This window comes from Xiphophorus hellerii, chromosome 2 (assembly GCF_003331165.1).
Source record: "Xiphophorus hellerii strain 12219 chromosome 2, Xiphophorus_hellerii-4.1, whole genome shotgun sequence".
Taxonomy (NCBI): Eukaryota; Metazoa; Chordata; class Actinopteri; order Cyprinodontiformes; family Poeciliidae; genus Xiphophorus; species Xiphophorus hellerii.
Window position 1 is genome coordinate 29,618,918 of NC_045673.1, and position 239,194 is coordinate 29,858,111.

At 40.6% G+C, this 239,194-nt stretch overlaps 8 protein-coding genes across 13 annotated transcripts; 5 read left to right on the forward strand and 3 right to left on the reverse strand.

Moving 5' to 3' along the window:
• The first annotated feature begins 1,513 nt into the window (after positions 1–1,513).
• LOC116708316 (copine-8-like) lies at positions 1,514–96,434 on the forward strand. The gene is made up of 20 exons (XM_032546215.1): positions 1,514–1,830; positions 15,872–15,912; positions 22,554–22,600; positions 23,843–23,946; positions 39,557–39,596; positions 45,604–45,680; positions 53,124–53,187; positions 55,049–55,152; positions 55,827–55,931; positions 56,351–56,392; positions 59,637–59,712; positions 63,267–63,323; positions 67,198–67,259; positions 67,547–67,593; positions 73,913–74,094; positions 79,904–80,031; positions 82,699–82,801; positions 84,555–84,612; positions 87,555–87,628; positions 88,064–96,434. Exons 1-20 carry the CDS (start codon positions 1,754–1,756, stop codon positions 88,274–88,276), a joined length of 1,701 nt encoding a protein of 566 aa, XP_032402106.1. The 5' UTR covers positions 1,514–1,753; the 3' UTR covers positions 88,277–96,434.
• A 16,487-nt stretch (positions 96,435–112,921) lies between these two features.
• On the forward strand, positions 112,922–118,655 carry LOC116729707 (carboxypeptidase A1-like). Its single transcript, XM_032578399.1, has 11 exons — positions 112,922–113,025; positions 113,875–113,956; positions 114,459–114,593; positions 114,682–114,780; positions 116,046–116,147; positions 116,256–116,357; positions 116,462–116,572; positions 117,430–117,520; positions 117,708–117,907; positions 118,248–118,332; positions 118,422–118,655. The coding sequence occupies exons 1-11, from the start codon at positions 112,961–112,963 to the stop codon at positions 118,607–118,609; spliced, it is 1,260 nt and encodes a 419-aa protein (XP_032434290.1). The 5' UTR covers positions 112,922–112,960; the 3' UTR covers positions 118,610–118,655.
• Positions 118,656–119,297: 642 nt separating this feature from the next.
• Positions 119,298–149,031, forward strand: smc1b (structural maintenance of chromosomes 1B). Its single transcript, XM_032546183.1, has 25 exons — positions 119,298–119,738; positions 120,114–120,302; positions 121,080–121,192; positions 121,445–121,648; positions 122,343–122,581; positions 122,692–122,947; positions 124,122–124,262; positions 124,389–124,471; positions 124,586–124,793; positions 124,881–125,066; positions 125,802–125,987; positions 126,070–126,216; positions 126,318–126,455; positions 129,227–129,343; positions 130,385–130,491; positions 131,318–131,459; positions 141,778–141,923; positions 143,702–143,855; positions 143,938–144,036; positions 144,728–144,884; positions 146,167–146,321; positions 146,562–146,713; positions 146,825–146,894; positions 148,207–148,317; positions 148,395–149,031. Exons 1-25 carry the CDS (start codon positions 119,555–119,557, stop codon positions 148,536–148,538), a joined length of 3,828 nt encoding a protein of 1,275 aa, XP_032402074.1. The 5' UTR covers positions 119,298–119,554; the 3' UTR covers positions 148,539–149,031.
• Positions 149,032–149,151: 120 nt separating this feature from the next.
• Positions 149,152–152,947, forward strand: borcs5 (BLOC-1 related complex subunit 5). Of its 2 annotated transcripts, XM_032546170.1 has the most exons (5): positions 149,152–149,235; positions 149,374–149,509; positions 149,649–149,792; positions 151,256–151,413; positions 151,516–152,947. In XM_032546170.1, exons 2-5 carry the CDS (start codon positions 149,452–149,454, stop codon positions 151,747–151,749), a joined length of 594 nt encoding a protein of 197 aa, XP_032402061.1. In that variant the 5' UTR covers positions 149,152–149,235; positions 149,374–149,451; the 3' UTR covers positions 151,750–152,947. The 2 variants fall into 2 exon arrangements, with proteins under 2 accessions (XP_032402061.1, XP_032402051.1); XM_032546160.1 differs by having other exon boundaries at positions 149,189–149,509.
• A 1,719-nt stretch (positions 152,948–154,666) lies between these two features.
• Positions 154,667–169,143, reverse strand: LOC116708265 (peroxisomal succinyl-coenzyme A thioesterase-like). Of its 2 annotated transcripts, none has more exons than XM_032546136.1 (15): positions 168,744–169,143; positions 167,245–167,446; positions 167,054–167,153; positions 166,784–166,974; positions 164,766–164,935; positions 162,007–162,126; positions 160,946–161,025; positions 160,699–160,792; positions 159,665–159,745; positions 158,877–158,996; positions 157,816–157,895; positions 157,569–157,662; positions 156,535–156,615; positions 155,218–155,359; positions 154,667–155,125 (listed from the first exon to the last, which is right to left on the reverse strand). In XM_032546136.1, exons 2-15 carry the CDS (start codon positions 167,438–167,440, stop codon positions 154,989–154,991), a joined length of 1,686 nt encoding a protein of 561 aa, XP_032402027.1. In that variant the 5' UTR covers positions 167,441–167,446; positions 168,744–169,143; the 3' UTR covers positions 154,667–154,988. The 2 variants fall into 2 exon arrangements, with proteins under 2 accessions (XP_032402027.1, XP_032402018.1); XM_032546127.1 differs by having other exon boundaries at positions 167,245–167,449.
• Positions 169,144–170,351: 1,208 nt separating this feature from the next.
• ftsj1 (FtsJ RNA 2'-O-methyltransferase 1) lies at positions 170,352–181,839 on the reverse strand. Its single transcript, XM_032546149.1, has 11 exons — positions 181,656–181,839; positions 178,975–179,102; positions 174,658–174,727; positions 174,449–174,542; positions 174,203–174,281; positions 174,077–174,129; positions 173,956–174,009; positions 172,086–172,188; positions 171,821–171,904; positions 171,445–171,548; positions 170,352–170,663 (listed from the first exon to the last, which is right to left on the reverse strand). Exons 2-11 carry the CDS (start codon positions 179,093–179,095, stop codon positions 170,505–170,507), a joined length of 921 nt encoding a protein of 306 aa, XP_032402040.1. The 5' UTR covers positions 179,096–179,102; positions 181,656–181,839; the 3' UTR covers positions 170,352–170,504.
• A 4,818-nt stretch (positions 181,840–186,657) lies between these two features.
• LOC116708257 (bromodomain-containing protein 1-like) lies at positions 186,658–207,650 on the forward strand. Its single transcript, XM_032546116.1, has 12 exons — positions 186,658–186,945; positions 193,004–194,379; positions 194,523–194,682; positions 194,763–194,891; positions 195,551–195,679; positions 196,027–196,339; positions 200,940–201,683; positions 201,774–201,900; positions 201,989–202,119; positions 204,156–204,250; positions 204,537–204,691; positions 206,286–207,650. Exons 2-12 carry the CDS (start codon positions 193,022–193,024, stop codon positions 206,482–206,484), a joined length of 3,540 nt encoding a protein of 1,179 aa, XP_032402007.1. The 5' UTR covers positions 186,658–186,945; positions 193,004–193,021; the 3' UTR covers positions 206,485–207,650.
• Positions 207,651–209,378: 1,728 nt separating this feature from the next.
• LOC116711502 (chemokine-like protein TAFA-5) lies at positions 209,379–238,923 on the reverse strand. Of its 4 annotated transcripts, none has more exons than XM_032550835.1 (5): positions 238,337–238,920; positions 237,944–238,093; positions 235,116–235,243; positions 213,096–213,211; positions 209,379–210,594 (listed from the first exon to the last, which is right to left on the reverse strand). In XM_032550835.1, the coding sequence occupies exons 1-4, from the start codon at positions 238,416–238,418 to the stop codon at positions 213,107–213,109; spliced, it is 465 nt and encodes a 154-aa protein (XP_032406726.1). In that variant the 5' UTR covers positions 238,419–238,920; the 3' UTR covers positions 209,379–210,594; positions 213,096–213,106. The 4 variants fall into 4 exon arrangements, with proteins under 4 accessions (XP_032406726.1, XP_032406717.1, XP_032406734.1 ...); XM_032550826.1 differs by having other exon boundaries at positions 213,064–213,211; XM_032550843.1 differs by lacking the exon at positions 213,096–213,211 and having other exon boundaries at positions 238,337–238,916.
• Positions 238,924–239,194: the final 271 nt, after the last annotated feature.

A 239,194-nucleotide genomic window follows, 5' to 3' on the forward strand; every position in this document is an offset into this window, starting at 1 on the left:
AATCCCTTTCAAGCTTTTCTGGTTTGTTAAAGTGATTCTATTAACAGAGTTGGTCTCAACTTTACTCTAGCCGAATATTTTGACTAAATTTTCCTTTGTATCTAAAGCTTTTGGGACATAGTGGCATTTTGTAGCACAATCAAGTGTCTATGCGAGCTTCAGTTGTTAAAAATTCCTTTTTATATCAAATATAACTTAAATGAAATTTGATTTCATAAGTTAACTCTTTGAAATTGGGTCTCTGTCTCTTTAAAACCTACTGCTCTTTCTGAAACTCCACCTTCAGGAATTCATCACAAAATTGCACATTTGTTATAACTGTCTCCATGTTGTGACACTACAATAAGAGACAGATAATCTATGAAAAAATCAATCTCCTCAACTTCCACCCTTAACTACTATTACCACTTGAAGAAATACACCATTTCATAAACAACCAATCAGAGCCGGGAGGAGGGTTTTAGAGCCGTCAACCTACGCTGCTTATTGTACTAATGGCGGAGAACTAGCCTTAGCTTTTGTAGCAGGCTACGTTATGGGTGAAGCAACTGTAGCATGGCAGAAACCAAGGGGAGGGTGAGAACATGAGTGTGATTGACAACGCTAAGACCCTCCTCCTGGCTCTGATTGGTTGTTTCTGAAATAGTGGTGGATTTCTGCAGTTTGCACTGGGAGCACTGGAATACAGCCGAGGAACAGAGGTTTTCCCTTTTTCAGATTATATATCTTATACTGTCATTACATAATGGTGATAAATGTAAAAAAGAGTTACATGCTGCAGCTTTAACAACATTTTCATTTTTTATCCCTCCTAAAGTGAACTTGTTACCCTGTTGTCTGGCGTGTCCACTGACCCCACATAAGCTTTTAGAGGTGTCTATCTATCTATCTATCTATCTATCTATCTATCTATCTATCTATCTATCTATCTATCTATCTATCTATCTATATGTGTGTGTGTGTGGGGGGGTGTGGGCGTGTGTGTGTGTGTGTGTGTGTGGTTTGTCTGTGATGTTGGGAACTGACAGTCTAACGGACTTCCCTGCGGTATCTGCCGCTCCTCTTCAGTGTTGCGCCATGACCTGGAAGGTTAAATAATTGAAACATAAATAATTTGTTTTATAACAACATCATTAAAAAAAAAAAAAAAAAATCTTTGAACGACTGCCATGTTTGCAGTATAGTTAAAATTGTGTTGTGACATTTCACGTCCTTTTGTCAAGCAGTCACCCCTGAGTCTGACGGCCCCGTACCCCGGCACAAGCCTTAGACTCTGATAGATGGATACGGGGAATTTCGACCGTCTCCGGTCTCGCGCTCTCGTGCTCGTGTATGTGTGTCAGCACGTGGGTCCTCCCGTCCCCCGCCCCTCCCCTCCCCTCCATCCTCTCTCCTCCGGAGCTCGGAGGCGCACAAAGACGCGCTGCATCACCGCGTCCGTGTGTGTGTGTGTGTGTGTGTTTTTCTCCCCCCCCTCACCCCACTCCCTCCCTCTCTCTCTCTCTCTCTCTCTCTCTCTCGCTCTCTCTCTCCCCGGTGTTTTATTTCCGCGCTTCCAGAAGAAAACACCGGTCTCGTTTGGGCTTAGTTACAACATTTGTTTTTTTTTTTTATCAAAGTAATTAAACAAAACCAAAAAAAAAAAAAAAATCTTCTCTTTGTCCCCCCCTCCACTCCCGCCTCCTCTCATGCCGCGGCTCCGGCTCCGGAGAAGGGGCGACCTGTGACGGACCGAGCGGGCTTCTCCGTGAACATGGCGTGCATCGGGGACGCGGACCCCTTCACCGCCGCGATACCTGCCACCAAAGTTGAGCTGACTGTGTCCTGCAGGTGAGTGCAAAGCCATGCGTGGAGTGTTGGAGGAACTCCCAGTGCGAGTAAACGCATCACTACAGGAACGCCTTTATGTAGCTGCGGAGGAGAGAGGAGAGAGGTTTGTGGCTTGTGGAGGCAAATGGATGCAAATGAGCATTTTTGGAAGATTTGCTTCGGTCTGCATGACCCGCTGGATGTGAGGAAAGAGGTTGTTTGTTTGTTTGTTTTTTTTTTGAGCGTGCAGATATTCTCGATGTGTTGCTGACAGCAGGATCGAGACTGAGGAGGTCGCATGGAAACACACATCAGTCCGAATGTGTGTTTGTTTCGGTGAGGTGTTGATGATGCACAAAACACGCAGCTGCTGCATGAAGGAGTTTTGTTTCTAAATTGTTTAGTCGACGGGATCATTTTTTGTTTTGTTTTGTTTTTTTACACCCCCCCCCCTGCCGGGCAAATAAATTGATAACTGTTGGAAAACGAAGAGAGAGGAAAAGCAAGAGCGATTGTCAATTTCTTGGAAAACTGTAAATCGGGGAGAGAAGCTAATAAAAATATGAGACTCTTTTTAAAACCTTGCAGTTTGAACCGAAAAGGAAAAAAAATAAAATAAAAAAAGGAAGAGTCTAATCAGGTTCTGGTCATTGCGAACACTTCCTGTCCAGTTTGGGTCGGAGATGTAGAGGCGTGATGAAGAACTGTTCTGATTCCTGTGAGATCCAAACGAAAAAACTTATGGGCCGTATGGAACTGGTGAATAACAATACAGTTAGCCTCGGAGCTAAAGCTGGGTAATAAATCACATTTATTTATTATTCAGGGTTTTATGGCTCAAGAAAGCAACATAACTACATAAAATATGTTATGATTAGAGCTGGACAATATTTAGTTCATCTATTCAACTGAAACATATTTTTATTTATCTCAAAGCAGAACTTTATGTTGTTGCAACTCATTATTCGAGATTCTTCACATAGGTGTTGTAGATGGTGATGGGAGGAAGGATCTCCTGTAGCAGTCCGTATCACAGTGATCTGCAGAAGCCTCTGTTTTTCTATGACAGTCTCATGAAGAAACTCAGGTTATCCATAATTTTCTTCCCAACAACAGACCTTTATAGGGTTTAGTAGCTGATCTGCTAAAGCTCCCAGAGACCGAGTGAGAAACTGCAGTGAATTTTGAACTGAATTTGACAGGAAAGGAAGAAAACAAGAACATGGCGCTCTGCTGCGGTCACATCGTCGCTGTGATCGCGTGTTTTCTCAGCATATCTAAATAATATTTTAGCCAGAGTAGCTCTGGATTCTAAGGCAGACTTGGATCAAAGTCATGTGACGGGACAAAATTTGCCTCTGGGTTGTGTCTGCCACCGTACTGGAAGCGGCACAAAAACGCAACAGTTGCAGCATTTTGCTGCTGAACCTTTACGCGCTCAAACAGAACGTTGTAGTCTGTTAAACTTCAGATTTCGTGACATATTTGCACGGGTTTCCCTTGGATTTTGCAGACTGACTGACGCCGGAGCTCACAGAGAGCGGTGGGGAAAAATCACCACGAAGGGAAGAAATGAAAGAAGAAAAGAATCCGAGGAGAATCGCAATTGATCTGTCACGAACATTTTATCCAACTTCATGTTTCCTTTAAGAGTTTGATCCTACAATTAAAAGCATGTGTTGTGCTTCTGTAATTGTCTTATTCTAAACACAACATGTCAGGAAAAAAGAAAAATCTATATTATGTTACGATTTACTGAATCAATTTCAGCCTCGGATGATATCCTCATTATCACAAGGACTGGAAGCAGGGGAACATTTGTTGCCATTTATTGTTTTATTGGCTGAACTGAGCGACTGACGGAGATATTATTTTATATATGTTACTTTCACACAATCTTAAAAAAACCAAACTGTATTCCTGTTGGGCCTGCATTTCTGTGTGGTTCAATCACCGTAGTTTAGGTATAAGTTTTGCCTTTCTTTTTTTAAAACAATCCTCCCGCCCCCCCACACACACACACACACACAAATATTAACTGCAAGCCATGTGTGACATGTTTGCTGATCAAAGATTTTAAAGTAAATTTTATTTCTAGCGACATTAAATCTGTGAATCATCACTTTGCGGTAACATCCTGAAAACGTCTGAGCAGAAAAAGTCAGCCTGGTAACGACCTTAATGGTTTGAGAGAGCCAGTGTGGACGCTGCTTTGTGAAACGGAGCTGGCGCCATCTGGGTGTTTTTTTTTTGTTTGTTTTTTTAAGGCATAGTAGGAGAAATGTTTATCTGAGCTGTGACTCATCTCAGTTTTCTAACAAATGCCGCTTTTATTCATGTGAGCGTAATGCATAAGCCCGGGCTTCCACGTCCTCCTGACAGCTAATAGGACGGATCCGACGGAAAATGGGCAAAGAGCGGCCGAGCCGTTTTAATGGATGCAAAGGCATTTGGAGTCACACAGTCATTAGGCGATGCATTGTTGTTATGAGGAGACACGTAGCAGCTCGAGCTCTTGGGAATTAAACTGGAGAGAGATTGAGAGTAGAAATCTAGCCAACTCCAGGTTTCTCTGGTCCAACACACCTGGAAGAAATGATTCAGTAACCTTCTTACAGTCAGGTTCTATAAGCAGGGGGTGTTCAAAGTGCGGCCCGAGGGCCATTTGTGGCACTTGGACTTGGTTTTTTTTTCTTTCTTTTTGTTGCGGCCCCTAGCAGTTTGTAACATCAAGATTGATACAAACGTGACCCGTACAGCGCAGGTGGAGGCAGATGGAGAATTTTCCTAATTAGAGGGAAAATTATTACCGACATGATTTTCCTACAATGGAAAATGTAAAGTGCGACACAAAATCTTTGTCTTTTTACAACTAAGCTTTTATAATAAGTTTTTTTTTTAAAAAAAAAGGTTCTCTGTCTATTAAACACCTTTTACTAAGCTTTGGCAGTAGTTTCTTTGCTTTCTTACTTTAAATGTTTCGGATTTTTAACAGGACATTGGAAAGTGTGGAAAGCCACTGTGCAGCTACCAGCCGCTGAGCACTGAACAACAGAATCAGTTTCAATCACCGTGAATGTGAGCTGGCCCTGAATGCGGTTAGTAACGCTATGAATCATTTCATTTGACACGGCTGTGAAACACCATTCAGTCTCCACTTGTTTTTTTTATTATTATTATTCATCTTCTCAGTTCTCTTTCAGTTGACATGTTTACTTTAGATGCCAGCGTTCTCCTCTACACACCTGCACAAGTTAAGCTGCTTGACAGACACGTCCTCCGCGTAGCTTCTTTTTTTTTTTCTTTTACAGTAAGGAAAGAAACATTTTTAGCTTCTCGAGTTGTCACCTAACAACCGCACTAATATTTCTTAGCCGTCCCATCTCGTGGGCGGTGTGATTCTCCCACTCTGACGTCTTTGTGAACCTCTAAGGCGTTCGCCGTCCTCCTTCACTCAATGAATCAAGACTCATCTCAGGGCTCGTTGCTAGTCGAAACCAAGCAGAGCTAACGGTCTGATTTAACTCCAGCCTGTTTGTACACGAACACGTAGCCATTCGACCCACGAGCGCCTTTCAGTTCTGGTCCCACACACTCAAAGCCGCTTCATACATCCTGACTGGATAGTAAACAGCAACCTTGGCAGGCATTTAGCGCCGCAGGATCAAAAGACCCTTGCAATCCGTGGGGTCTGGGAGGCCGTGTAGGGTGGTGGGGGGGTTAGGAGGCGGATGTTTGTGCAGAGAGACGTAGGTGCTGTCTACTGATCTGAGTGGTGCACAGCACAGAGGTAGCCGTGGGTAGCTGTGACCTTTGGACAACAAAAGGTAGGAAGTGTATTCCTTCTGAGAATTGAGGTGTTCCGATGTGGCTGCATTGAAGCTGGTGTCTGACATGTTGGGAGGTTGGTCGATGTGTCGCAGCCAATGCTGCGCTTCCCCAAAGGAAGGTAAAAAAAAAAAAAGAGGAGCTGAAAAGATTTCATTCATGGGAAAAAGGGAATTTGAACTGCGTAGGAATGTTGGTGGTTTAGTTTTACATTGATAGGATAAAGCCAGGGTAATTGGGATCGAAAGGGAATTTTCATTAAAGATTTCTAGGTTGGAGAAACGTAGTTCAAAAGAGAAAACACAGTCCAAAATTAGAGCTGTCCCTCTTACAAACTTGTTTGGGTGTCATAAAGCATTTAATGTGTTTCTTATTCACACAATATAGGCAAATCTTTATACGTATGATTGGCCTGGGTATTGCCATCCTGTGCTATTATGCTTGATTAAAATCAACACTGAGTTTTCTCCCATTCACTTGAATTTCCCCGATAGATTCTCTACCGAGCCAATCAGCAGACAGAGGGAGAGGTTGTGAACGATGACAGAATTGTAGTCTGCCTGTTGTTTCAGCAAAGGCAGTGAAGGAAGTGAATTAAGCCGTTCGGTCCATGTTGGCCACGCATCCAAATATTGAATTAGCATTAACATCCACCACAATTGGATTGGCTCTAACCTCATCACAGTGGAGGATGTTTGTTTACAGTGCAGACAATTTCCAGTTAGCTTCAAAGTCGAACTTCAAACTGGTGCATTACAGACAAAACGTTAGCGATTGGGTAAAATTGAAAATCTCCTGGAAGCAATTGTTTCTCGATAGAGTCCAGACCGTCTGGATGAAGCAAAGTGTTGAACAAGGAGGTAGTTTTACCAGGCTAGATGGGGTGGAGTCACATGACTACAGACTGTACACATAGAGCATTGTCTTAAAACGACGTGAGTACAGTCTACCTATGGATTGATAGTTGGGTTATCTTCGAAATAACTTCAGCTCATTGTTTCTTGTCGTCTTGTTGCTTCCTTTGATACTTGCCTTAATTGTAAAGTAGGACAAAACAGTGTAGATATCTTTACATTTACAGTTTGTAGTAGAATTGGTAAATCTTTTTGAAATCTTTGTTTTTATAGTTACTGTCGAATCTATAAAAATAAGCAGCTGGTGGCTTTGGAAAATCAAACTGATTGTTTTCTTTGTGTTTTTTATAGAATCAACTTGACCACCAGAACCACTCTAATTTGCCAAACCGTATCAGACTGAAACATTAAAAAAAAACTCCCCCCAAAAAACATGGGTTTGCAAGTCTTTGGACCCAGTAATAACTTTTATACACACAAATAAAATGCTAGCACAGAGCTGGAGTAGAGCAATAGCAACAATGTCCTCAGATCTGATCAGCCCCAGTTGGGAATTGTGAACCACTTCAAGGCTCAGCAGAAGTCACTCTAAGTGGTTACATTAATGAGTTTTTTTGTTTTGTTTTTTTGAAGCAGTCATTTGGTGTAATTAATGCACCACGCTGCTGCTGGAGCTTCACCTGGTTACCCCAGAGAGCCGCGTCGGCTCCATTACGTTACTGACCGCCTCGCCCCGTGTGCCTCTCCGCTCCCCCGGCTTTCATCTTTTGCATAGCCACTTACCCGCATCTCTCTGATTGCAGCGCGGGGATTTGAAGGCATCACGATGATTAGTGTCCTGTGTTTGATGCTTTTCCGCTGAAGGAAGCGGGGAAATTTAATGCAGATTTATGCAGAACTTTTACGATACAAAAGACGTACAGAAATCTCTTAGACTTGCAAAATGCAAAATGTTGTTTTATTTTGGTTAATGGATTCCATATGGTATTACGGTATCTTTATTCCTAAAGTGCATTTCCACTTGTTGAGATTTTTTTTCTCGGTTTGCTGCTCTGTAGCATGCTGCTGTGTATTAACACAACAAGCAACAGAAAACAGTAACCAACCTTAGAGAAGCAAATGTTGCTGGCTTTCAACCTCAGAAGGGTTATTAGGCCATTTTCATTATGGAAGACCCGGAATGTCACTCCAACAGCAACATTTGCAAGTTCTGATGTAGCGAACGCTGCCATCTACTGGCCAAACATCCAGCATGGAGAGGAGGACTGCTGACATGGAGCGACCACCCAAACCCTCTCCAGTCTGGGAGGAGAGCGGTGGATCACTCTCATCCACTGGTGGCTTTGTGCCTTACCAGAGGCATGACACTCTGGAATATTTCTAAGTCCAAACCTCCAACTCGGATGGGAGGACTCTCCATTTTTTTCTGAGATGTGTGGTCCATGCCCAGTAGGATTTTTGGAGACTTCCTTTAGCATCTTGCAGTCCGCTTTCAGGGTGACTTTGCTTCGACGGCCAGACCTGGGCATATTTTAAATGTTTTCCACAGGTAGACTTTAAAAAAAAATAAATTTCTTATTGTTTTAAACGCTTTTGAGAACCTTTCAAAATACTTTACCAGACTCAGTCAGGAAACACACCAAACTAAATGTCTGAGGTTTAAACAGGGCAAACCGCTTTCAAAATTCTGAGTAATGATGTTCTAATCTTGCTCACTTGCTCTGAAACAGACATTTTGAAGTTATTTTCTTCAGTTTTGTATTTCTATATATGCTATAAAAATACCCTGTTTGTCATAAGTCGTCCTAACTTTTCCACGTATTTGATATTTGATCACTCGTTTCTTTTTTAAACTTTTTTTGATAGTTATTTTTCTGGCTCCATCCATTCAAAGCCAAGCATAGCTGCTTCTGTTTTTTTTTTTGTTTTTTTTTTCAAAGAGCACATGAATGCATCTTGCCCTGACGGATTGGAAGTCCCCCCCTCCATCTCCTCGCCTAGGTATTTAAAGCTGCAGTTGCTGTTTTTAGGTGGCCGCGATGTTTCTGGTGGGACTTCAAATGTAATTCTGGTGTTGAGGAAGGACCGCTAACGTAAATGTTTGATAAAGTATGAGGCACTCTGCTCGCACCGCCCCGACGTTTTCCCAGGCTGCCCGTGGAGGAAAGGGTTTTTTAAAGTGTGAGTCGTCTCTGTCAGGGCCAGGTGGAAGCCTTCGAGTGCAAATGAATCATAGGGAGGTTCCCCTCCCACACACACAGTTTTTCCTTTTTAATATCTTGTTCCTTTCACCCTACCATACTGAGCCAACTGGGTACAGTATTCCCAGGGTTATAATAGTTTTGGGTTTTTATTTTTTATTTTGTTGTGACTTTTTCTTTGTATAATTCAGTTCAATTTAATTCGTTTTTATAGTGTGTTTTTTCTAGTTTTCGTTTGTTATTATTGAATCCTGATACACTAGTGGAGCAGTTGTCAGTCAGTTGCTACGGCAGCGGGTCTGGGTATAGCAAAGCCAACGCAGAGAGCAAGAGAAAAGAAGATACAAAGGTTTTTGAGTTGTTCAACTGTTTTCCTGCATTATGTTTTCTTTGCCGTGGCGTACTGCACTAGGCTAATAATACCTACTCCTCCAGGTCTTATTGTAACAAAAGTGTTCTACCGCGTAAACACGGCTACGGATGGCCGAATCGTCTTTTTGCCCTCAGACGTTTTGCACATGCTTGAAATTTCCAGATGTTAACAATAAGATGCAATGTGTCTGTACATCGATTGAATAATGAATACTCAACAAAAGATATAATTTTCAAAAAATTTCTTTTTATTATTGTTGAACAACCCAATGACTCTGGCGGTCTCTGCCAACTTTTGCAGTTGCCATTTTGTGCCACTAGGAGGAGTCTGGAGTGCCGTAATTTGTAAACTGCTTGTGTGCTTCAATTCGAAAGACTGATACATTCATAATCACAAAAACAGAGGATATCATATCTGCAATTTCAGTATGTTTTAGTTTTATAAATGCACGATATAGTTCCAGTTAGTTTTCATTTATTTCAGTTAACAAAATGTTTTCTCAACTTCATTTTTTTTTAGGTAACTATAATAACCTTGAGTATTCCTCTGTCTCGGGCGTTTATCCCTTTTGGCAGTTGCCGACGTCTCCCACTTATCGTTCCTACACAATCTCCTGGACTGTCCGTCGGCGATACAAAACCCCCCCAAAACGGAACCTCAATATTATTGTCATGTATTTAAGGTCTGAAAGTTGGAGAAGGGCCAGTGGGCGTTGTCTGACAGGGAAGCAACAGAGCGTGGCATTTCACCATCTGGGCAACACAGGGCTCAGCACAACACGAGTGCCTGATCTAGATACATCACTAGCCATCAACGGTTTGAGAAAGCTCGCCGCTTGTTACACAGGACAGGACCCAGCGCTCGCCCCGCAGCTCTCTTTCTTTCTCGCTCTCTCTATCCCCCTTCTACTGCTACATCTTTGTGGGTCTTGCAGTAGAGCACAATATGGACGTAGTCAAGCTGTTGTGATTGCTGTCTTTAGGATTGCAAAGAACCGTCCATCAGAAACTCTACAGTACAGTGGCGTGACGAAGTATTTTCCCCAACAAAGATTTTTTTCTTCTGTTTTCGCTTTTTAGTCACTCATAAATGCTCCCGATAACCAAACACGTTTTATATTTGACAAAGATGCAAAGGATTCTGATGATTAAAGTTTGGGTGTGTAACTTTCCGAAACCTTCGAAACGGTTCCACAGAAAATGTTCCACAAAGTCAGGATGTTTTCCCATCAGTCCTTAAGTACATTACGTCAGAAGCGGGTTTCATCTTGTAACTCCCCCCCCCCAGATGCTTTTCTACCCCGTCTCTTTCTTATTGCTGACTCATGAAGTGAGTCGAGGCCTGCTAGTAGTTCTGTTAGCACAAACACAATTAAACACTAAAACGTTCACACCCCTGGCAGATTTAGGTTTAAGATACTCTTCTTATTTTACTAATATGTCTCTTCTGACTCGAAAGTAATTTTAATTTATCTGTCTGCTGTAATTTTAATTGAGTTGATTGCAATTAATAACATTTTAATCAAAAGCCTTATGTGGACAAAATACGCCTAATTTTCAATTCAGAATCTATTTTAGTTGCTAAATTATTGAATAAATCTAGATATTACAATTATTTTTAATCTATCATTTAGGTTATTCAGCTGTCAGGTGTTAAAGGAAACGTCTGTGCTGCTACGACATGTTTATCATTGAGATGCTATTTAAGGCTTGGATAGCGCTGCTAATAGGCTAACTCCTTTTAGGACAACTTGAACACAATAGTCTTTTCCAGCGCCCCTCAGTTTGTCCTTTGAAACAAAAATGAAATGAAGAGAAAAGGTTTTGTCATCCATTGCTCTTGTTTGCGGATGTCGCTTGTGTGCAAACGTGCAAATTTAAAGTTTCAGAGTGGTACCTTTTTGTATGTAAAAAAAACAAGCAAACGAGAAAAACACCTCAATCACTAAAGAAAAATCATCTCAAACACCATTAGAGACATGCAAAGTACTGGTCTGCAAATATAAAAAGGGTTTTCCATTAGTGTTATGGAAGAGTATCAGGAATTTTCAGCATGTCATATCTTAAAATGTTAGATTGTTTTGATTATCTTTTACATGAGTTCCAAACCTGCGTACTCTTGAGATTATCAGCTCCTTACAGGTCAGTCTCATCTACGCTTCTCCAGCTGTGTCCAAACAGTGTTTTGTAAATCCTTCCATATGTGCCACCTCCAGCATGACGTTTGTGAAGGCCGGTGTGAGAAACGGCTGAAATCTTGAAGCAGTTCCGTCATTGTGGGAAACATTAACTCCTGTGGGACCGGCAGTCATCTTTCTGACATTTTTTTTCTGCCATCACTGGTGCCCTGGTTGCCATCCTGACAACCTGGTCCTGCAGGTTGTCTTGACGTTACTTTGACAAAAAAGTTTCTCATTCCAAAAGTTTCTGATGCATTTCTTGCATATTGCTTTGGGTTTTCTTTCACATTTTAAACGTATATTTTTAATGCTTTATTTTGTATTTAATGCTCTCATTTATACATTGTAATGCCTTTGTTGTCAGAAAACCAAAGTTTGAGAGTCTGACTGAAAAGGAGTTAGCTTAAATGATTGGGTCTTAAAGGGACAGTATTATGTAAAATCGAATTATTTGAGCTTTACATCGTGTTGCAATATTATTCCCTTACCTGAAATATACTTGGAGTGTTGCCTTCATTTTATCATGAATGTTTGGCAAATCCTTTAATCTCCATGGCAACCATGCAGCTGTGCAAAATGCCTGGCTGGACCTAGCTTCACTTTCTAGACGCAGCTCCTCCTTGGAGCTGCAGTTTCCAAGCTTCCCCTGCGACTCCCCCACTCAGCTCCTTCAGACTAGCCAACAGCAATTAGCAGCAAACACCTGGAACTGCGCATCTGTTGAGATCTTCATAGGAGCTACTTCTCAGTGAAACACAGGTAAAAACAATAAAGGGGTAATAGAGGAGCCATGTTGTGATGACTTTCTGAAGGCAGAGCGGAGCTTCAGAAAGAGCAGGAGTTTTTAAAGAGACAGAGGCCCAATGTCAAGATTTTAAATCACAAAGTCAAATTTCTTTTAAGTTGATACATATTGCATTTTTTAACAACTAAAGTGCATAAAGTTACTTGATTGTGTTGTAAAATGACAACACATAACACTGCCCTTGTAGCATTTGACATACAGAGGAGTTCACGAAGGACTCAAAGAGAGCAAAGTGCCCAGGAGCTACGGCTGCAAAACAAGCCCAAATCATCACTCCTCCTCCACCATGCCTCAAACTTAGTTGCAGGTGTTTGTGATGGATTTTTCTTTGAGCTTAAACTCTACTTTAGTCTCGTCTCTTCAACGTCTTCTGGTTTATTTAGAGGCAACTTTAAACTTTTCTTGGGGAAAAAAGAGACTTTTAACTTGTTCTGTTTAAATCCAGGCCCATGCCAGGAAACCAATCCATGTCGTTAATTGTTGTTGATATGTATTTATTTGGGCCTGTATGTAAAATTTTTATCCTATTAGAGACAATTTGAGATGGAGACGGACTCCTGTGGGACCGGCAGTCATCTTTCTGACATTTTTTTTCTGCCATCATGCCATCATGCCATGCGCTGGTTGCCATCCCTTGGCATTGTGAGCAACTTGTATGTAACTCTTTGTTTTTTTTCTTTGAGTATTGCACACTTTGAGCTTTGGGTGAATTCGCTAAGATGTCCAGTAGTCACAAGATTAGAATTGAGCTAATTTTTGCAGCTTTGAATAATCTTCCTCACTGTAGTGACGGATTTTAAATAGTTTAGAAAGAGCACTATAATCCGCTCCAGGTTGGGTTCCTGTTTTTGCTCTTGTGGGGTTTCTGCTGAAGTATTTCCATTTTGGTGTTAATACAAGGCTGTATAAACCTTTTCAAACTAACTTCTCAGTCCTGAATTATATGATATCGCCTTTACGAATAATATTTAACATCATAACTTAGTGTCAGAACAAAAGATTCGAAACTAGGTGTCAATTTAATACATTTCCTGTAAGACTTTATGCATGAGGCAGACCGCAAAGGGAGGCATCTTAAAGCAGCAGGGAGGTAATTATTGTCATTTATATATTTTATTTTAAATGTAGGCCATCATTTAGGTATGATAAGTGCAGACAAATTAAATCTAATCTTAGCAATTTAATTAGCACAAAGTTTGATTTAACTCTCTTGCTGCACTTTGCAGTTGTGCTCTATTGAAACGAATTAAGCTTTGCTGCGTGATCATTTAATCTTTTCTATGATTCATACCATCAATTTTAAATTCAATGAAGCACCGCAAGAAAATGTACTGCTGATATTATTTTATGAGTCCTCTGCTAATATGACTCTGCTGGTTGACGATCTTATGATAATATTTAGTCACACTTATAATAATACACCCTGAAAGAAGATAATCTGATATCTTTCCATACTAATCTGCTAAAACAAATCTAAGAAGTCGGCTAAATTATGCAGTTATTGTCTTGCCTTATGTCTTAAGAGAATAAAATAACTACATTGTGTGGCTGAGATTCTGTGTCAGTGGCTCATTTCTGGTCTCTGCTTGCGTAAAGTCATTTGACTTGTCCAGTCTGACGTCAGCCAATTCTAAATTTCTATTTCAAAACTACTACCATCAATGATCAAAAATCTCAATTTCTTCCCAGACTCCCTGCTACGATCCGCCATCACTTATTCACAGCGACAGAGGCGACGTCACACTGTGTGTGTGAGAGGAGTTGGCGCAAAACAGAAATCTCCATGTGTGTTGCCGTCTTCCAGAACGGGGATTGAAAGCTAAAAATAATAATAATTAAACAGAGTGGTTTTGCTGTTCAACCTTCCTGTTATTTGTTGAGGTTTTGCACCTTCTGTAGAAGCAGCAGCGTTAAAGAACCACTGACGTACAGTCTCTCCCCGGTTAGTGGATTTCTGCACCGTTTGTGTTTCCTCTGACTTCATTTTCAAACACCTCACTTTTCCGCGTCGAGTTATTTAGTATCAACTTTTACGCCGAAGAGTGTTGGGGTTGGCTTTGGGTTTCTGACGAATAATTTTAGGTTTATAGCTTTCAGGACAGGATGAAAATGGCAGATTTCTCTTATGTTTACTCATCACTGAATGCAGATGGGAGTACTGAACAAACTGAACCATACTCATCGCCATACTACCGTTGGTTTGTAGATGAACCTGATTTAGAATACAGATCTGTATCTTCATCCATGGTACCTATGGAACATTATATTTTATTGATTTATTTTTTAAGTAAACTTGCATAAGCAAAACATATGCAGTTTTTTTCAATGAAAATTAATTGATTATAAAATCTGAAACCATTTTTAGCTCTAACCACTAGGGGAGCACCCGATTGCAGTTTATTGGCCCATCACTGTTCTCTAAAAAGCCTGACCTGCCGATTCTGGTTTTGTACGATTGTGTCTGAAAATATAGCGATAAAGTCACTAAGTTTGCAACAGCAGACGCGGACGTGCAGACGTGACCCAGTGGGCGGGTCAATCAGTGGCTGGTTTTCAGATACGTCATCTTGAGTCAGCACACAGCTTCAGGTGTTGCAGCGAGAAAGTAACGTTCAGTCGCCAAATCTGGGTGTAGTGATCTGGGGGCCTCAAGAGACACATAAAGACAGTTACAATGTTGGCCTTCTGTCACCTGACAGAAGACATTTCCGGGATTAAAGAGCCAGTAGGTCAGAACCAGAACCAAAGATGGAGAAGCAGCATTCAGCTTCTATGAACCACAAATCTTTAACAAACATCCAGAAAACTTCAAAAAGCTGGAACACAGAGTTCTTTTAAATCAGGGATAAAAGCCCACCTGGTTAGAGTTGCCTTATATCAGCAGTAAGTGGAACATTGACCAAAATATTTGATGTGTATGTGCTTGACGATTTTGATGATGTATTGTGAAAATGTAATGTTTATTGTATGATGTTTTGGTGACGTAAAACACTTTGAACTGCCTTGTTGCTGAAATGTGCTATACAAATTTGTAAAGGTAGTTAAGATCAACAGCTAAGATTTATCCATCAATCCCCCACAGTGAAGGAAATCAGGGTGGATTTATCGGTGCTACCACCCGTAAACAGATTTCTATCTGCTATTAGCTTGGATTGCAGTGAGGTTGCACTGCGTCTGGAGCACAGCCCCAAGTGACCGTTTATGAAATGCTACAAATTTAAGGGCTGCCACTCAAGCCTGAGCTCATGTCTCCACCTTAGGGACTGGTAGAAGTTCACAAATCTTTATCCAACCAGACAGGTCTCTCTACCCTAAATCGGAGCTTATCCACGATTTCCTTTCCGTCATCTCTCGGGTGTTCCGATCCTTCCAAACTTGTCAATCCAGACTTCTGTCAGCACTGAGGTCCGTCTCCACTGTAATAGGACCCATAGCTCCATTTATTTCTCCTAGTGTACAGAGTGGAAAAAACCACAAAAAAACAACAACTGGAGTGCCATGTAAATTTCATGGCATCCTCTGCTGTTGCTTCTAGCAAAGCGAAGGGTGCAAAGAGAGTGAAAACTAGTCCCAGTACTGAAGTTCTGTTGTGGTACGGCTGAAATATGCATAAGCCCCACTGTATGCTTAATGTTGCTGCCTAGATGATTGGAAGAAAAGGCTTTTGTTAATGAAGTCAGAAGAGGATTAGGAGTAAACAAGTTGTCAGGGTCAGCGAGGAAGCTAATTAGGAGAGTTTTAATGATGTAATAACTTCCTTTGCTGTGGCAGGAGAGAAGTGTAATTAATTTCTCTGTCCGTGTGTGTCTTTGTTCTCTTCAGGAACCTGCTGGATAGAGACACGTTCTCCAAGTCTGATCCAAGTAAGCTTCTTCCTGATCTATCTGTTTTCCTAGTCCAACCTACTCCCACACACACACACCCACCCACACACCCCCACACACACACACACAAATGCCGATCCACACTGTTTGGCCTGTGTGAATCAGTGGACATTTGCATATGTCAGGGGTCATATTCGTCACTGTTCTCTGCTCTCAATGTGAGTGAGGGGAACCAGATCACCCTCACACACACACACACACCCACACCCACCCCCCCGTACCGACCACACTCGCACAGACACACACCTCACTCGCTTGGCTGTTTTAATTTGACTACCAGTCTGGTGGTTTTTAAAGGTTTTGATCTACACCGTCATTAAGGGTGCATTCACACCAGCTGTCTTTAGTTCGTTTTAGTTGAACTCTCGTTTGTTTGCCGAGAAAGTCTGGTTCGCTTGGGGAGGTGTGAATGTAAATTAGACTGAATGTGTTCTGTGTGTCAAAAACGCATCCAACGCATCAAAAACGCATCCAATGTGTTAAGTTGGACGCTTGATGTGCGTCAAAATCGCTCTCGACCCTCGTCTGAACAAAGCATGGAGGAGCCTCTTGACGTTTGCCTTTTGTTTCCTCTCCCGCTCTGTTTGTACAATTGCGGATGAGTTACGGAGAGAGTCGCAGCTTTAGTGAACTGTATAAATTCACAAGACAATTCATAGGTGTTGTGAATTTGAGTTTCATAACCTGGCTGTGGGCTGTTGAGGGTCTCTTTGAGCACCATTTTCATCTCACCCGAGCCCAGTTTGACGACCTGCTGACCCTCCTCGGTGCCTCAATCTCCTAGCAGGACACCAACTACAGACCACTACATGACATGCACAGTACATGAACATCTTTGCGTCTATCTGCAAAGATTCAGATTTTCCAGCTGCAGCGTTGGCTACGTTGGACGTGCTTTGAACGCTCTAAACACTTCATACGCTCAGCGGAAGACACATTTTAAAACGCACCGCAAGACTTCTCGCAGCGCCCACATAGATTTTGCATGTAAACCAGATGCTCCTAACACTCAAATTATGTTTGGTCTGAACGTAGCATAATCAAACTCTGATGTAGAGCAAAAGCTTGAACTCTGGCCAAACCAAGACTTAAGTTTGTATGTTTACGAATGCATATATGACAGCCAAGCGGATTAGAGACCACTCCAAAGGCAAGAATGGACCACAACGGAGGGCATTCTGGTAAACACAACCATAACAAACGCGACTTTCTACCGCTAGCTGGAGAAACGGCTCATGGTCTTTTGCTAAAGACAAACGAGAAATCCTACAACCACTAAAATCTGACGACACTATTTTTATTTACATTTCATGAAGAAGGAAGTCACGCTTCATAGGTTTTTGTGTCCTTTCCTGCAGCAGTTCTCGTTGCAGCGCCACCACAGGTGACGAGGTGAACAGGTTTTTCAAAGTGTTTGCTTTATTTGACACAGTGCAGTGTGACAGAGAACTGCAGTATCTGAAAATGCAACAAATGTTGCAACTTTAGTCCCCAGTCAAACAGAGTCCACCGGACTCTCGGGATTAAAAGACACCCTAAGATCTCAGGTTACAGAAATGAGATGTTCCATTACTTGTAAACTTGCTTCCTTCAATATAGAAAACTGTTATCTATGAGACTCACATCCTGACACGGATTGCTGTCGTCTGGTTTGCTTCCTTCAACTTGTTCGCAGCTGACTAGCCAACATTTAAATGAACCATTTTTTGTTGAATGCATAATAAGCCTGCTTGAATTGGATTTCCTTTTTTTTTTAATACCCAGTGTTCTGAAGTATGAAACAAAGCCATCTGCCGTTTTGTTTATGCCCATTTCTACTGTAGAAGATGTGTTTATGTGAGCCCAGTAAATAATATCCCCCAGTCGCTTAGAGCCGTTCTGGTTTCAGGGGTCACAGTCTGTCATTTTGCATAGAAGTCAACTGTCCTAAATCTGCTTTTGTATGTATCTTATTCATGGAAATTCTCAACTACAACAACAATGAACTAATATGCAATGGCTGACATCAAGGTGGTTCAAAGTCCGGATTTTTAATATCTGACCTTTTTTAATAGGTTAATAATTAATCGATCACCAAATTAGTTGACGATTATTTCAACAATCGATTAATCACAATCATTTCAATCCACTCTATAACAATTCGTCTCATAGCCATACCATTCTAACTCATATATCATATAAGGTTCCACACAAACGCCTCTCCTCAGTCCTGTTCGAGATTTATCGGAATCCCTCGTTCACATCGCTCACTCCTGCGTTTCCGCTAGCAACCGGACAGTTCGCTGCTATAGCTACGATTATCGCGGCCCGAGCTACTGTGAGCTGTGTGGTCGGTTGCTGGCGAAGCCAAAATCTGCAGAGCTCCCAGAATTGTGGATTGGACCTTTAAATGTCAGATGGTGGGAAAGGAAAGGAGGATGAGCATCCCTGCCCGCCCCAACGTTTATCCAAGGAGGCACTTGTGCTGCGTCCATGTCTCTGCTCTGCTGACAGCACTGGCCCCAGTCACACAGCATTAGACTGCCCCGACAGAGCTGCGCACACACACACTCACGCCAACCCCCCCAAACAGCCTCCCCCCCACACACATACATCTCAGGCCACCGGCAAGCTCACAGACCTTATTCATATCAGCTTATAAAGCTGAACAGCATTCCAGTGTTTTACTTTTTTGCATGTTTGTGGGCGTGTGCATGTGTGAGCGTGTGTGTGTGTGTGTGTGTGTGTGTGTTTCATCCCTCGTGTTTGCTTCAGCAGACTGGAAAAGGGCATTAAGCAGACAGGAACCCTGTCAAACTATGTACCTTATGTACTGCCTACATTGTAGCAGTAAATATAGCCTGGAGTAATCTGGAAAAGGAGGGATTAGGTGGAGAACGCACCACTATGTGTGCCATGCATCTGCTGCTGTTTACAGATATTGTTCTTGGCCTTTGTTAGGAATGCAAAGGCTATACCTCAATCAGTGCTTTATATGATGTAAATGTAGTAGCTTGTTGATTCCAAACTAGCTATCAAGCTATCCAAACCATTCTGACCAAATGCAAAAAAAAAAAAAAAGAAAAAAAAGTAATTATCCATAAAAAATAAATAGGTAAACACCTAAAATTTGCAGTAACTGTTACATCAGATATTGGCCCACTCTTCCTTGTGGAATTGTTTCATTTGAGCAATGTTTAGTTTTCTTTATGAACACCTTAGGTTTCTTTTTTGTTGTTGTTGTTTTTGTTGTTGTTGTTTTTTGCTGTTGGTGGTGTCCGTTAAGCACAGAATTTCAATTTTATCTCATTTTTATTAAAAGACATTGAGATTCAGATGTGGCATACATGCTACCACCACCATATTTGATTAAAAGTTAGGGGTTTTTTTTCTTTTCTGTTTTTCTTAATAAGGTGTTACTTTTACATCAGATGTGATGGAATGCACATGCAGCGCTGCAGCTAACGATTACTTTAGTAATCGAGCATTCTATTGATTATTCTGATGATTAACTACTCGGATAATTATTTTTATTTTATTTTGGCTTAATTACTGCGCTGATGGTGCTGTTCTACTAGCAGTTGGCATGTTTTGACGTCTGCTTTCTCCAGTTGACAATTATTTCAATAAACGTTTAATCACAATTAATCACGATTAATCGTTTCAGCCCTATGCACATCCTTGATAAAGTTGAAATTTTACCTCATTAGTCCACAGAATATTTTCCTAAAAGTCTTGGGGATCATTAAGATGTGAGACTGACTTTTTGTTACTTTTGGTCAGGAGTGACCAAAGTATTCTACAGAGAACAGATTCTCTTAAAGCTGCAGTACCTAACCTTTGCAAAAATATGTTTTTGACATATTTGTCTGAAAAACATGAACTGGTCCCGATCAAAAACAACCAATCAGAGCCAGGAGGAGCAGTTTAGCGCTGTCAATCAACCTTGTGTACGCGCTGCTAAATGTAAAAATGGTGGTCAACCAACAGTCTTTGGTGGCCATGCTAACTAGTCTGATCATTCATTATTCTGTTGTGATGAACCTGCTGTAACATAGCAGAGAGGAAGTGGGAGAGAATGTTAGCACAATTGACAGCACTAAGGCCCTCCTCCTGCCTCTGATTGGTTGTTTCTGGCGGAGTGGAGTATTTCTGCAGATGACAGCAGGACTATCGAGAACAGGAGCTCAATTTCCCCCCCCCCACAGATTATCTGTCTTATGCTGTCAGGACTTAATGGTCATTTTAACCAATATGTAAAAAGAACACACTTTTTATTGTAAAAAAAATAATTACATACTGTAGAATTAAGTGGCCATTGGTCAGCTTGGACAGTCTAACCGATCTGCAGCTGCTCAGCAATTTGTAAGTCAGATGCGCTTCGACACCCTTCTATCAACATGCATTAAGATTCTCAACAGCCGCGCTACTGAAAAGAGCTGCGTTCGGTGCCAACGACCTGGTTCACCTGCGGCCCCGCATCACACTGGAACACATTCTGAGATTTATCATTCATAAACACAGCGGACAAATCATAAATGTGTTAGTTTGGCTTCCTTTAAACATTCTTACACGTAAAACTTTCCAGGACATCAGCTTGACAAGCTTTCTTTTCGTAAGATCTTTGCCTACTTGTTTGTTGCTTTATTCCTTTGACCTGTTGGTGTCCTTGAGAGTTAAGATTTCCCTGTCTTACATTTTTCTGCATTCACACTGCATACAGGGGCGTTGTTTTGTTTTGTTTTGTTTTGTTTGCACCAAAGCTATATGTTCAAGGCTGGAGTTTGAAAGGAAAAACCAACAAAACTATTTCACGAGTTATCAGTAAAATCCAGAGCATGTCGGCTCATCAGCTCCAGTCTAAATGATCAAAATTGTTCAAAGGAAAAAAAATTATAGAATTAATCAGATCTGATTTTGAAACTGGAGATCATTTTCGCTCTCGATCTTCAACAGCTCATAATTCCATGATTAATTCTCTCATGTCCGTTCATCAGTATGTAAGCAGCTCATATATTAACATGTGCATAAATTTGCAATTAATGACTGCTGCAGGTAATGATGATGCACGTTGCCTCGGAAGGTGTTGCCTCTGCAATCAGAACCTCATGTCATGAAATCAAAAGTTTTTTTATAAAGTCTTCCAAGTCAGAACTTGATAGCTGCAATGTTGAACCGAACGTAAGATGCCAGATACGTCCATGCTGGGTTTTTTAAAAATATATTTTATAAGAAAACAAGACAGGAACAATCAAAGATTGCTTTTCTTGGCCTATTAGAGTTGGTCATTACAGTTGTTCAGGTGGAATGTGTTGGACACAGATAGTCTGCTCTCCTTGTGATGTGATCTTGTTAGATGGTTTCCAAGGTATAGGATATCAGTTGGAGTAGGATACATTGATTGGAAATAATTTGGAATGTATTGTGGCAACGACAAATCAAAATTTATAAGAAGTTTATTACTTGTATCTCATGATTGACAGCAGGTATAACAAATGCCCAAGCCTAGTTTTGACTTCTATTCAGACATCAAAAATATTCTTAATACTTACAAAATAAACTCCCTCCACCCACTGTCTGCCTGCTTATCCTTGTATCCGGTGCCTATATTCAACAGTCATGGGGCGAGAGGCAGTGTACACCCTGGAGAGGATAATAAAATGCTAAAAAAAAAGAAAAAGAGCTTTTTGTGCACTGTAAAAAAAAGTGTTGAGTTGAACAAGATGTTGATTCAATATGTGGAAGCCAACATGGACTGAACGGCTTCGTTCACTTTTCCGCTACTATTGCTAAAACTGCAGGCAGACTACGACTCTAAAACGTCGTTCAGCGGTCACAACTTCTCCTTCTGTTCTGATTGGCCTGGTTTAAATTCAACCAGAGTCAACAAAGTCAATGGAAGAAAGTCCAAACGGAACACCAAAGGGAGATGAAAATCGAGCAGAATTGACTGCTATACTATAGAACTGCATTATTTCCAAACTGACATGTTCCCTTTATTTTGCTTCATAATCTCACCATAAAATCTGCAGAGTCTGCATTAGTCATGCTTGTCGGTGGGAGAAATGAAACAAACATGAAATAAAAAAAATGTAAAAGATCAACAGGAAAGAAGAGTGATATAGGGTTTTAAGTAAAATAGGAGTTCTTTGTCTCAGTTCTTCCCAACCACAATGGGCTCTCCTCCTGGAAGCATTTTGCCAGGTAACACATGTAAAAGTGTGTCGTATGACTGGATTTTCTGACTTAATGTTGGCTGACACAGGACTCGTGTTTGTGAATACCGTAAAGGCTGCTTGAATGCAAATGAAATGTCACATTAGTGACAGCTGATTGCCTGGCTCTGTTCTCTCTCATGGTCCATCCTCAGGAAACTCTCACGGACTCCTACAAACGTCGAGTAGTCCCACCAGAATACTGTCCTTCACTCCCCACCCCTCCGCCCCCCAACTCTTTGAAATATCACTGTGCTGTGAGGTGTTCCATCTGGATTTAATTAGGACAAGATTCTGTCACGTCAGGATGTGGATAAAGAACTCCCTCTTGGCTGACCTCAGAGTGTTGCTTCTCTGCTGTTAAATGCTCTCAGTTGAATCTAACCCTCTCCTTTTCTCTGCCCTCCTTTGTTTCCTTCCCGACAGTTTGTGTTCTGTACACTCAAGGGATCGCCAACAGAGAATGGAGAGAGGTGAGTACAAAGTGGGGGTTGGGGAACGGCTCGCTAGGCTCCCTTTCACTGAAACGATTAATCGTGATCATTCATGATTAATTGATTAACTATGATTAATCAATTAATCATAATTAATCAATTAATCATGATTAATCGATTAACCACAATTCATTGATTAATTTAAATAATTGTCAACTAAATTAGTAATTGATGAATTGCAAACTGGAGAAAACGACCATTTGTTGAAAGAACCCAAAACTGTACCAAGCATATATATATAGTTTACATTTAAGATTTTTTTTTGATTTTAGCTTTACCTAGTTCAAATTTTGTAAACAACAAAAAATGTCCTATTACACACCTTTTGTTGTCCAACTATTAATTGAACAACAAAAAAAGTTAAGCAAAAAAAAAAAAAAAAAAGTAAAGAAAAACGAATAGATTAATATCCGACACTGTGTGGTGTTAAGTCAAGCAGAAGGGCCTGAGGTTTTCACATGTCAATGTTAAAAGTTTTTTTTTGTTTTTTTGTTGCAGATGCATCCTTTGCTACGAATGATCCAGAATTCACTAAAATAAAGGCAATGTTGTTGCAGTTTAAGCTATGAAATGTTTTTCCTTTTAAAAAAAAAAAAAGGAATTGAAATATTTGTTTATTTTCATTTTCTTTATATTTCTAATATGTGATCAAAAAGGTTTAAGTTGTTAAATGAATTATCTCCAGAAAGTGGCTAACATTTTTTTTAGCCAATTAATCGTCAGTAAAATCTATTGATATCATGGAGATGATATTTTAGGCACCAGTACCCCTCCCAACACCATGGATGGATATTTTAGGTTTGAATAGTTTTGCCTCACTTGAACAGTCCAACTCCTTTTAGCACAATTTGTACCAAAAATAGTCATTTCCGATGTCCTGTCAGATTGTTTGGGGGGGGGTTAAGCAAAAATGAACACAGGTTGTGCATGTGTTGTTTGCAGATGTCGCTTGTGTCAGATTTACGCGGGTACCAGAAACTCGCAAATACAAAGGTTCCGGTCATGTTAAAGTCCTGGCCCTAATATTCATGGATTTAAAAAAATATATTTTTATTCACCTATCCTTTCATACATTTTTTAAATTTATTTTAAACTGCTTTAAACTTGGTAAATTATGTTGTTTTCTCTATTTACAACAATGCACATTATGTTACAGTGACAATTATAATCTGTCGAGCACTAAAACAATAGTAAAAGCTAATTGGTTGATTTGTCTTTCAGTTTGGCAGGACAGAAGTCATAGACAACACCCTCAATCCCGACTTTGTCCGCAAATTCATCATGGACTACTTCTTCGAGGAGAGGCAGAATCTTCGTTTTGACCTGTGAGTTAACACTCGACTAATACGTGTCTTGGTGTACATGTTTGTGTGTGTGTGTGTGTGTGTGTGTGTGGGGGGGAGGTATTTGCAAAGCCATGGATGAAAGTGCTGCTTTGTGTTTAGCAAAGTCGAGCTGCAACTGAAATATTCATAGTTCGCAGGCACGAGAGTTGTAAGCCTTCACTCCCCTAAATAAAAAAAAGTTTTTCTGCCGCTTATAACCTCTACTTTTATTTAAAGTAAAAGTCAAGACACAAGGCTGGACATAATAACACATTTTTTGCTACAATTTGAATCTATTTCCAGCTCTTTCTATGTAATGAAGTGTACTTTAAGACACACCTGTCATTTGAACTGTTACTTATATTTACGTTATTTTGTCTTCTTCCTCCTCTTTTAAAGCCCGCTCACATTCCGTGGTGCTAAGAAGTGCATAAAAAGCCCTTATGAAAGTAACAAATTACTGTCTTTACAGCAGATGAACAAGATTGCTCAGTCTCGAATCCTTTTAGGCCTAAGTGCAGCATTTGACACAGTTGATCATACAATTTTAATTGACTGCCTTGAGCGCCGAGGGTCAGCGCCGAGTCTCCCAGAGCTCACCGCTCGGCTGGAACCTGCTACGCAAAAGCAGGTCATTTCTGATGCTCGCGTGGTGGAAATAAGCCTCGCCGCCATTTCGTGCCCCCCCCCTTCCCCCTCCACGGTCTGTGACTTTCATTTTTATTGGAAGCTTTTTGTACTGCGTGCTTTTAATACATTCTCCTAATTTTTTGTTGTTGTCCGTTTTAAATGAAGGTCGAGCTTTAATTTTGGCACGCTGACTTTATTGATTGCTATTCAACATACCTGGAGCTACAACAATGAAATGCATGAAATCAACATTATTTAAGAAAAAAAACAAAACAAATGGATAGGTTCATGAAGTGAGAGCGGTGAAATGAATAGGTTTGATGTATTGGCTGTGTTTTCAGTCTGTCTGGTTTCTGATTAGACGCCGAGTTTGACGTTGACACGGGATCAGCTAATCTGTGTTTGGCCAGGTGGAGAGTCTCATGCTGTAATCCTATTGGCCTATTAAAAAGAAGCAAAAAAACAAATGTATCTAATTTAGTTAAAGCTACATCTGTTTCTGTAAATTAGAGCTTTGTGATGATTTGTGGAGACATGGGTGTACGGTCCTTCTCACGCTCATGTTGGGATCGGAATAAGCTGAAATAATGATTTCAGATGTTTGTTGTGAGTTACTGTTGATTGATTTTTTTCTTACTAATTTACATTGAGCATCACAAACTGAGGCTCATATGCTCAAATAGTATGCTATATTTGGGGAAAATATATTTTAGCTTATAAAATGGGAACTGACTGCCTTCCAATCCAGGAGCTCCATTTTGCATTTACTTGGCTCTCATTGGCTGTACGCCCCAGAGTGGAGACAGAAAATGAAAGCAAATATATGGATATTTATGTGATGCATTCAAAGTGAAGTTTTCACGCTGGATCATGACGGCATTGTTGCATCCAACACTAATCTGCTGTTACTTACATTTATGGATTAAATAACAAGACTTAACATTACTGTCAGAAACTTCAAACAGGCTTGCAAACTAGTCGGTGTGAAATTATAGCATCAGTAATGTGACTCTGACTGACATGCAGTTAAATGGTTTGGTAATTAATTCATTAGGCTCAGGTTGCTGATCAGCAACACGATGATTCACACTATCCACATCTGACACATGCATTTACGTCAAATCGTTCTGCAAAAACATAACCCCAACCTCCTTAATGAAACCAGCTTCCTCACACAGAGTTGGACTGCCACACTGCGTCTCGTGAAATACGGAAAACTCCTTTGTTAGGAACTTGGGCTGTCGTAAGGACCCACGTTGCTTACAAGCTGCAGGAGGTTGCGCCGAAGGTCAAAGAGAGTTAGCTATCTGTTTGATCTTGTGCATGTTTGAATGTCAGAACTTATGAAAAAAAAAGCACGTGGAATCAGACTCTCCATCATTTGCAGTGGTCAGCTTTTTGCTATTGGAGAAAAAGTAGAGACAAAGAAACCACGTCTGATTCTGCCTGTAGTTTGTTGTAATATCACAGAGCCCAAACTTTACTGAAGTTTTTCAAGTTTACAGTTGGACAAACTGTAAACGTGACACATTAAAGATGAAGCAAAAGAAACATAATGCATCTCTCAGGTAGGCCTGTCAACAACAAATTTTGCTGGACGACACATTGCTTGAGAAGATATTGCGATAAACTATAATATTGTTTTGAGTCTATTTTCAATTAATATAATAATAGTGGTAGAATAATACAAAACTACATTTTCAAAGATCAGATTAGTTTTGGAAATCTAAATCTGACTTTATTAAACGTAAAAATTACTTGGTTGTGGGATTGTCTTGATGCTGAAATTTCAAGTGTGATACAGATGCTAAGAAAAATACTCGATACTTTGTTCAGTAGAGCAGCAACATTTTTAAAGGCACTGGCTTCTTTCTAGTAAAGAGCAAGTCAACAATATTTTAGCCTTCTTAATTTAATAAAAGCCAATTAAGTGGGTCAGAATTCAGCTCTTGTTTATAGAAATATGTCTAAAAATGACACTTCCTGGTTTATTCTTTATAAAATTTACATACTCGAGCTGTTATTGCAGTGTTGGGGCCAAAAGAAGTTTGACAATTTAGACAAATTTCAATTGGTCTGTTTGGATTGATTTTGACAGAAATGAGTATCTTTGAATAATTTATTTTCTCAGAATCGATTAGATCAAGATACCGACTATTTTGACCACCATTCTTTTCAGGCTTTGATTAGGACTGTATTATTTGCCATCAGACTGCCAGAATCCCTGACAAGCAGCAAAGTGATAGAGACTGATAGTGTGTGTGTGGGTCCGTGAGGAGTTTTTGACGTATATACTGCATATATCACATTCAAAAACGAGAAAATTGTTCCAACATATTGCACAAATCACTCGTATTTACACACATTTGTGAGATGCTCACGCTGTGCAGACTTCCTGTAGGCTCTCTCACCTCTCACATTCCTTATCACAGGACCAGCGCTTCCTCTTGCCTCCCGCCACCCTCTGACGCCGTCCTGAGGTAGGGAAGTTGCTTTTGCTGTAGCTTCCGCATTACTCCCACCTCTCTTATCTCTGCAGAAGGGTTCCAGTGCCTTCAGGACATCCAGACAGGCAGACAGCACCGAGCTCAACACAAACACAAACCATCCCACTCCCTCCGCGCACAAAAGCCACAACAACACTTTGCATCCTCTCTCCAAGTCTGCAAAATCCTGTTAACTCTTATCTAGTGACTGGCAGTGAGATAAGAGGTCTTTTTTCTTCTTTTTTTTAAAATCATTATTATTATTCTTGTGTTGCTCACTGAAGCCAGTGGAAGCCCCGTGGCTGGATGGTTCTCTAATCAAGTGTGCTAAATTGGATCAGACTAAAATAAAAAATAAAATGAAGGAAAATCCCTTCAAAAGAAAAAAAAAAGAAATAAAGGAAGGATAGAGCTGTATTCACTTTATTTCACTAAACTATAAATATTTCTTCTTAAGCAGGTAATAAAAAATGTCCTCATTTGGAACCAGATATTTATAGACATCTATCAAAACAAACCAAAAAGTCTGTTGCAATGAGCAATTAGCCACATGATAAATGAAAATGAACTCAAATCATTTCCATTCTAATGATGAATATTTTTTGAAGGACAATTTTGGTCATAGACATTTCATAATACATTTTATTTATGGTTACGGTTGTAGTTTGTAATTTTTTATTTCCATTTTAATCATTGTTTTTGGTTGTCGTATACTTTAGATATCTCCCAGTTCCGGCGTTAAGTGTTCTTTACAAAATTAAACTTTATTCGTCTTTGAGAGAGCAAGCTTGCATTATTATACCATCATCAATATTTAGACTTAGACTTATTTTATTGTCATTTACAAAGACGTGTAAGTGAAATTGGCAATGAGACGTCAATGTTATCAATATCATTATATTATCAACATATTGCTTGTTGAAAAATTATCGTTTATCGCAATAATTACTGAAACAATTTATCGTCCGGCAAAATTTATCATCTGCTGCAGAATCTGTAAGTCTGTCCTATCGCTATGAGAAATTAGTTTCTGTTCTGCGGAGCTACAAGGTGCTATCAGGAGAAGAATGATATTTTTATCTCTCAGGTGATACTATTCTATTTATTACTGCCCCAGTTTTACTACAGAACATAAACCAGCAGTGTTTTTGCAGCCTCTGGTTATTAAACAGTCTACACAATAAACAGGAGACGTTTGTGGGACGTAACCATAAAAACAGAAAATTGAGTATCTGTAAAAACTGCGTAAACACATTACATGCTACAGAGAGTTGGGCTGTAAAACCACGAAGCAACACAACAGCAAGCGATGGCCAAATACTTGTTGTGTCATTTATTTGTGTCATTGGCAGCATTTTTCATTTATTGTGAAAATGACAATAAAGTCTGGACTCTCATTTTGCAATCCCTCAAAACTAAAAGTATGGTTGGGATTGGATTGTCGTAGAGGTGCAGAGAAACATTGATTCTATAGGTAATTGATTCTATAACTCAGGTTATCACCTGTCTTAATCTTCCAGTAAGAGATGTCCGCCGGCCACTGACGTTCGGGACATTTTATCTGGTGGTAAAACAATTCTGTTAATAAAATGAAACCCGCTGATGTAGCTATCATTAATTTACTGCAGTGCGCAAAAGCAAAGGGAGAGTAATGCAGAAAAACTGTTGAAGAATAACTCAAAACAACTTCTATTTTTTTCCTCACTCTGTGTCAACTGCACTATGCTGATCCATTGCCATAGCAACTGACTGACAACAGCTCCATTAGCGTGTCAGGATTCAACACCAAAAACATGCTCCCCACGCAAAAAACAGAATTTTCAGTCCCATTTTTTTTTTCAGGTTTGATATTTATTTTGCGAATATTAATAAGTGATCGTCTGAACACTGCAGTGGTTGATTAGTTAATGTAAACACCTGCTCTACTGATGACCTGTCAGAGAGTTGGTGTCATGAAATGTGGCGGTGAGGGGTGGTGAGGCAGACGCAGCAGACCCAGGTAGGATGAATAATGAATTTTAATAATGAGTGTCCAAAAGGTTCACACAACCAGGCAGCACGACTGAGCAGAAGCCAGGGCTCAACGCCAGTAGCAACTGGTAAAATGAATGGACAACACGAACGCACAGTAGACGAGGACCCGACAGAGACACAGAGACACAGGTGACACTAAATACACAAGGGGTAATTAGGGAACGAGAAACACCTGGGAGTAATCGAGGGGAGAACAGGACAACACGGAGACACAGAGACACAGAAAACTCGAAATTAACACACAGAAAACACAGAACATGACAGTTGGTATGTGGTCTTTTTTTCAAACTGATCTGAAACACTGAATTCCACAGCACATCTACATGTTAAGGTTGTCAAAGTCAAGCTAGCCTAACTGAGCTAATCTCCTCTCCCTTGCTATATACTGTATATATTTTTATAAACTCTTTTCTAACCTGTGAAATGTGATACCCTCAGACCTTGCTATCTTGTTTTCATAGTGTTGACTATTTGTACTTTTAAGATTTAGTGCCTCATGTTGGCAACTTGAAAGCTAATGCCAAAGATAGTCATCGATCTTGAGGGCAGGATGTCACGTTGCAATGTGTCTGTAGAAGAAGCGATTTGCTTAAGAAAGTAAGGCAATTTCTATTCTCCATCCACTAATCGTGGAGTCGACTGCTGAAGCTGAGGAAATATCTTCAGGGTTATAAGAGGGTGAGAATGTGAGAATCTGTTGTGGAGAATTTAGCTTTGGCGCCAGGATGGATAAAAGTAAATAAGCACTTCTATGTTTAGAGACGAAGTTGGTGGAGACAGTTCAGCGCATTTAAACTGGGACACAGCAGAGTATGGAGAATGTATTCTAGTCTGGTCATATCAGTGAAAATGGGATGCACAGTTTTGCTTTGTTTTTGTTTTTTGAAATTATACACAGAAATGGCAAAACAAATCTTTTTTATTCCATCTCCAGTGTGTAGTTCATTGCTGAATATGTAGCCAGCTAATGCCACATTTGTGCGGCATCTCGTAACGATCAGCGTGAAGGCTTCAGGAGGGCTTCAGAAAGCTGTTGGGAAACCACGCTCCAGTGCCGGGGCTGCTGTAGTTCTGCTGTGGCCCCGTTTTGTTTGTGTGCCATCATTAGTCACCATCGCTCGGTTCAAACCGAGCTCCGAGCGGCCCGCTCCCCCAGCGAGACGAACCGCGCAGGACCAAGAGAAATCCTGTCTGGCTCAGTGCCGATGCAGAGTGATGTCATCTACATAAACACACACACACACACACACACCCCGTCACACACAGTTAATGTGAAGTCACAAGGTGCCGAGGGACATCTCGTCCAGCAAACACTTGCGTGCGTGTGTGTGTGTGTGTGTGTGTGTTGCTTGTGTGGGCGAACATGTGCAGCCGAATCCGTCATACATACATGGGTAGCATGTCCCCCCCCCCCTTTCTTCTTCTTTTTTCCAACTACCTTTCTGTCCCTCATAATTAAATTAAAATTAAATGACTCGTTCATGAACATTTGGGCTGCGGACGGAACGTGAAGCGCACCTGCGCGTTCAGCTGGCAGCACGTTGCGTAACAGCGGCGTGACTCCTTTACTCTGATGGAATCTACATTAAGCGGCGCCGCAGCAGAGCTGAGGCTCCCCGACCTGCCGTGACACACAGCATCCACTCGCTTTTGTCAGCGGGCGCCCTTATCAGACGTGGCATGCCGCCCGCCGAGGCTCTCCTGTTTACACAGTCCGCCGCGCGCCGCCGCCGCACGCGTGCACTGACGCGCACCTGACACGCTGAAGGTACCGCGTGTCACTGCAAGCAAACAAAGCTTGATAAATTGCTCTCTGGAGAAGGCAATGGGGATTATGTGGTCCGCGTGGCGCAGCGGAGGCTGTTCGCGGGTGAACGGTGCAGCCCGCGTGGTCCGGGTGAAATGGGAAAAATGCGAGCTTGGTTAAATGGGATGTTTGTTTTAAATGAGTTTGATCAGATTAGCGGCATGTAGCGTGGGGTTACAAAGAGACGTAACATAACAGAAATTATTTAAAGTTTCTTAACCAGCTGCGTTTCTATTGACCTTATAATTGTGCAGTTTGACCGTTTCAAAAAGAAATTCGCTTAATGGAAACACTGCAATTTACATACTGTATATATATATATATATATATATATATATATACACACACACCAGTGCACCCCCACACACACACACACACACACACACACACACCCATATAAACTGTGGTTTTTCGATAACCCCCCCCCCCCCAGCGGTATCTAAATTGGTTTATCTAGTAAAACTGCAATAGAAACACTTTGAGTCACATGATCAACCGGATATTGCCCCTCTGCTAACCAAGAAGAAGACAAGTAGTTGGATGATGTGGGCATCAATGACTTATTGCACAAACAAACATATTCACCTGTGATTTTAACTGGGTTTTTTTATTGAATGGAAACACCACAATTTCAAAATTGTGTGTTTTTTTTTTTTTTTTTTACATCAGCAGAACATTGACAGTCTTGCAATGGAAATTGCTGCTAAAGTCAGCCAATATATCAGTCCGAGCCTCATAAACACAAATATAGATCTAATAAAATGATGTTTTTCAGAGGGATGCAGCACTCCTGAAACCGCAAAGGTATTGGGGCGTTGTCATAGAAACCATCAAACGCTATGTCGCACATAATCAACAGGGTGGCATGAAATGTGTTGGGAACAACACATTTTGTAAAAAAACGGGGGGGAAAAAAATGGTATTTTAATAATTATTTATATATTGATAGAATTGTTTTATTTATGAAACACTTTCATACCAGAGGGAGGCTAAGACGCCTGATACGGTGCCATAAGGAAATATGCACACACCTTAGCTCAAGCCACGACTTGCATAATACACCCAAATATCTGTCCAGGTGCTACAGCTCCATTATGAATAAAGTGAACACCTGCTTTTAGAAGAAGAGTGCACTGAATGAGAAATATCTCTGCTTCCTCAGCATCAGTTCATCCCCCCCCCCCTACTGTGCATCAGCAGATGCACGAAAGTAAAGTCAAATTGCTAAAGTACTCCCAGAGTGCAGCACTTATAAATCATTTGTACAAACTCCTCACAGATGAAGGGACCACGTAAAATATTTAGCAACTGTCTTAAGTTTTTTAAGTTTTCCCAAGGTTGTGTCTAAAGGTAAGCACAACACAAAGCTAAATGTAGCTCAGGCTTATTCCAGTTTTCCAATATGACGTGGAGGTCTCCCTCTGTGTTCATTTTAATGTTTAAACTAGTGTTAATGCACATTCTCATAACAGGAAGTTGGGAAATCATCGTGCCAAGCTGAACATGTGCTGTAAAAAGTGACTCAGAATCAGGATTTTTGCAAATACGCGAAGATGCGCGTCCCCTCCAAAGGGAGGAATCTGAAACGAAATGTTACTTTAAAGCTTAAACCATTCAAATGTACGAGTCCCAACAGAAAAGTGTAAATGAGAAACTGATTAGCTTTAAAAAAAAAAAAAAGTTGCAATGCAAGGAATTAGAGAGAATCCAACAGAAAAAAACACCCCTCTGGTTGGTGGGGTGACATGGCACAGATTACATGAATATGTATAGCAATATATGGGGAACAAGTAACGGGTGCAAACAGTGAGGCCAGACAACTCAAAATGGCTGATAACAAAAACAAAAAGTAAGAAAAACTGCATAATTTAGCAAAGACTGTGTCACTGATATCACATGCATTTTGAAAGTCATCAAAAGGATTCGAGAATTGCTTGAACGAGAGACTAGTTAAAGGGAAATGGTGTTATGTTTACAGGGAGTTGTTTTCTGTCATGTTTGTGAAGTATTCATGGGGACAAGGTTTTTGAAATATGATCCATTCATGGGGGGGAAAAAATAAATAAATAAAGTGAAACAACTGCATTGTGACGCACTTTGGAGTATTTCTCAGACATTCATCTGGTTTTACGCTTTTCCAAGGTTTTCTTCTGGTGCACAATAAAGAATTTTTTTTTTCATAAATGGTTCAGTGCAGATTGTGCTGGTAGAATTTTCCATGTGTTTGTATCCTAATATGTTAAATTTTCTTGGCCTCCAAGACGGCTGTAATTAGCCATGCACCACTTGTGTAAAAAGAAAATAGCAGTGAATGGAAGCAGCTGGAAGTCTCACGTTTTCTAAAAATTTTACTTTGTGTTTTATTTGATTTGTTCTGATGATATCACCTTTAAGGTCTGTCTGCAGGTAGTCTCTTTCAGCTAATGCTACATGTGATTGGAATAGAAGATGAAATTCTGAAGGTTGTTTTTCTCTGAAACAGAATAAAACGAGTTGTTGCTGCAGAAGATTAGCTTGGGGAAACATGCAGCAGCAAATTAGATAAAAAATTAACTTAATAAAATGGTAATAAATGTTTTCTTCCAGCAGAGGACACATAAAAAAACATGACAATACATAATTTATTTATCTGAGAAACTTTATGCTCACAAATAACACCCTCTGTCACCTTAATGGTCTGAGTGCTAACCCTGTTAGAGCTCTTTGTTGTTGCTGTTGCATCAGCTGTACTCTGTACTCCTAAATCAGTCTTAGATTGTTCTTTTTCATGAAGCCATGTTTCATAATCTGATAGGCTGAAAAGTGTTTTGTTCAGATCGACTATTTCTGGTGTGTGAAGAAAGATCTTCCCTTTATTTATTTATTTTTTTTGTTCATTTTGTTTTTATGTCCCTGTCCAGCAGTATAGTAATCAGAATTGCTATGGGTGCCCAGAGGGAGCGCAATAGATTCACTTTGACCAGTGGAGTATTAAAGCCTTCAGCTATAATGCTCTAATTGATCTATATTCATAAAAAAAAACTTTAGCAGAAATTGCATTGGTTTAGTGGTGGGCATTTGTCGTATCACATTTAGATTCATTGGTGTCATGATATATTCCAATTAAAGCCCCTCAGAACTGTCCGTATTGTCGGGATTGCTACTTTTAACTATTTTTTCCTCTGTTTGTTCAATGAAAGTATTAATAAATGTTGATTAATTAGAGCAGGGTTCAAAAAAGAAAGGAAGAGAGTTGGGGCAAAAAGCTATAAGGAAAAGCAGGAGATAATAGAGGAGAGATGGAAGGATAAAGAGAATAGAAGAAAATACCCCAGTAGTCTGCTTCTACACCTGCAGAAAGAGAGGAAAAAAATAAGAACCAACCAAACAGCAACAAACAACATAAACATTTATAACAGCAACGTCACTGAAAAGCACACGCTACTAATTAGTACAAGATGTATTTAGTGGCAACCACAGTCCATTATAGAGTATCTATAATCAGGCCTGGCGGCATTGGGGGGCATTGCCCGCCCACAGAGTCAGTCGTGCCCCCTGGACTGGAAACTGTTTGTTGTTTTTACTTTAAAGTGGCCGATTCTATGTTATTCCTATATATCGATTTGATACAGTAGGGGCTCCTGGCACTTCCCATATCTGTGCCTTCTGTCACTTTTTTTAGCAGTTAAAACTGTTTAATTGTTGTTAACATGTCATAATGTGTTTTTCTGAGCCAATTTTAAACGCAACATGAGCTCTAAGACGCTAGCACTGGGTTTACAACTGTGCAGCAGTGAAGGAGACCTGCTGCTGCTGTGCAGAGCTACTCGGGTGTGTTAGATTCATATCAGCAAACCAGCAAATCACAAAGAACTTTGCACAGTTTTTCCCTCAAACTAACCGAATGAGTTGAGTAATGCTGTTGGATGCAGGTAATGTTAGCTAAATGATGACTAGCTAATACCAATACAGCACCTTAAGCTTGTTAACTAGTAGCTTGTAGTTTACTGATGTTGTTCAAAAGTGAGTAGTACTTGTTACATTGAGTAACTTTTTTTGGAAATAAGGTACTTATATGAGTAGTTTTACTGAACTGTACCTTTTTATTTTACTTGAGTAATTTTATTATTGCTGTGTGTTCGTTTTGCCCCCCCTGTTAAACTCGTCTGGAGCAGGGGCTGCATCAGCTACAATAGAATGTCCAGTTCCAATAGTATCAATGACATCAGCAGTGATGACATCACTTTATGATACCACAAAGGAATCTCTCTCTTGAATGTAGCTCACAGACAGCGTTTTCTCAGACCTGTTCCACAGTTCTATCGCGGCAGATCACTCTTCAGAGCACGTTCGAAATTAATTGAAACAAGCGGGATATCGATTCCAGATATTATACGCCTTTCAGAGAAGCAAGAATTTACCAGAATATAGACATGAAGCAACAACAGATTGCTTGTGAACATGAAGCTTTTCCAGCTGAGCTTTCATGGGTCGAGATGATGGACCTCAACATTCAAGTCGACTACGACGCTGTCATTTTCCCTTTCGAAAGAAGACATAGACAGCCCCATTGAACCGGAAGATGAATCAACAGAGATCCAGGGGGAGTCAAGTCCTTCCGGCGGCTTCAAGATTCCAACATCATTGGAAGTCAAGCAGGAAACAACTCACTCTGCTGGCTTCGAGATCACCCCCTCAGTGGAAGTCGTGGTAGAGACTAGCCAACACGTCATTGATCTCACAAAGCAGGTAGACGATCTTAAAAAAGAATTGCAGAGTAAGACTTTTGATCTCCATGAGGAAAGAGAACAAAGGATTGCATATCAGGCTGAAGTAAAATCACAGCAGGAGGAGATTGAAAAACTGCAAAAAATGTTAGAAAAAGAACGTCACCTGCAAGTCAAACGTGAACATGGAAGAAACGTGCCAGAGATTACAAATGTACCAAAGGCTTCTTGCTCTTCCAAAGTTACAGCCGACAAGAGCATTCTTCAACAGCTGGAGTACTTCAAGTGGGAGGCTGAAAAATACGCCTCCCGCAACAAAGGTCTGATAGAAGTAATGGTTGAAGAATACAGAGTGAGACTTAAATATGAGGAGCAGATCAAAAGTCACATTGAGCAAGCTTCCAAATTCAAAGAACAGGAGGAAACAGTGAAATCTCTGCAGGGTCAGGTTGCAGACCTGAAGATAAAGTTAAAACTTGCTCTGGAAAACAACCATCCTAGAGTCTCCACCCAACCAGAGGACCCTCTTCAAACAGAGCAAAGACAGACCTTCAAGCCACCGGGGGTCTCCATGCATAGCCTGGCTCGGCCTTTGCACCGACTCACTCCCAGATTGCAAACAGAGGAGTCCAAGCAAAGCCAAACCTCCACACAAACATGGAGGTCCGAGGAAAGACAGACATCCATGCGGACCAACCTCCACTGGTTGCATGGGGGGCCTTCATGTTGGCATTGGTATGAAGGCCAATTTATGCCAGGCTCGGCCTTTACGCCGACCCACACCCAAGTGGCACTAACCTAGGTCACTATCCAAACCCAGGTTTTGCTAAAACTGGGCATTATGGAAATTTGAGGCTTTACACAAATTTAGGAAGTAAAAACAGACACAGGCCTCGATGCAAATAAAATTCTTGACTCCAAAATCAATGGAGAAAACACAAGATCAGTTTCAGAGTTCAAAACAGCATAAGAAACATTATTAAAACTTTCCTATATAAAAGCTGATCAGGTAAAATTTCTCAAAAATTAATTGATTAATTGGTCTCTCTAAATTGTCCTGAGGTGTGAATGTGTGTGTGCAAGGATAAGTGTGTTAGATGATGGATGGATGAATATTTGTTAAAAGTGTCTGACAGTAGAATATGAAGCAGAAAATCTGTGAAAATCTGTGACTCTGCTGCTGTCCAGAAACAACCAATCAGAACCAAAAGGCAAACTTTTGGTTTTGATTGGTTACTAATGCGTTGAATGTAACCAATCATTCAACGCATTAGACTTCTAGTGTAGTGCAGCTATGCAATTGGCGGAAAAACACCCTAACATTATATCATCATTGGTTATTTGTAGAATGATTTAGAAAACAAAATGCTATACAGGTTTGTCAAAACTATTCGACCCATATTAGAACTTAGCATTGATTTCTCTTCATTTTAGTAGCTGCGATTTTGCCTAACCCAGACATTTTCCCTAACTCTAACCAATACTAGTTTATTCCTAAACCTAACATTAACTAAAACTTAATTCACATCTTGCCTCTAAACGTTACCCTTGACCTAAAGCAATGAATCCATCATATTAGGACCGGACTTTGGTTCTAATATGATGGACCTAATATGACACTGGACATTTAATGGTGCATTCACACCAAACAGGTTTTGAGCATCTGGTTTTCATTCAAAGTCTATGTGGAGGAGCGTCGAGGGCCGTGGAGGCCATTTGGACCGTTTGACATGTCGAGTGCTCCACATACACTTTAAATGTAAACCAGACTCACCAACGTGTTTGGTGTGAATGCACAATTAGAATGTCCAGTTCCTATGGTAACAATGACATCAGCAGTGATGACATCACTCTTTGATGCATCAAAGGAATCTGTCTCTTGAGTGTAGCACACAGACTGTTTTTGGTAACACTTCATTTGATGGGTTGTGAATATGACTGTCATAACACCTGTCATAAACATGTCATAACACCTGTCATGAACATGAGTAAGTCTTCATGAATATTTATGACTCTTGTCATAAAGTGTCATTCGGTAAATCATGACACTTTTAATACAAAGTTGACATTATTCAAAATGTTTTTGTTATGACAACTTGACATTAACCAAGAAATCATGACCTGACAAATTTGTTATAAAAGTATTACTGATTAAACTTTAAAAATTATGTAGCTTTATGTTATTAAAGCTAAAGTTTAACTTTGTATTTAACTTTGTATTAAAAGTGTCATGATTTACCGAATGACATTTTATGACAACAGTCATAAATATTCATGAAGACTTACTCATGTTCATGACACGTGTTATGTCATGTTTATGACAGATGTCATGACAGAATTATTCACAACCCTGTCAAATAAAGTTTTACTCCGTTTTTTCCAGTCCTGTTCCCGTTTCAGACTTATAAGTTATAAGTTATAAAACTTCTTCACTGTTAAAATTATTTGAAGGCACAGAATCAGCCCAGTACAGGTTCATATTCTCAGGTGAAAGAGACTCACTTGGTATAAAGTAAATTTTTCGGTACTGGAATTACACCGAAGATAAGCTAGTTTAATAAAAGCACATCATGAATATGTGTTCATGTATTCCATCTTAAGTTCAGAACTCTTACTAGTTTTTTGGTTGCTTTTGCCAACACTAGAGATATGCATATAAAATATAACTAACAGCACTATTCAGAGATGCAACGAATTTATAGCAGCTGTGCAAATGATCTGATGATTTGCAGCAATCCACATTAAAAGCAGATATATAGGGCCCCAAAATAAAATTCTGCTTTGTCCCCATGAAGGCTTGGGCCATCATCCCTGATGCTAACATCTCCACAAAACATATTACAGATTGTGATTGTAACATGATAACAGATGCTGATTTAACAAGTATAGAACAGGTAGGAGTGATGAGGCAGAAACAAATCTGTGCTTCACTAATCCTCCTGGAATCTGATCTGGTCAAACATTTCCAAAAAGCACCATATCTGATCTTTCTTCAAAATATCATTGTGTCCATGTTATTTTCTTTGTCATTCTATACAATATACTTATTACTGTAATAAGCAGTTTTAGATCCTTTAGTACAAAGCTACAGCTTATGTCACACACTTAAGTCTTAGAATAACTCCCATTTGTTACCTCATCTGCTACTGCATAAAGAATATACAATGTATTTGTATGTTTTTTAATCTGTACACCAACATGTTCCCAGAAAGGCACGATATAGCTAAACGGATTCGACTCATGTAACGTAAAAATGATCTAAACAACATAACAATATTACTTTCCAACAACTTCCAGAACCGTTTTATTTTATAGCTGACTGTATATTAAGCAATCTGTACATAAAAACAGATCGCAGCAGCTCCTGTACAGTAGCTTTATACCTCAGCTAACTAGAACCGCCGTTGCTCTTTTTTCTTACGTTAGTTCAGTTGCTATGACAACGGTAAATAAAACACAAAAGGACTTTATAATCACCTGGATCCAAACAGCTGTGAGTGTGTGAATGTGTTTGTGTAGCCTATATCAAGCTTCTCCATAAGGATGTCCGGTAGTGGGTGTGAGGAGCCACAGGATCTTCACCTTCTTACCATTTTACTTTCATGAAGTTCAGCTACTACGTTAATGCACAGCGGGATGTTTGGCAGGCGGTGGGGGGAACTAACAGCGCTCGCTCCATCCTTTTTTGTTAATAAGCTGCAACACATCCACAGCGCCGATAGCACCCTCCTAACTGAACCCGGCTCTGAAAAGCTTTTATTGCCGCCATCTCAGAGCTCCTTCAGCGATAAGTGAAGACGTGCCCTGCATTTACGCTAGGTGGTGAGCAATTAAAGCCTGTGTTCACTAATTTGTGTTTTGGTTGCCTGATCTGTCGCGATCCACAGCTCAGATCTTCCTCCTGCAGCCTCACTCCTCATGTGTTCTCTCCTTCCTCTGCTTTGTAGGTACGACTTGGACTGCAAGAGCGACAACCTCTCTAAACACGTGAGTTTCTCCTTCGCTGGCTCAGTAATCAGTCAAGTATTCATTTTGACACAACAGCACCATATTTACTTGTTGCTGTACAATGGCAGCATGATTTGAAACCAAATGTTTTGCCAAGAGGGTCACAGAGACTTTTCAAGACTGAAGGAATTCAGATGAATTTTACACTGTAGTTTTTTAGCATTTTTTCTCCGGATAGCCAAGCCATGACATTTTGTTGCCAGTTTCACTGTTGTGTGTTTGTGCGACAACAAATCAAGTCTAAGTCTATTAAACCTGCAGTTCTACCCTTTACTGTCACTTTCCGACACAACTTTTAGCAGTCTGCTGCTCTAGTTTCACCTATCTTTCCTGCTCCACCTCGGCGCTACTCCTCCTTCCTTTCCCCTCCACGCCTTCCTCGTCTTGGTGCTCGCTGCCAACTGCTGGCGGAGCTGTTTTCCTCAGCCCGATAGCCCAGCATGCCCTCTGGGCTCCACTGTGCGCTCCGAGCGGTGCGAGCGCAGAAGCTCACTCAAAGCAAGAAGGCCGGGGACGCTTGGCTGCACCCTGTCGTTACTTGTGGATGTGTGGGATTGAAGATCTGGCACTCTGCGGTGGCTCCATTGTCTAAGCAGAGTCCATCCACTGTCGCACGACTATAAATAACCGGAAGAAAGATGGGGGGAAAAAATTATAGAAATGCACCCAAGTACAGTATTTCCAGTGTCAGCTATCCTTTGAGGATGCCTTCATCCTCCCATCAAAGCAGATGCACCCGGCGCTTCCCCAGCATATGGCGCACATACCTAGCGTGAAAATAGCCGTAGGGGGAGAAGTGCAACGAAGGGGGTTTGCTTCAGAATAATGAAGGAGATATGGGGCGTTGCAGTTTTTTTCTGAGTAATTTATCACTGTCTGGTGAATTTTGTTACATTTCTTCCTCTTATAAAATTGGCATGCATTGATATTCACAGATGCTCATGAAAAAGTTAACTCTTAACCATGGAGCACCGACACTGACCTGCTAAGGTGTCACATTCACTTTGTCCCTGTCTCAGCTGCAGACTTCAGAGTCTTTTAAAGGGGTTTAATGCGATAGACCAACACAAAGCTGTGCATCACCTGTAAAGTTGATTGGAAGGTGTGTGTGGTTATAAAATAATGTTCTGCGAATGAAAATCATAAAATGTGCTCTGTGCGTTTGTACTCAGCCTTCTATTCAAAATACCAGTGCAGTCACCTGCCTTCAGAAGTCACCTAATGGGTTTTTTTCTGCAGAGGTTTGTTAGGTGCAGTGAGGCACCTTTAATTGTGTGGCACCTTTCATAATCAGTACAATAAAAAAAAGCTTTACAGGAAAATAAAAGAAGAGAAACATGACACACTGATGACGCAAAATACTTTAAAACAACAATGGTAAAACATTTAGCCATCCCAAAAAAGTTACTGTTTCTAGACTATCTGCAGTTTCTGACCTTCCGCCTCACAGAGCAGCTCTGTCCTGGTACTCCCCCACTCCGCTCCTTCAGACTAGCCAGCAGCAATTAGCAAATACCCGGTTGAACTGCGCATCAGCTGAGCTCATTATAAGAGCTACTTCTCAGTGGAACGCTGGTAAAAACGTTGTTAAAGGGTTAATAGAGGAGCCATGCTGTGATGACTTCCTGAAGCTGGAGTTTCAGAAAGAGCAGGAGTTGTTTTTTTTTAAAGAGACAGAGGCCCAAACTCAAGGCGCTAATTACAAACTAAAATTTCATTTAAGTCACATTTTTAATATAGATAATATTTTTCTAACAGCTGAAGTGAACATAGTCTGTGGATTGGGCTATAAAATAGCACTATGTGCCTGGAAAACACATAATGCTGCCCCTTTAAAAAGTTACAAAGGGCAGGCAGTCAACAGAGGATGTTTTCACTTTAGAAAACAGCTCATAGATTGCCTTAAAAGCCCCTTTTCAGCCTCTTGATCAATTTTGTCGCTCTTCTTACAAATGCGCTTCTGAACACACCTAACACATTGTTTAGCCTGCAGTCACACAAATCTAGCTCGAATAATTCACCAGGCCCTCTTTGCTGAAGCTACGCCTGCGAAATCTAAAATCCCTCCGGCTTTAACAAAAGATGCCAAATGTTGTGTTACTGGCTGAAGCAGTCGCTGCTGGCAACCGAGGAGCCCAGGTCCCAGTGCTTGTGTTTATTTATTTTTTTATTGGCAGTGTCCTTACAATAATAGGATACTGTCTTTGTGTGCCATTTGCACGGTTGCAGCTAATGTGGTTAAGACGGCCATCTGTCATCTTCCTTCTTTCCACACTCACATAGACCGCAGTTTATAAATCTGATCTCAACTCCATGTTTTAATTTTGTTATTTTTTTTAAATAAATTGATGTACTGAAGTGTGAAACATGAATACTACTCATCTGCACATCTGTTCTGCTAAAATCTTGTTTCTCAATAATAATAATTGTTACATTTACAAGTAAAATGATCATGGCAAACAACATTACAGACGACAGGCTGCTATTTTCTTTGTACAGACTCATTAGCAGCTCTTTGAGTTCCTTCTATGGATGTCTCTTGAATTACAGAACAGTCTTTTAATCTAATCTTAAACTACACCCATCAGGGTTTCGGAGTGTTGCCCTTATGCATTTCTAGGATTCGCTTTCACCACATTGTGCGACTTCCATTGAAATGGCTGCAGGCATGCTTGAGACTCTTATTTTGAAATAAGAAAGAAAGTGGTTTTTCAGTTGCCCTGTTGTGTTGACAGAGATTGCTGTTCAGCAATCCAAAAACTGCTGGTGGCCCAGAAGGGTCAGCAAGATGCAAACTGCCACGATGGCTTCATGCTAAAACAGAAGTTGTGCTACAATGGAGATTGTGCTAGCAAGGTTAGCATGACTTCTTTAAATACTGCCTACTTGTCTCAGTAATTTTCAGTAACACTTTATTTGATGGGTTGTGAATATGACTGTCATGACAACCGTCATAAACATGACATAACAGCTGTCATGAACATGAGTAAGTCTTCATGAATATTTATGACTGTTGTCATAAAGTGTCATTCGGTAAATCATGACACTTTTAGTGCAAAGTTGATATTATTCAAAATGTCTTTGTTATGACAACTTGACATTAACCAAGAAATCATGATCTGACATAAATTTGTTATAAAAGTATTACTGATTAAACTTTAGCTTTAATAACATTAAGCTATAATTTTTAAAGTTTATATTTAGACCGTGGTTTAAGAGGCTTTAAATGTTATGGAGACATACCTACAGAACAAAAGATGGGTAAATACATTGTTTTTAAAAAAAAAGATGCTTATTCTACAACTGTTTTTGTGTAACCCTGGGCAACTGCCCATATGCCCCACATCAAAAACTAGCTGTGTTTCCATTGGCTGTGCAAATTGGATTGCCTCCCTGGAGGCGGAGTTTCAGAAAGATCAGGTGTTTTTAAAGCGACAGAGACCCAATATCAAGGCGTTAAATTACAATATGAAATTTCTTTTAAGTCATATGCTGTGATATATAAAACATTTTTATAACAACTGAAGACAACATAGTTATTTGGTTGTTTTATAAAATGATACTATGTGGACTGGAAAACACATAATTCTGCCCCGTTAAGTTTTTACTTTTCATTAGTTTTTTTTTTTTTGGCTGAAGCGACCTAAAACTCCTTCTAGTTTCAGACAGAGTGCCATGGATTGTTTTACTGTGTTTGTAAGAACTGATACACGTTCTCTGGGTCATTTAAATTTGGAGCTTAATGAGCTGTAGAAGCTTTTGAACCTGTTTTTTGCCGCCATCATTATTCCAGTTAATGTAAGTTGCCTCAACCTTTAGTCCTGGACGTTGCGAGGCACTGCGTCCGATTGGCTGCGGCTGCTAGCTAGCTTGCAGCACACTCCGTGAGGAAAGGCCAGAGTGTTTTTGCCATCTCCGCTTTTGCACTCAGCACCGGCAAAGATGTTTGGAGCTGCTTTCTGCCTGCTGGACTCAATATGGCTCATTTGTCAAGGACTTTTACACACATTCACACACGCCCGCACACGCCCACGCACGCACAATCTGGTAATGGAGGCCGCAGTATCAGTGCATGCACACGTAGTTCAGGGTCTGTAGTAAACAGATTTTACACACACTCCTTCTAGTGCTTTGCCTCTTCTTGCTGTTCGTCTTTTCTAACTGTCTCCTTTTTTGTCAGCACCCTAAAGCAGCTAACTAGTTCACCGGTCTCTGGTTCGGTTGGTTTAGGTATTAAAGGCCAAAATATACCTGAACAATCTCAATTAAACATGATTGTTTCCTTTCTTCTGCTAATACTTTCTCATGTTCTGTGTTGTGCAACATTGCCTTTTTGTAGCTCCTCATCAAAGTAGCAGGATATTCCACACAACATTACACCATCACCACCAGCCTGCAGCATTCTTTCACATGCTTTCATATTAGTTTTTTTTTCACTCCAAAGTCTAAAGGTCTCAGCTTGAATTGACTCATCAAACCAAACGCCTTGTGTGTTTCTTTTATTTATATATATATATTTTTTTTCAATTTGTTATTGCTATATTTTAATGAACTTGTATGAGTGATAGACTCAGTTTTCCAGTTCTTTGCTTACAGAAGCGGTATCAGCGGATTTCCCTGTAACTACCGTGTCTCATGCATTTTTTTTACACAGCCTTACTGAGACTACATTCACTTTAACGTATCTCGTTTTAAAGTAATCGTTTCACGCTGTAGCTGGCGTAAACCGTGAAGAGGACTACAACAGGAAGTAGTTGAAGGATGACTGCACGGCATGTTTTTTTTAACAACTTATCGCGTGAACAAACGTATTCACGTGGGATTTTCACTGCGTTTCTTATTTAACGGAAACACCTCAATTGAGACATTGTGTTTGTCCGACTTTAGCGGAATTGAGACAACGTTTTGCACACATTTGTCATGGAAACGCATGACACATGACAATGTGGTGGTCATTAGGACAAGCAGCACTTTGAAGTTTGATTGATGTTATATATAGCTATTCAGTTATCAAATAATTTATCAACGCTTCAATCAAATAATTTATCAACACTGACTGATTATATTTATTCCTGTCCTACACATCAAATTAAACTGAACTATTCTTCATAATCATTAAAAACTATAATAAAAAGCTCCAACATATCACAACAAGTGTTCAGTAGGGTTGAATACATGACCGAAGACTATTCCATCATGGCCGCCCCCTGATTCGGAAGGCCGGTTTACAGAATTATAATCTTTATTTCACGAGGTAAGTTCCTCTGAGGCTGAGAGGGCAGCAACTAAATACATCACAATAAGTCCTAAATGAATAACTGTGGTACTGTTTCTTCCATTTAAAATCTTTGCACATAGATTGGGTGGAAAGCGGGCATTTTGTTGCATTTTTGAACTAAATCAAACGATGAGGAAGCTGAACCTAAAGTTCAAGTCTATGATGACGCTTCAGAGGGCAGAGTTCTGGGCCTAACAGTGGAGACATGGGATTGGCGCTGGGTCCAGTATCTAATCAGGATGGAGATTGACTCCAGTGACGGCAAGCCTCATCTTTCCAGTGTGGGAGACACACCATTGATCTGCTTCAACCACAAACCGTTTGCTATTAGAGAACACATAGCAAGATTTTTATGGAAGCACCAAAACTGAGCGAATAACTTTTTTCTTCTTCTTCTTACCAGTTTAAATTAACAGTCTAAAGGTTAGGAGCATTCCTTTCTGCTTTGAGCGGACAATGAAAATGTAAACAGTCGTCACAATGTTTGCTAGCTGCTTTATTTTCAGGTGCTTATTGAACGTTGACTGTCTGCATGAATCATTTAGAGATGAGGAAGGCATCCATTTTTCATAAGAAACTTTTTCTGTATCGTTGCTTAAGGGTTCTTCTGCATACACTTAACAATGTCGATACATTTACATATGAAAAATGAATGGTAAATATGAACAATGTCATTGTTGATGCTTCTCATGCTTTTCCCACCTGCAGGATTTCTTGGGCCAGGCTTTCTGTACGTTGGGTGAAATAGTCGGCTCCCTGGGAAGTCGCCTGGAAAAACCACTTATGTAAGTAGCATCAAGCAACCAATAATATCCAAAATGGTTTCTGCTATCTTAAATATAGATCATAATTGCAAAGACTAGCATACTTTACAATTTCTATTCTATTAGGTGTGAATTATAACGCGGCGATATGGATTAAAATTACAATCTCTGATTTTTTTTTCATACCAGAATCCCGTTTTTAATAGATTTTGTTTTTTCTCGCTTTCTTTTCAAAGAAAAGAAATGACAAATGAGAGAAAATATTTTCAAAAAAGTGTTATTTATTTTAGTCATCCCTTCTGTGAGTTGTATGACGGAGACCAGGGCTGTATTATGAAAAGGACATAGCATGAAGACGCAATTTTGCCTGAAGAAACAATTTGAAGTTCAGGGAAAAAAGTTGGTTGATTGTGAATAAAAGCTCAGATGGAGTTGAGATCCAACGCTACCAGCTTTTTCGTGCTGACATCGCTCTGAACTATGGAAAAAGATTTTCCAAAAGTTTAATCTTCAAAACCCTCAAAATTTGATTAATTGATAAAAATGCTTATAAATTGAAAACCAGCAGGAGATTTTTTTTTTTTTTTATGACGAATTGGACACGACGACAAACGAGCGTGAAACAGCCAAACTGAGATAAATAGAAAAACAACAGACTGAAAATCTTTAGACGGCTAACTGCCTGTTGTTTAAAGAAACACTTCCCAAAGTGGAGTTAGTGCTGAGGATCTCGGCTGAAACCTTCCAAAAGGTTATCAGAGACGTCTCTGAAATGTCTGATTTCCTTCCTGATTGCTGATTAACAAAGTTGTGATTAGCCCTGTAAGCTGGTTCATGACATATTTCACACTGACTGCTCGGTGTGAGACGAGCAAGCGCTCTGTGAATGACTAATGTTCAGAAAACCTCTGCCGTCTCTCATGTCACAATAGAGCAAATCTAAAATCAGCTGTGCGTCTCTTCCACCTGAGACTGACACAGATTGACATCGTGCCACTTTGTTGACTCCAGCTACTACAGCAAAACAAACGAAATCTGAAGGAAATGTAGACGTAAACTATTCAAAAGTCTAAAATATTTAACAGTCTGCTTTGGAAATGTTTCATGGGTAAAGAAAAAGGAGAAAAAGAAAACCCCTTCATCCCATTAGATAGACCTACAAAATTCACACAATGCATTTAGTTAATAGAATAAAAAAGTGCCCTTTTGAAAAATATATATTATTTTTTTTATATATATACTATGATTGCCCCCCATTTTGTAATTTTGGATTAGCATTATACATAAATAGCAACTTGTTACTTATCAGAATCAAAATATAATGACACAGATTTTCTGTCCCAAGCATACAATTTCATATTTTTCATACAAAATATGTTTTTCTTGTCCTGATATAAAATGTAAAAAGAGCTAAATATGCTTCTGCCACCAAGGTGATCATTTTTTTTCAAATTGCCCTAACTTTATATGACAAATTTACATATGAAGTAAAATCTTTAAAATGCATTTTTCAAACACTTTCTTGTAAGATTTGATTTTATAGTTTAAACATCAACATACTTGTAATGTTAGTATTAATCTGTTGAAGGAAACTGGGGGTCACATGACACACAGCACATTGTGTCATCAAGCCATATGCTTTGGTGGGCCAGATGTCACTTTTCAGTGTTTCCTTCTATTCAACATGACCCTCCATCCATCCATCCATTTTCTGTTCACCCTTGTCCCTAATGGGGTCGGGAGGGTTGCTGGTGCCTATCTCCAGCTACGTTCCGGGCGAGAGGCGGGGTACACCCTGGACAGGTCGCCAGTCTGTCGCAGGGCAACACAGAGACATACAGGACAAACAACCATGCACACACACACTCACACCTAGGGAGAATTTAGAGAAACCAATTGACCTGACAGTCATGTTTTTGGACTGTGGGAGGAAGCCGGAGTACCCGGAGAGAACCCACGCATGCACAGGGAGAACATGCAAACTCCATGCAGAAAGACCCCGGCCGGGAATCGAACCCAGGACCTTCTTGCTGCAAGGCAACAGTGCTACCAACTGCGCCACTGTGCAGCCTTAACATGACCCTTGTTATCTTAATTATCATCATAAGAAAGAAGAACTGTATATTAACACATTTTATAAATGTGTCTCACTTTGTCTTTAGCAATAACCATAACCTTACACTAAACAGCTCGTTTCTATTTCTGGATTAAAATTAACATCAGTATTAATTTTTTTATCCTGCTATTGTAATTCTGACATTTCCGTTCTGATTTGCAATCAGAAATAATTTCAGTTTATAACATTCAGTATGTTGATTTACAGAACCATTTTGCTCCACTTTTAGCCTTCTTACCATAACATCTTTGGTGACTTTCTAAAGTCTTAAGGTTTCATTTGTTGTCCTTTCCATAGTTTGGCAAAGTTGATTGAAAACATAGTCAATGTATGATTATTCAATGTGAATAGGATGTTATTTTCTTAATTATGAAGAATTTATTCTAAAGTGTTGACTTTAGAAACACTTTTTTTTGTCAATATACTCCCCCTGTGTGCATAACAATGCTGCACTAAACATAGCAATCAACATAAAAAAATCTGATTAAAAAGTGAACCTTTCACACTTGAGTCGGATGAATTGTGAGTTGATTCTTCAAAGTATCTAAGGGTTTATTACACAGCTTTCTCAAATAGAGCTCAAGGAATGATAAAAGTTAGATTTTCCAAAAGTTTCTATGCCTGAATTGATTGGAACGACTCATTCTGGAATGACTCCATATTTAGACAATCTTCAAAATGGGAAAATCAACAGAAAATGCAGAGGATAAACTGCCCAACTGCTTGTTAGTGTCTGAAAAGAGAATACTGAAGATCTAAAACTTCATTTTCTAAAGTCTGGTAAATGATGTACACGTAGTGTACTGTTATTGACAAAGTTGAAATACTAGCGTGCATAAGCAAGTTTTAGTTCATACTGTCTAATTGTATTCTTCCTGAGCTTGAACGTAACCGATCATCTGTCAGTAGCTACGTTCAAACTTTGTCTGTATTCCGCTAATGTCAAAAATACACAATCTCACAATTGTGCTGTTTCTATTCAATAAGAAGCGCAATTAAAATCACACTTGAAAAGGTTTGTTCATGCAATATGTCATGAAAAAAACCACTTCCTGTCATCTTCTTTGTGGTTTCCGCCAGTAGTAACATCCGGTTGTCGATCATGTGACTTGTGTGATGCGAAAAAAGTATTTCCTTTTCAGTTTTACTAAATAAATCAATTTCAGTTCGGCCAAAAATAAACCACCTCATCCTAGTGCCAAGATGTTTTAGCGAAAAGCTTGAGTTTTTTTTTGTTTTTTGTTTTACTTCCTTGTTTTCAGTGAGCAAATTTGTTTTCAAAATATCAAATTGTGAAATAATATGGTCAGTGGAAATGCTGCTAGTGTCCTCCCGCGCCTTTCATCGCTGGTTGATGTCCACTATGTCAGCTTATGTGACGGAACAACAGAAAGAAGGAAGTGATTCCACTGTCATCTTCCTCCATTACTATTACAAGTACATGTCCCTTTGTGTGTGCTTGCGTGGGGGCGTGTGTGTGTGTGTGTGTTGAAGGCCGAATCAATGAGTGCTTGCAACTGAATGGGCTTGAAGGAATGATGCAGAAGGAATGTGATGTAAGAATGTGTTTCCATTTCAGAGTTATGTAACCTCTGCCTGCAGTCATTCACTGTATTTCTGATCTGTGTGTCTTCCTGGGGTGCTCGGCGCGCCAGTCTGCACACATGTACTGTATATGTTCTATTTTTAGCCTTTTTTCGTTAAGATATTTTTAGATCATCTCTTATTATTATTGTCCGCGCGGGTCAGAGCAACCTACGTTTAGTCACTCCCCCCGAGTGAAAAACATCATGCAGAAAAACAAAACAGAGGAGACAATAACCTTACATCACATTTTTGTTCATAAAGTCATTTTCAGAGCATATTTCAACCAAGCAGCAACAAGAACAGAATAAAGAAAGTTTTGTATTAGAAACTCAATTTTCTTAGTGGCCCATGCTGGATATTTTTGTATGGTTTTAAGGGTTTTACTGGCTCTAGTAACCTTTATTTGTTAGTGGTCAGACAGTAAAGTAGGTTGTGAGAGAGAGGGAAGACGTGGCAAAGGTCAACAGGTCAGGATTTGGTTGCTTCAACGACTATGTGAGTTACACCCTCTACCTCTGCGCCACTGCATTGCCTCAGATTTTTTAAATATCGATAACGAGAGAAGGGTAAGTTTGCCTGGACTATATTTATATTATAAATAAAAGAAACAATGCTTCTGTCTTACTTGTAGACTTCCTCTGGAAAGATTCATATTCAAAAAGAGTAGGCTGCACTTTTTCACTTTTTGTTCTCTTGAGTCTTTTATCCCCCTACCAGAATTACAAAAGACAAAGAGAGCGACTCTGTTCCTAACGGAATGTAATTGGCTCTAAATGTGATCACACAATGCGTCTTGTGAGTACAGAAAATCAGTAAGTTATCGGCTTCTTTGTTTCCATGTGCAATTCAGAAGCATCGTAGTGTTAAAAAATAGATCTGGACTAAGACACAGGAGGGTGACATTCGCTTTCCACGCCGATACGCGTCCGCGTTGTGAGCACCTAAGAGCTTCCCCAATCTAAAAATCCATTTCAGTGATACTTGGGGGACCGTATGCTGGTGCTGTCAGGCCCACTCTGTGTTCAGGCGCCGGCCTCTCGTTCAGCTCTTCATCTTTCCAGGGACTTAACTCCCATCTCCCTCTGCCTTCCCCACTCGGTCCATCCTCTTCTGTTGGCTCTCCGGCCCGTTTTTTTTTTCCCCATCCGCCCACTTACCGAGCAATCTCTCCATGTCGTGGAGCAAATTAATTTCAGTGACTCCTTTCCCGTTCATCAAAGGAAGCGTGGTGAGTCTGAGGTGGCTGTGTGCTTGAGGGGATGGACGGGGGCTTGCAAAGCTTTGCTCCAATTTTCCTGCAATTTCTCTGTTTTATTGTTTTCTTTCTGAGTCATTACTGGTCAGATCTTAGCCAAATGAAATGATCTCTGACCTTTTTCATTTGGTTTGTGGCAAACATCTGGTCTAGTTTTAGTGGTCAGCCTCCCATGTCTTAGTTTGCCTTTCCTGTCACTGTTACTGCTGTATAAAAAAACCTCATTTAAAATAAATTACACTTCACCTGGTGGAGGGGCAAGTTCTGTCCTCTGTTGATTTATTTAGGACCTTAAAATTATGATTATATTTGCTGTAGAGCTAATTTCTCATTTATCTGTTAGATCTTGACTAAACTCTGAACAACACTATCGTACGTGGGAAACAGAACCTACTAAAACAAACACACATTTGTTTCAACTTGGTATCATAGCAACAAAACACGTGCAGCGAAGTCAGAAGGGCTGCATACACACAAACCATTGACCAGTTGTATGGAAATAGAATCAATACGCCCACAGCGACCTGTTGTTTCCAATTAACATGGGAACGCTGCTTAATGTTGAAAAGAAAAGGAAATAGTTGCAGGAGGAAGCTAAAGATTGTTTGAACAAAAGTATTGAGACTGTCATTATGGTTTTCACTGTACTAAAATTTAAAATCTTAACACCAAGTAACTCCGTTCTATTTAATTACTAGTAAGCAATTCAGCACTGAATTAGGATAAAACCATGTTGTTTTCCTCTGTAGCACATAAGAACCTCAGACTTAGTTGAACAAGGTAACAGCTGCTCTGTTCAGTTTCAGCGTTCCAAGCAATTTTGCCTCATATTTTCTCTGGTGATCCATTAGAGTAGGCATTGTTGGTTGCCATGGGTTTTGACGAGTTAAGGTTGACAGTTGTAAACCTGAGTGTTCAAAATAAACATAAAGCCGCTTCAAGAATCAAAGCTTCTTGAGTTTCCAACATTTGAAATGTTAAAACGTGTATAACGTACGCCATAGATCTCTTTTTTAAGTTCTTTTTTCAGAACTTTTGAGTATTAATTATTGCAGAGGTTCAGTTCAGCCATTTAAATGTGCATATTGTTCAGTCTTCCATAATATTGAGGAGACGGTCTCTCAATATGAACGTCTTTCATTGTTGAAGGTGAGGGCTTGTGATGTTCGTGTTTTGGTTGGACATCCAAACCATATATATCGTTATGATGTTCGTTTCTAGTTGATTGTAGTGGTTGTTTTTTTTAAAAGCATTTGTGTGAGTAACCACTGGTGATCTATTGGGCTGAGGTCAGATTCTTTCTGTCTGCAGTAGTGATGCACAATATATCAACATTAACATCGGTATCGGCTGATGTTGGTCGTTTTTTAACATCGGTTCAATGAGTGAGCCGATATCAGCGTCAGATGTTTATTTGCATCGTTTTGCTGTTTTGCGTTTTCAGAGGAGGAGAGGGTTTGGTCATGTGGTATTTGTGTGGTCTTGCGTTTCCTTTACAAATGTGTGCAAACTTTGTCAATATTCCACTGCTGTCATAGAACAGACCAGCATAGAAAATGGTACTTAACCTTTTGAATAAAAAGACAACTTATAATTTTGATGAACATCCACTGTAGGAAATGTGTTGTCATTCTTAAATAACCACTATTTAAATTGATTTATTTTGTGTTTTAATCAATCAATCAAGTTTATTTGCATAGGAAGTTTCAGCAACAAGGCAGTTCAAAGTGTTTTACATCATGAAAACATCATAAACACATCATGTAGTTAACAATTGTGTAAACTAGCGACAGACATTGCATTTTGTCAAGTGTGATCATTAAAATCAAACATGTTGGTCATTTTGACATTTAAAATTAGAACAATTAAATAAAAAAACATTTTAACACAGAAATGTAGCATTGATGAAAAGTATGTTTAATTCCTTCCTTTAGGATGTTATTTTTAAAATGTACTTTTAATTTGACAAATGAGCCTCATCAGAACGCATATTCCAATTTATTGAATATGACTGTATAAATATATATTTAATATCTTGTGCTGAAGGTTGTGTGTCAATATCTCGAAAACGTCGAAGCCCATTCATTTCTTGTTACTGGTCATGATTGACTGCTGATAATTAGGTCGCCATGGGTAATGGTATTGTATCATTTATTGCGATACATTTGTTACAATAGGAATCTTGGTTTATTATTGTCACAATAAATTCCAAATTGATCATGTTTAAAAAAGACTGTCCATATTGTCGACATTGTTAGTTTTACTATTTTCTATATATTATTATAGTCTGTCCAATTATAAGTAAGTATACATTTGAAATTATGATTAAGTGGAGTTAATGTGTGCACCTTAGTGATACAAATCACACTTCTTTATGTGACTGGTGTCCTGAAGAAGAATCTTTAGGAGCAGTGTTTGTGCTATTATTGTGCATCATGCAGTAACAGCCGTATAGTCATCACATTATTTTTTTTCTCTGTTTTTTTAATTTCTCTGTTTTTTCCAGTGGAATTCCAGGAAAGAAATGTGGCACCGTCATCATTAGAGCAGAGGAGCTGAGCAACTGCAGGGTAAGAGTCAGACTTGAAGCCACTGTCGTCTCCCGTCCCCCGCCCCGCCTCGCTCTCATCTCTCTCTCAGCTGGCTTGTTAGTTTCTCTTTTAAACCAGAAAGTCTTAATTGGCTTACAGTGGGATTCTGTCAGGACTATCAAACAATTTTCACAAACAACTTCTTATGGATTTGGCTTCTGTTGGGATGAATCTGAATACTTTGGATCAGGTGTGGATAAGTCGTTACTAGGTCAACGGTTTCACAGCAGTAAAGAAAATTAGTTTGAAACGTAAGCAACATCAAGTAAAATCTTCTTTCTCTAAGTAGTTCATCAAGCCAAGTCAAAGAGCTCGTTTCACAGAGTGGCATTGGAACAGAAAGAATCTAACCTACAATTCTATCACAATGTATCATCACACTTTAAATGTGAAAAATGTCATTATTGCAAAGGACGGGAATGTAATTTTGGTTGATTATGACCACATATTATTTTTGTCATTGACCTTTTTCTAAAAAAAAAAAAGGTTAATAGAGAAGCAATGTTGTGACAACTGCTTGAAGGTAGAATTTCAAAAAGTTTCCTAAAGAGACAGAGGCCCAATTTCATGGCGTTAAATTGCAAAGCCAATTTTCTTTTAAGTTGTATTTGATATTTATAGCATTTTTATAACAACTGAAGGTACCATAGTTACTTGATTGTGCTATGTGCCTAGAAAGTCCATAATACTTCCCCTTTAAAACAGTGAATCTGGCATTTCACACTTCTGATCACTCGGTGCAAACATGCAGACATTTTCAACTTTACTTTACAGAGTACAGGTAACTAAACCAATCCAAAACAAAAAAAAAAGATTCCCATCAGAGCATCTGAGCATTATTTCGTACTCAATGCATCTCGCTATCTGGGACGTGGCAGCACGTTAAAGAGTTATGAAGTATACTGGTGTAGAAGAAGTGCAAGCTATATGGGGGATTCCACTAGCTAAAGTCGGGCCTCTCAGGGAGTATTGCCAAATTCTCATCGCTTCAGTTGGAAAAATGTTCCCTGATTTCAAAACCTTCGCCAAAGTGGTGTTTGCAATCCCAGGTTTCCATTGTGGGAGCAGAGTGCAAATTGAGCCTCCAGATCAACATCAAAACTTCCATGAGAAGACGTCTGTCGGAGACAAAAGCCCAAAACCTCATGACAACTTTAGACATTTGATTACACACAAGCAGGCGTGGTATTGAGGTCCATGCAGACCAGGTGGAAGTTAAACAATAAAACAATGAAGTCATTGTTTATATGCAGCTACTACCACAGTCTGTCGTTTTTATCACTGCTGGAAAAAGCATGATGTAGATTTTCTGTGAAGCTTGTTCAGGTTGAATATTACATAAAATGACAGACTATTAACTACATCGTTATCATTTCAGAAATGGGCAGGCCAAAATAAATTGTGGCGGGAATATTTGGCCACGTAGGTCAAAGTGACAGACAATGAAAAAGTTTCACTCAGCCTCTGGTTGCCGTGACGTTTGATGGTGTCTAACTGCAGTAGATGTCCACAGATGAGATTAAACGTCAGAAAAGAGGTGAAAGTTTTTAGCGAACATATGATCCTCAGAGGAATTGTTAAATGCAATGTTTAATAATAATATTTCCATCACATGGTTTTGTAATATTGAAGTGTAGCCAGTGGACAATATCACAATCCCTCTGCTTTGGCAGATTGTCAACACATTTCAATGATCTAATGTCACCATGTGCTCTATTTTTGTTTCAGGTCCCTCATTTAGTTCCCTTTGAAAATATTTGCTTTTTAACCAAATATTGTGTCTGGATATTTACATCGTTAGTTGTTCTCAGTAACATGTGTTTCTATTTCTCCTGTTTAGGAGTCGGTGATGCTTCAGTTTTGTGGCAACAAGTTGGATAAGAAGGACTTCTTTGGCAAATCGGATCCTTTCCTTGTGTTTTACCGCAGCAACGAAGACGGGTCGTAAGTCCTTCAAGGCATTTTTTTCCCCCTTTTTTTTGTTTTGCCTCAACTTGGTGAACTGAGAGATCCAGCCATCTCGATGTGACGCATGTGAGCAACAGAAAACCCAGCCGGCACGTAAACATGACTGTAACGTACACGGAGGCCTGAGCGCGGCTGTTTTCATGCTCCAAAAGCTCCTATGCAGAGTGATTTGTCTCTGCGACGTTACATAACCCTTGATGATGTATATGTGACATTCTCCCTCCTAATCCCCCCCTTCTTTCATCATGAGGAGACAGTAGATGAGCCGATAAAACAGGACAGAGTTGACAAGAAGAAAACAAAGAGGGCAGTGATGGAATTAAGTGCAAAACTTTGTGCGGAGGTCACTTTTATCTTTTTTTTTTTCCTGCCCCGCAGATGCTTGTTATTCAAGTCGACTTGAGCGTCTCACACTTAACACGTTCTCTTTAGAGCAGCTGGGTTTGTACTGATGCGACTTAAATGCCCCGCTGCAGGGCATAACAGCAGCACAGTGTGGTAACAAAGAGCCAGTCTGGATGCAGCAAAAAAAACAAAAAAAAAACAGTTATTGACAAAGAGCGGCATGCATTGCTGGGCTATTATTATGTTTTTCTTTTTTATTTTCTTCTTTTTTTGTCAACGTAACACTTCTTCTATATGTATCACAGCTACACCATCTGCCACAAAACAGAAGTGGTGAAGAATACCCTGGACCCGGTGTGGCAGGCTTTTAAAATTCCCGTCAGGGCGCTGTGCAACGGAGACTATGACAGGTACAACGCAGCCCACCGCAGGAACCCTGCAAGCACTCAGCAACTGGTTACAGATAATTGCAGCGTCTTTAGGATTCCGAATTTTAGAGCTGCTGAAGTATTCAGGCGTGGCGGTGATACGTGGCGACATCGAGAGATTAATTAGCTTATGAAATCTCGGGAAACGTGTGAGGAAAAGTCGAAAAGCACAACGACGGGGTTCCGCGCTGCAGAAAAAAAGCTAATCTGTTAGGAAACTTGTGGTTGTATTCCAATTCAAGTTTATGTGGAGACATTCTTTAAAGGAAAATAAAGGAATAGAAGTGAAATAAAATTACACTGTATAAAGAAACTTTTCCTCACACCAGCAGTGAGCTCTTTGAACTGATAATAAATCTTAAGGGTTGAACTTGTTTTCTACCTTTTCTTTCTCTCTACAGGAGCATTAAGGTGGAAGTTTATGACTGGGACAGAGACGGAGGGTGAGGGTCTATTTTATTATGTTATGACCTACATGTTATTACATTGTGGTAATAACATGTAGGCTTTGGTATGCCATTATTTAATTAAATCCATCCGACATTATTGGCTCCTTCTCACCAATAAAACCTGTGCTGAATATATCTACTTGAAGAACTAAGAAGGGCTCACAATCACAGATCACACTTAGAGAAATCATCTCACAGCTTCTTGTTTTATAGAGAAAAAGAAACACGTGTTTAGTGCTATGGGTGACTTTTTTTTTTTTGCACTTTCAAATACATAGAGATTAATTCATATTTTTGGAAAAATTACACCTTTTGTGTTCATGTTTGTTTTTTTGTTTTTTTTTAAATCCCAACAAACTTAATTGGTAGAAAATATGTAAGACCTTAAAGAGAAAGAGACCTTAAACTAAATCCTCAACATCCCAGCTTTAAATTCTTCAGCATTCTTAGTCTCTCAGTAGCTGCATTTCCATTAAGTGTGCAATTTAATACTTTAAATTTGCTTGATGGAAACACGGCAATTTTCATCTCTGCTCTTTCCATAAACATTTTGGTGCTAAAATGAGGTGGTTTTATTTGGCCATGTCGAAATTATTTATTTCACAAAACTGCAATGGAAACACTTTATTCACATCACACGAGTCACATGATCAACTGCAGGATGTTGCCACTGATGGAAACCACAAAGAGGAAGACGACAGGAAGTGGTAGGAGGACCACTGCGTGGCATGTTTTTTTAATGATTTGTTGCGTGAAAAAACTTATTAATATGTGATTTTACTTGTATTTCTTATTTAATGGAAACACCACAATTGCAAAATTGTCTTTTTTTTTTGCTTGTTTTGACATTTGTGGAATATTGACAAAGTTTTGCGCACATTTGTGATGGAAACACAGTGACTTATTCACTAAGCTGCAGACAGAAATATGCCTATGATGAAAGTTGATTCAGTCATTTAGTTTCACTCTCAGGTTCACCTAACACTACAAAAGAAACTGTAGACTTGGTTCAAAACCAGGCAAAATGAGCAAAACCTCCCAGCATCGGCCTCCAGAAATTAAAAGTGAAGCCCAGGATTCATGGCGCTGAGAGTCAGAGTCAGTGCTTTAACTGGATCAAAAGGCGCTTTAAAAAATTTATGAGTTTAGAGCTGCACATTTATCAAACCACTTATAATTTTTCCTGTGTGTTGGTTTTCATATGGAAATATCGCATTATATGTAGAAAAGAGTGCAATGATTTATTGTGGTCAATTTATTGATTGTTGTTGAAACTTGTCATTTTATGAAAGGTGTGCAGACATTAGAGCCATAAAGCGGTCCACATTATTGGGTTGTGTTACTGACTCACCAAGAACATTCAGATAATACTGAGAAGTTCTGTTTTTATGATAATGACTGGGGTTTTGTTCCCACTGGAGTTTAAATACGAGTGTCTGTTCTGCTCCAACAGGAAGTTAACCAGCTTCTAATGTTTTACCTACAGTCCCCTTCAAAAGCATTTGGGGTTTTTTCAGCTCTTTCTAAACAAAAAGCAGAACTGGCATGAGTCAGTTGTTAGTAAATGTGAGTTTTTAAAAAAAAAAAATTGGCATCTTTCCATTAAGCTACTTTATTATTTTTAGTTTCAATTTGCACAATTTTATGGTTAGTGGAAATGCAGCTGCTGTTGAACAGTGTTTGTTTGCTCGGTACATTTGCCCAAGACAAAAAAAGAGAAATCTTAAAACTGCTAAAATCAGACGCCTCTCCGCTTTTGTTCACATTTTGCGAAGAAGGACGTTGCGCTCTGTGTCTTCTTCAGAGGTTTTATTGACGTTCTTGTCATTCTTGGTACAGCGCCACCACAGGCGAGGGGTGTGAACAAATTTCTCAAAGGGGTTTGGTTTGTTTGACACAGAGTGTATGCAAACAACACCGGCTGAAAATGTAACAAATGTTGCAATTCTGTTCCAATTTGGAACAGACTCGGTTTGGTAGACTCAAACCGAGTCTACCAAACTATCTGGTGTCAGAGTCATCTTGAGTTTTCTCCATCTTCTAATTCCCTTCCCAGCTTTGTGCAGATCTGTTTTGTACCTGTTGGTCTCCCCCATGGTGGAGAAGTTAGAGTTTGATAAATTGAGTGCGTGGACGGGTGTTATCATGTAAGTAATGAGTTCAAACTGGAGAAATTAATAGAAGTAATGAGGGGAGGATAGGAGGACCTCTTAAAGACGGACAAACAGGGAGAGACAGAATATTCCTGATTGGTTGGTGATCAAATATGTGTTCCGTAAAATAAATAAAATACAAATCATATTAAAATCATACATCTTGACATTTTTATTCAGATTCTGTCTTTTACAGCTGAGGTGAACCTACTGTAAATTTTTCCGGAACTCTCTTGTAAGAGGGGAAACTTTAAAAACCTCCACCGTGCTTAAGTATCTAAAAGGATATAGCTACCCCACTCACTCCCATATTTACATTCAGAGCAATCAAATATTAATAAACTGGAGCTGCTGCAAACAAAGATAGATCTTGACTTGTATTATCTTACTGTCACACCGTGAGCAGGACTGTAAAACAAGTAAAAAAAGAAAGATAAATCTTACAAGCTCGCAGTTTGAGAACTGAAAGAAAGGTTGGTATCTCGTTGTTTCCATAACAACCATTTATTTTAAGACTTGTATATAAATGTTCATAAGACGTGCCAATAATTGTGTACTATATTACATGCCTTTAAAGCAGAGTTTTTTTTCAGACCAAATTTTCTGCCTTTTTAGTGTAAACTACACAAAGTATCTGACTGGATGCGTTTGTTCCACTGAGCTCCTAATAATACCTGACTCTAATTTTAAACACCTTTCATTATCTCCATGAAATTAAAAAACTGCCAACTAGCCTCCTGACGACAGAGGCCACACAGCTTATCACTGATACTTCTGATTACTCCTCTAATCTTTTTATGATCCTGTATCCTACGGAAGACGATCAGTGCCACTGAAGAAAAAAAAAAAAATTCTGACTTTAATCTTGTCTTTTTTTTCCCTCTGCATTTTGACTTTTTCTCAAAATGTTTATGTTTTCTCAGAATTCTAACTTTAATCCTCTGACATCGAAAGTAAGAATACTGAGGGTAAATCAAATCTAACGCTTTTTTTTAGTGGCCCTAATCCTCTTCCATATGAATATTTTGAAGTTCGAGTGAAATGTGACCATATTTTTGCTCTGCTTTTTTTTTTTTTTTTAACAGACATGACTTCATCGGCGAATTCAGCACCAGCTACAGAGAAATGTGCAGAAGCCAGTCACAGTTCCATGTCTATGAGGTGCTATTCTTCACACACACACCTACACCCCTACACACACACACACACGCCCACCCCCACACACACACCCACACCCACGCACACACACATGCCTACAGGCTTTTGTCATAGACGTTGGTATTCATTCAGTCCCTCGATATGACCACACACTCAACCTAATTCCAATTAGAGATGAGGAAGAGCTGGAATGCACTTTATCTAACGCTTTATCAAAATAAAATAAAATAAAACACTTGCACGCACCAATAAGCTTGCTACATGTGCAGTGATAAAAGCTCTGCACTCAGCAGCAACTTTCAGTGTCGGGCTGATCTGTTCTCACAGATTTTAATTTTTTCAAACATTTCCTGTGAATGCAAACAGACAAAGCCACAGCTGCAGACGTTTATTTTCTTAGTTACTACAAAGATGAGTTCCTCCCGTGTGATTGACAGCGACGGCTTCTGAATAATGATGCTGGTGGCCATTTCTATCTTTGCTTTTTACAGAAAGAAACCTTCACTAACGTGTGCACTGTGAATAGTTTCTGCGGTAGAGCCTTATAGTGTCAGAATATTTTTGACCAAAAGGACATATGAACATTTGAAGCCTAAAAGCAGAGTTACAGCTCCGCTCTTTACAACTAGAGATATTGTAACCAATTACGATCGCTGGGTTTTGTAAAATTCTCACTTGCCGATAGTGATTTTATTCATGTGCTTGTTTTTCTGCTTTCTGCATCATGTTTTTTTGTTTTTTTTTCTTTAGGTGAAATAACACAATAAAAACAAAAGCAGTTCAATTTTATGTCGCCGTTTCTCCCTGTATCACCAACATGATACAATCTATCAGGTTATAGGAAAAATAAATCTGTATAGAAAAGCCCAGCAACCACAACAAAGTAAAATACAGCAAGGGCCAACAATATGCGTCTCTGTAAATGCAAGCGAAGCTCTTCCTTTTCTGAATATAAATAAATAAATCACCTCTGTTGGTTAATGTCACTTCCACAGACAAAGAAATGCAAAGTCCAAATGTACGTAATATATTCAGAGAAACAGCTTCTTTCCATTTGAAGTTCTAAATTGAACCTGTTCATCCAAAGCAAAAAGCCAGTCACTCATTTAGTCCCAGAGGTTTGCTTGCTAGCTAGCTACACCGCTTGCTAGCTTTTTTGCTAGCTATCATGCCAGTTTCAGTCTAGCATAAAATTTCCCTCAGCATTTTAATAAAACTTGGTTGTAGTCATTCACTTTAAGATGCAATGCTAACTTACCGTTTCATCCATGGTTTCTGTACAATATGTGACATTGCTTTAGTTGATTATTTTGTAAGTGCATAAAATGAAACACTCCATCTGACTCACTTTTGTTCAGTTTGCCAAAAATATATATCCACTCTCTCACGGTGCGCGGGGGGAATCTATTCAGCACCTTTTTTTCCAGACTAAAAAAGGTTTAAGTAGGGGTAGTTTAAAAAACAATTCACTTTAAAGTTTTCCTTTGCTTGTGCTGACAAGAAGAAATATAGCAGCAATTATTCACTAATTAGCAGCCTGAGCATAAAAGCTCAAGGAGCCCTGCTGACTTTAGCTTATTGTCTTTTTTCTATGATTTTATCCTCTGAATAATATGGTTAAAAAACAAGTTAGATGTAAAAACATTTTTAAAAAAATGCATTTTTAGAAATTATGTAACTTTATCTTATTAAAACTAAAGTTTAATCAGTAATACTTTTATTACAAATTTATGTCAGGTCATGATTTCTTGGTTAATGTCAAGTTGTCATAATGAAGACATTTTTAATAATGTCAACTTTGTATTAAAAGTGTCATGATTTACCGAATGACACTTTATGACAACAGTCATAAATATTCATGAAGACTTACTCAAATAAAGTGTAACCATTTTCTTATTTGTCTTTCTTTTCTTAGTAGTAAACTAAAAGAAAATGCTTTGGTTCTTCTCTCCATTAAGAATCAAATATTCCAACATACTTCATCAAACGTCCTACATTTGTCACCCTCTGGTTTATTGTTAAGGTTTAGTTTGGTTTTAGTACTGTTTTTAATTTTGTTTAATCTTTAAATGTATATGTTCTTAAATTAAAACAGCCTTGCTAGCTTTCAATCTGACCAGCTCGATAGATAGAAAGCTAGCTAGCTAGCTGGCAAGCTGTTGGTCATATTTTATAGTTCATGATCTGTTTTTGTAGTATAAACACACTTCTTTCTCTTTTACTGTAGGATGGATCATATATCACTAAAATTTGTCCAATAGATGGATAACCTTTGAAAAGCTGTCCAATGTTCAGAATAACGTGAACAAAATGCTCAGACTTTTATGTACTTATGTACTTTATAACCTAATTGTCGGGATTTGAGTTTTTTGTGTTATGGGTTGTTTTCTGTTGTTATTTGGACTCTGGTCCCCCGTCCTGCGTCCCTCCACCCACCCTTGTTGTGTTTTGGTTTTCAGACTTGTTTTGGGCGTCTAGTAGCCGCCCTTGAGGGGGAGAGGGGACTGTCGGGATTTGAGTTTTTTGTGTGTTTATTTTGAGTTCTCTGTGTTCTGAGTCCCTGTGCTGTCCTGTCCTCCACTTGATTGTTCCCTGGTGTGTCTCGTTTCCTTGATTATCCTCTGTGTATTTAACCCCACCTGTGTTCTTTGTTAATCATCAGGTCCTCGTCTCATTTGGTGTCATTGTGCTGTCTCTGTCTTGACGTCCATTCGTTCACCCAGCGCTACCTGTGTTGAGCCCTGGTTTAACACAGCAGTGCTGCCTGGGTTTTGGACTGTTTGTTTTATTTGGGATTTCATCATTAAACCACCATTATTCATCTTACCTGGGTCTCCAAGCGTCTGCCTTACCACCACCTCACATCACACCATGACACTAATAGAATGACTTTAATGTGAGTCTCTGCAGTAGAAAGGCTGTTTTTTATTTCCTTTTTATAATCTGTTGAATTACTGAAGTCAGTCTTCTGAGCCTTCCTCATGTCCTCGAGCGTTTACCTAACTGTTCCATTAGCTCTGCTAAAGCATAAACCTCTGGAGACTAAGACTCAGTAAAGCTGCTTAAGAAGAACAACCTCCATCATTTTAGTATAGACAGAAGAGTAGGGCAGCCTTTTTTTTCTATATGCTTCAAGTTATATGCCATCAGTTTTCTTCACTTTCCACAGTTCTTTTTTTTCTCTCTCTCTCTCTGACTATATAGATAGAGTAAAACCTCATATTAAATGTGAGCTTGTTCAAATATATACCCCCTGTGTGATGCTGTTTTATCTGGGTTCTTTTGGGAGCAGCATCCTGAGGCCTGTGGAAAAATAATTTGTAAAGGGGAAAAAAAGGGAGACTAAAGTAAATTTAGTAATTACTTTGCCTTTAATGTGGGGATAGAGATTGTCTATGGTAATGCTTATTAAAAAGGCATTTAGTTCAGCTTTGCTAAATAGTCTGGGTTAATTAAAACTTGAGGGGCCAGGAGTCACTCGAACTTTGACTGCTTCAGAGTCATTAAGACTCAACAATTTTGTTTCAGGCTTTAAAAACAAGCTTATGTCTCCACAGGTACTAAATCCGAAAAAGAAAGGGAAGAAGAAGAAGAAGTACCAAAACTCAGGAACGGTGAGTGGAAATGGTTTGAAACACAAATACTATACAGTATGTCAAAATACATGTGGAAATATTACTGTAGAGATAACAATATACTATGAGATACTCTGTGATGTTAATTAGAAAAGCAAAAACTCTTGCCCAATTTTGCTGCTAAGAAAAACATTGAGATTATGTTACTTAGCTTGCCAGGTGTGACATTAATTCAATATGTTAATGAGTTGTGTCAAAGAGCAATGACTATGAAAAATATCTTGGTAGCTAACTAGTCGGCTAGCTACCCGACTAGTTATCGGTCATATTTCATAGTTCATGCTCTATTTTGGTAAATCTTTCCTTATTTTTGTCTTTGGAAATCAATATGTTCTCGTTATCAGCAGTGTTTTGATGCATCTATAATTTTTCTTGAAGGTTATATATCCCGAAATATTTACTGACATAGTAATTGTATAGCTTCATTACAAAATAAAAATAACTTCTATCCTCAAATGTGAATCAGACGTTTTACAAAAAGACAGCCTTATACGGTGAAAAATGTCAACACACTCATTGAAAGAGAGAGAAAGAAGACTTAGCTTATGGAAATCTCAAATGGAGAAAAAGGAAAATGAAAATGCAACTCCCTTGTAGCCACACTTGTAAATGGTCTGCAGCTAACATCATTTTAATTATTGACTAGTATACCAATCAACATTAATTAGTAATTAAAACTGAAGTGAATTGTTCAGCATGATGTACCTCAGTCATTGGGGTTACACTTCGTTGTGTCTCTACATATTCAATTCACTGGAAGAGTCCCTTTATTAAAATTTATTAAAAATTTGGCAGCTCTCGAATTTTCACTAAACTGGAAGAATAGTAACTCATCGCTAATCTGTAGATCAAGACATGTAAGTATGAACTTAAGAAAGAGACAAATTGAAAAATAATGACAATACAGACAATTGCCTTATTCAAAGGTGATAATATAAAAAAAATATATAGTATTTTCTTTGTCATTTTTTGCTGTTTCATACTATGATACCAGATAAGGAGGTGGGGGAAGGTTGTGGATTGCCTAAAATGTAAACAACAGGATTTTAAATTGAATTCTTAAAAAGACAGGAAGTCAGTGAAGTTGTTGTAAAATTGGAGTGATGTGGTGAAATGAGGCCGTTTTGGTAATGATGCAAGCAGCAGAGTTTTGAACTAGTTAAAGTTTATGGATAGATTTATGAAGCAGACCAACCGGGAGAGAATTACAGTAATCAGTTAGAGAAATGACCGTGGACCAGAATGGAAGCAGAGTGCAGGGAGAGGGATGGACGAAGTCGGTTAATATTATGGAGATGGAAGTGTGCAGACCGACTAATACAGTATTATTAATATGAGAGTGAAAAGAGAGACTACTGTCAAGAATGAGATCCAGACTTTTAACTTGAGGGGTTGGAGAGACAAGAGAACTGTCAATTGTGAGGGAAAAGTTGTTGATTTTAGATAGAGCAGATTTAGTGCCAATGAGTAGAAACTAGAGGTGTGCCGATCGAACAACCACTGATCACAATCGGCCGATTTTCGTAAAAAAAGTGTATGATCGGTGATCGCCGATCACTGTCTCTTGTTGCGGATCATCTCAACCGATCACATTTATCTCACTTCGCGGCCTACATGTTCAGCTCATCTCCCCTTTCCTTCACACTACGCAAGCGCACAGCAACAAATCCTGTAGTGTGGAACTATAATGCACTGAGGTTGAAGAGCAACGTTTGCTTGTTGCGGCCGAAAATTACCTTGGGGGTGAAGCACGTCAAAATGCATCAACACAACGACTCTAATATGGCATTTAAAAAACAAGCACTTGACGGAGTTTCGCTATATCGAGGGTTAATGCAAGAAAAAAATGACATCCGGAGCAGCCAGATAACGGGTAAAGCAGCGCACAGCTACCAACACTCACCTGGATTAGCATCACGGTCAGAAAGCTAAACAAATAACCTGAAAAATAATTTCAATCTTCAAGCTGGCGGTGTAAGACGATGGTTCTGCTCTCGCTCTTGGACCGCCACTACGCGCTACTGATAGTAATATTTCACAGACATACCGCCGCTCTACCTCCACCAGACACACACCAAAACCTCACACCAAACAGCTGCTTGAAGCTGCAGCATGTAACTTAAAAAAAGATTTTAGATATGTATTAAAATATGTCTATTATGTCTAAATTAGGTGAATGTATTGCCAGATCATTTTTCCATTTATACCTTAAGTGAAAAATTAACAGCCATTCCAGGCGATCGGCAGAGATCGGTGATCGGCCTCATGGATGATCGGTATCGGAATCGGCAGCAAAAATCCTGATCGGAGGATTCCTAGTAGAAACTCTGTTTTGTCACTGTTTAATTTGAGGAGGTTTGATGCAAACCAGGATTTTATTTCATCTAAACATTAAGTGAGGGAGGAAGGTGGGAGGGAAGAATCTGGTGCATAAAAAGTTGAAAACAACTGTACAGATTGATCATGTCTTAATGAGTAACTGTGGTATGAACACTATTAAAATTGATGGGAATACTTTAGGTTGTTTACTGGCGTATCTTGCCAGAAAGAAAATATCTTAAAAAGAAAAACTCCCTGCATCTGTTTCTCGCTTATTAGCTTTATTTATACAGCATTACAGAGCTCCACTTTGGCTGCCACGACTTGTAAACACGCTTCCACTTTGATCCACTGGAGTGGAGAGAAAGCAATTAGTGAAGGCACATATCTACCTAAAACATCTGTTTGATCAGGCTTTTTAACAGCACCTATGTTGACGGCGAGTGTTTATATCCTCACCATATGGACAAACAATTTGACTGGAACAGCTATATGGAATCAGTGACAGTCCAGAACGTAGAGCTTTTGTGATCATTTACCGTAATTATTGTTTAAATGAAAGAAAAGAGAGATCAAAACCTAAAAAAGTCTTTATCTTTGAAATACTAAAATTAGTTTTATATGCCTGACCTTTCAGAGTCACATAAAGACAGTTACAAATACAGCCTTCTACCACCTGAAGAAGGCTGGTAGAGGCTAAGGGGCTACACTGCCAAAAGACCAAATCTTACTAAGAAATTTTGTCTAATTTTTAGTGGAAATATCTCAGTGCACTTGAATTAAAAGAAAACGAACTTAAAATGAACTTTTAACCAATATTTAGAAGCTTGTTTTATGTAAATAATTCTTTAATATGGATGAAAAAGTACTCGTACCACTGGCAGATTATTTCACTTATGACATGGGGAAATTTTGTTGTGATAATCAATTTTTTCATCCATGCAAAATAATTATTTACTTAAAACAAATCCTATATCTTGCTGAGAAGTCACTTGTAAGTTAGTTTTATCTTATTTCAAGTGTACCAAGATAGTTGCACTAGAAACTAGACGAAAAATACTTGGTAAGATTTTTGTGATTTTTCAGTGTAGTGCCTCAGCAGGACCCAGAGAATCTCATCCATGTGTTTATCTTTCGTCGCATCGATTAGATCGATGCAGCAGTGCCTAAAATATTAATCAGACACACAAATCTGGAACAAACCTCCAGAAAACTGCAAAAACAGCTGAAACAGAGTTCCTTTAAATAGAGCCAAAAGCCCACCTGTTCAGAGTGACTTTGTACCCATAGTAACTGGAACATTGAGCAACATATTTGCTTTGTATTGACGATTTTGTTGAAATTCATTTCAACTTGACAAACTCCATTAGATGTTACTGGTTTTCACAGCTGTGTTTATAATGTTTCTTTATGGTTTCACAATGTGAAGCACTTTGAAACCCAGTGTTGTTGAAATGTGACATACAAATTAACTTGATGGATTGATTATAAAGTGAGGCTTCCCGTCTTACTCCCGTGCTCTTCTGACTGGCAGGTGACCCTCCTGTCCTGCCTGGTGGACACTGAACTGTCCTTCCTGGACTACATCAGAGGCGGGTAAGTTCCCACTAACTGGTACGAAGTCGTACAGGATTAGGCAGCAGTGTTGCTCTCATCATTAAATCTTGTGTCACTCGCAGTTATTAGTGTAGACTCTGCAGCGGCTCAGCCGGGCAGATTACCTGCTGCGGCGTTATCTCCCGGCTCCAATATTAAGAGACAGCTGCCGATAACCTGCTGCTTTAGTTGCTCTCTGCCGCACGCTTTGAAAACACGCCGCGGCATAATCTGACATGATTGATGGTTCCATGTTTCTCCTTATGCCATTTATTTTCTTTTTGTAGGACACAGATTAATTTCACGGTGGCAATTGATTTCACGGCATCAAACGGTGAGTGTTTCACTGCTTCGCTCTTGTAATTGCATCTCCTCAGTGTATCGAATGCATGAAAGTTTGGCAGTTAAAAGATCAGATCTGTGCAAATTGAACTCTTTGGGGAGTTCCTAGTCAGTCAGCTTGGCTTAATGACTTAATTTAGCTGCAAAAAAAGAAGATTAAGAGTGTAAAATTTGACTGTTAGAAGTTTGTCGTTTCAAACTTTGGAGTTTTACTTCGGAGTACTTTGCTTAGTCAGTAAATCACTGTGCTCGCATTTTTTTCGTTTTTACAAATTACATTTCCAGCCTGTCGGGCTGCTTTTGGAAGCCCTAGCAGTAAACCAGCCCAGATGAGGAACGGCAAGAAGAAGACAGACAAACACAATTAGCTGTTCTGCGCAGAAGACTTTGTCACAGATGATTGATTGACTCTTTCTGACAAAATGTGATTTAGCAGATTAATATGGAGTTAAACAATTTCAGGGCTTACTTAACAGGAGAAAGAATGGATGAGTTTCTGTACTATAATCAAATCGGACTCCCACCGCGCTGAGTAAACCGAACAATATCCACAACCAGGTTTTCCATGAGTGTAAACTAATAATGTTACGCTAGAATCTAAAATTGGTTTCCTTTTTTCTGTTTGCCATTATTTTGTACCACAAATGTTAGTAACATGATGTAGATAGAGTGTGGCAGAGGACTCAAAATTGTACCTAGATACGAGTAGCACTACTTTTACATATTTTTTCTTGAGGAAAAAGGATCTTGTTGTGAAAAATTGCTTTTTGACTCTGGTAGAGGAGCCTTAAAGTGGCAGTATTATGTGTTTCCAGTCACATAATACCATTTTATTACACAATCAAGTAACTGTTACCTTCAGCTGTTATAAAAATGCTTTATCAAACATGACTTAAAAGAAGTTTGACTTCATAATTTAACACCTTGAAATTGGGAATTGTATCTTTAAGAAACTCCTGCTCTTTCTGAAGCTCTGCTAGAGCTATAATCGATTATTCCGGTAATTCTTTCGATTATTCTGACAATTAATAGAGTAATTGAATAAAAATTTTATCAAATAAATCATAGCAGCAGTATCAATATCGGACATTAACGTCGGCCCAACTCATAGGCACCAGCAATTCATAGGCGGAAATCAGAGCGTTGCGCAACACAAATAATTACCCGGCCAGAACATGGTGCGCTAACTAATAAAACATAATTTAACGATGCTTTGAGGCAGATAATTTGCCTCGAGGAATTTTAATACTCGAGTTCCTCGAATCATTCAAGGAATCGTTAAAGCTCGAAACTCCGCCTTCAGAAAATCATCACAAGATGGCTCCTCTATTAACCCTTTAACAACGTTTTTGCCAACGATTCAAGGATTTCTTAAAGATGCTTGAAAGAATCAAAGTATGTTTTTGATGAAAGAATGACATTATAACATAATATGAAGCTGAAAAAGTTGATTTACATAGTAACCCTCCTTCAGCGTCTTCACCATCCGCCCAAAAACTGGAATATTTCTACAGGGCATTTTCAACACTCTTAGTCTGGCTTTTAACTAATATTGACCTCATTGTCTTCAGGTTCTTCCATTTGAAACACGCCAAGTTTTCAAATTCTGGAACCCGTAGTCGAAACATAGCTTTCTCCTCCCTAATCTAAACCCTGCACACTGATGTGGTGGAGTGGTGCCAAAACCTGCTCTACATTCACTCTTCTCTGCGGTTTGTCCAGCCCCATGTTACAGGGATAAATGGACCTGCTGTGTTTCTCTGTCAGCTCATTATATGGAGACAAAGCATCACATCATACTAGTGAAATTCCACATTATAAATTCAATAACGGTAATTACTTTTAGCTTTTGGATTTCAGATTCCAGACAGATGTATGCGCTGCAACATAGTTGCCATAGCACACACAAATCATAACACTTCAACTGACGAGACATGTTTTATATACATTTTTTGTGGAGTTGGAACATGTCAAACATGGTTATAACTGTTTTATATTATGTGACAATTTTGAAGATAAGTAAAAAAAAAAAAAGAGAGAGACATTTTTGGAAAAGTCTTTCAATATGAGCCACAGTGTCGATGATTTAAGAAAGTTGCACATAGCTGAAAATGCTCAGTAGGTAAAAACGGCCTCTTGGCTGCTCCACTGGGTACATAAATGGGTCATTATCAGGGTCCTGTAGGACATGGTGAAAGATGGAGGAGATCATTTTGACCATTAAGAAAATGTGTATGGAGCAGTTTCTACTACAAGCAAAATATTAACCGCCTGAGGATTAGGCGGTCACATAAAAACTGAATACAATATGCTGAGAAATGTTTCAAAGTTTAAGGGGGCAGTATTGTGTTTTTCAGCCACATAGTGTCATTTTGTAGAGTCAGGTAACTGTGTTAACTTCTGTTGTTATAAAAAATGCTGCATATGTCAAATGTGACTAATTTCTTGAAATTGGGCCTCTGTCTCTTTAAGAACTCCTGCTCTTTCAGAAACTCCACCTTCAGGAAGTCATCACAACACGGCTCCTCTATTAAACCTATAACTATGTTTTTACCAGCATTTCACTGAGGAGTAGCTCCTGTAATGAACTCAGCAGATGCTCAGTTCCACCAGGTGTTTGCTAATTGCTCCTGGCTAGTCTGAAGGAGCCAAGTGGGGAGTGCTGCTCTGGTAGGTGGAATCTCAGAAGCTTGCAGCTCAGAGGAGGAGCTGCTTCTCAAAGGCGGGGCTAGGTCCACCCAGATATTTTGTACAGTTGAATGGTTGCCATGGAGAGTAAAGGATTTCTCAAACATGCATGAAAGAATCAAAGCAACACTCCCAAGTGTGTTTTTGATGAGGGAATGACAGTGCAACATGATACAAAGGTTAAAACAGGCAATTTGACATAATACTGCCCTTTTAAAGGTTTTTACACAAGGCTTTTTACCCTAAATAAAACAACAAACTAATTACACACGCTGGTTATTTCATTTAAAATATTCTAACAATTATGTAGAAGCAGTGGCTGAAAAAAAAGCAGAGTACATAATTATTTATTGGCTCCTATATAATACAATAAATCTTTATTTTTGAAAAATTAGGATTACAAAGGCTTGATATCACCTTAAGGTCACAGTTCCAGTCTGTGATCAGTTTCAAAATCCCTTCATTTTAACATTTACACAAAAAAAGAACAAAGAAAGGAAACAATGGGGTGTGTTCATAACCAAAAGGAAGATTTATTGCCTATTTTTTTTTTTAACCATGTTAATCAGCAGGAAGCTGAAAGTAATCGTCTTTAGTCTGACCTTTAGCAGACTTCCATAACTGTCTGGAGGATTTCTGGCACACTTTTATTTACAGTGTTCTGCTCAGAGACGTTTGCTGGCATATATTTATGCTCAGCTCTCTCTTTTGGCTCCCGCCACAGGATTTCAATCAAGTTCAGAGTCTGGACTTTGACGGGGTCGTTACTTCAACTTTGTAAAGCCGCCAACTAGCTGCCAAGAGCCTTCTCCTGGGAATCCTTCCAAAGACGCCACGCTTGTCCGGCCCTCCTCTAATTGTCCTGTCATGAACTCTCATGTTCAACACGCTAACTGAAGTCGCTGGGGTCTTCTGAATATTTCACAGTCTGGTATCAGGGCTGGCCTCAAGCTTTCTATAAATAATCTTTAGAAAGAGAATTTTAGCTCAGAAGTGATGGACCTCAAAGTGTCTGGAATTATCCTCTTAGTTCTTCCCAGATTGATGGGAGGCAACAATTGCTAACAAGAAACTCTGTAACATGTAACATATGCAGTTGTTTCACATATACTGAATAACAAAGACTCGCACACATTTTTCTTCATTGTCTGAGGTTAAATCAGACCAAACGTTTCTTGTTTTAGGTTAGTTAGAAAGGAATCCCAAAAGATTTAACCCAAGTTATACATTTTAAAAGTGTTATTCTTGACATTGACCAATTAAATTAAGTTACAAAAAAAAGATTTAAAAAAATGTTCTAGCTCCTTTTTCAGGCATTTGGCAAATGTAAATCATTTTGGTAATTCTAATTGACCTAAAACAAGAAAAGTTTGATCTGATTTAACTTCATACAGTGAGAAAAAAATACTTGTCTTTTTATTCAGTGTATGTAAATACAACTGTGTGTTCTAAAATGTAAGGCCTTTGAATTAACAGAATATATTTCTTTTTTTTTGTGCTTTTTATTATGTCTGTGCTTCATGTTTTCTGGTTGACAGAGCTCAGCTGTGGCCCAAACAAAATGTGTGCAAAGTTTGCTAAAGCATGAAATGTAGAACCTGAACTCATGGGTGTAGAAACGGACTGAATCCTGTTTGAGACCAGGAATGGAGGAGGAGACTGGTCGCATCATGCACATGGCAAATGCGTTATGAGCTCTCGAAAATGTAGACAATGTTTAGTAAATCCAGGGCCGGAGAATAGCTGTGCACATTATCAAGAAGTTGCTTTTTTGGGAGGATTTATTTAGTACAGATCATGTTTGATGAAAAATAATAGTTCTTGTTATGGGTTAGAAACTGTGTGAGACCTGACTGAGCAAAAGGGAAATCAGAGACCCTCATCCTGGATGTAACGGAGATTACCACCACCAGCCTGTATTACACGTGGTTACCATGGAGACTAAACATGGATCGAAGAAGAGAAATTGCTGACCTGAGTCACACTTTTCTTAGGGCATTTCCTCCTGCTGCTGGAGCTTCCAGAGAGAAGAGAGGTGTCACTCCCATCCCATGTGCTGCTTGACCTCTGGCATCTGAAGGAAGATGATGCTTCATTGATGGCCTCAGTTTGGGTTCATATTTGAAGTTTTCTGTAGCTGGATATCTGGTGAACCCGATAGATTTTTATGCAATTTGGCTTTTCATCCACACGTAACCTCTATTTAATATTACTAAAGATGATTGTTATTAAAAACTCTGACCAAGTGTGGACTTTGGAAGCTTGAGATTTAGAGGTCTGCGCATTACAGTCTGCAGCAAATAATGATGTCACATATGTGACTGTTGTTACTTCTTGACCAAATAGTGGAGGAAAGATGGCTGCTATCATAGTGCTAATTTTTATGTTAGTTCAGATGCTTTTTGCTTCTTCTTCTTTTTTTAATTAATAAGCCCAACTGCTCCAATATGTTTCAAAGGAGAAAGGGCAATTTGAGTTCAGCTGTTTTACACCAGATACCTCTCCCAATCGAGGCAAAATGCCGTCCAACATTAAGATACTTGCTTAACAGAGTTCCCAGTCCACTCTGTCTTGTGTTTCATTAACTTTATATTCTAACAGTAGCTCAACCTCTCTTTCTGTCCACACAAACAAACTTCCTGGCTCCATATTTCATTCCCAACAGAACATTGTGGTTGTTTTGAAGGACTACGATTGGCTGACATAGATTTTAGCTTTACGCTACACTGGCTCCCTATGAGTTTGGCATGTTTAAAGCAACACTAAGTGGTGTAATTCAGCTTATTCATGTGAATACACACTTTTCTTAAACCGATTCTCTGTGGACAATGTTATTTTTTCAAATGATGTGATGAATGGTCATTTTTAAATCACCACACACTCCACGACCAAACTTGTTATGAACAAGATCTTTCATTGTTGTGTGTGTCGTCTCTCAGGTTCTGAAAATCACCCGATAATTTTAAAAGTCTTGCTGTGTGAACCAAGGATTACATGCAGCCCTGCACCATCACACCTGAATCATATGCTTGAATTACCTCTTTAGCATATCATCAAGTTTGGCAAAGGCCTAGTAATAAGCCATTCTTTTTATACAGGTGTGTTGGTGCAGGCTTGCATCTAAAGCTTGCAGGACAGTAGATCTCCAGGACTTATGCTGGAACCCCCTGAATTAGATTAATCTTTTTTATTTTTGAACTATTTCTGTTAGTTAAGTCTCAAGAAAACCAATCACACTCTAACAGTATTCTGTTAGTGACATGACTCCTAAGCATGGAAGATTGATAAGGTCTAAAAATCACTGCAAAGTTCTCCTTATATTCCATATGTTGCACTCCATGGCATGCTCATTTATCTCAACAATTGTACCGTCTGTTATTTATTAGCCGCTCCATTCTGCAGCTGTGATTTTACCACAGGTTTCACAAATTCACCGGTTCACCAAATGCATCATTCAGCATCTGAATCTATCTTGCCTCCGATTCTGCCGGGGGTGTAACAAATGTATTTAGATCTAAATCTTCACTGCGTGAACTAATATGAATCAAACGCAGGGGAAGGAAACATAACGACAGTATTGTTGCTGACTTGTGTTTTGTTGTGTTGCTGTGTTTGGGGCGCAGGCAACCCATCCCAGCCCACCTCGCTCCATTACATGAGCCCGTACCAGCTGAACGACTACGCTGTGGCCCTGCGCGCCATCGGGGAGATCATCCAGGACTACGACAGCGACAAGTTGTTTCCTGCGCTGGGATTCGGTGCCAAGCTCCCACCAGACGGGCGTGTCTCCCACGAGTTTCCCCTGGTGAGGAAAAGTTTTATACAGCACACAACCCTCCGTCAGGGCTGGGGATCACCCAATTATGCGTACTGGATTCAAGTTCATGTTTTTTGCATTGCGCAGTTCAAAGTGCCTTTAGTTATCAAAATATGTTGATCAGTGTTCCATTTACTACTAATCAAAGGCAACTTTAAACAGGTGTGTTTTTAGTCTTGATGTAAAGGAACTCTGTGTTTTGGCTTTTTTGCGGTTTTTTGGAAGTTTGTTCAAGATTTGTGGTGCATAGAAGCTCCAAGTTGCATATCAGCTAAGTAGACTGACTATGTCTCAGGGTGTGTATTATAAGCCTGGTGGGCCACCAGGGTTTACTTGTGCCCCCACCAGGCTAAGAGTTGTTTGTTTATTTATTATAGGGGTTTTTATATACATCAGTAACAGTGACAGCAAAGACAGGTTAAAGAGTCTCCTTGATGAAATGGTTGGGAACACAATGGCAACATGGTGGTCAGGATGTGAACACATAGGGAGCCTCTTATTTTATTCACCATAACTCTTGTAACCACTTCCTGTCTCTACCGGTCTACACGCTAACATCATCAGCGAATAAAGGGACAAGTCATGGATAAAAAAGAAAAAAGAAATTGGACACTGAAGGAACTGAGTTGCAAAAAAATCTATTTATTTTCATTGTAATTTTTTCATGTTTGCCTTTTTTTAAACTTTCAGTTGGTGTTTATATTTTGTTAACAATGCTTTCCAATAACATATTTACTTAGTTATATGTTCAAATTTCCTGTGAACTTTAAACATTTTTAAACTTCAAAACACGGTGGACTGCTTCCCTACGTAAACCACTGGGTTAGCTAATTTTATTTTAGTAATTTCACTGTGATTATATTATATTTGTAGCTTTTATTTCAGTGTTTTTTTATTCTGTGACTGTGGCTTACATCTAATTAAATCTAAAATAACAATTCAGAATTTTCACAAAAGACAAAAAAAATAATATTTCTCTTGACCCACTCAAAATGTCTGATCGCATACTGTGCATCTTATGCATTTAAGATTTGTATGCGTAGTTGCATCAGTGCAGTATCTCATGGTGAAGGTCACTTTCTTCAGACTCTGGGACTTTGATTCTCCTATAAAATCTGAAAACAGGAACAACAGTCCAGTCCTTATTTAACCCAGGTGAGATGGTTTTGAGGTCTGTGGTTCAGGAGTGGCATAACATGAGGAGTGTTGCAGCTGGAGTCCATGTCATGTAAACATCTCTGTGTCTCCCTGTTTTGTGAATCTCCCTCGAACTCTTGAGTTGGTCCTTGTTTTTATTCTTTTTAAGATCGTGTTTCCCCTTGTTGTTGTGTAATTTTTTTCTAGCACACTTTTTCCTTTCTCTCAACCATCAATAGGCTCTGCACATTTCTATATCGGTGACCTTTTGTGACATATTCTGCATTTGGAGGATCTTATTGTGACTGTCTGCTGAACAGCAGTCCTCCTTATGATTATGTAGGTTATAAAACGGCCATAAACAATACATTTCTGTTTGTTTTTTCCAGTCTAATGTAATAGTTACATTATGTGAGAAACTTTATTTTGGGTTTTCATTTGCCTTAAGCTATAACCGGCTAAATCGACTGAACATATCGCTGCAATGGATCTAATGGATCTTTAATGGAAAGCGAAGCAAGGCACCTTTATGGGTAGGATTTTATATTTGACAAATCCTCAAATTCTCACTTTGCAATGCTATACATCCAAAAGCATTTATTGTCGGTGTTTGGTTGGGGGGAAAAAATCCCTCTGTGTTTGAATAAAACAACTAAAATATATCACGGATGAGATTTTATTGCTGCATCCACCAATACTAGCTGCAATTCAACCGTGAAAAGAAAATAACATGCAAACTGAAGATATTTTGCTGTCCAAGGATTGTTTTAAAAGAGAATTATAGCTACTTTTAGACAAACATTTAACCTTATTAAAGGGAGTGTTGTGTTGGCAGTTGGTGGAAAAAGGAGTCCAACATAAAAAAATAAAAAAATGTACGGGCACAAATTCCAGTCATTGGTATTTGTAAATCAGACTGCGTAGTTGTGTTTGACTGACTGGAATTTGTTTATGGTCTCTAAACGGACCAGCGCTTTCTGTAGCGAGTAGACAGAGTCTCTCCAAGCACCGTTTCTATGACAACACAGTTTGATCGTCAAGTTTGAGATTGACATGAAATTGACTGACCAGCTGAAAGGGAGGAAAGGTCGAATGTTGAAACTCACACACAAGCAAGGGAACGTGAGATTTGACTTTTGCATGATGTTTTTCACTTTTTACCTGTAAAAAGCCCTCAACAACAAAAAGTTGGTATTCTTTACAATTACAAATCTTTTTTAAACACATATATTTTTGCACATATCTCATCCATTTATCTCAAAATAGATGAGATAAAATTCTCATCTATTTTGTTTCACAGGGTTACCAAGCTCTTGGTTTAGCAGTACAAAATATTCATGGTGGGTATTTGTGCCAATGTAAGGGAGATTAACAGTCTGTGCAGATTAGTTTTTGGTTGTGAACGCACTGCTTCACATTCATGAGAATGTTTGAGTCAGTTATTTAGTTACATTTGAATTTATTGCCATTCTAAGTCCAAAAAGACGGAAAAGGTGCAGAGTCCTTCACTTTGTCTAACTTTTCATAGCTCATCCATCCGTCACCTTTTCCAAAAGAAAAGGTACCCTGACTTCTCCCCAGCTCCACACAGCCGTCTTGGTTGGTTTACTCTTCCGTCCAGATGTTTTTCCAGAGGCATTTGCAGCCAATACAGCTGCTCTGCGTTGGGTAGCAGCTTCCCCCACGGCGCTGAACCTCCAGTCGAGCCTCACATGCATTATTCTCAGCATTAAGGATTCCACTTGCAGCTGTAGAGCAGTAGTAGTGGGAATGGGCGGCCGCTGATTGTGGCACAATTATACAAGCTCCATTTACAAAGCCAAGGATTCCATGTGCAGTTGTATTTATGGGTAACCGAGCAAAGTTAAACATGGCTTCCTGCTATTTTTAGTTACTTACTGTTGTTTCTTCTTTGAAACTTTCCTTTGAGCGCATGGAAAACACATTCACTGGCACAAAAATCAAACTTCTAGAAAATTTACATCAACAGACGAGGAAGGTTTTAAAGACGTATCCACATCACTGTCCTTTCATTAATTACAAAATTCTTTGACATAATGATGCCTGAGCAGCAGTCCTTTTTAACAAAAGCCAAATTATAGATTCTTAAGTACTTAAAACTCTTTGATCTGGAACTTGTTTGGAACTTTGAATTAAAACAAGGATGCTACTTATTATCCATCCCTGTGGTGGGTTAATAGACTTGCATGTAATCTTGTTATTCTACAATTTGGCATGAAGCATGTGAGATAGTTTGTCATTCCAAGCACTTTTCCAGTTTGGAGAAATGTTTTATTGTTTTTCTCTGAATATTAGCAAAAAATATTGTTCTAATATGAATTGGTACTGTGACCTTTATGCTAATTTATGCAAGTGCTACCCAAATGTGGTAGCAGCAATTCAGTAATAAGATTACTCAAGCTCATTCTGCACTATGCAGACGCTTTTTCTACAGTGATGAGGAGTCACTCAGCTCAGCATGCTAAATGCTTGGAGCTGCTCCAACTGACAGCAGCCTAACCTATTTTTTGATGAATACTTCTGGAATTATTTCCCCACAAATTTTTGTTACATTAATGCTCATAAGATGTTTTCATTTTTTGTACATCAGCATACACAGCAATGTTGAAAACAGTGTTCCAGCAGTGTTTGGTTGTATGTGAACACCAGAACGTGATAAAAGTGCTATTTTTGAGCCCCATTTTTCATATATTTCATAATCAATTGAAGCTATAGGATGTAGCTTTTATTAAAAATATCTGGGCTGTGCTGTGGTGGCGCAGGGTGTTAGCACACTCCACATTTGGAGGCCTTAGTCCTCGACGCGGACGTCGCGGGTTCGACTCCCGGTCCCAGCGACCTTTGCCGCATGTCTTCCCCCTCTCCTCGCTCTCTTTCCTGTCTGCCTACTGTCGCAAAAAGTACGAGCCACTAGCGCCGCAAAAACTCTTTGGAGAAAAAAAAATATATATATACATCTCTTTTCTTTTTACATATTTGTTAACATTATCATTATGTTGTGACAGTGTAAGGCATATAATCTCTTAAAAATATTAGCTCCTCTGCCTTTGTAATGGTGTAAAATACACCACTAATGTCTGAAACAATCAATCAGAGGCAGGGGGAGGGTCTTAGCGGTGTCAATCACTCTTTTGTACACCCCACCCCCTCCCCCACAGCTGGTTCACCATAACATAGCCTGTCACAAAAGCTAATTCTAATTAGCATAGCGAACAATGGCAGTGAATAAAAATTTTTCCTGGACCCGCCTTTTGCTTCTGATTGGTTGTTTTTGACCTTTTTTCTTCAGACAGCTACAGTAGCTCAGGGAGCAGGTGAAAGAGATCGATTTTTTCCACAGATTATCTGTCTCATCTTATACCGTGGTGACACTTTTAACAAATATGGAAAAAACATATTTTTTTATAAAAGTTACATACCGCAGATTTAATGGTTGGATTTGCAGGTAAATATATGTTGATGAATGTACCTTGAAGCCCGTGGTGTTTATAGAGTCAATCTATAAAAAAAGAGTCTGAGTGTGTCGTCACCAGCATGCCTGGTTGTTCTGCTGCTCAGCGTTTGTAACTGCAGTGTGGTGTTTTAACAGCCTGGGTCATTTAATTCCATGATTCACTATGAGTTTAATAGTCTGCTACTTATTCTATTGTAAAACGATCAGGCTTTAATACTGTATAGACTCTGTTCTGTGCTTGGAGGGTGATTAAGTGTAATTTGTGTTTGTAAGATCTCACAAGGCACACACCCAGTTGAAGAGCAGAGCGGAGTAGAATATCTCACTAGTATAAAATAAGATGTTGATGAAGTGACAGTACAGGGATGTGGTGAACTGTGAGCCTGCTGTATTTTGATTAAAGCATATGTCAACATCTGATTAGAACTTGGGCAATAATGGAGGAATGAATGGCACGAAAACATCAATAAGCATTTTAATTTATGTTTTTCACTGTATTATGCCTGACTATGAAAAGTCCTTTGCAAATCAATTTGAGTGATTGATTAATTGTAGCAAATGAAAAGATAAATGTGAAAAATAAAACAGCACAGAAGACCAATAAAATTATTTATAAGAGAAAAATATTGGCCTAACCAGTGATGGGGGAAACGACTGTTGCATGGCAAATATTGCCAATAACAAAATAAATATGATTTTTTTTTTTATTATATAACAGAACTGAAACAAAAAGTGTACATAAGTTGAAATGTAGTTTTCTTGAGGATTGTTGATATGTAGATGGACTTGTATATAAATACAACTATATTTTGTCAAATTCTTAAAATGATGGGCTACGTTTTTTTTGTTTTTTGTTGGGCTTTTTTTTTTTTTTTTTTTTGCCAAAATTGATTTTGTCAAAATAAAAATAAAAAACACCCTTTTATTTCCAAAAGATGTTTTAAGAAAAAACAACAACAAAAAACTTTTAGCAAAAAATGTCTGAGGCCATTATTTTAGAAAGGTGACGATTTTGAAGCCATGCGTTTCAGTAACAAACAAATATCCCTAATTAAACTGGATGTTTCTTGATTTTCCCCACAGAGAAAAGCCGTTTTATTGATTAATCTATATGAGAACTGTCTAAAATTTCTTTGACAGTTCTCAGGTTTGAAAGTCCGTTTTGTCCTCTGTGCTTGTGTGCAGAACGGTAACCCTCAGAACCCGTACTGCAGCGGTATTGACGGCGTGATGGAGGCCTACTACCAGAGCCTGAAGAGTGTGCGCCTGTACGGACCCACCCATTTCTCCCCTGTTATCAACCATGTGGCCAGGTAGGTCAAAATAAATGTGCAGTTAGCTCAGGCAGAGAAATCAATAACTGCTGTTAAAGCGTGGACATTTACAGTAATTAGGTTTTAGTTGAGCGGTGACCAATTTGCTGCCCTTAGGGGCATTTGAACAAAAGGAAAAACTGTTAAAACCTCCCTCAGAGGAAGTGGAAATGCTTCACCTCATGAGCTTCATAAGTTGACAAGCAATTAACTGAATCCCAATGGATGCTTGTAGAAAAGGACCTAAAGCTGATTAATCCTCGGCCTATAGCTCCCTGCGGGCCTCTGGTGCAACATTTGCAAGGATCTGCTTTTTCTGTCTTTTAAATATTTAAAACAAATAACGTACTTGCTTGCAGATACTAAGAGATTCTGTCAGAAACACTTTCCTAATTGACGAATACAGCCATAGGAAAAACGAAGTATGCCTTCTGTCAGTGTTTGGGTTTTATGCTTAAGGACATAATACTAATTCAGTTTTTACCAGTTTCTATATTTAAACAAACGTAAAGAATGTCAAACCCAACTCCACGGTGTCATTTTTTAAATTCGTTAAGCTAAAATGGAAAACCTGTGTTCTGAAACTAACGATATCTTTACTGCTTTCATTGGACCAATGCATTTTGGGTAGTGGATAAGCATCACTTGTTTGAGTAACGTGGGGAGAGGAAACAGAACTGCTGTGTAAAACAGTTTTCATCTACTTCAAAATAAGAGCATGAATAAAAGCATCAGTACCCAAAACTTCAACACAGACGTCGAACGTTATCCACCTGAAAGTTTACAAAACAGCCAAGTCAATTAGCGCATTAGAATTTATCCAGAAAATGTTATTTGGGGAAAGCTAAGTGTGCTAAGCGTTTTCAAGGCTAGCAAAAATGCTACGGCGCTAATCAAAAATTAGCGCATCAATAATAAAGGTTTAGCTGCTTGGAAAAATTCTTAACAGTTGATAACCAAAATTTCAACATGGGTGTCGAACTTTATTCAACTGAAAGTTTACAAAACAGCCAAGTTAATTTCCACGTTAGATTATTTTATGGTAAGCTAAGTGCGCTAAACATTTTTAACATTAGCAAAAGTGCTAAGCAAAATATTCGCTCTGTAGCGCCTTGGTGGATTAGTAGAAGTGTGACTTCCACACCTCCATCTGTAAACAGAATGGATGAAACAGAATAAAACCAAGGTTCTGAAATGACCCATTCATAGTTCAGAGGTCAACCTGTTTGACAGGATGTGCCTATGTCTGCAATCCCGTAATGAAGTGTGAGTCAAAAAGCCTCCACAACAATGTGATAGACAGATAGAATCATATAGATAACCTCTACTGTAAATTATTGCTGTCAAAGGCGAAGCTACAAGCTGCTGAGTCATGGAGTGTAGATTATTAATTCACACACAGCTGTTCACACGTGTTTAGTAAAAAGTGGGGAATTTGTTTTGACTGTGCAACTTTACAAGCCGGAGAAAACAAGTTTGTTTTATCTTCGCTGTTTTTTTTTTTGTTTTTTTACTTTTAACCCTGACTAAATACTAAGCGAACGAAATAAAGTTCTGAGGCTGTTTTGCATGGCAGCTTCTCCCGACTCCCACCTGACGTCTCCTACTGCCAGATCTCGTCTCATGATCCTGGAGACTGACTGTAACAAGCACTTTTCCCACCTTTCATCATTGGCTTTCAGATCCCCCATCTCGCTCTCTGGCTCTCTGTCTCGTTCCGTCCGCCCACTCGGCCTGAGAATAGCTGCATTGTTCGGCGCCCGCTTTCTGACTAAAAGCAAGGAAGACGCCAGCCAAACAAGTGACATCATGTCACGTCAAATCCTTAGGCGCCGGTGCCTGTGTGGCATCGGAGCGTTGCTAAACTCGCAAAAACGCTGTCCCGCTCCATCACCTCAGACGTTTAGCATCAGCGTACTGGAAAAAGAAAAAAAGAACTGCTCCGTTTCGTTGCGGAGATAAATAAATAAAGGACCTGACCTTAATGTACAGCGCTGTGTGTCTTCTTTGATCATGAGTGGTGCTGCTCACAAATGTTTTATTCATTTGATGAATTAGCGTGAACATTTGTTATGGTGCTGAAATGTCTGTGCTGCTTCTGTAACATTACATTCTGTCACCAAGTCCTGTTTCAGATACATAGAAGACATGAAAGATGTTGGAGCTAACATTAAAGTTACAAACAGCTTTTAGTTGGGACATCTGTGAAGAACTAGAATTTGTGATTAAAAAAAGAAACGGAAACTTCCAAATAAATTGATGTTTTACATAAGTCTGTGTTTGACTGTCACGGTGTCTAATTGGTCAGTATTTCTTTAATAAAATAAAGCTACAGTTTCACTGATCTCTGATGGGTAATTTCCTAAAATGAGGTTTTCTGTAATAAGATAATTGCGAGCCGGTGATAGAGGCTGGAGATGGAGGGCTTATTAAACACTTACTCCGACAAGTTAATATCTGCCCATCCATAAAATTGATGCTCCCCATAATCTTCTTCCCTGGTACAAATGAAACTTGTCAGTGGGGTAACTATTAGGCAGACCTCGCATGTTTTATCTCCTCTAATAAACATCTGGATAACATGTTTTATGGAAGTGAAAGTTTTTATGTTGCTGCGTCTCTTTTTAACTTTTTTTTTTAATTACTTCTTGTCTGTTTCGATGCCAGGTATGCATCGGCGGTGACGGACGGATCGCAGTACTTCATCCTTCTCATCATTTCGGATGGCGTGATCACTGACATGGCGCAGACCAAGGAGTCCATTGTAAATGTACGTGTTTACTTTTATTCTTTATGAAGCCTTGTTAGAAAATGAAGTAGAGTATTGTATAACACCTAAGACCCTGCAGTGATTATCATCCGTTTTCTATCCTTGCGTGATTGGAAAGGCATGACGCAGCCTAGATTCATCCCCAGTCCGTCACACCTTCTTGCTACAACAGCACAACCTTCCACCTCAATGCTTTCAACAAATGAATATGGATTTTTTTTTTCCTCATAATTCAAGCGGTTTTAAGAACCATATCCACAGAAAATGGAAGACGGTATTGACTTCTTCAACTGGTCCAGTGGTTCTCTGACAGCTTTCCTTGCTGGTGAATCTGCACAGAAAGTCATTTTTTACATTTTACAAAGTCCAAAGCAGGAGAACATGGTTCTCCTGTATCCCTTCTTTGTATTTGATTCACTGGAAGGATACTCAAACATATAGACACGTTACATGTGGAAATTTCACACGTGAAAAACGCTGGAGGGCAGAAAGACGATTCTTCAACGCAGAAAAACTGCGAAAGTGATTATTTCCTCCGTTGAAGAACAACTCAAAACCACTTTTCCTCTTTTTTTGTGCTATGTCGGTTACACTACACACAGACTCGTTGCCATAGCAACCGACCGACAAAAGCTCAACTAATGTATTGGGATTCAACACCAAAACTCATGCAAAGATTTCTCATACTAGGGACAGTGATCGTTTGGATGTACTTTAATATCCTGTAGCGCCAAAACGTAACTCAGGGACAACAAGACCTGATCAGATTGAATCAGTCGGAGCCGTAGCACAGACAGTCCAGGTGAAATATCCAACACACCTCACAAAATGAGATTCACAGTATTGTGGGCAAGTCCACGTGCACTGCTGCTGATACACTGCAGAATTAGCGAGGAACGCTGGAGGTTTCACTATAATTAAGACTCCAACAAAGGTCCTGATAAACCAGCAAACACCCAGTATGAAAGGGAGGCTATAAAAAGCAAAAGTCTTCTCATGCTTCCTACACTTGCGCTCTTATCTCCACTAATTAGGGGAGTGAGGGTGGAACGACGGCAGCGTGGTCACCCCCGCCTTCCTGCTCTGTGTTTTCATCTTTAATAACCCTAATGAGTTTGCTCGGAGTTAATACGGGCAATGATTTCAGGTGATCTCAAACGTTTGGAAACCGAGTTGCCCCAGGTGCTGCGCCTAAATTGCCGAGTTACGCCAAGCCTCTCCCGCCCTCATCTTGGTGGAACATAAAGTAAGGCGTGAGGGTGATTATTTCCTACGTCCCTCGTTTCTCTGGCAATTTTAGTCCTCAGTCTAATAACCGGAGGAAGTTATGAAACTCTTACAAGACCTCCATTCATCACTCTGCACTAAAACCCCGCTTTGTTGTCCCACTTGACTGAGATTTAATAAACAATATTGCGGTGCCGATCAGCAGTTGAACCGAGACTCGGGGTTGGGGTGTGCAGAGGTGGATGTAAATTGGACTCGTTTCTAAACCGATAAGCTTTGGGAGATTTAGACAAGTTCATAGATGCATGAAATTAGAAACTGGCTCGGCGAGAGGCTTCACGAAACACGCCGCGTATCTCTTAACAATAGCGATGACATGTTCCATAGGTCTCCCTTTGCATGAACTGTTTCTTCACCGTGCTTTTGGTAATTTGCCTGACAGCATGCTGAGTTTAACTTTGCCAATAGAGATTTCATTGAATGTTGCTGCCTTTAATGTCCCTCTATTTGTTTCACCTTTTTGCAGGCCGCTTCTCTGCCAATGTCGATTATAATAGTTGGAGTTGGACCGGCAGAATTTGATGGTAAGTTGAGGTGTGTGTATGTGATTAATTGGAACACAGTAATCTTGAACCATTCCTTTACAAATAAAGCAAAGGTTTAGCCGTCCTTAGTAGCCGTCCTCAGTCAATAGATTTTGGAATCACCTTTTCCTGAAGTTAGTCTTTTGGATTTTTGCCCATTGTTCTTTGCAATAGAGCTAAAGCTGAATCAGATTGGATGGAGAGCATATGTGAATGTTAGTTTTCAAGTCTTGTTTCATGTTCATAATTTGAGAGCCCAGACACCCTGCAGAGGAAATTTTCATCTACTTTTATCCGTGATCTCGTTATTTCAAGAGCTTGTGACCATAGATCAGGGCAGGAACGTAGATCTACTGGTAAATGGAGAACTTCGCCTTTTGACTCAGCTCTCTGTTCGTTATGACAGACCAGTACAGAACCTGCTTCACTGAAGACACTGCACCAATCCGCCTGTTGATCTCTTGCTCCATTTTCCCCTCATTCGTGAACAAGATCCCGAGATACTGAAACTCCTCCTCTAGAAACAGGACCTCTTCCCTGACCCAGAGACGTCATTTTACCCCTTTCAGGCTCAAGACCATGACCCTGGAGGCACTTATCCAGAATCAGTGACAAAGGGCAGCCATGGCTGTGTCCAACTCTCACCAAATACCAGTTACCAAGCTCTGACTCCAGTCCAGAGGTCGCGGTAACAGAATATTTTCAGTATTTAACCGTTTTTTTGTTATTGTTTTTTTTAAATGATGGGAAAGTTTGAAGCCCGTCCGTCATTTTGACCGGTTATAATTAACACCCCTGAATGACGCACATGGGCAGATATTATAGACTTTACGCAAAGATTTCATCGCAGAGGCAACTAAAATCAATCAGCAAAAAAATCGTTTCTGAAAATCATCTCATGGACACTGAACTAATAGCATCTTTCTGACCGGGAGCTGACAGCGTGTTGAAGAGTTATGGACCGGAAGCTTTGGAGTGTCTGGTTCTGAAGCGCATTCCAAACCTTTGGTTAAAATGGCGCCTTTAATTCCAGTCTCCATTACATACAGACCAGAGAAAACTAAAGAGAATGCAACGTTGTATTAATCCGTTTACAGTCTAAACAGAGGAGCCGGCAGTTTATCTTGAGGAAATAAATAACGGTGCAGAAGTTAATTAGACCGTAACATATGCAGTCCGCTGCACAACCAATGTGGACGCGGCTCCGCCGCTGCGAAGAATTAAACATAACTCACCCTTCAGCTTCAACAAATGGAGATAAAAGACATATACAGTACAGACCAGAAGTTTGGACACAACTGTGTGTCCAAACTTTTGGTCTGTACTCAATACAGACCAGAAGTTTGGACACAACAGTGTCTCCAAACGTTTGGTCTGTACTGTATATTTTTATTTTTTTTATTTCCTTTATTCAACCTTCCCGCATCCAGAAGGAGAGCGGCGTTCTGGAGGAGCGTGGCAGACGTAACATCTGTCCGTTTAGGAGAAGCGAAACCACGCAAAAAAAATCCTGGTGAAAGCGCAACGCCCGGACCGCGCCCAGGGTAAAATACTCGCCAAGGTCAATTGATCGGTTTGGATCAGACAGATCCAACTGACTGATGAACTAGTGGAGATTTCTCTGCAGATGCGACCAGGAGGAATTTGTGAGGTTGTGCGTTCAGACCGCAGCGGGTGAAGTGCTGCTAATTTAAGTGGAGCCATTTAATTTCATTTATTATAAGTTATTGGGGCCACAGTCAGTGGTTTGTGTCACTACGGAGAAAAAGTTAGATGCGTTTGTCTGCTTTATGTGTGATGGGATCTGGATTCACAGTTCAACTAGGTGAATATTAACTATTATATTAGCATGAAAATGCGACTAAATAACCTATGTTAATATGATTATAATTTGACGGGTAAAAATAGATAAACATGACCAATTTTTGTTTTTATGCGGTTTGTCAAAATGACGGATAACAGAAAAGTCTAGCGCGACCTCTGCTCTGGTCATATAGGGACATAACAGCCCGTATCAAAGGACCTGCTACCCCATACTCCTGGAGTTCACCTCACAGAATTCCCAGAAGGAGTCCAACGCCTTCTCCAAATCCATCACACCCATGCATACCGGTTGGGCGAACTCCCATAAACTTTCCAGAACCCTGCTGAGGGTGCAGAGCTGGCCCAGTGCTCCAAAACCAGGACAAAAACCTCACTGCTCTTCCTGAGTCCAAGATTCGACTATCCCTCATGATCACGTATCACTTAAAACTCCGACTCAAATTTGGGTTTGGAGCATAACAAAATATGGAAAATTTCAAGCTTTTACAAAGCAGTAAAGACATAAAACAGAAGGTAGAAAAAAAATCCCATTTGTCTTTCAGAAAAAGCGAATGGTTTTTATTTGCTTTTGGTATACAATTACCCCATCCCTCACATCGTCTCCTGTGTTGTTTACGAACACCAGACCAGTCCTCTGTGAAAACAAGCTCATTGAGGATGAGCAATGAGCTCCACAAAAAATGATCACACGTCTGAAACTGCTGTGTCTGGCTGTTTAATGTCCCTGCAGTGCCGTTGCAAACATATTCCATCCCGTTTCCCATAAGCCCACACTTATAGGTAAGTGACGTCCCAGTGGCATCACGCTCAGCCGTGCAGATTCTCCGCATCACTCCACATTTGGCGTAGTCTCCTAGGATATGTGGGCCGCTAACATGCAAATGACTTTATGGTGGCTAATGAAATATAGTACCATCAACCTACCTCTGTATTATCTGGCTCCAAAAGCGGCCTTGTCAAAGTACGCAAAGAACATTACCGACTGTGGTTGGTTGGCATTTCAACCAGGTCATCTTCAAATCAGAGTTAATTCATCGAAGGATGAGATTTCAGACAATCCAGCTTGTGATTTTATTCTCCTGACTGACAGTAAGGAAGTGATGTTGCTTCCTTCGCAGAAATGATTGAACTGGACGGGGACGAAGAGAGGATCTCATCCCAGGGACGATATGCAGAAAGGGACATCGTTCAGGTACAGAGTATTCCCAAATAAGAAATTTGAAATTTAAGATTAAAGCTGCAGTGTGTGACTTTTATTAAAAAATATATATATTTTCTTACATATTTATTGAAACTGTCACCATGTGGTGAGACAAATCGTCTGTGAAAAAACCCCAGCTCCTCTTCCTTCTCCCAATGCCAATGCCAACTAGAAACAACCAATCAGAGCCAGGAGGCGGGTCTTAGCGCTGTCACTCATCCTCCGTGTGGCACTATCACATATCATATTGTCAGGACATGGTGACTGTTTTGACAAATAGGTAGAAAACATATTTTTCATAAAAGTTACATAGTGTAGCTTTAATGGAAGGGATCATGGTGGTTGACTCTCTTCTCTGTGTTCTGCCTTTTGCCCAATTCATTTCCACCTTCCATATCTCATTTCTTCATTTCTTTTCCTCGTTAGTTTGTTCCTTTCAGAGACTACATCGACCGGCGAGGAAACCACATTCTGAGCATGGCTCGTCTGGCTAAAGAAGTGCTCGCCGAAATCCCCGACCAGTTTCTCTCCTACATGAGGACCCGAGGGATCAAACCAGGCCCCCAGCCGCCACCTTATACCCCGTGTCCGCCCCCGGCCATCCACCCGCTCCACACCAGACGGGTAAGCCGGATCTGAAGGACCGAGGCCCCCAACCCTCTGCATTGGCTTAGCCAACTTTTACTGGCTTCCGATCTTCTCTTTGAGCTTCCTTTTCTCGCTATAGTCTTCACTGGAAGCCTGTGAGCACATGGTGAACTTCACCCGCTGTCTCGCGTTGCACTTTCAGGAACGTTTGGCTGCAGCGCGTAGCCCTGACTTGGGGATGCTGCCATTATTTCAGCGACAGGACTTTGCACTCGGGAAATTTTGACGGTCGCGGCTGTTGGAAATTGCTGGATTTCCAACCGGAGGAAATCCAACGAAGAGGAGAAGGAACAGGACGTCCGGAAAAGGTCCGGACTAGTGAGACTCTTTGGTCACGAACACTGTCCGCTCCTCTTTGTTCTTCTGCATTCACTTCCTGAACCTTTCACAAAATCTCTTGATACTTCAATGTTTACATGGGGAAAGCAGAGAGGGGATTTTTTTCAGGTGATAAACGATTTATACCGATCAATGTGAAAACCTTTCAGAGTCATATTTTTCACCTGTAGAACCAGGAGGTTGTGAATTTAAAAACATTTAGGCCCTGATGCCATTTTCTTTTCCCACTACATGTACAGCAATTATACTCTGTTTCTTTTTAAATAAATAGAGCATGTTTTAGTGTAGAAGAAGCATGCAATGTCGTCCCACACTCAGGGCTTGTCCCCTCCACACCGCCGCTAACGCTGCTACGTACCGCCACAGACGAACCCGTCACCACCTGAGATCTTCCCTCCTTCCACTCCGCCCACCTCGGCTCCAGCAGGACACGGCGCTCCCTGGGGATTGGGTCAAATCAAATGCAGCAGGGACTCCAACCAGCCTTACTGTTAACGTCAGAAAACATTCACAGGCATCGTCCCCTCTACACCATGGCTTCTGGAAATGAGGATCTCCAAGCCCAGCAGTCAAAAACACACACCTCTCTTTACAGAGTCTCTGACTGTGAGCTGCGATCTACAGCGGCGTTATTTTTGTGAAAATACACCTGCACTTCAGAGGCATCGCTGTGTTTTGGTTACGTCTCTCTACCTCTTACTTTACTCTGTACACAATATAAATGTCACTTCTTTTCTTGTGAATAACAAGTATTGTGAGTTATGTTGGCTAAAGCTGCAGTATGTAAGTTTTATTTTTTAAAAATTGTTTCTTTTTTTTTACATATTTCTTAAAACTGTCACTATGTTGTGACAATTTAATACGAGAAAGATAATCTGAAAAGATTGATCTCCTCCACCTCCTCCCTGAGCTACTGTTGCTGTCTGAAGAAAGGCACCGCGCCCCACCAAAAACAACCAATCAGAGCCAGGAGGAGGGTCTTAGTGTTGTCACTCAACCTCATGTACTCGCTGCTAAATGGGTTAGTCACAAAATGGCAGAGAAACAACTTACCGTTACAAGAACACAGTTTATCCACCGTCACTGGTGGCCATGCTAACTAGCATTAGCTTTCACTACAGGATTGTAGAATAGAGAAAAGTGAGAAGAGAGAAGAGTATGATCATTAGGATGATTGACAGCACTAAGACCCACATCCTGGCTCTGATTGGTTGTTTCTAGTTAGCAGTGAGGAGGCGGATGAGCTTAATTTTTTTATTTCATAATCTGTCACGAAATGGTGACAGTTTCAATAAATATGTAAAAAACTATTTTCGTAAAAGTTACATACTGCATCTTTAACCAGGAACACGGTCATTCTGTTATACAAGATCATTGTCAAATCCTCTAAAACTTCTCATGCCAATTTGTAATCAGAGCAGGTATCAACACACTGAATAAGTGCGCAAAGAACTGATAACCAGCCGATGAAACTCAAACTCCTTATCCAGTGAGAACTCATGCTGCGCTCTGAAAAGGTTTTTGCTTTTATTTCAAATTTAAACGTTTAAATGATCAAATTGATTTTAATATCAGGCAAAAATAACCCGAGTAATTAGAAAATTATGTTACTTTCAAATGATGCAGTCCTTCATTAAGGGAAAAAATATTATCCTTATTATTAGAGCCCAATGTGAAAAAATAATTGCGCCCTAAAACTAATAATTGGTTGCTGCAACACCTGCCGTCAAGCGTCTGTGGTAACTGGCTCTATGTCTGCCTCATTGCTGTGAAGGAAATTTACACATAAAACTGTCCTCTTAAAGTAACAAACGGTTGGCCAGACAACCTCCTTTAGGATTTCCTGCTAAAGAACAGAGTTCATGGTTCCATCATCAAAGGCTCAGAAGCAGCAAAGTAGGACGAAATCATCACACTACCATCATGAGCGTCTGTTTGTTGTTCTGTTTCTGAAATGCTGTCAGTTTTAAGCTGGTCTCCTTTGTGAGAGTAGGTTTGGATATGTTGTTTTTAAAGTGTGTTTACTCAGGTTATTTTTGCCTAACATTAAAATTTGTCTGACAAGCTGTAACGTTTCGCCCTCACAGGAGTGGTCTACCTAAAACCAATGTGCCAGTGTCAAACTTTCAAAAGGAGCAAAACAAGCTAAAGTGACTCGATTCAGGTTGTTTAAAAAAAAATAAAAAAAATTGGAGAAAATCTGTCAGTGGGTTTTTATAAACCAGCGTTTACACTTTTTTGGCTTCCATGTCAGCAATTATAACTATTTGGAGCCAGAAATGTGAGGGGCGAAAACAGCACTTAACACCCAGAGAAGGAGGTGTCACCATGTTCTTTGATTTTTATTTTATTTCCTACTGCTAAATATAAAATAAATGAAGGATTGCGAGGTCAACTGAAGTACGGCAGCGTGGGAAACACAGAGTGCGTCACATTTGTCCTAAACGGACCCTTGCCTTACGTAACAGCAGGAGCTTTCCACGGCGTGGAAACACACCTCCTGTTGCTCTTTCATGTTGTAAGTGTTCATCTCAATGGACTGTTTTCTTCAAGGCCATTCTGTGTTTCATGTGGTCAGGCAGGAACAATCTGTGAATTAATGCTAGAACATCACAGTCTAAGGTTAGTGCTCTGATGTTCGGTCCTGTTCGCCACCTCTGTTTTTCGTTCCCTCTCTTCCTGAACACCAACATGGTGGGGAGAAAAAGAGCAATAGTCTTTCGTTTGGTTTCAATTTACTGGCAGATTTTCCCAACGATTACCAAAAAAATTATTATAAATTTTAAGTGTACATTTTTTAAACCCCCTGTAAGCTTTGGGACAGCAGCAGCGCTCCACTCAGATTCAGACACTTACAGCGGACTCGGTTGGCGGCCTCCTTGTTTACCTTGTCCAACATGAGATTACAACTGACAGCTCAATATAGTTCAGTGAAAATTTCTTATCTGTTGCACTGCCGGCATAAATTTATGGGTAAAACATATCACACTGGTAGCTTTAATGTCTCTGTGTATAAGAACCACTTCTTTATTTAGGCTCTGGGTCAATTAATCCTTTTGCTAATATGTACCTTCATCCTGCACGCATACACAAGCCTGTCACAATTACAAATTTTGCTGGATGATAAATTGTTCCAGAAGTTACTTAGCACTGCGATAGATAGGTTTGCTAATAACTATGTAAGTGTCAAAGTTACGTTAAAAATCAAACGTTTTTACAATCAGATGTTAGCAACAAGCTTTATGGTTAGCATGTCTGTTGATCCAATAAACAGATAAAAGTCAGCTAGCTACTGCAATAAATAAGTTTGCTAATAACTAGTAAGCCTCAAAGTTACCACAGAATTCAGCCGATAATTAGTCTATATTTTTGGCTAGCTGCTACACTGCTGTGTAGATTTAACTGCAAAGCCATATTTTAAAAAGATTGCAAAGAGGTTCACCACTTCTGTGTTGTGAGAACATCACACTACTGTATTATTATACCTAAAATAAACCAAATTAAATTGGATATTATTAGACTAGCAGTTTTAGTAAGAGTTGCAACAGACCATTTAATCAGTTGGCTTCAAAATGTGTTTTACTACCATAAAAGTGATATTTTTACTCAAATGTTTAATATTGTCAGAATTCTTTACTGGCCCATGTGGATCTTGAGAACTTTAAATAATTTTTCTTTTTTTTTTTCTGGCTAACCCACTGAAATCCGCTGTTGCTGTTTGATTCCCAGCGAGCCACAAGAAGTCAGCCGCAACATTTTCCACAAGAGATCAGACTTCATAATCAAAGCCAAGTGGTTCAGGTAACTGCACTGTCACTTTTAGACAAGTGTGGCCGTGTCGCTGCGCCCCGTCACAGGTCCGCCACGATTTTAGGTCTTCGCACAAACAATTTAATCCCAATCCGTCATCAAACTCTGCACACAGAGGGCCGTCTTTCTGTATGTAAATGTGTGAACTAAAGTTTTCCTGTATATTTGTGTACCGCATACTGTACAGTAGATTTTAACCTGTGTCTTTAGGGCCCTATTCAGTCAAGGAATCTATATAACGAATGTTTACAACAACTTTTTAAACTCACGCCTCAAAATCACAGTATACTTCTTGGCTGATGATGTTTTCATTAGAACATCTGGTTATTAACTGCTTCTAAAACATTTTCTGAGATGTTTATACACTTGTACAGAGTTCTGCCTTTTTTTTGTGCGTGTCGGTCAAAACTGCTGTTTGTGAGATGCTGCTTCTTTACTGCTCATATAACGGAATTCCATTTTGTACGGAGGCCTGTAATCATATTTAAATCATGACTAACAGGCCTTATCAATGTTTCTGCAGACGTTATTCATATTTAAATCATGAACGACAGGCCTGTATTTTTATAAACAAACGGTTAGAGAGCGATGTATGTTTTATGTGTTAGAAAATCAACTTTATGATAAACACTCTGTAGCAATGTTATTTCTGCCAAATTTAACATGCTGTTAAGTGTAGCGTCTCAATCCCTGAACAAAAAAAAACCAACAGCTTGTTCAGTTTTGACTGAATAGGATTCCTCCCTGTGTGGTCATGGGGGTTGAGCGTCGTGGTGTTTTTGTCCTGACCGGGACCTATTGTACAAAAGCGTGAATGTGGAATTGCACAATGTAGCACTGTAGTCTCAGTCCGTGACTGGAGGAACAGCAGACGAAGCCGGAACAGGCAGGAAGTCTTTTACATGTAAATATTGTGGAAGCTGGACTCGCATCAGACTGCCGCTACTCTGTGACCCCCCGCTCCGGTCCAAAACAAAAGGGAATGCCTTTCATTTATTTATCTTGGCAACATGCCGTCTTCATCTCACACCCACTTGAAACATCCAGGATGTGTATTTATATATGAAACATGCATGACACTTACATAACATCACGTCTGAGTGATGACGGAGAGTTTTGTGAGGGGAAAACAGTTTTTTGTTTTCTTTTGGGGGGTTTTATTTCAAATGCTTCAAGCTTTTACAATAATCTGGTCTTTGTTCTGTTACCACAATCTTAAGGACAGCTTGTAACAGGTGAAGGTTGATGGTTTTAATGCGCGTCAAACAATCCTGACATGGACAACGTTGTTTTCTTACTGGTTTGATTTTAAATAAAATGTCCAAAGGACATCTTTAAAGGAACCTTTAACAATACGACCTGCATTGCCTAACTTAGAAATTCCGCCTGATTCTCATTTCCCTTAAGTGGAAACCGCCTGGGATTTCTCCCATTGAGTTTGATTTGGGGGGGAGGAATCCTCCAAAGGTGAGGACAAATTTTTTAAAATTATACCTTAATACATTTTTTTCATCAGTAATTTTTATTTGTATTTCTTTTTTTCATTCATTATAAAACATAGTTTAAAATGATTTATTGAAACGTTACTTGCCATTTTCTTCTTTCCGATTGGGATGATTCTCCAATTTATTCAAGCTGCTTTGCTCCTCTGGCTAACGTAACTAGAACAAAATGGACAAGAACTCAGAATTGCCGACTAAAATTGCAAGATGTGAGGCTACATTTCTGCTGAACATATGCAACCATTATTTAATAGTGAATAGAAGTGAGAGAAGAACATTCTGAAAGTTGACTTTCTTCACATATTTTGTAGCATTGGGCTAAAGCTGATGCTGTTTACGCTTTGGTTGTTCACATATCATGTCCAGAGTTGCTGCTATTTTAAGAAATGTGTCATATTGTTTAAGGTTCCTTTTAAGGACATTTTCTGCTTATATAATGATAAAAAATAAAAAAAATAAAAATCCTACAATATATTAAAACATTTATGCACATCAGGTTGTTCTCCTGTGCAGCACAAATAAAACAGAGTTAGGACAAAATGGGAAGGAACCCCAACATAAAGTGTCTTATTGGGAAACTCTCTCGCCCCTCTGTGCCTACATAGCAGCCTCCCTGGGCCTTTGGCAGCGTCTCCACTACAAGCTCTGCTGGAGGGAACACAGATCTTCCTAAAGACGTTCCCCTTGTGACTGAGAGCGCTGGAAACAGGAGCTCAGCCGGGCCGACGTGGCGGCACCGGCTGCTTGGAGCAGAGCTCCGGGAAACGCTTCTGCCGTTTTTAATACGGCGAAAATCTGCAACGTTATTACGGAGGTCATTGATAAAGCCATTTAGAAATCAAAATACTGATTTACTACAAAATAGAACGACATTCCAGCTGTGTTATTAGAGATGCTCCTTGTTTATATAAAATATCTTTTGTTTTGGTTTTTTTTTGGGGGGGTTCCACCTTCAGGATGAGGAGGTCCAGTTATTTAAATGGCGCTTTCACCTGAGAGTACATCCACGTGGGAACTGGAGGCAACGTTGGGGACAGTTAAAGTATTTACAGTGCAGGAGAAGGTTGAAATCACAAGCCGTCAGACCAGCATGGAATAAAAAACGCCACGAAATAGCGAAACCAGATACTTACATACTGAATAAAAACACACAAACACTTTTTTTTTCTTTATTTCTGTAGTTAAATCAGACCAAACTTTTCTTGTTTTACCTTAGTTAGAATTACCAAAATTATTTCCATTTGCTAGATGCCAGAAAACTTAAGAACTTTTGTTTTTTTAGAAATGTATTTGTTGTAACTCTCCTCGAATTCAAAAAGAAGTTCATTCGGTCGGTATCAGAGATAACAGACAAACTGTACAACTTGGGCCAAACCTTTTGGGCTTCCTTCTACAAACCTCTGATAGGTTAACCTAATTGGCGTCGCACTAAACTAAGTCACGCTAAACTTTTGAATTCAAGGATGCAACATTACAAATGGAATCTCTTAAAAACTATTCTTGCAAACTTTTCCGGCATTTAGCAAATGGAAATAATGTTGGCAATTCTAACTAACCTAAAACCAGAAAAGTTTAGTCTGATTTAACTGAAGAGACTGAAGGGAAAAAAAGTGACTGTACTTTTATTCCGTATGTTATACTGAATAAAACAGTATATTCTGTTTTATTCAGAATATACTGAATTCTGATTCCAGCTGTATTTACATATCTCAATCAGTCTGCTGAGAGCCGGCCATGAGAATGCCCAGTAATCTTCACACATGTAATATAAACTGTGTAAACTGTAAATTATTATATCGGACAAAGTGGTTTATTTGAATGCCTGTGATGAATATTCTGTTATAATATCTTGATGTGTTACTCTAGCATGTACCAAGTTTGCATGTGTTGGATTTTATTTATTTATTTATTTTGCAGACGGGATGCATCGGTAGGTCGAAGCAATGATTAATTGTACTTTGTGTTATTTCAAGGACTTGTTTGCCTTAAGTAGCTCACTGATCGATCTGGGAATCATGCAATGCCTTCAGATGTTCTATTTAAATAATGAATATTCTCTTTTTCTTTCTTTCTTTTTTTAACTCCACTGACACATGGCAAGAGTTAGAAGTGATGTGAGAAAGAAAAAATGAAAGATCTGATTTAATTTGCCCTTCATTTAGTTGGCAAAAATAAGGCACTCAAACGTTTTGTTTAAAGTTATTTTTGTAGTAGATGCTAAATTTGAACAATTTACAATTGCTGTTTTTTTTTTTCAAAACTCATCTTCCAAAAAGTATGTTTTTTGTGTTTGTTTTTTTGTTTGGTTTGGTTTTGCATGATGTTACCACTCAAGAAAAAAAAAAAGATTATTCCTATAAACTCCTTAAAATGAGGAGTGAAGAGATTACAAGACAGCACAGGTTTCAGAGGAACAACAAAAGCCACAAGCAACTGATTATTTTAAAAGACCGTATCTGTAAGAATTACAATATTTGAATAAATATTCATATAATATGTCTTGTTGTGGTGTTTATTTCCCTGTGGCTGCGAATAATAATAATAATAATAATAACAATCTCCTATGGGCTCCTTTGGGAACATTGCACTGTGTTGTGAAAAAATATTTACACTTCCAAATTTCTCTTGTGTTTTTTTTCTTTATTATTATTACTATTATTATTTTTGCTCGCTCTTAGGTGTTCCAGGTCATCAGACCTTTCATTCAGACAAAAGTAACCTTAGAAAATCAGGTTCAATACTGAAATAACTGCAATAAAAAAATATTTTGGGAAGTAGAGTTCAATTTCACACGCTGTAGGTCTGTCGCGATAAAAAAACATTTCCTGGACTATAAATACTCACAAGTTATCACGGTAAACGATACTGTTTCTAGTGGTGTAACGATAATGGCATAATAATGCAAGAACACATTCTCAAAGTTCATCCATCCATCCATCCATTTTCTGTTCACCCTTTGTCCCTAATGGGGTCAGGAGGTGCTGGTGCCTATCTCCAGCTACGTTCCGGGCGAGAGGAGGGGTCACCCTGGACAGGTCTCCAGTCTGTCGCAGGGCAACACAGAGACATACAGGACAAACAACCATGCACACACACACTCACACCTAAGGAGAATTTAGAGAGAGAGACCAATTAACCTGACAGCCATGTTTTTGGACTGTGGGAGGAAGCCGGAGTACTCGGAGAGAACTCACGCATGCACAGGGAGAACATGCAAACTCCATGCAGAAAGACCCCGGCTGGGAATCGAACCCAGGACCTTCTTGCTGCAAGGCAACAGTGCTACCAACTGCGCCACTGTGCAGCCCTTCTCAAAGTTCAATAAACCTTAAATTCTAACAAAAAACTAACACTGGGACTGGAAAACATTTTAAACATCTAAAATAAATAAACAAAACGATAGAAACAACATAAATTATGAAGTTCCTGTAAATAACGTTGCCCTTCAATAAAGGGCCAGTTGAGACCAAAGGGCCAGACTGAAGACTTTTAGCATCCAGTTTTTGGAAGAAAGAGAGAAAAGAGAAAACAATAGATCATGCAAATGGCAATTTAGCTTTTAAATTCATGCAATTAATTGATTTATTCCTTAATTGATTTATTCAACAGATCTAACTGTATTTCTTCTCAATAAGTCACGATTTTAGGAGCTGTTGTCGGCCAACTATCTAAAAGGCAACACATCAAGCAGCAATCTAATGGTAGAGCAGATTAGCAACAAAGTTATTGACAGCTACCTGAATCGAGAGCTAGCATCCTGAAACGGAACAACCGTGAGCCTCTCCAACACAAAAATCCCCCAGGAACTTCAAAAGCATTTTCCCTTAACAAATGAAACTTGAAATCTGAATTTTGGATTTTCTCAGGTTGTCTATCTGATATTAAATTTTATTTGCTAAATCAGAATAATTGTGAGGGGACAAATGCTTTTCAAAGCACTGTGAAATGCCACAGAAACTTTTGGCTCTTACAGTCATTGGTGGTCTGCTAAACCTAAAAATAAGAGACGTTCTCGTTCCTGATGGACACCTGCCTTGATTGACGCGGCCAGCCAGTGACTTTTAAAGCAGAGCCAGATTACTGGAGGAGATTCACACCATTACACCTCTCCAACACTCATCTCGAGATGAAACGAGTTGCAACAGGGTGTCGTTCTGTCCAGCTTCCAAAGGCGCCGCTCACTGGGAAAACAGCCTCTGTCTGCCTGACTTTTCAGGAAATCTATTACACTTAAAGACAGAAATGCCCGTATATAACCGCCAAACCGCCCATTGTCTTTACCCGCTTCTCCTTGCAGGGGAGTGCTGTTTGTAAAGCTACGCAGCCAACATATAACCAACAGCAAAAATTTGTATTATTTAGCCTGTTGTAAGAGCAAAATAAAAGGGAATTCTTTTTCCAAGAGAGAAATATTTACGCTGAACATTTAAGATGCATATTTGGGTTCTAACTAGTTTGCAAACAAACTAACTTGCTGACTATTTAACAAGCTAACTCTTCATAAATAGTTTACTTAGCTAACTATTTAGCTCACTAAATATTGACCATTTAGCTAATAGTTTGCAAAACAGTTAGCAAGCTAAATACATTTAGTTTACAAGCTAAATATTTTTGTTAGTGTGCTAACTGTGGGCGAGTCTGAAGTTAACTCCAAACTAACATTTTGTAAGCAAGCTAAATATTGAACCTGAAGCATTTAGTTTTCAGCTAAATATTCAGCTAGTTTGAAATTAGGACTTTTATAAATAAATGAATAACATGGTAAAACTTTGAAAAATAAACCCCTTTTTTTCTTGAAGTTGAAGTTAATATTTGGCTGTTTGGCCTTTTGTAATTTTAGCACCCCATGAATACAGGCCTTCTTGTGATATGTTTGAGTAAACTTGTTTTTTTATTAATAACATACTAATATGTTATATTAGTATAACATATTGGAGAAGACAGTACCTTGCTGCGAAAGGGACTGTCTCCTCCAACGAGCGCTAAAATGATTTGACCATTGACTTTAATGTAGAATAAAAACTGATATATTCAAGATAATAGTCTCACTTTATTATTACTTGAAAACATCATAAGTCAGAAATCTCCATAGAGATTTCAAAAACTAATAAAAAAGCAAGGCTTTAATAGGATTCTTCTATTTTCTACTTCATGTCAAGGCGTCTGAAGGGGCTTAAGGTTGCTGAGGATTTTACGTGACAACAGAAGTTTAACAAACACGGAGGCGCCTCTCTCTCTCTCTCTCTCTCTCTCTCTCTCTCTCTGTCTGTCTCATGGATGGCTGGATCATCGTAAACGGTGCGCTGGATCAGTGCGACCCCGCCTAACCGCAGGCGGGGTAAAAATCCAAAGAGCTCATCTCGTAAAACCGCGGGAGGGTTAAAAAAAAGTTTTATGAAGTTACAAAGAACTGCGGGAGGGTTTTATAAAAGTTTTGTAAAGTTATAAAGCGCTAGCTAGTTCCTGAAACTATACAAAAAAATATATTTGTATAGGGCTGGATAATCTAATTACCAGATTATCCAGCCCTATAATCTGGCTGGATTATAGGGCTGGATAATAGGGATAATAATCCCTATTATCCAGCCCTATAACCTATAACTATATCCAGCCCTGGATTATAGGGCTGGATTATCCCTATTATCCAGCCCTATAAACCAACTGGATAATTGGGATTATCCAGATGGATTATAGCTGGATAATCCAGTTGGATAATCCAAAAGGGCTGGATAATCTAATTACATTCAAATAGTTCGGTTAAGATTATGATGCCCAATAAATTTGTTGGTTTATTGTTACTACACCAAAGACATCCACTGAAACTCTCCAATGCTGAATGACCACTGGTCTTGATTCATACCAAATGTGTGTTTTTCTGCATTTCGGCATTGTTGTTGTTTTTTGAAAGCAGTTGGGAAGTAATCTGACATGCTAAGCGTGTGGGTTGCTGTGCAACGAGCGACATTGTGCTAATTACAGCCAGTAGACTTTGCTCCCTTCCTCGTTTGTAGGCTCGTTCAACATTTTAATGAGCCCTCGCTGCTATCTGCTCTCTGTGTTTATCTTCGTATTACTTTTAACTTCGTGATGAGTTATTGTGCCATAAGGTCGCCTCCCACTTCAAGCTATATCTGGAAACTTTAATTGGAATTCTCAGCCCTAAGCTGAGGAACATGTTAGGTTAATGTTATACTTTACTAAGAAAGACACCACAGCAAGGAAAATAGCCGCTGTTTGAGTGGTAGGCTTAGGAATTATGGTTTGTTGACTGACAGGCAATAATAGAGGCACCTAAATGACCAACCAAAAAGAGTTGTGTTGTGATTAAGGGTGCAATGGCACCAACTTTGTACTGAAAAATGTCACATACAGACCTGATGGTACATATTACAAACCAATGCAGAGTATCTTTACACTTGGACATGTTTGGAGCAAAGTGTGCAGCGCAAGGTTCTGCAGTCCAAATTTAAAAAGTGACACCAAATCAACCCAGATTTTCAAAATATGCTTTTCATTTATTTTTATTTTGATTCTCAAACGTCAGCGAAAGAATCAAGGCAACACTGAATGTTTTTGATGAGGGGATAACATTATAACATGCTAGAAACCTAAACAACAAAAGTCAATTTACCATATTTACTTAACAAAATTAACTTCTAATGCGCTTAAAACTTTTATTATTATTATTGTTATTATTATTATTATAAAAAGTTCTCTCACTCCTTTCCTTCTTCGACACAAACAGAAGATTTTGTTTTTTCACTCTTCACTCCTCTGATGCAGCCCATATCCCACCTTTATCCCGTAGCATCAGCTGCTTAGAGTGCCGAGGCTCTAAAGCAATAAAACAGACTTGAACGAGCTCAGCATGACTCTAATATCTGTCAGGCTGATGCAGGGGGGGGCTTGGGGGGGCAGGCGGCTCTCAGAGCGCATGTTTTCCACCCGCTTTATTTCCCCTGTCGTCGCTCACAAGCTCATCAACCTGCGAGCAACTTGTCCGTGTGCTAAAAAAAAAAGAAGAAAAGAAAACGCTTTGTGATGAGTAGTGGAGTATGGACGGCTATTTGAAAAGACATAAATGAATAAATATCGATGCCATGCACCTGTAGGACCTTTCTGGTCAGCGCTCCGGCCTGCACCAATCGTCTGTCCGCTCCATTCAGGAATCCGATCGGCCTGACAGGCGCAGGGTGAACATGAAACATCTCTCTTTGCTATTCTTAGGCGTGGACAGGGGCGCTGGTGCTAAAAATAGGCAGATCATTCCCAACCCCTCCCCGTTTTGCCCCCCCTGCTGTCAGTCTATTTTTACACGAGCTGAGGCCTTCCCAGGCTATGGCAGTCTTTTCTTAGATTATTATATAATAAACATGAGGCAGCGCTGCGAGTCAGAAGCAGAAGAAGTGCTCTGTCAGGCAGTCAAGGGTGAAATACACAGCTCTGGTCAGAACAAACATTCAGTAAGCGCATTAATGTCAGGTGAATCTCTTATGATTTCCTTGTTCCTGCCGTGTTCTCTGCCCCCCTAATCCTGCTGGCTGCTGATTGCTCCACCTGTACTGCTGACCATATAAACTCTGGACTGAAGTTATTGGCTTTGGACCCAAAGAGGAACTGTCTAGAGTCAATTATCACAACTAAAAACCAGCGATCAGGCTTGAAATCTGGCAGTAGTGATGAACTCTGACCTGAACCTTCAGAGCCACATAAAGACAGTTACAAAGTCGGCCTTCTATCACCTGAAGAACATTTCCAGGATTAAAGAATGAATGTTTCAGCGAGCTCTAGAGAAACTCATCTTCGGTCGCGTTTATTGCTGTGACCGTGTCCTCACAGGTCTGCCTAACAAGCCAATCCTCCAGCTGCAGCGGATCCAGAATGCTGCTGCTGGCGTTCTTACTAAAACCAGAAAGATAGAATGCAGAACGATGGAGTTTCTGCACTTTGTGACATCATCATTGCCGGTTCCCAGCATATGGAGCGTTCCCCTCTGTTCGGTCCTGCCAGCTAAACAATCCCAGGTAAAAGAATATTTTCAGATCCTAGACACTATTCACAATTCCTCCTGTTTGCTTTGCAAGTCTCCTCACCTTTCTGGGTTCTTTTTTTTTGTTTTTTTACAAAGTCTGACCAGAAAGTTGCTGCTAAGAAGAAGTTGCCATCCATCTTGCACATTCCCATTTTTGTCAGTTGAACTTGTTTCTCCTTTCCTGGATGTGCTGTAGGTTGTGGGTCCATTCATCCATCATACTTTGCAGATTCTTGAGATTTGAATTATGTCAATTGTTCTTTATGTTGTGCTGCACAACATATCGTGAATATATCGTCATTTCACTCTCAGTGTGCGCAATATTCGTGCTGCAAAGGATTGTTTGGAGAGCAATACGTAGTGAACTTATTGCTCCCCAATTTGTTTTGATGTTCAATCATTTATGCTAACGCAATGTTTGCTGTGGAGGGGGAAGCTTGGTAACATGGAAACTGTGTTACCAAGGTAACACAGCTCTGAGTTGCTCTGAGGCGGAGCTAGGTCCACCCAGGCATTTTGCACAGCTGAATGGTTGCCATGGAGATTAAGGGATTTCTCCTTCACGCATGATAGAGTCAAGGCGACACTCCAGGTATGTTTTTGATGAGAGAATAGCATCATAACATGATGCAAAGCTAAAAAAAAAAAGTTGATTTAACAAAATACCGCCCCTTTAAAAGTTGGATTTATGACAGGAAAGCAGTTTGGATGAAATCCACTATTTCTAATAAGGAAAGTGGGTAAACATCCAGAGTTATGCCTGGACTGCGTCAGCAGCAATGAAACACATCATAAAGTAAATGTAGACTAATAATATTGTAGGGTTGGAGCATGAATATATTTATATATTCACCCAGTTCAAATAAATCATTAAAAGTACAAAACTTTAATACAGCATTCATGCTGATTTAAAAAGAAATATATATGTATGTATGCCTCTGACTGGTGTGACATTAAAAGAACTACGAATCAGATATGAAGGATTTAAAGGCAGAATGAACTGATAAACATGGAGAAACGTGGCTGTTAAAGCAAAAACATCTTTGCCGGAGTCTTGGCAGAGTTTAACAAGCCGGTGGACAGCCTGTCAGCTCGCTGTCGCTGGAAACGAAGGGAAAATTAATGAGTTAGTCTTCAGGAAGACACATCATTAAACGGACGGGGGGGGGGGGGAAACAGTAACTGTAAACATTACTGTCTAACTATTAAAGACAGTAATAAGTAATGTGCAATGTGCAACATAGAGCTGCAACGCCGGCCGGAACATGACGGAGCGATTTGGGTTTCAGAGCTTCCCTAATCTGATGGCAGATCTGTGGAAACGCCCGGCTGAATGTCCGAGAGGAGCCGTGGTGAACGGGTGGCTCGACGGAGAAGGGAACCCCGACGTCGAGGGTTCTCTTCTTCTTCTGGAGCTTTTCAGTGTGCTTCATGAATGCTTGTGACAGGGATTCTACTGGGAATTTATGGAGCGGGATTTTGGGAATTTCCTGGTCTGAGTAAGAAGAGGAAAGGGAAAGAGTTTGGAAAAATCTTCCAGACTCTGTTCCTGATCCTGCTGTGAGACATTCCTTTTTTCCTTGGATTTCCTTCTTTCTGTCCGTTTGTTCTTTCTAGTGTCCTTCCTTTTGTCTGTCCATCCTCTCCTCCCTTCTCCACTTCCTTCTTTATATATTTCTTTATGTCCTTTTTTCCCACCTTCCTTCCTTTTATCCTTCTTTTCTTCTGCCTTGCCTCTTTCTTTCTTACCTTCCTTCTATAATGCCTTCCTTCCTTATACATTGCTTCCTCCCTTTCTTCTTCCTATCCTGTCTTCTTTTGTTCCTTCATTCTTGCTGCCTTCTTCCTCCCTACCTTCCTTTTTTGCATCCTCTCTTTCTTCCCTTCTTGTGTCCTTCATTCCTTCTTCATTGATTCATTCTTTTCTTGCACCCTTCCTTTCTTCCTTCCTTCTTCCCTTCCTCTCTTCTTCCTTCCTTTTCTTCTTCTTAAGTGTAAGCTAAAACATTTAGGAGACATGTTATTAGTTGAGGATAAATCAGCCAGACGTTTTCTTTTTTACAAACATTTACTTTAACTAGGCCACAGCTAGAAAATCCTGGAGGAAGTGAAGCCTCCGTTGGTATGACACAAAGCGATGACAAGTCGTTGTCATTTTAAGTCTCTATTATTTCAGTTCTGTTGAATATCCGACACTTGAAGGAGACCGTGCTCCTCGGCGCCGTCAGCTAATTAATTAAAAGCTGCATGCTAATGTGAGAGCTGAGGGGAGAAAACCGGAGCAGGAATCTGGCAGCTCCGTGTATCTGATCAGTTAACAATCACATCCAGCTTAATCAGCACTTCTGCTGACAACTATATTCAAAACTATCGCTTTGTCAGTTTTCTTATACGCAGGATAACAGCAGGTTTGCAGTTTTCTTAAATTTACCGAGTGAAAGCAGTTACTTGGTTAGAGGCAGTTCACTCGTCCAAGCCAAACGTTTGACTTGCTCACGACATTCACAAACCATTTACAGTCGTGAAAAAAATGTAGGATGCCTAATAAAAGTTTAGGTTCTTCATTGGATTATGTTTAAATATTGAGTCCTTTCCACTCGTTGACTAAAAGATGGACAGTGGGCTGAAATTTATCAAACGGGTCATATATTAATAAAGTAAAATACTCTGTTCTTCTAACGGACCTGAAGAACATGCTCTCTTACAGTCATCGTATTTTTTCTGTCCCTTATAAACACGTCACTGCTGGAGGGCAAAAAGTTGCTCGTCAATGACGATCTTTGGTTTTAGCTGTCAAGTTGTCAACATAATGCCCTAAATTTTAAAAGTTATGATACATAAATGAAAAAGGGATGCAGTGGTTTGCTACTAATTGTCAACACTGACAACTAAATAACAAGGTCAGGAAAAAGTCTTAAATGGAAAAAAAACGGTGAAGGGGAGGGAAGTAGGTCAGTTATGCTAGCTTGACTTTGACAACTTTAACATGTAGATGTGCTGTGGGATTTGTTGTGTTTCTGTTTAGTTAAAGAAAAAAGCTACCCACACAGCAGCTCTCTGACAGATCATCAATAGAACAGGTGTTTAAATTAGCTAATCAGATCCGTATATTTTTGTCCACATGCAACCTATGTCCAACTTTTATGTGGAAGTGTGGATGGCCCAATTTGGATCTTTTGACCCCCCCAAAAAATCTGATTTATGCCACTTCTATAGGTGGTAGTCAATTGGATCTGATTGTTTTCAAGCCCAAACAGTCATTTTATCTGACTTTACATCGCTGACGTGAGACATGCATCATAGTTCTGCTCCAGAAGAATTTTAATGCACATGGATTTGGGCTAAACCAGTATTTAAACCAATCCTGTTGCCTTTGTGGAATGCAAAAGAGCAGACAAGACTTTGAACAAGTGTCTGCATCCTTTATAGAAGAATTTACCTGAAATTCACGAGTCAGTGTTTAATTCTTAGCCGTGGAAATCCATTTGAATTTGTAATTGAGTTCATTTCAGGATCTGTAATTAATTCCACTTTAATCGAAGACCATTTATCGACAAAAAGTAAGCAACATTTTCAGCTCAAAACCCCTTTTTGCTGGTAAATTATTGAACAAATATATGTATGAACTCAACAACAAATCTATTTATTGTTTTTAATCTATTGTTTAGGTTATTCAACCATCAGATTGGCTCAAAGTACTATTATACCCCCTCAACTTTGAAGTGTTTCAGGAACTCCTGACTATTCACAGAACTTCTTTAGAAATGTGAACTGTGGACGCCGACATCAGCTTTTGGACGTCTGTGCTGCTGCTGCTGCTGCTGCTGCTGCTGCTGCTGCTGCATGTTTAGGATAGAGATGTTACATTAGACTTGAACAGCTTCAGTGACAGACTGACTCCTTCAGCACAACATGAACACAACAACAGTCATTTCCAGCATCCAATCAGAACATTTTTTATTAACCCCCACTAGACCCCGAGGGGTGGCTTTGGGGTCCATTGTTGTTGTTTGTGGATGTTGCTGGTGCGTCAGATTTACAACAGAAACAATATAAAGATGAGGCGAATACGTTTTCACAACTAATCTTTGCAGCTCAGTTGTTACACCTTTTTTCATTGTTATATTATATTAACGTATTTGTTTGTTTTGTTTTTTTTTTTGTTTGTTTTTCGAGGATAAATTATCTTTTTTTTTTTTTTTTTTAAACCATAAACAGCCATTTTACAGACGTATGTAAAAAAAAATTTTAAGCCACTGTATAGCAGAAGGAAAGTGATGGAGCCTGTGTGACCCCTAGTGGACAAAACCCCCAGAAACAATGCTGTGGGCTGCGTTAAGATTCACCATGTTGCTCATTCTGCACCATAACGTCACAGTCCACCGAGATTGTAAAGTTGCAGTCAACACAGCTGCCAATCAGCATTTCAATCAGAGAGCTCAACCTCTCATCTGCAGGTGACATTATACAACAGAGGAAGGTGATCAGAGAAATTGAACCTTTGCCACGCAGGTGAGTTATTATATTACAAATGAATATGACAAAAACTAAAGCTCAGCTCTAAGTGTGCAACAAAATCAGAGGGGACAGTTTTCCACGGCAGAGAAACTCACAGCTGACCGCTTCTGTCATCTGACCGCCAGACTGGACTGAGGGAGGATCACATGACAAGGCACGCTCTGTTGGCCAATATATAAGCGAGGCAGCCTCACCGCCTCCCATCAAGCGCTGGCATCAAACGGACAGCAGATTGCATTTAAATGGACAAACCACGTCAGAATAAACGCAGACGCTCGAGGACTGACTGCGCTCCGGCTACACCGCCATGTTGCATCGACACCGTGCACCGTGCGCGCGCAAATTGAGATGAGCAAGTACAGGCGATAAATGATTAATGGTCAATTTTCCGGTGAGTCTCTGAAATATTGAGAGACAGCTCAGGCGTGTAATGCAATGTAAATGGGTCTATTTTTAGCATAGAGGAAGTCATGTGGAACAGGCTGCTGGGTGGTGGGTGCGGGGTGTGTGTGTGTGTGTGTGTGTTTGGGGGGGTTCTTTACTCTTACGGATTTTAGAGGCATAAGACATGGGACAAAAGATGGGCAAAAATAAACACTCCACCCACATTTGCATGTACGGCCACTTTTCAAGTGGAGTATTAAACTTTTAGATACACAGAAAGGGAAATGGAATAAATTATTTCCACGCTGGGAAATAGATGGAAAGTCCTTGCTCCCAACTACCAACCCCTCCAGCCCCTCCAGCCCCACGCATCCCCTGTGGCCTCCTACGCCTATTAAACCTTCTCCTCTCACTTTGCCTCATGAGATTGTTAGAAAGTGAAAGGGAGGGGAAGTAACATGCTAAAACCTCTTTTTAATGATTCTGCGAAGAAGGAGGGGGTTTTGGCGGAGTGTCATGGCAGCTGATGGGGGAGAAGGCAGGCAGACGCCTCACACCATCCAGCAGATGTTTTCATTAATCTCAGTGCAACCCCATTGGACCGAGCACAAGGTAATAAGCTCGTGGGACTCAAATGACGAGCTCTGTTTTTAAAGACCGTGCGAGATTTAAACCTTTTTTATTTTATTGTTATTTTTTTGTCTAGCACATTTCAGCAGCAAGGCATTTCAAAGTGCTTTACATCATATCAAACACAGAATCACAATGCAACATGGAATCAACAATCAAAACATGACATTAAGTCAGGTTCCATCAATAAATTTCTAATTGATTACGTTTCAAATATAATCCTAAACAGGTGGGTTTTTAGTGGAGTTTCATCAATAGAAGGTTTACCTGTTACACTCCTACTGTGTTATATGGAACAAAATACCTGTTGCTATTTTTATTCCCACTCACTCTCACAATCACACAGTTTAAAACGATGTAGACAGCATTTTAATGGGCTTCTGGCACAAGGCTCCGTACACCTCTTTCACGGAATTTCGAGCAGGGACTCCGCCGTCCCTCAGGGATTTTTGTGCAATTCTATGGTACCTGTTAGTGTCTAGAATTTACAGGGTTTCTTTGCTAACCAATTTTTTTTTCTTCAACCTGAGCTGTGCCCTGCTGTGAGGAAGTTATTCAGGCTTCCCAGTAGTGGTTCAGATATTAAATGTCATGACACAGAAACAAACTCTTGAAGATTTCTCAGTGTAGATTACTTTCAGTTTATTTGAGTTCATTAATAAGGAGCTATCAGATATTTTTTTACATTTTTTTTTTAGCTGTTAAAATGTCAGCTCTCAGCATGTTGAAACTAGGGTGTGATTTTCCACCTGAAAAGTGCTCAGTGACACTGACATTAGGCTCACTAATTACTTTAAATGTTCCCCTGCAGTATTGGGGGGGGGGGGGGGGGGGGGGGGATGAGTTTTATTAAAGCTTGTAACATGAGCCTGGCACTTCATGGTGAAAATCCTTCATGCATTAAATTGTTTGGCTGTTTTGTGCATAGAATTCATAAATCTGTTCCAAGGGAACAAAAACAATCTTAGTAATACAAAACCATTCAGTTATTTTTTTTTACCTTCAGTAACTCACCAAGTGAAACATATTATTTATGTTAATTACATACACAGGACTTTATTTTAGTTATTTATGGCAACTTTTTGTTCACAGTAAAAGTAAACACCACATTTATAAATAAATAAATAAAAATTTAGGCTGCACAGTGGAGCAGTTGGTAGCACTGTTGCCTTGCAGCAAGAAGGTCCTGGGTTTGATTCCCGGCTCGGGGTCTTTCTGCATGGAGTTTGCATGTTCTCCCTGTGCATGTGTGGATTCTCTCTGGGTACTAGCACCCCTCATGACCCCATTAGGGACCAGGGTGATGGATGGAAATAAACATTTAATACAGAGATATGGGGTTAATGAAGGCATGTTTAATACCTGCTTAAATGTTATTGATTTCATTTTAAGGCAGAGAGTAAATGTGTCTCCCTCTGGTGGCACTAAGGTGTATTGTAACTTTTATTTCTAGCCACATTTGGGCCAATCTTGGATAGCCAATTTCCTAAAATATTGGCCCAAGTCTTTTTTTTTTTTTTTGCCAAAAATGATTTATTTATTTTTCTTGCCTAAGTCATTTTCTGGCAAAGTCATGTTGTGAATATAACAGTGCACTGTTGGAAACTATTTCTAAAGTTTTGATGACAAGTTTTGTAAATTGTAAATGTGGAAGATCAACAACAAAGGACTGGACAAGATTCATATTTATGCATTTACTGTATTTTGTTGACAGACCGTGTCATTGTGATGCAGAAAGGAAAAGACATCACTGCACAGCACAAAGGGGGGGGGAATAAAACTACAGTTGGGAACCTGAGACAATTGTTGGGAACCGGCGTTTGGTTCCTGTTTGTGTTCTGTTCTCCCTGCTGTTGGTGGTTCCCCATTTCATCCACCAGAGGGCGCCAGAGGCTGCACTGAGGGATGGGTGTGCCCGTGGTTCAGCGCACCTGTTGTTCATTTTCTAATCATCCTGAAGCTGAAGAGGAGCGGACTGCCTGCACTTCAGCGCCTGAGTGTTTGCCAGTGATGGTACCTCGAGCCTCTCTACGTTAGGGTGACCATATTTGACTTTGGGAAAACCCGGACAACCTGCAGCGGGGGGGTTGGGGAAACCAGAACACCTTAGAGCGGGGGGGGGGGGCGGTGCTGGACAGAAAGTCTAAAAGCGGGAAAACTACATACATTTGCGCATTCGCATGTTGTTGGCGTACTGACAGCTAGTGATGGTGAGATGAAGCCTCATGAGGCATTGAACCACTTGAGCCAACTGGTTCGAGAAAGGGTTCATTTCTTGAAGCTTCATGTGCACACGAAACCACCTACTGGCCAGGTGTATAATCACAGCCAGCTGTATCTTAACACGTGTGATGCATTGAATTTTTGTCTATTATGGCTCTTGGGAATGACTTCACAAAAGGTGTAGGACGAAATCATTTGTCTACATAAATTATGTATACACATATGTGTATAATAAATATTGTTTGAATGTATTCTCTGTGTGTAATTATTCCCAAAATAGTAGTGTCATGTGATATGGCATGTTGTGTAATAATGTTTTTCTGTGACTCTAGAAAAATGGCATGGGCTTAATCAGGCAGAGGACAGTGAAAGTGCTTGTGGAACTAGGGAGGAGGTAGTGAATAGGCTAATGCTTGTGTAACTTGGATGATTTCATGCATTTTTATTAAGAAACAACAATTTCTCCACAGTTTTTGGTTTCAAACGATTTCTCTTTTTTGACACTACATGGATGAGGTGTTATTATTGTACCCCAACTCCTTGGAGCACAATAAACACCTCACCTTTACAGAAAATAACAAACAGTGAAAAATACAGTTCCTCATAAGCAAACCTAATGCATCTGCAAATGTTCAGTTCACCTTACCTTGTTAGGGCTTATCAAATCGAAATGTTCCCACATAGGGGAAATCCTCCTCTTTCTCGCCGGCTCCATCCTACTCCTATCCTGTCCTCGCGCTCCTAAATCTTCTCTCTCTCTCTCTCTCTCTCTCTCTCTCTCTCTCTCTCTCTCTCTCTTAAACTCTCCAAACACCAAACTAACTGTCTCAAACTAAATAACCACTATCCAAACTCTGCTATCCAAACTATCAAACTCTATCCACTCTCTCAACTGACTGCAACTCGCCTACAACAACCCACATTTTGAATGCAGCCTGTGGGGTTTCTAAAGCTGTCAAACCCCGCGCCAAACTCTCAGCCACTTCCCGAAGCAGTCAGGTGGTACAGCCGGGCAGCGAGGCTTCGGACGTCATCGTTTTCGGCTCCTCCCCTAAATGAAGCAAGCTTCGATACGCGCTTTACGGAAACGCCCCCTCCATTACTCGACACACGCCTCGAAGCTTCGGCACATCACGTAACATCACTATCTCTCAGGTGTTTTCCTCGCGACACTGAGCATTCTCTTTGTGAAGACCTAGCTCTGGCCTTTTGGATTTCCACTCCTCGTGACGCCGTGGAATTTATTCACTGGTTGCCCGAGCCCAACAGTCATCTCCTCAACCAGATCACAAGCAGTTATCGGAGTTTTTCCCCAGCTGGCGGTCAGATCGCTCCTCTTTCTTCCTCCACGCTCAAAACTTACCTGCCCGCCCTCCAACGCAGCCTCCGCTACCCTGCCCAGGAATCACCCAGCTGTGTTGCCCTTGGAAACCTGGACCGCTTCACAGCCGCAACCAAGGTGGACCAAGACCCGGACCGGCAGTGATCCTCTCCCTGACTGAATCTACCATCTCACGAAGTAAGACCAGTCTAACTCTGTTCACCACTCACTTTTCCCCATTACCACAAACTCATCATCCCCCTCTGTTTCTTAGTGAGCAGACGACCCTGTGAGCCCGTTCCTGGATTCATTCTCTCTCAAATCATTTTATCATTTTGTGCAAATAAAATCTCTTGTAACTGATCACTATTCTCTTGTGCTTGTTCTGCATGTGGGCTAAGAACTTAAAACCCATTATGACAACAATCTCCTATACCTCCTGCCTGAGCTACTATTGTCTGAAGAAATGCACCGCTCCCAGTCAGAAACAACCAATCAGAGCCAGGAGGCGGGGCTTAGCGCTGACAATTCATCTCATGTTCTCACTCCTAAATGTGCTAATGGTGGAGAAACAACTCACTGTTACAGGAAAACTGTTTCTGTTATCATTGGTGGCTATGCTAATTAGCTTCAGCTTTTTATATCAGGCTCTGCTGATGGGGAGAAGCTATGGGAGGTGGGAGAGCGAGTGGTGCAAAATGGTCATGATGGCACTAAGACTCCTCCACCTCCTGGCTTTGATTGGTTGTGTCTAGCTAGTACTAGGAAAAAGCTGAGGAATTCGAGTTTCTCACAAATTATCTCATTATAATGCCAAAACATAGACAGTTTAAAATATATATAGCAACAGAAAGGATATTCAGAATGAGTAAAACTGTGCAAATACCAGCAGGAATGTAACGATTTAATTTGTTGGGAGTGGTGACGTTTTAAATTCTTAAAGGGGCAGTATTATACAAAATTGACTTCTTAGCTTTATATCTTGTTATAATGTCACTCCCTCATGAAAAAAAAAACATGGAGTGTTGCCTTGATTCTTTCATGCATGCTTAAGAAATCCTTTAATCTCTATGGCAACAATTCAGATGTGCATAACGCTTGGACCTAACTCGTCCTCTGAGCTGCAGCTCCCAAGCTTCCACCTCAGAGCAGCTCTTCCTCACGCTGCTCCTTCAGACTAACCAGCAGCAATTAGCCAACCCCTGATGAAACTGCACATCTGCTGAGCTCATTGTACAAGCTACTTCTCTGAAGGCAGAGTTTTTAAAGAAACACAGGCCCAATTTCAAGGTGTTAAATTAATAAGTCAAATTTCTTTTAAGTCTTATTTGATATATGTGACATTTAGAGTAAAAAAAAAAGCAAAAAGGGGTTCTATGGAAGAGTTCCAATAGCAAAACTACTGCTGACCAAAATTAACCTGATGTATGGAGGAATTTAATTGCCAAAAGTCAAGATCATATTGAATCTGAGTGCACGATTTCACACCTTTGCTATTAAAACTTGAAATGCTCACTGTCAAAGCTATAGTTTTCTTTCTAGTATATCCTGTTCACACTCAGCTTTGATGCTTGCATATGGGAGGATTTGTTCTCCCCATATTAATGCCAGATTTATTCCTGATTTCTTTGTGGCTTTTCATATGCTTGTTTCTTTGAGCAGAGTAAAAAAAACCTTTCAAACCTGGCAAATGACTTTGGGTAACTTGGCTCTATCTGCAGCTGGGCAGTGAACAAATAACCCTTTGCTTCATCAGCATGTTCTTTTTTCTGTTTTCCAGGCAGATAAGTGTGACCGACAGGTGTACCTGTTTCAGTTTTTTTTCTTTTTTTTACGTGGGAACAGACCACCTGAACCACTGTGATAAATAGAGTTCAGATGAGTCGTTGCCTCACAGTCTGAACGGTCCAGGCAGGATGAAAGGTTTTTGGTTTCTGCTGGTGCTTGTGTCTGTAGCCAGATCTGAGAGGCTCTTCACTGGGTGAGTTTGACGTTTGAAACCAGCAGTGGAGTTTGTTTTGGCATTAATTTAGCTGTGAACAGAATGTATTCATAAAACTCATTAACAAACTGTTAAAATATTAAGAAATAGCTGAATCAACATCCTGTAAATAGTTCTTAAAATTAAATTATATCAAACATCTTTTCACACTGGCGTCTGGAGTCTAGAGGGCCACATGAAAATCTAGGCTGCATTTGGCCCCTGGGCCTTGAATTTGACACATGTTCCTAAAGACTGTTTCAAGGATGCAGTGTTAAATATTTTCCAGCCACATAGAATCACTTTATAGCACAACCAAATAACTATACAACTTCGGTTGTAAAAAAAGAAAAAAGCTACATACTGTATGTCAACTTAAAAGAAAATTTGACCTTGTAATTTAACACCTTGAAATTGGGCCTCTGTCTCTTTAAGTTCCTGCTCTTTTTGCAACTCCGCCTTCAAGAAGTCATCACAGCATGGCTCCTCTGTTAACCCTTTAACAACATTTTTGCCTGTATTGCACTGAGAAGTAGCTGGTATAATGAGTTCAGCATCTACGCAGTGTCGCCGGGTGTTTGCTAATTGCTGCTGGCTAGTCTGAAGGAGCTGAGTGGAGGGCTCTTTAGGTAGGTCATCCTTCTGGATTGTAGAGCAGTAGAAGAAAAAAGTGAGGAAAAGGTGTTCAGTTTGTCCTCTACTAGCCTAAATGTATAGCAGCATATCTACAGTGATGTGTTGAACAGTTATTTATTGGTAATCAATAGTCAACTTGCCCACCTACTGTTGATTTGCCATGAGGCAACCATTTAAGAAGACATGAAATTGACTGGATCAGATGCGTTTCAGTGACCAGGTCATCAGAGTCGACGCTCAATCGGAGGAACAGCTCAAGCTGCTGCAGATTCTGGAGTCTGAGGAAAAATGGAATGTATGTAAACACACACTACACACACATTTCACACGGTCCAGCACAGTCATCCACATTTAGCCTCTCTTAGCTGCATGTTTGACTTTTTTATGCTTCACCTTTAATTCACAGATAAGCTTTTTCTGTCTTTTTTTTTTTTTTTAGCTTAATTAAGTAATTATCTATTAGTTGTGCATGAGAGTATGAGGATTTTCTGAATGGCTCATCTGGTATTTGTCTGTCATAAAGTTTGTTCAAAAGAACATAAAAATTCAGACTAAAAAGAAAAACCCTTGAATCTGAAATGTAGTTTTAAATATTTTTTTCAGTTCACATTCTTTTTTTTCAGTTTCAAATTTCTTTTTCTTTTGAACAAACTTTACGGCCCTAATTTAGCTCCATAAAGCACTCCCTCCTAACCACACTTAAAGTGGAAAAACGGTAGATCTGTAAATCAACCTAAGCTGCTGAGCTCAAGCTACAGGTGTCAATCATCTCCTTCCCACTGACTCTCTGATTCCAGCTGGACTTCTGGCGCCACCCGGTGTCCACAGAGCTTCCCGTTGATGTCCGAGTGCCCCGCAGCCACCTTGGTGCTCTGAAGGAGTACCTGAACGCCCACAGCATCCCTTTCACTGTCATGATTGACGACGTCCAGGTTGGTAGTCCTCAGAGGTTTACTGGTTGACTCGGAGGGTGAAATGAAGTCAGGTGTGAGCTTAGCATCATCTTCCTTGAACATTCAGGAGCTGCTCGATCAGGAGAAAGCTGAGATGAGAGAGAACCATATCAGGCAGCACAACACCAGGGACTTCAACTTTGGAGCCTATCATCCTCTGGAGACGGTACGACTCACACATCGGCAAATCATTTATTTATTTATTCTGGCTGAAATAAACTCCAAATTCACGATTGTGAACTGCAATCGATGACTCATGTCTCCACGATGTGAAGGAGTGGAAAAGTTTTACAGCTGGAGCTGTTGCTGAAAGGTTTCCTCTAGATCAGGGGTGTCAAACTCCAGTCCTCAAGGGCCGGTTACAGGACCTCTGAATAGAATAATTAGGTCATTAGCAAAGCTCTGGATAACTTATCTACACAAGGAAGAGGTAATTAAGCCATTTTATTCCCGTGTTTTGTACATGTGGCACCTCTAAAAACTGCAGGACACCGGCCCTTAAGGACTGGAGTTTGACACCTGTGCTCTAAATAGATGACTGTGACCATGGAAACTGTGCTGGTGATTTGACATCACTTGCTACAATGTAATAACAATCAGTTTTGTGCCACACTTCTTTTCGCATTTTGTCGTGTACATCACTCTTGTCTCCCTTTAAAAAGAAAAAAAAAGAAGCAAAAACCAATGTGACCACTATCATGTTTTACTGTTCGGTTTGTGTGTTCAGTGTCAGGCAGTGTTAGCCACACACGGCATTTTGCATGTAGGTTAAAGTTTAATCTCATGTGACCAGAGCGCCTCTTTACTGTGTTCCCTACATGGCTTGAGGAAAACTACAACCTGGACTTTGTGTGGCGTTGTTTCAACAATGGCTTTCTTCTTACCAACATTCCAAAACGGTCAGATTTGTTGAGTGAACCTATCGCTGTCCAGTCAACAAGTTCTCCCATCTGAGCTAGCTCCTTCTGCGTTGCCATGGGCCTCTCTCCTCCTTCTTTGATAAATGTTCTTCATTGTCTATCACTTCAGGTCAGCATTCTCAAACACCAGTCTTCAAGGGCCAGTGTCCTACAACTTTCAGATGTGTCCCTTGTCCTACCCAGGTAGATTAAATGGTGAAGCTGCTTCTCTAGCACAGTCAAACTCTACAGAGCTCTGCTAATGGGCTAGATTTGTAATCAAGTGTGCTGAACCAGAGAGACATCTCAAAGTTGCAGGATACCGGCCATTGAGGACTGGAGTTTGAGATCATTGGTATATGGAGAATTTGCCTTCACACTGCAAACAAAAAAACAAACATTTACTATTTATTTTCACCCCCTTTGTTGCCATTTTATTCCTGATTGTAAAGATTGACTTACCTGTCTTTGTGTGCTGTCAAACAGGCTACATGTTTTTCTTGGTCTTAGGTTTTGATCCATCTCCATACAGATCTACAGCTGGATGGACACGCTGGTGGATCAGCACCCAAATCTGGTGACTAAGTTGGAAATCGGCCAATCTTATGAGAACAGACCCATGTACGTTCTCAAGGTAGGGAAACTGTTGGCTTTGGTTTCATTAGACAACACAATTAGCTTGTGCAGGCACCCTGTACCATAACTTCCTTCAAATCAACGCGTTTGCTAACTTTGTATTTAGTTCAGCACTGGAGGCACCAATCGCCCTGCTATCTGGATGGACTTGGGTATTCACTCCAGGGAGTGGGTGTCTCAGGCCACTGGAGTGTGGACAGCCAACAAGGTACAAAACGCCATTGACGATACGTGGGTCTCTAAGTCTTGCCTGATCTATGTGGTGTGTTTATGAATAATTGTGTTAAATCAGTACATTGTGCTCTCACCCAGATCGCCACTGATTATGATACCGATGCCTCTCTGACCGCCGTTCTGAAAACCATGGACATTTACATGCTTATTGTGGCCAACCCTGATGGCTATGTTTTCTCCCACACCAATGTAAGAAACCACCACTGCTTCAAATTACTGTTTTCCTGTTAGAATTTAGATTGAGTGTTCCCGCAGCTGCAGTCGTACCTCTCCCTTTTCTCAATCTTTTTAAATAAGAGGGGCACTATTACGTAAAATTGACTTTTTTAAGTTTTATATCATGTTATTCCCTCATCGAAAACGTACCTGGAGTGTTGCCTTGATTCTTTCATGCATATTTGAGAAATCTTTTAATCTCCCTTGGCAACCATTCAGCTAGGCAAAACTCCTATGTGGACCTAACCCCACCTTCCAGGATGAAGTTCCTCCTCTGAGCTGCAGTTTCGAAGCTTCCAAGCTTCCCTCCACCATGACTCTACCACTCAGCTCCTTCAGACTAGGCAACTAGCAAACACTTGGTGGAACTGTGCATCTACTGAGCTCATTGTACAAGCTACTTTTCAGTGAAATGTTGGTTAAAATGTTTATAAAGGGTTAATAGAGGAGCCTTGTGGTGATGACTACCTGGAGGTGGAGTTTCATAAAGAGCAGGAGTTTCTTAAAGAGACAGAAGCCCAATTTCAAAGCATTAAATTACAAAGCCAAATTTCTTTTAAGTCGTATTTGATATACACAACATTTTTATAACAATTGGAGGAACCATAGTTACTTGATTGTGCTATAAAATGGTACTATATGCCTGGAAAATACATAATACTGCCCCTATAAAGAATTTAATAAAATACTCTATACACTTAAGCTGCTACCCTCGCGACCCAACCCCGGATAACACGGAAGAAAATGGATGGACTCTATAGCTATATTTTTAAGTTGACATCCAAAGAGGAAATGAGGATACACACTGACTGGTGCTGTGTGATTTACAGGACCGGATGTGGCGTAAGACGCGTTCTCCAAACTCAGGCTCTGTGTGTGTCGGAGTCGATCCCAACAGGAACTGGGATGCAGGATTTGGTGGTCAGTGATTTTCAGCTACAGCAACATCCGTGAATTCGTTCAACATAACCAGGATCTGTTTTCAGTCCAGATCAATTATTTAAAAAATGGGACAATACATATTAATGAATGTTAGCATGTAAATATTTAAGATTATAGCCAAGAGGCTAATTTCCATGCATGTTTCCATCCAAACTTTTGTGTCCAGGCCCCGGTGCCAGTACCAATCCCTGCTCTGAAACCTATCAAGGCTCCTCTGCTCACTCTGAGATCGAGGTGAAGAACATTGTGAACCTCATCCAGAGCCACGGCAACTTCAAGTCCTTCATCTCCGTCCACGCCTACTCCCAGCTCCTCATGTACCCCTACGGCTACACCTGCAGGAGCGCCGCTGATCAGGCTGAGCTGGTATGAAATTATTCTACATAGTAATCCAGGAGAGGGAACACTGAAGATAAACCTTGAACTTACACCTTTAAGTCAAAAATATTATTTTTAAGGTAGTCAAACAAATGTTTGAGGTTGCCAGTTGTATCTCTTCACCTGTGAACTGATCTTAAGTCTTTACAAGACCTGAAAAAGCACAGGAATGTACAGTCTCATCGGCTGTTGCAAAAACTAAAAGTTTACTCCACTTAACCACCACCTTAACTTCAGTGTAGTAGCACAAAAAAAAAATCATACTACATCTTATAAGACCTCCATTGTTTCTGGCCAGTACTTTACACAATTGTACTTTTGCACACAGGACTCTGTTGGCCGTGCTGCAGTGCAGAAGCTCACGTCCCTCTACGGCACCACATACAAGGTTGGAAGCATCTGCACCATCATCTGTAAGTAACACTCTCCCTCAGAGCAACATTTCAAACCCTACTACTAATGTATGATCATGTTTGCCATCTTCTTCTTCTTCTCTTCTCAGATCAAGCCAGTGGTGGGAGCATTGACTGGTCCTACGATGTGGGCATCAAATACTCTTTTGCCTTTGAGCTGAGGGACACCGGTCGCTATGGTTTCATTCTTCCTGCCGATCAGATTATCCCCACTGCCTCAGAAACTTGGTTAGCCCTGAAGCACATCATGGAGTATGTTCATGACCACCCATATTAGTGGGCTATTGATTCTGGGACCAATAAAGCTACATTTTGTCTCAGTGTCTGTTGTGTCTTTGTGTTTTAAGGTTGTATTTAACACATTTGTTATCGGGTTTATGGCACAAGTAGGATGGACGCAAGTCAAGGTTTAGGGCTTTGGGTCAAAGCCTTCAGTTTTATTTGAATTATTGTGGACACAGAGCTACTTTAAACTTTGAATTACACTCCCCTTGGTCCTCAGCAACATATCTGCCAAGTTTGAAGTAGACTGGATGAATGTTCATGACGACATTTAGAAGAAATAAAAGACCTCTAAATGTCTTCTTGACATCTTCATTTTTTTCCTTCAAACATTTGTTGATGTTCACTATATGGGACCAAGTGACAAAGGTATGGGTCAGACATGAAGGCAATAAAAGTCATTGCTAAGAAATAAACAAAAAATGAATGTAGAAAGATATAAGTGGGAATGTGAGAAAAAAAGAGGATCAGTGATTATGAAAAGCTAAGGAGAGCCAATAAAGGAGTTTCCTTTAATTACAGAGTAATAATACTCAGCAACTGAATTATTTCAGACATAAGGTAATTTTATATAGCACATTTTCAGCAACAAGGCAATTCAAAATGCTTTATATGAATTAGAAGGAAATATAAACGAAATAACCAAGGGAAAGAGTATGGTATGTTTTCTTCAAATCTAAACAAAGACTGAGAAATATACTCTTTCCATGAATGCCGTGCATATTCTCTTATCTCTTGTAAAATTACTGTTAGACCTCAACTGATTATTTTTGCCTTTAAAAAGTGAATTATATTGAGACATATCTTTTAGTGACTAAAACAAATATATTAAAAAAGTAAATAGCCTATTACGGTATTTGCAAGAGGAGTGCATACGGCATAGAAGCTTTCCATAACTTTAGAAGCTTAACTTCTGTAATTACAGTGTTTTTTGAAAGGTATGTTTGTTTTCCCGCCTCTGAGACTCCGTCTTCTTCAGAAAGTTGTTGCGCAGCTGGATGCACCGTGGACCAACATGGGTTATCTCAAACAAATTGATATCGAAAACTTCAAGTCGTGGCGTGGGAAGCAAGTCATTGGACCTTTTATGCGATTTAATTGTATTATAGGCACAAATGGATCCGGTAAGTGAGCCTTTAAATACTTTGCTAACCTTCTTGTTAGCTAGCAAGGTACAAACTGCGTCAGCTAGCAAACTGCTAGCTTGTTTAAACTGATGTTGAACTTGTGTTAAGTTTTATGTTGGCCTGCTCAGTTTATTATGATAAAACGTGATGTTAGTGCACTAAGTATGAAGATAACATATAACCAAATTAGAGCCTTGGAGTTGAAAGAACTCCGAATATAATTTAGAGAGGAAATAAATATGCTAGCCGAACTTGTTAACCGACCATTCTTTTTTTTTTTCTTTTCTAATGTTACTCGGTGGCCATTTTGGCTGTGTACTATTATGTTATTGAGATATTGTAATTGTTTTAAGTATGTAAAAACGCTTATAGGTAAATCTAATGTGATGGATGCCCTGAGCTTCGCCATAGGCGAGAGGGTCGCCTCTCTCCGGGTGAAGCACCTGCGGGACCTGGTCCACGGAGCCCACGTCGGTAAACCGGTGTCCGACACCGCGCGTGTGGCGCTGCGCTTCTTGAATGACGACGAGATAGAGACGGTCTTTTCTCGTACAATAACAGGTTAGTGCAGTAAGTCAATTTAGGCATTCTGAACAGGACGTTTTCGTTCAAAGAAATTGCATTAGTGCTGACACTAAGTGCCCATAACAGAACAGTCATTTTATAAAGAATAGAATAGGTGTAAAAGACACTCTTCCAGTTCTTCTCCATCATAGGTAATGCACAGTAACTGTATAAATTAACCCACAAAGAACAGCAGGTAAAAGTAAAGTGACACACTAAAACTTGGCATTTTTATTTCAGTGACCAAAAAAAGAGAAATTTAAAGTGTGGTATAATGCCCAGTTGAATGAATAAAAACAAAATACAACTCCTAAGGACTGTTTGGTCAAATTTTATTATGAAAAAAGCACATTTTAAAAATAGCATAGCTACATTTGACTAACTAATGAGCACTGTTTTATAGATTTTTGATAAACATTTGTGATGACTAAAGTTTTTGATCAATTCCACTTCCTGTTAACAACATGACCAGGTGATATGAGTTTAATTTGTATCTGATCATTTTCTTTATATAACTATTGAGAGGGTTTGTTAGCACTGCTAAACGATTTCTTTGGACAGATAAAAGATCTTAATTTTGATTCAACCTTACACTTTATCTAAAAAAAAATATGAAATTTTAGTCCTGAACGGCTTTGATTAAACCCATTTTACTTTTGATAAACAGTTACATTTTGTACACTTCTGAGATTGCACACGTCCTGCCCCCTTCATCGTTATGGATAGATAAGAGTGCCATAAAGTATCCTTCACTTGGTTTTTTCATATTTCCAGGGGACTCTTCTGCATATCATATCAATGGATCTCATGTTTCGCATGCTAAATACATCGAGGAGCTTGAAAAGATTGGCATCGTGACCAAAGCTCAGAACTGTGTGGTGTTCCAGGTAAGATGTTAAGATGTTCTAACATTGTAATTTCATTCTTTTTCTTTTCTTTTCCAAACATTGAATTTTCATCCCTGACCTAATTCAGGATAGTGATATTTTAATGGTCTAATCATTACATACATCTTTACGAATGGTAACAGTTGAAAGCTGAATATGTAAAAGGCTAAATTAAGAGAAACGGGACAAAAAGTAGCACGAAATAGAAACGGTGGAGAAAATAAAGATGTAATTCACCATGTTTCTCTGTAGGGGGCGGTGGAGGCCATAGCTTTGAAGGATCCAAAGGAGAGGACTAAGATGTTGGAGTGCATCTGTCAGTCCAAGCAGTATGCTGCAGAATATAAGACGAAGAAAGAAGCTCTGATGAAGGCCAAGGAGGACACACAGTTTCACTTCAACAAGAAAAAATCGGCCACTGTGGAACGGAAACAGGTGTCCCTGGAAAAAGTCGAGGTGAATAACTTTTAGTTTGTAAAATTAGCAACTATTTCACCTGCAAGCTAATAACCTGAAAACAAAATAAGTTTCCTGTATGGTGTAGTTGTGCTACATTTATTTACGGGGTGTCATTAAAAAAATCTTAAATTAATTTGTCTAAAATTAGAGTCTTGAAATAACTTAAACTAAATAAAGTAGGTTGGCCATTAATATGCTAATCATGGGTCTTCAATTTTGTGGGACTTTTCTGTCAGGCAAAAAGTTAGAACAGACATCTTCACTGCGTTCTTTGACTAAAGACAGTTGAGGCTACTGCTAACCAGGTGCTAATATTCTCTTGCTAGCTAATTAGCTAGCTTGTTTTGTGTCAACTGGCAAATTTATTGGCTGTTGACTGGACAAAGTTCGTACATTTCTGTGGAAACACACATCTTGAATTCCATACTTAAAGGTCTTTACAAAAAAAGTCGTAAAAACTGAAATTAGAGTTGGTGAAACCAGATTAATTTTTCTAGCTGAAGCTACATTTTTATAGTGTAAAAGTAGAAAAAAAGGGACTGAAAAGATAAATTTTGTTCTTAATCTAAATGTGTATCTTGACACCTGGTGAGTTGTGGCTTTCTCGAATATTGTCACCCAAATTCTTCACTAAAAATTGGAAATCTTTCCTTCATAATTGGTGTCTTAACTGGCACATCCCAAATTTCAGGCCCAGAAATACCAGGAGTTGGTGGATGACCTGAAAGAGAAACGTCTGCAACTGAGTCTTTTTGAGCTTTATCACAATGAGAAGGGCATCGACGCCATCAGCGACACCCTGAGAGGGAGGAAGGAGATCGCAGCGGAAATGAACCGGGAGTTAGGTGCTGCGGAGCAGAGCGTCAAAACCCACAAAAAAGAACATGGACGCCGCACTAGAGAGGTGCAGCACATGGGGAAGGAGATCCGGTGTGTTTGTCCCGACAGCATTAAAAAGTTTTTTTTTTTACAGCTTTGATTAAAATCATGTTTTGTCTTTGCGTACGATTAATCTTCTCTGCTGTTTCCTTGTGGCGAAGCGGTCAGGAGCAAGTCCTGACTCAGTCCAGGTCGCAGTACATCAAAGCCAAGGTGAACACGTCCCATCACGTGAAGAAGGCCGAAGAGATCTGCGAAGCTGTGAAGAAGAAGAGGCGGGCGCTGGCTGCCAAAGAGCAGCAGCTGGAGGAGGGTCGGCAGGAAGTGGCCGAGCTCCAGAGGGCCTGGAGGAGGTACGAGAAGCAGACCCAGGAAGGAGTGGCGAGGGGGAGAGACATCAGTCTGGATGAGGATCAGGTAACCATGCATGAGCTGGTGTGCAAACACCGTTCATAAAGTCATGTTGGGAATATTCACTTTTAAGTTTCAAATAGTAAAGAATTTTAGAAAAAGAAAGGTTTGAAACTTTAGACACATGTATGAAGAAAATGTATTTATTGTATAACTTCCATGTAAACAATTCAAGAATAACTACATTAATTCGCAAGAACACATTTCAACCTTTTTTTTTCAAGAAACTAAAACCCTATTCCTGCATTCATAAAGCAGTTGAAAGCGTCATTTTCAACCACGGCGTACAGCTTCATGTCCTTGCAGATTAATGTGGCATCAGCCTTCATTAGTTTATGGACTTGCATAGAATTTTGAGTTTTAAACCCCTTCTCGAGCTGCCTTTGCCTTGGGGAGGCACAGACTGCGTTTGCGTCTCGTGTTTCGTTAAAAGGCTTCGGCGACCCACAACAGTGGGTAATTGTGTTTCCACAATATTTCTCCTCCACATAGCAAAGCTTGCATACATCTCAGTTCTTATCCAGTTCATTGTTTAAATCCAAAATGTTGGTTTGGTTTTGTTACGCTACTCACAAACCTATCTTTATATCTAATATCTAAAATATTTTCTGTGAGGCAAAAGTTTGAAAAGATGTGTGCATACATCTTCATTTCAGTTTGACTCAAGACAGTTGATGATGTCACAGTTGCTAACTAGCTGCTAGTATACTCTTGCTAGCTAGCTTTTTTACATCTATCATTGGGGAGGAACAAACGATAATAGAGCCACTTAGAGTGAAACCCAACACACGGAACGACAAAAGTTTAATATTTTTCAAATTCCTTGCTGGTCACATACAAGGGTAGGTGCATTTGATGCAAGAAAAACTTTTAATCTTGGCATTATGGGGTAAATAAGGCTTTAGAGAGACATGCAGTGTGCTGCCAAGATCCACAAACAGACCTCAGACCAGATCCCCAACCACCAACTATATTTGTAGTTTATTTTGTCTTAAATTCCTTTGAAGATGGCATCAGAATTGGTCTAGTAAGGTCTTAAATTTGACTTGCTGAAACCTGCAGATATCGTGGAACTGGAGATGGTATCCAGGAGTGATAATGAGTGATAATAATGATTATCATCACTCGTTATTATCAGTGATAATAATGTAGTCTAAAACCACCATGTTCTGTGTTCCAGCTGCATCAGTACAAGGAGCTGAAGGTGCTTGCCCAGAAGCAGGGCGCTGTCCTCTGCCAGCAGGCCGACAAGCTGCACTGGGAAGTGAGAGCAGACAGTGAAAAGGTGGTTTTTGACCAGCGCAGAAAGAAGGAGATAGAGGTGCGCTTTATTTTTCCACGTCGTAAGAGCTCTATGATGTTTTGACGATAGCTGCATGGTCATAAATCTCTGGGGAATATGTCCGTTAAATACTCTGTGCTTCGACTGAAACATCATATTTTGCAGGTTGCCATCAGAAACAACCAAACTCACCTGGAAGAATTCATGAGTAGAGCAGAGAAACTAGAGGAGTACACCCAGAAATGCAAGTAGGTCAAATATATTTGGCCTCTAAAACAGAATTTCAATCATTTTTCATATTCTGAGAAAGTTTGATTTTATGTGACTAGAAGGAAAATGCAACATAGTAACTTTTGACCCAGGAAGTCGCTTGAAGATCTTGATGAGCGGCATCAGAGCCTGACTGCAGAGCTTCAGCATGTGACCCAGCGTGGTGAGGAGGTGAAGCAGGAGTTGGACCAGGTGATGGAGGAGCTGAGGAGCGCTCGGCTGGACAGCCACGAGAGCAAGAGGCAGCAGCAGCGCCGGGAGCTGCTGGAGAAACTCCACAGACTCTACCCTCAGACAGTCGTAAGAACAAAACCACAAAGGCAGTAAAACAAACCCCGCAGTGGTCCGGTTTGTCGCAAACTATTTGACCGCTTTGTGCCGTTTCAGTTTGGGCGCCTGTCCGACCTGTGCAGCCCAGTCCACAAGAAGTACCAGCTGGCCGTGACCAAAGTGTTCGGCAGATACATGAACGCTATCGTAGTGTCGTCTGAGAAGGTCGCCCGCGACTGCATCTCTTTCCTCAAGGAGCAGCGGGCCGAGCCTGAGACCTTCCTGCCCGTTGACTACCTGCTTGTACGTCACGTCGTTTCCCTACAAACAGCAGCAGTAGTACAGAAACTCACACTTCTGGCGCTTACCGAAGTGACAGAAGTTGCCATTTGTACGGCTGTTTGAAATTCCTGAAAATGCTTCAGTTTCCAGGTTTCAAGGGTTTGAAAGTCCTCGATTTCTGCCAATAATCTGGCAATGCAACAAGACATTTAGTGCAGTTCTAGTTCCACTGGCAGATTATTTAACGTATAATTAGTATTTTCATCACTATTAAGCAATTATTGACATAAAACAAGCTACTATATTGTGCTGAAAAGTTACTTTTGAGTAAGTTTTGTCTTATTTCAAGTACACTAAGATATTTACAAATAAACAAAATACTTGGTAAGATGTTGTGTTTTTGCACCGTTGAGCTATCAAAGTGATGGACTCAGAACTGAACTTTTAGAGTCACATAAAGTCAGTCTTCTATCAACTAAAGAACATTTCTAGGACTACAGATCCTGGATATTGATATTCAGACTGCACAGTTTTGTAATAAAGTGATACATAACGTTTGATTAAAGCCTAAATTTGGAAAACTAATAAAACGACAGACACCATGTTTTCTCACTGTCTAAAGTTAAATCAGACTAAAATTTTAGTTCCTTTCTATTGTTTTTATCTCTAAAGTAAAAGGAGAAAAAGCTTTAAGTGTTTGAATTTGACTGTGGGAAAAGCAGATGAACCCTGACCCACGCTCCCCCTGGCATTCAGGTGAATCCCCTGAACGAGCGCCTGAGGGAGATTCCAGGAGTCAAGATGGTGGTGGACGTGGTGCAGGTGAACTCCGGCAGCACTCAGCTGTGGAAAGTGGTGCAGTACGTCTGCGGCAACGCCTTGGTGTGTGAGACCATGAGAGAGGCCCGCAGCGTGGCCTTCGACAGACCCGACCGAGTCAGAGTAAGCCTGACGTGGAGCTCGTTTCATGACGCGTCGCCGCTGTTCCTTAAGAATATGTGCTAATCGCCGGTATGGGCTGCAGACGGTCACCCTGGATGGGACGCTGTTCAAAACGTCCGGCGTTATCTCCGGAGGCTCCAGCGACCTGCGCACCAAAGCTCGCTGCTGGGAGGAGAAGGACGTGCGCCGTCTGAAGGAACACAGGGACCGGCTGATGAACGAGATGCGCGTCAGTCGACTAAATAAATCAAATGAAATGCTTTCACCTCGTTTGTCTCCTCTTGCTGCTGCTCTTCAGAATTATCGTTAATCTGACTTCTTCTTCTTCAGGACTTGTCGAGACTGAAAAGGAAGGAGGCTAATTTAAATCAGATCTTGGCTGAGTCTCAGGGAGCCCAGACCCGTCTGAAATACACCCGGATGGATCTGGAGATCCTCCGGAGTAAAACCATCCCCAAATGCCAAGCGGTAGGAGCTGCTGTCAGGTCTCTTATCTGACAGCTGGACACACATCTGCTGTTTGTTCACCTTCTTGTTCACTTCTAGAGGTGCAGAAAAAAACGGATTCTATAGAGAATCGCAATTCCTAGTACAGATCATTCTGAATCAATTCAAAATGCTCAAACATTGATTTTAAAATTAAGTCGTACACCTTTGCTGCTCCTATTTGCAAGTGTGCTGCATATCACATTACACGTCCGCCGTATCTATTATGGATAATTGGGGCCTGCCCATAGCAATGCATAAGGAGAGCAGTGACTGACATGCGAAGCATTGCATGGCAGGCGCCTATTGTTCTACACCCAATAGAACGCCTCTTTATTTATTATTCTTCCGCGGCCGTTAATGCGGCTCGTACCGCTGAGCCCACCCACAAAAGTGGTATCAAAACGTGCGGCCCGATGGCGGGAGGGGAGCTATTACTTGTAGTGGTATTCGGAGTTATGATGGCGACTTAAAAAGCGAAAAACGAGCAAAATTTCCAACTGCCGAAACTCAGAGTGTAACTGACACCAACTGCCGCTCCGTTAGAGTGTGAAATGAAGTGAATTTTTGACCCCAAAACAATTTTGAAATCGCCGTCACGCCCACAAATATCGGCATCAAACTTGGTCATGACATTGATACGCATGCCTGCTCTGGTAAAATGTTTTCAAAATTTTGCTAGGGCTTATGGTTTTCTGTCAAGGTGCTTCAGAGCGAAATCATGTGCCAGGGTAAACTGACGCTCTCCCTGATTCACTTCCATGTATTTCTGAAAAATTTCAGACCTCCGCACACACTATCTTTCTCTCATCGCTGTTAACAATGTGAGTGAGGTAGAGATATGAATCGTGGGACTATCGGAGACGACAAATAGCCCTTTAATACGCTTCAAACGGTTTTCGAATATGTATCACGGCTCCCGAACGAAAAGGAGTTGTTCGGACTGCTTTTTCCGGTCAAACAGATAGAATTCTGTCAGCTGTGAGTGTGTCTCACTCACAGCTGACAGACATGCTTCATTACCATAGCAACAGAACAAAGAGCAGGGCAGAGCAGCTGATTAGGACTACAAAAACGCATCATTGTTCTAACTATGGCAGAACTACAACATGGCAGAACTGTCAGTTACTACAGAGGAGGAATGACCTGCCTTTAGAATTACTTGTGTTTTGGGCATTTTATAACTAATTTTATCCAACCATTGTTACACACAGGGTTTAATGTGGCAATTTAAAATGAAGCTTACTGAAAATTTCAAAAATAAAAACCCTGACAGTTTTTACATCAGGTTATTGCTCTTTTGGGCATTATATAACTGATTTAACCCAATCACTGTTACCGTATTTTCCACACTATAAGGCGCACCACATTATAAGGCGCACCTTCAATGAATGGCCTATTTTAAAACTTTTTTCATATATAAGACGCAAATTGAAGGTTTTTAGGTGCACCTTATAGTGCAGAAAATACAGTACTCATGGGATTAGTTTGGACATTTAAAATGAAGCTTACAGAAAATTTCAAAAATAAAAGCCTGAATATTCCTCTCAGGTCTTTCAGAAAAACTAACTACTTCAAACTATTGAATTCTGTCTCTCCCTGTTTGTCTCACTCACATGACAGTTGAGCTGCTCTTTAGAACTATAATGACTCAAGGTTAGGACTACAACATGGCGGACACTCAGTGCCTACAAAAGAGGTCTGAGCCGAATGTAAGAACTACAACATGGTGGAACTGTCAGTTACTACTGAGAAGGAATCAGCTGGCCTTTAGAACTACTTGTGATTTGGGCTTTTTATAATTGATTTTATCCAACCATTGTTATACATAGGATTAGTGTGGCCATTTAAAATGAAGCTTACTGAAAATTTCAAAATAAAAGCCTTGACAATTTTTACATCAGGTAATTGCTCTTTTGGGCATTATATAACTGATTTTATCCAACCATTGTTACACATGGGATTAGTGTGGCCATTTAAAATGAAGCTTACTGAAAATGTCAAAATAAAAGCCTTAATACTCCCCTCTGGTTAGTGCACAATCATAGGCGGTGCAATAATATTAGCCTGTATTATCTTTACCTCTCAGGTTAGTGCGCTGCCTTGCTCAGCAAGACAATGCATTAGCATTAGCACGAATATTAGCATTTCACTTCCTTCCACTATGATCCTTTTCCCTAACATAAGCATTTTAGCTATTTCTTACACATTAGCTACGTATGTTTAGTATACTCAATGGAGGAAGTGACTGTAAGACAACATGCTAGTGATACCCACATGCTACTCACAGCATGCATGCTAACATGAGCATTTTGGCTAATTTCAACTGATACACTTACTTTAACAAACTCAATGGTGCAAGTCCATGTTAGTCAACATTCTTGTGATTCTCCACATGCTACTGTGTAATTCTTTAGCTTAGCTTAGCATTGATGCTAATTTTTAGCATCAGAACTCTGGTCTAAACCGACCAGCGCACTTTGGCAGGACCCCGGTTAAATTTCTTCAGGAATTTTCTAGTTCTTTAATATTTTTTATTCAAGTAAAAGGCAGACAGTTAAGCTAACTTAACTCTGGTTACACTTACAGAATTTTATGCACAGATGTACTTTTGTTTTGATATAAACTGATTTGATACAGTGTGGAAGCTTATAGAATTGTAAAATTGGAATAGAGATGCTGAAAGATTCTCCTCTCCAGTCACTTCAGATCAAACGTGTTGATGTCAATTTTGTGCCTCTGACGGGTTTCAGGAGATCTCCCGTCTGGAGAGCGAACTATCAAACCTTGAGTGTCAGATCGAGATGCAGCAGGAGGATCTCAAAGCGAAAGATGCAGAGATGAAGAGGATTAGAGAACAGATCGATCAGGTGCAGCCTCTCCAACACCTGTACACGGCTTTGAGACAAACACATTTACATTTATAAAAGAAAACATTTTAGGTTACTTAACTCTGGAAGTACTGGGTTTTACGTGTGCAACTAACGATTAATTGTATACAAAATGGCACACTCTATAGATTTTTTTATTTATTTAAACACTTAAACTTATTTTTTGCTGTACTAGAAATACATTAAAAGATTCAAATAATTTGATTCCTTTCCTAAATGAGAAAATAAACATTTTATTGCCTAAAATGCAACAACATAGCATTACTTTAGTAAATAAAACTCCACTTGAGAATTTTTGGCCAAAACCTGTTTTTTTTGTTTTATATATATATATATAGTACAGTTTTGGCTCAATGACTGCTCTGAATGTGTTTTCAGCAAGTGCCCATTTTTGAGTCTAACGAATAATCAATTACTAAGTTGAGGATTAATTCAACAATCGATTAATCGCGATTAATTGGTTCAGCCCTACTGGAAAAAGAATACAAGGAACTGACAGGACTTTGTTTTTAGTTTCGGTCGAGTTTTAAAAAAAATTTTTTTTTTACCTCATTTGTAGTTGTGTTTTGTGTACAGTGGACTGCTGGTTTTCACATTTGCTAACTTTTGAAACTCCGTTTAGAAACTTTTACTCCCTGTTTTAATAGTTCACACACCTTTTCAGGCGTTTTTGGTGATTTTGGTATTGCCAGTTAAGGGGATAACATCTAGAGTCTTCCTTATTTCCACTCTTGAGGGTTCAGCCAATCAGCCCCAGGGAAAATAAGTGCAGCTCCTGGATTGGCTATTTTGCAAAGGCCAGCCAATCACATCTCAAATAGAAGTTCTGGCTTCCCAAGCTGCATTTACTTTCAAAGATTTTGAATATGGAAAATCTGTAATTTTTCACACATAACTATTCTTCTTGAGATTTTCTCTATTCTATTATTCTATCCTATTCATAGCTTGCGTAGGGAAGGTAATTGTGCTTGGGATCATGTCATAGTTGTTTAACTGGATGTGTGGATGTTGTGTTTTTAGATCGATGACATGGTGTTTGCGGATTTCTGCGCTAAGATCGGCGTGGAAACCATTAGAGAGTTTGAGCAGGAACACTTAAAACAGAAGGCGGAGCTCGACAAGAAACGGTAAAACACGTGTGTTTACATTGTTGTATGTATGAAGTTTAATCTGGCTAATCTGGTAGGTTTAGGGACAATTTTGAAGAAATAAGACAGAAGAACTCCTCCCTTTAAAGGTTTCTCCTGTTTTTCATCAAATTAATGTTAAAATCTGGCAATAAGAGCTGGAGTAGACATAAAAATCAGTCTAAAAATAATAATTTAATGTATAAATCCAGCCAAACTTGATCTTATGTGTCAAAGTAATTGTCTTCCTCATTTTTAGTCAAGAAATATCTCCCACTATCCCACTTTTCATTGATTTTAAGCAAACACAAGTCCAATTACTGTTGGAACTATATGATCCAGAAGTCATTTAAACAAAACCTCTCCAACAGGAAGTAGGCTAAAAGAACACATCAAGGTCAGAGGTCAATTTAAGAGTAGAGATGAAGCATTTACACAAAAATATTAAAATACACACAGAAACTCAAAGATAGAACCCTAAATAACCTGTTTAGACAGTTTATCAGAAAAAACAAATTACAATTCAAAGTCAAAGTGGCTGAAATGAAAATAGTTGGCAGTTGTTGAATGAAGGGCTCTATAACCATTTATGTTGAAGGAGCTTTTGCTTTAAATACTTTTTTAATAAGTGAAATCATTTAAAAACTCTTTTTGAATTGACTCTTTAAGATTAAAATTGGTCGATGATCTGAAATTTAAAAAATAAAAAAAATTCTTACTGCATTAAATATTTCAATTTGGCCCCTGGTTCACCCCTCTGAAGAGCCCTTTTGTATTGAAGATCGTTCACACTGTGGATTCAAGATTCACATATCTCTCCCCGAAGGCTGGAGTTCGAAAGTCAGCAGGCCCGCTTGAACGCTCAGCTTGAATATGAAGCAGAGCAGCTGGCTCAGGAGAGGAAGAAGCTCAGCAAAATGGAAGACACCATCAGGAAGGAGGAGCAAGCCACGGTGGAAAGCAGAGAGGTGGATTCACTTTCCTGGCTTTTGTGTAGCAGCAAAGAGAAATAGGAGTAAATAGTTGCTGCTTTTCCATTGACCTTAAAATTGCGCAAATTACGAAGTTGAATTCGCTTAACGGAAGCCTGGCAGTTTCACAAAATCCTTTTCCATAAGACGTTTTTGCGCTAGGATGAGGTGGTTTATCGAAATTAGTGTATTTTGCAGTACTAAAATGGAAACATTTTTCGCATCACACGAGTCACATGATCAATAACCTGGTGTTACTACTAGAGGAAGAGATGGATAAGGCAACAGGAAGTGGTAGAATGATGAAGGCGTGGTATGTTTTTAAATGACTTAAAGTAGGCCTGTCGCGATAAACGGTAAATCAATCAATCGTACGATAAATTAAAACTATCGACGTCATTTTAATTATCGGCATTATTGTCTCTTCCGGCCTTTTTCTCTTTCTGTTAATGACACTGAATGAAAAAAGGCTCAACTCCAGTGCTCTCCACTGACCCTCCCTTCCTCATTTCCTTAGTGTAAAGCCCAGCGCACACTACACGATTTTAGAGCTGTCGGCTGATTGTTGGCCCATTTTCAAAACCTGAGACCACACATTAGCCGACAGAAATCCCACAAAATAATGACTACAAGTCCAGTTAACTAATTTTAAAACCAGGCATTAATCAATGCTTTACTACAATCTACCTGCGATGCATGTGGCTAGTGTCAGCTTAAAGTCCTGACTGAATGAAAATCATTAGAACCTATTTACGTCACGTTAACGAAGAACAGCTGAAAAGTTACCTGGTTTATCAACTGCCTTAGCAATTTCGCTCCAACTCCTCCCCTTGCCATTTCTATATTCTTTGCATGTTGAATAAACATTAATGTTGTTTCCACATATCATCTGGGGTTGCAGCTGTTTGGGATTCCCCTCTGTAATTTCCCCTCAGAAAGCATGGAGGGGAATCCTGCTTTCTGATTGGCTACCTGTCACATTCAACAGGCTGCGTTAAGCTCCCAGTCGGGGAAAACCCCTGATTTGGATCAGAGCGGCAACGATGATCTATTGTAACACACCACACAATCTTAGAAAGACCAACGTTTTAAGATTGTTGTAAGGGGAAAAATAGGAGCAAAAAATCATGTAGTGTGAACTATTGCATCAGGTAGTCGATGTGCCCATCTTCTCTATTTAAATCTAATTATTACTGAAGGGCAACATAATATACAGACTTCATAATCTGCCCTCTTTTGGTTGAATGCAGTATTTATTTCCACTTTGGCTTTATGCTGTTTAGTTTTTTTTCTAGTACATTTTTTGTTAATGGAGACTGAGAATCCATTTTATTTTTGTTTTTGGTTGTTTATTTTGTTTATCAGTTCCAGTGTTTAGTGTTCTTTTGAAAATAAAGTGTATCTATCTTTGGCAGGAAATCGCATGCATTATTACGTCATTTCCATTAAATCAGTGTAAAAAGGTCTTCAAACAATATTATCGTTTATCGCAATAATTTTTGAGACAATTAATCGTTCAGCAAAATTTGCTATCGTGACAGGCCTATGTATATTCCAACTTCCTTTACAAGCGGTTATTGTTAGTAATTCTACCGAACCCGCTATTATCCGCCGCTACAGTGTGCTAACCAACTAGCATCACGGCATGTTGGCTACTTCCTCTAGCCGCTGTTGGCTCCAAAACACAACAAAACTCTTCCAATATCTTTCACACATTGACGCATTTCCCTAAACATTTCTCGAACAATACTGAATAATTAAAAAAGTACTTTATTAAAATAAACTTAAAGGTTATTCTCACCTGAAAAACAGCATGATGGACAAAATCATCAGGAAAGCTGGCTCTGTACTGGGACTAAGGCTGGAGTCCCTGGAAACTGTGGTGGAGAGGAGGACACTGAAGAAGGTTCTGTCTATTATGGACAATAAACAGCACCCTCTCCACCACATAGTGGACAGACAGTGGGGCACCTTCTCACATAGACTGCTCCAGCTCCGCTGTCGTAGGGACAGATACAGGAAATCCTTCCTGCCACATGCCATCTAACTGTACAATAAAAGCTAAATCATTGTTCTGCACTAATCAGTCCGATTTTGCACAACTGCACTATGGCACACTTGCTGTACATATATTTATATATACATATCTGCATTTTTTTTAATCTTTGCAAGGACTGCTCTTAAGTTGCTTTTTATATTAACAGCATTTCATATTTTACAATTTATAGCATTTTATATTTTATTTTATCTACAACTACTACTCAGTGGTAGTTGTTATTGTGTCTTGTCTCTATGCTGTAACTGCGAAGTAATTTCTCTGCTGGGATGAATAAAGTACTTCTATTCTATTCTATGTAAGACGCAGTCTGCCTTACTCCCATTTCTCTCAACTTATGAGAAACGGCAGAGCAACAGGCAGCTCAGAGTCTCCACGCGCCACCTACTGGTGAAACACCGCTACTACACCCATCGTCATTAATCCCTGTTAACAACAAATAAAATAGCTACTTATCATAACCCCATAAACATTTAAAGAAATGCATGCTCCTTTTTTTCCTATTGCGGGCACACACCAGTGGGCATCACACTAGTTTGGAGTATTTAGCTCCAAACTAGTTCTACTTTATTCACACTCAACCATTTGTTGGGTTTCATCAGCTGTGACTTTCTGAAACCCTGTGAAAAAAAACAAACTGTAAAACTTTAAATTTCACTGAAGAACCAAAACTATAAACTTCAAAAAATAAAAACTTGTCTTCTTTCAGCAAATTAATAACAAGTTCAGTTCAAACTCCTGCGAAATATAACTTGGTTATGTTCATTGAGAGGGCTACGGTGCAACATGCCTTAACAGATTTTTAACATTTGCTAACAAAAAATGAACCAAAACTGCATGCAACAATAAAATATATTTTATAAAATAATTAGAGAACTGGTTATGTGCCCAAGAAACTAAGGATGAGTCCTGTTAGTATTGCCCCAAACAAAGCAACAAAGGAGTGGCTAAGGAAGCACATGAAGGTCCCAAAGTGTTTAAAATGATTCTCCAGACTTCAACATCTGTGAAGGGATCTGAAACTTTTCCAGGAACCAGGAAATCCAGGAACAAATGCCAATAACCTTTGTAGCAGTCAGTCAAATATGTTAGAATATTCTGGGGTTAAATGTGTCTGCAACAAGATAGTTCTTGTGTGAACTATGTACTGACCCAAATGCGAAAAAATGTCGACTACAGTAAAAACAGAGAAAGTGAGACTCCGGCTATAGCATCTAACCACAACGGCAGCAAGTTGCAGATATTCTTCTTCTTCACCTTGTTGTTTTCTTCCCACACAACAAGTTGGTACACTACCGCCGCCTGCTGGTCGGTCAGTTGATCTTGGTTTGTCTTCATCTACCATCCAAGATGGTAGATCATGGAAGAGAGGACCTAAATATGAGGGCATACAAACAAAAATCATGCATTTGCATAGGTCTGAAAATGACCTAGGCTTAACATTTACTGTGGCACACATTGAGTTTGTGGTGGTCAAGCATGGTGGGATGGGTTTGAGATCCCTGGTTTTCTCATGGGTAAATCTTGCAACTTTATTTGTGCTCAGCCCTGACTAGTTCAATTGTTTTATTATTATTATTTTAATTAGTTCTTGTCATTTTCATTTTATTAAAGGATTTTATATTTATATATTTATTTCTACTCATGGCATTAACTTAGCAAAATGTTACCTCTTCCCACATCAATATATGTATATAAAGCAAAAAAAAAAAAAAAACTACAAAAGCAATAAATGTTTGATAAAAGAAACAATCTTTCCAGACCTCATCTACTTATTACAAATTTTCTTTCCAACTCTCTTTTTCCAATGTTTGCTGACACAAGAACAAGAAAATAAATGTTTGACTAAACAAGCAAAATTAACTTTCTAATGAATAGATATTGAAAAATGTTCAAAAGAAATGATCACATATGGTGGAAAAAAACAAGTGAATCAGACTATTTTGAATATAAACAAGAATAAAAAGCATGAAATTTACTGGTGAGATGATGTAACACCACCAGCAGAAGAAGATTCTGTGATGTCACTAGTGAGGCAGTCTGTGTGATGTCATCAACTAGACATATATGTACAGAACTCAATTCTGCATATGTTTCATTGCTTGCTATATCGCTGACCAGTTCAGACATACTCAAAGCTCTTTCAAATACCGTTCAGGTAATTTAGAAACCGACTGATTTTAGAGAACTATTTAAGGGAAAATGTTTCATCAAAACCCAAGATACTACAATGGAAAGATGGGACCCCAGATGAGAAGGGGATTCCAGCACAACTCCCAAGGCAGGTTCCCTCCTGTGCACCCGAATGTTTTACACGAGGAAATCCAAAGGCTGCGTGCTTTTTTGGAAATGGAGAGAGCCCAAAGGTTTGAAGATAACCAACGACTGGCCCACATGGAAGAAGAGCTGGAAGAAACGAAACTCCAGTTAAAAAGGCAGAAAGCTATCAAAGAAGTGTTCATCAACAAGTCCAAAGAGTCAAAGAGGGAACTCGAGAGAGTAGAGAAGCTTAGTGATCCAGCAGCTGTCAGCGCTGCGATCCTTGCTTCCAAGGTGCACAACGATGTGAGACATAAGAATAAGAAGATGCTTCAACAAGACTTTGTAGATTTAAAGACGGCCCATCTCCTCAGCCAGGAAGCATTTTCATCAGAAATCCAGGCTGAAAAAGAGAAAGGTAAAGCCCTCCAAGAAGAACTGGACAAACTCCAGACTTCTTACGAGGAGCTTTGCTCTAAGTATGAAGCTGACATTGCTCTGGTGAGGCAGGAGGCTGAGATACAAATGTTTTGTGAAGAGACGGATAGTGAGGTACAACTTCTCCTTGAAAATCTAAGAGCTGAAAAGGAAGATATGTTTCAAAAAATGTCAAAAGAGATCAAATTTTTGCAAAGCAGCGAAAAAAGTTTGCAGGACGAATTGGACCAGGTCAAACGTTCATATGAAGAACTCGACGGGAAGTATGATAGAGATGTTTCTGGACTTAAAGCCCAAGTAGAAACATACAAGAAAGAGATAGATCGTGAAAGAGAAGCCAGTTCTGAGAGAGCGAAGAAAGACCTTGAGGAAATCAACAAACTGAAAGCTGAGCAAGATCATCTCTATGAAACAATGACAGAAGAGTTCCAGACTCTGCAGCAGAAATTCAACGGGCTCGCAAAACATTTAAAATCTAATATAGGCCAGTATGAAACAAGCCATTCTTCACTTCAACAGCAGGTGGAAAATCTTCAGATGCAAATAACTGAGGAGAAAAAAGCTCACTTGGAAGACTTGGCGCTACTCCACAACATAAAAGCCATGAATGCCGACCTCCAGGAAAATACAGCAAAAGATATGAAATTCCTGCAAGAAAAGGAAAGGGATTGCCAGACTGAGTTAGAGAAGATTAAAGGTTTGTACAAGGAGCTGAATTGTAGATATGAAACGGATGTTGCTGCACTAACTCAACAAGCAGAAAAATATCAGCAAGTAAGTTGTGAGAGAAATATTAAATTGGAAAGAGAAGATGAGGCTCTTCAGCTTGCCAGCTCTCTGAGAGATGAGAGGGAAGACCTACAACAAAAAACATCACAAGAGTTTACAGATTTTCAAGAGAAGGAGAAAGATTCAGAGAGCCAACCTGACCAGGTTGAAGTTTTACATCAAGAGGTTTCTTCTGAGGAGGATTTCTCAGAAGAAACCTCATCAGGTTGTTCCACGGATTTGGAATCCACGGCAAAGACGGAGTTCGCTGTAGAAACCATCCAGGAGAATGTGGACAACCCAGATCCTAAATCCATGCAGGATGGTAAAAGGAAAAAGCCAAAGCTTTCAATTTGGAAAAAACTCCGAAACATTCTGTGTTTGAAGAAACAGAAAAAAGAAGGAAAAGAGTGAACAAAAATCAAGAACGTCTCACTTTAACTATCATGCCATGCGACGCTTCGTCATGACAAAATTTAAAAAGGCAAGTTTTTTCCCCCCATTAACCAGCTAGAACAAAGATCCCTTCTTAACCCAATTCAAAAAACAATCAAACGCTAAGATGAATTTGAAATAGAAAAAAAGCGGGCAGCACGGTGATGCAGTGGTTAGCACTGCAGCTTCACAGGGAGGATGTGTCAGATCTTTGCTGTGTGGAGTTTGCATGTTCTCCCCGTGCTTGCGTAGGTTTTCTCCAGGTGCTCTGGTTTCCCCCCACATCTCCTAAAACATGTAGGTTAGGTCAATTGGTCAATGTAAATTGCCCCCCAAAATCGTTCAAGAAACTGCAAGAATTGCTTTAAAAATCACCTAAAAGTCTTGAGGTATCAGCACTAAATCTAAGACTATTCCTTACCCAACGATGGCTGCTTCCTCTACTTTAGCCCTTTTCCCTTCACTTTTTTAGTGGCAGATGGCACAGTGCCACAACACATAGCTCAATATTTATAGCAACCGATTAATTTAAGAATTAAAATTCTTCTTGTAATAGAAATGATTTCTGTTTATTTTCTCTCTGTTTTTGTAGTTTTATGGTTTGTCCTTTATTTTACCTTCTCTACTCACATTTTATGTTGCACTTGCACTTTTTCGTAGTGAAATGTGTTTAAATCCGGAATTTAAAAAAGGTTAACAGAAGGATCATGCAGTGGCTTTTTAAAAAAAGATTTCAGGGTGACTGTGGCTCAGTGGGTAGAGTGGTTGTCTTGTGATCAGAAGGTTGTAAGTTCGAGTTCAGCTTCCTCCTGCCACATGTCGAGGTCCCCTTGGGCAAGGCACTTTTGTTGCTTACCGATCTGCATATCGGTGTAAATGGGTGAATGTGACTGTAGTGTGAAGTGCTTTGAGTGGTCAAAATGATTAGCAAGGCACTACATAAGTTCAGTCCATTCATCTTTTTGTTTCTTTGATAAATCCTGTCTTTGTTTTTTTTTATACCAAACATAAAAAAGCTGATTTAACAAGTTTGGACTTCTTCAGGGTCCCCGGGTGTTAAGTTAAGGTTAGAATTACATCTGTACATAATATTAGATGATAATTGTAATCATAATTTAATACTCTGGACCCCGAAGAAGCCCAAACTTGTTCTATCTGGTTTGTTTGTTATAAGAAAAAACAGGCTTTATCAAAAATGAAAGGAACTGTGTGATCTTTCTGTTAGTCTTTATTTAGAAAAATGTATTCAATATAATATAACAAACTTAATAAAAAAAGTGCAATTTAACATGAAAAACTGAGTAGAAAAAGTAAAAACGAAGCACAATCCATGAAACAGAGAAGATAATCAGAAATTATTACTGTTAGTGAGGAAAATCGATTCTTAAATGAATACATTGCTATAAATAGAAACCTATGTGTTGTTGAGCTAATGTGTAGTCTACTGGTATAATAGAGAAGAACGACAGGATGCTCAACATCTACAGAGGCTGTAGACCTCAACACAGTTATCCCGGGTTCAATTCCAAGTCTTGGGTAATCTGCTGCATGTCAGTCCCTTCTCTCTCCTCCAAATCTCCTGTTCAATTACTGTTTAATAAAGGCCACTAGAGAATAAAAAACTAAAAATGTGCCTGCCACCACATTGTGCTCATTTCCTCATGTTGAAAAAAAAAGAAAAAAATACAACTCTTTCTTGCTCTCTCTCTCTCGTTCTCTCTCATTCTTAAATAATAAATGTTACATACATATACTGTACATACACCCATACATAAATGCACACACACACCCACCCCAACATGCACACATATACACATCCCTTCCATGGGCTGCCACCTTATCGTGGTGGAGGGGTTTGAGTGTCCCAGTGATCCTCGGAGCTATGCTGTCAGGGGCTTCATGCCTCTGGTAGGGTCACCCAATGCAGAGAGGTCCTAGGTGAGGAACCAGACCAAGTGCAGCCCAAATACCCCTTATGATGAGGACCACCAATGGAAACAGTGTTCCCTCTCCCGGACGTGGGTCAACGGGGCCCCACTCTGGAGCCAGGCCTGGAGGAGGGGCACGTTGGCAAGCGCCTGGTGGCCAGGCTTTAACCCATGGAGCCCTGTCAGGCTAAACAATAAATATTTAGTTTACAAACTACATTTAGCATTAAGCTAAATATTTATTTAAGCTTAAGATTTAGTGACCAAGCTATATGTATTATATTGAGCTAAATGATAAGCCTTGAGCAAGCTGAATACTTAGCTCTGAGCTAAGTATTTGGCTAACAAGGCAAATATTTGTCTCTGAACTAAATATTTAGTTCAGACTAGGGTAAAGGGTACCAGGATTCCGACCCGTCAGCAGCAGATGAAGCTGAAAAACAGCATGTAAATGAGCACAAGGGAGACACACTCTGTGTTACTCCAATTTCTCTCAGTTTATTTATTGAACAAACCAGCTCATTTAACTGTCAATACAGTCCAATTTATAGTTCAGTAACTTACTGTACACATTAGACATATTGCATCATAGACATCAACATTAGCTTTCCTTAAATCAGAAATAATCCCATAACATCATATTTTGTCACAATTCCCTCAGGTAACATGTACCTTCAATTCACTGCACTTTATATGCATATTTAATCACACACAGTGACATATTTCATGGGCATGTATCTTATAGTAGTTGTAAACTGGCATAACTATCTTAGAATTCAAACTACTTTAATTAAGTGAATGCATTAAATCACAGTTTAACCTTCCACCACTGTGTTTAGAACACAAATAAACCCTGCAGCCTGATAACAGTATATCACTCTCACATCATGGATTATATGTATATCTAGGCCTGTCGCGATAAACGGTAAATCAATCAATCGATAAATTAAAACTACCGACGTCATTTTAATTATCGGCATTATCGTTTCTTCCGGACCTTTTTCTCTTTCTGTTAATGACACAGAATGAAAAAAGGCTCAACTCCGGTGCTCTCCACTGACCCTCCCTTCCTCATTTCCTTAGTGTAAAGCCCAGCGCACACGACACGATCTTAGACCTGTCGGCCGATTGTCGGCCCATTTTCAAAAAATGACAGACCAAACATTAGCCGACAGAAATCCTAGTTATAACGGTTCGATCGGGTTCGTTCCTGCCGTGTGGTGTCCAACAATGGGCACAAAATAATGACTACAAGTCCAGTTAACTAATTTTAAAACCAGGCATTAATCAATGCTTTACTACAATCTACCTGCGATGCATGTGGCTAGTGTCAGCTTAAAGTCTTGACTGAATGAAAATCATTAGAACCTATTTACGTCACGTTAACGAAGAACAGCTGAAAAGTTACCGGGTTTATCAACTGCGGTAGCAATTTCGCTCCAACTCCTCCCCTTGTCATCTTCTATATTCTTTGCATGTTGAATAAACATTAATGTTGTTTCCACATATCATCTCCAATGTCCGCTGGACTTCGGGTTGCGCCGTGTCAGCTGTTTGGGATTCCCCTCCGTAATTTCCCCTCAGGAGAATCCGCGCTTTCTGATTGGCTACCTGTCACATTCAACAGGCTGCGTTAAGATCCCAGAAGGGGAAAACCCCTGATTTAGATCGGAGCGGCAACGACTATCTACCAACACACCACACAATCTTAGAAAGACCAACGTTTTAAGATTGTTGTAAGGGGAAAAATAGGAGCAAAAAACCATGTAGTGTGAACTATTGCATCAGGTAGTCGATGTGCCCATCTTCTCTATTTAAATCTAATTATTACTGAAGGGCAACATAATATACAGACTTCATAATCTGCACTCTTTTGGTTGAATGCAGAATTTATTTCCACTTTTACTTTATGTTGTTTAGTTTTTTTTTCAAGTGAGTTTTTTGTTAATGGAGACTGAGAATCCATTTTATTTTTGTTTTTGGTTGTTTTGTTTATTTTGTTTATCAGTTCCAGTGTTAAATATTCTTTTGAAAATAAAGTGTATCTAGTCTTTGGCAGGAAATCACATGCATTATTACGTCATTTCCATTAAATCAGTGTAAAAAGGTCTTCAAACAATATTATCGTTTATCGCAATAATTTTTGAGACAATTAATCGTTCAGCAAAATTTGCTATCGTGACAGGCCTAACTTAAAGCATGAACAAATTTTTTCACATGTAATTTTAATGTGTTTCTTATTTTTTTCAACATGAGCAGAATATTGACCAAATTTTGCGCACATTTTGTTATGGAAATGTGCGGAACAAGTAGCCCAAACTTCGGTTTCCTCCCTTTGGTGTTATTGTCGATATATAATATCAAGCATTTAGCTTTGTGTTGTTTGTCTATTACTTGTTTTTTCAGCTAACTTTCACTGTTTTTTCCGCAGGTTGAGAACAATCTCCTGGAGACAGTAGAGGAGTGTCAGAATAAGCTTCTGGAGATGAAGAACGAGCTTCTCCTTAAAAAAAGCCAGGTGGCCTCAGTCACAGCGGAGCTCAACCAGAAAACTCATAAGCTGCAGGAGACAAACAAGTAAAGATCCCTCCAGTACCGACCCTTTCTCATCCCGTTTAAAGCAACCCGTCACTGCTAAGAAACACAGACCAATTTGTACAGCTGCTGTGTCGTCTTTTTGTTTTAAAACTTTAAAATAGTCCTCAGGCGTGCTGAAGTTTCCAGTCTCTTTTAAAGGTATGTTTTTACTCCAGAAAATAATTTGGATATAAGGTTTCTTAACTTCCAAAAGTAGTTAAACATTGAATAAAAATTGCACTAAAATGTGTGAATGAAATCATAATAGGATATTTTGAGCCTGCTGATCAGCTGCTGATATTTTACTACCAGGTTTCATTCTATATTTAAGGAATTTCTTCCAAACTTTTAAATTCATAGCTTCTTCAAAATCTACGAGTTTCATGTACAAGTGTATAAATTCTATTTATTTTAACACAGAGATGGTACAAAATGTAAATAATAATTTTATAAACTTTAAAGAAAATACTATAATTCATACATAGTGGTTTAATCCAGAGGTTCCCAAACAGGATTAGCTTCTGTGTTGGGACCCACAAACAATGCTAACGGGCCAAGCTATGCTAGCATGAGGAGCAAAGCAACTTTGACAAATCTGACTGACAGCCAGTCAAAAGGATGAAGCGTGGCAAATAACTTTCTAAATAATTATTTTAACTTATGTTTTATAATAATGCTTGAAAAAACAGATTAGATTTTATGCAGAACATTTTCTGATGAAAAAAATGGTAGGTTTTTATATTTTTAATTTTTGCCTCTTTTTCCTCACTCTCACTCCATTTTCTGTGGCCTCTCTGGCGCCCCCTGGTGTTTCAGTTATGCCAGATCAGAACTCTGACAGACAGTACCTCATTTTAATGAGTCAAAAATCAGACCCAGTCTGTAATCAATCCTCATTGATGTTATAAATGAATAAATAAATAAATGTGTCTTAGAATTCAAAGTCAGCTGCAAGCTTTTATATTATTATTATTTGTTTATTTAAGGATCCCCATTAGTCTCTACCACAGTACAGACTATTCCTCCAGGGGTCCACACCACAAATAAATACAATAAAAATCATGTTTTTACAAATATTACAAAAAAAGACATAATAAAATACCTTAAGACACAAAGTCAAAACATCAAATTCAAATTACCGTAACCGCCTCAAGAATTTTAACATTTAACGAACATTACAAAAGGACATCATGAAATACCTTAAAACAGTGGTCCCCAACCGTTTTAGTCTCGCGGACCGTTCAAGATTTGGCAATGTTGCTGCGGGGGGAGGGGACGCCGCAGTACTCTGATGTTGTTTTGTTACTCATTGGTAACACTCATTCTGCTGCAAGTTGGCTCAGTTTTGACGCGCAAGACGTAACCGGTTTAGGATTTTCAAAATTAAAGATCCGGAAGTAGTTCATTATTTCTTGCGCGGCCCGGTACCAATTGGTCCGCGGCCCGGTGGTTGGGGACCACTGCCTTAAAACACACAAATAAAATTAAAACACAAGATTTCAACAATTTCAAGGATAGGTTAAAAACAAGCTAATGATTTTCACCATCAATCATTTGTCTGTTTTTACACCAGACTGTACAAGAAGCATGTTGACGGGTGTAACAAAGGGTTTGGTCGAGGTGGAATTTGAAGCATGTTTGAGCAAATTCTAATATCTATACACTACTGGAGCCTGCAAGTTTATGTTTTTATAGTCTAATGATCCAGAAAACTGCTGCTGGTGTTTTTGAGAGCATCGTTAGCATCCCGGTGCTTTTCTGCTGTGGCGTGCGTTCAGGGAGCTGACGAAGCTGCAGCGCGAGGTCATGTCCGCGGAGACGGCTTTGGAGCAGAAGCGCATGGCTCAACACAACATGCTGCTCGCCTGCAAAATCCAGGACCTGCGGATCACCATGCTGTCAGGCAGCCTCAACGAGATCAGCGAGGTGCAGGTGGGACTTCTGTTTCAGTAACTTGACTGGTTACTGAATGGAACTGGAATAATATCGAACCCTTGTATTTGTCGTTTTGCAGCTCATGACGGATTCAGAAAGTACTACAGCCACAATGGACATTTATGAACGAGAAGCTCAGTTTGTTATTGATTATTCTGAGCTGGAAGAGGAGCTCACGGTGAGAAGAGGGTTTTTCACTATAGTTTAATTTCATTGGTTTGTCTAATACAGTTATTTTTAGTTAGTTTTTCGAGTGTTTGATAGTTTTTCTTAGTTACTATTAGCTAAATATTGTTTAGTTTTTACTAGCTATGCTAGTTTTAGTTTTTTCATACTTGGTTCATTTTAGGTGCAGAATTCAAAAAGATGAAAGTATGGTATTGTGGTTATGTATTCATGGATTGGGTAATGAATACATAACAGAAGATGCCATTTAAAAAAAAAAGTATTTGATTGTTGTAGAACAACCAACTGACTCTGGAGTTTTCTCCTAACTTTTGCTGTCGCCATTTTGTTTACTAGTGCTGTGACTTAACGTAAACTGTTTGTGTGGTGAATCAGTTTCACATCAGTACAAAAGGCTAATAAGTAGATCCAGCAAAACAAAAACGGAGGATATTGTATCTATAATTTCATTTTGTTTTACTTAGTTTTATAGACTCACAGTATAGCTCCAGTTAGTAATAGTTAGTATTTCGGTTAACAAAAATGTTTTCTCAATTTCAGTTTTTGTGATTTGGTTAGTTTTAGTTGACTGTAATAACCTCAGTCAACTAAACTTCAGCTGGGTGAGACAGCAGCTGAATTATTTTTCCACTCAAGTTCAGTTTAACGTTCAGTTTGCTTGTAATGACTGTATTTATTGACAGCATCTGCGTGATGAGGAGCAGCTGGAGGCTCATATGGAGAAGCTGAAGGAGTCGGTCTCCTCTCTGGAAGAAGTGCTGCATCGCACCACTCCGCCTAACCTGAAAGCTCTGGAGAAAATGAGGGAGGTGAAGGACAAGCTGCAGGGAGTGACTGAAGGTGTTTTCATTTTCCTGTCGTTTTGTGTCTTTGCTCTTCAGTTTTACCTTCTAGCACGAAGGTATTGACAGTATTGATAACAATATCTCCCAAGAATCTAAACCAATCCCAAAAAAAGAAAAAGAAAAGTCTGTTCAACTGTAGGGAGCTTAAATGTATTAAGGCTACACTTTCTGTTGAGATATCCAGAAAGTTTTCCAGTTCAGATTTGGCTTAACACAACAACTGCCTCCTATACTTTAAAACCTGCTGTACTTTAAAACATAAGCACATTTGGGGGGAAAAAAATTCAAATAACCATCCCAGCCAAGTTAAAGTAACATTTATATTGTGACCAGTTGCGGTCTTCACTTGGAACTATTTTGTGACTACTTATTTCTTATCTTTCGATACATGTTAGCGTGTTTAAAAACGTGTCTAAAGGTGAAGATGTCATGCAGAATCAGTGCAGTGTCAAGTCATCACATCTTCAGAGTGTGTGTGTTGCTTTTGATGCACTTCCTGTCTCAGCTATGTGTGTGTTTTGGGTTCAGATATGTAGCTTTCACAGTGTCCTGCTGTGTCAGGACAGCATACCTTACTTTAGCCATGAATAGAATAGAATTTAATGTTTGTCACTATACAGTATATGTACAATGAGATTTAGATGACATCATTGTCTTATGCGTTAACATAAAATTTCTAATTTTTTCATAACTAAACCGTCTTTATTTGATTTTTTCCTCTCTTTCTCTTCTTTAAAGGAAATGACTAATCAAAAAAAAAATATTCTCAAAAATTTCTATGCCTTCTATGAGTTTATTAGCAGGGGGGAAAAAAAAATCCAGATTTTCTAAAAATTACATCTTTATAAATGGCAAACTCATTTAATTAATATATATATATTTTAAATATAGGAGTCATCTAGCTGTCTGGGAATGAAACCTCGATGTTTAATTACCCAGTCAATAAGAAAATAGATCCAGCTGTCACTGCTACTTTTACTTTTGACCATTTGGCATCGTTATCAGAGCAGACACTGCCGTGTAGTTGAGCTGCATTGGTTCTGTAACTTATTTATCAAACTGTTATTGCTACAGTGCCAAGTGTAAAGTAAGGCTACATCCTTTTTATTTGGATTACCAAACCGGACGATCTTCACATATTACATATAAGAACTATTGTTTCTTTATTTAGAAACAATAGTTTCTAAATAAAGCTTCTAAAATGCATGTTTAGTTTTAGTTTTACTCTGACAGGCGATAAATGGGTGCTAAACTTGGACTTTCTCTTCCTCACTCAGCCTTTGACGCCAGCACCAGAGCAGCCAGGAGGTGCAACCAGGAGTTTGAGCAGGTCAAAGCTCAGCGGTTCCACCTCTTCAGTCAGTGCTTTGAGCACGTGTTGCTCGTCATCGATCAGATCTACAAACGGATATGCAGAAACGGGAGTGCCCAGGTGAGAGCACTCCATACAAACCCCCTCTGAGGACTGCAGGGGGTGTAAAACACAAAACCACTGCAGACACACAAACAAGTCGGCCATCTTTTTCACTGCTCACAATTTCTTTGTAGAAAAACAGCGACCAGAAACGTCTTATTTGCTGTTTTTTCCCCCCCTTATTACACTGTTGGTCTGTTCTTAAATTACCATGTCTGAATTTGATCTTTACATGAACATTTTCCATGGTGTCACAAGGCCATTCTGAGTGCCGAAAACCCAGAGGAGCCATATTTAGGTGGCATCAACTACAACTGTGTGGCTCCAGGGAAGCGCTTCATGTCCATGGACAATCTGTCTGGTGGAGAAAAGGCCATCGCCGCTCTCGCTCTGCTGTTTGCAATACACAGGTAACCCGGGTTACCAGGTTCAAAGAAATCATTCGCAAAGTGTAATTGTTATTATTATTGTTATTTTTCTGTCCATCATTAATGAATCAAGTCTTGTGCCTCTTCCTTTAGCTTCCGTCCAGCTCCTTTCTTCATCTTGGATGAGGTGGACGCAGCTCTGGACAACACCAACATCGGCAAGGTGCAAACCTTGTTGCTATGGCGAACGCATCTGGACAAAAACAGCAATAAGCAGAAATAAATAAATGGCTCCATGAAGTCATTTATGTGTTAACTATTGCATTCAAAAAATAAAATAAGAACTTTCCGAAATTATTTGCCGGTACAAAGTAACAGTGTATATTTGTTCATCATTTTCAACAATATTAGTTTAAATATTATTTAATTTTATAAATCTGCAAATAAACAAGCAAATTAGAAAGCAGGAGTGTAAAAATGCAGAGAGGAAAAAAAAACCAATGAATAATTTAAAAAAGGGACAGTAAATTTAAAAAGTAGTAATTAAATATAGAATATGCCAAAAAAAATAAGAAGTCAAAGTAGTAAAACTAAAAAAATATTAAATACTTACAGAATATGGGAAGAAAAAAAGATAGGAATGTTTGGAATGAAAAGAGTCACTAAAAATGTAGTAAATCCAGAACATGGGAAGAAGAAAGAAAAATAATGAAATAAGAAATGACAGTCAATAAAAAAACAGTAAATAAATATTTTTAATATCTGTCAGGTTTTGTGGTGTGAGTGGTGGTGAGGCAGAGGCAGCAAACCCAGGTAGCGATAAAGTAGATGATTTAATAAGATGCAAATCCAAAAAGTCCAGAACGCTGAGAAGCAGAGAGCAATGATCACAACAGGTGACAACTGGAAACTAGACAAACACGACGACAAGGAACAAAGAACACAGGGGGGGTTAAATACACAGAGGGTAATCAAAGAGACAAGAAACACCTGGAAACAATCAAGGGGAGACAGGACAACACGGAGACTCAGAGAGACAGAAACTCAAAATTAACACAGATCCCGACAATATGGGGTAAAAACGAAATTGTAATAAAATAAAAAATAGTTTAATGAGAGGAAAAAAGAACAAATAATGAAACAAAATGTAACAATAAATAAAAAAATCATATTAAATACACAATATGAAAAAATGAGGAAATAAAGGAAGCCGATAATGCGATTGTAAATAAAATGGAAAATTAAATAATAGTGATTATGCTAAAATTCGTACTGTCGAAAACGATAAATACTGTATTTATGTCATGCTGTGTAATCCAAAACGCTGGGAACGTTCTTATTTATTGGATTCGATATTTAGCACATAAATGACTTTATCAAGCCATTTATTTATTTTTGTTTATCACCAGTAATGTCCGGATCCGTCCTCCATGTCCGCTGCAGGCGGGACGCTGGCTGTTGGGCTTCAGCTGCTCATACATTAGTTGGTAAAAGGTTTTTTTCAACTTGAATACCGTGTTGTGATTTGCCTCCAGGTGACGAGCTTCATCAGAGAGGAGTCCAGAGAGAACATGCAGATCATCGTCATCTCCCTGAAGGAGGAGTTCTTCTCCAAAGCCGACGCCCTCTTGGGAGTCTACTCTGACGTGGGGCACATTTTCCACGTTGTTTATTCAGTAGAAATACATCCGCACTGATGGGTTTTTTCCCCTCCTTTCTCCAGTTGGATGGTTGCATGTTCAGCCGCGTTCTGACCCTGGACCTGCGTCCTTACCCTCTGGCTGAAGAGGAGAGCGACAACGAAACGGACAAGGAGTCCCGAGCAGACAGAGGATCGGAGTCCTGCTGCCCGGAAATTCCTTCATGAACGAAATCATTAGTTTGCAGTTCAACTCGGTTTACAAAAAAACCATGTTCTTATAGTTTCACTTTGTTATTGCGAAATGGTGACAACTGTTTTTCTGTTGCTAGTTTTGTTTTTACTAAAACGTGTTAGTTCACAGTTTCTTGAGTGGTAAACTTAAATAGCGGTTCCATCTTCACCGTTGATCGACCCGCTGTAAGAACTGCTTGTGGGTCCAATTCTGTCGTCTATAGTCAGTAACATGACAGGAAGTTCAGGAAAGAGTTCAGGTTTAAATACAGTTTTTAAAAAAACAAAGGTTTTTTTATATTATTTTAAATGAAAAAAACCCAACTTTCCATGTTTGTAATGTTTTGCATTCAGGGTTATTCTGTAAGCATGACTCCCGTTTATTAAAAATATATTTAAAAAATATGCTGATATATTTCTGTGTTAATGATTGAATCATTTTATAATGTGGGAGATAAAGCAGTGAGCTCATTTATTAATGTTATTATTTGTGTTATTTGACACTTACTAAACAGAAAAACTGCAAGATTTATAGGTGAAGAGATCCTTTTTTATCTCAACTAGTTCTTTTCCTCCGCAGCAGCAGAGGGCAGCAAAGAACCAAGCGGTGCTTCCGGGCTTAATATTTACGGAAGTAGTCAGATCATCAGGAGAAGTCTTGTTGTTTTTGACGAACGGAACATAAAAGATGGTATTTTCTCCTCCACATTTTAATTATAGATCTTTAGTAATTAAGAAACAGTTTGTTGCTGCCGCAGGACAGATCTCAGCTGTTGAGACATGATGAATCTGATTTTGTAGTTCTTTAAAATCCTATCACGTTTTCAAGCTCTGGGTTGCTTGAAAAGACAACGACTGATATCTGGCTCTGAGTAGAAGGTGAAGTTTGCGTTCAGGTGTCGTTACCATGGGAAACGAACAGAGTGGAGATGCGGAACATAAACACTCCGATTACAGCACACCTGGTAAGATCACCGGTTTTACCTAAGAAATATCTGTTAAATAAAAGTTTGTGTGCTACAGTACAAGTTCTGGTTTGCAGTTGTCTTGTGGAGAAGCTGTGCTAAGGTGGAATTCATCTCTGACTCTCTGGTGTCATTTCAGCGGTTCCATCCCCGGCCAGACAGAAGGCAAAAATGGATGACATCGTGGTTGTGGCTCAGGGGACTCAGTCGCTGAGAAATATCCACAACGACCCCGATGTGATCAAGCTCCAAGAGATCCCCACGTTCCAGCCGCTTCTGAAAGGTACAAGGCACCGCTAGCGAGTAGGACGTCTGTCTCATGAAGGTTTCAGGCTAGGGTAGGGAGGCTCAAAGTGTGGCACGGGGGCCATTTTTGACTCCTAGATTTTTTTGTGGCCCCACAACCACGATTTAAGAATGATACATATATGTACCATTCTTAGATCGTATATATATATATATATATATATATATATATATATATATATATATATATATATATGGTACATATTTGTTGTGCTTAAAGTTTTTTTGGGGTTTTTTTCCACTGACTTTTCAGGTGGAAAATACATAGGTTAAACACAAAGTACTCGTTTTTTTAGTGATCACGCTTTGCACTTTGTTTTTTTATTTGAGTATGTTCATCAGCTTTGACTCAAAATCAGACCTGGTTCCATCCAAACCTGCATTTTATTTAGTCATAAAAAACCAAAAACTAAACACAGCAAAAGTTTTCAAAGAATACTGACCCATTACTCTTTTTCTAATAATAGACAGGAAAAGTTTTATGACAAAAACAATTACAATAATCCTATGTTGTGGCCCTCAAAGACTTTCAACGTAACAATTTTAGTCCATATGATAAAAAGTTTGGACATCTCTGAGCTAGAGCCAAGCAGTATCCATGCTTTGTGTATCTAATCTGGTGGAAGAACTAGTTAAGACTTAGAACAGAAAGAAACCAGAACATTCTATGCTTCACAAAAGTATTTATAACTGTTGAATATTTTCACCAGAAAATCAAATTAATTGAAAGTGGTTTTAAGTGCATAACTTTTGAGCAGGAAGTCGATGATCCAAGCATTGCTTTGCTCGTAAAAATCCAAAAAGTGTCGGCTCACTTTAAGTGAAATCAACTTTATTTGTGTAGCACTTTTCAGAAACAAATCAGTTCAAAGTGCTTTACTCCATAAAAACATCATACAGACACCAATTATGAAACAATCAATAAATATTACATTTTGTCAAATGCCATCGTCTAGACATGTGATGGAAGGGGGGGGTGTCTTGATTTAAAGGAACTCAGTGTTTCAGTCGCTTTACAGTTTTATGGAAGTTTGTTCCAGATTTGTGTTGCATAGAACCTGAATGCTGCTTTTCCATGTTCTGTTCCGGTTCTGGGGATGCAGAACCAGAAGACCTGACAGGTCTGCAAGGCTGATGCAACAGCAGCAGATTTTTAATAGATTTTGCACTAGTAAGTTAGTTTTGTCTTATTTCAAATGTACTAGACTAGAATCTAGACCAAAAATACTTGGTAAGATGTTGTGGTTTTGTAGTGAAAATAAAACGTAAGGCAACCGAATATCTTCAGGACTCACCTAAATATTGTTATTAAGGCTACTTTTTGGAGGTTTAGATTATAAAAAAATATCTCAAACTTTTCATTTTCGTTCTGATCCACAAGCTTTTCTTGGCTCCAAAATGCCTCGGCAGATCTTTTGTTTTGTGTTTGTCTCTCCATAGGAGTGCTGAGCGGTCAGACGTCCCCAAGCACCGTCTGTCTGGAGAGGCTGGACCCGGCCCAGGTTCTGCAGCTCTGCATCCGATACCAAGACCACCTGCACCAGTGCGCTGAAGCCGTGGCTTTCGACCAGAACGCTCTCGTCAAGAGGATCAAAGAGGTTCGAATTTCAACGAGACCAAACCAGAGAAGAGTTATATACAATCCCCCCTGGTACAAACTGTCTACCGTCTTTTTCTTCTTTTTCTTTTTGCCCTTTCAGATGGACTTGTCTGTGGAAGCCTTGTTCAGCATAATGCAGGAGCGCCAGAAGCGCTACGCCAAGTACGCCGAGCAGATCCAGAAGGTCAACGAGATGTCCATGATCCTGCGGCGCATCCAGATGGGGATTGACCAGACGGTGCCGCTCATGGAGCGTCTCAACAACATGCTGCCGGAGAGCGAGCGGCTGGAGCCCTTCAGCATGAGGTCAGAGGGCGAACCTGCCTCCAAGTAGCCCAAGCTGGACCCAAACCCAGCCACAGAACAGGTGGATGAACATGGACCGCTTTGACTCTGCCTGTTTTGGTGAAAATAATAACAATGAGTAAGTAGCTTGTTTAGTCCTGCATGTTTTCCCAACACGGGGAAGGAGCAGGGAAAAGTTTCACATCTTCCTCTTGGATGCAAACCATGAAAAAATCATGGAGACACTTGCCAAAAAAAACCAAACAATAACAGAAAACAAAAACACAGCTGCAGAACTAACAGAAGGCTTTTTTTTTTTTTTTTTTTGGATCACTCGTCTCACTTTACAAATCATGGCTGAAATCTGCCTTTTAGTTCCAGGTCTGGTGTTTTGTCCTGAGCGTCGTGATCAAGACCCTTGTACTGGTGAGAAACTGAGAATGTTCTAGATGGACACGACCCACAAGTCAAAGAGTTAATGTTTGCTTTGAGTTTTACTTGAATGGTTTGGTTTGAAGTATGTTGAAGTAGTAGCAATGGATTAAACCAGTGCTTTTAAAAAATCTGGAGCTAATTGCAAAAGAAATGACTGACGAAGCTCTCAGTCCGTGACGTGTTTTAGGATCTCGTAAAGAAATCTCAGCCTTATTATTGTTTGCTGGCGAGTGACAGCTGGATAGCCCTGCCTACCAACAGGAAGTGGGAGTTAAAGAACCATCTGCTCTTTCCTTCAGGAAACCGATCAAATACATTTCACTGCATCTGATTTGGAGTTTGAACCAGAAGTCTTTGCGAACACACAGCCATGTTTAGAAGGATGTTGGCTCCAGTTTTGGTGTCCATATTAATAGTTGGTCTTAGACATCAGCGGGTAAAAATTGACGCACAGCGTGTTTAATACGTCCGCTGGGACGTAGCTCCATGTTGTTCCCCAAGAATAGCGTCATAATTTTCAAATACTTGAGTATTGTGTATGTACCTAAAAATCCTTAAATATTAACACAGCTAATCTGATAGAGCCCTGTGAGAATGGTTGCAAAATCCGCATTCATAAAAAAAATCTTTCGCCTCTTTCCACCTCCAAAAACAAGTGTGTCGCCCTGGGCTAGTGCCCTTGTAAAAAGCAGGTGGAGCAGCAGAAGAAGCACTAATAACAGAGGAATGGGTCAAAAAGGTGAATTAAACAAGTTGTGATACTGTAAATATTGACATAAACCTGTTTTTTTAATAAAAACCTGCAAAGTGAATAAAATGTCCTAAGTTATTTCTCCTCCTGCAAGTGCTTCATGTTAAAGGGTAAAAAAGGTTACATCCAGCAACACACACTGGGTCGGTTTGTTTTTTCCCTAGGTGGCGCCAAATATGCATTTATTTTCCTGTATGGTCCAAAATGCAGTCAATAAAAGTTCAGTTATTTCACAAAGTCAGTCGATAAGTTAAACACATTATATAAATTAATTAGACACAATCTGATGCTCTCAAGCCTTTTTGTTGTTGATTTTCTGTTTACAACTAAATTAAAACACATCTAGGATCAGATTATTACATCAGAAACAATCAAAAAACATGTTTAATACAGAAGTATGAACTTAACTAAAAGTATGCTTTATACCTGACTAAATGTTATCTTAGAACATATTTAATAAAAAAAAAAAAACAGCCATCTGGGAGCATTGACAGATCCTCCGAGATGGCAAGAACTTCAGTTACCATGGCTCCAGTGGTCCAGTGGCCGAACTCCAGAGAACCGAGCACACGATGCTAACTGAGGTCATCAATGGGTCCCCTAATGGCAGGCACTTAGTTACGCTGGCCCCAATAGTCTAGTGGCTACTTAGGAAACAAAAAGGTGCCTGCTGCACCTACAGTCCCTGCAATATCGAATTATGCTGGGCAACATGATTTCACTCGAGTTCAATGACTTGGGAACGGAGAAACGATGGGGAGACATTGGAGAGGACTGGGAAATTTGGAGGATCCGGCCCTAAATTTTGCCATCAGGAAGCAAAAAATGGCCAACTTTGAAAAATCCTGGGGGGCTAACCATAGGTCACAGGGTCATGGGGCTGGAGTACCCTGAAAGAGCAATCCCTCGTTACCCATATGCCCAGGGTCCCCGATTTTTAACACCCACAGTGACCCTGTGACAGCCCCCCAAAGAGGGCAAAGTTAACCTAAAAAATACCTAAAATGATTCTTCGTGGCCCAGGTTAGGTGTAGTTCCATTTATAGCCATCAGGTGAAATCGGGACATCCAGGAGGATTTAATATGGGAAATTTGGGAAGAACTTACTTTGGGAAATATGGGTGGACTTAGCATGGGGAAATTTGGGAGGATTTAATATGGGACATTTGGGAGGAATTAATATGGGACATTTGCCCCACCATCCACGTTTTATGTTACAGCCCTGCGTTTGCTGTCAGAGCGCAGCGCAAAGCGCTCGTCCTGTGGCTTCACAATTCAGATGGCTGCTGCACAGATTTGTGACACTTATTATAAAATTATAATTAGCAGAATTGAATTAAATCTCCCATTTGTTGTGCATTTCTGCGCAGTGCAGCGGATTTAGCTCATCCTGCAGGGTGAGCTAAATCACAGGATGTCCCATAGCTAAGTCACAGAATCGCAGGATGTACATACTGCGGGATATACATCCTGTACAAGGATGATACAAGGATCCCATACAAGGCTGTATATCCTCCAGGATATACAGCCTTGGATGAGCCTCATCCAAGGCTGTATGAGGCCTGGAGCAGAATTTGACTTATGGGCCCCTTTTGTTGCGAAAAACATCAGCACCTCTAGTAGTTTAATTGGCCAAACTGGGGGGCGGGGGGGGGGGGGGCAGATAGATAGATAATCACAAAAGTGAGTACACCCCTCACATTAATGCAAATATTTCAGTATATCTTCTCATGGGACAATACTAACAAAATGACACTTTAACACAATGAAAAGTCGTCTGTGTGCAGCTTATATAACAGTGTAAATTTATTCTTCCCACAAAATAACTCTATATACAACCATTAATGTCTAAACTACTGGCAACAAATGTGAGTACACCCCTTAGTGAAAGTTTCTTAAGTGTCGATATTTTGTATGGCCAGCATTATTTACCATGGAGTTCACCATGCCCAGGAGAGTTAAGGCAGTTTAGGTAAATAATGCTCAACAATCAAAAGCTTTTTCACTTGAGCCTCCATTTAGCTCCTAAAGCAATCTTCATTGTCTGCCAGAGAAGAAGTTATGTGGTTCAACTGTTCAATTCAACAACCTCTGGTCATTAGTTAAAGGTTGGAAAGTGGCAAAGATCCACTCTTCGCTCCGCTGTACAGATTCTTCCTCAGAAAGACCAACAGTTTCCTCCAGGCGTCCTCCTGAGCCCGAGAATGTTCCAGGGTCTGTCCTCCCCACAGAACCGTCCCTGCAAACAGCAAAGGCAGCCATCAGTTCAATGGCAGAGAAAGCACAGAGACAGAGAAGCAGAGTGAGTTTGGAATGAGAAGTCAAACCTACGCTTCTGATGTGACAGCACATCTCTGAAGAGACTCTTTCTGGCATGAGGCATGTATGGTGGTTCGATCAAGTGACCTGCGTTTGGGTACGACAAGAGAGTCAGTAGATGGTTGTTCCCTGCTCGTTCCATCATCCCCTTCATCTGAAAAACAGAACAAACCATTCAAAAGGCTACATGTCAGGCAATTTTATGTTTTACACTTTTTAAATTTATTTACATGTTAGTTCCAATTAGTGACATTTGATGTCGCAGCAAAACACATCACATTTAATCTTAAAAATCAAATCTAATTTATTTGTATAGCACATTACAGCAACAAAGCAGTTCAAGGTGCTTTACATCATAAAACCACAAAAATACAAAGTCATAGAACATCAGGGCCGTGCAGAGACCTTTGGAGGGCCGGGGGCTCAAAGTTAAAAAGAGGCAGATTGAACAATATCTTAAAACAATGTGCAACAACATAGCAACAACCCATATTAATTAAGAATCTAATAGTTAATCTGATCATACTATATCGTTGTTGTCATGTGAGGGCAATGCAAAGCAAATGTAGTCTCTATTTTCCCTGGTAGGTATAAAGTTGCTGTTGAGGGGTTTCTGCTGCTGACAGAGCTGGAGGTCTGTGCTGATCTGAGCCTTTTTAAACAGTTATGAAATAAACAAATTTGCTGCTATTTTACTAAATAAACACTAATAATGTCTGTTTGTTTAAGTTCCACAGCAACTTGGCTGCACACTGCTTTAAAGATTAAAAAAGGCTCAGAGAGGTTAAGTCTACATATCTTTTCTGTTAGCACATTTAAAACAAATAAATTGTACATTTAGGATTTAATTAGGAAGTTTACTTTGTAAAAGTGCAAAGAATCATCTTGATAGTTTGATTGTTGTGTTACCATGGCTACAATATGGATCAATCTTTGTGTTTGATTGTGGTTTGTTGCTCATCTCTCTTCCTCCACTCATCCCCACATTTAGCTGTCTTGGCTCTTGACAGGGGTTATGTTTTCAGAATGCCATAAATGACACTTTAACAAACTGTTAAAATATGCATAAATTTGATTATTTCAAATTAAGTAATATTGAACATCTTTTCACATTGACGTACCTTGGCAGTATACAGACAAAACTGCTTTGATTTGATTGATAAAATCATGTTTAAGCACACAACTGTTATCTTGAAGGCTCTATCTATGTGTTCTCCCACAGGCTACATAAAAAAATGATGGAGGGCCAGATTTGGCTCCAGGTTCTAGAGTTTGACACATGTGCTTTACTGTATTCAGTCAAGAACTTTGTAATATTTGGAAACTCACATCCATTGCAGACTCATGGGGGCACCAGTTCTGATCATCCTCACCAACAATCAGCATCAGTGGACACTGGAGTTTTCCCACCTGGTCAAAGACAAACTGAGTTTTTAACTTCATTTCTTGTTTTTTGAAAAAAAAAAAAAAAAAGCCCTCCAGGAGTTAGCCACATGTTATTTAAAGGGAACAGTTCTTTTCTAGTAAGCTTTGTACTGAAAAAAGTGGTAACCTTCCAGTGAAGGGAGCTGGAGGGGAGGGGAGGGGTGCAGCAGTTGCATAGCAACATTAGTTACAAATAGAAATTCACAAGAGGTCTGTGTCCACAGATTGTAATACAAATGGTGGATAAGAGCTTGCTTGAATTTTTGGTTTAATGTTTGTGCAGCTTGTGCATCAACTCAAATTTTATTTATTAACTAAAAGTTAAGTGTAGAGATGGTAGTAATATTGACAAAAAAAAAAAAATTCAGATTGGACATTAGTGACAATGTGTCTGATCCAGATCTATTCAGACTAATTCTATTCTTTGTACTCTGAGCAACATCATGAGTTATCACATTATAGTTAGAATTCCTAATTCCATTTTCTGAAAAAAATTGAAATAAGGTTTGTTGCAGTTTATTTTTTTACATGTTTGACCAAGATAGTCAACCTAATGTTCTTGTCAGCTTCAGCATCTATTTATTTCACATTGGATGTTATACTTCTAGTTGCAATGACTGAACAAATTAAAGTTTTGTTGTTTCTACATGTTTGAACAAGTATGCTGTATTTAAGCTTACAGTACTGGTGCAGAGTTATTACATAAATTTGCAATTCAGCACATTTATCTGTGCCTTCAAAAAGAAACGTAAGTAAATTCAGCGCCGTTTTTCTGTGATATCGATATCAGCCGATACTAAACCTCACATATTGGTATCTGTAATGGAAGTGAAAAAGGTGGATTGTTGCATCCCTAGTTAAATTCTTAAAAAAGAGATTTGTCAATTAGAACTAAAATAATTAGTACACTTAAAGCTGAATGTGGGAAAGTTACTCACATCCACTTTGAGGGAGAGGTCAGTGGGGATGGGCAGCAGGAGATCTCGCCAGACCACCTTATTATCTTTGGTAAAGCGATCACTCCCCCAGTTTCTTTATTGAACAAAGAAGGTCATCATTTAAATGACGTGTTGTGATAACTATGATGAAAACAAATATTTCTGATTAATTTGTTCTCTTCTCAGTTAATGAATTTGAAGCCTTTATGCAGAATTTCAGCCACTGACTGGAAACTCATGAACTTACTTGTAGCGATCCACCATCTCCTTCAAGAATCCATCCACTGGCTGCACATGACTCCCACTAACACACACGGCACAGCTGAGCTGGAGAACATAAACACATTTTTACACAAACGGATGTTGATCAGATGAGAAACAGACAGAAACCAGAATCTCTACTGTTGTTCCCAGTGCTGTCGTATATTTAAAATGTCTCTTTTAATCATGCAAACAGAAACTCCATAACTATCTGAACTTTGCTGTTGTGGATTGAGTTGGAAACAGACTTTTGTGGAGGTAACTGAACTGAACAATTGTATATGAAAGAATCTGAACTGGTTTTGATTTCAGAGAAGTTTTCTTCTCTGATGTACAAAATTCAATCAAATCATCCAAGACCTCATCGACACAAAGACAATTTTAGGTGTTATAGGTTATAGTTTTTTGTCCTTTAGGTTGTGTTCACATGGATTTCCCATCTTGGGAGTCCAGAAATGATTATTTTTAAACCGTGTTCCAGAGTGGACACATTTAAAACATGTTATGTTTTCATGACCGCATGACCTCATTTTATGCGGCCATGCGCTTGCATGATCACTTGTAGTGTAGATCAGCGGTCCCCAACCTTTGTAGTCGCGCGGACCGGTCAGCCCTTCGCAATTTTGCTGCGGACCGAGGGGGCGCACAGTACTCTGATGTTGTTTTGTTACTCATTCTGCTGCAAGTTGGCTCAATTTTGACGCGAAAGACGCAACAGGTAAAATCCGGTTTAGGATTTTCAAAATAAAACATCCGGAAGTAGTTCATTATTTCTTGCGCAGCCCAGTACCAATTGGTCCGCTGCCCTGTACCGGTCCGCGGCCCGGTGGTTGGGGACCACTGGTGTAGATCATCATGCAGTGCCTCACTCTCACAAATAAAAATCTCAGCATTTGGTGTTTTTTGTGTATTTCTGTGGCAGTACCACCGAATAGCCCGGAATGCCTACTGCAGCATTTTCTGTGGCACTGCATCCTGTCATGTGAACAGGATAATTTACAAACATGTAATGTACTTGTCTCCATGAGTACAGGGCCTAAATCAAACCTTCATAATTTGAGAATGCACAGCCATTTTCAGGATGACACTGGTGCCCAGGGAGAGACCCAACATGGCGATTCTACTGCCGAGGACCTTCGGGTGCTTCTGGAGGAATTTGTAAGCCACCTGCAGGAGAAAAGCGTGTTACAGCTCAGACCAGTGTGCAATGTTTGAATTGTAACACAGACAATAAATCTAAAACTTTAGCATTAATTTATTCAGAATAGCAATTCTGAATAAATTGCATTAAATTTTACTTAATGGGTTCAGCAGAGATAAAATTTAAAAAATGAATTTTACATTTAGCATTTAATTAGGAAGTTTACTTTGTAAAAGTGTAACTAATCATCTTGATAGTTTGATTGTTGTGTTACCATGGCTACAATATGGATCAATCTTTGTGTTTGATTGTGGTTTGTTGCTCATCTCTCTTCCTCCACTCATCCCCACATTTAGCTGTCTTGGCTCTTGACAGGGGTTATGTTTTCAGAATGCCATAAATGACACTTTAACAAACTGTTAAAATATGCATAAATTTGATTATTTCAAATTAAGTAATATTGAACATCTTTTCACATTGACGTACCTTGGCAGTATACAGACAAAACTGCTTTGATTTGATTGATAAAATCATGTTTAAGCACACAACTGTTATCTTGAAGGCTCTATCTATGTGTTCTCCCACAGGCTACATAAAAAAATGATGGAGGGCCAGATTTGGCTCCAGGTTCTAGAGTTTGACACATGTGCTTTACTGTATTCAGTCAAGAACTTTGTAATATTTGGAAACTCACATCCATTGCAGACTCATGGGGGCACCAGTTCTGATCATCCTCACCAACAATCAGCATCAGTGGACACTGGAGTTTTCCCACCTGGTCAAAGACAAACTGAGTTTTTAACTTCATTTCTTGTTTTTTGAAAAAAAAAAAAAAAAAGCCCTCCAGGAGTTAGCCACATGTTATTTAAAGGGAACAGTTCTTTTCTAGTAAGCTTTGTACTGAAAAAAGTGGTAACCTTCCAGTGAAGGGAGCTGGAGGGGAGGGGAGGGGTGCAGCAGTTGCATAGCAACATTAGTTACAAATAGAAATTCACAAGAGGTCTGTGTCCACAGATTGTAATACAAATGGTGGATAAGAGCTTGCTTGAATTTTTGGTTTAATGTTTGTGCAGCTTGTGCATCAACTCAAATTTTATTTATTAACTAAAAGTTAAGTGTAGAGATGGTAGTAATATTGACAAAAAAAAAAAAATTCAGATTGGACATTAGTGACAATGTGTCTGATCCAGATCTATTCAGACTAATTCTATTCTTTGTACTCTGAGCAACATCATGAGTTATCACATTATAGTTAGAATTCCTAATTCCATTTTCTGAAAAAAATTGAAATAAGGTTTGTTGCAGTTTATTTTTTTACATGTTTGACCAAGATAGTCAACCTAATGTTCTTGTCAGCTTCAGCATCTATTTATTTCACATTGGATGTTATACTTCTAGTTGCAATGACTGAACAAATTAAAGTTTTGTTGTTTCTACATGTTTGAACAAGTATGCTGTATTTAAGCTTACAGTACTGGTGCAGAGTTATTACATAAATTTGCAATTCAGCACATTTATCTGTGCCTTCAAAAAGAAACGTAAGTAAATTCAGCGCCGTTTTTCTGTGATATCGATATCAGCCGATACTAAACCTCACATATTGGTATCTGTAATGGAAGTGAAAAAGGTGGATTGTTGCATCCCTAGTTAAATTCTTAAAAAAGAGATTTGTCAATTAGAACTAAAATAATTAGTACACTTAAAGCTGAATGTGGGAAAGTTACTCACATCCACTTTGAGGGAGAGGTCAGTGGGGATGGGCAGCAGGAGATCTCGCCAGACCACCTTATTATCTTTGGTAAAGCGATCACTCCCCCAGTTTCTTTATTGAACAAAGAAGGTCATCATTTAAATGACGTGTTGTGATAACTATGATGAAAACAAATATTTCTGATTAATTTGTTCTCTTCTCAGTTAATGAATTTGAAGCCTTTATGCAGAATTTCAGCCACTGACTGGAAACTCATGAACTTACTTGTAGCGATCCACCATCTCCTTCAAGAATCCATCCACTGGCTGCACATGACTCCCACTAACACACACGGCACAGCTGAGCTGGAGAACATAAACACATTTTTACACAAACGGATGTTGATCAGATGAGAAACAGACAGAAACCAGAATCTCTACTGTTGTTCCCAGTGCTGTCGTATATTTAAAATGTCTCTTTTAATCATGCAAACAGAAACTCCATAACTATCTGAACTTTGCTGTTGTGGATTGAGTTGGAAACAGACTTTTGTGGAGGTAACTGAACTGAACAATTGTATATGAAAGAATCTGAACTGGTTTTGATTTCAGAGAAGTTTTCTTCTCTGATGTACAAAATTCAATCAAATCATCCAAGACCTCATCGACACAAAGACAATTTTAGGTGTTATAGGTTATAGTTTTTTGTCCTTTAGGTTGTGTTCACATGGATTTCCCATCTTGGGAGTCCAGAAATGATTATTTTTAAACCGTGTTCCAGAGTGGACACATTTAAAACATGTTATGTTTTCATGACCGCATGACCTCATTTTATGCGGCCATGCGCTTGCATGATCACTTGTAGTGTAGATCAGCGGTCCCCAACCTTTGTAGTCGCGCGGACCGGTCAGCCCTTCGCAATTTTGCTGCGGACCGAGGGGGCGCACAGTACTCTGATGTTGTTTTGTTACTCATTCTGCTGCAAGTTGGCTCAATTTTGACGCGAAAGACGCAACAGGTAAAATCCGGTTTAGGATTTTCAAAATAAAACATCCGGAAGTAGTTCATTATTTCTTCCGCAGCCCAGTACCAATTGGTCCGCTGCCCTGTACCGGTCCGCGGCCCGGTGGTTGGGGACCACTGGTGTAGATCATCATGCAGTGCCTCACTCTCACAAATAAAAATCTCAGCATTTGGTGTTTTTTGTGTATTTCTGTGGCAGTACCACCGAATAGCCCGGAATGCCTACTGCAGCATTTTCTGTGGCACTGCATCCTGTCATGTGAACAGGATAATTTACAAACATGTAATGTACTTGTCTCCATGAGTACAGGGCCTAAATCAAACCTTCATAATTTGAGAATGCACAGCCATTTTCAGGATGACACTGGTGCCCAGGGAGAGACCCAACATGGCGATTCTACTGCCGAGGACCTTCGGGTGCTTCTGGAGGAATTTGTAAGCCACCTGCAGGAGAAAAGCGTGTTACAGCTCAGACCAGTGTGCAATGTTTGAATTGTAACACAGACAATAAATCTAAAACTTTAGCATTAATTTATTCAGAATAGCAATTCTGAATAAATTGCATTAAATTTTACTTAATGGGTTCAGCAGAGATAAAATTTAAAAAATGAATTTTACATTTAGCATTTAATTAGGAAGTTTACTTTGTAAAAGTGTAACTAATCATCTTGGTAGTTTGATTATTGTGTTACCATGACATCCCCCGCCGAAGAAGGCACTCTACCCTTTTCCAGCTCAAGACCATGGCCTCAGATTTGGAGGCACTGATTCTCTTCATGGCCGCTTCGCACTCGGCTGCAAACTGCTCCAGCGAGAGCTGCAGATCACGATTTACTTAATCGTGGCATGTTTGGCTTTATGCTGCGGCTCAAATTATTGGTACAGTAGTTTTGGTAATGTTTATGTGATATTTTGTGAGCTATGGGCCGAGTCTTCCTATAGCAGTTGAGGTTCTGCAGTAACTTCTATTCACAGCCTCTCACCTGCAGCCCAGGTTCCGTCAGCAGTGGTGCGAACCGCCTGGTAACAGAGGCAGTCTTAACCTGTTTGGCTTCCTGGGCAAACCAGGACGCCAGGACATTGTTGATGTAACCATTATAAAATAACTTGCAATTAAGTAAGTATTGGCAAAACTCAATGTAATTTTCACAGGTGGCAAAGGGTTGTTGTTAGCAGCTGCTGAAAGCAACTAAAATAGTAACTTGTAATCTAACTTAGTTACTTTCCAAATCAAGTAATCAGAAATCAAACTAAGTTACTTTTTCAAGGAGTAATCACTAATTCGATTAAAGTTACTTCTTCAAAGCACCTATGCATCATCATCTGGTTTTGAGTTAATTAGCTGATTAGTGTGTGGCACCAGGGCTCTTCAATACTGAACCTTTTCACAATATTCTAATTTTCTGAGATATTGAATTAGTTTTCATTTGTTGTCAGTAACAATTATAAAACATTTCATAATTTATCATGATAAATGATGAAATAAATACTTGAAACATATCAGTCTGTATGTAATGAAGGAATTTAATATACAAATTTTACCTTTTGAATGGAATTACTAATTTAAAATGAACTTTTTCATGATATTACATTTATTTTGACCAGAACCTTTATTATGGATTTTTGAAGCAAAAATCTATGGGGGAATTTTTCTGCCATAATTCAAGAGAACACACTGTCAGTCTGAAAGCAGGATTTCATGTCTTTTGTTCTCAAAACTTTTAATTCTTGTGCTTACATATTCAGTTTGAAAGCAGAACTTCATGTTTTTCTCGTCAAAACGTGTTTAACACTTGCATTCTATTGTCTGAGAGGTTGCCAGTTTTAAAATACAGTTTAGATGTTTAAGGTTGAGAGGGTTTACAAGCTGCAGCTGCTCCACCATTGTATTGCAAACTGCTATAAACAGAGTGACCTTTGAGTCACAGCTTAATGAATACCAGAAGTGTTGCAATTACCTTGTGACCATAAACTATTGCCAGAGGTTAATTTTATCCACCCCTCCAGTGTGTAGACACTTATCTTAAATGGCTTTAGTGGGGTGGGCGATATGGACAGAACGTTTTATCAAAATGTTTTGCAGTACTATTGTGATAACAATAAAAGTGATAGGAATTATGTATTACTCTTTAGGTAACTGTATGGCTATGACTGCATAACAGCAACCTTAGCCACACAAACACAAATACTGCTCTTGAAAAATAATATTTCTATTTGTAATAGTCTTTACGACAAAGAAGAAGTGGGACATGTTTCACTAAAACGCACACACAGTACCAGCATTTAATCATATTTTGAATTTTATGGTAATTTTTTTGTTTATTGAAAAAAAAAAGGTAAAAATAATGATCCCTACAATATGGATATTTTTTACAGGGTTTTAAGCATCCTTAGTTGGAATTTATCACAATAAATGACGCAATAACTGCCCAAGCCTATGTTAGTGGTCCAATTGGTGATCTTAAGCACACTAAGTTACTGGTGGGAATGGCGTAAGTGATTTTATAGACTAAGTTTATAGACTATCTAGACTTTGTTTATAGACTAAACAAAGTTTTGGTATCATAACTTTGTTTAGCAATCAGCAGTTACAAATTGATCACAATCCTGCGATTCCATCAACATCATGTTCTTTAAACCCCATCATGTCATCAGGAACTGTAAAAACCTATCAGAGTAACTTTAGCTAGGGGTAATCCCAATCTGTACACCTTGCTCCATCAAATAAGAACTTTTTTGCTTTGTCACACAATACTGATGGGGTATTGAGAGAAGCCAGTTTGGGTGGTATTTGTAATTTTTCAGCTAAGCTCTCTCTTTTGAGCTCTTTGTTTCTTGTAATGGCAGTGAAAGCTGTATGATGGTTGTGTGAGCCCCACTGGCTCCTTGTAGGCGCCACTTTCATTTGACGGTTGTAACCCGCAATTAGTCAGGGACTTTTATTTTTGCGGGCCCACTTCCTGTGTTGCCCCAAACTCTAACTCTACAAAGCACTACAGTTGAATACCAGCTTTATGGATGAGTGTCCTCATGATGCTCATGTTGCCATTGGTTTCATATCCACATATTTCCTTTACATTTACCTCAAAGTAGTCCTGCTCCACAATCTTTCCTGTTTCCATGGTGTATTTACATGTCAGGTAATCAATTGCCATTGAGGCAATGCCATGCGAGGCCAGCAAAGCTGCACGATATTCCACCAACTGACCTCCACCGCCCCACAGGTCCAGGAGACCAGGAAAAGGTCCAGGTCCTTTAAATAAGTCAGATCAACAAAAACAGTTCTTACATTTCTTTTTTTTTGTTTTTTTAATCAAAAACATTTTTATTGAATTTTCACATGTTTTTTGCACATTGACAGAATTTTAAAAAAGGGGAAAAAACTGTTACAAACGGTTTTAGTCCTACAAACAAAGTGAAGAGATACAAATATAAAGCAAGAAAATAACTCTGCACCCCACATCACTAAAATGATGTCAGTTCTGTCCAACAAAAGACCTTCCTTGTGTAGCACTGCACTTCCACTGCTGCAAGTTTCAACTGTACAAGAGCTGGAAATGCTTTTAAAATGTATCAACAGAAGGTTTAAGTGAATATCTGAGTTTTTCAAGTTTAAGACAATTTATAATATCTTGCAACCACTGTAACTGAGATGGAAGAGAGGAATCCTTAGATTTGAGTAGGATTGCATGACTAGCCAAAAGCAATTCAAAACCTATAGAAACCTTAACTGACTGAAATAGATCCATATTCTAGAACCCCAAAAAGGGTTGCTAATGGGTTTGGTTCTAGTTTGACATTGAATACATACATAAGATAGCATGCCAGATATTTTCTTCCAGTTGTTAGTGAAAAGAGAACATAAAAAAACCATAAAGCGAGGCCTCTGTAAGGTTACATCTGATACATAACAGTAGGTTTATGCATCTACCCTATCAAAGTTAGTAGGACTAACAGTCGGGTAGATGGAAGACAACTTAGCCTTGAAGATCTGAATCCAATGAACCTTAAGCTGGATTAACTAATGCCAAGAACAAAGTGAGGATGAGTAAACTAGTTTCAAAGCTATGATCCAGGAGTCATTAAAAATAGGACAGCTGATATTTTTACTGAATGCTTAAAGACACTGTGTTTAAATGATCCAATAGAATGTATAGGCAAAGCAAAGCCCACAAAGGCCATAATAGAAAGATTATTTATTGTGTGGGCAAAAGTCCAGCGTAACTCAGTTAGGATGGTCAAGGTGGTCATAATAGAAGGTAGAATGTATAAGATTTCTCATATTAGACACCCAGTAATAGAGACAGAAGTTTGCCATTTAGTTTTTGGAGATAGATTTTATTTAGGTGAGGTTGTTGTCTATACGTATAAAAATATTAAAAAATCCAACTTCAATTCTGTCAGTGTTTATATTTCTGTGGTAATATTTGAGGGTCAGGTACAGCAGGGATTTTGTGCAGAAATAGCAACACTTTGACAAGTGGGCCATTTTTATCCTCTGTACTATCTGGCAACATTGTTCCTTTTCTGTCAACCTCAAGGCTTTGTTCTGGTTAATTGTTTGTAAGAGGCTCGAATTATTAACTCTTCCATCACACCAAACTAAAGGGATTTAAATGTTTGCTCTGTGTGTGGATAATGGTTCCCACCGTGGTTAAGCAGAGAGCCAAGAACAGAACATCTGCATTTCTACTACGGTTAGATGACACACAGCTGAACTCTGCTTGGTGATTAAATGACTTCTGCAGCCACCTGACAGCACTGGAATTTATTTAGCATTATTGAATAAACAGGGCACACACACACAAACATTTCTAAAGTCTATTTTTCCTTTTTCATCCACCATTTCATTACAAGCTAATTTCCAATTTTCACTTTCATCTCAATACTGTACATCAAGGTTTGCGGCTGCATTAATGAGAAGAAAAACTTCAAGAGGTGTGAATACTTTTGTTGCCAACTATCCTGGTTCTAGTCCATCTAGACTGGTTCTAGTCCATCTAGACTGATTCTAGTCCATCTAGACTGGTTCTAGCCCATCTAGACTGGTTCTAGTCCATCTAGACTGGTTCTAGTCCATCTAGACTGGTTCTAGCCCTACCTGAAGGCAGGAAGAGGGTTGCAGTGAGTCCATCCTCTGTGACTGGGATCCTCTGGACACCAGGAGCCATGTACCACCGCTCCACTTCTACACCGGCCAGCGGGACCTGATCCCCAAAGCCCTCTGTCAGGTGACCGCTATAGACAGATATGGTGACCACCATGGGGGCCTGGACATTCTTCTTCCTCATCCTGTTGGTAAGGGGAGAGTCAGCAAAGATATTGGTAGTGATATCTGTGTGGACAGACAGCAGTTGCATGACCCACCAACCTGAGTCCTGGTTTGCTGCCTGGAACTGGCTTGAGGCTCCATAGTAGACCCATAGCTTCAACACCTGAGTAAGTCCCACCTGTACTGCAATCTTCCGAAACTGTGAAGTGGAAGGCAAAAAACCGTGAAAAAACTGTCTGCATTTCTTGTTACATGGCTGTGTGTCTGACATCTGGAGTACGATCCCACACCGTTCACAGCACCAGTGGCATCAGAAGTGTAGTGGGCGAATGCGTGCCAGCTGTAGCCGTCTTCACACTGATGGTGGGCGTAGATGGTCAACAGGGAACTGGGAAAGCTGTTCTGGACCAGTATAACAAATTTCTCATCCACAAGTCCTCTGGAGGGCTGGACTGACAGCGTCACACAACAATGTTTCTCATCCATCTTGAACTGCTAACAAAAGGATTGAAAACAGAAGATCTGACACTACATATACACTGGATTCATTTTGATTTGATCTAGAGCCATAACTTTAAAGCACTCATTTTGATTCATTTTAAACACATTCTTCTTATCTACAAAATCCCAAGCTGAAGCCTTTGTATTCACATGTTTCTGGTATGCCCATAAATCTACCACACAAGTGAAACTGTCCTTACGGGCAGCTTTTCTTGACCCACTGGAGTTTAATTTTTGCTTCAAAAATTGATCTGATGGGACACTGGAAAAGACTTTTTTTTTTAATCGAGTTGTGCTAAAAGGAGTTAGCCTCTCAGTGAAGCTATTCAAGTCTAAAGTAGTACCTCATTTCTAAACATGTTGCAGCAGCACAAACACCCCCAATGCTAATATTTAAGTGATCAAGGATTCTTGAAACACTGAAAAGCTGAATGGCCAGAACAGCATCAATCTGATGATTGAAGAACCTGAATAACAGATTAAAACCATTAAATATATTTGCTGCTGAGCTCCGTTGTCTATTCAATAATTTAGGAGCAAAAAGTGGTTTTGAATTGAAACGTTGCTTATTTGGTCAATATGTGGTTTCTAATTAAAATGTGATTCACTAATTACAGACCCTGCAATTAACTTGATTTAAAAAAAAAGATCCAGTCGCATCACTAATTTTAACCACGCCTTGCAGTGTGAACCAAAACTTATTCTACGCTGTCAGAACCCAGAACTCATATGATTTCATTTAGGCTTTTCATATGAAACTTTAGCCATTGGTGTCATAATCCTGCAGCTCCTTTAGAGTTTTAGAGATCTACTAGTCTACATAGACTAGTAAGACTAGTCTAGAACATAGTTCTTTTACAATTAGACTAGAAGGTAGCATTTGCTGCTTTATTTTCTTACATAATTATGGCATAATCTTGGATCAGTGGCGTCACTGCTTGTTGGACAGAACACACACGTGACTAGTACACAGTAGTTTGGTCTGCAGAGAAACGCAGGTAAAGCCCAAATCATTGACCTTCCAACCCATACTAGACCGCTGTTATGATTTTGTGCTGATATGCCGTTTGGTTTAAACTAATTTAACTCCTGTTTTAAACTGTTAATGAAAATAAAAAATAAATAACAAGGAATTGACGTTTTTTTCTGGAAAACTGAAAAAAGTGTTTTTCCTAATTTATAAGCCAACCCAGAACTTAAAAAAGGGTTTTCCCAGCACAAGCTCACAGTAAAGGGCAGCTACATTTAAAAACAAGCTGTCCACGTCGCGCGCGTGCTGGAAGCTCACCCCTCCGGCTGCAGGCTCTCGCGCTCTGGTCTTCTGCTTTATTCGTGTCTCCTTGTGGGTTTGAGGGGTCAATTGGTCACCAGCAGCGTCTGCTCCACACCAGCACCCAGCTAAGCCTCTAAACTCCTAACCCATGCCATGACACATTATTTTTTTAGTGGATCCAACACGCAGGTTTTAGTCTCCTCCCACAGACACATTACCACCGGCGAACACTAGATGGCGTAAGTGGCATTGGAATTCGATCATAAAAACATAGAAACATATAAATCTCCTTTGCACTTATGTACAAAGACTGTATGTTTACAAATATGTGAAGGCAAAAAAATAACCCGGATGTCTGAAATTGTGCATAATGATAAATCCAACCACATTCCAGTTAACATGAACTGAGCACACAAGAGGGAATGCTAGACTCCTCCATAGAGACGCCCCTTTAAAATATATAAGACATTCAATGCAATTTTCCTCTTTGATTACGCAAAAAATCCTGCCTACATAGAGGACAAGGAGAAAAATCATGGCAAGATGAGTTCAGGCCACCTGGTACTTTTGCCAGGGCCTTGGATAGAATAATTTTAGATGGGCCCCCCACCCACCAGTGTAATTACTGACATCACATGCAAAACAAGCACAAGTTACTAGGTTTCTTGGACTGTTGTAACCAAACAAGTCTCCCCTTCAGTTCAACCTTACAAGTGGAGATACATTGTTAATGTTACCTTTATAAAATAACTTGCAATTAAGTCAGTATTGGCAAAGCTCAATATAATTTTTATATTGAGGTGACAGAAGGTTGTTGTCAGCAGCTGCTGAAAGCAACTAATAAAGTAACTTGTAATCTAACTTAGTTACTTTCCAAATCAAGTAATCAGTAAAATAACTAAGTTACTTTTCAAGGAGTAATCAGTAATCTGGTTAAGGTTACTTTTATAAAGTAACTGCCATCACTACCACCCACAACATTCTGTAACTAGTAGAAAACTAAAAATGTTTACCAATTAAAGGCATAATTAATCTTCTCTCTTACTCTTCTTTCCTCTTAATCTCCTTCTGTACTGTGATTTTGTGCCCATTACATCTCTGAAATGTAAACACTGTTCCTGTGATCCTAATAGTACTACTCAAGCACTTCTGTGGTTAACACTGTCCTAACTCTGCTACTTAAACTGAAAGTGCACTTGAAAAAAACTGAATCAGGGAACTAACAGACACGGCAGACAAAGAACTCTTGTCTACTGCTTGATTATTCATCTCACAAATAAGACGTCTGGATTATTATTGGAACTACTAAGCATAATTAAACTCAACAATGGATTTTGGTGCAACATCTACTCAATGCAATTCAGTTTACATAGCACCAATTCATGTAATCTCAAGGCACTCTACAAAAAAGTCAATTCAATCCAATCATACATACATTCTGGTTGATCCTAGTGATCAAAACAATGCAGTCAAGTTCAGTTCATTATTTAAATCTGTTTAAAAAAAAAAAAAAAAAAACCTTCTCCATCTCTGGAAATCCAGCAAATTGCTTTGAGTTATTGACTTGCAGCATTCAGATCTCCCACACTTTCCTCTGAAAAAGTTCTTCAGTAAAAAGCAGTATCATTATTATAAATAGCCTTTATTTTTCAGATGTCAACTCATTAAAAACACATCCTACTGCTTGGGGAACCAGGAAGACTTAACAGATTATGATCTGCAGGATGTCCAGGGCCTTTTCCCACTAGCACTACTTAAAGGTCATGAGGTCTTGGCTTATGGTTCCTGTTCTTCTGGGCTCTGGGTGGAACTGACGGGAGGAGCATCCTCTCTGGACAGCAAGTTGTGTTTGCGAAAGTGGCAAGCCTGCTCATATGGAGGCCGGATAGGTGGCTGTGTGGGGGGAATGTACTCGTACTCTTTACTAGCATCAAGCTGCACAAAGAAAAGAATCAAAAAGAAAAAAGACATTCTTTAGATTATTATGCTGATCAGGACCAGCTCTATTGGACAAGTCTGTACAACTAGAGCAGGAATTTCTTCCTCTAAAAGTTTAGAGAAACTCCAAACTACAACCGCCATGTTCTCCGTTTACTCATGAGCTGTGCTTCATTCACATGGTGTTGGAAATTACCAGTTCAGAGTTGTTCCGTTTATATTTTTGGTATTTGCGCGTAACACGCTGGGGTAATTAATATATTATATTTTTAACTATTATTAAAATTACAACTCAGTCGTTTTCTGACATGAGGTAATTTTAAAATGATTTATTTACAGTTTTCTCCAATTAGATCAATGCCACTTGGACTCTACACAGGTCTCATTCAGGAGAGGGAGCCCTTGATTGAAAAAATAAAAAAATAAAACACCACACCACTGAATATGTTATCGGTGCTAATATGATATCGGACTGACAAGGAGACGTCATAACTTCCTGTTATTAGGCCGATAATTATTGTGCTCTCCTAGTTTACAAGGATGTTCACAGGAAAAGTGTTGGACTGCAACAGACCATTAGCAAATGCCTGTCCTTTAACGATTCTGTGACCAGAACATCCATAATCTTTCAGATTCACATTATTACTGTGAAAACAATCTGCATTAAATACAAATGAAAGGATAACCGAGAACTTCAGTACATTTTTCTCCTGTCTGGAAGATTAGTGTGGTTGTAGCGAAAGATGAATGCACCAGATCTCATCAAGCCACTCCTCACCTGTAGGGGATAGGTTCTGTCCGAATCAAAGGCGCTAAGGTCTCCACATGCTAAGAAGGGAACAATGACACGGTTTGGTCCTTCTAGCTGGTTGAAGTCCACATCTGAAGGACAGAGAGAAGAAACCAGACTAAAGACACACAAATACAAGTTATATGGTATTCTTGAACTTCTGAGTAAGAGTCGATCTGCAAGGTACTAGAACCTGCACTGATCACTGATGTCATGCCAGGAGCTTCAACCAGATGCAATAGATAATTCAGTCAGTTTTAGACAAAGTGACCAATTTTATTTCTCATATTCACTCTCATGCACAAAGATGTGTTCAAGCAAATGACCCCCTGTAGCACAAGGGTGTCAAAGGCTTTATAGTTACCATATGACTGGTCCAGCAGAGGGTTGGACATGTTGGGGATATAACCCTCTGGGGGAGAATAATTCTGGCAAACCACAAAGGCCTCTGCACAAACAACAACACACTTTGGATCAATGGGGAAAAGAGAGAAGAAAAGAGGAATAAAACACAATAGATCATCTATTTATTTCAACAGCCTGCAGCCTTAAAAGTCACCCAACAAAAAAGAGGGAGAGGTTTCCAGCTGAAGGTGCTCTGTGATTGGTCCCAACTGGTGATGGCTTACCAATGCTGGAGTTTCTACTGCTGCGAGGCTTGGCACAAGTCACACTGCTGAAGAAGATCTTCAGCTGAGAGTAGAGTAGAGTTACATCTTTACCTCTAAAGATCTGAAACAAGACGGGGACAGACACATCACTGTTTACATGTTACTTGTTTAAATCAAGTCTATCAGCTTGATTTATTCCAATCAAAACTGCATCACACAAGTGAAACCTCTAACATGTGAATAAAAAAAAAATATTTGACACCAACATTAGTGACTTGGAAAAAAAAGAAAATCCTCAAAACAAGCAAGCAAAAAAAAAGTATTTCCAGTCAGCCAATGTGGAGCCACAATCATTTGAGCTTTCATGCCGTCAGTCATGGAACATGTTGGGTTTGGAAACTCTGGTAGCCTTTAAGGTTTGCTGTGCATTTTCTACTGAAAACACACACACACACTGCTGGTTGGATTAGTAGCACTAGCCATGCTAAATTGTTCATGGGAGATGCTAAAGCTAGTTTAAAATGGGACTGTTAAAAGATTTTTGTTTGGTTCATAATAGAAGCCCATTTTAATGCTCTTCCACAAAGATCCCCTCTGCTCCTCATGTAAATAAATAAATAATAACCGCTCTCGACAGGAAGAAAATTGGATTCTGCAAACCCTTCTCAGAACCAGTTAAAATCAGAACAAGCAGGTCGTATTACCATTTTTAATAAAAGTACAGCCCCAGCCTCTCATAATGCAGGAAATGTTTTAAACATAAGTTAAAGGTACTTTCACGTTCGCAAAAGCAAGAGTATAAAATGGAATGCGACACAAAAGTGAAGCTTCAACATGTCAAAAACTTATTAGAAATATTCCCCATCTACCCAAAATTACTTGTTTAAAAAGTAAAAAATAAAATAAAATAAAACATCTGATCACTGTGATCAGGACTTAACTTGGACATTTCCTAAAAAGCAGAACAAAGATCATATAGCAGTTTGTGGAGGTGGACATTTTTGTTCTCAACAAGGTTGTAAAATTGCACACAAACTAGGAAGGCAAAGTCTTCCTATTTTGACATTAGGCATTAATGGCTGTATATAGAGTTATTTAGAGGGAAGAACAAATTTACACTGTTATATAAGCTGCACACAAACTACTTTTCGTTGTGTCAAAGTGTCATTTTATCATGAGAATTTATACTTAAATATCAGCAGAAATGTGAGAGGTGTAGTCACTTTTGCAATACACTGTATATGTACAGTATATATGTATATACATATACTTAATATATATATAAATTGTACATGTAACTGTTAAACAATGTATAACATTTTAATTTATGTATGCTGGAACCATTAAATTAAATTTAGCAGCAATGATGATCTTAATAAACAAATATTAAATTTCTATATCTGTGGTCTGTGTTAAAATGCCAGCATTTAGGGGCCCTGAAGACCTGGAGGGCCTTAAGCAGCTGCTTAGTTCATTTATGCCATGGGTTGGTTGCATATGTGATCAGCATTACATCATGTTTTTTGAACCTCTAAATGCTGACTTAATTTGGATTTAAAAGAAGTGCAAATAATTGATATTTGTTTTAATTGTATATTTTTGATTAGTTTGTAAGATTCTGTAGCTGTGGGTTTAGGAATTTTCGGCAATACCTTCTAGTGACATAGTAAGTACCCACTAATATTTTACATTTCCTGTCAACTTAACATGTTTTAATACAAAACCATACAAAACCACAGTGGGTCACCTGACTGCACAAGGCTTAGCAAGTTTTCTGTGTTTGTGAATTTAGACTTTAACATTCAAACTGATTAGACAAGCAGCTGTTTTGTTCACGGTAGACAGGTGTGAATTTAGGAAGTCTTGGAGAAAGACAGAGTGATCCAACCTTTGCTACAAAAGTTCCTCCAGGTGTCAGGACGTGAGTGGTGATGTTCAGAGCCTGGAAAACACACAGATGTCAGTGTCACACCACCAAACCTCACAAAGGACAACACCTCTGTACTCACAGCTAATAGGAGCTGAGCCTGGATATACTCATCCACATCATGGAGTCCAGTTACTATGGAGACAAAACAGGAAGGAAATTCAGAAGACGACAGTAAAGAGGACAGGCGGGAGAATGAGGACCTGACCATCTGGAGCTCCATCACACACCACCAGGTTGGCTGGCTGCCCCTCAAAGTGACGAATTATCTCTTGAGCTGTGGACACCTGGAGGAAGGAAGACATGAGTATGAGTAACAGCATGCTCCCCTCACCTCAGTAACTTTCTTGCTATATTAAATGACATTTCAGATCACAAAAACCGTATCAGCAAAAACTGCAATCAGTGCACCCCGAGAAATAATCCATTGATTCTTTGTGGGCTTGTTGAGCACCTTAGTGATGTCTCCCTGTATCTGAGTGACTCCTGGAAGAGGAGCCATGGCCTGCAGGTCCACTGCAACAATCTTCACCTCCTCCTCTCTGTCTCTGCATTGGAAAGAATAGAAGAATCTTGACAGGATTAGCATGAACTTCTAGCGTTTATTGCAGGTTTGAAATCTTGGACAGTTTTCTAAAGATGTAGAAAACAGTGGAAGGAGACCTGAGTTTGCGACTGAGAGCCTGACTCCAGCTGCCTGGTGCTGCACACAGATCCACGGCTCGGTTCACACCTGACACACAGAACAGAAGCAGAGCTGCTATGTCTCCATAGAAACCAGGCTCATATACATATGATGATATATGTTCAACATAGTGGATGTGGTGAAAATGATATCAATGTTGATATAACAACAGTATTAATATCTTTGTGCATTTAGTTCATAGGAAACATACTCCAGTCATCTTTCTAGGACTGTGTAATTATATAGATTCTATAATATTTAGTTATTTATCCTCTCCTTGGGCTGCCACCTTATCGTGGTGGAGGTGTTTGAGTGTCCCAATGATCCTAGGAGCTGTGCTGTCTGGGGCTTCATGCCCCTGGTAGGGTCACCCAAGGCAGACAGGTCCTAGGTGAGGGACCAGACAAAGCGCAGCCCGAAGACCCCAATGATGAGTAAAAACATTGGACTTCGTGTTCTCTCGCCCAGACGTGGGTCACCGGGGCCCCACTATGGAGCCAAGCCTGGAGGGGGGGCACGACGGCGAGCGTCTGGTGGCTGGGCTTTTTCCCATGGAGCCCAGCCGGGCTTAGCCCGAAAAGGAAACATGGGTCCCCCCTCCCATGGGCCCACCACCTGTGAGAGGGGCCAAATGGGTCGGGTGCATTGTGGGATGGGTGGCGGCAGAGGGAGGGGACCCTGGCGGTCCGATCCTCGGTTGCAGAAGCTGGCTCTTGGGACATGGAATGTCACCTTTCTGTTGGGGAAGGAGCCGGAGCTAGTGTGTGAGGTTGAGAGGTTCCGGCTAGAAATAGTCGGCCTCACCTCGAATGGATTTGCTGTAATAACAAGCTAATGTTCGTGAGAATCCAGGCAGTTCTCTGGAACCTGTGTAGAAGCACTGAACATCACACAGACCTTTCTGCCCATCCTTCTGCTAAACATCCATGTCCATCAGGCTGGATGGATGAGTGGCGTTATATATATAGATATATATATACAGGGGTTGGACAATGAAACTGAAACACCTGGTTTTAGACCACAATAACTTATTAGTATGGTGTAGGTTTAGGCCTGTCACGATAGCAAATTTTGCTGAACGATTAATTGTCTCAAAAATTATTGCGATAAACGATAATATTGTTTGAAGACCTTTTTACACTGATTTAATGGAAATGACATAATAATGCATGTGATTTCTTGCCAAAGATAGATACACTTTATTTTCAAAAGAACATTTAACACTGGAACTGATAAACAAAATAAACAAAACAACCAAAAACAAAAATAAAAGGGATTCTCAGTCTCCATTAACAAAGAATGTACTGGAAAAAAAACTAAACAACATAAAGCCAAAGTGTAAATAAATACTGCATTCAACCAAAAGAGTGCAGATTATGAAGTCTGTATATTATGTTGCCCTTCAGTAATAATTAGATTTAAATAGAGAAGATGGGCACATCCGACTACCTGATGCAATAGTTCACACTACATGATTTTTTGCTCCTATTTTTCCCCTTACAACAATCTTAGAACGTTGGTCTTTCTAAGATTGTGTGGTGTGTTACGGTAGATCATCGTTGCCGCTCCGATCTAAATCAGTGGTTTTCCCTGACTGGGCGCTTTAACGCAGCCTGTTGAATGTGACAGGTAGCCAATCAGAAAGCGTGGATTCTCCTCCTGGCTTTCTGAGGGTAAATTACGTCGGGGAATCCCAAACAGCTGACACGGAGCAACCCGAAGTCCAGCGGACATTGGAGATGATATGTGGAAACAACATTAATGTTTATTCAACATGCAAAGAATATAGAAATGACAAGAGGAGGAGTTGGAGCGAAATTGCTACCGCAGTTGATAAACCCGGTAACTTTTCAGCTGTTCTTCGTTAAAGTGACGTAAATAAGTTCTAATGATTTTCATTCAGTCAGGACTTTACGCTGACACTAGCCACATGCATTGCAGGTAGATTGTAGTAAAGCATTGATTAATGCCTGGTTTTAAAATTAGTTCACTGGACTTGTAGCCATTATTTTGTGCGCATTGTTGGACACCACACGGCAGGACCGAACCCGATCGAACCGTTATACCTAGGATTTCTGTCTACTAATTTGTGGTCTCAGGTTTTGAAAATGGGCCGACAATCAGCCGACAGCTCTAAGATCGTGTCATGCACGCTGGGCATTATACTAAGGATATGAGGAAGGGAGGAGTCAGTGGAGAGCACCGGAGTTTAGCCTTTTTTCATTCAGTGTCATTAGCTGAAAGAGAAAAAGGTCGGAAGAGACGATAATGCCGATAATTAAAATGGCGTCGATAGTTTTAATTTATCGTACGATTAATCGATTTATCGTTTATCACGACAGGCCTAGGTGTAGGGCCTCCTTTTGCGGCCAATACAGCGTCAATTCGTCTTGGGAATGACATATACAAGTCCTGCACAGTGGTCAGAGGGATTTTAAGCCATTCTTCTTGCAGGATAGTGGCCAGGTCACGACGTGATGCTGGTGGAGGAAAATGTTTCCTGACTCGCTCCTCCAAAACACCCCAAAGTGGCTCAATAATATTTAGATCTGGTGACTGTGCAGGCCATGGGAGATGTTCAACTTCACTTTCATGTTCATCAAACCAATCTTTCACCAGTCTTGCTGTGTGTATTGGTGCATTGTCATCCTGATACACGGCACCGCCTTCAGGATACAATGTTTGAACCATTGGATGCACATGGTCCTCCAGAATGGTTCGGCCCATCTAGCACAAGTATGGGGTCAAGGGAATGCCATGATATGGCAGCCCAAACCATCACTGATCCACCCCCATGCTTCACTCTGGGCAGGCAACAGTCTGGGTGGTACGCTTCTTTGGGGCTTCTCTACACCGTAACTCTCCCGGATGTGGGGAAAACAGTAAAGGTGGACTCATCAGAGAACAATACATGTTTCACATTGTCCACAGCCCAAGATTTGCGCTCCTTGCACCATTGAAACCGACGTTTGGCATTGGCACGAGTGACCAAATGTTTGGTTATAGCAGCCCGGCCGTGTATATTGACCCTGTGGAGCTCCCGACGGACAGTTTTGGTGGAAACAGGAGAGTTGAGGTGCACATTTAATTCTGCCGTGATTTGGGCAGCCGTGGTTTTATGTTTTTTGGATACAATCCGGGTTAGCACCCGAACATCCCTTTCAGACAGCTTCCTCTTGCGTCCACAGTTAATCCTGTTGGATGTGGTTCGTCCTTCTTGGTGGTATGCTGACATTACCCTGGATACCGTGGCTCTTGATACATCACAAAGACTTGCTGTCTTGGTCACAGATGCGCCAGCAAGACGTGCACCAACAATTTGTCCTCTTTTGAACTCTGGTATGTCACCCATAATGTTGTATGCATTGCAATATTTTGAGCAAAACTGGGCTCTTACCCTGCTAATTGGACCTTCACACTCTGCTCTTATTGGTTCAATGTGCAATTAATGAAGATTGGCCACCAGGCTGGTCCAATTTAGCCATGAAACCTCCCACACTAAAATGAGAGGTGTTTCATTGTCCAACCCCTGTATACTGTATGTACAGTACATACATATACACACATTGATCTAACGCATTCCACTGCAGCTCCGGCTGGATGTCTGGGTCTCTGTCCTGCTGGAAGGTGAACCTCCAGCTGCCTTCACATGTTTTACTGAATCCCCCACATAGATTGTAGCAAAATGAAAGCAGACTTCTGGCTTTCTTCCATAACAACTAGATGTTCAGAGTCCACAACTAATAGTTGTTCAATAGAAGGATTTTCTTCCTGAGCTGTGGATCTCTGCAGCTCCTCCAGAGACTCCATGCTCTTCTGTCAGTTCAGGTGGATGTCCATGTCCTGGTAGGTCTCCAGCCAGTCCATCCTGCCTCCATGTCCAGATGAAGGATCACTCAGAACGCTGGGAGGTTGTTTTCCTCCATGATGATGCAAACAACATCCCACCACCACACACCACCAGAGGTTCTTCAGAGAACCTCTGGCCTCAGAGATTCTTTGAAGAACCTCTGACGCCAGCTGCATTGAGACTGAGGTTAAGATACACACAGATGGACTGTGTTTACTGATAAGGTCGCTTCTGAAGGGCAAACTGGAGTTTATTTTGGGGTATCGGACTAAAAACTGGCTCAATGCCACCCAGACTTTCCAGATCTTTGTAGAAACACTGGCCGCCTCTATTCCTTTCCTTTCACTCCACAAATAAACAGTACATCAAGTTATTGTCAACAAATTGAAATAAAATGCGCTATTAATCCTCTCCTGTTGTGGTTCTGGTGACCAGAGGGTCTCACCTGAAAACAGGTTGAACTGGTGGTCCAGCTGCAGCAGCTTGAAAGCGCTCCTGGCCCTCCAGCCCTCTTCCTTAGCCAGACGGTAGTATATGTCCCGCTTGTCTTTGGAGGACCGCCCCATCCTGGACCTGGAACAAGAACCGCAGAACCAGAGACAGGATTCTGCTGCCGTCACATCGCTCCCACAAAGAGAACAGAAAGCTGTATTTCACTACGAAAGATGTAGAGGCTTTTAACCCAGGGCGGCCTGATAACATTTTATTGATCCCCTAAGGGGGGAACATTTTGTTTGTCCATGCATAACACACAATTAATTTAAAATAAAGTAATAAAAATAAATATACAATAACTAACAACGAGCAATGATAGTCTTAAGGACACAGGTTTTCAAAAATACAGAGAGAGAAAAAAAAAAAGACACGAGTGTCAATTTGTAACTCAGTTTTTCTCCAAGAGGTGGGTAGACTGTGGGAGATTGCGTCCATTTAGCATAGTTAACTTAGCTACAGATTACTGTTTGCCTCCTTTTCACTGCAATTTAATAAATTAAGGGGGAAAAAGTTACCAACATTGTAGGAGCTATTTCTCTATTTTCAGTTAAATCTTAGATTTTAGACTAAGATTTAACGCAGTCTAAATGACGGGTAGGACGTGTTTGGCTGAGCTCCCGCAACAACTAGAAATAATTGTTATTTTAGGCACATTTTTGATAGTTTTCTATCCCTTTTGGTGTGCTTTTTTTCCACTCTATAACCCGGCTCGAATTTCGCCCTTTTTCTCAACCAAAATGCCTCCAAAAGTCAAATCGACTGCACAACAACAGAGGCCTGCTTCTCATGCTACATCCCCGCCTCATGGTGACTCTCCCTCCTGCCCGGATGATCTCGCTGACGGCACTCCTTCCTCGGCCTTTAAGAACGAGCTGCTATCGGCACTCTGGGTTGAAAAGGCACTCATTTTCAAAACCGAACTCCCATGGGCCCACCACCTATGAGAGGGGTCAAAAGGGTCGGGTGCATTGTGAGATGGGTGGCGACCGAGGGAGGGGGCCCTGGCGGTCTGATCCTCGGTTGCAGAAGCTGGCTCTTGGGACGTGGAATGTCACCTCTCTGGTGGGGAAGGAGCCGGAGCTAGTGTGTGAGGTTGAGAGGTTCCGGCTAGAAATAGTCGGCCTCACCTCGACGCATGGCTCTGGTTCTGGAACCAGTCTCCTTGAGAGGGGCTCCACTCTGGAGTTTCCCATGGTGAGAGACGTCGGGCAAGAGTGGACATACATTTTTGCTCCCCATCTCAGCGCCTGTATGTTGGGGTTTACCCCGGTGAATGAGAGGGTAGCCTCCCTCCCAAGGTTTTTGTTTAATTGTTCTGTAATCTTAATTGGAAAATGTCACGCTTTAATTTGCTGCACGCAACAAATCACCATCATTAACAAATAAAAGCTTTAAAACAGTTTGTGGGGAATTAATCTATATGATGTTTTTAGCTTCTGAGCTGAGTTACTGAAGTACATTAACTTTTCATAAATATTCTAATTTATTGAAAATGACTTTAGCTAAGGATTACTAGAGTGACACAAGTCATCCCTGAACTTCTGATGCATAGAATCACAAATCTAAATCTAGTCTGTGTCACAGAAAGGAAACAATAAAAACATGCTTCATCTTTATTTGTTCATTAAAATGGCACATTACTGATGTATTAAAATTAAATATAATAGGTACACTTAATGAAATAGCATTAGCCATTATGTAATACATTCAGTCAGAGGCTTCTTCAGGTTCAGTGTGTTCAGGAGATCTTGACAGCGGCTCTTTGAAGATTCTTGATGAGCAACATTTAATTTCCCTGTGGGATTAATAAAGTATTTTTGAATTTGAATTTGAAGTACTTTTACTTTTAATTCCTTAAGTATTTTTAATTGGTAGTACTTTTTTTTGTTTTTTACTTTTACTCAAGTAAAAATGTTAATCAGCTACTTTTGCTTTTACTAGAGTGCATGTTTGTCTTTTTGTACTTTTATTAAAGTACTTTGTTTGAGTACTTTCTCTACCACTGGCTTTATAACAATATTCAAATGAAAAAATCTAGAGCAAAATGTGCTACCCACGTACGTATTTACCAGGTAGGAAATTTTGATGGAGTCTTGGTAGATCAACATGTGCTACCATAGATGTGTATTTTATGAAGGGTATGATTCTAATATAATAATATTTTTTATATATTTTAGTGCATCTAAATGTACTAGTTTTACATATTCTCAGGAAGGATTTTAGTGCATTTACACAAGCAGGTATTTTTAAACGGGAATTCAGGTGCTTTTAGAAAAGATTTGGTCATTCACATATTTTTCAAATGCTACGTTGTCACTGCTAAGCGCCACTTAAATCCCGTCACCTAAATATAATAATCGGAAATCAGTATTTAACATTGACACTAACTGGTAAGGTATTTGACGGTAGCGGTTTTCAAAAGCACCGGCAGATAGACGTAGCTGTCTAGATGCACTAAGGTAGAAAAATATGACGAGGAAGCAAAGATAATCAGAACACCGGTTTGTTAAATAATTCAGTTTTTCTACTCATCTCTGTTGTCTTCATATAGTCTGGAAAAGCCGTGGTTCACCGATTTATTAGTTTAAAGATGGAAACAACATTTCCGCTTCAATATTTAATTTTACTCACCCTCCACGTACTGTCGTCAACGTTAGAACTCTTCTTCTTCTTTTGTTTTTTTTTCTTCTTCTTCTTCTTTTTTAATGGCGGTTGGCAAACAACTTATAGGTGCATTACCGCCACCTTCCAGATTGGAGTATGGATCAGACGTTCACCTATTATAATCTCCCCATAATGCCCGTTCTTCTTAGAAAACAAAAAATACTGTTAAAAACTACATCCCCAGATGATCTCTGAAACAATTCCCTAATATCGAATATATTTTTATTCCTACTTAAATCTCTAAGTAACCCCTCTCGTTCCTGATCATATTTATTACATTCTAAAAAAAATATGTTGTACTGTTTCTAATTTACCACAATAATTACAACAACCTGTATTATGCTTATTAATTATTTTAAGAGTACTATTTAATCCTGTATGTCCAAACCTTATTCTAGATATAACATCTTCTTCTTTTTAAATTCTATTACATTTCCTTAATTCCCCAACTTTTTTTTGGATACTATAATAAAATCTAGCATTGCCTTCTCTATTCCACTGTTCTTGCCATTTCTTCTTGATATACATTTTAATAATATTCTTTATCTCATTTTTACTTATTTTAATATTTAAATCAACAATGTTCTTTTTTTGCAGCACTCTTAGCTAAACTATCAGCCAACTCATTTCCTACCACACCAATGTGGGCAGGAATCTTGTTTTTTTATTGGCGGATGGCAACCAACTTATAGGTGCATTTACCGCCACCTACCAGACTGGAGTGAGGTCATCAATGATCTCAGAGGGAATTTAATAATACACACCTCAATGGCATGCACGAATGTGCAAATTCACATCCATACACACTCACATATATACATGTAGGGATGTATATGCACATGCATACATACACACACATAATCATACATACTTTAAATAGGATTAAATAAACCAGTGTTTTTAAAAAATCTAATTAATTGATTTCTAACAGAATTAGATTCATTTCCTTAAAGATTTATCATAGAAAATCCTATTTTCTCTCTATTTAGTATCGACTTTAAATGCTGACGTTCCTCTGAATACTTATTACATTCTAATAAGACATGTTCCACTGTTTCCATCTGATTACAAGTCCCTGTTTCATGTTTCCCTATTCTGAAAAGAGAACTACTAAGTCCAGTATGACCAATTCTAATCGAGATATGACTACCTCTTCTTTCCGCCTTCCATTCATAAAACTATTACCCCCCACAGTCTTTTGAATTTTATATAAATCTCTGTCATGATTAGCCCATTGTTCCTGCCTAACCTTAAGGATTTTATTTTGAATAATAGATTTACCCTCACTTTTGCTTAAAGGAATACTTAAGTTAATAATATCTGATTTCAGGGCCTGTTTCTTTTACACTACATGACTCTTTGGAGTGAAAAAACATCTCTACAATTGAAAAAAATTCAAAACATGTTTTTATTTATTTTTTAGAGTATGTCCTTTGGAGAGGACATCGGGACTCTCTTGTGGCAAATATGAACACATTTCAAGGCCCAGGATGTCCTCTCTAAGGACCAACAGGATTTAACACAGTGGCATGTATGGTTTCAGAGTTATGAACAAAAAAAACTATGTCCTCCACAGAGGACAAAAATGTATTGCTGGGTCTCAGGTACTTCTTCTACTTCTACATGAGCAGGAATCCAGACAAATCGAACAAAACATTTCTTATTGTGTAGCTGAACTAATAAGTGATATATACCTAATAATAAATCTAATCTACAAGATTTGCCAGATTTTTTACTTAATAATGCAGCTTTACTATCTGATGCAATTATATATTTACTTTCTTCACTAATATTATCCTCAAGCAACCATTCTAAAAGCTAACATAATGGCAGATAATTCAACTGTAAAAACTTCTAGATGATCTGTTAATCATGACTTTATGGTGTGGAATATTCACAGCTGCTCCTGTTCTGCCACTATTTGGATCTTTAGATTCATCTGTATATATAATTATACTATCTTTAAACCTTCCAAAAATAATTATTCACTATAATCCATTCTGGAGTCTTTCCCTTTTTAAGAAATTCCCCCAATTGCAGATCAACTTCTGGTGTGATAAATAACCATGGTGGAATTGGTGACTGTGGAACCGTAAAACTATACTGGAACTGAGTCAAACCGACATTTTGAGCTTTTATGTCCTCATCCATCCAAAACTATTACAATCAGATGTATGATGTTCCCAACAATCCTGCAGCACAGCCTTAGTTGGATGACCATAATTATGTTCCTGTAGGTTTACCCAATATTACCCATTAGCTTCAATCTTCTTTCTTCTTCTTCTTGAGATTTATTGGCGGTTGGCAAAAAAACATTACTCGAGCATTACTGCCATCAACCGGTAAGGAGTGTAAATTACACGGCATAAAAAAAGATCCTATTCTACAACTTACACAGGTTTCAAAACTTCAGGTATAGCCTGATATCCTCTGCTTCCTGAATCTTTCTGCAATAAATCAACAGTAATTCCTGCAATGCAAAATAACATGTTCTATTGTCTAATCTTCCCCACAGTCACATTTCCCTAAAATCACCATTCTTTCATTTCTTGTACCCTTAACTTTTGCCACCTCTCTTTCATTTTTTGTGTTATTATACTTTTTATGTGTGTTATACTGAAACTAACATTAATGTCAAACAATATGCAATTAGTGCTTCCTTTAGCCAGCCCGTCTGCCATTTCATTCTCCTTATCCCCAAAATGTGCTACAACCCATATAAAATTTATTGTAAGCCCATCATATTAATTCTATAAAGTGTTTCTTGTATTTCAATTAATATATCTGGTCTACTATCTGAATGACTATCTTGCAAACTGGCCCACTGATGAACTAGAATCTGAGCAAATGATTGATTTTAATGGTCTTACCTCTTCCACCCACTGAACAGCTAAAAGTAAAGCAAGCATTTCTCCTGTATGAACCGAGACTCCATTACTAACCCTTTTCCTACTTTAATTTGAAACTGCTGTACAATAAATGCTAATGCTTATGTAATCTTGTACTCTATGTTTATTCATAATAATATATTTACATGTGTTCTTCTTTTCTAATACTGAAAAAAATCTACCTTAGCATCAGGAAGTACCCATGGTGGTATTGTTTATAATGGAACTGCCTGACACATCTCATTGGTGTAAATGGATTTCATTAATTGTAGAATTCATTATCCATCCAAAGCTCTTTCATTTTTTTTCTTTTTCTTTTCCTTTTCTCAGCCATGTTTAAGCACCTCTAATGTTGGATGATCATTTCTTTGTAGATTCTTGTATTTATTCAAATTCTGAAAGCTGTGATTTCTTTCTAATAATTTGAAAGCTTTATTGTGTTTCTTAGTAACTTTAGTACATTCTATTGTTTACCAGGGCCTCAACCTCCATTCCCTTTCCCTGCTAAAGAATTTGAAACTAATGTTAAATCATTTGCTAACACTGTACTATCTCTAAAATTAATTCTGATTCCACTCCCATCATTCAGACATAGCAAGTTCTAAACATCCATTATTTCTTCTAATGTATCCCCATTTTGATCATTATGATTACTCCATAATGAGCTATGTCCCCAGTGATGGCATAGTTACTTTGAAAAAGTAACTTTAATCAGGATTACTGATTACTCCTTGAAAAAGTAACTTAGTTAGATTGCTGGTTACTTAATTTGGAAAGTAACTAAGTTCCATTAAAAGTAACTATTTAGTTACTTTCAGCAGCTGCTGACAACAACGCTCCACCACCTGTGAAAATTACATTGAGCTTTGCTAATTCTTAATTGCAAATTATTTTATAATAGTAACATCAACAATGTATCTCCACTTATAAGGTTGAACTGAAGGGGAGATTGTTTAATGGTTACAACAGTACAAAAAAAACGTTAGTAATTTTTGCGTGTTCCACTATTGTCTGGAAAACTCTAGATAGGATTTTAGACCTGCCACCCCTCCCTGCTCCAGCGTCCAGGTTCTGGATGAAAATGAAAATTTTCATTAGACAGCACTAAGACCCTCCTCCTGGTTCTGATTGGTTGTTTTGGTCGGAACGTTGCATTTCTTTAGCTAGCAATAGTAGCTCAGGGAGGAGGTGGAGGAGACTGATTGTTATCTGTCTCATAACAAACTGTCACAACATGGTGACAACTTTAATAAATATGGAGAAAACATATTTTTTATTAAAGTTATATACTGCAGCTTGAATAAAATGCAATCTACATAGGCATTTTTTGAGAAGTCTGGATTGCTTCATGTATATTTTGCACGTTGCCTATGACTGTTGCTCGTGGGGTGAGACATTTCAGTAATCTAAAATTAACTAGAAAAAATTTAAGCAACCTACTTGCATACTGTATGTCGACTGTTGCATGTAAAATTCAATTCATGAGCAGTAAATATTGTCCTAGTATCAGTATTGGACCAAAGAAAGCAGGCAGTTGCAAGCTTTTAAATTGTGAAGTTTTTGATGGGTCAGATAGACTCAAAAAATTGTAACAGCAGCTGCGTGGGGGGGCCCAATTACATTTTTTGTCATGGGGCCCAAGATTCCTGGCAGCGCCCCTGGTAAGTTGTATAAAAGGATATAGTTTTTTATTTGTTTGTTTTGTTTTATTTATGTCATGTAGCCCACATTCCTTACCAGTTGGTGGCTGTAATACTCACCTAATGTTTCTTGCAAACCGCCATTAAATTTCAAGAAGAAGAAGCAGACGTCACGGGAGTCTCAAACTTCACTCATAAATTCAGCTTGTAAATCAAGATGTATTTGTGTTTGCATCAAAACTACAAGTGTGAATCTTATTCTGTGCATTTGTGGATGTCGATCTGTGTATTTGTGAATTATAAAACTGTTTAGCTCTATATTCAACATAAATAAAAATATAAACGTTTTCAGCTCTGGATGTACTGTTTTTCTCTCGCGTTCCGAGAAAAGACTTCCTGGCGTACGCATTTACGTGATGACGTAGGTACGTGGCGACTTACAGCTGCATTGTTGTGGGGGAAGAGAATCCCTATCTGCCGCTGAGCTGTGCCACTTCCTACTGATATTTCGTTGTCCAAACGGTCAGTAGTTATTCCCATATATACATAAAACCTCAGGAACAATCTCCGTCGCCCTGGATACCAGTCAGTCACTTCCACTCGGTTCAGCTAGAGCCACGACTGCCGTTGGATGGAACGGCCCGACTGTGGATTTCACTGCCGCTGTTATCTACAGGCCGCGTCGCCATTGCTACCGTTTCTATAAACTGAGCTCGTGAAAACACAGAGGTAGGTTTTCCTTCATTTCTTCACCACGTCTTCACTGCTAATTTGTGAAACTCCGGGGAAACGAAAAAGAAAAAGTCACATTCTTCAGTAAAGAAACCATTTCAGTGGAGTCAGTATCTTGTGTCGCCATATTTCCTCTTCCCTGTGCTAGCGTGGTAACGTTAGCCTGATTCCTGGACGGAGTGTCCTTATGTTTTTAGCTGGCGTGCAGAGAGGCCACGGACTGTCTGGAGGGCATGATCAGGTCGTCCTGACTGGTAACTCTGAGGCATGTCTGTCTTATCGCAGAGATGACACGTTCTAGATATTGTTTTCAACGCTTTATTTCTTCGAGGTTAGCTCCGGGTCAACTTGGGTTAAGTTGACGTTATTCCGCAACAATTAGCTGAGAGCGGCTTTAGCCAGGGCTCCGCAACCAGTAGGAAGGTCGCCTTAGGCGGATCTGGAGGCCGGCTGCTCCTGGTTGCTTGGCTTTCATTCATCCAGTGAACGTTTCGTTTCCGGTAGTCAACCAAGGCTTGTTTATTCAGTGCAATTAAAGGTGTAGGAACAATCCTGGGAGAGGCACATATAAAGCGGAAGAGGTGTGGAAGTTTTTAGAAGCCACGCGTGCTTCCGTGTTGTATTTGCACCCCATGCAGAGCGCTGTTCAACACATGGCTGACAACACAGAGTGCTAATGCTGCAACTACCAGCATCCGGACATTGGAGATGCCAACTTGTTTTCTTTCCCTGCCATATTAAATAAAGCACACTTTTAAATGTGTACACAACCAGATTGATCTGAAATATCCAACTCTTGGAAATTCTGCATGGGTTACATGGAACAACTCAAACCAAAACATAATTACATTTTTGCAGCCTAATATGCCTTATATCACAATTACACACAAGATTTAACTAATCTGGAATTTCCTCATTAAACATTTTGTTTGTAAATTTCATTTTGTGTCTTGAAATGGAAAATATGGGAACATTAAGATGTAAAAAAAAACAAACAAACCAAAAAACAGCCTCCTTGAGATTAGCTCATAGCCACAGATCCAGTGTAATGTTTGCAGCAGCCTGATTTGTGTTTTGGTTACTGTTGTCATGGATTGTTGTCAGGCCAACCACTTACTGCAGGGGTGCCCATTTTCAGTCCTCAGGATCTACCATCCTACAACTTTTAGATGCATTCCTGCTCTAACACAACTGAATCAAATGGCTGATTTTCCTCACCAGCAGTCTTTCAGCTCTGCAAAGGGAACATGCCATTCGTTAGATTAAAATGTGTTGGACAGGAGCGTGCCGTGGTGGCGTAGGGGTTAGCATGACCCATATTTGGAGGCCTTGAGTCCTCGACGCGGCCGTCGCTGGTTCGACTCCCGGACCCGACGATATTTGCCGCATGTCTTCCCCCCTCTCCTTCCCCGTTTCCTGTCAGCCTACTGTCATATAAGGGACACTAGAGCCCACAAAAGACCCCCTGGAGGGGTAAAAAAAAAAAAAATGTGTTGGACAAAGGGACACATCTAAAAGTTGCTGTAAGTCGGCCTTCGAGGACTGGATTTGAGGAGTCTTGAAGTAGAGTATGTGTGTTCAAAGTTTAATTTGTTGTGGTGTGTTTTTTGCTGGTACCCTGTAATGGGGGTGTATACTAGACAATCCTTGAAGAAAACCTGTTAAAGGCAGCAAAAGACTCAATACTGGGGTGGAGGTTTGCCTTCCAGCAGGACACCCACTATACATATACCCCCTGAGATAGTATGGGACTGTTTAGATCAAAATTTGTTCATGTTGGAACAGCATAGTTAAAGACTCAACTAGAGCTAAATTCATTTGAGTCTATGGCTGAACTGTTAAATATACAATACAGACCAAAAGTTTGGACACACTTTCTCATTGAATTCAATGAGAAAGTGTGTCCAAACTTTTGGTCTGTACTGTATATACTAGGGCTGTTGTAAACAAATATTTTAGTAATCGAGTAATCAATTGTTCTTACGATTAATCGAGTAATTGGATAAAAAAAAAAAAATTGTATATCTGGCACACCACCAGTGTTACTATCGGATATCAATATCAGTCCAATTTTTCATATTTGAGCTTCCCTAACAGTTACTTTTCTGTAGTTTAGAAAATTAACATGTAACAATAATGGCTAACTCTCTAAGTAAACCTGAAGAAAAGTTATACAAAGATCTGAAATTATATTCGATTTAATAATAAAAGAGGCAGGTGTAATGCTACTTAAGTCTAGGCGCCTGACTACGGCCAAATATGATAATAGGCAGTGAGAAAGGTTCGGCTGAGGAGCCCGTGTGTGTACCTTCCTACAAAACCACCAACACAAGCAGCTAGTCACAGCGACAACAGCAATGGAGGAGATCCGAGTTCACCTCTGACCCGGACCTTAAAGTGTGCCGTCAGTTTGACCCGCCAAAATAAAATACGGGTTGATTATTTTGTGCAGGTTACACAGGCTCACAAATATGCTCATAAAAATGTCTATACTCCAGTTTTTAGTTTATGTATTCATCTTCAGTCAGTTTAATAGATTAATTCTCACCTTGCCCCATACCTGTCAAGCTTTGGGTTTGAGAATACGGGAAATGTCGCCTGGAGTTGGGGGCTTGGGGTGGTGGGCAGGCGAACGAACGTAAGATGGGGGGTGGAGGGAGGAAATAGACCAGGGGACAGCTGAACGTAAGTCAGGGGGGGAACGACGAACGGTAGACCAGGGAACGGGGGGGCAGGGGGGAGCAATACAGGATATTTACATCACCTTCGTTTGTCACACTCAGAAACTCATCAACCAGCCATGTACCGCCACCATGCGCTCCGTCACCTGTTTGTTCAGACCGTGATGATATGAAATTTATTGTGTGGTTCGTCCATAAAGCTACACTTACATTATAAGCATCAACTACTCGCCTGCCCATGTTCAGTCTATCCGCTCACCTGTATAAATACTCCCGCAGCGCTCTTCCCGCTTTTTGCTCTGAACCAGCAGCTCCCAGAGGAGAAAGGCTGCAGTACTCCAGGCATCGCACCATTCATTTTAAGGATGCCTATTGGTCCCCCCAAAATGATGAAAACCCAGGCATTATCATCAATCAATAAAATCCCCACAGGCCGAACTTGAAAATCGGACTTTATGCTGCTAACACTTGGCTTTCGTCAACAACTCAGAGGCGGAAGTCAGAGCTCCGTGCAACACAAATAATGTCCGGGCCAAAACACGGTGCGCTAAATAATAAAACATAAATTAACAAAGCTTCGAGGCAGGTAAATTTTCCTCGAGGAATTTTAATAATCGAGGTACTCGAATCATTTAAGGAATCGTTTCAGCCCTAAAATATACTGTTTGGACTGCAGTAAATATTATCTAATTGAACAATTACCATCTATTCTGACTCTTAGGTGCATCATTCCCACCAGCCCTGCTTAGTCCACTTTAATCAAACTCCAGTCCAGTTCGTTTGGGGAGGTGTGAATGTGTAATCAAACTATGGTGGAGAGGAAAAAACAAAATCTTCCAACAGCAAAAAGCTGACCACTTCCTTCAAAAAAACCTACATTTTTGAAGGAAGTTGCATTCAGTAGTTTCTTCCAAGGTCTTAGTTTCGTTTCCTCCAGTGGTTCTTGGTGCAGTGCCATCATAGGCGGGGGGTTGATGGGGAGATTGCTCAAAGTTGGTTGGTTTGATACAGTACAGTGTGAAAGAGAACTGCAGAAGCTGAAAATAGAACAAATGTTGCAATTTGGTCATTAATTCAACCAGCCTTAAGGCCAGCAATGTAATTGCAGATTGGTTTGGAACTAAATGTTTGGGAACTTTGGTACTGGTTCTGGTAAAGTCATTACTAAACTATCACTATATGTCATGGCAACTAGTGGTAGTTGCCATGGTAGTTGAAGCAGATAAATTTTTTCCAATAAAATCATGTTGTTGAAATGAAAATGAGTTTGATTATTTTCCAACAGCTGTATAAAATACTCAGCAGCTGTGCTCTGTGATCTGTGTTTGCAATAAGCCTAAAGCAGCAAGACATTCACCTGTTTAGCTAAATATGTCCATTTATATAAAATGATGTGGCCTGTCACCATGACAAATTTTGTTGGTCCCAGAAGTAATTACGATAAACGATAGTATTGTTATTTTGAGACCATTGTTAACTAATAGCATAAAAATTGCAGAACAATGAAAATACACCCTCTCAGATGTCAATAAACTAACTTTGAAAGAACATTTAGCACTGGAACCAGAAGACCTTTTAAATACAAAAAATTGGAAGGGGGATTGGGGCTTGGCATTAGCCACTTTTAACTTTCAGATCCTTTGGTCCATGGAAGGTGGACTTGGGGGTGCCCCTTGCAAGATGCCACCCTGAGCGGATGCCCATGTCACCCAGATTAGAAACCGCCACCGCACCTCAGTGATTGTTGTTGGGCGGTCCCCAAACAAGGAAACCAGCATTCACCAATGCATTTAAAATGCATCGTTACATTTTAGGTGCAGATATGTTGGTTGTATTGTTTAGTTGGTACTGTTTTACAAAATAGTGGCTCCACAGGTTCAGTGGTTCACCATGGTCATTCACTACGAATCTAAAGCACTGCCAGAATACAGCTGAAATGTTCCGCTTTCAAACCAGCGTTGCCCTGGCTCCTGTACCGAACTTTATGCTGTTCTCTGTGATAGGAGGCCACAGAGCTTCCTACCATAGGCGCTGTGGCCTGTGGTAGGAGGCCACCTACCTCAGCAGATAGCCGAAGTAATTTTGAAGGTAGACAGCGCTGCTCCCTCTCCATTCATTTTCTGTGGAGCTTGAGGCAACAGTCGCTTGCCCTCATCCATAAGAGCAAACAGCATAATTCGTGCGTGTGAAATTCCTGGCTCATACACGCAGACATGCACAACTCTTTTTGTGTAGCGACTTCACACAAGAAAGCTGAAAATGTTTCAATTTTTGTCGCTGTTGTCACTTTTGTGTCCTGTGTGTTGGGTTCAGCCTGAGTGGAGGAAAACTGACGCTTTTAGGTACCTCTGTATTTTGCTGTTACCAAGGAAGCAAGACGGGAGGAGGAACTTGAGGTACCAGAAGTTTTTTGTCATCCAGTCTTTTTGGTAGGAAGAGAGAGAGACACAACAAAAACAAACAAGCAATATTATTGCCCTCATTTTATTATCAAGCTCATTTGAATTGATTTATTGTTTATTGCAACAGGCCTACTGGCTATAGCATCGTTCACCAACGTTGTTGCATGTTCTCCTAGGATCATCCAGTCCTGGTCTGTTGAATATTGTTCTAATGCAGTGTTTCCCAACCCTGGTCCTCAAGGCTCACTGCCCTGCATGTTTTAGGTATTTCCTTGCTTCAGTCCAGCTGATTTCAATTGATGACTGATTAAAAAACTTTTGTTGAACTGCAATCAGTTGAATCAGGCACATTAAAGCAGAGAAACCTCTTAAGACATGTAGGACAGTGTGCCTTGAGGACCAGGGTTGAGAAACACTGTGTTATTCTGTAAAAGGTTTTAGTCAGACTGATGAAGACTATCCCTGAAATACTAGAAAATGTAACTGGACTCAGGGAGGTACTGAATACAAATGTATGCATTCCATGCCCCACCTTCTTTTGAAAAATTTCAGAAAATCATGCATCACTTCAAGAGTATGAGCTGTTTGATGTTGATCTATCACACAAACTCACTTAAACACATTGAAGTTTCTGTGTTAATGTGACAAATGTGGAAAAGCTTGGGTGGTGTGTCCATAAAAGAATCTTATTTAAAACCTGTAGCATCTTGCTAAAGTTTACGTGTTGAGTGGCTAAAAGAGGTCAAAGCCTTCTGGAAACACATTCTCACGTCAAATGTTGTCAACTGAAGGCGTAAGTAAAGTTGCATTTGATTTGAGTTGGTCATTGTGTCATATTTTGTTGCATCAGCCCAAACTTTCCTGCTGTTGCTCCAGAAAGCTTGCTAACGATCTACAAGTGGTGTTCTTCACTTTTCTGCCATACCATTACATCAGTAAGTCATTGATACTTACTTCCTCTCTTCTCTACAGAATCCTGATATCTTCATCATGAAGAAAAAATGCAAAAATCGCCGCTCCACCACGCTAAAGAGGGAGTCTTCTCCTATCAAGCCCTCTCCCAACAGAGAGACTCTCACATACGCACAAGCTCAGCGAATGGTAGAGCTGGAAGTGGATGGCCGAGTGCACCGGCTCAGCATCTATGACAAGCTGGATGTCATCGCCGACGACGACCCTACGGCTCAGGAGATCCTGGAGTGCAATAGCAACAAAGAAAACAACGAGAAGCCCCAGCAGGTTCTGGTTCGCTCTGTACGCCTCAAAATGAACCAGCAGAAGAAAAGTGGTGCTCTCACTGCGTCACATGGCAGCAGCTTGGGCAGTCTCCTGGAGCCAAAGGTCAGGATGGTGGAGTACAATCTGCCGGTGGTGCCAAAAAGGCCGGCCATGTATTACAAATACTCTGAGAGGACAACCGAGGAGCTGGATGAGGAAGTGGAGTACGACATGGACGAGGAGGACTACGCCTGGCTCGAGATCATTAATGAGAAGAGGAAGAGCGAGGGCATTGGCCAGGTGTCACACAATCTCTTTGAGTTCCTCATGGACCGCTTTGAGAAAGAGTCGTTCTTAGCTACACAGGGCCAGAGTGACCTGCAGTCACTGGTGGATGAAGATGCTGTTTGCTGCATCTGCATGGACGGAGACGGAGCTGACAGCAATGTCATTCTCTTCTGTGACTCGTGCAACATCGCCGTGCACCAGGAGTGCTACGGCGTGCCGTACATCCCAGAGGGTCAGTGGCTGTGCCGTCATTGCCTACAGCGTCCGTCACGGCCGGCCGAGTGCCTCTTCTGCCCGAATCGTGGAGGAGCTCTGAAAAAGACAGATGATGATCGCTGGGGCCACGTGGTTTGTGCCATGTGGGTCCCCGAGGTTGGCTTCTCTGATACAGTTTTCATCGAGCCCATTGATGGCGTCCGCAACATCCCCCCCGCCCGCTGGAAACTCACATGCTACCTGTGCAAGGCCAAGGGCGCTGGGGCCTGCATCCAATGTGACAAGATCAACTGTTATACTGCTTTCCATGTCAGCTGCGCCCAGAAGGCGGGCCTCTACATGAGAATGGAGCCCGTCAAAGAGCTCACCGAGTCGGGCACCACCACCTTTTCTGTGAAGAAGACCGCCTACTGCTGTAGCCACACACCCGAAGGTTGCGACCAGCGGCCTCTCAATGTCTACGACGAGCTCCGTCTCAAGAACGGAGCCTGTCACAAGCGGGCAGAAAAGAGGGGGAAGCCTCGCTCCAAAAGCTGGCAGAAGAAAAAGATGAAAAAAGCAGAGTCAGAACCTGAACTAGAACCTGAAACCCAAGCTAACCCTGGGCCCAGCGTCACTGCATCAAGGTAATTTTTTTTTCTTTTAAGAACATTTTCGAAGCAAAGAGTCCAAAGATTTAGTGAGAATTAGACAAATCTAATGTGAAAAGTGTCTAATGTCCACAGTCTAAGGTGTTCTGTTAGTAAATGTGTCTTCCTGTCTGGCCCAGTTTCGATGCCATCTTGAACCAGGTAGCAGTTCAGAGGAAGCGACAGTTTGTTGAGCGGCTGCTGAGTTACTGGGTGCTGAAGAGGCAGTCGAGGAACAACGTGCCTCTGATCCGCCGTCTGCAGGCCAACCCTCAACCCTCTAAAGCTCAGCAGCAGAAGGTCAATGCTGCCCATCACACTCACCCTCAACCTTCAATGTTCTCCTGATACTGATCACAAACCTTGTGTGATGTCTTCAGGAGCATATGGAGACAAATCAGGCTCTGAAGGAGCAGCTGAAAGTGTGGCACCGTCTGCGCCATGACCTGGAGCGAACCCGGCTGCTGCTGGAGCTCATCAGGAAGCGGGAGAAGCTGAAAAGGGACGAGGTAGAGTCAGTCTCTCCTCTCTCACTGTCTCAGTGCTCCATTACTATTCAACAACTTTCTGATTAAATCTGCTCAAGTATTCCATTTGTCTCACAGATGTGAATCTAGAAAATGTTCTGTCTTTTTATCTGACTCCGTTACTCTGAAAACCCGTGAATAAAAAAACAGTGCAGCTGATTAGCTTCACTGGGTCTGATCATCTTTAGTCCATTCATGATCCCATTACCTGGCAACTAATGCTCCAGTAATAGAGTAATGACAAACCAGACAAGCCCTTCTAGTTACTTCAGAGATAGACATTAAATGCCACAGAAAAAGAAAATAAAGACAGATTGGAACCCCTGCAATAACCAACCAACATCTGGCTCTTTGATGTCACTTTTCCAAATCTGGCCTTTCTAGATGAGGAGACAAACAAAACCCAGAAAAAGCCCTTTTTTCCAGCTTGTCTCCACATTTTAAAGGATGTTTAATTTTCTGTCCATTTGACCTTTATGTTGTGCTTTGCCAGTCTGTCACAAAAAACTCCAGTGTGAGAAAATGCAAAAAGCTTCTATGAGGATAAAAAGTATTTGTCTGCTCTGATTTGTCGGTTTAATTAATCAGTTCCTGCAGCAGAATGATTGTTGTGAGCAGATGCTCTGTTATTCTCTCTGCAGATAAAGCTGCATCAGTCGGTGCTGGAGCTGCAGCTGACTCCCTTCAACATCCTGCTGAGAGCTGTGCTCAGTCAGCTGCAGGACAAGGACCAGTACGGCATCTTCGCACAGCCTGTCTGCATTAAGGAGGTTTGTAACACTTAGTCATTCTTCTGACAGACGGTATGAAATAACTATCCAGATATAACAGCTGTTCTGTCTGAAAGTTTCATTTACAGTCTCTCTAGAGCAGTGGTCTCAAACTGCAGACCACTCCCCTCGAGGGCCAGAGTCCTGCAACTTTCAGATTTGTCCCCCGTCCTACACATTGGAATTAAATGGTTAGCCTCCATCTCTAGCATGCAGTCCTGCTCTACAAACGTTGAAGCTAGGTGTGCTGAAGCAGGTTGAAGTAGGACGCTGGCCCTGGAGGACTGGAGTTTTAGATTCCTGCTCTACATGTTCTCAGCCTCGTTGTGTCTTGTTTGCCCTTGCAGGTCCCAGACTACCTGGAGCACATCAGAAAGCCCATGGACTTCTCAACTATGAGGAAACGAATTGATTCTCACAGTTACTGCAGCCTGGATGAGTTTGAGGATGACTTTAACCTCATAATTAGAAACTGCATGACGTACAACGCCAAGGAAACATTCTTCTACAAGGCGGCTCAGAGGATGCTGGACCACGGAGGGGTCATCCTACGGAGAGCTCGCAGAGAGGTGGATCGGATCGGCTTTGACTTCCCCAGCTGCTTGCACTTGCCAGAAGCCCCGCAGATGGAGGCCCCAGCTCCTTTCTCCTGGGAGGACGGTGAGTGAATGCATCCGATTAGGAAAGGAGTGAAGCAGGAGTTAGCAAGAATCATTTAACAATTTCATGGAAGGTGGAAGTTCACCTGCCATGCCTTCTAGTAGTTTAGAGGGCTACTAGACCATCTTAAGTTCATTTAGTGAACAGAATAAAAACCTAAGATTAAAGAACAGAAACTCTCTTTCACACTAACCAACCGCTGACCCTATCCTGGAAAAGGAGACTATCATCTTAACTTTTATTGCTAACAGTTGTTGAGAGTCTGAACTAACCATAACCCCCACACACTGGAGTTATGGTTAGCCCAAACACAGTAACACAGTCATGAGATCACTGCGAGTTGGAAGGACAGCTCTAGTATCTAATGCATGGACAACTGTTCCCACTGAAGCTCATGTCAGCAGCTTTGCATACTGGATGTGAAACAGCTGAGGTGTCTCCAAGATGAGAGCCATGAATCAGAGATATGAGTAAATATATCTCTGTCTAAACCCTCCAGCTGTTTAGACAAGGTGAGGCTCTAGACTCGACCCTGACCCCGACCCAGAGTCAGACCCAGACCAGTGGTTTGGAGGACTTTGACTTAGGGCTGGGCAATAAATCAATTACAATATATATATCATAATCAATATCAATAGAAAATAGTAGTAGTACTCTGTAGAGGTGTCCCGATCGATCGGTCACTGATCATGATCGGCCGATTTCTGTGAAAAAGTATGTGATCGGTGATCGCCGACCACTGTTTCTTATTGCCGATCACAAAAACCGATCACCAGAATCTCTTGCTTTGCAGCCTGCAGAGGCCCAACGTGCAGCATATCTTCCCCTTTACTTCACACTGCGCAAGTGCGCAGTAGCAAATCCTAAGCAATGTCTTGTGGAACTTTAACACTCTGAGAGTGAATGGGGAAGTTTGCTTGTTGTGATGGAAAAATCACATCAAAATGTATCGGCACAGCAAATTTAATATGACATTTAAAAACAAGCATTGACGGAGTTTGGTGAGTTATTGAGGCTCACTGCAGAAAATAAAGACATCCGGACCAGAGCGATCAGACAGCAGGAAAAGCAACGCACAACTACCAACCCTCACCCAGATGAGCATGACGGTCAGAAACTAAGCAAATTGCCTGAAAAATCAAGTCATTGGGCTAGCGGTGGAAGACGCTGGTTCTGCTCTCCCGGTTGGATCACCGCTAAGTAATACTTGTAGTAATATTTCACAGACATAGTGCCGTTCAACCTCCACTAGCCAGTGGACTCTCACATTGAGCAGCTGTTTAAAGCTTCAGCATGTAAGTTGAAAAAACAACTTTTTACATGTATTAAAACTTTCGCCGTCCTAACATGAGATTGATGAGCTCTGAAAAAAAAGCCGAGCTCCTCTGCTTCCCCCTTGTGTTCGACAGAATAATTCTGCTCTGTCAGAAACAACCCACCAGAGATGGAACCAAACGATTAGCAGTATTCTCAGGCAGTTTTGATTTAGTAACTTGGGTTTGTTTATTTGAATGCAGCCTGCTTTTGACTTAGAATGGATGTTTTCTTTTTCACTTGAAATTGTTTGATATAGACAGTACAAACAAAGAAAAATTGTGAAGGGCCCCCTGTTGGTCAGGGGCCCTTCACAACAGCTGTCATAACTTTTCCCCCCTGTGCGGCGCCCCTGGTGTAACATAAAGTCAGACCATTTTAAACAAATAGGAAAATTCAACTGCTTAAGCACTGTTCTACCTCTTAGTATTACATTAATAAAGGTCATAATAAACTATGTTATGTATCGCTATATACAGGTGCTGGTCATAAAATTAGAATATCATGAAAAAGTTTATTTATGTCAACAATTCCAGTCAAAAAGTGAAACTTGTATATTATATTCATTCGGTACAAACAGATAGATTTCAAATGTTTTTCTTTTAATGTTGATGATTCTAACTAATGAAAACCCAGAATTCAGTATTTCAGAAATTTAGAATATTACTCAAGACCAATGCCGTCTCTTGTTCAAGAGTGACTTGACATAAGGAATGTCACAGCTGAAACCCATGTCTTGCGTATGTCTGTGTGGTGATTCTTGAATCCCCTCCAGGATGTGGTTTTCCCAATTACTTGTCCGTTTTTTTTCTACCACATCTTTCCCCCCCCCTCACCTCTCCATGAATGTGCTTGAACGCAGAACTCTGTGCACATCCAGCCTCTTTAGCAATGAAGTTTGTGTTTTGCCTTCTTGTGCAAGGTGTCAAAGAAAGGCCATCATTTGGACGACTGTCAGGTCAACAGTCATCCCCATGTTTATGTAACCTACGGAACTGGACTGAGAGACAATTTAAACGCTTTTGTAGGTGCTTTAAGTTAATTATCTGATTAGTGTGTGGCAGCGGGAACCTTCAATATTGAACCTTTTCACAATATTCTGATTTTGTGAGATACTGAATGAGGACTTTATTAGTTGACAGTAATAATAATCAGCACTAAAAGAAATAAACATTTGAAATATTTCAGTCTGTATGTAATGAATGAATATAACATACAATTTTAACTTTTTCAATGGAACTACTGATTTAGATCAATCTTTTCATGATATTCTAATTTTATGACCATCACCTGTACACATTCTCTGAATTAGGCTTACGTTGCACAATAGTTATATAGTACTTTTTTTTTTTTTAAAGTGAGAGATTAGACTAATAAAGCTTTGTCATATTAAAAAAAATCTTTTTTATATGAACATCTGAATAAAAGCAATTTAGATATCAGATGTTAAAAAGCTTAGGGTTAAGACTGAATTTGTGTTAGTGGCTTGATGAAGGTTTTCCACGTAGAGCAGTGAAGCTGATATCTTTGGAGCAGATGCAGAGTTTGTGGCTTAATTTAAAAGATTGCTTGTGTGGCTAAGACAGTGTTGTGCAAGCATGTGTGTGTTTTTCCACTTATGCAGAGTTAGCATTTACAGTGCCTTGCGAAAGTATTCGGCCCCCTTGACCTTTTCAACAGTTTGCCGCTTTTCACGCTTCAAACATAAAGATCGAAAGTTTTTATTTTTTTTGTGAAGAATCAACAAGTGGGACACAATCGTGAGGTGTAAAGAGATTTAGTGGATATTGTAAACTTTAACAAATAAAAAACTGCAAAGTGGGGCGTGCAATATTATTCGGCCCCGTTGCGTTAATACTTTGTAGCGCCACCTTTTGCTGCGATTACAGCTGCAGGTCGCTTGCGGTATGTCTCTATCAGTTTTGCACATCGAGAGGCTGAAATTCTTGCCCATTCTTCCGTGCAAAACACCTCGAGCTCAGTGAAGTTGGATGGAGAGTTCTTGTGAACAGCAGTTTTCAGCTCTTTCCACAGATTTTTGATTGGATTCAGGTCTGGACTTTGAGTGGGCAGTGGTCTGATACTCCTTCCATTTCAATATGATCGCTTGCACATTTTTCCTTGAGATGTTTAAAGCTTGGGAAATCTTTTTGTATCCAAATCCAGCTTTAAATTTCTCCACAACAGTATTTCAGACCTGCCTAGTGTGTTCCTTGGTCTTCATGATGCTCTCTGCGTTTTAAACAGGGTTTCTGGGGAGCCTGATGGAGCCGCTGACTTAATTTGGATTAAACAGAAGTGCAAATAATTGATATTCAATTTAATTGTATTTTTTTTTTTTTTTACCCCTCCAGGGGGTCTTTTGTGGGCTCTAGTGTCCCTTATGTGATAGTAGGCTGACAGGAAACAGGGAAGGAGAGGGGGGAAGACATGCGGCAAATGTCGTCGGGTCCGGGAGTCGAACCCGCGACGGCCGCGTCGAGGACTTAAGGCCTCCAAATACGGGTCGCGCTAACCCCTACGCCACCACGGCACGCCCAAATTGTATTTTTGATTTGTTGTTTTCAAGACTAGTTGTGGGTTTAGGTAGTGTTTCACTGCCGTTTTCTCATAACATATAATTACCCAGTAATATTTTTTCATTTCCTGTCTATTTAGCATCTTTTAATACAAAAACACAGTGAACCGCCTCGGCGCCCCGACCACCGGGCTTAGCAAGTTTTCTGGGGGAAACCCTGCAATAAATTTTGTTCCACCTCATGATTGTGTCCCAGTTGTTGTTGTTGATTCTTCACAAAATAATAACAATTTTAGATCTTTGGGTTTGAAGCCTGAAAAGCCGCAAAATGTTGAAAAGGGGGCCAAATACTTTTTCGCAAGGCACTTTACATTTTTTAAGCTATTCTGATTATTTAGCCGCTTAATGTTCTAAGAAGGTGGTATGCAGCAGCCTTCTGATCACTGCTTTCAATTCACATCAAGTTTGTTGTGTATCTGCAGGTGAAGATAAAAGGGAGTTAAGTTTTTGTAATTTTGAGAAACTATTGAGTCTCGACCCAATTCGTCGAAGGAGACCGAGGTCCGTCTGTCTGTCTGTCTGTCTGTCTCTCTCTCTCTGTCTCTCTGCTTTCAGTTATAGTGAAAGCAGAGAGACTATATAGTGCTCTATATAGTCCTTTGTTTATTTTGGATATTTAAAATGCCTTCATGTGGTAAATCTGTCGGGTCAGCACAGATCTGATGGGAGATGAAGACAATATGATGGTGCTGTGCTGTTGTTTCTCAGTGGACCGGCTGCTGGCACCCTCCTACCGTCAGCACACGCAGCTGGAGGAGCAGCTGAAGGAGCTTCTGGAGAAGCTGGACCTGAGTACGGCCATGAAGCACAGCCCGTCCCGCACCAAGAGGCTCAAGCTCCTCAAGAAGACCATAATGGAGGTCCGCAGTCAGATTGGCTTAAAGAAATCATTTCCACATCCACCACCCCCTGCCCTGGAACTCCCACAATGCCCCAGCCAGTGTGAGGACAAGCTGGGTCCGGCAAGCCCATTAGTTCCCGTCCCTCTACTGGCCTCAGAGCGGCTCAGCTCCTCATTTGAGCCTGACATCTCACCAAGCGACTCAGTGCCCCCCACGCCGAAGCCTGTTGCCCACCTGTCAGAGCAGGCTCCCTTGCAGCTTGATGACAACACCAGCTCCTCTACCTCAAAACCCCCTCAACCCACCAACAGGCCCCTCCCAGACCAGCCTCTGCCCAACAGGAACTTTCCCTCTGAATTATCAGGTAGCTTCCCCCAGCGCACCATCTTCCGTAAGTCCAAGAGTGCCAGCCCTCAGAAAGCACCCACGACCCCAGAGCTGCCTCCTGCGTCGCCACCCCTCCTGGGTGCCAAAACCTTCCTGTCGGTGGTGATCCCTCGCCTGGAGACCCTGCTGGTCCCCAAGAAAAGGACCCGCAGCAGCAGTGCTGAAGACGAGGAGGAAGAAGAGAAAGAGGAGGAAGAGACGCCGATCAAACGTCTTGGCACAGGTTGAGCTTCACATAAGCACAGTGCTCCTTGCTGGTGGCAACTGCAATGTTCCTGACAAGTGACATGTGATGTGTGTGTTTCTGCTTCAGGGTTAACCAACGGCTTCTTGGTGGAGGAGAAGCTGGATTCTATGTCTCCACGCATTCTGGAGCCCCGGCGGCGATGCGCCTCAGAGTCCAGCATATCGTCTAGCAACAGCATCATCTGTGACTCCAGGTGGGTTCTGATTGGAGTCATGACCAATGATCTTCCAACTTAATTTCTTAAGTTTTTCTAAATGTGGCCCTCATCCGATCTCTTCCAGCAGTTTCATGGTGCCTAAAGGTGTGAAGGGTCGCCCTACGGCAGCGAGGCGGAGCACTGTGGACGACCAAAGTTCTCTAATGAGCTGTGCTGACAATGGACAATTCACAAAGACTGCCAAGATTTCTTCAGGTGAGAAAAGTATCTGTTCCCTTGCTGAAACAGACTTCCCCAGGCCACCCTCTGCTACCTTTCTAATTGTTGCTAGGTTACCAGGATAGCTCATGTTATATTTCTTTTCCTTCGTGGTTTGATCTGTGTGAGCAGAGGCAGGAGGAAACTACCAGTTTATAGAATCAGAAAAGCAACTCTTATTCCTCGCAATTCAACATGTTTTTTTTTATTAGTTATAGTAATATTATTGTGACAGGGTACAAGGCTGCTGAAATTATTTTTGGTTGGAATCTGATCTGTCACGGTACGATTCAAGGAGAAATAAGTTTTCTTCAGTGACCAAAATATTAAGACAATTAATGCTGAAACTAATAAGTCGGCCCTCAGATTGGTCCAAGCCTCAGACTGGAGTCCCTCATATCACCGGCCCTGGCTCCAGATGAGCTTAGCGGGGGGGGGGGGGGGGGGGGGGGGGGGGGGGGGGCATTGGCTTATTTTGGGGGGTGGGCTGAGTAAATAAGCTTTTACATTAATATAAAAACAAAAACAAACCTTTACCTTACCTTTCAAATAATAACCATGTTTTTTTTATACAAAATAATAAGGATGAAAACAGGGACATGTATAAAATGTTCAGTAATGGGGTGTGCCGTGGTGGCGTAGTGGTTAGCGCGACCCGTATTTGGAGGCCTTGAGTCCTCGACGCGGCCGTCGCGGGTTCGACTCCCGGACCCGACGACATTTGCCGCATGTCTTCCCCCCTTTCCTTCCCTGTTTCCTGTCAGCCTACTGTCATATAAGGGACACTAGAGCCCACAAAAAGACCCCCTGGAGGGGTAAAAAAAAAAAAAGTTCAGTAATTATGCTCAAATTTGCATAAACATTAACTTGTACGCTGCAGAAATCTAAGAATCTAATGTTTCCAGTCTCTGAATCTATTCCTTTAAATGCAAAATTAATCTATTTAAATAAGAGTAGCAATAATTACTAAAGCAAAAGAAAAAAAGTACAGTGTAGTAAAACTACTCATAACTACCGTTTTTCCCAAAACGCTGCTCAAGTAAATGTAACCAGTACTACCCACTTTTGAACATAGACAACAAAATCAGTAGCCTAATCTTGTTAACAAGCTTGTATTGACTTTAGCTAGTCATCATTTAGCTAACATTATCTGCATCCAACAGCATTATTTGACTCACTCTGTTAGTTCGAAGGCAGGAATGCTGTGCAAAGATATTTGCCTTTTGCTGGTTTGCTGCCGTGATTCTAGCGCACATCTGTGCTGCTCTGCACAGCAGCAGCTTGTCTCTGTCACTGCTGCACAGGTTTAAAACCGGCACTCATGTTGCGTTTAAAGGAGGCTAGGAAAAACGCACTACGACATGTTAGCAATGGATGAAACAATTGGAAAGACTGAAAAAAGTGCATGTGACAACACGCACAAATGCGAGAAGTGCGAGAGACCCTATTGTATCAAATCGAGATATGAATAATAGAAAGTTGTCCACGTTGAGGTTTTAAAAAAAATAAATAAATACAGGTTCCAGTCCATGTCTGACTCTGTGGGTGTGTAATGCCACCCAATGCTTGCCCATCCTGCCGGGTCTGCATCTGACCCATTGCTGACGTGGAGCCAGGAGGGGCCCCTCTGACCAGTCTCTTCAGGAAGCATCCTCAAATGGCTCATTGGGTTTCTCTCCTTTTCTCATCCAAAGAACGGATCAATTTCATTTGCTCTGCAAGGGAGTGAGGGAAGGGCTAGGGCACACACTGGGGGAGGAGGTGTGGCTCTATAGAGCAGCAGGATTGGAGCATGGAACAGCATTTCTCTGATTTTTACTTGTCTGTTTTGTGAACCAGAAAAACACCCCTTTGCCCCCCTCTCCCTCCCACCCACACACACACTCACCCCATGTTTACAGGGCTGGAGTTGGTCTGTCCTCTTCACACACACAGCAGTATGATTCAGCTCCCTGCCTGTGTATTGTTGAGTGTGTGTGTGTTTGCGCAGACAGTGTGTCCTGTTCATAACTGGCTTGTTGTTGTTCCTGTAGAAGTGTGGAGTCCCACCGCTGCTTCTCCATTTGTTCTGGAGCCTCTTAAGCTAGTTTGGGCTAAATGTAGGGGATATCCCTGGTACCCTGCCCTGGTGAGTGTGTGTGTCAGTCTGTCCGTACCTCATGCTCCATCTGCCCCATTGGTCCCATCTGCCCTCTGCCATTCTCCATGCTGTAGCTTGTGATGTGAACTGCTGGGTTGGTGTCGTGGCTGTGTGTAAGCAGCTCGTCCTGCTCTGGGCCGGCCTGCATGCTCTTCTCTGGTTGTGGGGCGTTTTCAGAGCAGCTCCGTCTGTCACCATGAACTGCAGATTGTTCTATCTGTAAGGGCGCTGCCCCCTTCTCTTCTAGCTCACAGTCTGTCCCGGGTCTTCACAGATCGTGAATCCCAGAGTTCGGAGGACGTCATGTCAGCACAGCAGGGTGGAGCTTCCCATTCCGCCATTGGACGTCCTCAGAGCCGGAGAGCAGATGCAGTTCAGGTCCGCAGAGAAACTCTTCCTCGTCCGCTTCTTCGACAGCAAGCGCAACTGGTGAGGAGCTGAGCGTCTTGACTGCTGTCACACCTGGAGCTGTCTGAAACCATACTGTGCAATTAGATTTTGCTCTGCCCCTTTCTATTCTGATACCCCGTGTAAAAACAGTGTAACATCTGTTTCTGTGTTGGAACCCCCGGCTCAGACAGATCATGTAATACTGATTACATGACCGCAAAACTGAGTCATGTTATGCTACATTCACACTGCTGTACAGCAAGTCACATTATCCAACCTGTAAGCCATTGATACTTAATAAACACCAATTTTCTGTGTCCCTACATGCGGAAACGATAAGAGAAACAAGAAACATGGTGGACGATAATGAGGATCAAGTTGTTAATGTGCTGGCTTCAGTTGGACAACGTTAACGTCTCAAGATTTGCTACACCATTAGCCTCCATGTTTACTTCCACTGAGCACGCTCACTATGCTGACGTTACGGCGTCCTCTGCTGGGCATGTGGTACACTTTTAGGTTCTTTGCAGTTCACACAGCAGATCACATACAATGACCATGCAAAAAAAATCAGACTTCACAAAAAATTGAAATTAAGCAGTGTGGACGTAGCCACAGAGATGTAAGGACTCAACGCATCCTAATATTTCACATTTTCACAAACGTTTCTCAAGTTTGAAATACCAGGCAGCTACAAACCGTGTGTTAGCTTTAGTGGCTAAGTTTTGGCTACGGTCCGTTGTCGCCTTGATATCAGCAAGAAAATGAAAAAACTAATCACTGGGTGGTACCGGCTAATTACTGAACACAACGGCACACAACTAAACTCACTTGTTGTACCAGTAGCTCGCAAATATTTTAACTTGCGTCTTGTTCATGGTGCAGCTCTTGCAGCTCTGGTTAAAAACAATAGGAGCAAGCGGTTCCCTGGAAACAATCTATGTGGCGAAAATTTAAACGGAAGTACGTCACCACTACTCGTGGCTTGTAGTCCATTTACACCCGACCCGGGTTACAATTAGAGTTTGTATTGTATTTCCCTGGTGACTTTTATAAAATATCACAATTGATATCTTTGATCAGTGACCTCATCCTTGTAGATAAATACATAATGGTGGTGGTCGATCGATCGGCACACCTCTAGTTTTCCTGCATTTTCGCCTTGCTGTGGAACATAGGAGTAAGTTAATACAGACATCTCCAAGTTTCATTCAGTTAGCAGAATTGTTCTACCGCAGCAACGGCTTGGATGGCATGTAAAAGAATCATCTTTTTGCCCTCCAGCATGCTCAAAATTCCCAGACGAAAACAATGACATGCAAGGGGTCCATGAGCACCACTTGGAAACAACCAATAAGAGCTAGGAGGAAGGTTTTAGTGCTATCAATCAACCTCCTCCTGGCTCTGATTGGTTGTTTCTGGCTGCGGGCAGCGTTTCTACAGTTACTACTGAGCTGCTTGTTCTTTTCACAGATTATCTGTCTTATGTTGTACTACCACAACACGGGGACAGTTTTAACAAATAACGTAAAACATCTTTTCGATAAAAGTTACATATTGTAGCTTTAAGAGGATCTGGTTAGGCGTTTCTGTATAATGCTTTTTGATCTTCTACAAATCTCCTTTTCCTCAGGCAATGGCTTCCTAGATCCAAGATGGCTCCGTTTGGGATCAACCAGAGCCTGGACAGAGTGAAGCTGAAGGAAGCTCGTGCTTCCTCCATCAGGAGAACTGTGCGGCTCGCCTTCGATCGGGCCATGAAGCAGCTGAACTCTGTCAGAGGGAATCTGGAGGTGAATGGTGGCGGCAGCGGCCTCACTGCCACACGCTAATCCCTGTCCGTCTCAGCAGCTCCACCAACCATCACCTTTTACCTTCATGATCCATGCAGAGAGGCCGTTCTGCCTCATACGCACAACACTCATGTTTACCCATCCCCATGCCTGGAGTCCCACAATGACTCACTGTAGTCAAAGCTATGCAAAGGAAGAGCTCAGCGTTCAGTTGGGAGGACTGAACCTGGTGAATGTGTCGGTGCTCGACCTCTGACCTCTTAAAATGTGCTGCTGTGAGATCCTCCATCTGTCAGTGTATGAGTGTGACAGCAGCAGCTCATGTAAATATCACACACACAGCCTGACACTAATTTATTCACTCTTCAGTTTTATTTGGTACACACTCTGATTTTTGGACCTTCAAAGGTAGGTGTGACGAGTTTTCGCCGGTGCTGCTGGTCCTGCTGGTGCTATCTCCACAAAGAGAACAAACATGCATACTGTATTGTTGTTTTTTTGTTGTTTTTTTTTTGTTGTTTTATAACTTATTGAAATCTCCTGCATCAAGTTCTTGTTTCTGGCATTAATTCTGTGTGTGTGAATTTTTTTTGTATCCAAATGTTTTTACTGGACTACTTTACTATTACTTTTTGTTTGTTTGTAGATATTTATATAAGATCTATATAGAAGCTCCTAAAGTTTTAAAGTGCATCGTTGACATGGAAACCAAAAGGAAAGGAGAACCAACTGCTGCCCGTCCTCATGCTTCACTCTGACGTCTTTTTTTGAGCTTTCAGTCGTGTCTCTGAACGTCACATCAGCGTGTTCTCCAGCGCAGACCTGAAGGAGAGCAGAGAATGTGCCTGGACTAATTTATTGCAGAGCAGAAAACAGATATGCATCACTTTATATAGAAGGTGTGGTAAATAAATACTACGGGTGCTCATACCCTCCCTTTTTTTTAGTTGTTTTTGTTTGGACTGATGGCATTAAATGTGTGAGGTGTGATAGATGCTGATGAGTAGCAGAGTGTAGGCTTCCTGTTGGTCCTCCAGCCCTGCTGACAGTTTGCTGTAAATACATTTGGTACTTTAGTTGATTCTCTGGGAAGAAAAGAAAAAAACACACAGTTCTAGTCAATGGGAACAGAAACCAGCCCAAAGCAGGCTGCTGGGATTTTTATACTAAAACACTGAAAAATAAAATATCATATTGAAATACTGGGTCTGTCTCTTGAGTTTTCCTCAACCGGAACTTTCACAGTTGAAGTTATTGGGGCCTGCCATAGCATTACATAGGAGAACTAGAAAATTCCTGAGGAAATTTAACCGGGGTCCTGCCAAAGTGTGCCGGTCGGTTTAGACACAGCGTTCTGATGCTAAAAATTAGCATCAATGCTAAGTTTAGCTAAAAAATTACACAGTAGCATGTGGAGAATCACAAGAACGTTGACTAACATGGACTTGCACCATTCAGTTTGTTAAAGTAAGTGTATCAGTTGAAATTAGCCAAATGCTCATGTTAGCATGCATGCTGTCTTACATTCACTTCCTCCATTGAGTATACTAAACATAGCTAATGTGTTAGAAATAGATAAAATACTTATGTTAGGGAAAAGGCTCACAGTGGGAGGAAGTGAAATGCTAATATTTGTGCTAATGCTAATGCATTGCCTTGCTGCGAAAGGCAGCGCACTAACCTGAGAGGTAAAGATAATACAGGGTAATATTACCTGAGAGGAACCTGAGGCTTTTATTTTTACATTTTCAGTACAATGGTTCAAAATGTTTAATAAAAAAAAAGTTATCTTCCATGTTTTAGTTAAGGAACAGACACAAACAGATCATATTCGAAGAAATGTGAAAGTAAAGATACCTTCTAAATTTGGTGTTAAGGACAAGTACTGTTTTTACTGTAGAACCTCTGTCACTAAACTGTTTGAGTCATGAACATTATATTTATTACTTTGTTAAACAACATTACAGTAAGTTCCACTATAAGGATAGTTTAAAAGGTATATATATAAATTTATTTGCCCTTTTAACAAAAAGCAAAAGATTACTAAGGCACCCAGTAAGGCATCCTTAGTTAGCATAAAGTAGCATGTATGTAAACACTGAAAGTGTTTCATTGAAATATAATTAGCATCTTATTAGATGCTATTTACAAAGTACTTACAGATATTATTGAAGTGTATTTATTAAGATTAATTAAAATATACACAGAACCTATTTGAAAATACTACCAAAAGTACAACTTCACAAAAGTATTGCTTGTATATATTTGTAGTATATTTCTAAAATGTACATTTAAAAATCTACATTTATACATGCAAAGTGTAATTTTAAAAAGATTATCCAAAGTATAACTTTAATAATATAATTAGAATTTAAGGTATATTTTATAAAGTGTACCAAAAATACATTTTTAAAAAGAGCAGCATGTTCTTAAAAATGTATTTATTACATTTTTAGTACAGTCTAAAGTATACCCACTTGATAAATGTACTTCAGAAAAATACAGTATAGTTAAAATATACTCAAGTATACCATTTTTTAACCAGGGTCTCCTTGGTTTCTTCAAGAAATCTGTGGACACGCTGTTACCTGAATTATTTGTTCCTGGCTCCACAGCTGCACCTTCTGAGTCGGGTTTGGTTTTCATAAAACACATAAAGCCAGGAGGAACTGATGACGCCATCTCAAGCCTGGCTTCATGGCTTATCCCCGATTTCTGAATCCCACGTTTGTGAAACAGCACCTGGCCTTTTAACCTATGAACACCTTACCAAGTAGCAGCATGTTAAGATGTTTTGTTATTGGCACAAAGTGCAATAAAAAGGGACTACCTCCAAGTTCTTGAACTTTTCAAATGAATAGAAACAGACCCATTAAATAAACTTGATTATTGAATAAGTGAAAAATGTTACATAGATTAAGTACACACAGATGGATGTTTGAAACCCTTTATTTCTATCAATTGCAATTTTCCACTTACAGCTACTGAAATCATGATATTTAAAATAAGAATATTACATTAGTTAGACCAATAAAAAAACATTTTTAAAAAACAGAAAAGTGGGCATAATGAGAAATATGTTTAGTACCTGTTTTCAAGATTGATATTTTCAGAAGTGTCATGATGCATGTTTAAATCCAGACCCAAATGCAGCAGGCAAGAGACATAGATCAGTTAATGAAAAACCAAAACAAAACAAAAAAAACCCAACTTACAAAAATAGAAAGTCCAACAGGAAAATCCAAAACAAGGCCAAACTGGAGACACGAGGAGAACACAGGGAAGCCGAGGAGAGTAACAAGATGAACTGGCAACTACTGTCTGAAAGAGAGTGGCTTAAATACCAGGAAGGAGAAATCTGAACAAAGACCTGGGCTGATGAGTAAATTGATTGCAGGTGTGAGTGAAGGCAGACTGAGGAGAACCTGACACAGGAGAGCCAGACAGGGAACAGGAAATAATTCTAACATTAAAGAATAACTTAGACTAAAGAAACATAAATAAGCAAAACATTCCTATAATCACTGAGGAAGAACAAAAGTGGAAAACTAAATTAGACTAAATAGAAATACCTAAGGAACACCAAACTAAAACAACCCCAGATCCCAACAAAAAGGTACTTTTAATCTGACAAGACTCATTGGGACACGTATTCTAATTTATTGGATATGAGTAGATGGTACACAAAGTATCTTTCAGGAGCATAATAAAAAGCTCAAATATATCAAGAGATTTATACAAGTGATGAGTATATGTAAACTTCTAAGCTCCACTGTGGCTACTCATGCTGGTTTTGGATTACATAAAATTATGGTGGATCTCCTTCATGCCATCTTTGGCCACCTCTGTGACATTCTTCTATGCTTGCTCTGGGAGTGCAAGACCCAAAAGCACATAGCACAGGGAATGGTAAATGGACTGAACTTATATAGCGTTTTTCCAGTCATTTGGCCACTCAAAGCGCTTTACACTACAGTCACATTCACCCATTCACATTCGGGAAATGTTCCAACCAGATTGTGTGGGCAATAGATTCCTTTAGCTTTCTCAACATGCTCTTTTCTTTATAAGTCCGCTTCTTTTCATGGAGAGGGCAGCTAATCAAAAGCAAGAATTACTCTGTTGTCCTCTTTGCCACTGTTAGGAGACCTGGAGACAAACAAGCAGCATTAGGAAAGAATTAGTCACCATATTTGAGGGGATAACACTGAGTTATACCAATACCCTATAATAGAAAATTTAATTTGAACTTTATTTCACTTTAATTTGATCTAAATTTGGATTGATAGTGTTTTGTGTATATGAATGTTTTTCTTTAATGTTTTGTCACTGTAAGTGTGAGAGCACTTGTAACTACGTATGAGTTTAGTTCTCCTGTGGTAAGGGAGAACTAGAGGTTTCTGATAAGACTCCTTGTCAGCTGTCCTGAGTTTTTTCAACGAAAGTCCAACTGAAATTGTTCCTTCCAATGAGGTGAGGAGCAGTTGCATGACAGCAGGTAAGAATGTGGCTTTGTTGTCCACCTGGTAATAAGAGAAAAATTCAGACTACTGGGGCCTCAAGTATAAAGCGTGCGTATGCAGAAAAAATGTGTGGCGCCATATTTTATGCACAAGTCGACATGTATAAAAATGAACTTTGCGTAAATATATGAACACCTTTTCCCTGGCGTGAAAATGTGCAGCAACCTTTTCTGTGGACAATATCAAACTACAAAATGTCCAAACTCACCTAAATACAATGAAATCTGACTACATTCAGTTATTTAGACCAAGAAGCATCAAATCCGTTGTTTGTTTTCATGTTTATGTTTTATTGTTTAAACAAACGATGAAACTGAACTGCATTTATGCTCAGACAATAACATAACATGCACACAAAATAAAGAAAATAAAAATAATAGTATGTGAAAACCTCCCTCAAATGTAAATAGCACTTTTCCTCAGTTTTTGTCTCATAAAGATGCAACTCATTGGTCTGTGCGCCAAAGCGCATGAAAGGCATCTATGGGATAATTTCATTCTCACTAGAAAAAGAAAACAGGGTTGGATCAGGATATTAACTCCAAAAATGTCAGGTTGGATTATTTCTAAAGTGATCAAGGTGTGTAGACAATCACAGGTTTATAAGTAGCTGTGCAAAGGTGAGCCACGTAATTGCGGAGAACATCGCCAATGGAAGGATTCAGAAGGAGAAATTGATCATATTGATCTGCTGGTAAATTTTGATGATGGTACTGGTACCGGTACCGGTCCAGCTGGAGTCATCCTTCAGTCAAGCCAGGTCCGCTTTGTGAATGCGCCTTTATGGACAGAAAGTATCTCTATTCTGTAAATGTACAACTTATGCACATAATTCTACTATTAAGAATAAACATCCACATTCCCCACAAAGGACTCTCTGACATGCTGTCTGTCTTTAAATCCTGGCTGAACGTTCTGCTGTTCAAACAGGACAGCAATCAAACGGAATCAATTACAAATTTATTGATGGAACTTGACTTAATGTCGTGTTTTGATTGTTGATTCTATGTTGCATTGTGTTTCTGTGTTTGCTATGATGTAAAGCACTTTGAAATGCCTTGCTGCTGAAATGTGCTATACAAATAAAATTTGATTGATTGATTATACATCCGGATTTTTTTGTGCGCTGCACTTTTCTAAATTTGTCCATATGCCAAGTTTTAGTGTGAAAACTGCACACTCTTTTATACATGAGGCCCCTGGTCTGTTCTTTTTTGCTGTGACTGTGTCATCATGTTGTTCAGGGCTCTTCTCCTGACTGTGTTTAGTTCAGTCAGACGGGTCTTTGAACGCTTTGCCTTCGAATAGAAATAAAAACAAACATTAATCTTTCTCTAGCTATTGGAACAGACTCTCATTCTTTGATAACAGAATTTTCCTCAACATTTTGATGTTGGAAGTGGGATCCATCGTGTCAGGAGATTGTGGGCGACGGGAGATTAGAAGGATTGGCCAGATTGAGGGGTTTGTCTTCAGTCCACCTCCAACTTAAACGAGGAGAATCTGAGGTCTCGTCTCCACGGCTGCTGACCACCTGATGTCCTCCATCGGGTGAGAACTGTTTCAAACTTATTTTCTAGGGTTGACTCAGACATTTGTGAACCTGAGACAAAACTCAATGGGAGTTAGGATAATTTTTTATCATAGAGGGTTGTTAGAAGGACAAAGGAGAACTTTCTGAAAATCCTTTAGCTTAGGTACCAGTTGTCTCGCCTGCTTTGCAATCAAATAAAGGTATTGATTTTTGTTTAACAGCAAACTTTGAATAATATAAAGGGCCCAAAATGGTCAGGCTAAAGAGGAATTGTCTACACTGGATCATTTGGTTGTGGTACATTTGTCTTCACACCCACCCTCCAAGGTTCACAAGGCACACAAAACCCCTCCTGCCTACTTTGAATAGTTAATTGAGAGTACAATACTGTTTGATAACTAGGATCAATTGGAATGTATGTGTGATTGAATTGAAATTATTTAATTTGTAAAGTACCTTTGGACAACACTTGTAAATTGGAGATAGCAAACTGTATTGAATTGAATTGTTTGGTCATATTTGCAGAGCATGCAAGTTGGCTTTTCATAGGCGGTTACGGACAGTCTGAGGTGTGATGCATCTGTTGTGCAGACCAATAGTCTCATCAGCTGTGTGTCGCTGGTCTTAGCCGATCCTGCAGATGGACGAGCCGGATGTGGCGATCTTGGGCTGGAGTGGTCACACGTGGTCGATTTGCAGTAGTGCCAGTCTGTTGGAAACGAACTGTTAAACGGCCAATAGTCCGATAATGGACATTGAGCCGTACAGCTGCTCTGATTGACATCCCTGCATCCAACATGCCAATGGCACACTCTCACATAACTTGCAACATCTGAGGCATTATGACTTGTGACAAAATTTGACATCTTGGGGTGGCCTTTTATTGTCCCCAGTCTAAGGATTGTCCAATTGTTGTTCATATTGTCTGATCACACATTGGACATGGATGGATTGACAGCGGGGCAGAGGTTTTCGACTGGAAATTTCTGATTTTGATAAAATTCTGATAAACTGCCAATTGTTTTGTGTTTTTGTTTATTTTTTCCATGTTGGAGTGAATTAGTGTGTGATTGTGTACTTAAAAATGCTTTCAAGACTAAAGGTTGGAAACTTATTGATGACCACCTTGAGGAAGGTAAATATAGCTTTTATGAGTAACTCCTATAAAATGACATGATAACTTAAATTGCAAGGAGTGTTTTTGCTGATGGATTATATAGACAGCCATTAACTATTGTGTGGTAACTACATTTGAATTTTGTTTAAAGTATCACCACATTATATCATTGGGTTCATTGTTTGACATTTCATGATTTTTTAGGCCCGAGCATCGAAGCGCTGAGACGGCCTATTGTATTTGAAACTAATCTTAGGCCACATCATTGTCCCCCACGTGAAAACAAACGATTTTAATGGAACTGCAAGTGGGTATGGCTAATGCAAAGGTCAATTGGCACCAAACCTGGCATGAGTGATCCTGATTGGATGCCTGACGGTCCTATGTCATCATGATATGACGTTATCACACTGTGATTTTTTTTTTTCAGTCGACTTGGATATTATTTTGGTCCAGCCAAGTGTAAAAGACAGACCAAATTTCCCAAAATGTATCAAGCTTGTTCTTAGTAAAAAAGCAGATTTTTCCCAAGTGCCAAGTAAAAAGTCATTTGTGTAATGCATTGTGAAATTCCACATGGTGTCTCTTTCTTTCACAAGGACGCAATACATACGATGGCCCTGAAGTGCAAACCACTTCAACACAACAACATTAACGAAGCACAATTACAAATTCAAAAACACAATATTAACGAAGCACTACAACATTAACAAAAAGGAAAGGGTATGTCCCAGTTGGAGACCTGAGAAATCGCTGATTGGACAATTTGTATGAATACGTATACGCTAAGTCCTAATTACGTAACCGCCATCTTGAAAGTGGCAGTGGACAAAACGTGCTGCGTGATAGGATTAGGATTAGAATAAGGATTAGGATTAGGACACAAAATGTTGTGTTTTTGAATTTGTAATTGTGCTTCGTTGATGTTGTTGTGTTTCGTTAATGTTGTTGGGTTTTTGTAATTTGTAATTGTGCTATATTAATGTTGAAGTGGTTTGCACCTCAGGGCCACCATAAATACAGCATTAAGTGACTTTTTTGTTTATTTATAAAGCTCCATCACTGACCCACTTGAGCTAATCAAGATAATCTTGTGTCAGAAGACAGAAAACTAGTGTCACTGACCTTAATGCACGAAGAGTTTTGGTGGTGGGCGTGAACATTGCAGTGCAGTGAAGTCACAGGTAATGCAAGGTCACAGGTGATGCCGTCGCCATACGTGCGGCTCTAAACTTCACATATTTCCTTGTCCATCCCCCAACCCAAATGCAGTCCAATATTCGGTGGACATGGCCTAATTCTAGAATATTTACTAAATCAACCCCAAGCCTTGCTTTGATCGACAATCATAAAATTCGGTACTTGATAGGACCTACAAAAAAGTCTCTCGGAGCCATGGTCCAAAAGGAAGTTGAATATTTTGGATCAAAGTTGCCATTTTGTCTCTGTTACACATGTGTATCTGAACAAACTCCTCCTACAACTTTTGACATACAGACTTCAGAATCACTCAGCACAGTCTTGAGCCATTGAAAGTCAATAGTTATCAAAAAAAAAAAGTGTACATCATAGTAATGTTGTAGTACTCGAGACCACTTTTTGATGGTCTCACTCTTGTGAGACTCGGTCTGCATTTGGTCGGACTCGACCAAATGCAGGACCGTTGAGGACAGAAACAGGCGTTGAGGACTCTGGATTTTATTTCAAGACCGGTCAAGAACACAACTGTAAAATTATCACTAAATTGCCAGCATATTGTCCAGTTCATTTGTTAACATCTATGCAAAACATACTGATTAAAATCCAAGCAATAACATGACTTGCTAATTAGGTGTTTCTGTTACCGCTGTCACCCATCACCTCCCCCTTTCACTCGCACCTGGCTCTCAGACAGTGGGCAGTGGTTTTCTCTGAGCAGCAGATGTCCGTTTATTTTTCAGTAATAGAATCCCGCTACATAAATCATCAGAAATCTGATGGCGACATGTAAATTCAGCGGCGCTTCGCTTTCACAGACGGTTTCACTACGTCTAACTTGTATCGTCACTTAGAAAATGAGTTCAAAGAAAGGTAAGCTCTGTGGACGTGATGTTAGCAAAGCTTGCTGGTCAGGGACAAGTTGTATGAAAAAAGTTGTCTCTCACGGCGCTGAATTGTTGTGCGCAGGTGTTGACTGACGTGTCGCATATATGGGACAACGCTGTCTGCAATATAGTGAAGTGAGATTCACAAACGATCCAATTCTTCTGAACGGCTCTTTACTAAGAAGATATTAATGGAGCCTCCCTGAGAGCCGTTCTTTGTTCTAGTAATGCTCTGCGTACACTGCAGTAGCACGAGAACGGAAGAGCACGCAGATTATGCTCATTGCTCTTTGATTGTTTTCATTACCTGTCATGGTGGCAGACATTACAGCACTGCGCTGCCTGGCTTCATGCAGTGGAAAAGAGAGTGAGAACAGTCACAATGCGCGCATTGTTCTTGGTTACTTCTTGCTTCTTGCGCCTTGGACAGTGTTCATAGTTGAACGTTGTTTACCGTTAATTCATTGCCTTAATTGCTATGTTTAATAGTGCAGACAGTGGTGGTTTCTGACATGGGCAGTATGGGCAACCACCCAGGGCGTTATCATTTTAGGGATGGCATGAGATACACTCTAGTCTTGGTCTTGGGTTAGGTGGTCTTGAGCACAATGCTACATCACAGAATGTGGCCGTGGCCAAGCCTCAAATCCTGACTATTCGCCATAAAACCTCCAAGTCGAACAACTTCCACACCGAAGCTCCCACCTTCATACAACTTTCTTTGTGTCATAATAGACCAGAGCTCAATACATTCACATAATCAGGTGGTGACATCACCTTAGCCCCCTTTCAACAGGAAGTCGCCTGTTTTAATACTGGTTCTCTTCCTTTTACTTTATGATTCACGCAGATTTAAACCTGTGTTTAATGAAAGAGAACAACATGATAGTAAATCCTTTTCTCAACACTACTGGCTGGAGCATGTGGGCGTGATTGAATGGTGAAATCTAGTCCCACACAGTTTGCATATGATTATCCCTAAATCACACATGTATCATCTGATCTGCAACAAACTTCACAATTTACCTTTGTTAACCTTAGAAGAGGCCAATAGCATTAAATTGGAATTTGGCTCCATTGCGCACCCTAGATTATTCCATTAGATATATCTCCTTAATACATCAACCGATCTGTACCAGATTTTTGTGCATCATTAGGGAGCACTGCACAACACATTTATGTCCGTTGCCTAGTGGACGGGTGTGTAAACTGCGTGAGAGCATGGCCAAAGTAAGAAGGTGGCGTTACTGGAGCTCATGCAGTAGCCATTGTCGGTTATCCTGCAATAGTCAGCCCCGCCCACTCCTCACTACTCCCCAGGGCTGCCTACTGACCAGTTCTCCGTCTAACAGGTCCGGAAAATCTCTGAGTCCTGGGTATTACCCTAAGAGTACTCTATAAGAGATAATCTATTTAAACTGGTGGCGAAAGTGACTCGTCTAGCTCTAACTACCTCCAATCCAGAAGTTATGACCCTTTACAGTTAAGAAACAATCAGCTGAGTAGCCCTCGCAGCTGCATAATTCCAATAACCACTTCTGTTAACGGTAGCCCACTTTCTAAATCATAACTTGCACTTGGAATCGGCTAGATTATGTTTAGTGACTTAGATGTAAGTCCCAGGGTCATTATTTACTCTCACCAAAGGAAATTATGAAGCCTCCTATTTACTGGAATCATGTACATTAGTTTTACCTTGATTAAAAGAACTGGACAAAGATTAAATGACTCTATTAATTCCAATGTCCACCAACCTCATCAGAATTTTATAGTATAAATTTATTAAGCAAGCTTAAGCAGGGATATGCGACATACAGATCAATAATCAATTGTAAATAGATCAAAAACAGTGTAATAAAATTTACATGTACAATCATACTACTCTGTCTCCTTTCCCTAAGAGTTAAGTCGCAAGTTCTGAAATAGAATTTCAATGAGCAGATTCAACTCATACCCAGACGATGGTGGATCTTTTGGCAACAGGAGTTTCTTGCATCCTTGGTTGAGGTCTTTGCCTTGTGTGGGAAAACCCTCCTCAGAAAGGAAACAAAGCAGAACGGGTCTGAACCCTTTTTGCAAGACCCAGTTCTTCCTCCCTGTGGGACCTTTGTCCTTCCTCCAAGTCTTGCTGCAGAGTTTGGGAATGCTGGGTTGAGACGAGACCAGCGGTCGAATAAAGAACCAGAGATGGGGCGATGGAACCCAGTCCTTCCTTAGCGGTGTGAAGTCCGAGCTTCCCCGTGGTTCTGAAGTGCGGTCCGTAGCTTAATCTGCTCCTCTGTGAGTTGTTTCTCCTTCTGCGCCGCCGGACTGGGAACAGCTGGTTCCTCTTTTCAGCCCCTTTTTATGCCTCTCCTCACCATGTGTGTGTATGGGAAGGTTTGGCCTACGTGACTTTCTTCACGGCCGCTGTGTCTCATGAAAAAGTCCCCCCCATTTCTCAACCTGCTTGCTGACCACAGTGGAATTTCCCGTCCTTCTCCTGTCTTCCTGTGCTCCTTGGCCATCTGTTCAGAACTGCTTGCGACATTTCCTGTTTTCAGGGCTGTACTGCACATTCGTCTTTTCTATGTTCTATAACTCACTTTATCTATTAAAACTCAGTAAACACATTCAACTTGTTGTTAAATTGATTTCAGATGATTATAACTTCATATTCATTGACAATACATCACATCTTTTCCATACATCACATCTTTTCCTTGTTGTTAATTATTAACATAATCATTACCTATTTAAATCATTACAGATCATTAATCAGAGATGCTTTGCAGAAAGTTATTGAGTGATTACTTATATTCATGTTATTCAGACTTATTCAACTTAATTAACTTTTAATCAAACTTCAGGATTACTTTATCTTTCCAAGCCATTATGCATCTTTTTCTGCGTGTGCCTGGAAGGATCTCATACCCTTATGCCAGTTTTCTTGACACCCCCTCCATGAGATCGGACGGTGCTGCGCAGAAAACACAGAGTCCAGAGTCAAAAGAGATCAAGTCCATCACCACAAGTGGCAGTGAGGATGTCCCGCTCATAGCAGGTAACCGGAGACGATGAAGGTGTCCAGGAATCCACAACCTCATACTCCGACAGATTGGATGGCGGAGAAAGCCAGTGTTCTGCACCCAAATCGTTGTCAAGGGTAGTTTCACCTGAGACGGAAAGGGTGGAACGCTCCAGCGGAGGCTGCAGAGGCGAAGGCAAGTCCATGCCAAAGTCTGGCAGCGCGGACGGGTTGTTGCAGTAGCCTTCCAATTCTGCCAGCAGATTCTGGAAATCCATATCACTTGGCGATGGAGATGAAGGGGAAAGGATGTCCTCAGTCTGGCATGCTTGGGGAGATGAACTGAGGTTCTCAGTTTGGGTACCTCTCTCGTTAGTCGCACTGCTGGTTTGGCATCCGACGTCGATAAACAAATCTGGAGACCCGGGACGTGTAGGCGGAAGGTAGTCGCCCACCGCCACAAGTCGGCCATCCAACAGATGTAAAGTTGGGAGGCATTGCCGAGTAATTTGGTGTTCCCATAACTTATGAATCACGGGCAGCCGTAGTCCCGTATACAACGGAGATGTTGTGAAGTCGTCGTCGTCTAGGCCAAACGCAGAGGTCCACACGATTTTGTGCACCCGTTCCAGGGATCTAGAGGTGGAATCCGCTATGTAGGGCAAATCCTCCAGCCCTGTGGCGCAGAGGATTGCCGTTACATTGGTAAAATTGGCGTCCACGCATTTGTGACACCAGCGGGAAGACGATGCAACCCAAATGAATCCATAAGATTCTGCAGTTATTCCACACCCCACACAGCAGGTTGATGCCTGAGGAGAAACAGTAACCCAGGTAACTTCATGATCAGTGGTTATTGATTAACTACATGTACTTACAACGACGAAAATGCAAAAGCGAAAGCTGAGAGAGTAGGCTGGTTTAAGCCCGTGTGCCGGCTTGTTTTGCGAGCCAAGGTGAATTAATCACAGGAGCCGGAATGTCATGATCCGGAGCGGGTTCACCTCGATCATAGACATGAGCTGAATCATGGAATATTGCCGCGTAGGTCATCAGCCATACAACAATGGCTAGGTCCGAGGTCTCACGGAGCCAGTAGAGGACCACCAGGATCCCCCAAACCGTTGCCCAAAGAGCCAGAATTATCCATTTCTGCATCCAAATTCGCCTTCCCCGACCCTTGATAGACAAGGCCTGGCGCGCTAAATAGATGAGGATAGATACTGCGAATAGCCCTTCTAGAATAGCTGTGAGGATCTTAAATGGGGCGGCTCGGGTAGCTTGTGTGCCCCCAATGACCAATTCCAGTATCAGGGCTATGGTGTCGGTGATGAGCCATAGGCAAACCACAACGCCCCTGCGCCAATTAATGCGGGTACGGCCCATCAGGTAACAGGCGAAAAGGGATGAAGCCAACCCCCATTTGTGGAGAACGACGGGACGGAGGATCAGCTTGGCATATCCTTGTAGCGCGACGAAGATCCTCATAGGGTGTTCCTTAGGCCAAGGACCGGTGTGGCAGAAGACTACCCAGGCCAGGGTAATCCCTAAATGCTCAAGGGTACTCACTTGAATCGGTGCAAAAAGTGAGTTGGGGTTTGATGAGTTGGTTGAAGAGTTGGATGAAGAGTTGGTTTCCATGATGTCCGATGATGGTTGCTCTGGATCAGGTCTTCTCAGCAGCTGCGGTGAAGGTTGAATGGCTCGCAGGCACACGGCAGCTCTCTCTTATGCAGAAGTAGGCTCCTCCTTCGGGGGGAGGGGCTGGTAGTCCCTCTTTGTACAACGACACAGTGCTTTTAGCCACGCCTCCAGGACGATTTTACCGATGATCAACGCGACAGCGACGCCCAGGAGGCCCAAGAGGTATGGCCACAGCAGACTCAAAGCACTCATTAACCATTGTTCAACAATGTTGAGGCCCTCTTCCACCACATGAGCAACTTCTTCCGCAACCTCAGAAATGGCGGCCACCAATGTTGCCCCCATAGTCTCGTACCAGTAACAATCATGTTGATCAGGGCCTTCGCCACATTGCTGCCAATTCTCCGTAGTGGTGGAGCAGGTGAGATTGGAATACAAAAGGTTAGGTCCTACCCAGTCAAACCCTGAATCTATGTTGCCATCACACAGACTTTTACGGAAAGCATGTCCTTCCGCGATGGCTATAAGGGAGTCAGGGATGAACGGAACAGGAAGACCAAGTATACTCTTGCGCTTCTGGAGATGATATCCTAGAATTGCATCGGTGCAGGTTCCTCCGCTCACTATCGCCCTTCGCCATGTTCCATTGAACTTTCGCCAAGTAACCTCGGAAGAGTGAGTGTCATACTCGTCTGCATAATGGTCTTCGCAGTAACTCTCCCAACCTCGGAGCTCTCCGCAGGGTCGTCTGGCCAAACCTATTACACATTCAAGGATATTTCTGGTGTTGTTTTTACAAGTCATGCGCCAAGGCCTTGGGCTGACGTAACTGTCCGGTCTCCAAAAAATCGTAGGCCAAATCATGCGTTCCTTAGAGTAGACCGTAGCGATGTATTGGTACTGTACCCAGTAGTTTGTTGATTCTGTAAGGCATGGTGTTACCCAGGCTTCAACCTCATGTTGTTGGAGTCCCCACCACTCGTAGTCCCATTTTCGATAGTAATCTTCGTACCAGGCTCGTAGGGCCCATTTAGCCGTAGGAGCTTTATCAGGATCAGGGCAGTTATACCTCCAGGTAGAGTGCAAAGCGTTGCCGACCTGCCAGAGGTCGCACCGTGGCGATGAGAGGGTTTTCTTCCAGCAGGTGTCATTTAGGCTCTCAAAAATTCTGTTTGCAACACACTTGTCAATTTTTGCAAAGTCCGTTTTAGGAACGGTGAGAAGGTCATCAGGAGTCGGAAGGCGCTGCGTACGCAAGTTGGCAATGTATAGATCCGTTAATCCAGTGTGAGAACGAACTGTCCCCTCTGGGAAGTCTCCCATAAAGAACGTTTGGTCTTTGGCTATGTATGTCCACGGGAACGTGCTGTTCAGCCAGGGTTCAATTTCTGTACGGTGTGGACGTGTAGAGTGCCAAAAATCAGCCCAGTATTCTTCTATGGCTGATACTATATAGTTCTGTCCTACACATTTCACAAACTTGTTCCAGAGGCAAGGATTTAACCAAAGAAAGTGGTGTTTGTAACAGTGCTGTTGCTCGGCCTGATACATAAACTGTCTAGGTCCCTGCCTGATCAGGAAAGCCGTCATGTTAGTCAAATTGGCTGGTGTAGGCGAAATCGTTGCATTGACTGGAAGATTACCTCGGGAGGCATTTCGGTAGGTCCAGTTCCCCGGCGGTGCAGTTGGGATGGTGTCATCCACCCTGCAATTCAGGTGATAATCTCCCCAAAACTCCTCTCGGGGAAGCCAGGCTCGACAGCCTGAGGACCTGTGTGGGGCTGGGTATACTACTTCTGTATCCCAGTACCCTTGATTTGGCAACAGTAGCAGCGACCTACAGGCCATGTTGCAATGCCATTCTGGCATACCTCGGTCTGGGTGAATCCAGTTGCATCTGACGGTCCGTCGTTCTTTGTTTTGCAGAACCCGTATCCAGCAGAGCACTCCAGTGTCGAGGAAGTCATAGTTGTAGATCTCCCAGGTGCGATTCAGAAGGTCGTCCAGAGTGGAGTCGTTCAATCCGAAAGCTCGGCGTTCCACGTATTTTTTTCCGTTGTCTTTGGCGAACAGTCCGGTTCGGTTCTGGACAGAAGTTTCGTTGTCCCATGGCACAAAAATAGCCGTGGTGCTTGTATTCCAACAATTGAAGTTGGCGTATTTGGAATGTCCGTAGGTGACTCTTGTATGCGTAAGATACCACGGTCCAACTCCGATGAAGTAGAAGATAGTAGCAAGAACAGCAGCAGCAAACAGCAGGGCAAGAAGCGTTAGCAGCCCTTTCAGGCATAGGGATTTTCCGGTTATCGTAGTCGTTTTCCGTAGCAAAGGTTCGTTAGAGGTTTCCGAGTCGTCGTCAGTGTCAGTAGAGCTGTCTGATTCCGATGTAACATCCAGCAACTCCGGGTGTGTAGGCTGGCGCTTCATGCCGATAGCATCCATCCTGGCCAGATTAGTGCTTCTCTGGGATCCGATGTGTCAGGCTTTGCGCAGACTTTCCTCAAAGCCTTGAGGTGGCCCTGGGTGGCAGGGTTCTTTCCAACCCGTCTGGTGGCCCTTCTCTGCTGCAGGGCTGTATATATGGGAGAGGGGTAGGGTAAATCAGGCTCCAACCCCCTCCACACCCACTTCCAGTGGAACACCCTCCAGTAATCTGGCCGAGGAAACGGGCCTTGGGCGGTGCCAGTTTTCAGCGCCTGGTCATACCAGGATTCGTGGTTGTACCCTATTGGGGCAGGCACTGAAATGTAGGTGTACAATGATTGTCCATGCAGAGTTAGCCTGGTGCGGTACCCCCAGGATGACGGAGTATAAATCCTCTGGTGTGGTGGATTGGGGTAGACCCTGTCAATTTCCAATTTCAATGGAAGCCTGGTGTTATTAAATATATAACATTCTGGATTCGTTTCCCTCTGTATTATGGTTTTCGCCATGCTTGGTGATGTGGTCCAAATGATCATGTCATTAACTGTAATTTCACAATACAGTCCTTGCAGTGGTTCAAGATAATGGGGACCCCACCTAACCCGCAGCTCGATCCCCCGTACCCTGAAATACACTGTATTAAAAGTCCATGGTAGAGATCTTGGACACATAGGGGAGATTGATGCAAAATTAACCGTGTTTTCAGATCCTCTTCCTTGCCAAGCAGGCGGTGCGGTAGGGATAAATATATGTGGCTTCGTGGGAGGGGGCATCGTGTATTCTTCACTTTCCTCCACCTGTTTTGTGTTTTGGAAATTGGTGGGTCGGAGATATATGAGATATTTGAGAAAATAGGCCTCGGTGAGCGGATTGGAAACAGTGAAATCTTCTCTTGGCATATCGAGTAGAATGGAGGTAGTAGGGAGTCTTAAAAACGGGCCTCTGTCTGATAGTCCCGATGAGACTCCAACCCCCACTTTGAACAATCTAGTCACAAAACACTGTCTCCCCTTTCGCTTTTTGGTTTTTTGCTGACCTTTAGACTTGACGACTCGTTTTTCTCCTTCCGGTGCGTCCATCAGTTTTGGTTTGTCTTTCTCCATGGAAATGCTAAGGCGAGCTTCTGCCAGGCGTGAGTTTTGGGTTTCTTCTTGGGGGGCTCCGGCTCCGTACTGGACACGGTGGCGTAAGTTTGCTCGTCTGGTACCACTTTGATGGCTGCTCCGACTGAGTAGATCCCTTTATAGGGGACGGTGATCATGCGCACTGACAGCTGGACTTGACAGGAGGTACTAGGATCAGAGGGCGTGCCCGCCCTGTGAGCCACGCCTCCCGGGTGTTGCAAAACTCCATCCCGAAACTGGGATTCCGCTGTCACCCAGTAGAGGCAAGACTTCTCCTTTGGTCTTACCGCATTGCTGCCCCATCCGTCCACTTCAGTGGTGTAGTAATACATATCTGAGCTGCGCACCCCATCTTCCCTTGGTACATCCGGCAGATCTACTATTGGTATTGTGCAGTCATTGATGACCTCCAAAATCAGATGTGCCCAGGTGGTCAGTTCCCAGGGGCCTGTCCACCCACCATTAACGGCTTGCTCTCGGGCGTCATCTGGGAGTGCACTTAGCTCCTCAGCTGATGGTTGGTATGCATGAGGCCGATGTACCCGGAAGACCACAGGAGAGTGGTTGGTATTCAGTGGTGGAAAGGACAGGGAAGCTCTAGCAGCGTCATACGGCCAGGCGGCTTGAACAGAATCCCACAGGACATCATGCGGTCCTTCTTCCCTCCTCCACACCCATGGGTCCAGTTCTTCTGGAGTGTTCGGAGGAGCGGAAGGTCCTGGTAATATTATCGGTATGGGGCTCCCATAGTTCGATTGCACTCGCCCGTAGGTTCTGTAATACCGCAGCGAGCTGTAGAACCTTGCCACTTGCCACCCTTCAGCTTCGCCTGTCAGTGTTACTTCTCCGCTCCTTAGCTGTTCCTCGCACACAGGACAGTGGTGTAGCTCATTTCCATCCCACGTGCAATAACAAGTTCTTGGTTCTTCCTTGAGCCACCCCCATTGGGTTTCCAACTTAAGCCGGGGCAGGTAACCCACTCGGCAGTTCCCACAGATTGTATTGTTCAACACCGTGACCGGGGAGACGCGAAGGTGTTGTAGCATCTCTGCGGTAGCCCCCTGGTGCCTTGGCTTCTCACGGCCTGGTCCTTCCCAGATAACGGGGAGATGGTGGTCCGTTAAACAAACCGGACAGCCGCTTTTAGCTTTCCCCCAAACCAGCATCTCTCTCTCCTCCGACAGGACTCCATTTTTAGCCCAATCCAATTTCTTCAGGGCTCGTCCTGCCCAAATCCCTGAAGGTGTTCTTCTAATTACAACCACCCCTTTCACGGTGGCCAGTCCGAGATAGGGTGGAATGGTACATGATTCACTGGCCATTTCACCGGCTTCTGTTTCACTTTAGTCAGGAACTGGCTTGAGCTGCTCAACTCCTTGGATCCCTTTTCTTTCCAGCAATACTGTGTTCCTGTCCAGTACTTGCTTGACGATGTCAGTTGTGTCAAACTTGGGTTTCACTGCTGCATGCACAGGTTGCTCTCTTGCTTTGACCCACACGCGCTGTCCCTCTCGGAATGGCACTCTGGGCGTCAGCTTCTCCTTTTTGTCGCTGGAGCCCCGCCCCACTTCCTTCGTGGTGAACGGCCGTTGGTTGAGTTCCATCGCAGGGGCGGGTCTTTCGGCTCTGCTTCTGTCATTCAGGGCCTGCCCTATTTCCACCGCTTGGGTGCTCCAGCTGTTGGTGTTAGCATTTTTAGCTATCCAGCTTTTCACTAACCCAATGGCTCGTTCCACCACTCCGTTAGCTTGTGGGGTGTAGGGTGGCGAGTAAACTCGCATCACTCCATACTTCTGACACCACTGGTCAACCTGTGAATTACGGAAATGAGTTCCATTGTCCGTGCGCAGCTCTTTCGGGATTCCCAGGGCACTGCATACTTGTTCCAGCATGCCGACAACGCTATTGCCGTTTGCTTTCCTGGCTGCTTTTGTAGTTACAAACCCCGACATAGAATCCACCAGCACTAAGAGGTACTTTTCACCTCTCCTTCCTGTTATCCCCATGGGACCTGCAACATCCATGCAGACTGAGCCCCAGGGGACCGTGCTTTTGATGGACAACCCATCCATCCGCTGCCCTCGGCGACCTGCGTTGTATTGACCACACACTTCACAGTCCCTTAGCACGCGTTGGACTTGTTTCACTGGGATCCAAAGATCTTGCTCCTCCAGTTCCTTACGGGTAGGTCGCACGCCTGCATGTCCAAGGGCCTCATGCACGCTCCGCACGACCTCGACCACGTATTCTTCTGGGACCTCCCGTCCTCTGGGAGTACTGTCCCACTTCTCGGTACCGACAAAGACGATCTTTCTTTGTTGGACATAACAGTCCACTTCATCATTCCCACGCCAATGAGCTCCCTCATGCGTGTGTGCTCTTTGATGCTCAACATCTATTTCCAACTGCAGTTTTAGCTCAGCAATCTTTTTCCACAAGTCTTTGTGTGCCACTGGCTTGCCCTTTGCTGTCTCGAAACCATTTTCTTCCCAAATGGCCAAGTCCTCTCTAAGGGCCTGAGCACAGTAGTAACTATCGGTTACTAACCTGGCACTTTTGATTTTCCTTTTTACCAGCTCCAGCAATCCTTCCAGTACTGCCGTCACTTCTCCGGTTTGAGCACTACCGGGGGCCTTTCCTTTCTGACGGCATTTCTCTTTGCCATCCTGCTTCAGAATAAATCCCCAGTATGCTGACTGGTCGGACCCCTTTCTGGATCCATCGGTGTAGATTGTCCATTCCGGTTGTCCTGGCTTCTCAGGTGTTTCTTGTGGTTTTTTCTTACTGGTGGGTTGCGCTGGCCCAATTTCAAGCTCCGGGTCCAGCAAGATGTCCTCCCATCTTCCCCACCGAGTATTGGTTGCTTTAGTACTTTCCACGGTCCCTTTTCTTAGGTACTTGTGAACTTGACTTTGTGTGATGACTTTAACTGGTTGTCCTTGTGCTAAATCCTTCAGCACGCCCCAATATCGAGCTAACACCGCTAGCTCCTTCTCCTCCTGCGGGTATTTCTTTTCAACAGAAGTTAGGGTGTAACTCCATAGGGTAACCAAGCCTCCATTTTCATTACTCACTTTGATCATGGCATCGTCATTCTCGCAGCTGATCTCTGCCACTAGTCTTTCTGACAAACTTCTTGGCTCCAGTCTCACAGCTGCTTGAATGGCCCTTCTCAGTTCCTCTAGGTTCTGTTGATTGGCTGCTGTCCAGACCCAGGGTCTTTTTCCGTCTGTCTCATCGTCCTCACTTTTCCTCAGGCAGTGGTACAAGGGTTTGGCATATTTCTGATAGTTGGGCACATGGTCTCTGACATAGTTGCACAATCCCAATATTTTCTGTAAGTCATTTTCTGACTGAGGTGGTTGAATGTTCGTCAGCTTTTCTCTGTACCCATCAGAGAGTCCCAAGTCCGACGTGACTTGGAAGCCCAGATAATTCACTTGGAACTGTCCAAATTGACATTTCTTGAGGTTTAACTTTAACCCTGCCTTGGTGAGGTTTTCAACTACTTTTTGTAGCCTTTCTAAGTGTTCTTCTTCTGTGTCATCAGCAATGAAAACATCATCAATGTACACAGTTGCTCCTACGTCCCCCAGTACTTCCATCACTGCTGACTGGAACACATTTGGGGAGTTCTTGTAGCCTTGGGGTAACCTTTGCCACACATAGCTTTTGCCTTTGTGGGTGAATGCAGTTTTACCTTGCGACTGTCTGGCGAGGCGTAGGGAGAAAAATCCATTAGCTAGGTCGATGCAAGACTTGAACTTCTTGACTCGAAGAGTTTTCAGCGCTCCTTGTGGATTGATTAGACTGGCTCGGTTTGCTATTGTTCTCCGATTCAGGGCCTTGAAGTTGATGACTGGCCTCCAACCCCCTCCAGCCGATTCAGGTTTCTTCACCGCCTGGATGGGGCTGTTGGTGATCGGGTTGAGTTCCTCTCTGATGATCTCTAGGGCACCCAGTTCCTTCACGATCTTGTCCATCTCCTCGACTGCTCCCGGGTTCAACGGGTACTGCCGAACAGGTGGATGAACCCCACCTTCGATGTGATGAACAAACTTTGGGCCCAAATCTCCACAATCGTTCTTGAACCGTGCCACCTGCGCCGTAACGATGATCTCACGCAGCTTTCTCTTTCCCAGCCGGGGAGAAGTCACTCTCTTCAAGTTTCTGTTCTGTCACCGTTGGTATGTCGACCGGCTTGTACCAGTCTTGCTTCTCTGATCCTGTTTGGGTCGGGCCGACTTTCACCAATCTTGCTTTCAGGCTTGTCAGCCTTCGCTCCAGTCGGCGATGTGTGCCTTTCTTTTTACTGAGTTCGTCTAAGTCTTTTACTGTGAGGAGATTGTAGGGACCTTTCACCCACACTACTCCTTTCCAGGTCCCATACGGCATTTCTTCTACTTTTCCATTAGCAAACTGAACCTTCAGGTGTCCTGCTGTTTTTAGGTCTTTGCGGGTCATCGACACCTCCGCTCCTGTGTCCACCAGGTAGGGTACTCCCTCCACTTTAGCGTAGATTTCGTCCCCCTCCCAGTAGGCATTTTCTAGAACGACCCGCGACCTGGACGCCATTACTTTGGTGACCCTCCGGCCCCGGCTTTACGGGACTCACGGAGGGCCGTCCTCTCTTCTGGGCTCAATTTCCTATACTCCTCATCTGTCAGGAACTGACCTTTTCCTGGCTGGTTTGATGAAGCCGGAGGGTTGGTCGGTTTCCCTTGTGGTCCTGGTGGTTTCTGCTGGAACGGCCGGTTCCGGAAGTTGGATGGCGGTGCTCCTTGTTGAAACGGTCTGCTCTGGAAGTTGGATGGCGGTGCTCCTTGCTGGAACGGTCTACCCTGGAAGTTAGATGGTTGTCTGATGTTGACCCTTCCAGGTGGCTTTGCCGATTGGCTAGCCTCCTTCTTCCTTTTGTCCTCGTAGTACTGCTGTTCCAGGTCGAATCCTTGCACTGCTACATCCATCTGAGCGATTGTTGTGCTTCTCACTGGCAACTTGACGAACACGATCTCTCCTCTGCGTCCTTTGGTCACCTCACGCAGTACCTTCACATATCTCGCAGGGGAAACAGTCTGCTTAAGTGTGTGCCACAGCGGTTCCAACCGGCTTCCCTTGTCCAGCCGTCCTCTGGCTCTCTTCACCTGGGACTCTTCATCATCCATGTCCTCCAACACCAGCCTTTCATAGTTGCTCTGCGCTGAATCTGTTCCAACCATCGGGTCCGAGGTCACGCTGGTCAGCCACAACTTTTTGGCTCCCTCGTGGTTGGTGGTAGACAGCACAGTTGGCCAAACATCTTTCAGATACTCCTCATTGTTTTCGTCTGCATTTTTACTCCTAATCACCAGCCTTAGATTCTTCAGCTCGGCGTAAGCGTCCTGTCCCGTATTAGTGGCAGGTAGCTGAGCTGACACCTCTGGTTGTCTCGCCGGGATCTGCGGTCCTGGCTCCGAAGACGTCGCCTGAGGTTCCTCTTCATCAGCCGACACTTCGTCCAGCTGCTGTTGAGTTTCCCTGGAGTACTTGTAGGCGGCTTTCTTCAGTCGTCGCAGCATCACATCATACATAATTCCAATGTATGCGTTCCTGAAGTTGGTAGTCAGGGAATAGTGTGCTGTCAGGGTGGAGCAGGATGGTGTCATCAGGATGTTAGCCCATTCTCCGATTGTTGCTTCCACCTCGAGCTGCACCCGGTCTCCCAACCTGCTGGCCCATCCTGCCGGGATCTGGTACTCGGTTTGGCCGATCTCTGGTACATACGTACGCCGTCCGTCATTAGCCTGCACTGGACCCCAGGTCACGTCTCTCGCCAGTCTTTCAGAAGATTTCTCGATGTCAAAGGTCTCCATTTCTTTCTTCTTACCCCGGTGCTGTCCTGTTCGGAGTGTCTTGTGTTCTGTCGGTGGTTGCTTCGGGTCGGAGAAGACACTGCCGTGATCACTTTCCTCTTCTTCTTCTCCAGGATGTTCGATCTCCGGCTGCTCCTCTTCGTCCTCCGAGTCGCTGAGGTCCTCATACCGCTGTTGTCGAAGAGGTTCTCTCCCAGGGGAGTTCAGCGGTCGAATCTTAGCTGGTTTCATCGGTCCTTCTTCTTTCGGGACCGTCGGCTGCTCATTCTTGACTCTTCCCACATTGGGTTTTTTCAGTTCACTGCGGTTCTCTTCAAACGAGAACTCCTTAACGTACCTTGCTGCGGAGGACCCTGGTTCAACAGGTGCCTCCTTTATTTTTATCCTGGGTGGCTGCACGGCCTTGACTTTACCTTTCTGGGTGGTGTTTGAAACCTCACTCTGGGGAATTTTTAAGGGATATTTCTTGATTTCTTGTGATGGATGGCTAATGCGGCATTGCTCCTCCATCTCAGCTGCCAATTTCACCCCTTGCTCAGTGCGGAGTCGATGCAGACGGGGGTCAACCACCACTACCACCTCTTTGAGCACAAAGAAATGACTGTTGGTTCTGGCTATATTCACCACTCCGTTCTCCGCAATTGATCTGGCGGTGTCCCTCGGCAGATCCGGTGATCTTAATCCCTGCACACTCACTATTACTCTTCTCATGCATTCGTTGCTGGCTGCCGTCAGGCCCCGCTCGAGTCCGTGCCACATCTTCTTCCGATATTCCTCCAGACTCTCTCCTTCTTGGTACGCGTCAATCGGGACTAGGATTACAGCACCATAGGGGAGATTATGGCCTTTCATTATTATTATGTCTCCTCGAGTTGCTGCACTACAGGAAGCTTCCAGCAACTTTGAGTCTGTTTTGTAACACTTTCCTGCCTGGTTCTTAAGGTTGCGTCGGAAGTTTTTATTGTGGATCTTGTATCTGTCGTTGGTGAACACAATTAGCCCATCACCCTCAAGATCCCATATCCCTCCAATAAACTGATAAATCATGAGCCCGGATTGCAGTCTTATGCTGACGGTCCCTTGTGGTATTTCGGCCAATTCTCGGGCCATCCTCCAGGTGTCTGATTTCTGAGTCTTCTTCTTGGGGCGGTCGGGGCCCCGCTGCTCCTCGTCCGATTCCTCCCCGTCCTCGTCGGAACTGCTGGCCGCTGGAGTCTCCGTAGATGGCAGAGGATGCTTCCTCTCCGTGCTGTGGACTCGGGGATGAAACCCGAGCTCCCGACCTCGTTGAGTGGACCAACTCCTGGCCGCTTGCTCCCATTGCTCCTCAGAGAGACTGCCGACGGGCGGCTCTTCGGGGTCGTCCTCATTAGCCGGTGCAGGTGGGATGTCCTCGTTCCGCGATGGACCCGGTAGAGCTGAGGGACCTCCGGCGTTGTCGTTGCCGCTGTCGTCGCTGCTGTCACCGCCGTCGTTGTCGTCGCTGCCGCCCGTCAGGTCTATCAGAGCCCTTGAAGGTTGCTCCTGCTGGCGAGTCGGTGTCGTGGCTCTGCTGGCCAGATGGGATGGAGCCTCAGCCACCTCCGACTCCGCCCGATCGGGGACTTGCTCTTTTTCTTTGTCCCTTTTGTAGGTAAAGAGTCTCTGTAGTGCCTCAGAGCACTCTTTGTAATGGCGCACTCCCTTAACCTGGGGGTTTACCAGGATTCCGTCGATACCTGCTGCCATTGTAGCGGTCTTTACCACACGGTCATACTTCTCGGAGGGGCTGTAAACGGTCCGCAGCATACCCCCCGTCCATCCTTCAAGGAGCTGGGCGAACCATTTCAGCCATTCTGCAGCCTCCGTCTTCTTGGTAACCTTCACTGGGCATCTGACGACTCCCAGGCGGTGTCCCTGCCTAAGTTGGGTGCAGTAGTATACGTGATTCCGTACTAGGATCTCCAGTAAGTCCCGAGCCCTGTCCTTACTGGTGTGGTAGTGAGAGTCAAAGAACTTCCTTTTATTTATCTCAGTCCAGGTTTCCAATCCATCGCCGAGTAATATCAGCTGTACCGGGATTCGTGTTATAGTAGATTGGGAAAGACAGGATTGATGGTTTTTCTCATCCCGGCTGATTTTGCTTGCTTCTTGTTCCATTGCTGGCTTTTGCAGGGGATTCCGCTCCCCTCCTTCTTCTTCCTCACTCATAGTTGTCTTTGTCTTCGAGTCGCCTATCCCCCAAAGCCTCTCTTTGCGCTTCGAGTAGGGATGGGTCCAGGCTGTGTTGGCTACTGGCTTCACTGTCTGGATCTGGTCATTCCTATCCTCAGTAGAAGCTTTCCCTCACCTGTATGCTATACAGTTACTGCGAGGGTTGCGACTGATGGCCTTATCAGTCACCACTAACTCTCCTCCCTAAGAGTTAGCAACCCAAGTGAGCTATTCAGAGTCTCACATCTGTTTTTACTGACTTGGTGTCTTTGGGGCCCGCCTACTCAGTTGTGCGCCGCCCCACGTTGGGCGCCATGTCGGTTATCCTGCAATAGTCAGCCCCGCCCACTCCTCACTACTCCCCAGGGCTGCCTACTGACCAGTTCTCCGTCTAACAGGTCCGGAAAATCTCTGAGTCCTGGGTATTACCCTAAGAGTACTCTATAAGAGATAATCTATTTAAACTGGTAGGCGAAAGTGATTCGTCTAGCTCTAACTACCTCCAATCCAGAAGTTATGACCCTTTACAGTTAAGAAACAATCAGCTGAGTAGCCCTCGCAGCTGCATAATTCCAATAACCACTTCTGTTAACGGTAGCCCACTTTCTAAATCATAACTTGCACTTGGAATCGGCTAGATTATGTTTAGTGACTTAGATGTAAGTCCCAGGGTCATTATTTACTCTCACCAAAGGAAATTATGAAGCCTCCTATTTACTGGAATCATGTACATTAGTTTTACCTTGATTAAAAGAACTGGACAAAGATTAAATGACTCTATTAATTCCAATGTCCACCAACCTCATCAGAATTTTATAGTATAAATTTATTAAGCAAGCTTAAGCAGGGATATGCGACATACAGATCAATAATCAATTGTAAATAGATCAAAAACAGTGTAATAAAATTTACATGTACAATCATACTACTCTGTCTCCTTTCCCTAAGAGTTAAGTCGCAAGTTCTGAAATAGAATTTCAATGAGCAGATTCAACTCATACCCAGACGATGGTGGATCTTTTGGCAACAGGAGTTTCTTGCATCCTTGGTTGAGGTCTTTGCCTTGTGTGGGAAAACCCTCCTCAGAAAGGAAACAAAGCAGAACGGGTCTGAACCCTTTTTGCAAGACCCAGTTCTTCCTCCCTGTGGGACCTTTGTCCTTCCTCCAAGTCTTGCTGCAGAGTTTGGGAATGCTGGGTTGAGACGAGACCAGCGGTCGAATAAAGAACCAGAGATGGGGCGATGGAACCCAGTCCTTCCTTAGCGGTGTGAAGTCCGAGCTTCCCCGTGGTTCTGAAGTGCGGTCCGTAGCTTAATCTGCTCCTCTGTGAGTTGTTTCTCCTTCTGCGCCGCCGGACTGGGAACAGCTGGTTCCTCTTTTCAGCCCCTTTTTATGCCTCTCCTCACCATGTGTGTGTATGGGAAGGTTTGGCCTACGTGACTTTCTTCACGGCCGCTGTGTCTCATGAAAAAGTCCCCCCCATTTCTCAACCTGCTTGCTGACCACAGTGGAATTTCCCGTCCTTCTCCTGTCTTCCTGTGCTCCTTGGCCATCTGTTCAGAACTGCTTGCGACATTTCCTGTTTTCAGGGCTGTACTGCACATTCGTCTTTTCTATGTTCTATAACTCACTTTATCTATTAAAACTCAGTAAACACATTCAACTTGTTGTTAAATTGATTTCAGATGATTATAACTTCATATTCATTGACAATACATCACATCTTTTCCATACATCACATCTTTTCCTTGTTGTTAATTATTAACATAATCATTACCTATTTAAATCATTACAGATCATTAATCAGAGATGCTTTGCAGAAAGTTATTGAGTGATTACTTATATTCATGTTATTCAGACTTATTCAACTTAATTAACTTTTAATCAAACTTCAGGATTACTTTATCTTTCCAAGCCATTATGCATCTTTTTCTGCGTGTGCCTGGAAGGATCTCATACCCTTATGCCAGTTTTCTTGACACCATGAGCGGCGCTGAGCTGTGAGGACTGCCAATGCTACTTGTAGCTTTAATCTTCATTTGTTTTACTTCAAATATATAATCTAAATTTCTACTTGTCTGATGTAACATTATATTTATTTTCTACATCTTTCAGGGTGCCCTTTTGCTTTGTTAATACCAAAGCAATTAACTGTTTCACAAAAACAGAGTGTGTTTGTGCACTTTACACCATTTTCCCTGATCCTACTCTTTCAGTTCTTTTTTATTGGTATGTTAAGTTAGACGTAGTCCCCACCGTCTGTGAAAGCGAAGCGCTGCTGAATTAGCTGTCGCCATCGGATTTCTTCTAATTTATGCAGCGCAATTCTATTACTGACGATTAGACAGACATCTTCTGCCGCTCAAAGAAAACCACTGCGCATGTCTTGGAGCGCCGCGTGCGAGTGAAAGGTGGGGAGTGCAACAGAAACACGGAATTGGTGAGTCAGGTTATTGCTTGGATTTAATCGGTGCATTTTGCATCCAGTGAAAACAAACATGTTAACAAATAAACTGGACAGTTTGCTGTACGTTTAGTGATATTTCCACAGTGACTGGTCCGGTCCGAGACCGAGACCATCAAAAAATGGGTCTCGAGACCAAGACCGGTCTCTAGTACTACAACACTGGGTTAAGTTTATAATTGTCTATTTTTTTTTTTTTTAGTATCAGAAAGAGGAAATACGATCGAAAAGTTTGAGGTTACTATGTCTATGAGTGTATGAATGCATAATGATGTTATGATTCTAGCTTAATGCTCATGGGAAAGTTTTCTGAAGCTGTCTCTCCAAACCCTATTACAATAAAGTTGTTGAATTATTTCTTGTTTGTCTGTTATTCACCCTCAAGAACATCCTTGAATGTTTAATTTCCTTTATGAAAGAAAATGCATATGCTTGCAATCTGTTTGGTAACTAGATTGTCAACCTGTGAGAATGGAATAAAACCCTCCTATAAAACTGTATGCTGTGTTCTTCTCAAAGGCTTTTTCTCCTGACGGTTTAGTGAGCAGAGTCTGTGAACACTGTAAAACATTAAAATAAATATTGACAAAAAATATATTCTTTCTCTGGTTCTCGAAACTATTTTCCCTCACTCTTTGTTAAAGATAATTTCCATTCATGTGATAGTAAAGAATCACAGCAGCCCAACAGGTTCTCCTCCTACCGTGGTAGTTTTTAGTCGGCCTCCCGTTTGTGTGCAGGTCCAGCCCGATTTATTGACCAGGATATTACAACCCTCATCATCCAAACATGGAATCATTTCGCACCACTGTTCACTCCTGACGATTTGAGCTGGGGGAAAGAACAAAACATGTCAGCTTAGTCATTTTTATTCCTTATCTTTAATGTTTTTCAGTAGGTGTCATCTTTTCAAACTTTCTCAAAACTGAATGAAAGACATGCGGCATGCATCGTCGGGTCCGGGAATCGAACCCACGACGGCTGCGTCGAGGACTCAAGGCCTCCAAACATGGGTCGCGCTAACCGCTACGCCACCACGGCACGCCATAAACAGGCCTTTTTATACACCATGTTCCAAGTTATTATGCAAGTGATATTTTCTAAGATTTTCTTAAATGGTCAATACAAATGATGGTCAGTATAATTTTCAAGTCCTGAACTATTACAGTATAAATCAAATTTTACTGAACAAAGCTCACAATGAGAACAGTATTTTTTTCAAAAATAAAAAACTCAAAATGCACAAAATTATTATGCACAGCAGATTTTCTAAACATTTTATGGATTATAAAGAACTGCAGAAGGTCATTCTTTCAATGTGCAGCATTAAGTGTTCACATGTACTAAAATCAAAAGCTATTTCAATCAAAAACATCTTAACAGACCAAGTTACATGTTAACATAAAACCCCTTCTTTGATATCACAGCACAATTCTTGATCCATTGAACTTGTGAGTTTGTGGAGTTTCTGCTTGGATTTCTTTGCAGGATGTCAGAATATCTTCCCAGAGCTGTTTTGATATGAACTACATTCCACCCTCTGATCTTCTGCTTGAGGAAACTCCAAAGGTTCTCAATAGGGTTGAGGTCAGAGGTCAGAGGAGGATGGTGACCACACCATGAGTTTCTGCCCTTTTATGCCCATAGCAGCCAATGACACAGTGGTGTTCCTTGCAGCATGAGATGGTGCATTGTCATGCATGAAGATGATTTTGCTACTGAAGGTACGGCTCTTCTTTTTGAACCATGAAAGAAAGTGATCAGTCAGAAAGTCCATCTACTTTGCTGAGGTCATTTTCACCTTCATGGACTCTGAAGGGGCCGACCAGCTCTCTCTCGCTCTCTCTCCCTCCTTCCCTCCCTCCCCATGATTTCAGCCCAAAGCATGACTCCACCACCTCCTTGTTGATGTCACAGCCGTGTTGGGATTTGGTGGCCATCCACCACCAATCCTCTACTGCGTCCATCTGGACCATCCAGGGTTGCACAGCAGTCATCAGTGAACAAGTCTGTTTGAAAATGAATGTTCATGTACGGCTGGGCCCACTGTGACCGTTTCTGCTTGTGAGCTCTGGTTAGGGGAGGCTAATAGTAGGTTGATGCACAAGCCTCTGGAGGATCCTCCACCTTGAGGTTCCAGAAGCACCAGCAGCTTCAAATAACTGTTTGCTGCTTTGTAAGGGCATTTTAACAGCTGCTCTCTTAATCTGATGAATTTATCTAACAGAAACCTTCCTCATTCTACCTTTACCTGTATAAACCCATCTTTGTTCTGAATCAGCAACAAATCTCTTCACAGTACGATAACGCTTCAGTTTTTGTTACATATCTAATGTTTTCATACCTCGTCATACGGCACTACACTATCTGATGATTTTCATCAGCAGAGATCCTTTCTCTTTCCCATATTGCTTGAAACCTGTGGCCTGCTTAATAATATGTTGATTTCCTTTAATTGACTCACCAGACAAACTAATCAACCAGCTCTCTGAAATTAATTATAGTGATTCAAAGATCCCTGACACACAATACCATCTATAATTTTAATAGCACAACAAAATATTTAATCTTTATGATACTTAAATCCAATTTGCATAATAATTTGGAACATGGTGTATAAACAGGCTTTACAATGCCCAAGTCTGTGCTAATTGATTCAAATTTTTTCTGTGCTCATTTATAGGTTATTTATTGATTGATATATTGCATGTGATTGCTATTTATTTGTTTATATCTAGTTATTTTTAAATTATCACTCTTAGGTATATATATATTACAAACTTTGTATTTATTACCTAAGATGGAGTAGCTTTCAACAAATAAGCAATTTCCCCTTGGGGATCAATAAAGTATATTCTATTCTATTCTATTTTATTTTTACCCAAAAGAGATTCGTGCAATTTTTCAAAAAGTTTCTCTGGATCTTGAGAACGTAAGTGAGGGATTGCTTTTTCCCCCTCCTTTTCTCCATGTCCCCTTACGGGCTCGGTAAAATGCTGAAATGGTTTTCAGCAGCATTGGAAAGATATAAACACAGCCATGATTCACAGAACTTATTTCAAATTTTTCTAGTCCAAGAATGCATTCAGACAATGAATGAAATAAAATAAACAGCATATGTGTGCTTACAACCCCTCCTCACCCCGCTAGGGACAAGGAAGTTAGAAGATGGACGGATGGATGGATGGATGTGTCCTTACGCATCTCAGCTTTTCTGCCGTTTTAAAGACTCTCCAGAGAAAAATAATAAGTAAGCATAAAATGTAACCATTTTTAAGAACAAAATAACTTTTTTTCGATACCACTTAATTGAAGTCTTATGTGTATATAATCCATGTGTGTTGAAGGAAAATGCAAACATATAGGGAACACTGTATGGACTTGCTGAACCCACACAAGAAAGTGAAGTATGAAGAAAGAACTCTGGATCACGTTATTCTTGGCTACTTATCCTGTTTCCTCCATGTGCTTTTCTAGGGCAGTTTTCATAAAAAAAACCCTCCAGCCTTTGGAGAAAAGCAAAAATCATACCATCAACACAGGCCGGTTTGGTTCGTGTTGTCCCAGCAATCTGTCCTTCCCTGCATGCACAGCGGACTGTCTGACGGGCGATTGTTGTCCTGGGTTGGCTGCTGTCTCGGTCCAGAGTTACGATCTCACAGGTTCCTGCCACCAGCTGACCTGAGTGAGAGCATTTAAAGAGAAAATGGTCGAATTACACGACATGTCAGTAGGTGCCACTTGATGTGTTCACTAAGCAAAAGGCCTGATTTCAATATTGAAGCTAGATACAATTTGTTTTTTTAAATTTTTGCAATAACATACATTTTAAGTTAATATGTAACATATTATGCAAAACTCCACGTGATCCATTTCCATTTCCCGAATTGGAAGCTGGAACCGGAAACCAACGTCAAACTATACCGTAACTCAGCAGGTGGTTGTGGAGAAGCAGGAAGCAGCCCGCGGCGGCAGTCAGCGTCCAGGTCAGCCGGAGGAGCAGCATGAGGGAGAAACGTTCGAATCAAAATGATTCGATCCGCGCTGCTGTCCATATAATCAGTCCAAAAGGAGTCAGATGAGAACCAAACCAACTCATCGTCGGGAGCTGAAGCCTGAATTACCACATTAACTATTTACAAGTGATATATCCTTTAAAATGAAAAAAGCTCGTACTTTCCCAGCACTACTTCTGGTGGTCAGCAGAGCCCGGTGTGCTGCTGCTGCTGCTGCTGCTTGTGGTCCGTTTTCGCAGGAACGCGTTCTTCTGAATTACACATTTACCCCAGATAATAAGTTTGCCAACATTCTAATACACCCCGGTCCGCTTCTGATGTGTCGGGCTTCCGGACTGGAGTAAATCCACCGGGAGATCAGTGGGGTCGGCTCCGGTGGAAGCTGCTGCTGTAGCGGGCATGTTGTGCTCGTTTCCCTGCAGGAAGTTCACAGAGAACCGCTGCGGCTTTTCTGAGAGTTCTCTGTCCTCGAGTCCGATACAAGCCGCTTTATAACTGTCTCACGTCCTGGACTGACGTCACAGTGGTTCATCCTACAGACATTAGATACCGGGACACAATCTGGTCTGACACGACAGTACTGGAATATGGACAGTACATATGGCAGACCGTTTTAACATAAATTCCGTTTTACCGCCCGTACATTCCGATCTCTGAAATTGGTTTAAGGCTAGACGTTTTAGCAGTTTAAGATATCTCTAATTATATTTTGACTAGACAAAATACTTATTTAAGATATCTCTAATTATATTTTGACTAGACAAAA

Excerpts from the sequence above, each read along its gene's own strand:
- ftsj1 (XM_032546149.1), bottom strand. The coding sequence starts at position 179,095 with ATGGGGCGGTCCTCCAAAGACAAGCGGGACATATACTACCGTCTGGCT. Across the intron at positions 174,010-174,076 it reads AGGCTCAGCTCCTATTAGCT|GCTCTGAACATCACCACTCA; the intron begins GTGAGTACAGAG and ends TGTGTTTTCCAG. Across the intron at positions 171,549-171,820 it reads TCTGCTGGACCAGTCATATG|ATGTGGACTTCAACCAGCTA; the intron begins GTAACTATAAAG and ends TCTGTCCTTCAG.
- LOC116708316 (XM_032546215.1), top strand. The coding sequence starts at position 1,754 with ATGGCGTGCATCGGGGACGCGGACCCCTTCACCGCCGCGATACCTGCC. Across the intron at positions 55,932-56,350 it reads TGCAACGGAGACTATGACAG|GAGCATTAAGGTGGAAGTTT; the intron begins GTACAACGCAGC and ends TTCTCTCTACAG. Across the intron at positions 59,713-63,266 it reads CACAGTTCCATGTCTATGAG|GTACTAAATCCGAAAAAGAA; the intron begins GTGCTATTCTTC and ends ATGTCTCCACAG.
- LOC116708265 (XM_032546136.1), bottom strand. The coding sequence starts at position 167,440 with ATGGATGAGAAACATTGTTGTGTGACGCTGTCAGTCCAGCCCTCCAGA. Across the intron at positions 160,793-160,945 it reads GAGATGGTGGATCGCTACAA|AAACTGGGGGAGTGATCGCT; the intron begins GTAAGTTCATGA and ends TGTTCAATAAAG. Across the intron at positions 159,746-160,698 it reads ACCTCTCCCTCAAAGTGGAT|GTGGGAAAACTCCAGTGTCC; the intron begins GTGAGTAACTTT and ends GTCTTTGACCAG.
- smc1b (XM_032546183.1), top strand. The coding sequence starts at position 119,555 with ATGTTTGTTTTCCCGCCTCTGAGACTCCGTCTTCTTCAGAAAGTTGTT. Across the intron at positions 124,472-124,585 it reads GAGTACACCCAGAAATGCAA|GAAGTCGCTTGAAGATCTTG; the intron begins GTAGGTCAAATA and ends CTTTTGACCCAG. Across the intron at positions 146,895-148,206 it reads ACAACACCAACATCGGCAAG|GTGACGAGCTTCATCAGAGA; the intron begins GTGCAAACCTTG and ends ATTTGCCTCCAG.
- LOC116708257 (XM_032546116.1), top strand. The coding sequence starts at position 193,022 with ATGAAGAAAAAATGCAAAAATCGCCGCTCCACCACGCTAAAGAGGGAG. Across the intron at positions 194,380-194,522 it reads CCCAGCGTCACTGCATCAAG|TTTCGATGCCATCTTGAACC; the intron begins GTAATTTTTTTT and ends TGTCTGGCCCAG. Across the intron at positions 201,901-201,988 it reads AGCATCATCTGTGACTCCAG|CAGTTTCATGGTGCCTAAAG; the intron begins GTGGGTTCTGAT and ends GATCTCTTCCAG.
- borcs5 (XM_032546170.1), top strand. The coding sequence starts at position 149,452 with ATGGGAAACGAACAGAGTGGAGATGCGGAACATAAACACTCCGATTAC. Across the intron at positions 149,793-151,255 it reads GTTCCAGCCGCTTCTGAAAG|GAGTGCTGAGCGGTCAGACG; the intron begins GTACAAGGCACC and ends GTCTCTCCATAG. Across the intron at positions 151,414-151,515 it reads TCGTCAAGAGGATCAAAGAG|ATGGACTTGTCTGTGGAAGC; the intron begins GTTCGAATTTCA and ends TTGCCCTTTCAG.
- LOC116711502 (XM_032550835.1), bottom strand. The coding sequence starts at position 238,418 with ATGCTGCTCCTCCGGCTGACCTGGACGCTGACTGCCGCCGCGGGCTGC. Across the intron at positions 238,094-238,336 it reads CAACCACCTGCTGAGTTACG|GTCAGCTGGTGGCAGGAACC; the intron begins GTATAGTTTGAC and ends GCTCTCACTCAG. Across the intron at positions 235,244-237,943 it reads CAAACCGGCCTGTGTTGATG|CTCAAATCGTCAGGAGTGAA; the intron begins GTATGATTTTTG and ends TCTTTCCCCCAG.
- LOC116729707 (XM_032578399.1), top strand. The coding sequence starts at position 112,961 with ATGAAAGGTTTTTGGTTTCTGCTGGTGCTTGTGTCTGTAGCCAGATCT. Across the intron at positions 114,781-116,045 it reads CCTATCATCCTCTGGAGACG|ATCTACAGCTGGATGGACAC; the intron begins GTACGACTCACA and ends ATCTCCATACAG. Across the intron at positions 116,148-116,255 it reads GACCCATGTACGTTCTCAAG|TTCAGCACTGGAGGCACCAA; the intron begins GTAGGGAAACTG and ends CTTTGTATTTAG.